At 40.7% G+C, this 288,358-nt stretch overlaps 1 protein-coding gene across 2 annotated transcripts; it reads left to right on the plus strand.

The window, feature by feature from the left end:
- The first annotated feature begins 15,486 nt into the window (after window positions 1-15,486).
- Window positions 15,487-233,318, plus strand: RBMS1 (RNA binding motif single stranded interacting protein 1). Of its 2 annotated transcripts, none has more exons than XM_052657381.1 (14): window positions 15,487-15,741; window positions 138,422-138,597; window positions 193,807-193,865; window positions 198,770-198,861; window positions 207,927-208,084; window positions 210,000-210,079; window positions 221,096-221,211; window positions 222,271-222,320; window positions 222,443-222,536; window positions 225,909-225,959; window positions 229,127-229,237; window positions 230,170-230,250; window positions 231,560-231,644; window positions 232,452-233,318. In XM_052657381.1, the coding sequence occupies exons 1-13, from the start codon at window positions 15,667-15,669 to the stop codon at window positions 231,635-231,637; spliced, it is 1,221 nt and encodes a 406-aa protein (XP_052513341.1). In that variant the 5' UTR covers window positions 15,487-15,666; the 3' UTR covers window positions 231,638-231,644; window positions 232,452-233,318. The 2 variants fall into 2 exon arrangements, with proteins under 2 accessions (XP_052513341.1, XP_052513350.1); XM_052657390.1 differs by having other exon boundaries at window positions 221,096-221,202.
- The last annotated feature ends 55,040 nt before the right edge of the window (window positions 233,319-288,358 follow it).

Here is a 288,358-nt window from a genome sequence, read left to right on the forward strand (position 1 = left end):
GGATTTAGAAAAGGCAGAGGAACCAGAGATCAAATTGCCAGCATCTATTGGATCATCAAAAAAGCAAGGAAGTTCCAGAAAAACATCTATTTCTGCTTTATTGACTATGCCAAAGCCTTTGACTGTGTGGATCATGACAAATTGTGGAAAATTCTGAAAGAGATGGGAATACCAGACCACCTGACCTGCCTCTTGGGAAATCTGTATGCAGGTCAGGAAGCAACAGTTAGAACTGGACATGGAAAATCAGACTGGTTCCAAATAAGGAAGGGAGTATATCAAGGTTGTATATTGTCACCCTGCTTATTTAACTTATATGCAGAGTACATCATGAGAAATGCTGGGGGCTGGATGAAGCACAAGCTGGAATCAAGATTGCTGGGCGAAATATCGATAACCTCAGATACTCTAATAACACCACCCTTATGGCAGAAAGCAAAGAGCTAAAGAACTTCTTGATGAAAGTGAAAGAGGAGAGTGAAAAGATTTGCTTACAGCTCAGCATTCGGAAAACTAAGATCATAGCATCTGGTCCCATCGGTTCGGTTCAGTTCAGTTCAGTCACTCAGTCGTGTCTAACTCTTTGCGACCCCATGAATCGCAGCACGCCAGGCCTCCCTGTCCATCACCAACTCCCGGAGTTCACTCAGACTCACGTCCACTGGGTCAGTGATGCCATCCAGCCATCTCATCCTCGGTCGTCCCCTTCTCCTCCTGCCCCCAATCCCTCCCAGCATCAGAGTCTTTTCCAATGAGTCAACTCTTCACATGAGGTGGCCAAAGTATTGGAGTTTCAGCTTTAGCATCATTCCCTCCAAAGAAATCCCAGGGCTGATCTCCTTCAGAATGGACTGGTTGGATCTCCTTGCAGTCCAAGGGACTCTCAAGAGTCTTCTCCAACACCACAGTTCAAAAGCATCAATTCTTCGGTGCTCAGCTTTCTTCACAATCCAACTCTCACACCCATACATGACCACTGGAAAAATCATAGCCTTGACTAGACGGACCTTTGTTGGCAAAGTAATGTCTCTGCTTTTGAATATACTATCTAGGTTGGTCATAACTTTTCTTCCAAGGAGTAAGCGTCCTTTAATTTCTTGACTCAGTCACCATTTGCAGTGATTTTGGAGCCCCCAAAAATAAAGTCTGACACTGTTTCCACTGTTTCCCCATCTATTTCCCATGAAGTGATGGGACCAGATGCCATAATCTTAGATTTCTGAATGCTGAGCTTTAAGCAAACCTTTTCACTCTCCTCTTTCACTTTCATCAAGAGGCTTTTTAGTTCCTCTTCACTTTCTGCCATAAGGGTGGTATCTGCATATCTGAGGTTATTGATATTTCTCCCGGCAATCTTGATTCCAGCTTGTGCTTCTTCCAGTCCAGCATTTCTCATGATGTACTCTGCATAGAAGTTAAATAAGCAGGGTGACAATATACAGCCCTGACGTAGTCCTTCTCCTATTTGGAACCAGTCTGTTGTTCCACGTCCAGTTCTAACTGTTGCTTCCTGACTTGCATACAGATTTCTCAAGAGGCAGGTCAGGTGGTATGGTATTCCCATCTCTTGAAGAATTTTCCATAGTTTGTTGTGATTCACACAGTCAAAGGCTTTGGCATAGTCAATAAAGCAGAAATAGATGTTTTTTTCTGGAACTCTCTTGCTTTTTTGATGATCCAATGGATGTTGGCAATTTGATCTCTGGTTCCTCTGCCTTTTCATGGCAAATAGATGGGGAAACAATGGAAATATGAGAGACTTTATTTTTGGCGGCTCCAAAATCACTGCAGATGGTGACTGCAAGCATGAAATTAAAAGGCACTTACTCCTTGGAAGGAAAGTTATGACCAACCCAGACAGCATATTAAAAAGCAGAGACATTAATTTGCCAACAAAGGTCCATCTAGTCAAGGCTATGGTTTTTCTAGTAGGTATGTATGGATGTGAGAGTTGGACTAGAAAGAAAGCTGAGCACCGAAGGATTAATGCTTTTGAACTGTGGTGTTGGAGAAGACTCTTGAGAGTCCCTTGGACTGCAAGGAGATCCAACCAGTCAATCCTAAAGGAAATCAGTCTGGAATATTCACTGGAAGGACTGATGTTGAAGCTGAAACTCCAAAACTTTGGCTACCTGACACAAAGCACTGACTCATTGGAAAAGATCCTGATGCTGGGAAAGATTGAAGGTGGGAGGAGAAGAAGATGACAGAGGATGAGATGGTTGGATGGCATCACTGATTCATTGGACATGAATTTGAGTAAACTCTGGAAGTTGGTGATGGACAGGGAGGCCTGACATGCTGCAGTCCATGGGTTTGCAAAGAGTCAGATACAACTGAGAGACTGAACTGAACTGAAAACTCAGCAATAACCATGGCAATTATTTAGAACTTAGACCAATGAAAGATTATTTTCAGGGAGGAGTGTTTCATCATTATCATCACACTCTCTTACTGCCTACACCCAGAATGGACAGCTCCCATTGCTTATATATATCCTGACTCTAGATTAAGCCATTGTCATCTCTTCCCTGAAATAACTGAAGTTTCTGATTCTAATCTCCCCATTGCCAATGAATCTATCTACCATATTGATGACAGTGTAATCTTTCTAATCTTAAATCTGACCTTGTAACTCAGACTGCAATACAGACTTCATAAAACCCCTAATAACTCCCTTAAACCTAGAGAATAAAGCCCAAGTGATTCACAAATTCATGTTGTCTATGCAGGAAATATTGGAAATTTCCACTTATTGGACAGTAGTATTCTAATAAGATTGTCATGATCTATCCCCTACTTCAGAGAAGGCAATGGCAACCCACTCCAGCACTTTTTCCTGGAAAATCCCATGGTTGGCGGAGCCTGGTGGGCTGTAGTCCATGGGGCCGCGAAGAGTCAGACACGACTGAGCAACTTCACTTTTCACTTTCATGCATTGGAGAAGGAAATGGCAACCGACTCCACTGTTCTTGCCTGGAGAATCCCAGGGATGGGGGAGCCTGGTGTGCTGCTGTCTGTGGGTTAGCACAGAGTCGGACACAACTGCAGTGACTCAGTGACAGCAGCAGCAGCTTCAGCAGCCCCTACTTAGCCTTTTCAGCGTCAAATCTCTACTCACCTCTGCATGCACTTGGAACTTAAATCGTGATGAAAGATTTGTAGTTCTCCAACACTTTTGCATAAAGTTATCTTTTGTGCAGAATTTTCCAATTCTCCTTTAAATTTACTCCCACTACATTCTAGTTGTATCCTTACTTCGTGAATTCTTTTTTTTTTTTCTCCCTATAAACTATAGTTAAAGATATCTCTTCTTAAAGAAGCTTCATTGGACATCCTCATCCAATAAAGTGATTCCTCCTTAACCAGCTCACCACACTCTATAGCAAATATGTTTACATGTTTGTTTTTACTACTAGACTGAGAATCTCTCAAGGACAGGAACTATATTTATTTTAATTTTCCTTTAGTTCCCTGTTGTTTAACACAGTGTCAAGCCACCCTCTAGGCATGTGATAAATAATGGAATGAATAAACATTGAAAATTAAAGCAACAGCAGCAGCAAAAACTACCCACTATTGCAATACCCCAGTTCACATACTAGTATAATTTTTACACAAGCATTTCCGTATTTTTCTAGATAACAATTTTATATAAATTGTCCATTTATATTCTTAGCATTAGCACAGTTTAGTGTTCTGCATTTATGAATATTTTTCATTTTGGATAGTTTCTACTATTAACTGTTCAAGTTGACTAATCTTTTCTTCTTCAGTGTCTAAACTGCTGTTAATCTTTTCAAGAATGTTTTTCACCTCAGGCATTGTTTTTTATAAATAAGTAGAGACCATAACTACAAGTTAAATATATAGCATAGTACGATTATCAACTAAAATTTTCTTCCTTCCTTTCTTCTCTCTTTCCTTCTTTCATTCTCCATTAGCCCATTAAAAAGACATTTACCAGCATGAGTTTCTTTCAAATTCACTGCCAGTCTAGTTCATCCCGCTAGTGTTTCCGGTGATAACGTTGGTGGCAGCGGTGCTGGAAGAGGTGTTTAGGGTAATGGTAGGACTACGAGAAGGACGAGAAAACAGAGAGAAAGGAGAAGATGAAGGGGAAGGAAAAGATGAGAGAAAGAATGGGATGAAAAAGAGAGAGAGGGGAAGGAGGAAAGAAATCTTAAAGGAAAAGTGATCTAAGTAACAAGCTAGTACTGAACAATACTTAAAAGTAGGGCTTTTAACAATACTTTAAAAATCTGGGATTTTACCCTAGATTTTTAACTTACCATAAATAACTACCTTAGGACAATTATTTACTATCTCTGAGATTTTTTTTTAATATATAAAAGAACTAATAGTAATGAATACTTTTATAGTGCTTACTTTTCACCAGGTACTAGTCCAAATGCTTTTTGAATATCAACTCACCTAGGAGAGCGAAAAAGTTGGCTTAAAGCTCAACATTCAGAAAACGAAGATCATGGCATCCAGTCCCATCACTTCATGGGAAATAGATGGGGAAATGGTGGAAACAGTGTCAGACTTTAGTTTTTTGGGCCCCAAAATCACTGCAGATGGTGATTGCAGCCATGAAATTAAAAGACGCTTACTCCTTGGAAAAAAAGTTATGACCAACCTAGATAGCATATTCAAAAGCAGAGACATTACTTTGCCGACTAAGGTCCAGCTAGTCAAGGCTATGGTTTTTCCAGTGGTCATGTATGGATGTGAGAGTTTGACTGTGAAGAAGGCTGAGCGCCGAAGAATTGATGCTTTTGAACTGTGGTGTTGGAGAAGACTCTTGAGAGTCCCTTGGACTGCAAGGAGATCCAACCAGTCCATTCTGCAGGAGATCAGCCCTGGGATTTCTTTGGAAGGAATGATGCTAAGGCTGAAACTCCAGTACTTTGGCCACCTCATGTGAAGAGTTGACTCATTGGAAAAGACTGATGCTGGGAGGGATTGGGGGCAGGAGGAGAAGGGGACGACCGAGGATGAGATGGCTGGATGGCATCACTGACCCAATGGACGTGAGTCTGAGTGAACTCCGGGAGTTGGTGATGGACAGGGAGGCCTGGCGTGCTGCGATTCATGGGGTCGCAAAGAGTCGGACATGACTGAGCGACTGAACTGAACTGAACTGAATCCTCTCAACAACCTCCTTTCAGAAGCCAGGGAGGGGAATAGTCAGCTCTAAACCTGGGCAGTCTGACTCTGAAGACTGTGCTCTTTAATAACAAGGTCTACCTGGAAGGATTTCAGTGAGGATCAAATGAGGTAACTAATGTGTGGGGGTTTTGTAAATTAAAAAGTAATTATGGGGAAGTCCATGCAGGTCCAGTGGTTAGGACTCTGCACTTTTACTGCCAAAGGCCCAAGTTAAATCTCTGGTTGGGGTACTAAGATCTCACAAGCCACATGGTGCAGCCAAAAGTAAATCTAAAAGTAAATATAATGTTAAAATAATTCCAAAATAAGTGTGACAGCAATGATGGTGACAAAATCGAGATAACAAGTCTTTAGAAAGAAAGCAAAGTATTGCTGAGAATTCAACTGTAACTTAGATTTGGAAAATTTACAAGTGTTAAAGAAGTTAAGGGCTTTCTTAGTGGCTCAGATGGTGAAGAACCTGCCTACAAGGTGGGAGACCCAGGTTTGATCCCTGGATCAGGGAGATCTCCTGGAAAAAGAAATGGTTACCCACTCTAGCATTTCTGCCTGGAGAATTCCAAGGACAGAATTCCATGGCCAGCTACAGTCCATGGGGTCACAAAGAGTTGGACATGACTGAGCAGGCCAGGAAGCAACAGTTAGAACTGGACATGGAACAACAGACTGGTTCCAAATAGGAAAAGGAGTACATCAAGGCTGTATATTGTCACCCTGCTTATTTAACTTATATGCAGAGTACATCATGAGAAATGCTGGGCTAGAAGAAACACAAGCTGGAATCAAGATTGCCGGGAGAAATATCAATAACCTCAGGTATGCAGATGACACCACCCTTATGGCAGAAAGTGAAGAGGAACTAAAAACCCTCTTGATGAAAGTAAAAGAGGAGAGTGAAAAAGTTGGCTTAAAGCTCAACATTCAGAAAACAAAGATCATGGCATCCGGTCCCATCACTTCATGGGAAATAGATGGGGAAACAGTAGAAACAGTGTCAGACTTTATTTTTTTGGGCCCCAAAATCACTGCAGATGGTGATTGCAGCCATGAAATTAAAAGACGCTTACTCCTTGGAAAAAAAGTTATGACCAACCTAGACAGCATATTCAAAAGCAGAGACATTACTTTGCCAACAGAGGTCCATCTAGTCAAGGCTATGGTTTTTCCAGCAGTCATGTATGGATGTGAGAGTTGGACTGAGAATAAGGCTGAGCAACGAAGAATTGATGCTTTTGAACTGTGGTGTTGGAGAAGACTCTTGAGAGTCCCTTGGACTGCAAGGAGATCCAACCAGTCCATTCTGAAGGAGATCAGTCCTGGGTGTTCTTTGGAAGGAGTGATGCTAAAGCTGAAGCTCCAGTACTTTGGCCACCTCATGAGAAGAGTTGACTCATTGGAAAAGACTCTGATGCTGGGAGGGATTGGGGGCAGGAGGAGAAGGGGATGACAGAGGATGAGATGGCTGGATGGCATCACTGACTCGATGAACGCTAGTCTGAGTGAACTCCGGGAGTTGGTGATGGACAGGGAGGCCTGGCGTGCTGCGATTCATGGGGTCGCAAAGAGTCAGACACGACTGAACTGAACTGAACTGAACTGAGCTACTAACACACAAAGAAGCTAAAGATGCTTCCACTATGTGTTCTTTCTTCCCCAGTTTTCTAATTCCACAGCGCCTTCAAGTAAACAGCAGTAGCAGTGCCTTCCACCTTGCCTCACTGATCAGCTATACTCAGAGAGCCTATACTCTGGAGATAAATATTGATAGAATTTAAAGCCTTAGGCGTCTATTTTTATCAAATACTTCCATGTAATATTGAAATACATGCTATATATTTTCAGAACTGAATTGAACAGTGTACATGTGTGTATACATATATGCATATACATATATAATACATATATACACTGGTTACATCTCAACTTTTAGGACATCATACCATCTCATTTTAAAATGCTTTAAAAAAGACAGAAGATCTGAAACTACTAAATAGTGGAGAAAGAGAAAGAGGAGAGAGGGAGGGAGGGAGGGAGAAAGGAAGAAAGAATTAGGGAAAGGCAAAAATTTTCTTCTCACTCTTTTCTGATACCTCCTCAGAAGTTCTCCTATTAAAACACTTGAAATATCCTCTGGTTAAAAGAGAGCCTTAAAATATTAGCAGCACAGCCACTCTTTCTTGACCTCTTCTGATGATGAAATCATGAAACCACAGCCTACCTCACACAGGCATCTAAACATATGGCTGCAAGGGTCAGGCTATTTTAAAAAGTGAAATTACAGTTGAAAAAAATAACCCTCAGTTGACACATGCTTAATAACATGATTTTGTTGGTCCTTGTAAAACATTTTTAAAAAATCATGTCACTAAATGACTTTTATCTAAATCATTTTAAAAATTTAGAAAGCAAGGCATAAATATAAAAATCTATCTTTAGAAAATATTGGTCTCCACAAAAATCCAAATTTCTAACCAATAGCAGCTTGAGGACGGCTAGCTTATTCAGAAAGAAAACAGACCATAAGGTGAATTTAAAAATTTCCCCTTCCCATTCAGCTGGCTTACTCCCTGAACTTTTGAAAATGTCTATTTATTTGGGACTTTAATATCACCAAAGGCTATATTAATACTTATCAGCAACCTGTTTACAAACACATTCACAGAATCAGCTAGGGAATGCAAATTATGAAATCTTGATCTTTGAGAACGGGGTCTAAGTCTTGACTTGCCTCTAGAGGCCAACCATTGCATACTAATGGTGCTCACTAACTGCTTACTTAATGAATTAATTCACTATAAATTATTTCATTCACCTTTTTGTGGAGATGATTATCTGGGTTATGGTAATAAAGAGGAGAACACTTGTTTATAGAGCACTCAGCAGGGCTGATTGGGGGAATGCATGTCCCTGATGATCCACTAAGTCCTTAGTTCTACCACGTTCTTGTATAGCAGCATCCAATTACATGTATTATTGCTAAATTTAAAATTAGTAGTTTGCCATCATCAACATTATTCAATATTTACTATAACTGAGTCCCTCAGTTGTGCCCAGTTTTAGCCCTTATTAATAAATTTATCAAATTATTTTAAATTCATATATAATTTTTGTCTATTTCAATTCTTGAAGGAAGGTCTTCCTGAAGTTTTGCTCCTACTGTTGGAAATATTTGTGTTCCTTTTATTGGTCTAAAATACACTGGGGCAAGGAAGGGATGTGTGGGTTGTAACATATCAGGAAGTGACTGTGTACACAGCCACTCTTGCAAATCACAAAATCACTGAATTTCTAAATTGGAAGGGACCTTTGAGTATTTAAAGAACTTTTCTTTATCACAATTTCTGGAAATTGCCTCCAATGAATGTGCATGTTAATTGGATAATTGCTGTTCAGAGAGAGGTTCAGACTAGGTACCATGGGAAAGGCATTCAGTCCAACCCGGTGGTTGAAGGAAGTCATGATGGAGCTGTCTTAAACAAAGGGTAAGAGGAGACCACATGAAGAAAGGTGAAAGACCCTCCAGGCAGGTGGATCAGAAAAAGTTGGTTGGAGATGTACAACAATTTGGTGAGTTTAGAAGGTGCAGACATGGAGGCGAGGAAAGAACTACAAGCCACAAGGCAATGTGGTAGAGGAAAATGAATCTGGGAAAATGGGAAGGTCTAGTCAGGGAGGGAATTTTGAGCTGAGATTTAAAAAAGAAAACTGTGAACTAAGCAATGCTTCTCAAACTCTGGTGGAGTATAAAGGATGCATTCTGTGAATTTCTAAATTTGTGTTTCACTTTGATGGAAGAAATGTTAAAGTATATTCCCACTTTAAAAAGTAGCGAAACTTTAGTTTCTTAAGACAGGACTCCACAAAACAAGGTCTTTGGATAAATACCTGAGAAACATCAAGCTAGACAATGATTTAAACATACCTTCCCTGAAGACTGTAAAACAATTCCCTATTCAAGACAAAACTCCATTGTACATTATTAGCACTGGTTCCCTTTTATCTACTCTCCTGTTTGTTTTACCCTCTAAGAACTCTAACATGTATGTCAGTTACACTTTCACCTTGCAAAAGCTATATGACCTTTCTGTCTTAAGTGTTCAGTAAATGTGTTACAGATATCACCTAGTCACCTAGTGTGGAAGCAAATTCTCCAAGCTCTACATGAAGTCCTTCTAACGAATCTAAAACCCATTTCCAATTTACTGATGATCTAGCACAGGGACTTTTTGTAACAAAATTTCCAATTTTATCCAACTATTATTTCAATATTCTCTGACAGACAGCATTAGAACAAAGGCATTCATCAGTGCTCATTTGTTTGGTTCACTTCTGATTAACTGTTTAAAAAAGAAAAAGTTTACCTTTGGTTATAAGTGAAACCAGATTGGAGAGCTTGGATGGGACAATGCATGCCTCAAAATCTTTAAACTGGGGTTGTTTCTACAAGGACATCACCTTTCACCTCCTACAAGTTTCTTATGGCTGGCCCAGTCTCATTCATCATGTCTCCTCTAAGTGGTTCTCCCTGACTACTTGAAATTCCTAACCCAACTCCCACAAAGTTACTCTGCTCCCATTAGCTTGTTGGTTTCTTCATAGACTTTATCACGATTTATTATTGTTTTATCTCTGTCTGTCTCACTGGGCTGTACACTCCATGCAGGTGAATACCATATCCCGTGTCCTGCTCATAAAGGACGCTTCTTAAATGTTGGTGAAGGTATAAATATATAACTTCTCTTGAGGAAAATCATTCAATAGCTCATGCTCTCCTAAGGATCATCTTGGCACAAATTTCATAAAGAATAGCTCATGAGCTCCTGCCCCCCAAATGTAATAAGGATAAAACACATTCAAAAAAATTTTCATAATAAAAAATTATTAAGAGCAAGCTGATGTGGGCTCTTTTTTTTTTTTTAAGAGAACTGGCTGATCCAGGTTTAGGCATGAGCTGTACAGGAACCTAGGACAATCATATGCTAGAAAGCAAAAAAATCTATCAAAGACTATTTGTTGTCATTCACTCATTCAGTTGTGTCTGATTCTTTGTGACTCCATGGATTGTAGCATGCCAGGCTTTCCTGTTGTTCACTGTCTCCCAGAGTTTGCTCAGACTCATGTGCATTGAGTCGATGATGCCATGCAACCATCTCGTTCTCTGAACCCATGTCAAAGGCTATTGCGATCTGGTAAAAAAAAAAAAAAAAGCAAGCCAGGGTTTTCCATTGGCTGCAAAATGGAACACTTTGAGCATAACAAGAATAATGATTGTGATGGATTGAAACAAATCAAACATAAAAATCCGTAAGTTCAGAATGTTGTTACTTAACACTGGTAAGCTTTGGAGTTTCTTACAGCATCAACTTATGATTCTGAAACCTGGTGAATAAAGGGAAATTTACCTTGCTCTTCCTGTGCTAACTGTATTTCAAGTTAACCAAAGAATTGAAGAGAGAAAATTCTTCTCCATAGGCAATTTCCAACTAATAAGTACAGAAGGAATGGAAAAACTATAAAACCCACAGTTCTATAACTCCTACTGAAATAATGGATTGAGGTAACACTCATGAATGACTACTAAAACCATGGAACTTTTTAATCGAAAAATAAAACTGATAATACCTGAACTTCTGATTGATCTTAATATCACTAAAAGTGAGACAGCCAGATATTATATGTCTCTGTTGATTTGATAGACATCACATAACCTATGTGTGTTTAGCACCACCTATGAACTGCTCTTTGCCGCCCAAAAAAGTGAACCTGCATGTAATTAAACCTCTGTAAACTTAAATGACACCTGCTACTGCTAAGTCGCTTCAGTCGTGTCTGACTCTGTGCGACCCCATAGACGGCAGCCCACCAGGCTCCCCTGTCCCTGGGATTCTCCAGGTAAGAACCCTGGAGTGGGTTGCCATTTCCTTCTCCAATGCATGAAAGTGAAAAGCGAAAGTTTAAGTCACTCAGTCATATCCGACTCTTGTGACCCCATGGACTGCAGCCTACCAGGCTCCTCCGTTCATGGGATTTTCCAGGCTAGAGTACTGGAATGGGGTGCCATTGCCTTCTCCATAAATGACACCATGAGGTTGCAATAAGCCATGTAGGAAATTCTATAGGACAAATGACTCAATTTCTTTAACAAATAAACATTAATTTAGAAAGTGAGTAGGGGTGAACTTTTATATAGTAAAAGAAGCTTAAGAGACATATCAACCAAATGTAATGTACAAGCATTGTTTCATTCTGATTTAAGCCAATGAACTTTTAAAAACTGTTTATGAGGTTCCCAAGGACACAACTTAGAGACTGAACAAGGACAAGCAAATGAACTACAAGAAGTGATTTTTTTAGATAACTGGAGAAAAATGAGCAGGAACTGAGTAGTAGACAATCTTAACAAAGTGTCTGTTGTCAACTTTGTTAGAGGGGATCTGATACTGTGTTCTTAAAAGTTCTTATTTGTTAGAGGTAGATACCAAAAGTGTTGCAGGTGAAGTGATACAATGTTTGGGATTTGCAGAAACAATGCAGAAAAATTAAAATGGCTGTGGGTATGTGTGTGAGAGAGAGGGTTTGAGGGAGGCAGAGAGAGAGAAACAAGAATGACAAAATGTTGATAAATGTTGGAGCAGGCTGTTAGGAACAAAGGAATCATTGGTCTATTCTTTCTGTATATGTTTGGAAAAGATCATAAACAACATTAAATGTTGAATTTTGTTTTTAAAATGATTTAGTATGAAATACAGTAAACATACAAAAGTGTCTAGGAATCACTTAAAGAAAAGTATTGAAATATATTGTTGTATGTCCACAACACAGTGCAAACAGGAATGATTGCCATCTCTGCAAGTCCCCTTCTGTCCATCCCTGAACATCACACAGAGAAAACCATCGTTATGAATTTTATATTATAATCCCCTTGTTTGTCTTTATAGTTTTAAAAACACTACTTTTGTAGTTACTCTTACACAACATAGTATTCATTTATTTTTTCTGTTTTTCAACTTTATACAAATGGAATCATGCTTTATGTTGATTAACCTCTTGCAACACCTTTTTTGAAATGATCTGTGTTGCTGTTTTTAACTGTTTATTCATTTTCAGTACTGCAAAGTGTTCCATTGTAGGCATGTACCACAGCCTTTTTTATCCATTCTACAGGTGGTAGACATTTGACTTATTTTTAGTATATGATGAACATTCCTGTACATTTCTCTTGGTACACAGATAGACAAAGAGATGGACACTCACAAACCAAATTACTGTGTCATCAGATACATGCAAATAAATTGGGAAATGTCAAAATGTTTTCTAAAGCAGCAGATGTACCAGTTTACATTTCTTCCAGTAAGCAGTGTTCTTGAGATATTCCCCTTTTATACATCTTTACCTACTCTTAATATTTTCAGAGTTCTTAATTTTTGCCAATCTGGTGATTGTGAAATGGTATCTTGTTATCTAAATTTGCATTTCCTTTATTACTTGGCTTACCCCGTGGCTCAGGGGTAAAGAATCCACCTACAATGCAGGAGCCGCAGGAGACATGGTTTCTATCCCTGGGTTGGGACGATACCCTGGAGGAGGACATAAGCAACTCATTCCACTATTCTTGCCTGGAGAATCCCATGGACAGAGAAGCCTCGCAGGCTATAGTCCATAGGGTCTTAAAGAGTCAGACATGGTTGAAGTGACTTAGCATGCATACCTGCATGACTATCTCTTGAAGTGTTATAGTGACATTTGTGCTTCCTCTTCTATGAAATAGACACATTCATTCTTTTGCTCACATTTTAACATTTCTCTTTTTTAAACTGATTTCAGAAAGTTCTTTATATATCCTGTTAGCCTTTTATAGTTCATATGGATTGCAAATAACTATTATGTGGCTTGCATTTTTACTTTCTTTATAGAATCCTTTGATGAATCAAATTTAATCAATTTTTGAATTTTAATCAATATAGTCAAACTGATCAATTTTGCAGTCTTGGTTACTTTATTAAAGAAATATTCCCTACTTCATTGTGATAAAGATATTTTCTATATTGTCTTCTAACAGCTTTACAGTTTTATTTTTTTACATCTAGGCCTTTAATTCACTTAAACTTCTTTCTTCTCCTTTTGTGAAACAGGACTCCAATTTCATTTTTCCATATGGACAGCCAATTGACCCAAAACCATTTATTGAAAAGCTCATTCTTTCTCCACTGCTCTGCAATACTAACACAGTCATAAATCAAGTGTCTACATAATTGTGGGTGTACTGCTGGGCTCTGTAAAACAGACTGAATTTTCATCATCCAGAAGAAACTAGAGCAGTCTAAGTTTGGTCATTTCTTTTATCAACTGATGCCTAGAACCCCTGAAATTGTTCTTAATCTGTCCTCTTCCTTCAGTCACTCTGCTAAACCATTCCTAGTCCTGCTAGGCTCTTAATGCTGGTTAGTTCATGTCCATTCCCTTATCAAATACATTAAAAGGTCCCACATTGAAACAGTATAAAGAACTATTTTTAACCCCTAACTAGACAATGAACTACCCCACTCTTCAGACTGTTATTAACCGCAACAGGATCCACCATATAGCAGAAGCTCAGTAAATGCTAGTTTCCCTATAGGGTTTCACATGGGTTAACCGTTATTATTTTTTATGAGAGTGTGATTGCCTCCTGGCATATCCAAAATATTCTCATATGAACTTATATTGTTTTTTTCAAAATGTTTGACCTAGAAATTTGTCTAAATCATATAAAGATAATAAAGGCTTTACTTCACTATTGCATTGTTTTAAAGTATCTTACTAAACCGTTTGAAATGTAATCAGACAAAAATGTAACTGTTTGACAAAATCAAGCATTTCATTTCAGCTTGATTTACCTTTGGGCTATTATGAAAACAGACTCTTGGAAATCCAAAATGACAAAACAGTAATCAAGGTCTATTTACTAACATATTAATTTTTCACTACCCTTTATTAGATGTGCAACAACTTCAACTTGAAGGTGCTTTATTACTTATCCTATTTGTACATTTTGGTATTATCTCTTGTTGAGCTAGAATGTAAAAAGTCTTCTACAGGCAGCTTCAGGGACCAATTAACTCCATTAAATTATATCCAGTTACGTAGTGAACTGAACCACGGCTGTCTGGGGCTGTCTGGAGCTGTGACAATCAGGAGATGGAGAGAGGCAGAAAAGGAGAGATTGATTTTAATATGTCACCGAAGCGCACTGCAACAATATGCCAGCGTGACTTTCAAAATGGCCTTAAAATATTCCAAACTCAGGGAGTTTCCTTGCTCCTGAGTGGGAGTTGACAGACTGTCTGGCAGCATTAGAAACAGGCAGAGAAAAGCTGATGTCTATATTGTGTCCTCTAATGATAACATTCTGCCTCTTTGCGACATCTCCCCCTTAGAAGGATCCGTATATTTGGTGTGAGTGTGTGTGTGTGTGTGTGTGTGTGTGTGTGTGTGTGTACGCGCGCACGCGAACCACCACCCCCCCCCCCCCCCCCCGCCCCCGCGCGTTTTGCCTCCTCCTGCGCAGAGGGCAGGGTTTCACCTCTCACATCTGGGAAAACCAAATCGAAGGACACTAACCCTCCCAAGGTCAACTAGAAAATTAGGCCTGGGGAGGGGGGATGGGGGGAACCGAACCCAGGTGTCCCCACTGCAGCTTTGTGGTTGGGCACTAAATCATTTTTCTTCTCTTGTGGGGAAAAAAAAATCACTGGGTGGGGGTAAGTGAGAGATTAATCAGATTTCTTCCTCTTTCTCCCCTTTCCTCCCCTCCTCCTAAAAGAGATAAAACTCATGAAACCAAACAAGGTGTCCACTCCGCAGTTCTTAAGCTGGGTCCCTCCAGTCTACCCCCACACTCCACCCCCAACACAAAGCGATCCGGGCTCCCAAGGTTTCAGTCCGTCCTACGCGGAGCCGGGGAGGTGAGGAGTGGTTAAAACTCAGCCCTCACCTCCAGCGGGTCCCGGATCCGCGGCGCCCAAGCCCCGCCCCCGCCGCCCTTCCCCCACGGCCTCGGCACGCCAGCCCCTCTCCCCTCTCCCAATCGGGCGCACCCACCCCAGATGCCGCCTGGCACCGAGCGCTGCCGCCGCCGCCGCCGCCGCCGCAGCACTTTCCACTTGTATTGATCCCCTCCCGGCCCCGCTCAGCCTGCTCGCCGGAGCGGAGCGCGGCCAGCGCGCCAGCCCTTGGCAGCGCCGGAGCAGTCGGGCTCCGGGAGGCAGCTCCTTGGGAGCGCCCTGTCCGGGGTGCCCTCTGCGCTCTGCAGTGTCTTTCTCTCTGTCTGGGAGGAGAAGAAGGAAGAGGAGGAGAAGGAGGAGGAGGAGGACGTCTGGTCCGGGCTGGGAGGTGGAGCAGCGGCAGCCGCCGCCGCCGCCGCCGCCGCCGGAAAGGGAGAGGCGGGAGAGACCGAGACTTGGAAACCCCAAAGTGCCCGCGACCCTGCACGGCAGGCTCCCTTCCAGCTTCATGGGCAAAGTGTGGAAACAGCAGATGTACCCTCAGTACGCCACCTACTACTACCCCCAGTATCTTCAAGCGAAGGTAAAGGGGCGCCGGGGATGGGGGGCGCCCGGGGCGCACGCTGCTCGGGCCCGGGAGGGGCGAGCGGCGAGCTCCCGCCGCCCCCGGTGGAGTTGATGGAAGGTTGCTAACTATAGCGCTGGCCTGGGCGCAGCCGGGCGGCGCGCTGGGCGGCTGCTGCCCGCGGAACTGAGTGCGGGGATCGGGTTACAGAAAGCCTCGGGGGGAAAGACTAGACAGGAAAGAGCCGCCGGCCCCTTCCTGGCCCGGGAGGCGGGGAGGGTCGCGGGCCGAGCGGCGCCCCTCGCCGAGCGTTGGCTGCACGGCCGCGGGTCGCGCCGGCGGCGCAGATCTTCGACCCCTTCTCCTGGGCCTCGCCCGGCGAGCGGCCACTCTCGGCTTCCCTCGGAGTGGCGCCGAACCTCCCGCCCCCCGGGGACGCCCCTCAGTCTCCCGCGCGCGCGATGACTGGGGCTCCAGGGGGGGACGGGACTTTTCCCTCCCCGCCTCCGGCCCTGCGCGCCCGCCCCTCGCCTTGATCTTTGTGCGCTGTGGCACTTCACCTGGTTACTGATTTCTACTTTTACGCTGGTGTTTTGGGTAGGAAAGTGGCCAAAGTTCACTCAGCGTTCACTGATGTCCCTTTTAATCTTCCCTGTAGCTTCTGCAAAAGAGGGACAATGGGCAGATTTCGATGCAGAGAAAGAAGTGACTTCGTATTTAGTTTTGAAAAATGCTACCTTATATGTTTACCTACAGATCGATTTTCAGTGGTGCTTTCTCAGAAGTGGCCTTGGTACACGCTTAAGTAAAACAGCAGATGACATGTAGTCATACAAATTGCGCCTGGCTTTCTAGGGACCCTGGGTACGTTGTTAGTGGGCCTATCTTAGTTTTACTATAATAATTTGATGCCTTCTGAACTCATTTTAAAAAATTATTGGGTCCATGAAAAGTGAGCGTTTCGCTGCTTTGGAAGCTTTTTGTCCAGTTTGGGAGGGCGAAAGTTGGATGCAAAAGATTTGTCAGCTGTTAGCATCTCCTATCTGGACTTCTGGTGCCCTTCCAGATTACAAAAGAATCAAGTGTGGATACAGCCTCTGAACTTTTTCTGGAAGGTTGTTATCATGCCCTGCTTGCTGGCAGAGGGCATTTCAGGCCTGGTGCAGAGAATCTCTGATTCAACTTCGATAAGCCTTTCTTTCTTACAGTGTGTTTGGTCCATGTTATGTACCTACATCATCGTACTGCATGTGTCCCTGTAGGTGAAATGACACTCTTCCGCATAGAGACCTGAAATTTCTTAGCCCTGAAGGACCTCATTTTCACCCCCTACCCAATAATCGCCAGAAAGCAGCAAGATGGTAGCAGTAAGGATACCCATTACTCATTTTTGTGTGGTGGCCTCTGTATTTGTTTTCAGGGATTGGAGGGTGGTACCCGTATTTTGGTGAACTACATTGTAAATATAAGTTGTTTGGAGAAATTTTGAGGTGTAATCAATGCACTACCTTTTAGATATCATATATGTTTAATGCATTTGTTTAAATTATGCAGCATTGGGTACCTAAAGGACAGCCTGTTCAACACTTAACTTTATGAATAATAAATAACATACACTCAGGTGAAGAGAAAAAGACCATGTTTCTACAGGCACATTCACCTTAGTAATTTTTATGTACCATTAGTAAGTTAGAAACCAAGTACATAGCATTTAATATAGCTAATGCAATGCCATTTGGCTCTTTTTGCCCCGTAAATAATTGAAGAGAGAGACAAACGGCAAGAGCCTGCTCTAGTAATTAGGGTCAGATCCCAGAAAGCTTTAGGGCCCATTTTCTGAAAGTGTGCTTCCTGCATAAAGCATTTAATATTGATTTGTGTTACAGTAAATGACAGTCTCAAAACATATCTTGCTGTTTCTACTCTGCAATCTGAAATCCTATTACTCTGAATCTCTTTGTTTCCGGAGAAAGACAGACATACTCACTTGACCTATATAACATGGTATTAAAGTTTGATAATTAAATCTAAATTCCCTGTTGTAAAGAATCTTGATTATCTCAAGAAGAGGCATCTCCTAAAATGTAAAGCGACTAGATGCAGATTTTAGGTAAGCATAATTCAGTACACATAGCCATTTTTTTCTCCCTTATCTAATCTATCTCTTGTAACATGGTATTGTAAATCATTTTTAAAAAATAGAGACCTGATTTGATCTGTAGTTAGTTGAAAAACAAGTGTTACCTATTCTCCCTAAAGAGTTAATAAACTGCTGTAGTATCTGTGGTCTACGGTGATGATCCTTGCCTCTGTGTGTTTGTGTTCTGATCCTCCTGAAATATTCGATAGTTAGCATCACTGTTTAAAGTACAATGATGTGTTTGCTAGACAGAGTTGTTTTGAAACTTCTGTTTGGAAGCTGTATCGAAAACTGAAGAATGGTGTGGTCGTTTACCAAGTGATACTTGACTTAGACTTGTCATCAAGAGATGGATGTGATTGTTTTGAATCGAGAAAGAATAAATGGGTGGGATTTCTTTTCCTCAAAAGGAATAGATACACCAATGAAAATGGCACTTGAAAATCAGTTTTGTTACCATGCTTTATTTAAAAAGTTATCATATGTCAAATAATTTTTCTTATGTTAATCATCCAATCAGTCTGTTTTGAAAAATTTATTTATTGATGTTTCTCTATAGAAATGTATTAGTTACTCCTACATTTCTATTAACAATTAGTAACCAAAAAATGATGGAGCTGTATTACAGCCTGTGACCATATTTGTGTGTGTTATGCTTTGACAGAAAAAGAAAAGTAACGCAGATGCGATAAACATAAAGTAAAATAGAGGATATTATGGAAGGGCTAGACATGGGGTGGAAATGAAGGACTCCAAAATTTTTATAATACCTTAGTGCAGAGTAACAGAGATTGCAAGTAACCTGATTTTACACGCTTGTTGAGTTTTTTGTATTTCTCTGTAAGGATGGTCTTATCACAGCAGGAGTCTCTCTATCACTTGACACATCCATTCTAAGATATAGGCTGATGTAGCTTCATAAGTATAAGCATGTATTGTTTTGAAGGATTTTCTAAATTATTAAGAGACATTGTGTATTATTGAAAATTAAATTTGGTATCTACTTTTCAGATACACAGGAAACATTCTGACAATTTGATATATTTTAATTAAAATTTTGTATGTAGACATTTTCACTTATCGTAAAGAAAACCCTTGAATTCTGTTTGTTTCAAAAATACCATGATGTGTATTACTACCAATATGTATATACAAATGTTTATGGGAATTGAAACACTTATTCTAGTTGTTTGGGAGAAAGGGAAGCACAAAACGTTCTTTAATGGTTAGTTGATATTTTGTACCGTCTACAAGCAACTTGACTCATTTGTGATCTTTATTCATAGATTGTTTTGTGTAAGAGATGACGCTACACTAGAAAAATGTTTGCTTCTAAAACAAATGTTTGTTTTAAAACTATTTTTGTGTAAGTGTATGCCAGAGAAGATACCTGAACCTAGCCTAAAAATCTGAAAAATATTGAGCGATATAATTTGGTATTCTATTAATGAAACTACTAGGAAAAAAGCTTTTTCTGAATTGAATTTTTGGGTACATTAATGCTTTGTTGAATTCCTTAATTTTTCCTTAGTTATAACCACATGAATATTGTATCAATCTGTTTCTTTAGGAATTAGGGGTCATGATTTGATACATGGAACTACTGAGTATATTAAGGTGGATTGGAGGTACAGTGGCATGATATTAAGACTTGGGGTGCTTTGTGTCCTGAGAAGTAACTGTGTTTGGGAAATGAATAAAGTTTCTTTAAATGCATCAATACATTAATACAATATTTTATATGAAGAATACACTTTCTTTTCATAAGTGGCCGAGATATTGTGGCTATCTGGAAGTAGTGTTGGAAGACTCGGGGTCATGGAAATGCTAAAATGAAGATGCATTATAATGAAATATTATAGGATCCTTCCCATTGGATAGCCATTTCTTTTAAATTTCCGTAATATCTATTATTTTTTATATGTTGGGAGCCAAATCTTACACTATTAGAATGGAACAGGGAAAAGATAAGTGAAGAAAAGGAGGAAAGTAATCAATTATTTAGTATCAGTATAACCAGATATACTTTACATATATGGTGATCTTGGCTTCAGATTTAAATTAAAATGTGGCAGTTCCCATGTAATACACTTTCATGACGAAAAGGTTTAAGCTTTTTGATAAGTTGAGGAGTCTTTGTGCTTTGCTTAATAGTTTCTTGGAACTGTTAATTACCCCAGCTTACTTAATGAAGACTGAAATTTTAGTTCTAGGTCTTTATGCTAGACAGCAGGACCTTTTCCCCTTTCTTTTTACTAAAGAAGGATTTGCTAGAAATGAAAATTCCTTTTTTCCCCTATATCTTCTTAACCAATAAAAATTATGTGGGGAAGATCTAGAATGGAAGTTAAAATGATATGGACATCTAAATATCATTCATTTTTTTTAAAGATGAGGGATTTCTTACCTAGTTTGCTTTTTATTGGATTCTCAGTTCCCTAAAGTTTATTTTCCCCTAGTATGGTCTCCTTATCCTACATTGAATCTCTTTTCAAAGGCTATCAGCTGTCCATATTTCTTATTTGATTTGCAGAACACTAGGTGCTAAGTAAATGCTTGTTACTATTATATTCTGAATAAGTACATGCAAAATTTTCTTAGACCAAAAAAAAATTATAGACCAAAATCTACAAATATGATAACCCAGCCTAATTTTCTAATGAAATCTCAATATAGTTTGATTTGAATTTTAATTTATCTTGTTCCTATAATGAAAACTTTCATTTTATGAAGATCACTAAGGTGAACTACATATCAATTGGTCCATGCTTAATTTATGAAATCAAAGTGCCTTTTTTTTTACAGTCTTTATTAAAGACTATGGCACCAGAAAAAAAGATCTCATAGTGTTATAGCAAAGAGGGAAATGTTATATGTGATGAATTGGTTACTCAGCATGTATTTGCCTCTTACTACTGGCCTCCACCAACACAATTCAAATTTTTTCTGCTTAATTTTCAAGAAAATCCTTTTTTTTTTTTTTTTTTTTGGTATATTTCAGATGTGGTAAAAACATTTATTCATTTAATGAATAATAACTAAAATATAAACTAGCCTCAAGTGGTTCAGAATTATAATTATCTGTGTTAGTGAGGGGTGTATTACCCTAAATATGACATTTAGCTACCTAGTTTTTTATCCCATTCATTGGGATATTACAGGAATAAACAGGAACATACTCAATTGTTCTTAACTGGAGGTGTTTTATTCAACGTAACATTGCTTAAAGAAATGTTGTAATGATATGTCAGTGATTTAAATGCAGTGCCATAATATTTGGTACACAATTAAGCTGTATATTCAAAATTGAGCATTGGGCTTGGGGATTTTATGTGGAATGAATGTAAATATCCTGATTTCTCTGCCGTATCATTTTAACAAGTAAGTGGTAAAACCTGGTGCCTTGGGAGAAGCAGCAGTTGGATGACACAAACATTTACCACCCAGAGTTTGGTCCGATGATACACAGCAAAATGCCTTCATATACAGTGTATGTGTCAAACACACATGCAGATTTGAGCACACACACACAGATTTGAGAACAGAAACTAAGTCATTTCTTAATCAGGTAGATCTGTGGGGGAAGGTGTAAAGAGAGAGAATGGTAACAGCCAAGCTAACAAGCTAAACATGTATCTTACATAATTGAATTCCTTATTTTTGCTTAATGCACCTAGTATCCTTAAAATAATTATATGAATATTTAACATTTTCAAATAAGCATTGGAAAAAGAGTGTATCAAAGATGGTGAGAAAGAAAAGGGGAGCAAAAACCAATATCTAGACCTCCAAGAGGAGAAACTGTTCAGTCTAAAACTGAACATTCTTGTTCTCCGTATATTGTCTTCTAGCTAATTCTTAAATGCATGCATTTGCCATTGAGGGAGAACAGTCTTCTGGATGATATATGTGAAACCTAGATTCTAAAAAAGAGATAAGATACTAATATGAACAATTAACTTGCTTGTAAATCTGATATTGTGGCTTTCCTAGTGGCTCAGAATCTGCCTACAATGTGGGAGACTCGGTTTCAATCCCTGGGTTGCGAAGATTATCTGGAGAAGGGAATGACTACCCACTTCTGTATGCTTGCCTGGAGAATCCCATGGGCAGAGGAACCTGGTGGACTACAGTCCATGAGGTTGCAGAAAGTCGGACATGACTGATCGACTAACACTTTCACTGTAAACACACAAAATCAACGTCTGGTGGATGATTGCCTGCAATGACTCTATTCTGGAATTAGGCTAAATTTTAAGCTGGTGCTTGTGGGAAATTGCTGAGGCTCTTGAAGGGCTATAATACTAACGAAGTGATTGTATTTCCTTAGTCACCCTACAGCACCATTGTCTGCTTTGGGTATTGGGAAACGTAAGGGGGTGTCATATCTGGTCCCTGCTGTCCAGCTGCCAGCAAAGACAGAATAGACACATTTTAAGACATAAGCAAAGAATGTTTTCAAAATAGTTCACCCGGGAAGACAGCATACCAACCAAGGGTCTGAATGAGAGGAAGGCTCTCTGATCTACATGTGGGATTAAAAACTGTCATGTGTATTGTGAGAAAGGTAAAGTGGTAATAAAAGTTACAACGAACCTGGGAGTTTTATAGAGAAATGGGCTTTAGATTAATGAATGAAAATTTCTTAAATTGATAATCACCCTTGTTTTATATATTTTCTGCTCTGTAATCCTCTTATGACTACTTAGAATTTTTAAGAATATCACTTTTTCATACTTTATCTTAACTCCTTCTCCTCAAAGTTTCATGTTCAATTACCTTATTTTACATTGTTATATTTCCAGTTTTATGCTTACAAATGTGCTATTAAGCCCACCTGTTAGGGTTGTGACAGGCTGGAAGTATAATCCTTGAATGATGACATAATTGTGATATGGAACTTTTACTTTTATTCTTTTGCTTTTATCATTTGAAGTGATGTTTATTTCTTCTAATTTGTTAGTGTTGTTTGGAGTTGTTAGGCGTCACTGTGTGCCTGCAATCTACATGGTGATAATGTGTTTAATATAAGTTGACATTTCTTCAGAAAATAACAGATTTTTTAAAAATTATTCCTCATCTTTTAGGATTATAGCTTTTTATTCTCTTTATTTGGTCATTTTCTAGCTTTAATTTTTTAAAAATGAGCTCTGCAGTGGGTCTGAGTCCTTCAGGAGGCGTATTATCCTCTAGCCTCAGTGTGGGACACTGAGCCCACCCTTCCGACTACCCTTTGAACAACACGTGCTATTGGGCTGTTGGGTCAAGGAAAAAAAACAGATGGTTTCAGGAAGAGTTTTTGTGCAACAAAACAAGATGATTTCATAGATATCATGAATAATTTTTACCAATCTTGAAGAAAAAAATACATCATCTTCCCAGCTCTGCCAAGTGGGTAGATCCATTTTATATGATATTGATTTTGTTTTTTATAAGTTGAAAACTACGAATTGGAATGGACAGAGTTCGATGGATACATCATGGAATTCTGTGCTTTTTCTGAACTTGAGTTTTTTGGGCGGGAAATCAAAATTGCCAATAAAGAATTTTAGATCATAAACCTACATTTCTGTTGTACTTAAGCTCCTCAAATGCCAATATACTATTCCCCCTATTTAACACTTTTTTAATAGGTGGTTTTGAGAGTTGTAATTGAGAGAATATTTGGGCTGAAAAACCTGTAAACCCTTCTTCGTATGTAGGATAACAGTGAAATATTTTCACAGTTTGAAATAAAGTCTCATAAAATATTTGGCTACAAGAAGTACATCATGTCAGAAATTTGTAATACCACCAACTTTACCTTTGTCTTTTCAACAGTAATTTAGATTCATTACCAAACAGGCTTTTGACAAATGCAGACATTTATAGAAAGGAAAATTTGCCACTTTTTATTTTCAGGTGTTTAACTGAAATACTCCCAAAGTCCCCTCTGCCACCTACAGAGCACAACTTTGATTAATTTCATTGTTTAAAAAATGAAAGCCTTGAGAAAGAAAGTTCCTAGTCTCAATCAGTTCTTGGGTTTTATTCTACATGATTATTTGCATACTTTTATTAACAACAACAGCAACACACAAAAAGAACTGGCTAGAAGAGAAACTTCTCTAACAGAAATTCTATTGCTAGGCAAATGATATTTTTTAGAACGCTATGTGATTTTTCTGTGATTGGGTATAGCTTATCTTAAAAATGAATTTTGTTTACAACAAGTTTTGTTCCCCAAAGTTCACATATCACTTACTTAGTACTTGAAATTCATCTAGTATATTTCATGTATAAATTGTTATCTTTCATTAAAGGGTTCCCAGCCAACCCATATGGGCCTGTGAAAGTAACCCACTTTAGAATTCACATATAGTTGTTATGTATTGGTCCTACCACATGTGCTTCCCAGGTGGTGCTAGTGGTAAAGAACCCACCTGCCAAGGTTCCCTGGGAAGGACATGGCAACTCACTCCAGTATTCTTTCCTGGAGAATCCCATGGACCGAGAGCCTGGCAGAATACAATCCATAGGGTTGCACAGAGTCTGACACAACTGAAGCAACTTGAGCATGTACTCATGCATAGAACCAAATCATCGTAAGGAATAATGTTTCTTGGAGGAGGAGGGTAAGTATTCAGAGTTGGAACTCCAGTACCCCTCTTTGCCCCTTTTAGTGGGGAGTGAGAAGTTTTTCTTAATTCACCTGAGGGGCAGTGGGAAGACTGAAGCTCCCCATAGTCCCTCAACAGGGCTTTTGAGCTTACTGGACTGAGAACTGGGTTTTAAGAAGAGGAGGGAGGTGTGGCTTGTGAAGTCACAAGGGGCAGGGATTTGTGGAAGTGGGACTTGTGGGCACTGGAGCTTCTCAGTGGGTTAAGCCTTGGGGGCCCTGCTCACTCCTCACTCCTGAGACTAGCTCCCCACATACTTGTTTTCTTTTCCTGTGCTGGCCTCACAGATAATCTCTTGTTCTCCTTCCTGCTGCTGCTGCTGCTGCTGCTGCTAAGTCGCTTCAGTCGTGTCTGACTCTTTGTGACCCCATCCCCCATCCCTGGGATTCTCCAGGCAAGAACACTGGAGTGGGTTGCCATTTCCCTCTCCAATGCGTGAAAATGAAAAGTGAAAGTGAAGTCGCTCAGTTGTGTCTGACTCTTCGCAACCCCATGGACTGCAGCCTACCAGGCTCCTCCATCCATGGGATTTTCCAGGCAAGAGTACTGGAGTGGGGTGCCATTGCCTTCTCCGCTCCTTCCTCCTAGCCCAACCTCAATTTTATAAAGCAGTCCAAGGCTAGATTCTAAGAAGTAGGGTTTTGTATCCCTAGCTCATCACTGGCTAGATTACTACAGCCTTGCCAACTTCTCTCCTCTTCTGTAGCACTCACTGAATCAGGCAAACAGCTCTTGAGGCTGGTAACAAGAAGGAAACCAAAACACAAAGAAATCATCGTCCAGTGCCATCACTTCTATTTCCACCAAGTTCTGGTCCAACAATGCTTCATAACTCTTCAGTTCAGGTCAGTTGCTCAGTTGTGTTCGACTCTTTGCAACCCCATATACTGTAGCACACCAGGCTTTCCTGTCCATCACCAACTCCCAGAGCTTACTCACACTCACGTCCATTGAGTTGATGATGCCATCCAACCATCTCATCTTCTGTCATCCCCTTCTCCTCCCACCTTCAATCTTTCCCAGGATCAGGGTCTTTTCAAATGAGTCAGTTTTTCACATCAGGTGGCCAAAGTATTGGAGTTTCAGCTTTAGCATCAGTCCTTCCAAGGAATATTCAGGACTGATTTCCTTTAGGATGGACTGGTTGGATCTCCTTGCAGTCCAAGGGACTCTCAGGAGTCTTCTCCAACACCACAGGTCAAAAGCCTCAATTATTTGGTGCTCAGCTTTCTTTATAGTCCAACTCTCACATCCATACGTGACTACTGGAAAAACTAGCTTTGATTAGATGGACCAAACTTTGAGCATCTGACGATGGCACAGTCCCATTAACCTCAGATTTTTACTGAGACTCAACCTACGGTGCACTGGTTAAGAATCCTACCTTGAAAAGAGGACAAAAATGGAACCAGTCTGTGCTTAAGAAGACAACTCGGACCATGGATCCTTTGGTACTTGTTTGTGGTTTGTGGCTTGACTCTGGGATGAAGAGCTCGACATGGTCCAAGAGCCTGCAAAGGAGGGATGAAGTCCATGGGTTTGGGCGATCTCCCAAGTGTGCTTCTTCTCTCTCATCTCCTTTTCCCACACTCCCTCCTGCCTTTTCTCCTCCATTTCTACTTTTACCTTTTCTTCCTGCACAGTGACAGTAGTCTCACTGTGCACTGACTTCTGAGCAGCCAGAGGTTTGTGTGCTCCTGGTGGATGTGCCAGGGTAATGGGTGCTTCCAAGCTACTCCCACTGCATCTGCCCAAATAAGGGACCAAGTGGGTCTGACTTAATTTGGGTAAAAAAAAAAAATCTTTGCTTTAGAGATTATGATTAAGAATTTGCTAACTTCAGTTCCCTCTTTGAATCAGATTTTCTTTCTGATTCCTTATCCAGTTTTATAGGGAAAATTTTAATAAAATTGTATTTGGTGGTGACTTGATGGTAAAGAATTCTGCCAAGCAGGGTTCAATCCCTGGGTTGGGAAAATCCCCTGGAGAAGGGAAAGGCAACTCAGTCAAGTATTCTTGCCTGGGAAAGCTCATGGGCAGAGGAACCTGGTGAACTACAGTTCAGTTCAGTTCAGTCACTCAGTCGTGTCTGACTCTTTGCGATCCCATGAATCGCAGCATGCCAGGCCTTCCTGTCCATCACCAACTCCCGGAGTTCACTCAGACTCAGGTCCATCGAGTCAGTGATGCCATCCAGCCATCTCATCCTCTGTCGTCCCCTTCTCCTCCTGCCCCAATCCCTCCCAGCATCAGAGTCTTTTCCAATGAGTCAACTGTTCGCATGAGGTGGCCGAAGTACTGGAGTTTCAGCTTTAGCATCATTCCTTCCAAAGAAATCCCAGGGCTGATCTCCCTCAGAATGGACTGGTTGGATCTCCTTGCAGTCCGAGGGACTCTCAAGAGTCTTCTCCAGCACCACAGTTCAAAAGCATCAATTCTTCGGCACTCAGCCTTCTTCACAGTCCGACTGTCACATCCATACATGACCACTGGAAAAACCATAGCCTTGACTAGATGGACCTTTGTTGGCAAAGTAATGTCTCTGCTTTTCAATATGCTATCTAGGTTGGTCATAACTTTTCTTCCAAGGAGTAAGTGTCTTTTAATTTCATGGCTGCAGTCACCATCTGCAGTTTGGAGCCCCCAAAAATAAAGTCTGACACTGTTTCCACTGTTTCCCCATCTATTTCCCGTGAAGTGATGAGACCAGATACCATGATCTTTGTTTTCTGAATGTTGAGCTTTAAGCCAACTTTTTCACTCTCCACTTTCACTTTCATCAAGAGGGTTTTTAGTTCCTCTTCACTTTCTGCCATAAGGGTGGTGTCATCTGTATATCTGAGGTTATTGATATTTCTCCCGGCAATCTTGATTCCAGCTTGTGTTTCTTCCAGTCCAGCGTTTCTCATGATGTACTCTGCATATAAGTTAAATAAGCTACAGTTCATGCGGTCACAAGGAGTCAAACTCGACTTACTGGCTAAATAACAACAAGTGTTATAGAAGCACAGACATGATGTAAGACTTTGAGCAAAAGATAACATAATTAGCATAATAAAATGTGTTTTGATGCCAAATGTGTACTCCAAAGAAGACTGGAACTTAAATATGACATAGTGAAATGGTAAGCTGCATACATTTTTTTGTTCACCCATAGTAAAGTTTAAAATCATATATAACCATTTTTTTCAGTTTCTTGAATATTTCACTAAATTGTTATTTATCTAAAAAGAATCACGAAAGTATTTTTTTAGTTGGCATAAATGTGTGTTTCTTACTTGGTAATAGTTCCTCAGATTTTAATTTTAATAGCAGAAATATTAAATGTTGACTTCGACTGCTTATTTTTTAAAAGAATAGATTATATCTTAGCATACAAATAGGATTTCAAATGACAGAGAGTGATATCTGGTGTTCTTTTCTACCCCTCTGTCTCTGTCACCAAATTCAAATTCATGTCTCAGCAATTCGGGATATTCTTCAGTGAATATCCTTTGAGCCTTCAAAATTTGATTTGACTGTGTGTTCTGAAGATAGCTCTTTCAGATAAGCACATGGTGATCGTCATCCATGTGTCTGGGCCCTAATGAACATCTGCTTTCTAGGGCGCCACAGGAGCACCTTTCTTCGTTTCCTTTTCCTTTGCCTTTTTGATTTGAATCTAGTTAAACCCTGCAAATGGGGTTGTTTTTCAATATGCAAATACTCCTATTTCCCTTTTAGGAAAAGAGAAAAAAAAAAGCGCCAGATATTTTAAACATGAACACTTTGGGAGTTTAAAGAGAGTCTGCAGGAAGCACGCGCACAACTCTAGTTCTTCTCTTGACCACTCAGACATGGACAAAAATCATCTAGCGAAGATCATAGAGTTGGAGCTGCCTGGTGGGCAATTTAATTAAATTCAGCAAACACTGAGCAGGCATTGTATTAGACCCTGGAAGGTGCAAATATGTAAATAAGGCATGATTCCTGCCATCATGGAACACAATGAGATCATTTTATTTACTTTCCTGTTTATTTAAAATTTTTATTTGAGGTAGAACACACGCACACACACACAAATATAGCACACATATTTTAAATATAATATGCTCATATAACAGCTACCCAGGTCATTGTCTGACATTTCCAGCACCCGCAAAGCACCTTCATGCCCTTCTCAGTGTGTCCTCCCCAAAGGTGTCTGCTAGCCTTACTTCTGGCCTTGTAGATCGGTTTTGCCTATTCTTGTATGTCATAAAAATGAATTCCTGGTGGCTCAGATGGTGAAGAATCCACCTGCAATGTGGGAGACCTGGGTTTGATACCTGGTTTGGGATGATCCCCTGGAGGGAGACATGGCATCCCACTCCAGTATTCCTGCCTGGAGAATCCCCATGGACAGAGGAGGCTGGTGGGCTACAGTACGTGGGGCCACAAAGAGTCGGACACGACTGAGCGACTAAGCGCATTCTTGTATGTCATACAAATGAAATCCTATAGGATACAAAGGGATGTATCCTTTTGTGTCTGGTCTCTTTAGCTCATCATTACTTTGATTTCATTCATTCATGCTGTTAAGTGTAACCATCGATTCTTTTTTTTAATGCTGTGTAGTATTCTATCACAGAATATATCACAGCTTCTATCTGTTCTACTATTAATGGGCATTTGGATTATTTCACTGTGGAGCTATTATGAATAAAATTGCTGTAATTATTCTTGTTTATACCATTTGGTCAGCATACCCATTTACTCGTAAGAGAGGAACTGGTAGGTCATAGAATGTATGTGTGTTCACCTAAAATGGTCGATGCTACCATTTTCTGTTCCTATTGGCAAAGTGTGAGAAAGCTAATTATTCTACATGTCACTAACACTTGGTATTGTCAGTCTTTTCAATTTTAGCCCTTCTGGTTGGCGGTATCTCAGTATGGTTTTAATTTGCATTTCTGTGATGATTAATGATGTTGAGCACGTTTTCATGTCTTTATTGGTCAGTTGGATATCCTCTTTTGTGAAGTGTCTTTCAAGTATTTTGCTCACTTCTTAAACATAACAGCTTTATAAGTCACATAACATAAAACTCAACCTTTTTCCTCACTTTTTTATATTGGATTGTCCTTTTTATTAGTTGTAGGTTTTTTAATAAAGTCTGGATACAAATCATTCGTCAGATATATATCTGACGAATGATTTGTGTGTATATATATATATATATATATATACACACACACGTGTGTGTGTGTGAAAGTATCTGCTCCCAATTTTCAGTTTTCTCTTTCACTGATTACTATCTTTTAATAAACAGAAGTTTTTAATTTTAAGTTCCATTTATGATTTATGATCATTGCTTTTTGTGTCTGTTTAAGAAATCTTTGCTTACTTTAAGGTCATGAAGATATATTCCTATATTTTCTTCCAGGAGCTGTATTTTATCTTTCACATTAGGTCTGCAGTCTATTTCTAATTAATGTTTGTGTATGTGGATGAGGTCGAGATTCATTTTCCCCCGATACGTGTGTGTTAGTCGCTCAGTGGTGTCTGATTCTTTGTGATCCCATGACTGTAGCTGACCAGGTTTCTTTGTCCATGGAATTCTCCAGACAAGAATACTGGAGTGGGTAGTCATTTCCTTCACCAGGGGATCTTCCCAACCCAGGGATCGAACTCAGGTCTCCTGCATTGCTGGCAGATTCTTTACCAGCTGAGCCACAAGGGAAGCCCCCGCATATGAATATCTTATTGATCCAGCAGCATTTGTTGAAAAGACATTTGCATTTTCTCCTTTGAATATTAGCGCCATTTTGGTTATATATCAGAGGACCACATTTATGTGTTTCTTTTTCTGGATTCTTTGTTTGGCTTCATATGTATTCCTGTGTCAGCACTACATGGTCTTAATTGCCAAAGCAATAAATTATTGGTATGTTCCTCAAGGTGGACCTAAGTATTCTAGATCTTCTACCTTTTAAAATAAATTTTAGAAATTATTTTTATTAAAAAAGAAATCTGATAGAATATTGGACTGACATTAAGACTATACATCTGTATTGGAAGAACTGATAGTTTCCTAACTGTAAGGATATCTCTTCTCATTTATTTATGAACTTACCACTTTTAAGTAATTGATAATAAAACAATGGAAAATTACTGTTTTAGATGCTTATTTCTTAAATATAGTCAATGATTCCTTCAAATCTGTAGTAGGAGAGTTGGCGTAGATCCTAAGAAAATAATTCTTTTCAAGGGGGAGAGAGAATATTCATTATCAGATAAAAATTAATTTTGAAAAGTAGTTTATAACTGAAGTTTTTCCCTTAAAAACATATGGGACGTTCTTTTTGGTTTCTCTTGAATGCATCCCAAAGTGCTACTGTTTCTCCTTTATATTCTTTAGTTTCCTTTCTAGGCTTCATTTATTTAATGACATGTCATCCAGTCACCTTGTCTTATATAAGCATGATTATCATTTGAAAATTAGTTGTGTTTGGAGAATTTTTTGACATCCCCTGTGATTTTATTTTTTTCATATTACCTGGATATTGTGAAAACAAAGGCTGGGAATAGCTGTACTTAGATACTAACTTCTGAGCAATAGAATATGCTACTCTATGGCCCTTTGCCTCTTCGAACTCTTTCTTAGATGTTCTGAAAATCTCCTATGTATTTTTTTCATGCTTTATATTTAAGGTTTTTAAGCTTTGATTACTGCCAGCTTCAGCAAGCCAAAAACAACTACATAGAACTTTCAGAGCTTATTAGTTCTGGCTAGGTTAGCTTGGGTTGAGTAGGAGGTTGAATAGAAGACTTCTGAAGTCCCTTTCAACTCTAAATTTTATGATTCTGGGAATTTATAACATCCAAGAATCACACAGTCTTAGAACTGGAAGGAACTTTAAGATAATCTGGTCCAAGCCACTCACTTTACCAATGAGGAAATCTACCCAAAGTGAAGAAACAGGAGTAGAGTTCCAGAGCTGGGGGAAGTGGGGGAGAGGGATGGGGGGGGGTGGGAGTGGCAGGAGGGCCAGACCTCACATGACTGGTCCGTGCTGTGACCTGAAGGAGGGAAGGAAGGAAGAAGGCAGGCCACACACAGCCTTAGCAATTAATTATTCCAGGAAACCTATCAGAGGTTGGACCGGGCTGTGGATGGGGCCGGTGTCACCAGCTGGTTTCGGGTTGGAAACTAGTAGTGGTCACCCTGTCAGAGGTCACCCTAGCAGGTGGGGCTGGCCAGACTTATGCACTGCCTTCCCCGAGCACGGCCGCTTCTGCTGGTTTGCCAGAACATTGTCCAAATCTGATTCTGCTTTGTCGTCCTGTTTCTAACCATAAAGATGCTCTGGGTACCGCTCCCATAGCTGGGCCCTGCTTATCCTCCATGGCTCCTGGCCTCTTCACAGCCTTGTCCCCCTTCTGGATTCTTCCTTTACCACATTCCTAAGAGTCTTTGTTTTTACAGTCATGGGTTTGGGGCCAAAACCCTCTCGCTTTTTTAGCACTCCTGAAGCTTTCCCACAGTAGCAGGATACACTCCAGACGACTTGATTCTTACTAAACTTTCTCTGTCCTGCCATCACTAGCTGCTGTAACCTGTTTGGTCATCAAAACAACAACAGCACAGCCCAGGGAGGCTCCGCTTAAGCACCCCCTGTGTTTGTTGAAGCCAAACGCCCTCATTCACCACTCTGATGGGAACCACTTTCTTCTTAATGCCAAGCACTCCACTTTAGGCTTTAGTATTTCTTTTCTTTTTTTTTTTCATGAGCTGTTTGAGCATAGTTGACAGCCTTCTGCATTTATACAGGGTCAGGTTTCAGGAGCTCCGTTTTAGTCAATTATGTGGAAAACCTCGCAGAAAGAAAACACGCAGTAGGAGGCATCCACCAGCCTGTGCGCTCCTTGGACACAGCATTCCCCTCATGCTGTTTGGATCATATATTCACTTAAATACATTAGCTGAAAAGATCATGCCTGGCTATACACCTCACTTTAGGGAGATCAAATACCAGAGCAATTGGGATATATTAACAAAAAAAAGAGACTGATTTTCCCCCAATTTATAAAATGTTCGCCAGTGAAAATGCCTCCTAAGTTCATTTACATATTTCTAAGTCTTGGACAGAAAGTATAATTTAAAGTTGAGCCATCAGGAGAAAGGGTGTGTATTAAAAAGAGTAATTCGATATTACGAAAAACAGTTTGTGAAATAATTGCTGAGGTCAGTTGGAAAGGACGAGTTTCTTCTGTCATATTAGATTTCCAGCTGACTTCTGAGGAACGCATGACTGAGCAAAGGTACGGCTGTAGTAGCTCTTTGTGTTTGTTTTGTTTTGTTCTCACTGTGTCAGTGCTGATTGGTTTAAAGCTTTTGGTTTTCTTCCTCCAAGAGTGTGTAATCATGACGGGTGAACTCTGGAAGCCATGGCGTGCACAGAAGGAAATGACCGAAAGGCCGGTGGGTGATTTAAAATCATCATGTTAGGGCCTCTACATTGTCTGTAAGGAAAACAAGCTGTGTGTGGACCATTATTTGTTGATAAGCGTCACAGTCAAGGAAGTTTCCAGGAGGTGGGGGTGTTTAAAGATTGAGGAGAGATGTGCCTTTTAAAAACATCTCAGGGTGCTATTACAGAGCAGTTGACTTCTTGGGCCAGAAAGTTCTCTCAGGTGGGTTGAGTGAATCAAGTTAAAAAATATGTAGCCAAAAAAAAAATGTTGTTCTAATGTATTTGGCTAATAATAATAGTGCGTGTGTGGGCCTCCCTGGTGGCTCAGTGGTAAAGAACCCGCCTGCCAATGTAGGAGATGCAGGTTCAATCCCTGATTCAGAAGTATCCCCTGGAAAGAATGGCAACCCACTCCAAGTATTCTTGCCTGGGAAATCCCATGGACAGAGGAACCGGGTGGGCTACAAGTCTATGGGGTTGCCAAAGAGTGGAACAAGCCTTAAGGACTAAACAACAACCAATGGGTATGTGTAAATTGCTGAGTCTCTCCCAAAACAAAGCAGTAACTTCGTATTTTACTTTCCTTTACTTATTTAATCATTGCAAGAAAGATAGGCCTGCTTGACATTTTAGAAATCTTGTGCATTATTTAAGTTAAAAACATATGTATTCCATCAGAGTAACTTAGAGGAGAGTTAGGGTTCCAATAAGCACAGGAATAATTATTATCCTTAGAAAGATGGAATTTCTTTTCTGATCCAAGTTTACTTCCTAAACTAAATGTTTCTGATTTTAGTACCTTTCATCTAACTTTTCCAAACTGTAACGAAGCTTTAGAGCAAAGATTACTCACATTTTAAAGAATGTACAGGCATATTAAGGCAGATATATCCAGTCTTGCATTGGTTATATGCTCATTGTTGGGTAGCTGATAAAATCTCATGTTTGGGATGTTTAAAATATAGGGACATAACAGTCTACTAATCTTATCTTTCCTCATTCCTTATTACATGTTAACTTTCACTGAGTGGAATTTAGTGGAAATTATATAAGGTGAAAATAATATATAGTAAATTAACATTATAATATAATACAGTTTACATGTTAGGAGAAAATATGGAAAAAGTCAGAGTTTATCAGGAAAGAAAAAGCATAGTCTGAAATTATTTAAACTGCATTTAACAGTTTAATGTAGCATTTTGCTAACAGTAATTTGTATGTGATCACCTTTATAAGAATGTGTTAATACATTAAGAATCAGGAAATATGTCTTGTTCTTTTTTGTGCCTATTGCAATGTTTTGCACATAGTGAGTAGTTAAATAAATGCATATTAAATTGAATCCGTGTCTTTTGTTTTCTAATATGATAAAGAGAAGTATGAAACACAGCCAGAATTCTTTAGGGATGAAATGCTCTTGTTTAAAATACACGATTAGGATAAAAGGGGGCTTTTAGTCTAAATTACCCACATAATTTTCCCAGTCTGTTGCTTTACGATTAGACTCCTTGTTCATGCCTAGAAGGCCATCACTACTATTAAGCTAGTTTGTCACTGTCATATAAGCAGTTCATGAAGTACAGAAACAAAATATTCAAGTTGAATATAACAAATACAATGTATGTAGAAATGAGAGGCCCATTAAAATGAAAATTTTACTTGTAACTTTTGAATAACATATGAATGGGGCATTATTATTGAAAAGCAATTAAACGTTTTAAAAGGGCTACCTTTCTAAGAACTGTATTTCCTAGGATTAGCTGGAGGTCTCTAGGGCCTAGGACTGTGTCTGGACAGATTTGTGATTATAGTTGTCAGGGTTTTGACAGGAAACATATGGCATACTTAAAGTTGGTATTTAAGGGATGTTTAATAAACAAGGCTATTTACCAATGTGTTGGCAGGCCTTAGGGAAACAAAAAAGGGATAATGACATGTTCCAAGGCTAGCAAAAGATGGGTATTTTTACTCCACAGGGTCTGAAGGACTAGAGGAGGGAGCAGTTCCCACAAGGGTACCCTGCAAAGAAGACTGCCTGAGAGGAGCAGTGACCTTTGGCTGAGGACCAAGGCCCACCCACGTTAGGCGGACATGTCTCACTTTCCTCCCACTTTCACATCTCCCGTGAGCCTCTCCAGTTGGAATCCATAAGAAGCCAGAGGCAGGAGAATCCCTCCAATGCAAGGCATTATGGGTCCACATCTAGGATGCAGAGTAGGATGGAGAAGGTGGCAAGGCAGCCTGAAGAATGGGGAGTAGTAAATATTTGTCAAATAAATAAATGGCTGCTTACTACTTTTCTTAATGAATAGTTTTTTTTTCTTTCTTTCAGTTAGCAGCGCTACTTATTGCCTTCTTAAAAAATCTTTGTTTTTCCTTGAATGAGATAAGCCGTATTTAGTAGAATGCCTACTATGCACAAAACATTTTGCCAGGCCTGTTGCTATCAATAGCAGATAACTTTCTAAGAAAATTCACTGCTAGTGGAGTTGTGCCTTGCTTCACACAATAATTAAATCCTTTGAAATGACATTACAAAGTAATCAAAAGCACCTCATTTCAAGACAGATTTGGGAAGCTCACTCCTTAAAGCAGTCCTTCGGTGCCACTCTGTCCAGTAGGACTTTCCACAACTACAGGAATCGTCTATACTGGCACTGTCTGAAGCAGTGGCCACTGGCCCCGTGGAGGCTATTGAGCACCTGAAATTTGGCATATGTGACTTGAGACACTGAGTTGAAAATTTTAGTCACAGGTGGCCAGTGACTGTCATAATTGGGCAAGACAGCTCTAGTAAACTGTTAAAGAAATATAGGTTACCTGATTTAATTTTTGTGTGAAATCCATTTTAAAGTAAGAAGTTGAATCTTGCATTTGTAGATTTTTTTTTTTTTAAAGATTGCTAACCTCCACATATAGGAACCCTGCAAATACTGGTGACCAGAATATAAAGGGAAAAGAAGTTAAATGCACCCAAAGAGGAGTGGGTCCTATAGTTTTTGGCTAGTAAAAGCAAAGCAAAACATACAAGAACGCGCTTATGTTATATAGTATATGTTTTTCAAAGGTAGGTTATATTTATTTAGACCAAGTTATATTTAAATATAGATCATTGTGCTTGGATTTCTCATCATTAAAAACTCTACTTCAATTAAAAAACAATACATTTATTTTTATGATGTAGATATTCTGTTCAGTTCAGTTCAACTGCTCAGTCGTATCCAACTCTTTGCAACCCCATGGACTGCAGCACACCAGGCCTCCCTGTCCATTACAAACTCCTAGAGTTTACTCAAACTCATGTCCATCGAGTTGGTGTTGCCATCCAATCATCTCATCCTGTGTCGTCCCCTTCTCCTCCCATCTTCAGTCTTTCCCAGCATTAGGGTCTTTTCAAATGAGTCAGTTCTTTGCATCACACGGCCAAAGTATTGGAGTTTCAGCTTCAAAATCAGTCCTTCCAATGAATATTCAGGACTAATTTCCTTTAGAATGAAAGGAAATGGTTGGATCTCCTTGCAGTCCAAGGGACTCTCAAGAGTCTTCTCCAACACCACAGTTCAAAAGCATCAGTTCTTCGTATCTCAGCTTTCTTTATAGTCCAACTCTCACATCCATACATGCCTACTGGAAAAACAATAGCCTTGATTAGACTTCGTTGGCAAAGTAATGTCTCTGCTTTTTAATATGCTGTCTAGGTTGGTCATTGCTTTTCTTTCAAGGAGTAAGTGTCTTTTAATATCATGGCTACAGTCACCACCTGCAGTGATTTTTGAGCCCCCAAAATAAAGTCTGACACTGTTTCCACTGTTTCCCCATCTTATTTGCCATGAAGTGATGGGACCAGATCCCATGATCTTAGTTTTCTGAATGTTGAGCTTTAAGCCAACTTTTTCACTCTCCTCTTTCACTTTCATCAAGAGGCTCTTTAGCTCTTCTTCACTTTCTGCCATAAGGGTGGTGTCATCTGCATATCTGAGGTTAATGATATTTCTCCCAGCAATCAGATTCCAGCTTGGGCTTCATTTAGCCAAGCATTTCTCATGATGTACTCTGAATATAAGTTAAATAAGCAGGATGACAGTGTACAGCCTTGACGTACTCCTTTCCTGATTTGGAACCAGTCTGGTGTTCCATGTCCAGTTCTAACTGTTGCTTCCTGACCTGCATACAGATTTCTCAAGAGGCAGGTCAGGTGGTCTGATATTCCCATCTCTTTCAGAATTTTCCACAGTTTATTGTGATCCACACAGTGAAAGGCTTTGGCATAGTCAATAAAGCAGAAATAGATGTTTTTCTGGAACTCTCTTGCTTTTTTGATGATCCAGCGGATGTTGGCAATTTGATCTCTGGTTCCTCTGCCTTTTCTAAATCCAGCTTGAACATTTGGAAGTTCACAGTTCATGTACTGTTGAAGCCTGGCTTGGAGAATTTTGAGCATTACTTTACTAGTATGTGAGATGAGTGCAACTGTACAGAAGTTTGAGCATTCTTTGGCATTGCCTTTCTTTGGGATTGGAATGAAAACTGACCTTTTCCAGTCCTGTGGCCACTGTTGAGTTTTCCAAATTTGCTGGCATATTGAGTGCAACACTTTCACAGCATCATCTTCCAGGATTTGAAATAGCTCAACTGAAATTCCATCACCTCCACCAGCTTTGTTTCTAGTGATGCTTCCTAAGGCCCACTTGACTTCACATCCCAGGATGTCTGGCTCTTGGTATGAGTGATCATACCATCATGATTATCTGGGTCATGAAGATCTTTTTTGTACAGTTCTTCTGTGTATTCTTGCCACCTCTTCTTAATATCTTCTGCTTCTGTTAAGTCCATACCATTTCTGTCCTTGTCAAGCCCATCTTTGCATGAAATGTTCCCTTGGTATCTTTAATTTTCTTGAAGAGATCTCTAGTCTTTCCCATTCTATTGTTTTCCTCTATTTCTTTGCATTGATCACTGAAGAAGGCTTTCTTATCTCTCCTTGCTATTCTTTGGAACTCTGCATTCAAATGGGTATATTTTTCCTTTTCTCCTTTGCTTTTCACTTCTCTTCTTTTCAGGTATGACCTAAATCAAATCCCTTATGATTATACAGTGGAAGTGAGAAATAGATTCACGGGATTAGATCTGATAGAATGCCTGAAGAACTATGGACAGAGGTTTGTGACATTGTACAGGAGACAGGGATCAAGAACCTCCCCAAGAGAAAGATAAGCAGAAAAGCAAAATGGCTATCTGAGGAGGCCTTACAAATACCTGTGAAAAGAAGAGAAACGAAAAGCAAAGGAGATATTTTGTACTAACTTATTAATAGTTGCTTCCATGCATAGGCAATTGATTACAAAGATATTCAAAGAAGGAAGTTAAGAATTCTAGTATGTACTCAGAAGAAAATATGACTAATTATGATATATTAAAGGTATATCATATATCTTCTCTTAAGGTCTTGATATTTAATGTCTTCATTCATTTTTTGGTTATTTCCTTGTTTTTATTGTGTGTATTGTATATACTGTATATGTAACATATATATTCAGCTTTATGGTGAAATCTGAGAGTTCTCTTGGCATTTTAAATAAAGTATACTTCTTTTTAGCCTGTCTTTAGACCTTAAACTAAGTCCACAGTCTGAAAAAAACATTCACTTGAAATTCATAATTATTGCATAAGGGAAAACAGATGATTACATCACGGATATGACATGTTACCTGTAATGCAACTGAAAATACTTTCCAGAGCATAAGTTCACGGATGTTTGTTTTCTGATTATTATTCTTCTACTCAGGCTGACCTTTTCCGTGTTATGCTTTATTTCACTGGCCTTTAATAGGCCATAATAATTATATATGAGACTGTGCTTTTTGAAATGAACAAGATAAGGTCTAAGATGATTATGACAAATTTTTAAAATGATCTTGCTCTACAAACTCAAGAATGTTGAAGTAACTTTTAGAATGAAATGGCTCTTTAAATAGAAAGATGCAGTTATTTTGCCTCTTTCCATTTCATTTCTGAAGTAATTTTGTCAGAAACCCAATAAACAGTATAAACTAATGATACGGTATGTGCTGAAGAAAGGTGTGGTTTCATGTATGGAATATATCACACTTTGTGACTCACCTTCCTTTAATGTGTTTTTCAAGTTTGTATAGTAATGTCCATACTTAAGCTTTCTTTCTTTTATTCATTTAATTGAGTTCTTGAGGTGATACTAACACAACAGTGAAATTTTAACTCACTTTTATGTGTGATAAAATGCATAATTGACTCATAATATTTTTGGAAATTATAAAAGATAAAATCAGCTTTCTTCCACAACATTGGTTCTGCCTGCTTATCTATTGCCATAGTAACCAGGTAAACACTAACTAATATAACTAAATGGGCATCAAAAAAGTTTCTCACCATCATTTGCATTGAAAATGCTTCATAGTACCTCTTAACAAATATGTTATCTAGATAGGGAAAGGAAAGATTTACGTAATGGAGGAGAAGTCAAACTTTATTTGAATATAGAAAGAGAGTTGAAGGGGTAGGAGTCTGTACTGCTGAGAAAAGAGTTTTCAGAGCAGACTGTTTCTGGTATTTTATACCAATTATGTGCAGCTATTGCTTTGAATAAATTTTGCTGCCCTGCTGAGATTTCCTTTTTTACAAATCCTGGCGCAATTATAAGATGGAAGTCTGGAATGTATAAACAATGTCCTTTGAACAGTAAATGAGCCTCATTCTTATAAAACTCAAGGGTAAGAATGTACTACCTTTTATTCTATGATTCTTTGCCTTTCCTTCTTTCTTAATCATTGCACAGAAACTCGTGTCTACTTGTGAGTATACAAAAATGGGAATTTTCACTAGAAATTCTTTCAAAGTATAATTTCTATCAAACTAATAAAAATCTCTCTGTTGCTATAATACAATAAACAGTAATAACTGTTTAGTATAGCTGTTGATTATATATTTCTGTATCTCCAACCTTAACCCAACAAACTATAATAGATTACCTTTTTTTCTAGACCTGGAAAACAAAACATTGCCCCAAGTCAGTTTCATGGGGAGAAAAATGACACCCTTAGAGCATAACTTGAGGCTGAGTTTCCAAATGTCAGCTTGTTTTATGTGACAAAGCAATCTACACTAATCATGGCAAACAATATATCAAATCCTAAAGAGAAGTCAACTGTCACTTGGATTAACTGAAAAAGCCTGAACTCCATTATTCTGGTGAACTTACAGACCTTATACAATGTTTACAATAAGGTTTGGAGAGTTGCCTAGCATTGGAATATATACAATTAAACAACACAGTGGAACGGCCCTTTTATGTCAGCACTGCTGAAAGACCGCCATTATATTCACATGATAGTCATTCTTGGAACTCTTAACATAAACAGGAATAGAGAACATTCATTTGTAATTCTATCCCAGTGCACGCAGGATTTTATTTTATTCACATAAGCCCCCATGGTAACTAAAGATAGCAATAATAAAGGGATCATCGAATGAGAATTATTCCTTTGACTGTCAAAGAATGTCATACTTTTGTTTGTAACTGAGCCCAAGTACTCAGGTCTTTGGACTTTTATGTAAGCTTTATAAACAAGGGATATTGTGTTTAAATTTATTACAGAGTGAATTTTATTTGTTTGAAGATATCTTTACACTAGAAATTAATACAAAATGCACTTCCTGGTTCCCTTTCTCATACATTTATCAAAAATAACAAATGTAAAGATGCCACAGAGTTTCATAGATTAAAACGAAACCACACGTAGTCTAAGTGTTTAATCCACATCTTGTTTCCTTGAAGTTAGATTAGGTCAATTTAATAGTCACAGCTGGACCAGAAGCGTTGCTCCTTCAGTGCTGTAGGAACCATAAGAGCAAAAGATATACAATCAAAGCAATTTCTTGTTTTTGGGAAGTGGAATATGTAAGACATTGATTTATAGTTGTTTCCTTTAGTAATATTTTTTTTAGTATGTGCATTGGATTTTCCCAGTAATATTTTTTCCCTGTAGTTTTCCCTAGAATGTTTGGCATTATGATTCCAAAAATTAGTTTATGTTGAGACCAAAATAAAGCATGGCTATAATCACACGACTCGCTACTGACAGGAAGATTTGATCTCACTTTTAGGTCACTGGAGCCACCCCAGCAGTTTTTGTCCCTGTTTTCCAGTCTGTTGTCTAAAATTTGGGAATTTGTTAAGCATGTTTACAGAGAGATTTGAATTGCTTGATAGAAAGTTGATCTGTTATGTGGCCAAAAAAAAGGACTGTCAACTTGATGTATGAAAAGTTCACAGGATATTTTAATGACTGAGTATTAGAGTACCTCAGCATTAAGAGGGTATCTGAGATACGGTTTTTTCAACAAAAAATGAAATGTTTGCCTCTCCCTAATCTTGGCCTGAAATCTGTAGTTTAGAGCCCTCATTATAGACAACTTTTCGTCCTTTATTTTTTCTTGTAGTATAAATCCTTGTCCCGACTTCCCAAAATACCCGGCAGGCCTCCACTTATAATCAGAATAAATGAAAGGTTATATTGAGTTAGACTAAGGATTTCCCAAACGTGATTTTGACCCTATTTGGACAAGGTGAACTGAATGCCCTAAGAATCCTTTAAATAACCAATGAATCAATCATAGGACTAGACAGTTCTTGGACCCATTTATGTGTTTAAAGACATTGAGAACAATGGTATCCACATACACTTATGAAGTACTACTGGATTCCTTTTTTCAAGAAAATACGTATTTCGAATGTTTCCTCTGTTCTTTACTTTTCATAATTTGAGAACTAAGTTTGGTTGTGATTATAAACTTTGAAAGTATTTCTTTCAAATTAATATTTTTCCAGAATGGGCAATCCTAATTTTATATCTCTTTTCTTTGAATGATTTTAGTTGATAAGTCAGTTTAGTTGTTTGGAAGGACAATAATTACAACTTCCCAGAATGACCTTGATGCACTTGAGTTTTTTGCATAGTGTTGCAACATAATAGTAGATTTTCAATTTTATTTCCATTAAATAACTTGCCATGCTGAGTGTTAATTGCTCTCCTGGGTTATGGCTCATGTTGAGCTGCTGCCTTTCAAGCGATCCAAAGTGACCCCCAAACACTGCTCCAGTTGTAGCTGCTAGTTTAGTGGTTGTGTTAGTCCTACTCATGGATAGTGAAGACCGTCTGTCACCTTTTGACCTACTTTCCCATTTGTCAGCCTCATCAGAACAGTATGTGTTGTGATGAAAGGCTAGAGTGATATATGCAGACATGGCATTTCAGTGTGTTCCGCTTCTTTAAATTTTGTATACAAATGTTAAGTTAGGCCAGGCACCAGTCTGAGAAAGTTCATTCTTGGAATTTAAAAGAATGATGTCTTGATTCTCTTGTTGGTTTCTTGTGACATTTCCTTCCATTCTAGTGTTCATTGCACCTACCTAGGCATATGGAGGATTCAGAGGTCACAAGACATAGCCGCACTCTTGGAGAGAGTGTAACACAGCTAGGTATGCGTTATACTCTGAAATTTGTAGTTTAGAAACCTCATATGTAGTATGTAACATATGCCCCTAACAGCCTGAGATGCGGGCTGTGGCTGGTGTGAAGGGAATGGAGAAATGGACTTGACTTCTCTTCAGGATAAATCAGGAGAGCTCTGTGGATGGGGCAACACCTGTGCTCAGCTGTGAAAGATGATGATGTGTGGTGTTGGTGACACAATAACCTTAGTATGTTTAAGGGGACAAGAAGAGCCATGCAGATAGTTTGGGGTCCATGCAAGAAGACAAGGCAAATGAAAAGTTCTTGCTTTTTCTTTTGGGCAGTGGGGAGCCATTAAAGGTTTTAAGCTGAGGAACGACAGCGTTTCAGGGAGATTAATCCAACAGATGCAAGGTAAATGGGATGGAGGCAAGGGGAAGTCTAAGCATAATATGTCTTTTTCTGTATGTATTTTAAAGTGGATTCTCTGTGGGAACTGTGTCAGAAATTTCTTGAAAACTCCTAACTGAGGTACTGTCTGAAAGTCAAAGTGTTAATCATTCAGTCATGTTTGACTCTTTGTGATCCCATGGACTGTAGCCCACCAGGCTCCTCTGTCCATGGGATTTTCCAGGCAAGAATACTGGAGTGGGTTGCTGTTTCCTCCCCCAGAGGATCTTCCTGACGCAGGGATGGATCTGGGGTCTTGTGCATTGCAGGCAGATTCTTTACTGTCCGAGCTACCAGGGAAGCCCCAGGGCACTGTCTGTATTCCTTCAAATATTCTTTCAGTTAGTGTTAAACAGCTCTTTCCACTACTGACCACAAAAGTATTTGAGTACAAAATCAAACGTGCTTGTAATATGTACAAAAGACATCTAGGCACAGTGATTCTATGTTTTTTTCTTCATTATTTGAATTTGGAATCCCACTTTATAAGACTAAAGTACTATGTAAATCTATCCTGCACAACTGCAGGTATAGGCTATGAAAGAATTCATCGTAGTAAGGTAAATGGTTTTGAACAATAACAAAAATAATAACAATAATGATTACAGCTAACATTTATTGAATGTTTACTATATGCCAGGCACTCTTCCAAGAAGTTCATGTGTATGCAAATCACTGTTGTTAAAATACATAGCTAAGTATGAATGGATCTCATGTTAGAGTAGGCAGTGGAAAAACGGGAGAACACCAGATCGACGTGCTTGATAGAACAAATTTAATCTATAAACGTTGTCTTCTTTCATGAAATTGAGAAAGCACCTATGTTGTAGGCCCTGTGGGAAATAAATGATGTCACTGTTTTATACTGACATTTGAAATAGTCTATTATATAGTTAATTAACATATGCTAGAAAGTAAAAATAAATTGGGTATACAGAATAATATTTGGGGAGTGTGATGTGGAGCTATTCCAAGCAGAACACCAGCTTGGATTTGTTTTTCTTTTACATCTACACCCGCACAACAGCCGCATGGATTTAAAAATATATCTGTGCAGTTTTATCGTCTTGGCTCTGGAGCACTACACTCAGGGAGAATCATAGTTATCTGCGTTAGGCTTCCGATGCCGATGCTGCCTGAGCATCTTTCATTAAAAATCTTCTTTCTGATTCCACTTTTCAGAAATGTATAGCCCCGCACCCCTCATTGTTTCATCTATTCACTATGAGGTCAACTTTTTGTCTCCTTAACTTTATTCTGTTTTTTGAAATCTCTCTTTTACTCGCTTGTGGAGTTACATTATAGAATGTGTATCTCCGATAATTATATATCTTGTGACAACTTTCATGATGCTTCCCAAGAATAATTTCCGGCTTGTTTGCATAATCCTGTGACATGATGAGAGTTAGTCCTAGGGATATCAGTAAGGTCCTGAGAGAAAACAGAAGGATCAGGTGTAAATGCTGAGATAGTGACTCCCTGGAGGAAAATGCCCTGTAGTGAGGTGGGTACCAATGAGGACAGTTAGAAAACTGTGGATGGTGATTCTGGTGGATGGTTGTCCAACCTCAAAGAAGCTGGAACCTACTAGAGAAATGACAAGTTTAGAAAGTGCTGAAAGTTCTTGGGGCCCCACAGCCCTGAGCAGCCATCTGGAGCCACGTAACTTGAATCCACAGAGTCCAAGGAAGCCTGGAGTCAGGGCTGTGGTGGCAGCAGGGACCCAGGAGATGAGAACCAGACCAGGCAAGAGCCTCTGGTTCTTTCATGTCCAAGGAGATAGAGAAGACTCTGCTTTGGGTTAAGGTTGAGAATGAAGGTAAATTTGGAAAAGAGAGAATGCAATGGAAGAATGATTAATATCTCTGTAGATATCATTTATGTGTGGAATGTTTAAAAAATGATACAAAGGAGCTTATTTACAAAACTGAAATACACTTGACAGACATAGAAAACAAAATTATGGTTATCAGTGAAAAGTAGGGTATTTGGAGGGAGATATATTAGGGATTCAGGATCAATAGATTCACACTACTATAGATAAATAGATAGAAAACAAGGACCTTACTATATAGCACAGAGAACTATATTCAGTGTCTTGTAATAACCTATAATAAAAAAAGAATTTGAAAAGAATATGTTTGTATATATGTATAACTGATTCACTTTACTATATACCTAAAGCATTGTAAATCGACTATATTTCAATTAAAATAAAAGAATGATTTAATGTGTAAACACGAGCCAGACCATGTGGCACTTGAGAGGATGTACCTATGTCTAATTTATATGTAGTTTATTCCCTGAAATTCCTTTACTGTTTGCTTGTGAACAGTTACCAAGCCAATCATTTTGTCTATTTTAAATGACTTTCTGAACATGCAATACTTCAGAGTGGGGACTGAGGGCATTTTAAGAAGAGTACAGAGGCATGAAAGCAAGTGGCTCTGTCTTCAGAGAAACTGGTGTTCCTTGGGATGATGGTGACAGAACATTTCCCGAGAAGTGGCATCAAACAGAGGCCATTTGTTTAAGAGTCTCCTGGGTTTGCATTTCAGCAGGTATACATGTGATAAACCCACTGCTGGTAAATAGTGACTCTATCCTGGGTAAGGGCAGAACCAATGCTAACAAATAATTTTTTCAGTGAGTTGTTACTAAGCTAGCCCTGCTACCTCTTTTCTTGAAAGAGTTTGAATTTCTTGTGACAGATACTTTAGGTGTTCACTTTTCAAAGCTGAATTCATGAATAAAAGTTGCTTGAATGATTTCTTACAGTTTTTTTTTTTTTTTAGGAGCCATAAGGATAAAGTTCTCTCCAACTTTACTGCCTAAGATAGAAGTTAATCGTATTTACTTACTTAAAATTTATGCTATAAATTTTGACCAAATGATCAAAATTGCATGTCCCACATGCTGTATGTAATACTGTTACTTTGAATGAAAACTAATCAGAGTGATCAGAAAGTAGCTTATATGTTTGTGGTTGAAATTGCAGAAATGAAAATAAGTTTACTTCTTTTAAAGCTATTTGTTTTTTATTGAAGTATAACTGATTTACAGTGTTCTAGGTATATGGCAGAGAAGGCAATGGCACCCCACTCCAGCACTCTTGCCTGGAGAATCCCATGGACAGAGGAACTTGGTGGGCTGCAGTCCATGGGGTCGCTGGGAGTCGGACATGACTGAGCGACTTCACTTTCATTTTTCACTTTCATGCATTGGAGAAGGAAATGGCAACCCACTCCAGTGTTCTTGCCTGGAGAATCCCAGGGACCAGGGAGCCTGGTGGGCTGCTGTCTGTGGGGTCGCACAGAGTCGGACATGACTGAAGTGACTTAGCAGCAGCAGCAGCAGCAGGTATATGGCAAAAATACGGACTGAAGACAACCAACCTTTCAGTGTTAGACCATAAAAAAGCCAACCCAAGTTGTGGGCTGTGGGTGTGGGGGGAGGCTGTGTATTTACTCCTCTAATCATTTTGTGACAGCAGTATAACCATGCTCTCAAAACAGTCCCAAAGTAAATCAGATAGGAACATGAATCTGTGTTCCCAGAGAGACTGTTAGTAACATGTTTGCAAGCAAGCGTCGTGCCTTCAAATTGCTTTGAAACGTCTATTATGCACATAGTGGGTACATACGAATAAATACTTGTCGAGTGACCCAGATCCATACATAATGTCATCCCATTCTTTTAAAGAAAACAACCACTGCATTTCCTATTCCAAGTGCACAAATTCCTATCCCCCGCCCCCATACTTTACCTTCTCTGAAATCAGAGTGCATCGCCTGGTTGGTGGCATATTTAAGGGACTGTCAGCCTGCTTCAAAGTCCAGTTCTCCTGGAGGGGATTTGTGGATTTTTGTTTAATTGTGATAGCCACCTGGGGACACTACCAATCTGAGCCCACTTGAAATGAAATCTGCTTGAAGTTTTGTTGTGCCACACTGGTTATACGGATCTAGTGCCAGCTGGTAGTTCACATTCTTGGCGGAGAATTTTTTCTTTTCTTCACCCAGTCACAAGCACACACACTTCTTGCTGTGTGTTTTATTGCAGTCAGTTTGTTTCTTGTTTGCTCTTTTCTGAATAATGGAACCCCTTGCTCTCCCTATTTTCTCTAGAGTTCTTCTATCAGATCCCTGATTTTTTATTTCCAAGTGGTACATAGAATAGTGGTGTATCCTGTTGTGGATGGTATCTTAGATGTGATGAAATACAGTATTTGTTCAGGTTGCAGTTATCCAGCTGATCCAGGGCACTTGAAAGCCCAGACAGAGGTTCTCCTGATTGGCTGCCAGTGGGACCAGAAACCTGATTTTGTGTAGAGGATGGTTATGAAACCTTCATGGATCTCATGTTATGAGCTAATGGTGGATGACAAGTAATGGTGTTAATTCTGCTAAGCCTGTTTGGGGTTTGGGAAACCAAGTCTCACTGTAGTGACTTCCTCATGGTTCCTTGCTGTGCTTAAGGTTCACTTTGAGACAGCACTTATGTGTTCCAGTCTAAAATTCAAGAAGTATTTTAATCAAAAGTCTTCATGTTTCTCATTAGTTCTCACTACCTACTCTTTCTTTAGATTTATGGCTAAGTTTCTACTTTACGAACTTACTGGTCTGTTGCATCTGTTTTGTATTCCTCTGGCAATTGATTCTTGCCTGTCTCTTTGCTATCATGTATGCGTACTGGAACATCCTCCTAAATTGTAATCTCCACTTGTTAGCATATTATTCATTTTCTCCTTCATGAGTGTTACCAGCCCTTTCTTAATGCTTCTTTCTTGGGTGATTCTCTTCCTCTTTGGGAAAAGAGACAGGAGGAGAGTTAATATTTATTGATTGCCTATTGTTGTCAGGTATGCTATGAAATTATTTCATTTAATCCTGACAACAGCTTATAGCAGATAATTATTATTATCCCATTTTACATAAGAGAAGACTGAGGTTCACAGAGGTGAAGCACCTGCCCAAGGCCATACCGTAGGTAAGGAGGTGAGCCAGAATTTGAAACCTGTGTCAGACTTCAAAGCCAGGCTATGTTCATCATTTCACTTGAGGGCAGAGCTTCACATAGGTTTTTTAAAGTTTTCTTAAGCTCATGTAAGTGATTCATTTACATTAGAGATTCAGCACATACATAGAATTCGACTAAAGCAGATGATGCATCTGGTTTTATCACAGGTGTAGGCCCTGACATTTGAAATTTGCACTTTTGGCTACTGTGTTAACATTTGAGAAATCAGATAAAAACAAAAGCCGAGGCCTCACTAATCCAATTAGCAAATTTAAAAATCTTAAAATTAGTCTGATATCTGCTTCAGTATCTCATTTTTCACATAGATAACTTGTTTAGAACTTTTCCTCCTTAATTCAGATTTGGCAAAGCATTGATTGCAAATAAGTAATATTTTTTGTTTACATTTAGTTATATTCTCAGACTCCCTAGAACGTACTACTATATAATTTGAGTGAATTTAATTTATAAAAGAAAACAATTAGAAACTTTCATTTTTATGCTTTTTTTTTCTAGGAACTTTTGTTTTTAAAGGTATGATTGACAGACATAATGTAACTCCCTGGGAATGACAATAAATTACAATAAGATTATAATCAAAACACTTTGGGTGTGTATGTACCATATGATAATAATATATGAATATGCTTTGAGCTAACACAAACTTTCCTGATAATTGTCAAAATTACTCTGAGAGGGAGGATTTATGTTAGCTAGATGACATTCATAGTTGCTAGGTAAAGACTGAAATTCAAGTGTGTGTGTGTGTGTGTGTGTATACACATACCTATAGCTCCACCAAGGCCTAATTTACTTATCTGTCCTCTTGTTTTCTGCTGCTTGATCAGATCTAACATAACTTGGGTAATCTGAACTAGGCATCTAATCTGATGAGTTCTACCATGAACCTTCATGATAGAAGAGCAGTCTCAGAAGACATGGGAGAGAAGAGAATTCTGTCCCACAGTCCTCACACTTGGTTCCTGAGTCATGCCTGCTTTCATGATTTCATGCTGATCCTGACTGTGATGGGTCAGTATCTGACTTTTTCTCACCCTCAGACCTGGTTCCTCTCTGAAAGGAAATAATAGGGTTGCCTGACTACAGGCGTGAGGGCTGACAGGTGATGAGTGAAAAAGTGGCACCTTTCTCATCTTTATCAAGTAAAAGAGTTGAATGAGAAATGTAGTATTGAGTTTGACAAGAGTAATAATATTGGAGTAGTCAACAATATTGGGGCCTGATTTTTTTCAGTGTGGGTGGTGATATATGTTTGTTATACAGAGATTACATAGTTACTTTGGGGAAAATAGAAGAGACAAGGCTTTGAGTTTTGAATTTCTACAGAATTGAGTCATGAGATGTTGGAAGTGCTATTGTAGTGTTGCCGTGACTATGTCAAACTTAAGTTTTGCTGTATCACATACTGTTGTCCTTGTTAGTGACAGGTTGACCAATTAATCAGTCTCTTTGGAAAACTTTCAAAGAAAGATTAGCTAATTTGTCTTTTTGTCATTATGATTGTCTGTCTAATAATAACTTTGGAACATCTTCAAAACTCATTTGTTTCAATGCCCTTTAAAAAACTCTTGGCAAGAAGATAATTAAAGATAAATATTGACAATTATATTTGTAGTGCTATGACAATTTCGACTCTAGTACTATGCTATTCTGTAAATAAGTATACTGCAGATACTCTTGGGAAAGTTCAAACCTGATGGAAATCCTTCCTTATTGTATATAGAAACACACACAGTAGAATGTGATACTATTCCTATCAAATAAGATTAGTCCATTCGTGTGAGCCTTACAGAAGCAAGGATCTTTTCTTGTTCTTCATATCCCAGGATTAATGACACATTCAACAAATATTTGTTGAATAAACGAGTAAATGGGCAATTGAATGATTTTAGAGAACATACATGACTTAAATAAAAGGTCTTCAAAGATACACTATTTAAAAATATCAACACCCAAAAAGCTGCAGAGAATAACATAAGTCTATATATCTACCTTAAAATATTAATAGTTAGTAAAATTGTCACATATCGTTCATCTCCTTTTTTCTTTATAATCAAAATAAAATAGTATCTTTGTGCCTTCCTTAGAGGCACCTCTCATCGTATATTTTGAGACTATTTCTTATGTTCATATTCTATACTTCTAGTACATTTATGTGTATCAATAAAGCAATATATAGTAGAGGATTATTTTGTGTTTCTACATTTACATTTATATCATCCTATGCGTATGATAAGGTCTCATTCTGCAATTTTGCTCACGAATTACAAGGTACATTTATGAGAACTATCCATGTTGATTACATATGTTCTGTGCTTAGTCGCTCAGTCGTTTCTGAACCTTTGCGACCCCATGGACTGTGGCCCGCCAGGCTCCTCTGTCCATGGGGATTCTCCAGGCAAGAATACTGAAGTAGGTTGCCATGCTCTCCTCCAGGGGATCTTCCCAACCCAGGTCTCCCACATTGCAAGCGGATTCTTTACCATCTGAGCCACCAGGGAAGCCCTGGTTACATATAGACGAATTTTATTTGTTTTATTGTTTAGTAGTCTTCTGTCTTATACCGTAAGTTTGTCTACCCATTTTTTGACACACAGATTGTTGCAGGTTTGTTCGCTATTCTGGAAATGTCTCCATGAGTATCTGCCTAGGGTCCCTTTGTGTGCATGTGTGGGAGCTTCTCTGAGGCCTGTTCCTGGCAGGGAGTGGAAGGCTGTCTTGTGCTCTCTGCAAGGGCAATCTTAATTTATTCTGAGACCAGTGCAGGAGAGTACCTTTCCTCCATATTCTTTCAAACAGGCTTTCGTATTTAATTAGTAAAATATGCAAAATAGATTTTAAAGTTCATAGTAGATGGCTTAACTGTTACTGAATTCTGCAAAATTCAAATTCTTTTTCATAACTTTAAAGTTTGGAAGGGAAAATAGCATAGTGAACAAAACACTTGTGAATGAAAAGATGGAATAGCCATGGAATAAAATAGGAACCATTAAGTTAAAAATCCTTTGGTTGCCCTCCATTGAGAGTTTCTTCGGAACCACACTGAAGTGTGTCACATTATCAAACGGATGGTGACTAATCCCCTCCCAGCCTCCCACTACAGTCCTGGCTGAATAGACTCCGTAACAATCATTTCTCAGTTCTAAGTACTTGGTCTTGTAGCAGCCTGAACTGATGCTTCTGAGAGGCCTGTTATAAAATGCAAGTGGGTATCTAATGAGAAGTTCTGGATTAAATAGCTTAAGTGAGTAAGAATCAGCTTTTACACTTATTAGATTAACCATCCTGACCAATCTGAACATCTTTTAGAACCTCTTTTTTTCTAAAAAAGATATCATCTCTTTTATGTGGAAACTACTATTAGCAGAAATGAAACCCTGGTTTTGTCAGAAAGAAAAAAAAAAAAAAGCTTTATAACTAACTTTATGGATCGGGTTTCTTTCTCTTAGCTCCTGACAATGGGTCCTGTTTTCTTCTCATTTCTGCAGGAGGAGCGCGTTTCCTTGCCATGGTCTTTGCCTTTCATGTATAAATAGCAAGTGTTAGACAGGCTTTACCTCAAATCTCTTCCATTCGTCTCAGGTTCTCATTCTTCAACTGAAACGACCTGCTCAATCTGGCAAGTGACCGTGGCTAATATGTTCTTTATCTTTTGCCCAAATTCTCCATTTCTCTTGCCAAATATTTTTATTGTTGAGAGTATGTTCCTCCTTACCCAGCTCCAGAGTCTCCACAATCTCCTGATTATGAAGTCCTCCTGGGTACCACTCACTGCCCTTGCCATCAGAAAATCAGCATTTGGTCGTTTGTTCCTTTCCTGTCTCATGGCTTCCCTGGTTGCTTAGACAGTAAAGAATCTGCCTGCAGTGCAGGAGACCTGAGTTTGATTCCTGGGTCCGGAAGATCCCCTGGAGAAGGGAATGGCAACGCACTCTAGTTTTCTTGCCTGGAAAATTCCATGGACAGGGGAACCTAGTGGTCTACAGTCCATGGGGTTGCAAAGAGTTGGCCACGGTTGAGCGACTAACACTTCCTATCCCAATCTGATTGGCGTGAAATGTTAAATTATAGGCTAAAAAAGGTGTCTTTAAGGCTGCTACCTTGAGATGCCTGGACAAAAGACATGAGAAGGAGTAGAGAACAGGAGTCATGTGCTGGCTATCCCTCTGTAGGACTTGGCTTATTGTGAAGTTAGAAAGTCTGAAGCACAAATGCTTTAGTGTCTACTTACCAGTTGTCTGTAATAAATGGCACAGAACAGATTGGTTTTTCTCACCGCACAGTATGCTTTCAGACCACTTGAATACTGCCCCCAAATGGATTTGGTATACGTCCAAGTTTGCATCCCTTTGGGCTAAGCAGAAGAGAGATGGGGAAGGAATTGGTGGGGGTGGGGTACAAAGAACAATAAAAAGAGATGAAACAATAATACTAACTGGTACTGTCTGTTGTTCAGGGTCATATGCCCTGCCCCTTGCCTTTCACTGTCACAGAAAACTGAAAATTGATTCAATTTATTAAATCAAGAAGACGACAATGGTGGTTCCGTTCAGCTGCCTATAAACCTGAGGGATACTTTCACAGCTAAGCAAATAGTTATGCGGCTAATGCCTCTAAGAAAATGAGCAGTAGGTCCAAGGGAAATTAAACTCTCTCCTTTCGCCAGCTCCCTTTCTATTATATTCTATGGGAAATGTGTATCTGTGAAGGATTTCTGAGTCATTTGCTGTAGGCAAATACTTGCGTGGACTTAATGGACTATATAGAGCAGTGAAAACGGAGTTATCATTCAGGGAGGAAGGCGGACAGTGGTGTGATGGATGTGAACTAGGGCAGGGTGTCTTCGAGGCACTTGTCACAGCCCCAAAGCTCTCATGAAGCAACACCAGCCACAGGGGCTCTCCTTCCAGGGGCAGTGGAGGTGCACTCTCTGGCCCTTCGATGACCAGTGTGCTGACTTTACAGAAGTGAAAGGAAAGGGACAGGAAGTCACACCCTACCCCACACTCGCTTGAACTGGAATGCAGTTCTGGAACTGCAGACGAGGTCACAGGCCACTCTGCTTCCCTCTGATGTTTGTAATGCTACTATACGGAACCCTAGGTGACCCAGTGGTAAAAAAAAAAATCCACCTGCCAGTGCAGGAGATGCAAGAGACAAGGGTTTGGTCCCTGGGTCTGGAAGATCCCCTGGAGTAGGAAATGGCAATCCAGTTTAGTATTCTTGCCTGGACAATTCCAGGAGCAGAGAGCTACAGTTCGAAGGGTGGCAAAGAGGTGGGTGTGATTAAGTAACTGAGCACACACACAATGCCATCATTTACACTTTATTCCTTCCATCAGAACATTGACTTTGGTTCAGAAAAAGCACATCTTCTAAAAGAGATAATGTGAACCTTCATTGTTCATCTCACTCTGACTGTAGCAGACTGGATGAAGTGCAAAAAATAAGAGGATGCTACCTGTCTATAGACAAGTTCCACAAGGTCATGAGAAGGGGATGGGGATGGTCATTCTTCAGGGAGCTTAGAAATCAGAGAGAAAACATACCTCCTTCCTCTCCCATCAATGTGGTTGTCATATTAGTAAAATGAGAATAAGCTTGACCTACAAGGGCGGCCTTCAAGCAGCAAAATAGTTGTTGCTTTTCAGTCGCTAAGTTATGGCTGACTCTTTGTGACCCCATGGACTGCAGCACGCCAGCTTCCCTGTCTTTCACTATCTCCCAGAGTTTGCTCAAATTCATCTCCACTGAGTCAGTGATGCTATCTAACCATTTCATCCTCTGCCACCTTCTTCTTTTGCTTTCAGTCTTTCCCAGCATCAAGATCTTTTCCAGTGAGTCAACTCTTTACATCAGTATTGGAGCAAAAGTAGCAAAATGGTATTGGAGCTTCAGGGAGTTTCAAGGAGCAAAATAGCCAAAGGAAAAAAAATATATAAAGTATCAGGTTGTCTGATGCCCTGTGTTAGGAAGGGGAGTGAGCCCTCTTGCAGCAGCAGCCCTCAGACCCCCTTCTCCTGGTATCTCTTCAGCCTGTGACCTGTGGCCAAACCCCAGTGACCTTAACCCAGACTCAGCCTCTGTGAACTGCAGTATCTTTATCAATGAGTTGTCCTTTATGGAGCCCTGGCTGTTGATCACCTTATATCCTGGTGATATGCTGAGTGATGAAGGGCCCCATCTCTGGTCACCAATTTCTCCTCCTAGCCCTCTCATTTTCTGTCTCTCGGAGTCATTAAGTGGCTTCAACTTCTTTCTGCACAGAAAAGCTAATGCGTCCCCAAAGTGATGATTGGAAGCAGGACATTGGCCTTGGTTGCTTTGCCTTAGTTCAAGGATGGAACAGTTGGGGCAGGTCAGGGTCATCAACTGCCTCAGGGAGATTCTGCCTTCTTTGAGTCCAGATATTTGTTTTAACTTATCTACAAGGTTAATGGATTTAATTGTGTGTTAGATTGTAATTAAGGATTCGTCCCAATTAATGATGCTGGTGTAGGAGAAGCCATAAATTCTCCCATGACTCAGCCAACTTAGGCTTGAAATAAAATAGTGTTTTGGGGGAAGTTCCCTTCTAATATATGCTTTTGTGCACGTTGAGTTCAATCACTATTGACGAACTGGTCTCTTAGAAAGAAGATAAGTGCTTTAGACTTTATCATGTCTATCCGGTGAGTCAGTTGCTGTGCTTCAAGTGTTAGTATCAGGCACTCTTCTGAAACTTTACTTTCAAAGTAATGGAAAAGTGGAATACATTATTTATTGAGAACTTTGGTCATGAAATGCCCTGATTTCTTGGGCTTCCCAGGTGGCGCTAGTAGTAAAGAACCTGCCTGCCAGCGCAGGAGATGTAAGAGATGTGGGTTCGATTCCTAGGTTGGGACAATCCCCTGGAGGAAGAAATGGCAACCCACTGAAGAATTCTTCCCTGGAGACTCCCAAGGGCAGAGGAGCCTGGTGGGCTGCAGTCCATAGGGTTGCAAAGAGTCAGACACAACTGAAGCGACCTAGCACACACACTCTTGAAGCAGTAAGGTTAGCTATATAACAGTATAACGTGTGAAATAATATACAAGTTGGTCCACAGTTAATAATGATTAATGAGTAGAAGAAAGAGGAGAATGTTGTAAAATAGGTCAGAAATGTAGTGCTTATGTTGGGTCGTATTTTTGTTTGAAAATTTTAAAATCAGTAAATGTGTCATTTTCAATTATTTGAAATATGCCATTAAGAATTATGGATTTAAGGTTTCCCATAAATGCATTTAATCTTTTAAGCGTTTGTGCTATTACAAAAACCATGGAGGATCAAGTGAAAGCATGTTAAATGGAAATCTTATAAGAAGGAAGAATGCAGCACTTTGAGTATTGTACTGTATATTTTTCTAAGAGGAAATTAAATGTCATGTATTTGGGGAGCCCACTACCTTTTTTTTCTTAGGGAGACAATGACTTCGTAACCGTATAGGAGGCTGGATACTTATGGTAAATTGAAATAAATATACCAATTAGAAAGGAGACCAAGAAAGTGCGAATCTACATGAGTGGAAACTGTCTAAAATGCCATAGACACTCTGTTAACAGGATTGTTTGGATCATGAATGCAGACCAACTGTAAGCCAAAATGATCTCAAAATGTAATTGCATCCTAAAGCAACTGGACATGGTAGGCATTAGGTCTTACCCCTGATACAGCCTCTTAAAGGTGCTGCCTGAATTGCTAAGGAACTGTGTGGTGCCTCTGACTGGTGGTTAGAAAAGGGTCACAGCAGCACATACAGGCTGAGTGAGTCTAAAGTGAATGAAGCTCAAGGATCTGCCCCAGCCAGGAAGCTGTTTCTCCGTAACTCTGTGCATGTAGTATCTATTATTGGCCTTGTGCTTAAAACATTTCTCTGCAGATTTCTTTCTCTGTGTGTGTTCTGAGATCCAGGACCACAAGATGTGGCCAACAGTTCTTTCATCCTCGCTTGTAAGGAAGCTCTTGAGATGTCGTGGCCATGTGAAGACCTCTCCACTCTGTGTAAAGGTTCTGGTAACTTTAAATGTTAGTGAATCGGTGTATTCTTCAGTGTAATTTCATGTGTGAAACAAGTTCAATGAAAAGTTTCTTGATCTACTTTTAAAATACCGACAGTTTTAATGGTAAATAAATGAAGGTACATGTTAATCCAATGACAATCACTGTACCTAAGTAAATGTCCAGGGTTATGTGCTATAAAAAGAGGCACCTTTACCCTGCCATCTAGTATAATATGTAGCACAGAGTCTCTTAAGCAGAGTATCTATTTAATAAATATTGGTTAAAGAAATAAATGAATTCAGACAACCAGAATTAGTTCTAAATAGGAGAGATAAGTGCCATGTGTAGCATCCAAATAAGGGGTCTGAATAAGGTCATCAATAATGCTTTAGTGGGATGATATTCAAAAATTGATGCTGACTGGGTTTTTATTCTAAAAGATGTTTGATGTTTAATAGAGAAACCTATATTTCTTTGCATAGTTGTTTCGTATGTGTGTGTATTTGTGTGTGTTCAGTGGCTCAGTTGTGTCTGACTCTTTGTGACCCCAAGAACTGTAGCTTGCCAGGCTCCTCTTTCCATGGGATTTTCCAGGCAAGAATACTGGAGTGGGTTGCTGTTTTCCTCCTCCAGGGACCTTCTGACTCAGATATCAAACTCGCATCTTTTGCATCTCCTGTATTGGAAGGCAGATTCTTTGCCTCAGAACCACGTGGGAAGCCCTCATAGTTGTTTTACTCTTATGCAGTGAGTTGCTCAAAAGTGGTGGGTTGTGCCCAGAAGTGCCAGGAAATCACTGAGGAAGTCACACGATGTGTGAGAGCGTGACATTCAGGCCAGCACCGATTAATGCATAGGCAGCACTGCCCAGCTAGCTGATCAACGGTTGTGTGTTGCCTGTTTAGTAACCTCTGGTTTGTGCTCTGAACCATGTCTTACGATTTCAATGTGTATTTTTGATATTACTCAATATTTAGCTTACCTTAAAGGCAGAAAACCAATTGTGGCTATTTCTTGTGGCCATTAGTACTGCAGGAAAGGTTGTGTTTTTTCCTTGCTGTTTGTGACAGTGAAGCTTAAAAATAAGACCATGTTCATATCAAAGCTCTGTTACTTATTTGCTGTGAAAGGCTAATAATTCTATTATAAACATATAATATTTCTTAGCCTCAGTTGACCTCTCTGTAAAATGGGTCTGCTGTTAGTCTCTGTTGAGTTACACAAAGTTCCCTTGGAACTGGACAGCTGAGGGGAGCTGGAAAGGAAGTGAAGTTGTCTTGGTTTGGCCCAGGATCTCCATTATTGTTGAGGAAATAACCCATGGAGGCCAAGTGGAGACTCAAAAGGAGGTTGGAGAAGTAAGAAGCAGCCAAGTTGGTAGAGAGGGAGTACAGGAGACAGATTCCTGCTAGAGCTTGGTGTCTTGACACCATCTAAAAGTTAGAGTTGACAACTTGGCAGAGAGGGGCCAGACAATCAGAATAGAAAAAGCAGAAACAACTCAAAGCAACTTCAGCTCCCATTTGGTATAGAAACAAACAGTCCTACGTTTTTTAGTATCTCCTGAGTTTTGCTATTAAGACAGAACATGATAGCTAATGTTCAAATCATGCTCAATATATTGTGAATTATTAAGAGAATTTTAAATTATGTGCAGGATATTGTGTTTAAGAAAATTCACAAAATCTAAAATATGACCTAGAAAAATTTTCATTAAAAGAGTCAATATTAAACTCTATAGTGTATCTTATTTAAAGTCTGAATTGTGTAGATTGAAAAGAACAACAAAATTTACAGGGAATGCATTTACAAAAAGCTCCAGTCAGATGGAGATGACCTTTCATTCACATTTTAGCTTTGTGATACTGAATTTAGCAACAATTTCCTCATCTTTCAAATGAAAGTAAAATTACTGCCCGCTTAGAGCTGGTAAGAGGTTTAAAATCAGATAACCCTTGGAAAGCGCTGAGCATAGTACCTAACACAAAGTCTGTGCTAAATAGAGGTTAGCTTTTATGACTGGTGTTCTTACTACAAATGTTACAATCACTGTTTTACTATTTCAAGATTCTATTTCTGGAAACTGCTAAGACTCACTTCTTTTGCATTAGCTGGAATTCTGTCCTTTGTACTCCCTTGCTTGGTCTGGATTTCCTTTTCTTTCATTGATTTTTTCCGAGCATTGTATTGATACTAGATAAATCAATGCCGTTAAAAGCTTGGGAAAAGAGCTTACATTACACTGTGTGTGCTGGTTATAATTTTCCTTCTGCTTTCTTTCTTCTCTGGTCTTGGCTGGATGTTGGATATTTCTTTGGTGTCCTCTCCAAGCATGTTCATAGTTTTCCTTTCCAAGCTTAAGTAGTACCTATGTGACACTGCAGTTTGTCAGCCAAAATCCATATACTAAAGTGTGTTCCGGTTAGCCTCTGTTCATCCTGCAACTGTATTCCTCTTCTTCCTTTGTCTCCCTCTTTCTGGTCATAATAGTTCTTTTGGTTTAACAGAATGTCACAAGAACATTCTAGAAATGATACTGTGCTTTATCTACTTTTTGCGCCATAACTGTAACTTGAGTGAATTTGTTTACAACAGAGAGAAGGCTTATGATATTTCTAAACAAACGAAAGTAACAGCCTTTACTGCTTGTTATATGCCATTCTTGGGCTTTCCCAGTGGCTCTGAAGTTAAAGAATTAGCCTGCAGTGCAGGAGATCCCTGAAGATCCAGGAAGATTCCCCTGGAGGAGGAAATGGCAACCCACTCCAGTATTTTGCTTCGCAAAATTCCATGCACAGAGGAGCTGGTGGGCTACAGTCCAAAGGGTTGCAAAAAGTCTAACACAACTGAGCATGCATACATATATGCCATACGTAAAGCAGAAGCTGAAGTGGAAAAGGCCAAGTCTTTAATTGAAGTTCAAATGAAAAGTTTGAGTTTCAGTCAACATCAGATACTAGTCTTTATCTTGACAGGAGGCTTTGAATACTTTGGAAAGATAACTCTGATTAAACATTTGTTGGCACGTACAGAGTGACATTCCAGGATCCACAATCTGTGCTGTGACTTTGTATACCTGAAGTGTATTTTCAGAGAAACAAGAGCTACAGGGGGTGGCTGGGGTTTAACTGCTGAGGATGATAAGAGACAAATATTTGACTGATGAATATAATATTTGACTGACGGGTATTCAAATAACTATTATCCTAAATGTACTAGAAAATTAAATAAACGAGAACTTTTCCTCTCACGAGTAATTCTCCCTAAAGGAATTTTAATTCCTCACTTCTGAGTGATATTTTTAAAATGTAAATCTGATCCATTACCACCACTCTCCTCCCAACACTGCCTAAAATCCTCAGTGGCTTTTGGATCCCCTTAGAAGATGGTCCACTCTGTTTAGTGGAACACCAGCACAGCCTAGAGGAGCTGGCCCATGGAGTTCCTGTTTCACCAGCTTCCTAACAATCCTTCACTTTTGCAAATGCTCCACACTCCCTCCTGCCTCAGAACCTTCCAGGACACTTCCCCTTTTGGAATTCTCTCTCTTCCATTCTTTACACGGTTGATTCTTTCTCTGCCTTCAGTTCTCATTGTAACAGTTGCTTTCTGAGAGCAGGCTTCCCTGGTTCCCTGATTTAAATTAGAGCCTCAAAGTTGCCATCCTCCGTGGCTTCCTGCTCTTTCCCCTTATGGCACATACCACAGTGTAATTGTTATTTATTTGTGTGATTCTTTACCATCTATCTCACAATTAGATTGTAAATCTCATGAGGACAAGAATTCTGTCTCCTTCACAGTACATGGTACCTACCCCAGTGTCTGGTAGATAGTGAGCCCTGGATAACTGTGAGCTGAATTGATAAATATGTAGGACTGCAAGAGAAGGATAAATCATTGAAATGGTTTGCATGGGTCATCTTTGCTTTTTTATCTCTAGTTTGCCGTAAACATTCTACCTCTCATGAGATTCTCTTAAAGAAACCATTATAAAATTATTTTAATTTGAGTAGCAATGATGCAAATGTTTATTGAGTTACAGGCTGGGTGCTTCTACACACAAAGGTAAATTAGATGTAGCTTCTATGTTAACGAAATTCATAATATAAGCAGAGAGGTAAACATTTATCTAGCTCTTTGGTGGGCGATATGGGGAGGGTTCCCAAGGGTTTGTGTTTTGGGTAATTATGGAGAGGATGGAAAAGACTTTCATAAAGGAGGTGACGTTGAAGCTCACTGAGTTTGGAAGAAGTAGTAGAATGTTTATAGGTGGAGAATGTTGAAAGGCTCTTCTTGATGGGAAAACTAAAATGGGCTAAGGCAGAGAGCATCAAAGTCCATGCTGTGAGAGGTTCTGTGTGGAGAAGGGTAAGTATCGGAGGAGAGTGGCAGGAAATGAGGCTGGAAGGATAGATTGGGCACTGGTCCTGGATCATTGGGGTCATTTTGCTGAGAGGTTTGGATAGTATTCTATAGGCCATAAGGGGCTATAAAATGTTTGAAGCAGGTGAGTGAGAGAGCAGATCTATATTTTAGAAACAGAATGCTTCTTTCTGAAGACCTTTTCCAGAGAGTTGTTGCGGCAGAGTGATGACAATGCAAAGCTGAGTGGGTGGAGAGGAACAGAAGAGGACGATGAGTAATAGCCAGGTTTGCAGAAGCTAGGTTATAAGGGGAGGGGAAATAATGATGGGATCTCTTTTTTAAATCTTTCTTTTAAAAAAATTATGAAAGTATCTCATGCTTAATAGAATTTGGAAAATGCAGAAAGTTATAAAAAAAGAAAGCAAAGATTATAATATGCTTATGGAAGGGAAAGCAGAGTCAAAGGAAAATGTTCTTTCTCATCCCACCCCCACCTTCCCCCACGGTGTCTACAAGTCTGTTCTCTCATCTGCATCTCCATTTGTTCCCTGCAAATAGGTTCATCAGTACCATTTTTCCAGATTCCATTTATATGCATTAATATTCAAATTTGCTTTTATTCAGGTTTATGCATGTGAACCTCACTGCACTTTTCATACTTGATAATTAAAAAATAATAAATTAGGTGGAAATTATGGAAAGATGATTTTTCAAGATAATGCTGCAGTAAAAGTTTCATTTTCCTATTTTGTTCGATGCATTGAATTTAAATAGATGTGAAACTCACCACTAAAGAAACTGAGGTTTATTTAGTACAAAGAAGATAAATTATTGATTTTTTACATTTTAATTCAAATGTTGGTCGCACTGTACATTTTAAAGAAAATAGTTTTGGGATGAATTTTGAACCTCCTGCTCTTTATTCTGTTTATCAAGTGATAAGAACTATGAAGACACTAGAAGTTGAATACTCTCAGGAAGTTAATCTCTCAGGTATTTTGATCACAGAAGCCAACATCCACAGGGAAAACGATTAAATTAGTTTTGACATAAATAAATTTAAAGATCCCAACTACTTCTTTAGCAGTTCATTCAGTGTCAAGAAAAGCAGCATACATTATGAATTTTTCCCCTAGTTTTACATATTTAGTTGAGTTCTTTTTGTTTTGTTTTTTTACCCCCCCGCCCCCCGCCTTAACAAAAATTGGTCACAGTAAGGCATTTAAGGCAGGTCAACTTGAATTTCAAAATATTGTCTTGGGAACTACTTCAGTCTTTATCTTTGTCTTCCTGTTTATTTATAGACTGGAAAAGGAAGACAGCCTTTCCTGCTTTTTCAGTTTCCTAATGATGATATCTCAGTTTGTACTGAATTAATCCAGAGGAAGAAGGCATTCTTTCTGTATCTACAGAAGAAACCAGCTCTGTGAAAAGCTGGAGTCGGGGCTGTCAAATTCAAGTGGTTTAGCAATTTCCACCTTTTTACTTTATTTAAAAGTTAACACAACTTTCTAAAAAAAATTCTTAGCCCTATGATATATTAAAGCTGGAATTAAAATATGTAAGAATCGGCAATATTGTAAAAGATAAAGATAGTAAGCTATAGTAAAACTAACTTTGTTGACATTTCACGACTGATTGTGATATAAAATTTTGTTACTTTTGGCATGAAACTAAACTTAATAGAGCCTGTGTTCTGATTACCCTTTTTAAAAAATATTTTACATTCATTCATTTAGCAGACAATTTCTAAGAGTGCTGAATGTTAAGAATTCAGAGATAAGTAAGACCTAGCTCTTGCTTTTGCAGAACTCATAGTCTGGGTGGAAGGAGATGGTTTAATCTTCTCCATGGTTATCAAGGGCATCATCCCAACCATTGTCAAAGCCACTGTAGCATCTCTTGACCCCAGAGCGCTCAAAAGAGCCAGGCTCCAGTATCTATGGATTTTTGGAGTCTTCAAGTACCATTTAGCAAGCTAAGCAGTAATGGAAAGAGTGGGCCAAAGCTCCTTCATTAATCCGTTCACTCACAAGCATAAGTGGTTGTGGCAGGAATGTCCTGTGCTATGTGTTAGCACTATAAAAATGGAAAGCACATTGCTGTCCTCAAGGAGCCTGTGACACAGCTGGGGAGATGAACAAGTCAATATGCAAAGTCAACACAAACCCAGTGTGATGGGATCAGTAACCATAGACTTCCATGGATATAACAGTAGAGTCATCTAGAGTCAGAGATGTGGATTCAACAACACTGTTGCATTTTCCTCCAGCAGCTATACCTCTCAGCTTCTTTTGCAGTAGGGATGGAGCTCTATGACTGAATCGTGGTAAGCAGAAGTGATATATACCACGTCTTGGCCTGGGTATAAAATCCTTACACTCTTCCTTCTCTTTCTGAGATGACCTTGGAGACCAAGTGTAGATGATGGCAGACAGAAGGAATCTGGAGGTAAACAGTGCCCCTCCCAAAAAATACTGAACTGTAATATAAATGAAAAATAGATTTTCATTGTGTTAAATCCCTAAAGTTTGAAGGTTATTTTTTATAGTAGTTAATCTATACTGATTAATGTACTCTCTGTCCACAGTCAGGATACCTCCCCCTAGTAAGTGTTAGTGAGGAAGGGGAGGAAGAGGGTCTCAGGAGGAGCATGGCAGGGGAAGGAAGAAAGCTTGGAACTTTCAGGAAACAGTAAGTAGGTTGGTGTGGTCAGGGGTGTAGTGGAAGTGGAGGGCAGTGTTTATGGATGGGACTGGAGAGGAAAGTCAAGGACCGATCTTGGAAAACTTTGTGGGCCAAGCTAAGGGAGGAGAACTCCTGAGACCTGAGGGAAGGCAGCCTCAGGGATAGAGTATGGGGTGGGGTGTTCGGGCAGTAAAAAAGAGCTAACCTAGCTTTGGAAGATAGTTTAATAATAGAAACAGCTTCTCACAATAGAGATAATTTTTAGTCATGGTCATGCTTAGTGGGTTTTCCCACATGTTGTTCAATTGCTGAGTCGTTTCTTGACTCTTTGTGATCCTTTGGACTGCAGCACACCAGGCTTCCCTGTCCTCTGCTATCTCCCAGAGTTTGCTCAAACTCATGTGCATTGAGTCGGTGATGCTATCTAACCATCTCGTCCTCTGCTGCCCTCTTTGCCTTTGGCCTTCAGTGTTTCCCAACATCAGGGCCTTTTCAAATGAGTCAACTCTGCATCAGGTGGCCAGAGTATTGGAGCTTCAGCTTCAGCATCAGTCCTTCCGATGAATATTCAGGGTTGATTTCCTTTAGGATTGACTGGTTTGATCTCTTTGCAGTCCAAGGGACTCTCCAAGAACTGATTGAAAAGCATCAATTCTTTGGCCTTCAGCCTTCTTTATGGTCCAGCTCTCACATCCATATATCATTACTGGAAAAAACCATAGCTTTGACTAAATGAACTTTTGTTAGCAAAGTGATGTCTTTGCTTTTTAATACTGTCTAGGTTTGTCATACCTTTCCTTCCAAGGAGCACGGTCTCTAAAAGTCTGTGATTATAGACCCCTCCACTGATGCTAATGGGGGCCTGGACATCGATAGATGTCCAAGTGACAGAACTGGGGATGTTTAGCCTGAAGGAGAGAGAACTTGGAGAGGCCATAATCATTGCCTTCAGCAGGTGGAAGAGGGTTGACTGAGTAGCCCCAAAGTCTACTTAAGACAGATAGTGGATGGGTGTGGAGACAGATTTGGGATAAGGAAGAACTTTTTGCTATAACTGCCTGAAAATCAGTCATTCAGTCCTGGAAAAGATGGCAGTAAGTCTTATGAACAGAAAGGATTGGAATAAACTGGTTTCACAGCTTGGAGGTTTGCCATCCAGGTTATTCAACTGTTGGATAAGACTGGGATGAGATACATTTTGAAGTCTTTGCATAGTCTCATATTCTGTGATATTGATCTGAAATTTAAAATTTTATGAAAGCTAACTACTTACATTTGCCCTCATTTTAAGGTTGAGGAAATGTACGATATAAGGTTTTAAAAAAACTTCCAAAGAGAGAGAGAGAACTCTATGTGCACAAATGTCTTTACCCAGAGCTAACCATTTGGCAGTTAATACATACTTTTTGTTGGGGCTGATGAATAGGCATTTTGTCTGCTTCACATGGCTAAATGACCTTGCCTAGATATCACTGAATGGTATCTCCGTTAGAATGTCAGCCCCCAACAACAAGGCAGTGGGATGAAGGAAAAGGCAGATACTATCTTCCTCTGAGATATTGGGGGAGAAAGTTTCCCTTAACTCCTTTATTTATCAAACCCAGATAGCTCGGCTGTTCCTCTGAACCTGTCAGGCTTTCTCTCATTGCTGCCTCTGAACTGATGGATGGGGATTGATGGATCTTGCTTACCACATGTGCATTGCAGCAAGACACAACTTTATTTAAAATACCATTAAGATGCAAACACTTTATAGCTACTCTGAAGGCCTTCTCTTACAACATGAATTATTCAAACAGCTCTTTAATAACTGCATTGATTTCCACAGTTAAGAGCAGATCAGATTCTGGAATCTGCTCAATACCACTTAAATGTTTATAGATGTTAGGGTTGACAAAGATCTTTTAGACACTGATAATTCCTTTCACTAGATCGGAATGCTGGAGATTTGGCATTACTAATAATGGTCTGTGTTTATTTTTAATAAATCAAGGAATATTGTAACAGAAGCCATTTAAGGTCTTCATTCTTATTCCATTTGGTTCCCAGAGTCATTGCCTAAAAATCTAGTTATGCTAAAAATCTGACCCAAAACTTTTACATTTATATTGATCAGAAGCCTTTATGTTTCTTTTGTAAAGATCAATATATTAAACATGTCTTAACCTGCCTGTGTTGATGCATGTATTTTAAAATCTATGAATATTTATTGTGATAAAATCCAGTAAGATTGTAGCTTCTCAGATGCTTTTAGTACCCTATGAAAGAGGGGCAAATTAACTGGTGTGAGAAGAAATTATGGGTGAAGCCAAACTTAGATCTTTTGTTCAATTGTCCCCTTACTTGGAAGTTTCTGGGAAGATGATTTCCATAGTGTTTTAGTCTGTGTGGACTGCCATAACAAAATACTGTAGACTGGGTAGCTTAAAAGCCAGAAGTTTATTTTCTCACAGCGCTTGGAGGCTGCAAGTCAGAGGTCAGGGTGCTAACATGGCTGTGTTCTGGCAAGACCTCTTTTCTTTTTGAAATTTATTTTATTGAAGGATAGATGATTTACAATGTTGTGTTAGTCTCTAGTGTGCAGCAAAGTGATTGAGTTTTGTATGTATATTTTTTCATATTCTTTTCCACTGCTGAATATAGTTCCCTGTATTATACAGTAGGACTTTGCTGTTTATCAACTTTCTATATGATAGTTTGCAGCTGTTAATCACAAACTCCCAGTTCCTTCCTCCCCAGCCTCCTTCCCCCATGGCAACCACAGATCTGTTCTCTATGTCTGTAAGTTTATTTCTGTTTTGTAGATAAGTTCATTTGTGTCACATTTTTAGAATACACATATAAGTGATATCGTATGATCTTTGTCTTTCTGGCTTGTTTAGTATGTTAATCTCTAGGTCCATTCATGTTACTGCAAATGGTGTTATTTTGTTCTTTTTTGTGGTAGAATAATATTCCATCTTATATATGTACCACGTCTTCTTTATCTGTTTATCTGCCAGTGGACATTTAGGTGGTTTCCATGTCTTGGTTATTGTGAATAGTTAGAGTTCTTTTCTTGTTTTGCAGACGTCTGCCTCCTTGCTGTGTGCTCTCATGGGCGATCCTTGGTGCTCACAAGGCATGGAGGATAAAGCCACCAGTTCTATCGGATTAAGATTCTACCTTTATAACCTCATTTAATCTTAATTTCTTCCTAAAAGCTCTATCTCCAAATACAGCTACACTGGAAGTTAGGACTTCAGTATAAGAATTTAGAAGGACAAAATTCACTCCATACCACATTGGCAGTGAACTCTGGAGTCAGACTGCTTGTGTTTAAATGTGACCTGGAACAACTTACTTACTCTTGTCTGTTTCTCAGTTTTGTATAAACTGATAATAAACAGTAATGTTTTCAAGGCTTTATCATGTTGAATAAATGAGTTAAAACATGCAAAGTACTTAGTGTATGGCATATATGAAATATTCAATAAATGTTAGTTATTACTGTTGAATAACTATGTATTTATATCTTAGCTAAGAAGACTTTTGTGATTTTATATATGTATTCTCCAAGTATTTGTGTTTATATATCAAATGATTACTAGCACTGGAAATTCAGAGCATGCCTAAAAAATTTTCCTTCTGAAATTTGGTGGGTACTTAATTGTAAGAAGATAAAGTATATCTTATTTTATAAAGTATTTATAAAGAAATTCTCATCAGTGTTGATCTAGTCACCCTCCTTCTCCCTATCTTATCCTGTCTCCCAGGGCCAGAGAATGCTCTCCAGACAGACTCTGGACTTTCTCTGTCTATAACCTAAAGTTTTCAGGATGACATTGTACACAAATAGCAAGGGCAGAGTAACTTTCCTGGTGACTGAAAGAGGAATTCTCTCCTTTTCCTATTTTTCCGCTTAACCCTTTCACACATACTTGCATGCGCGTGAGCGCGCGCGCACACACACACATTCACTCTCCTACTTGTGCAGTTAAACAGCAGAGCATACGGTTGCATACTTTACTGCTGTGGAAATCAAGATATTTATCCATAACAAGAAATTCAATAATCTTTGGACTACCCATAAGGGAGTTTGGAGTAAAAGCATCCTCATTTAGTTATTGTCTTGGAAAGCTAAGTAGAAGACAAATGACAACTTACCAGTAGCTCTATAGGTAAGATACGGTTGCCTGATTCGGTGGCTGACATTCCATTTCCTGTGTTAGACTGACACTGGCTGGAATTTGAATTGAATTAAAAGAGTAGAGAAAGTGCACTTAACTGATGCTCAAATAATAAATTATTTTTCAAGATTAGCAACACATGCCATCAGACAGTCTACAATCCTTCCTGGCTCTTTCTGGAGCTGTGTTTTCTGTCAGCATCAGTCATTCCTATTTGGCAGGCAGGCTTAAACAAAAGAAGGAGAAGAAGCAAGACAGACCGTGCCCATGAATTCTCTTTGGGCCCTTCCTCCCTAGCCATTCACTTCTCCTGCCTTCTGAGTCTGCGTTGTAGGCATTGGACCTATGGCTCCTCTCCCTCTCCTGTTATAAGGACATGAACAAGTCACTTTATCCTTATAAATGTTTCATTCTAAACAGTTGTGCTTATGAGTCAAATTATAAGACTTTCACTAAAATTAGGAAACCTCAGAGTCTTTTTATATCTGAGCTCTTGCTTCAAAAACTAAAAGTGAAATATTTATGTAGTGCAATTTGTAGCTGCTGTAGGATGCGCAGTTTGAGTAATCTGTCCTTGTAATACTTTTCAGTGTTAAGATGGCCAGTCCTACTAGAATACTGAATGCAATAGAAAATAAAATCAGCATGGTGTGGGCATGTACCATTCACATGCAAATTAAGGCATTTATAAATTATTTCTCATTTGTATTGGGATGCAATTATTTTGCAAACTGTGGGCAAATATATTATCAAGAAACAGACCCTTTGGGAAAAAAAGTGAACTTTCACACCCATCTCTGTTCTATAGAATTAATTTGAACGGATTGCAGACCCATATGTAAACTCAGAACCATAAATCTTCTGGAAGACATGGAGGATATCTCTATGACCTCAAAGTAGACAAAGATTTCTTGGATACCACACAAAAAGCACATAGTCAGCTTTAAAAACTGACTAATTGGACATTATCAAAATTAAGCATTTTTGTTTGCCAAAATATACCTTGAAGAAAATGAATAGACAGGTAAAACAATCACAACACATGTATCTGACAAAGGACTTAAATCCAAAATACATAGAGAATTTTTACAAATCCATAAGAAAATGCCAACTCAAAGACTGAACTTAATTTACTGCACAAATTAAGGTATATGGATGGCTAACATGCTCAGAAAAGATTATTAGACATTATTATTAACGTTAACATTAACATCAACATTATTAGACATCAGGGAAACGCAAATTATAGCCACAGTGAGATGCCATTTCACATCCACTAGAATAGCTGAAATATGAGAGGCTACCAATGACAAATGCTGGGGGGGACGTGGAGCACCTGCAATTCTCAGTCAATAGTGGGAGTATAAAATGGTCTAACCACATTGGAGAACTGCTGAACAGCTTCTTAAAATGCTAAACAGACATCATATGTTGTAGCAGTTCCACTCCTAGGTGTTTACCAATGAGAAATAAAAATATATTCCTACAGAAAGAATTGCATAAGAATCTTTATAGCAGTCATATTCATAAAGCCAGACACTAGAAACAGTCCAAATGTCCGTGGAAAATGGATAAACAAATTCTTTTATAATGGGGTCTACTCGTCAATAAAATACTACTCATCAGTAAAAAAGAACGAACTACCAATTTAAGCAACCACACTGATGAATCTCAGGCAGTTTGAATGAAAGAAGCCTGATGCAAAAAAAAAAAAAAAAAAAGCCTTGTTTCTATGATTTCATTCACATGAAATCCAAGGTAAATCTAACTTATGTTGATAGACTTCACAAAGTGGATGGAGAGGGAGGTTAAAAGAGAGGGGCATGGTGGAACTCCTGAGAGATGGAAATGACCTAAGTCGTGTTTTGAATGGTGGTTACACAACTGTATACAGTTGTCAGAATTCATGGACTAAACATTTAAGATCTGTGTATTATATCTCAATCTTGTTTTAAAAAAAAACAACAATAAGAATCTGTCTTCCTCTGTCGAAACGTTTGCATACTGATGAATAATCCAAGATGGGATCCTAGAGAATGTGAGAAAATGTTATATGTGAGATTTCTTGGAAGAAGAAGAAATTGGCTGCCTCCCATGTGTACAAATATGTCTGTGCTATCTGAACCCCTCAGAAGAATGTTAGAGAGGAGGTCTTGGAGTTAGCAACCTACTGAGGTAATGGAAAGCACAGCTTCAGTACCAGCGGATGCTAGGGACATCACTAAAAAGGCCATTTTAGAGTGAACACATTTGGTGAGGTGGGTAGGGATGGGGTGTAGGGGGTTTTGCCAGCAGTAAAGGTGGCGACTCTCATGCTTCCCCTAGAGGATAAGGTGGTAAGTGGAGATACTTCCAAGGATACTTCTGATGGTCTTTGGCTTGGGAATCAACTGACCGAAAGATCAGTCAATCAGTCTATGTTGAAGATGGAGCTAAGGTGGAAGCACCCTGAAGTCAGGGATGCCGGATTAGTTTAGGTGTCAGAATTGTACCTAGACATGGTTTTTGAGGCCAGGCCTATTGAGTCCCATCTCAGGGAGGAAGCTGGATCCATTTGGTCAATTTTCATGATGGAGAAGGAGAATTGCTTTAAGTTCTCAGTTACTGGAAAGCATTGATCCTCCAAAGATTGCCTTTTGTCTGCATAAACAATAGGTTTTATATAACTTGATTCCCCTATGGAGTCCCTTCAAAGAGTATTCCTGACTTCTGAATGCTTTGAATGCTGCTGAAAAGCAAAAAGGACTCGCTGGGGAGTCAGAAAGGACATCAGCATCAAAGTCACTTCTTCTGTTCCTGCAGTGGTAGGAACAGCAGGGCCCTAAGGCATTTCTTATTTCTTGTCCAGGTCCTGTCAAAAATCTCAGCTGATCACAGGAGGAAAAGTGGTATGAACAGGGTGATTCTCCTCCATTTTTGGAGTCAGGCTCTTGAAAACTGGTTTAGAGAAATTTATCATTAACCCCGTATATGGAGAAGTATAGAATATGGCTATAATTGGAAATTTGTTTTAGAAAAACTGGTAAGTATGACTTCAGTCCCTTAATAATCAGTGCCTCCGATTTTTCCTGAATGACAGAAATACATATTGCATGTGATGCAGACTGTTCCTTCATACCTGTACTTCTCACAGTTTGAATACTTCTTAGGTTGCATGCTTTAAAGATTAAAAAGTGTCACAAGCCAACATCCATCAAGCACTTGGGATCTGACTCAGAAGGAAGCATCATATTCATAGACTGCCTGTGTTCTTATGGTTATAGACATTTCAAGATTCATTTGTTGGCCATAGAATTGGTCATGTTTCAACATCTGTGGCTCCTGTGCATACAGGAGATGAAGATTCTGTGTAGTGAGTACTGAATTGGAGTGTTGGCATTTCTGACAGAACTGGCAACTTTTCAGATTGGCTGAGGCATTGGGTACACTTTGAATTATGGATTGTATACTATGCTTGCTAATTGTGCCATACTGGGAGCAATTGCAAGAGAAAGGAGAACAGTTCATGTTTTGCACCTCTCCCTCCCTCAGAGGATCTTTAGGAGGGCTCAGATGGGAGCCACAAACTAGACAGAAAACTAAGGTGGCAGTGGTGGAGCTAAATCAATGTCACTAAGGGTAACCATGAAGGTCCAATTGATGGCCTTTAGGATAGTAGTTGCCAGTATGCTCTTGTAGTTTTATGTAATTTCTTTTCACCTTTAATATCACTCAGGGTTCAGTCTAAAGTAGATTGAGAAAGCTAAAGCAGGTTTTACCTTAGGAAGTGCCCCTTTAACATTTTAGACTTATCTAGCTACCCAGGTTTGTTTTCATGTCATTCATATTTATTTTACCTATTAAAAATATTTTCCCAGCATCATTTCATTCCCGGGAAACGAAGCAGTCTTCTACAATCGATTAATGTGCAAACTTAGCACTTATCTACTTATGTTTTGTAATGATTTAAAGTTCTTATCTCATTGTCGAATTAAATATTCATGGTAAAAAAAGAAAGACAAGAAATAGAGTGGGAGGAGGGGTGAGATTCTAGGATGTACTTCAAAGACAGACAACCCGGCTGCTTAATTTCAGTTAATCTGGCTAGTTTTCTTCATTATCCTTTTCAGTTGAAAGGCTTCAGCTGAGGATTCTTTTGCTAAACTCATTCTCTCAGATCAGGGTAAAAATGTATGCTGTAGTTTTCCAGGATCCCGTTACTCTGTTAGCCCCTTTCTTTACTTTCTTTTTGTTCAGTGGTGGTAATAATCACGAGACCGGTGTATCAGGACACCTCGGGGATGAGCTTTCTGTTTGGGTGAGCCTTTTCCATGGTAGTAATACCTTCAGAGATACTCTCATTCAGTCATATTTGAGCTTGGGTGAAAATGGTCAACTATACTTCCAAGTTATTTCCTTTGTTCAGAATAAGAAGTAAGGAAGCAAATTTGGTAGTAAAATATGGAAGAGATAACATCATAAATCAACCCAAAACTGCATTGCTTAAGACAACAGTGATGTATTTTTCCTCCTGATTCTGTGATATGGGAATGTAGACAGGGTTGGTAAGTCCAGGTGCTATCAGCTGAGGTGGGGCATTGGGCTGTATTTCAGCTGGTGGCTTCAGTGGACTGGAAAGTTGTGAAGGCTTCACTTTCTCAGGGCTGGTGCTTCTTGCTTTGTTCTTTTTCTTTCTTCTCCGCCTGAGTAGCTTGCCCTTTCTCATGGGACAGTATTCTCAAGATAGTTGTGCTTATCTTACATGGCGGCTGTCTTCCAGAAGGAAAGGTGGAAACTGCCAAAAACAGCATCACTTCCCCACATTTTGTTGGTCAAAGCAAGTTACATGTCAGCCCACATTCCAGATGAATTGAGAGAGATTGCACCTCTTGATGGGAGGAGGGACACTTGAGTACAGGAAGGCGAGGAATTGATGGTGGCTGTTTGGAGCTTATTGGCCAACGTTATTTACTGATGTAAATTAAATAGAAGGGACAGTTTTAGAAAAATTGACAATTTTATTTGTTCCACTAAGGTGGACTGCTGCAATGAAGGTTATGAAACCTTTCTTGATAGATTGTTTCATAGAGATGACTTTATAAATCCAATAATGTTGATCAGAACTCCTTCCCCACTTCATTTCCTTCTCAATTTATCAATTCTTAATTAAGTCATAACTTGACTATGTGATGGAACATTTATTTTCATACTCTAACTAAACCTCAGAATGCTGTAATGAATGCATTCTTGGTTCTTAGGAAATTTGGACAAAGAAGTTCAGTTTAGTCTGGATCTGAAAATAATTCTAGATTTAGATTTCCCATTATTGTACTTCAATGGACAAAACTTCTTGTTTTTCCTCTTACTTCTTGGAGGGAGAAGTATATGTCCATTTTCTCACGGCCAGAGGTGATCTTAAAAATAAATGTTTTTTGTAAAAAAGAAAAACTAAGGCTGCAATTCTAATGTAAAAATCCTCCCAAATATGAAAACTAGTCTATGGCTTGGTGAATATAAAAACCTATTCCTGTTGCATTCTGATTATTAGATAATAAAATATATTGCGTGATTAGTGTATACTAAGTATTCTGAAGAAAGAGCCTTGGAATAGGAATAAGAAGATTGATGTTCTCGTTGCCTTTGGCAAGTCACTTAACTTTAAGGCTTGCTCTTTTTGTCTTTTTATCCCAGTTCTTTTTCTTTAAAAAAAAAAATCATTTAAAAAATTGAGGTATAGTTAGTATAGAATATTGTGTTAGTTTCAGGTGTATATTCTTTTTCAGATTCTTTTCCATCTATTATAGTATATTGAACACAGTTCCCTGTGCTATATACTTTATCTGTTTTATATACAGCAGTATGTAGTTGTTAATCCCAAACTCCTAATTTATCTCTGCCTAGCCCCATCCCCACTATACTCTTTGGTAACCATCAGTTTGTTTTCTATGTCTGGGAGTCTTTCTGTTTTGTAAATAAGTTCATTTATATCTTTTTTTAAGATCTACATATAAGTGATATCACATGTATTTGGCTTTCTCTGTCCAATTTACTTCACTTAGTATGCTAATCTCTAGGTCTATGCGTGTTGCTGCCAATGGCATTATTTCACTTTTTATGGGCTAAATAATGTTCCATTGTATGTACATACCACATCTACTTTATCCATTTCTCTGTCAGTGAACATTTATATTGCTTCATGTCTTAGCTGTTGTAAATAGTGCTGCAGTGAACATTGGACTGAATGTATCTTTTTGAATTAGGTTTTCTTCAGATATATAAGGCTTTTTCATAACGTATAAATTGAGGAGAATAATTCCTACTCTTCCTTCCTCAGAGAGTGTGAGATTTAAGTAAATAAATGTTTTCAGGACCACACAGAAGATATGGTAACTGGTGATAAGAAAAATGTTGGGATACAAAAACTGAGAAAGAACTGAATTTAGAAAATACATATGTATGTCTGTGTGTGTATTCCCCCAAAGGGGCTCAAGTCTCATTAGAGAGTATTTTCAGTAGAGTATCTAGTTAAAGCATAGAAATAGTTTAAGATAATCTCAGTGATTTCCAGAGAGAGTTAGTAAGACTTTTTGTTGTTGTCATTCTGCTTGTCTCTCCTAGCTGTGTAGACAGTTTGGGTCAGGCTGAACTGCCTTAGCCAAAATACCAGTGCCTTTAAATGTTTAATTTCTTGTAAAAACTGGATAACATGGCAGAATGCTTAACTACAGGAATCAGGATTGGGCTTGTCCTTTCTGCCCTGACATTCTATCATTTCTGTCCTTCCTTGACAGCCCTTATCTATAGTTGAAGATCCTTTTCATGGTCAATTTAACAAGGATTTTAAAACATCATCAGATAATTATCAGATAAAAATAATTCTAGATACCTGCTGACCACAGAATAGTTGAGCCACTTAACTAACTGTATACAGACATACTTTGTTTTGTTGCATTTGGCTTTATTGCACTAGGCAGATACTGTGCTTTTTACCAGTTGAAGGTAACTGGCACTGAGCAAGCCATTTTCCCAGCATTTTGCTTATTTCATGTCTCTTTGTCACATTTTGGTAATTCTTGCAGTATTTCAAACTTTTTATTATTATTATGTTTGTTATGGTGATCTGTGATGTGCGATCTTTGATGTTACTGTTGTCATTGTTTTGCCCATATAAGATGACGAACTTAATCGTGTATGATCTGACTGTTCCACCAACATGCTCTTCCCTGGTTCCCTCCTGCTCCTCAGGCCTCCCTGTTAGATAAAATAATTTTGAAATTAAGCCAATTAATAAACCTACAGTGACCTAAGAGTGTTCAAGTGAAGGAAAGTGTCGCACATCTTTTATATTAAGTCAGAAACTGGAAATGATTAAGCTTAGTGAAGAAGGCATGTCATAAGTCAAGAGAGGGTGAAAGTTGCCTCCTTTGGCCAGTTAGCCAGGTTGTGAGTGTAAATGAAAAGTTCTTGAAGGAAATTAAAAGCACACTCCAGTGAACACATAGATGATAAGAAAGCAAGCATCCTTACTGCTGATAATAGTGAAAATTTTAGTGGTCTGGATAGAAGATCAGACCAGCAACAATATTCCCTTAAGCCAAAGACTAATGCAGAGCAAGGCTAACTGTGTTCAACTCTGTGAAGGCTGAGAGAGGTGAGAAAGCTGCTGGAGAACAGTTCAAAGCTAGCAGAGGTTGGTTCATGAGGTTGAAGGAAAGAAGTTGAAGCCATCTTGATAACATCAGATTGCAAGGTGAAGCAGAAAGTGCTAATGTGGTAGCAAGCTACCCGGAAGATCTGGCTAAGATAATTAATGAAGATGGCTACACTAAACAGATTTTTTAGTGTACACAAAACAGCTTTTTATTGGAAGAAGATGCCATCGAGGACTTCATAGCTAGAGAGGAGAAATCAATGCCTGGTTTCAAAGCTTCAAAAGATGGACTGACTCTCTTGTTAGAAGCTAATGCAGCTAGTGATTTTAAATTGACGCCAGTGCTCATTTACCATTTTGAAAATCCTAGCATAAAAATTATGTTAAATTTGCTGTTCATATGCTCCATAAATGGAATAACAAAGCCTGAATGACAGCACATCTCTTTACAACATGATCTACTGAATATTTTAAGCCCACTGTTGAGATCTGCTGCTGCTGCTGCTACTGCTACTAAGTCGCTTCAGTCGTGTACGACTCTGTGCGATGCCACAGACGGGAGCCCACCAGGCTCCTCCATCCATGGGATTCTCCAGGCAAGGACACTGCAGTGGGTTGCCATTTCCTTCTCCAACTGTTGAGATCTACGGCTCAGAAAAAAAGACTCCTTCAAAAGAGTACTACCTGTTGGCAGTGTCTCTGTCACCCAAGAGCTCTGATGGAGATGTAAAATGAAGTTAATGTCATTTTCATGCGTGCCAGCACAATATTCATTTTGCAGCCCATGCATCAAGGAGTAATTTTGACTTTCGAGTCTTACTACTTAAGAAATACATTTTGTAAAACTGTAGTTGCTGTACTGATTGCTCTGGTGGATCTGAGCAAAGTCAAATGAAAATCTTCTGGAAAGGATTCCTCATGTGATTCATTGGGAAAGGTCAAAATATCAACATTTAACAGGATGTTGGAAGAAGTTGATTCCAACTCTCATGGATGACTTGGAGAAGTTCAAGACCTCAGTGGAGGAAGTAACTGCAGATGTGGTAGAAATAGCCAGAAAACCAGAAGAAGAAGTGGAGCCTGAAGATGTGTCTGCTCTGCCGCAATTTCACAATAACATTTTAATTGCCGAGGAGTTGTTTCTTACGGATGAGCAAAGAAAGTGGTTTCTGGAGATGAAATCTACTCTAGATGAAGATGCTATAAAGATTGTTGAAATGACAGCAAAAATTTAGAATATTAATAGCTGATAAAGCAACAGCAAAGTTTGGAAGGGTTCACTCCATTTTGGAAGAAATTCTACTGTGGGCAGAGTGCTATCAAACAGCATTGCATACTAGAGAAAAATCATTTGTGGAAGGAAAAGTCCGTCGCTGTGGCAGACTTCATCGTTGTCTTCATCTAGAAAATTGCCATAGCCACCCCAACCTTCAGCATCCATTACCCTGATCATTCTGCAGCTAATAACACTGAGGAAGACCCTCCACCAGCAAAAAGATTATGACTCACTGAAGGCTTAGATAACGGTTAGCGTTTTTTTAGCAATGAAGTGTTTTTAAAATAAGGTATGTACATTGGTTTTTTTAGACATAATGATATCACATTTCACAGATTACTGTATAGTATAAATATAGACTTTATATATATTCATTATATAAATAAATAAATAAATGAATAAAATGAATATTCATTTTATTGTGGTGGTCTGGAGCCAAATCTGCAGTGTCTCCAAGTTTGTTTCTTCCCCAAGTGTCTCCAAGCATGTATAATAGTTTATTTCTTCAGTTTTCAGGGATCCACTAAATTATAGGCCTATGCTATCAAATATGGTAGCCACTAACTGCCTGTGATTGTTTGAATTTAAATTTAAGTTAATTAAAATAAAATTCACTTCCTCATTCAACCCGCAGCTATATTTCAAGTGCTCACCAGATGCCATTTTGGACAGTAAACATGTGGAACATTTTCATCATTACAGAAAACTCTCATGGATGGCACTGTTATAGTCTATTTTCTAACCCATTTACTGCTGGGTTTTTGTTTTTTTTTTCCCCTACTATCTATCTCTCCCTCAAAGGCTTCCTTTTTCATGCTTGTTTGTTTTGGGTACACAATGGGAAAAAAGAGATTGAACTCATGTCCAGTGTTTCTGTGTTTTAGTAGTGCTGATGAAATAGTTGGTAACTGGATGGGCTGTAACTATTGACTAGAATAAGATTTTGGAAATATCTGAATTTAGTTTATATGTATCACCCAAAATAGTGGTGTAGAGGTGGCTGTGTTTAGTTTTAAAATGGACTAAACTCATGTCTTCTTTGTTAAACACATCTCTTGAGCTAGTGATTACACTTTTCCTATTGAGTATTGTTTCATTATCTCTAAAAATTTCGTTTATTACAAACTCCTTTAGAAAGTGAAAATTAGGCCACCATGCTCTAGGCTTTTTCTCAGTTTAAACAAATTTCTGATCCAAGATGTGTTTGGATCTTGATATATGCCAATTAAAATATTGACTTTAAACAAAGAGGTCATAAAAAATATGTGATTAAAATGATTAGGAGTTGAGTCCTTATCACATAACCCAAAGTAAACGCAGATTGCACAATTCCGTACTTAAGTGGTGCAGCTCTGCTGTACAGGCATGTTCCTGGATATTCTAGATTGCTTTTAAATTATAGTGCTTTGTGTTGAGAGATTGATATTAAAATATACTTGGGAATTAAAATTCACTTTTGATGAATAGTTGTTTAAAAAGCTGTAAGATAGCACTGTGGAGACATGGTGTAAAAAAAGAAGTCTTCAAAACCAACTCACATTTCTTTGGATCAGAACCAGAAAAATTTGTGTAAGCAGTATATTTACCAAATGAATTTCCAGTAATGGAAGCCCATTTTTCAACCTTAACTTTGATGTTATTTATGCAAAGCCAGGCAACAAAATTATATCTTCATGTCACTTAATGTTTGCTACATGGACCAAATTTCAGTCATTTTTTAATTGTGAAGCTAAAAATAATGTTTGCTGCCGAAAACTTGAATTCCATAACCAGACTTGTTTTACTTTCTTAACTTTATATCCAAGCCAGTGAGAATAGGTTCCTTCCCAGGAGATTCAGCCAGTTAACTAGGAGCATGAACTCAGAAGAGAAGATAGTTCATAGCTCCTCTCGTTGGACTTACATGATATGCACTGCTTGAGGATTGGGTAAGGAGGGTGATATACCATGTGTGAATTGGCTTTGTTTTAGGCAGTCAGGGAGGATACTTAGCATATCTGTCCAGAATTCCAAATCATTAAAGAGATGCTTGTTTCCCAATCGCTCTGTCATGACACAGCAACGTGTCACAAACATTTTCCCACACTGTTGCAGCAGCCCCGCTTTCCTCAAAGCTCTGGTTCCTTCTTAGGCTTATTGCCACCAGGCTACCAGCATGGTCTGCACATTCTCTCCCTACTCCCAAGCATTTTACAGTCTTTATGTCTGGATTTAGCTGAAGTCTTTTCTTGGGCAGGCTTGGTTTTCAGGTCCTAGTCTGAATTCCTTCACAGATGCCAAGTTGTTGCTACAAGGGGTTAAGTCAGTCTCTACACATAAGTCTAATAGTTTATCATTCAAATGACATTTCTTTGAGTGACAATCATTGCCAATGTCCTATGAAACCACCATTTCTTTTATTTCCTAGAATTGGGAAAGAATTTGAGACACCAGGTGAAAAGGAAGGGTGAAGAAAGAAGAGTGTTGGTTTGATGAACACTTGTGAACTTGACTGTTTCTTGTGGGCCAGAGAAATGTATTTGTTTCAGCCTTGCCCTTTCTTGCACGCCCTTTCAGAATATTTTCCACAAAGCTACCGGTAGTTACCATTTGGGTCAGTCTCCTTCTCCCCATTCCCCTACTGGGTGTTATTTAGATCTCCATCATATTACTACTGGTCAGGTTCTGCTTTGTCCCTTGGTCATTTGCGCCTGTCTCTTATTGAAATGGTTAGATTGTTCTTCAGAAGCACCTATAATACAATATGATATGATATGATAATATACAACATAAAATAACATGTTTATATATAGATATATATTAAGTTCCTTAAAGGTAACAGATTCATATTCAATATAAAGTATTGAGTAGTTACTCTATATTGTATGAGACACTAGTGCCAAAACAAAGAACAAAACAGGTATGACCCTTTCTTTCAAGGAGCTTTCATCAGAGGATAGACATTAAACAGAAATTTAAACTGCAGCCTGAAAAGGAGATATGCTGAGTGCTCCATGTGAGATGATACAGGAGGAGGACCTTGCCTCTTCTGGGGCATGGGAGGAATGATTTTCTGGTACAAGTGCTGTCTGTGGTGCCAGCTGAAGCTTGGAGGATAAGTAGGAGTTAACCAGGTGGAGGTAGAGGAAGAGCATTCCATGCAGAGGGAACAGTGTGTAAAGCATGTTGCTGGATAGGTTACCTTGAAGATATGAAGAGCTGAAAGACCAGTGTACTTGAAACACAGTGAGTGGGAAGAGAGTGGTGCTGGAGGGGCAGACGGGCATCAGCTCTTGCAAGGATTTGTGGGTCATGTGTGGAAGATTTGGTTCTTTACCCTAAAATCAAGAAATCACCATCACAAGGTATACAGCAGAAGATGCTTAATCCACATATTCATTTAATTAAACCCTAACAGCCTCCAGCTTCTGGAATTTACAGTTGCACTCATTGTGCTCATTTGTACTTTTTAGTCTCTGGGGAAAAGAAGTAGTATAACTTAGACAGGTAATTGGAATATACTTTACCAAAGTATATTGACAATAAGGTGCCTCCTCAGAAGAGAAAAAACTACCAGTCTGGATCTAAGGCTTTTGAATTTTTAGTAATTGATGTGGACCACTTGGTTTATTCTGATAACCTAGTCATCTTCCTCCCAATTTTTTCTGGTTCTATTGTCTCAGTGAATTAGACCATTCTTGAGTTCTGAGACCATTCACCCTGCCACCCCTCAGGAAAACTTAGCCTTAAAGGGAAGAACCCCAGTGATTTTTCTCTAGCTGGAGTCGTGTGTCCATTTCAATTATAAGCAGTCTCATGGAAAGCTTGGAGGAAGGAAAGGAGGGGGAGGGGCATCAAAATGTAAAGGGCCTGGGACTAGGCATCCAATCATTATTTTGGTGAACTGGGGCTCAGATAGATAGGAGGCTGCAAAATTTGTGAATGCATTGAACATAAGGAAGGCAAGAACTTTTTTTTTTTTTTTTGAAAGTATAATTGACCTACAGTACTATGTTAGTTCCGGGTGCACAACATGCTTATTCAATAACTCTATATGTGACAAAGTGATTCCCAGAAGGTAAGAATTTTTAATGGATATTCTCAAATTTTAAATTGCTTGAAGATGCCAGTGCTTTGTGCATAGAAACTTTAGATGACCGACAGTTCTTAAATATCAAAACAAAACTAGAAGTGTGCATAAATCATCATAGGTTGAAAAAGTTGTTTATTACATTTGGAATCCTTAAGACTAGTAGAAATGAAAAAAAATTGTTTAACCAGTTCTAATTTTTTTTTAAAAAAGCACAAGAAAGAGTAATTTTTAGTCAATTGCTTGATTATTTGATGATCCTTACTATAGTTGTTGAATTGGACACAACTGAGCAACTGAACAAAAGCAACAACTATACTAGGTACAAAATAGAAACAAATAGAGATGCAGTATTTTCTTAGGAGAAACATATCTCTTTTAAATGTTAACTTTGCATTTGCTTTTAAGCATTCTCAACTCTTGGATAAGGTATTTTACCTCTGACCCAGTTTCCTACTGGGTTGTAGGGCTATAGGAGCTTGTGGATGTGAAAGGGCTTTATCTATGGACTTCCCTGGTGGCTCAGACGGTAAAAGCATCTGTCTACAATGCGGGAGACCTGGGTTTGATCCCTGGGTTGGGAAGATCTGCTGGAGAAGGAAATGGCAATCCACTCCAGTACTATTGCCTGGAAAATCCCATGAACAGAAGAGTCTGGTAGGCTACGGTCCATGGGGTCGCAAAGAGTCGGACACGACTGAACGACTTCACTTCACTTATTACTGAGGAATAAACCATCTCAAACTTAAACCAATGATTTATTATTTTGCACAATACCCTGAGTTAGCTGGGATCTGCTGGATGGCGCCAATATGACTTTGGGTCACTCATGTAGCTGCATGCAGCTGGGAGCAGAGCTATGGATAGAATGTATTAAAATGAGTGCACTTGCGCGCCTCACAGGTGTGTGGCTCTTGGCTGGAGGGCCTCTCTTCCCCTCCACCTGCTTCCCATTCGGTAGGACCTCTCTGTCCATGTGGGCTCTCTACCTGGACATAGAGGAGCCCAGGCTTCTTTATGTGACATTTGACTGAAGGCTTTTTAAGACCTGGGCTTCCCTGGTGGCTCGGAGGGTAAAGCGTCTGCCTGCAATACAGGAGACCTGGGTTCGATCCACTGGATTGGGAAGATCCCCTGGAGAAGGAAATGGCAACCCACTCCAGTATTCTTGCCTGGAGAATCCCATGGACGGAGGAGGCTGGAGGGCTACAGTCCACGGGGTCGCAAAGAGTTGGACACGACTGAGCGACTTCACTTTCACTTTTTTAAGACCTAGACCAGCAAGTTACTCAGCAATATGTTTATATTCTTCTGATCCATCACAAGACCATCCCACATACAGCAGGTGGAAAAATAGGTTGCAAGTCTTGACTGAGGAGAGCAAACACACATTGGGCAAGTGTATGCAGACTGGGAGGGATTGTGGCAGCCATCTTTGAAACATTGTACGGACAGTTATTAGGTAAAGCTTGATAGATAAAAGGTTCCACTCTCAATGAATATCAGAAAGAAACTCTTAACCTATACTACTTCTAGAAATTAAAAAGGTTTGTCATTTTTAATTTGTATCTATGCATAATAACCATCAAATATATTCTTAGTAGTTATGCTAGTTGAAGGGGAAAATGTTGTCCCCTGAAAGCCTAATTCCTGATTTGGTTTTATTAGCAACGACAAAATGTACAGTGATCACACTTTTTGTTGTTTCAGAAGTTAAATGCGCTCCACACGGTTATTGATACAAAGGGAATGTGGAGCTCCCTCTAGTGGCAGTAGGTTTTCCTTTGTGGTTTTTTCAAAGAGCTTGCTTGAAATACTAAGATGGCTGACATATGTAACAGAACGTAGTTTCAAAAATCACTGGTTCTCACTGAGAGGGGTGCTTTCTCCTGTGTGAGTTATGGTAGGTTCTTTCATCTCTTACGAGAAATGGTCACCTTCCTAAGAAACAATGATCATATTCTATGAAAAAAAATTAAAAAGAGATATCATTTTTTAACTTTTAAGTATAAAAACTTAAGACCCATCAATCAAGGTCCTAAGTGAAAATGATTATACTTGGACAATTAAAATAGATTGATCCTTCACTGGAAAATAAACTGAATTTTTGGTTTTTGTCTGAAGAATTATTTTTGGAGCAGATAAATGTATTTGACTGCAAAAATATTTAGAAAGAGAGCGATAGGTAGTTACTGAAATGTGAACCTTGGGAAACACTAATTGCCAAATCAAAAATAAAAAATAAAAATAGAGATACCCAAACCTTCTGCTTTCCTCGCAAAAAAGTTCGAGTTCAGATTTTCTTAGCCAGTGGAGAACAATATTCATCATAGCCATCACCATCATTGTGCAAAAGGAAGCACCACGTCAAAGGGTGGGAATAGAAAAACAGGGACAATAGAATTTGCAAAGGAAGCTTTCCTATCTCCACCCCACCACCAAATAGAGTTAACTTAGTCCTGTTGTCTGTTCATTTACAGGCAGATCTATTCTAATTCTTTAAGAAAGGACATTTTCTGTAATGCTATCAGAAAAAAACATTCTTACAAATGCTGTTTTTTCAACCATTTGCTGAAGCTGATCCAAGTTACTTATCCTGCATTGTCTTTTCTGGTAGGCTGAGGTCCTCATCCCTCTCTTCTCCTTCCCACAGAGATAGCAGGATGACCAGGGTTGGTAGATGAAAATTCAGAGATTTTTTTTTTTCCTTTTTTCTTTTTAAAATTTCCAGAAAGTAGAACCTGGGATTATCCAAATAATGTCAGGATATTTTTTGTTTGGGAGTAAACTATGAACTAGTTAAGATTTCACGAAATTAATTAAACCATCCAATGAAAATTGAGTTTTTCTTTCCAGTACCTCTTTTCAGTTCGACGTGTATAACCAAGTATGCGTCTCTTGTGGTCTCGATTACATCCGGTGTTTTTAGCTGGCAGCATTTCCTCTGTTGAGGCCCCACTTGATTTGCCAGACTTCATTTCTGTGAATATAAAGAGAAAACCAAGTTGTATGAGACAGTGGAATTTAAGAAAAAAATCAAGTGTTAGGATAACATTGATTTATGAAACAAAAAACCAGCACTAAATCTGTTACAAACTGATCCTTCGTTTATGAAAAATATATAGGCTACAAAAGTACTTGGAAAGTCTTATAGCCATCTTTTAACCATCCAGTATGTTTTCTTTTGAATATATATAAAAATGTAATTCAACTATCAGGGACCAAAGAAGCCCCTCCTGTGTAATTGCACGGATCTGGAATAATGAAAGTGAATTTGCAATTCTTAAAATGGTGTTTTCTTCCAGTTCTCATAGAAGTGTTTTTGGAATAGTGGTCTGTACTAACAGCTGTATTCAATCTTGAGTAAAAGTCACTTCCTGAAGAGAATGAAATTCAACTTAACATTCAAACTTGCCCGGAACGTAATCCTGTGGGGCGGGTGTACTATGTGATTATGAAACTGGACATGGGCACCCTGCTGAGGTGATTTCTTGTAAATAGTACCCAACAGAAACCGTTAATCAGTGCCAGTGCTTTGAACTGAGGATTTAATCATCTAAAAGCATTGCTTATATACAAAACCATTTTCATTTGCAAGAATTTTACTCTTTGGTATTTTGAAAATATAATTCCCTTCTGAAATTATATTTGTATGGAATCTGTATCTTTAGATAGATCGATATAGACATATATGTTTGTATATGTTTATATATATTTAAGCTTTTCAGATTTTTTAAATTGTCATTCTTAGTTTCAGGCAAGTTTGTTTTTGATTTTTTTAATTCATTCACTCATTTACTATAATGAACCTAATTTAAATAGAGTTTTTGTTCCTGGCCTCATAAGGTTAGTTGATTACACATAGAGATATGAGAGGTACAGTTTTAGCCATTTAATATCTATTTTAAAAATATCTTTTGGATAGATATTACTAACTTTTACTGTCCTAAATATTGTACTTATTTATTTTAAAGAAACAAATGTGTATCAGTATAATTTGGACATTGTTAATGGAATCATGCTTTAGATGGAAAAGTTTTTACTGAATCAGTTATTTTGTTTATATATCACTCTTCTGATGTCTGAATAGTGATTGCATGGTTTTCAATCAAACCATCAAACTGAAACAAAGAGAAAGTCTGACACGTTAAGCCAGAATTAACAAACATATATAAAAATTCCAGCCTTCTCAATTTGTAGGAATCAAAACCATTTCCTGCTTACTTTGGTAACAAACGAGGGAGCTAGGCTTTCTTCACTCCTTGACGAAATCTCCCAAGTTGTCTTGAAGACGTTTGTTTATAATGTCTTCATGCATTCTTTTCTTTTTGACATGCTCCACTCCCTCCAGTGAGATACTAATTAAAGAGAGGCCACTGTGACCCCACATGGCTTAAAAGTCACTAGGAATGAGGCAGCAGGGCAAATCTAGACCGGAAGTGCTCATTCCTAAAATATAACACAACCCTTAAGACCATCTTATCAAAAATCTATTGGCTTCTAATAGCAAAAAAAAAAGTGCTTCCTTTGATTTAGAAGATATACACTTCAACCCAAAATAGAATCTCTAAAACTTATTTAGACAATCTAGCATATGAAAACTTTTTAGAAGAATTTGAAACAAATAACATCATCTCATATATTAAATGGTCATTTTAGAGACATTGAAATACATAAGCATTAATTACATATTTGGAATTTCATGGAGGATAGTCTAAATTGTATGTGTGTTTTTGGTTTTGTTGTTTTTGTGGGAAGATAAACCTATATCTTGCCATTCCTTTTAAAGAATTTGAGACAGCTCAGATTGTGTGTAAGAACCTTGGTTTTCTCATATACAGAAAGTAGCAACACTTTAATTGGGATGATAAGATACCAGCTGATCATGTAGGTGCAATTAGGGCAATTTTGTTAATAATAAAGGTTTGAAAGAAATGGAGATAATTTAGTAACTTAATAAGCAGGTGGTACTGCCTGACATCAAATTATTTCCCCCTTGAAATGACTTGCTGTTGCTAAGTTCTAACTTTCAAGAAGCAGTTTCTTATGTAACTGTGTTAGTATTGTTTAGCAAGATGCTTTTGATCACAAGTAATAGAGACCCCTCTACTGATTGTGCTAATTAATGGGGCTGGGGTTGTTCTAAGAACGTATGAATGGGAATCATGAGTCTCTCTTATGAGACCAGACCTCAAGGGAACCCAGGAAGACTGCCTTACCAGGCCTTGGGATTGGCAGGAACCATAGTGGCTGTTGGGCTTCCCTGGTGGCTCAGATGGTAAAGCGTCTGCCTACAATGCGGAAGACCAGGGTTCGATCCCTGGGTTGGGAAGATCCCCTGGAGAAGGAAATGGCAACCCACTCCAGTATTCTTTCCTAGAAAATTCCATGGACTGAGGAGCTTGGTGGGCTACAGTTCATGGGGTTGCAAAGAGTCGGACACGCCTGAGCAACTGCACTGCACTTCATAGTGGCTGTGGGCCTTGTTAAACCAGCTGGAAGACTGGTCTCAGTTCAAGGCACCAACAGAAGAGCAGGAGTTTTAAGTTTTCCTTCTTGAGTGCCCTTCATTTCTGTCCCCCAGTTGCTCATTGTTTAGCTGCTTTCTGTGTCTGGCCTCTTTGCTTCTTGCTGTCTCCTGGAAGCTCATTCCTCCATCCCTCTGAGTCTCGATGTTGTTGGAAATCCTTGCCCTGTGAGTCACTATTAGAAGCGATGACTCCTCTGTCTCATTGTTTCTGTTTCCTCCCAGCTTCAGCTTAGTCATGGCCCCTCAACTGCCCCACGGCTTCCCTCTCTGTGCACAGCTCCCAAAGGTTTGACTACAGTAAACTCCCTCTAAATATTGGTCAAATGAATAGATGAGGAATATTGTTAGGGTATTACTTTATCTTCTCTTTCAATCAAATTTTTAAGGAGCTAGTAAGATATAATCTGCCTGCAATGCAGGAGGCACAGGAGACGTGGGTTTGATAGTTGTGTCAGGAAGATCCCCTGGAGTAGGAAATGGCAACCCACTCCAGGATTTTTGCCTGGAGAATCTCAAGGGCTAGTCTGTGGGGTTGACCTGCAAAGAGTCAGACATGACTTAGTGACTAAACAACAACAGCAGCAATGAGAGATAATCAATTCCTCATTGTCTTAAGGCAACCATCCCCTTTTATGCTTGTTTTGTAAGTCCTCTACCTTCCAGTAGCTGCTAATCTTTTAGCTTTTGGTTGCTTGGGATATAAAAATTAACACCAGGTCAGAGTTCTCAATTCTTTATTCCTTGTCCTGTATTTTTATTTTTTTTTAATAAAGGTGAAAGGGAGTTTCTAAAGTTTATTTTGTAAAAATTTTTCCCAGATTCTGCAACTTTTATAATAGTTTATGAGGAGATGGTAGGCATGATTAGATCCAAATGGGCAATTATGTTTTTCATTTAAAAGTTTTCATCCAAAACTTGAGTTGAAGAACCTGAAGAGCAGTTCAATATTCAATAAAATACATTAAAAAAAAAAGATTCAGTTGCTCAAATTTCCCTGTTAGAGCATGACTATCCAAAGTTGCCAGTTAATGGGGCTTTCATTTTTCCTATACTTTGGAAATGATCAGCGTTCCCAAAGGCATTTGAGAGTGTTTTCCCTCATTAGAGAAAAAGTGCTTTTCCAATTCTGACGACTTTCTGTGTGAAAACAAAAAGAAAATAGATAATAAAAATACTACATGAGCATGAGGAAAATTTCCTCTTTAATTTTATGAAAATGGTAGATTTTTTCCCCTTGGACTCATATACCAATAAATTTAAAATAACTTTTGTTTGTAGAGTTGCAACTGTGTGCAAGGCATTGAGCTAAACCCCTAGATCTTAACAAGCCTACAGATTCCAGTGAAATACACAGTTGGATATAAGCAAAGTACACTACAAATGGCCATGATAGGGAGCAAATAGATTTCAGTGGTAATGAGAGAGAGAGACAGATAACACAGGGAATGTTGAGCAGGGAAACAGAGGCTCAAGGCAGTTAGGACCATGGGACGGGACCCCTAGAGAAAAGCCAGGATTGGCTCTCTAAATGTGGACTCTTTTATTTAGGGTGATTACTGAAATGCTAGTCATGGGTGAACTCATATATAGAGTAGAATCTAGAGCAGAGAAGAAAATGAATGCAAAGGAGGACAACTGAAAGAATAGACATTTATGAAGAATTCCATGAAGGTGAGTTACAGAACTAAATCATGTTGAATGCGGGCCAAGAGGCAGCTGTGGGTAAGTGGTAGGGGCAGAATCTAGATCACAGTGGTCTGTAGCTAGAAGGGAAAGAGAAGGTATAAACATCCACTGATGAGTGATCTTTAAGAACTTTGCCAATGCATAAGAGAAAGAATAAAATAGCTTAAGAAGCAGAGAAGCAATTTTCCTTCTTTTGGGCTAGAGAAGATTTAAATAAGTTAGTTTACAGGAAGAAAAAGCCATTGCATCTTCTGTTGTTTCTAAAAGGAAAATATATTCATGTTTTACTTTCATAGAAAAAGAAAGAAAGAGAAAGGAAGGTATAGAAGTTGCATTGGGGAGATAGGTGTGGGGGATGGGAGAGGAAGTAATAGGGACATTCATTTGAAATCAAGGATTTAGATGGAAATTTACGTCTCGAGAAGAACAGGGACCATCTCTACTACTTGGTAGTGAAGAATGCCAAGAAAAAATATATATTTGATCATCACATAAATAATGTCCGTTGATCTCTATGTTATCATTTGGCAATGAAGAGTGACATTTCCAGTTTTAGGGAGAAAAGTGAAAGGTTTGGAATTCTGTGGGGGATGGGATAGGAAGTCACTTGGAAATGAGTAAAGTGAGCATTATGCGTAAGTGAATTTTTCATGAAGCCAATGAGCATGGTTATGACTTGCAACTGTCAGCAGTGCAGGAGGAGGAACAGAAAAATCTGATGGTCAGAACTGCTTGTGTGTAAGACAGGATGAAACAGCTGTGGATGCTGAACACTGGACAGAACAAACGTGGTGTCCCTGATTTGGGGCTTTAGATTAGTTAGTAAGTGAAATGTGTGTGTGTGGTGGGGGTGCTGTTGGTAATGGTGGTGGCAGTATGACCTGATGGAGCAGAAGAATGAAAGGATAAAGAGAATGAAGGGGAAGCTTACATTTCTACATCTGGAATGGGAAGAATAATCATGGTGTCAGATTAATGAAGCAATGCCTGTAAAGTACTTAACAACAATTTCTGGCATATATTATGCACTGAAAAATGTTATCTCAAACTACTATTTTTATTAATAAGAGCACAGAAAAGATAGAAAAATGGGCATTTCAGGACTTGATGGCATGCAACAGTGTTAGTCATTGAAGTCAAGCAAATATGCAAGTTTTCTTGAAGTGGAGTTCAAGCACCAACCTGTAAAGTTGGGATTTTAGATGACATGATATTACCTAGGAAAATCTTAGCTATGTGCAAAATTATGTTGAAGGTGAATATACGAAAATGACTTGTAATTTAACAAACTGAACTGTCTTATTTGCTTCTTTCTTCCCCAAACCCCATAACAGAGGTGTTGTTGTTTTTTCCCTTTTTACAGTTAAACAGATTTAGGTGAAGATTCCTAAGTTATCAAGTGTTAGAATTTTCTTTTGAACCTGGCAGTCTTTATTGAAAGCCCATGCCTTGCTCATTACTCCACACTATAAACAGCAGTGATGATCTGGAGGTGTATGAGACAGTGCGTTTCAAGGGCTGTGCTGTTTTGCATTGAAGAGGAACATGGAAAAAGCAGATGCCTCTTGGTGTGGGGAAGACAGAATTAACCACTGGAATTTCAAGGAAAATTGTGTCATGAGGAGAAAGTAATTCTCAGCTGCTTTAGTCATTCTGAAATACATTTTGGTACCATCTTGGGTTATAATAAAATAAATCCTTACCTGAGAAAACATTTCATCAGTACCAAAGCCTCTTATGTCAAGAGGCTATAATTTTTATGCACTTTTTTTTTTTTTACAAAAAAGAACAAAACATTATGTTCTGTAACATACAAGTTATAGACATATGTCTTATGTCTGCATGGATGCTAAGTTGCTTCAGTTGTGTCTGACTCTTTGCAACCCTATGGACTAGACTTCCAGGCTCCTCGGTCCATGGGATTTTTCAAGCAAGGATACTGGAGTGAGTTGCCATGCCCTTCTCTAGAGAATCTTCCCAAACCAAGGATCAAACTCATGTCTCCTGGAACTCCTGCACTGCAGAATTCTTTACTGTTGAGTCACCAGGGAAGCCCCTCTCTTTTATCTATATCTATATAAGTAGAGCTGAAGTTAAATGCTTGTTTTTTCTGGGTTCCTATAACTTACTCTCTGGTTCATTATCTGTAACAGTGTTTTTCAGATAAGGATGGGAGTGTATATCCTCATCCTTTTTGACACAGAATCATATAGAAGTAAGCCATAGTGACTGATGGGAATATACAGTATTCCTCAGGTGTGCTGGACTGGAAAAGAAACTAAGAACAACTGATTTATGGTGAAGCCAGGCCAATAAGTACTTGCTGAGTGCTCACAGGATGCCTTTTAACATAGTAAATAGTGGAGAGTACATGGTAAATCTTGGTCATGGTTTCATCAGTAGAGGAGTTTACAATGTAAAGACATCAGGTTGACCTAACTTAGGCATTTATTTAATACAGTCCTTAGAAAATATAGCGAGAGGTCTTGGAAAATAGATGAAAGTAGGAAAAACTCAGAGGGGGTGGACCATGAGCTGTGATTTCAACAGAGCAAACAGAGGGAGGGATGAATGTGGTTTGGCTGATGGAAAAACAGAGGCTGTTTCCTGGCAAAACTCAGAGCCAGAAAAGAGTGAGTTCATCTGCAGCCAAAACACAAATAGCAGCCGGAAGAGAGGTAAAGGAGGAAAGGAGTTAGAAAGAGTGCTTTACCGGGGATGGTCAGAAATTGCACTTGATGTGGGCGTGTTAGGAAGTACAGGGATATGGCCAAAGAGGTCATAACAAAAGTATTTTAGAAGCAATGTAGACATCAATTTGGAACAAATAAGGACTGGTTAGAGGGAGAAACAGAAGAGATTCCAGCCGTTCTAGATTGAGGAAACTAATGGATATAAGGTATCGAAAATGAAAAGAGAATCAGCAAGGATGAAAATGAAAAGAGAATCGGTAAGGACCATAGAGGGACTGCTGATTTAGAAGATGGGCATTTTCACTGTCGACCGTAGAAACTGACGGAATCCTGATATGTTTCATCACTTGGAATTAGATAGCATTTTCCAGCGGGTTTGCTGTCACTCTTGTACTGTTCAGACTGTAGTCTCATATATCAACTTTTTAAATGTTTTTCTCTTTTTAGGAGAAAAGAGCAAAGTGGAGAGACAGAATAGTTATTTAAAAGAAAACTTCCTAGATGTTGGAGCACCAAGAATCAATTTGCCTTGGTTTCTGCAGTCCTCTGAAAACCAACCTCACGAGGCATTTAGTACACTGTATCATCTCAAAATACTTTAATTATGAAAAATTTCAAATATACACTCAAGTAGAGGGAATATCTTGGAGAAGGCAATGGCAACCCACTCCAGTACTCTTGCCTGGAAAATCCCATGGACGGAGGAGCCTGGTAGGCTGCAGTCCATGGGGTTGCTAAGAGTCAGACACGACTGAGTGACTTGACTTTCACTTTTCACTTTCATACGTTGAAGAAGGAAATGGCAACCCACTCCAGTGTTCTTGCCTGGAGAATCCCAGGGATGGAGGAGCCTGGTGGGCTGCCTTCTATGGGGTCGCACAGAGTCGGACACAGCTGAAGCGACTTAGCAGCAGCAGTAGAGGCAATATCTTCAACAATTATGAAGTTTGCCTATTCTTATTTAGTGATATAATTTAAGTGTCATGTGATAGAATGAAACATTCTACATGATTTTCAATTATAAGAGTTTGTATATCTGCTTTTTAAAAATTTGGTAATTATCAAAACTTAAATTATATATTTTTTTAAAAAGAAAGGAGACAGGGTATAGAAATGGGAAAAAGTCTCTACCATGATTTGCAATATTTTGTACCCTGATTTACTTAAATGCTGTCCCTGGTAAATAGCTTAAATGAAGTCTAAAACTTCTTAAAAGAGCCCCTAAATAGAATATATTTTCAAATCACTCAAGAAATCATGCATTACAGAAGCTGGAATGATATTCTTTAATACTGAAGATGTTTAGCTAGTAAATTCAAATTTATAATCTGTCATTGAATTAGCATATCTTAAAATCATAAGCTGGTTGTACTTTAGGACATAATAATATCTGTTTCAAAAGGACTCTCATGCACTTTAAACATATTGCTTATTTATTCATTAAACCAATATTTGAATGCCTAGTGTGTGCCAGGTCCTGAGTTAGGGGCTTAGAGTATATTGGTGGGTGGATGTGTTAATAATTTCTATAACGTAATATTCAGTGTGAAATCAATTATAATTTTCTCTTATAACAAGGGAGACGTTACAGATAAATGAAATTCATTTATCTGTAACCAACATTTTGGCCAACCTCAAGTGAATTAATAAGTTGACCAGTTGTTTCACTTTTTCCTATCGGTTTTATCTTCACATCAGCAATGAAATGACTAAAAGGAAAGATGCATGAGGAAGGAGGAGGAAATGGGACTTGGTTGATTCCTGAACAAATTGAGCCCTCGGATACCAACAGCTACTAAGTCATTGCTCTAAGTGTGAACCATTTATATATTTTTCTATAACTGAGTCATCTCACCTGCTAAGTTATTGTTTTTGATTCACTTTGTAATTTCATATCAATTTTAAGAGTTGTGATAACCATTTTAGATATGTCTTTCTATCCGATTTACTTGATTCACATAAAAATTACTTTTCCAAATGGAAGTGCTGGACGACTGAGAATTACTACTCCAGGCTTTGATAAAAGGTAGACTCTTAGATTGGAATTGATGCTAAGTGCCAGAACAGCCCTGAACAACCTTTTGAGTGCGTGTGTCCACTTGCATGCATTTGTGTGCCTTAAACTTGGTAAAGAAGTAACATCTGGGATGAATGTTCTTAAGTTTTGTTTGTAATTGACAGCTTTAGAGCACTGATAACAAGACGTGGAGTGGAGAAGTCTGATAAATGTCTACAGATTAAGCTCATCTCCTTTCACTTTTCTTATATAAATGTGCTGTGTCTCTAAAGCACTAGGGGTAGAAGTTGAGGTGATAGGAGGTGGGGTGGCTGAGAGGGAAGCTGACAGCTGTTTGTTCCTTTGTGAGATTAGGGTAAAGTTTCTCATTCTGACTCGCGGAGGCTGTGCTCACTAGTAAGACACAGTCAGGTCTTGGAAAAACTGACTGTGTGAGTCATTTGCTTGCAGTCACCTAGTAGCTCTGGGTTCTTGTGAAGGTTAAAAATGAGTGTTTGAAAAAATGTATTTCTGGAGCTAAGCTGTAAGATGAACATGTGTGTGCACGGTATCCATGCACTGTCTTCACACACCTGTGTGCCATTCTGAACAGATTCTAGTGCTCACTTTTTTCACATTTCAGCATTGCTGAAATCAGGATGCATCTTCTAATTCATGATGTTCTGTAATTGCTGTTGTCCATTTTTTTCAAATGTTAATATCTCAGTAGTCGTTAAGCATATTATAATCAGTGGCATCTTAGATTGCATGACATACAGTTTATATCCAAATATTTACAGGAAACTGATTTCAGAGATTTGTCGGACATTTCACTTTCCCTTCAAAAGTAAAGCAAGATTTACTCTGACAGTAGTAGTTGAGGTCAAGAGAGAAACCATTTGATCGTGGTATCCCATTTCCTTAATAAGTAACATACAAATGCAAAATGCAACATTCTCTTAGAATCCCAAGTGATCGAAAGATTAGGATGCAAATATATCATGCTTAATATAACCTGTGAAATGTACTCTTTAAACTTTGATCCCTCCATTTCTCACATTCAGCTCTTTCTAGTTTCACCTCATGATCATTTTCAAAAGAGGATGAAATTCATCATTTGTCATTTGTGTGTGTGTTTCTGTGTGTCTCTCCCTGTGTGTGACTATGTAAGAAAGCTATCGTTCCTCATTCATTCACACCTCCAGCAGAACGGACTATGTGTAGGACAGTGGGTTAAGGAACTCATTAGAGATTTACAGACTATTTAAGCAATCTTACAAGATTGTTAAGATTCAAAGTAAGATGACTCCACCCTCACTTTTATGGGTCAGACACTGTAGAATACAGAAAAAAGCTGTATACAATCTATAGAAGACACAGATTCAAGTCCTGGGGTAGGAATATAATGAACAGATTCAGATTTGGAGGCTGTTTAACAAAGAACCTTCTAAAAGAAATGGCTAAATATGGATAGATTTAATTTATTATCAGTCATGGTGTCCAAGGGCTTCCCTGATAGCTCAGTTGGTAAAGAATCCTTCTGCAATGCAGGAGACCCCAGTTTGATTCCTGGATCAGGAAGATCTGCTCGAGAAGGGATAGGCTACCCACTCCAGTATTTTTGGGCTTCCCTGGTGGCTCAGCAGGTAAAGAATCTGTCTGCAATGTGGGAAACCTGGGTTCGATCTCTGGGTTGGGAAGGTCTCCTGGAGAAGGGAAAGGCTACCCACTCTAATATTCTGGCCTGGAGACTTCCATAAACTGTATAGTCCATGGAGTCCCAAAGAATTGGACATGACTGAGCAACTTTCACTTTCATTTTCATGGTGTCCAAGGAAAGAAGCACAAGCTGGAATGAAGATTGCCGGGAGAAATATCAATAACCTCAGATATACAGATGACACCACCCTTATGGCAGAAAGTGAAGAGGAACTAAAAAGCCTCTTGATGAAAGTGAAAGTGGAGAGTGAAAAAGTTGGCTTAAAGCTCAACATTCAGAAAACTAAGACCATGGAATCCGGTCCCATCACTGCATGGGAAACAGATGGGGAAACAGTGGAAACAGTGTCAGACTTTATTTTTCTGGGCTCCAAAATCACTGCAGATGGTGATTGCAGCCATGAAATTAAAAGATGCTTACTCCTTGGAAGGAAAGTTATGACCAACCTAGATAGCATATTGAAAAGCAGAGACATTACTTTGCCAACAAAGGTCCGTCTAGTCAAGACTACGGTTTTTCCTGTGGTCATGTATGGATGTGAGAGTTGGACTGTGAAGAAAGCTGAGTGTGGAAGAATTGATGCTTTTGAACTGTGGTGTTGGAGAAGACTCTTGAGAGTCCCTTGGACTGCAAGGAGATCCAACCAGTCCATTCTGAAGGAGGTTAGCCCTGGGATTTCTTTGGAAGGAATGATGCTAAAGCTGAAACTCCAGTACTTTGGCCACCTCATGTGAAGAGTTGACTCATTGGAAAAGACTCTGATGCTGGGAGGGATTGGGGGCAGGAGGAGAAGGGGACAACAGAGGATAAGATGGCTGGATGGCATCAGCGACTTGATGGACGTGAGTCTGAGTGAACTCTGGGAGTTGGTGATGGGCAGGGAGGCCTGGTGTGCTGCAATTCATGGGGTCGCAAAGAGTCAGACACGACTGAGCGACTGAACTGAACTGAACTGAACTGAAGGAGAGACAGTTGCATTATTCTATATTGATTTATTTCTTGAGTGATTATTATACGTCAGGCATGGGAACTAGCATTTAATTATTCTTTCCAACCTTGAGGTCCTGCTTCATGACCTAAGTCAAATTGTTTAACCCTACCTGAGGCTCACTCTGCTGTTCAAAAAAAGTGGATCCTGCCTGCCCTGCCGCCTTCCCTGAGACTTTAATGAGATGTACAATAAAGCATTTGTAAATTATAACATTTTAATAATATAATAAAATATAACAAAATAATATAATATATGCCTGCCTGCCTGCCTGCCAAGTCACTTCAGTCATGTCTGACTTCTTGCAACCCTATGGACTGTAGCCCACCAGGCTCCTCTGTCCATGAGATTCTCCAGGAAAGAATGTTGGAGTGAGTTGCCGTGCCCTCCTCCAGGGATCTTAACTCATCTTCTCAGGCTCCTGCATTGCAAGTAGGTCATTTACTGCTAAACCACTGGGGAAGCCCAGTATAACATACAGGTCTGAAAAATGTCTTCAGAAATTATCTACATCTTCCTCCTAGTGCTTCCTCCAATTTAGAAGAATTTTTCACAGGATTTTAACGTTTAATAATCCTTTAGTTGAAACTTCAGCAAATCTGCCAGTAGATTACATATTAGATTGGGAGGTGAAGGAAGGGTGGTTCTGGGAGGATCTTTTTAGGGTGCTGTCAGCATTCTGGGAGTGTTCTTTATAGTTTGGAATTAGGAACTGCTGACGTCATGATCAGTCATATTGTCATGACGATATCAGAGTTTCCTCCCTTGCCTTTTCTTCGCTTGGGGAGTATCAGTTTGCCACAGGTCTGTCATCTGTTTGTCCCATATGTTAAGTGTGTTAGAGAACCAGAACTAGTCATTTCTTAAAGACACTCAGGGTAGGGAATTTTTATAAGCTCCTTATGTAGCCCATTGCAGTACTCTTAACTAAATATGCTATTACTTGAAAGTTTGTCTTCATCTACCCCCTCTGAATAGAAATTTACTTCTAATTTCATATTTTCGTATGTGAACCTTAACATTTATTATTTAGTGGAGAATAGAAAGCTTTTTAGCATTCTCACTTATTATTCTGTTGTCCTCCTCTTCAGGTAAAATTAACTTAATGGTCTTCTTAGCAACTAAAGAGAAAGGAAACTGTTTTATTGTTTTTTTTCTTCTGTATTTTGAATGCTTTAAACCCTAATCTGTGCTGTGGATCCCAGGTTTTGCATAGACATTGTTTGTCTCCCAGCATTTAGGAATGTCTTATGCCTTTTGTCATTCTTGGCTTATATGAGGGTTTTGTTTGTCCAAGGTAGTTGTTCAGTCTGTACGCTCCAAATTTTCATTCAAACAGTTGATTTTTACCTATGGAAAGGTGATGAGTTTTGTTTTTCATGATTTAGAGATTTTTTTTTTTTTTTGGCTCTAGTTTTTCACAAATTCTGTTGACTTCTAAGTACTTTCTGTCTCTTCCCAAGTCATGTAGGAAGAGGTGAATGTAATTAGCTGTTTCCATAGCACATCACCCCCTCCCTGCCTCACTTCAGCTCTTATCCTTTACACATAGTCTGATTACTACAGACTATTTTTTCCTATTTTTATAGAAAAACATAGGAAAGAAATTTAACTTACAGAGAACCTATGCCAGGAATTTGAGTGAGCTTTGATTTTATTAACTAATCTGCAAGAGCAAGGAAGTAACTAATTTATGATAGGCTATACATAAAATTAAGTATAAATTATTTGTTTGAAATTTAGAGGATGTTGTGCCACAGAAATAAATATCCCAAATGATGATTAGGATGTTAGTTGTCTGATAAGCATTTATGAGTCCCATAATGAAGCTAATCTCAAATATGGTCTCCCACTAGATTGTGGGGGAAATTCGATTCTCAGTTTCAGTTCAGGATTTTGGAAATACCTTTTATGTAATCACCATCCCAGGTTCTTTTCTGCTTCTCTCCCAACTCCATTCTACCAACTATCCCTGAGAATAAGACTAGTGGTTGCAAGAGGAGTTACATCTTAGCAAACATTAATTGAATAAGATACAGGAGCTAGGTTGGGTCAGAATGTGTATTTCTACTATTAAGTATGTAATCTAATATTGGAAACTTTGTCTTTGTAATAAACTGAATGGAAATTCAGTGTAATTTCTTATCTTTTAAAGAGTGATTTGCCCAAGTCATGTAGTTGGTAATCGGTGAAGCTTAGATGCACACCCAGGCTTGGGCTCTTAGGTTTTTCCCCACAGGGTTTGGATTTGAACTGTAGATCATAGTAATAATAGTTATCAGGACTATCACTGGGGGTAGGCAATTTGGATTCAGAAAGACCTAAGTTCAAACCTCAGCTCTATCATGTTGGATCTGTGGCCTTGGAAAGGTTATTTAAGCCTGAACCATAAGGGAAGGCCAACAGTGAGCCTCAGTTTCCCCTTTAGTAAAATGGGCTAATTATTATTCTCTCATGGTGTGTGAGAGAGAGAGAGAGAGAGAAAGAGAGAGAATGAGGGCAGGAGAGAGGAACTTGCCTAGAATATAGTAGTTACTCAATAAATGACATTTATTAGTCCATACAGAGAAGCTGCAGTAGGGCAAAGCCCATTTCTTCTGTTTTGTTCACCAGGATAAATTTAAGAATCATTAGAATATTGCTTCTGATAAGACTCATCAGAATTTGGCCATGTTTATGTTGTTCTATATGTCTTCCAGGATTATAGCTATAGAGCTATAGTTTTATTTTATTATAGTAGTTTCATTTTTATACACATGTGATTTTATATGTGTCTAGGGAGACTTTAGGTCTAGAATAAGATTGTAGAATTTTTAAAAAGCAAAATAGTAAATAATAGAAAATATTGCTGCTCCTTTAGAAATAGGATATTTTATCAACTCTATTTTGTATCAAGAAAGAACAGAAATTTGAAGAATCTGCTGACCTCATTTTTTTTTTTAATTTTTTTCCTGCTTTGCTGGGAGCTAGAGGCTTTTGTTATATTTTAGACGTAGAGACTCTCAAATGTAAACACATTTTTTTAAGTTTGAACTGCTTACACTAACACCTACTATGTGGTTATATTTTATTCCTTAAATATTGTAATGTAAGGTAATGTTGGATAACTTTTCCCCCCTCTTATTTTCTGTTTTTAATGTGACTCAGATAAAAAAGGGTGCTTGAAATGCCTTAGCACCAATCGAGGATTAGAACCTACCACAGGTCTGCTCTCTTGTTGGCAGAGGTATTCTATTCTTATCTCATTGGACATCTTCTCTACACCCCTCAATGCGCCCCCACCCCCCACCCCGCTCCCCACTGCTGTTTTCCCGGCTTTTTTCAAAGTTTAGCTCTCCCACCACACTTTCTTTGAGTAATTTTATTCAAGGGCTTCTTTCTTTCTTTCCTATATGAGGCTCAGCAACACGTGTTGGAATGGGGGCCTCCCCTATCTTTTTTTGATTCTCCTTCTGCCTTAAGGAGTTTATTGGTAAGTGACGATTTCAATTGCAGTCACCCCACATCTACATTCTCTCTCATACCACCCCTCTCTCTCTCTTATACAGACACACACACACACACATTTTTGTTTTTCTCATCTGCAGAATGCTTCTTTCTGAATGTCCCTCAAACAAAAACATTTATACAGCTGAGCTCCCCACGCCCTTGTTACATCCTGTATTGATCTCACCCTGCAGTGGACTTGCACAGTGCGTAATCGTACCACTTGGCTGGCACTTATCACTTAATACCTTGCGTTATTCGTGTCCAGCAACTCAGTGCTGTAGGGGTTACAAGTACTCACCTGGGAATTGGAGCATTATTTATAAGGCTTTTTTGAGTCCCAGCTTTATAGTGTTGAAGGAGCACAGGACAGGATCTTTTAACCCTCACTCAGTCTGGGTTTGAACATTTGCTTGCTACTTCCTAACTCTATGGATAAGTCAGTGAGTCTTCACTTGTTTTCCTCGCATTAGTAAATGAAGCCTAATAACCCTTCCAACTTCATAGGGTTGTTGTGAAAGTGAAATGAGATGTGAAATTTATAAATGAAAGTCTCATTTTCAAAATATTTCTATGGGACAGATATCTTCTCAATTCAGATTCTCAAACTGTGGCTTTACAAACACTTGGGAGTCGCGAAATCTCATCTCCTCTACGAGGCTGCAGGCTCCTGCATGTACTGATGGCGCTGTCCTTATTAGCCTCATTCATAGCCTCCTCTTGCCTTGCAGTGTGATCTCTGATAGCACGCACAGTCTTCCCATTCATACAGAAATGGCCCTGGTCCAACATACAACCTCTTTAAAGGAAACAGGACAAAAACAAACGTGGGAGAAAACCTTGAGTTCACCTAGGCTCTTGAAACAGACCTTCTGTCAGACATTTTTTTTAACCTCTTAGGATTAAGCCTTGGAAAGCATCTTCATTCAGCCATTCAGCAAACAGTTCTCAAAGACACAGGCTCTGCTTACCTAAATTTGGTCTTTTTTACTTGTCCATTCAACCTGCTCCCTTGCTCCTTCTCGTTGACGATTAGCCAGCCTTACGAATAGCAGTTATTTACACAGTATACCTGCTGAAGTCTACAAACCACCACTATAAAACCTGGGAAAACAATAATAATAGCTGCCATTTATTGAGTGGGGCACTTTGGTTGGAGTACCGTAGATATACTTAGGACAGTCAGCGAGGAGTCTGAGACTCAGAGAGGTTAACTGGCTTGCCCAAAGCCATGCGGCTAGTCAGTGGAAAACTGAAATGTGGAGCCAGATCGGTTTGGCTGTTTAATTTTGTCCCTTGGATTGCAAAGTCCAGATTCACTTAAGCTATCTGAAGAACGAGGGGTGGGGCTGGTTACCCATACACACAGAGGGGCTGTTGTCAGTCTGAAGAGCCAGAGCAGCTTCAGGGACTCCATCATGTCCCCGCCAAGTGCTCACCCGCTCCAGGCATCTGCTTGCCTCTCCGTTTGCTGCCAGTCAGCTTCCTGTTACTCATAGTTTCTGCTTCCTCATAACCTTGGCTTGCGTATGGTTTTGGCTTTTTGTGGCCTCAGTTCTACCCCTGGCACTGTTGCAGTTTCTGCCCCTTCCCTAACTGGTTCAGTTTTCTGAATCAGATTCCCCGGGGGTGAGGATCTGATTGGCTCTGCTCATTTTTTCAATCCCAGCCATGTCATAGGTCACTGGCCTATCTGTGGATTGACTGCTCTTGGGTCAGATTCCCACAGCTTTACCCACCAGCTGAGCTGGGCTGTGGAGGATATTGTCTGCCCACTCAACAAAGTCTCAGTTTCCCTTTCAGGAAGATGAGCATCTACTGGGCAGATTCCAAAGCTCTAATTTTGACCACGATAACTTAGAGTTTCTCTGGAGTGCTTCCTTGCTTTGTCCTAAAATATAGTTTTTTCAAAGGTCAAATATACTTTCCTAGATGAATCTCACTAATGTCTCTTCTTATAGCCATTTATAAATAATCACTTGTGAATATTTATAATTGATTATATATGTATATATTATATATATGGTTTAATATTTGTTATTTCTTTTAGGTTGAAATTATTTGGGTTTTAGTGACTTTGTTTATTTTACATTTATAGTCATTGAGGGTGGAAAATCTATCTTCTCCTTTCTTTGCAGTGCTTAGTTAAGTGTGTAGTACCTTCCTGAGTCTGGAACTTTAGAACCGTGGCTTGTAGACATTGTATAAATATACACCTTTCCTTGTTTCCTTTTATGCCATCCACCATATAGAACATTTTGTTTTGTTGCTATTTAGGTATCATTTTTATTCTTAAAAATAGTCCTTGAAATATTTTTAATGTTCTTAGTATATTTTAGTTACCTAGTTATTAGAATGGCTCTTGTAGTCCAATTTAAATTGTATTATCATTTAAAATCTTGTCTTAACCCTGTAAAACAACTGCAGGGTATCAAATCAAGTCTTCCCGTTCTAGAAGAGCACAGTATCCAAAGCATCATGACCTTAGAGCAGAACCATAGAAAAATTAATCTATGCTGTTCTTTTGTGGTTTAGACTGTGGTTTCCTAAGAGACCAGTCATGACAACTGAGGTTGTACATGGAATTTTTTCCATAGATGACAGGTTTGAACTGCTGGGGTCTTGGGCATTAAGTTCTCAGCAAAAGGCATCTATGACTTGAACAGTTCTACCTAAAGCCTTCTATTTTATACCGGTGTTTGATGACTTGTGGTAAAAGGACCTAGTGCCTGGAGACAGCAAAGGAGCAGCCAAAATGGCATGGAGTAGTCCTAAATAGTATATATATTAACACAGAACTGAATGTTAGTTGCATTGTTTTTATTCAATCAATTAAAATAACAGATACGTTTCTCTGAATGTTATCTAGCAAGTTCTTACTTGCCAAACTGTTCACCTAGTGCTGTGCTTAGAGTAAGTTTACTACTGCTGCTTTTTCTTTTTTTAACAAGAAGAATTAGAAATTATATGTATAGTTTGTGTATATAGTTTTTAAGTAGGTGACACTTGCTAGTTCTCATCACTTTTGTCAGAGAATGTTCGGAGCCCCTCTGTATACCGAGGTGGTTCCCGAGGTCAGCAGTGGGAAGGGTATCTAGGTTGGATATTTTTCAGCTCCTTGCTGCTGGTAACACCCTTGAATGGTCACAGCTTTGCTAGAAGATTCGATTTCCATAGGGGCCACTTTGTTTTTCTTAGGGCAGCCAGAAGTTGAGTGCCTTCACTTCATAGCCGAGTTAGGAGTTTTCATTATCATGGCAGATGGCCCTTTCCAGGGAGGCGTTGGAGGCCAGAGGCCAAGGAAGAACGCTGTAATATTGACCGCTTAGTGTGGTAATATTATCCCTGATAGTCTCTGCTGAACAGGCCAACTGTCCCAGTGGCCCATCCACACACTGCCTGTGGAACTTGCTCTAGAGGCCATCTGCATTGCTCAGGTTCTATCTGGGCTTGATATGCTAACGAATGCAAAGTTGATCAGGAAAAAAAAAAAAAGTGGGGGCATCTTGAATCGCCTTAAATAATTTCAGTTGAAAAACAAAGGAAACTACCTCCTCCCTTTGTCCCTGTTTTGCAGTTTCTGTGTCCCTTCAGTGGAACACATTTGTGTCGTATCTAATAATTAAATATAGAAGGATCGTACTCCAGTTTTCGAGAAGGCTTGCTAAACCGATGGCTTGAAATGATTTTCGCTGTTTGATTTTGGCATCTCGAAGGTAAGCTTGCCAAACTTTGGCATAGGAATGAAGCACGAACTTTACTGTGCGTGTTTGCGGTGAGGGGGTGGGGAGTGGAGACTTATTTTCTCTTCTAAAATTTTCGCGTGAGAATTGGGGGAACGGGGATTTGCAGAGGTTTGATGGAAGGCTGGTGTGTTCACTGAAGTAGGTGTGATCGCCCGCACCTTTTCTGGGAGGGTGGACGGTAAGGGGGGGTGGGGGGGTAATTTGGAAGGATGAAAGAAAAGATAGAACTGGGACCAGCTGGCTTCCTACTCAGGTGTTAGCGTGATCCCCGACGCGGTGCCCTGAAAAGGGGCTTCGAGCCGGGGTGCAAAGCTGCAGCGGGTGCTGAGGCCAAGAATCTAGGAGTAAAAAAAAAAAGAGGAGGGGGGGTTGGCTACTCCAAGGAATGTGCGGCATGCGGGGAGCCAGACCCAACCATTGCACCGGAGCGGGGGCGCCGGCGGCTTCCCCGGCCGCGTGGCCCCCGCCCCGGCCCCGAGCCCGGGAGGGAGCGCCTGGGGGCCGGCCGGCGGGCCGGCGGGGCGGCGGGCGCGGCGCCGGGCGGGAGGGCGGGGAGGCGCGGGTGGGCCTGGGCGCGGCGCGAGGCGGTGCGCGGCCGCCTCCCCGCCCCCGGCGGGCGCGCTCTCGGGGCGGTGGTTGAGGCCGCGGTAGGTGGGGACGCGGCGGCGCTGCTCCTCCGCTGCCGCCGGGAGAGTCCGCGGCGCCGCCAGCTCTGCGCGCGAACTCCCGTCCATGGCACGCAGGGCGGCGGCCGCCCGAGCTGCCCGAGTCCTGCCCGCCGCCGCCGCGCCGCACTTTTAGGCTACTCGGGAGGTCGAGGGTGGAGGAGAAGTCAGCCCGGAGCTGCAGCCCCCGCCGGCCGCCGCCGCGCGGCGAGAGGGAGTTCCCGGAGCGGCCGCGGCCCCGGCCGGCCCCCTCCCTGCGCCCTCCCCCCTCGCGGCGAGGCTGCCCCGCGCCCGCCGCCCGCGCCCGCCGCGATGATCTTCCCCAGCAGCAGCGGCAACCCCGGGGGCAGCAGCAGCTGCAGGACGCCCTATCGCAAGCAGGTGAGGCGGCGGCGGGGATGCCGCGCGGAGGCCGGCCACCCCGATCTACAAAAGGCGGCAGCGCCCGGCCAGACTCCGCTGTCCTCCTCGGAGGGACCGGGCTGGGCGGTGACCTTGTTTCGCAGGAGGCGGCCCGCGGGGACGGCTCGGGCCGTTGACCTTAGCTGGGGAGATGCCCTCGCTCCCGCCGGCCGGGCCGGGCAGGACGCCGAGGAAGGGGAAGGGGCGGCGGCGCGGCGAGAGCAGGAGCGCTCCGGGCTGGGGGCTTCGCCTAGCTCTGCAACAAGTTTGGTTTTTTTTCTGGAAACCTTTGTGTGTGTAAGAGTAAGATAATAAGTCGTAACACTGGGCTACAACAATCTTCACTTGGAACCTCAAAGAACCTACCCGATTCGTACTAAACCCGGAAGACCAATATGTGTGTGTGTGTGTGTGTGTGTGTGTGTGTGTGTGTGTGTGTGTGTGTTCGCGCGCGCTCCCCCCTCCCATTTATATATTAAAAAAAAAGAAAGAAAGAAAGAAAAAGAAACAGGAACTTCTGCTGTCACTTTCTCAAGGTTTTCAGTTTCCAGCAGCAAAGGGGAATCCTGTGACATCTAGTTGCAGAGACACTTGGATAAGCCTGAGTCATACACATGCCTTTTCCTATTTTAATACCGTTTCATACATTTTTTAACAGATTGAACTCCAAAGGCACTTTAGTGGTTAGATCAAAATCCCCTGCCGGGAAAATGAGTGGAGCTGGAAGCTTATATTCATAGCCTTTTGTTTTGTTTTTCATCTTTGTTTTTAAAAGAAGGTTACTGAAGCCATGTTGTGATAAATCTCACAGAGCCTTTCAGCAGCAGCAAAAACAAAACGTAGCCTTAAATTATGTAAAAAATGTGCAGGTCTGTTTAGAAAAGGTTAAACTGATTTAGAGGTCAGTGGCAAGATGCTTGTTGAGAAAACAAAAACACGATTGCAGATATTTTTCTTCCATAATATATCTCTTGTCTACATCCTTAGCCACTGAGACAAATCAATTAAGTTATTACCCCCATAATGATTCAATCAAACTGTATCCTTCCATGCAGACCATGGCTCTGTTAAGATCATGACAGATGACAGCGATGCCTGGTGGCTTTCCTAAAGGCGTTCACAGGGTTATTGATTATGTTTAGTCCCTTTTGTTCTCAGACTCATTTTGGGGGAGGGAAGGCATGTCTTAGCATAAGTGTGTCTGAAAGTGGTCCTAATTTTCTGAACACAGTGACAGTGTCCAAAAGTATTGTTTTCTGGCCCTTGTGTCTTTCACTTGTTAGCTTCCCCTTAAAAAGACAGTAAACACACCTAGTCTGTGTTCCCTTCCTGCCCAAGTAAATGAAACTTTTACCTGGCTTAAGAAAAGTCCCTCCTTTTAATTAAAAAAAAAAAAAATCTACATTTGTGACTTGGTTGAAGTATATACTAAAATTGTCAAGATTCAGAAGCCGGCATCTCTGAGCTCTCTTCCTGTGGCCTCATTTAAAAGAAATACCTGGGATCCAGTACACTTACATCAGCTTCATAAACCAAGCCAGTTTACAATGAATATTCTCCTGAACCCTCCTCCCCCACTCACCTCCCTCTACCTGAAAAGATGGCTAATTATGTAAGGGCCTTGTGTATTCATTTATTTGTTGTCAAAACCCGGCGGGGTGTTAGCTCTGAAATGGGGAAAAAGCTCTGAGGGCGAGGCCTTTTGCTGTGAGGGGCTGGAGGTTTTGTGTGTGGAGGGGGACAGCCTGCTGGTCTGGAGCACGCTGATAAGATGCTCTTCTTTTCACTGGGCTCTCCTTAGATTCAGAGACTAAAAGGGCTGACTGAATCAGAAAAACAAACAGACTCTTTTTTTCTATAGGCAAAGAAAGAAATGAATGTGTAGGCATTATACAGACACAAGACCCTGGGTACCAGTGGTATTTTGAGTCAAAGGTTTCTTTTGTTAGTATTTAGCCATTCACTGGGAAAACACACTTCCAGCGCGGGGACCTGGTTACCGCGAGTGACTTTGTGATCTCATCCTGGCATAGTCTAAATGGGAAGTCTGATTAATGCTTCTTAGAAGATTTTGTGATATCAAGCTTGCACCTTTCAGTTCACAATACTCTGTTCATTTAGATGAAAGAATAGGTACGTTTTAGGTGTATAGTGCAGTTTGATTTTAATATATGAACTGTTAGAGCTGATTTAAGATAATTTGCCTGAGGAAAACACTGAATGTGAGGAATACTTGAAAATCACCTTTGGAAAAAATAAGCCAGAGTCATATTTGTATTATACATATATATTAGTGGCAAACCATCATTGAGCATCTTGCAGCCTGTGGATTGCTGTTCTCAGTGCTTTAGGTGGATTAACTCATTTAGTCATCTTGACAGTCTTACAGGGCAGGTAATAATATCTTTATGTTTTACAGTTGAGGAAACCGAGACATAGTTTAAGTTCCGTGCTCAGTCTGTATGACCCAAAGTGCGGAGCCAGGATTTGGACCCTGGCAGCCAAGCTCTTTAAACTACCACACCTCGGCAGCCTGCTTATTACGTGCACGTTTCAATGAAAACTGGCAGAGAGCTTCTCCACATCACTGCCCATCACCCTTCTAGTCTCAGAAAGTCTGGTTTAGGGATTCCTCCCACCTTTCTGGACTGGGGGCTGGGGTACAGGGTGGAGGGATGGTAAGGGAGTTGAAGGTGAAGAATGATGACGTGGATGACTTGGATAGTGAGTTCAGGATATTGAGGATTGGCAGCAGTGTCAAAGGATTGCTTATGGAATGATTGTACGATTTCTTCTTACAACTTTACAAATATCGGAGTCAGCCAGTTTCAGTTAAAGCAGAAGTGGGTGATGCTCATCCTCCTCCTATTCCATGTTGTGTGTGGAGGGCATCAAGGAGCACCGATCTCTGGCATCATCCAGAATAAACAGGATTTTCCTGTATCACAGGCCTACGAGCTTGTTAGAAATACACCTGCTCGGCTCGGGTCAGAGTAAGATGCTTTGAGTGGAGTGATAACCCAGGAGGCAGTATCTAGGCAAAGACTGCTGGCTCTAGTCTCAGTGGAAAAGCCTGTGTGTCCAATTATTGTTAACTGTGACTTTCAGATATAGGATATTAAGCAAACCTAGTCTGATTATATGAGAATACCCCACAACCAAAATGAAAACCGCTTCTGTAATTGTGAAAATATTTTAGTATGTTTCCGTAGAAAAAGTGCTTTGTGCTGAAAAGGCCTTAATTAGAGAAAATAAATATTTCCATTTTATTTTCAACTGTTTTATTAGGTACTTCCCCCTTCGTGTTTCCTTACTTCCATTATGGAACTGCTTTCTTGAGGTTGACTCAGTTATGTCATATGCTTGGTTTTTTACAAATTGAGGCGTGTCCTTGTTTAGGGTTTTGAGCAAGTCCTCTTTTTTTGCCTGGTGGTTTGCAGTTGGGTCTTTTGGGGTAGAGGAGTGAATATAAGAATTTGTGTGTGTGTGTTTCTTTTCTTTCCAAATGATCTTGCCAACCAATAGCTGTACTTGATAAGAGTTGCTAACTTTTGATGAGTGAAGTACTTATCTCCTCAGTTTAAATAGATTTACATAGTTTGCTGCTTTCTTGAAGATTAACTGGGTGTAGCTGCACGTGAAGAATTCAACAGTGATTCAGTGGTTGGCCTTGTTAGAGGATGACATACAAAGCTGGTGATTAATCCTCTTCAAGTAGTTTCTGTTCACAGCAATTTATGTGTAGTAGATTGGATTTTTGTTAAAGTTTGAAGATTAAAGTTGTTCAGAGAAATGTTTAAATGAACACTGACTGAGCCAGTTCCAATTTATTGTGTTTTTTGTTTGTCTGTTTTAAAGAAAGTAAACCTCCTCAAACCACTGATACTGGAGGTTTTTTTTAAAAGTTAGCAGATAGTTAAATTGGTATCCAGAAGATACCAATTCCTGGTTCTCTACTAGGCTATTCCGATGTGTTTGTGATTCAGTAGTCCTTATGTGTCAAGGTAATGTTTGAAATAAGAATCCATAGCCATTTGGAAAGTATGGAATTCATCATTAGTGATATCCAGTTTTTCCTTTAGGTATCCCTTTTGGCATCTCACTACATTTTCCATAGTTCACGTCAGGTTTTAAACATGTTTCTTGTTTTTGCTCTTTCCTTCCTTTTAGAGTCTTCTGTTAACTGGGCTCACCATATATTGGTAATACTTTTCAAGCCCTTTCTTGGAGGAGTGGCGGGGAGACTGTCTCGTCCAAGTTTCTGAGAATGTATTTCCAAAGCACTCTGCCAATAAATATTTAAAGATATATATGATATCCCCTTCCCAACCTCAGCTATATTTAATCTTCACAACGGCCATGTAAAGTAGGAAAAGGTCAGGAATTTTGAGGTAGTGAATTTAAACGGCCTGGCTGGTGAAAGCTTGGTCTCTGGAGTCAAAAGCTCTGTCTGCTACCAGGAAAAAGAAGGAAGCTCAGTCAAGAACAGCTGTAGCCCTCACACTTCCCTTTCCTTGGCCTCCCAAAGACATGTGGCACACAGAGCACCCCAGATTTCGGCTTTGGGAATTCTAGCTCTGTAATTTATTAGTGTTTTTTCTTTGTTGTCATAAAGGCCTTTGCTCTAGGGTTGTCAGATAACATACAGGACATCAAGTTAAACTGGAATTTCAGATAAACAGTGAATAATATTTCAGTGTAAGTACGTCTTGAATATTGCACAGTACTGTGGTTTTTATTTGCCAAATCCAATAATCCTATCTATTTCTGGGGAACCCAACTCACTTTTTAAAACAAGTTATAAAAGAAATGATAATCGTAAACAAAATTATTTCCATGTTTTCCTCCTAAAATCTTGCCTCTTAGGATATTCCTTGAGCCCTGGTAATGCAGATTTCACATCTTAACTTCATTAACCATCACTCAACCTCACTGAAAGACCCCCAGCTAAAGTTCTGGCTCTGTCACTTGCATGCTTTTTCAGTCAACCTCACAAAGCCTCAGTTTCTGTTAAATAAAAGTAATAGTGCACACTCCACAGGGTTGTTGTTGTTAATCCTTCTCAGGTGTTATGATTATTAATGTCCCTACCAAGCAAGCAACAGTGGGTGGTCCTGGGAGGCACTGTGTGATCCTGGGGGACCTTGACACAGCCTGTAAGAATGGATTTTGTTTAGAAAGTGGGGGCAACCTCCCAAAGGGTAAGGATCTGGAGCTTGAAAACAAGACTCAACCACATTAAAAAAAAAAAAATCCAAAAAAGATGTAGAAAAGAACATCCCACTATATTTTAAGACAGTGGTCCTGTGTTATGCTCTTGTTAGCAGAATTTGCTGTGTCTTTGGGGAAAGAAAGTCTTGCAATTCTCTGTTCTTTATGCAAATGTATGATTGGAGATGGGGGAAAAAAGCATTAGTGACTGTTGTTAATGAAAAATACTGCCTTTTAATTTGCTCAAAAGCAGACAGATTTGCTTATTAGTATATGCATGATGATTTCCTGAATCCTTTCCTTTGTCTTGTTTGTATATTTGGTTTTCAAAGGTGCCATCTTTGCCTTTCTCAGAAAAATAAACATTTTTTTCTCCTTGGACATCTGTAGGTGTTCAGTGGGTGTTTGTTTTTAAACTCGAGTCTGTAGAGAATGCTTTGCTTAATACATTCTAAAAGCTTGGTAAATTTTAAAATAAGATCGACATAACATGAGGAAGGAAGTAATAAGCTTTTCCTGAAGTTAGGACAGGGTGGAAACATTAAATGGAGCAAACTAAATTCTATATTAAAATAATGAATCAATGTAACTATTGTTTTTTAACACTTATTAAATAGCAGCTACAACAAAACTTGTAAATATAGTAGTGCTCTAATAAATAGAAATATATCTTGGCTCCACTTTATTTAAGTATATGAATATACAAAGCAATATAATGTAAACTGGGGAAATCGTATTTATACTTGTTAGTTGTGCATATAATACAGCTTCAAAAATGCATTTTAGAAAAAGAGGCTGAAAGGAAATATGCCAAAAATATTAACAAGTGTTTTCCTCTGTTGGTAGATGGAATCATGAATGATTTACTTTTCATGATTCTCTCTACATTTGTTTTTCAACCTTCCAGTCCCCCTTGGTCTCCACATGAACATACAGTCCTCTGGTTATCAAGAAAAAGATAAAGTGAAAAGAAAAATTTAGAAAATTATACTATTTTTAAGGTTTAAAAATTGCAGTGAAAGTTCAGTTTTCAAGTCAATGAGAATTTCAGCCTAGCGTGTAGGTACTACTTGTTCTATGTCTGACCTTTGAGATGTGGTCCTTTCCTATTCTTTACAAGTTTCTGTGTATTCTTATTTTTACTGCGAATTCCTGTATCACATTTTTGGAAATCACCTATTTCTGACACATAGTTTTTATATCTATGAACTCAGTATTTTCCTGTTTTATACCTGCTCAACAGTACTTCTGTACTTTTTAAAAAACATTTTTAGGACACCACTTTATATGAGTCAGCAAGGAGAAAATATAGTTATATGTATGGAATTTCATTTGCTAGATCACTTTTCAGGAAAGGAGCTATTCAAAATATTGAGGAATTACCTCTGTTTTCTCTTGTCATTTGACTTATAACTGCATTTCAGTACAGCTGTTTTGTGGACAAATTCCCTCACATTTAATTTCTGTACTAAACATGAACCAAGACTGCTCTACTGCTCATGTCATAATCCTTTGGATTTATTTTATCATGAATACTTATGGTTATCTTCATCACACACTTTCTTTTCAGTATAGCTTTTTGAAAGGGCAGTAGGGTGGGAGAAGTATATATTACAGCTTCCTCACAGATAGCTCTAATATATAATGGGGCAGTGAGGGTTTCTGTAAGAATCATTAAAGCTGTTACTTTGTAATCCAGGGGGACTTTCAGTTTATCAGGATATTTGAGGTGAACTCCATAGAGGCTACAGGACTTCAGAGAGAAAGGAGAGAGCACTGGCGGATGGAAGGAAGAGGTGTTGGGTCTCAGGGAGAAATAGAAGGAAAGCAGTATTGCCTCGTTTTGTTGTTTGGTTGAATACCTGGGCTCTTTTAGGGGAAGAGTGAGTAATCTAGGTGAGCTGGACTGCAGAGTAGAGGTTGGGGGGTGGAGCAGGGATAGAGTCAAGCTTGCTAAGGTGTGAGAGGAGCTGCTGGGCTGTGCTCAGTTGTGTCCACTGTAGCCCGCCAGGCTCCTCTGTCCGTGGGATTTTCCAGGCAAGAATGCTGGAGTGAGTTGCCTTTCCTCCTCCAGGGGATCTTCCCGACCCAGGCATCGAAGCTATCTCTTGTCTCCTGCATTTGGCAGGCACATTCTTTACCACTTTGCCACCTGAGAAGCCCAGATGAGAGGAGAGCCCTTAGCTCAAAAGTATTGGCGACAGTTGAGACAAAGCTGTAAAATGGAGTAACGGCTGTGTGAAGATAATAGATGGAGTGGATTCAATTTATTGCACAGAGAGAACTGACAGGATTTAGCTGGTGACTGGTTGGAGATGGTATTAGTGAAAAAAGAATCTTAGGTCTCTTGTCTTAAATGAATGGGGAAATGAAGTTTCTGCTCCATTACTTGCTCTGGGCTCAGTGATAAGATAGAATCCAGCCATTCTCTTTCAAGGATTGTCTACATTTTTTTAAGGCACAAAAATAAATTGGGGAGGGGCGTTAGGTGCTAAATTCTAGTGACATGATTCAAAGTCCCGATACCAGAGATGCAAGCGGGTCCTTCTGTGTCCGTGTCAGTCTCTTAAGGAAGAATCATCCAGGCTAAAAGGCTAGTGGCCCCTTGTGCAAACCGCTTCAAGAACTCATTTTGGATCCAAGAGATGGTTGTAAATATTTCTACTGCTTCCCTGAGATTGTCTTAAAGTTAGTATAGAGGCTTTGTCACATGGGTGTGCTCATTTCATGTTTGGCCTGGATCCTCACATTCTTTGGAGTAGAGTACTTATCCAGCAGATTGTTTCTTGATAGTACATGTCATCTATAACATCTGTAGTATAACAAGTGCATTTGGTTATACTAAATATTCCCACCTCTACAGAAGTATGGAAGATGGCAGGTTGGGTGGCAAAGGGGTTAGAGAATTCACCCTGCCACAATAAATTAGTTTCTGAGGAAAGACCGTAAGCTTGGTTTGCCCATTTTAATTTGGCCACACGAATCACACATTACCACCCTTCCCACCTGCCAACTGTAGGCAGAAATTTCCAACAAGAAATACAGAACTAGAGTTCTGGGCAGGAAGCTCAGGACCTCCTGAAACTTAATAGAAGGCACATTGGCACAGGTTAAAGCAGTTCAGGAAGAGAAGGTGTCCAGAAGAATCTGGGCAGACCTAGATTCTGTGGGAAGAATGATGAGCGTTAGGCAAAGCAGGGGAAAGAAACGGCAAAATGTTGGGAGAATCGAGAGATTATCACAGAAGCCCAGGAAGAGCGGAGTCTCTAGAATAGCTGGTCAGCTCTCTTAAGTGTTGCCTAGAAGACAAAGATGTAGTAGAGGGCATTGGGAATGTCCACTGGAAGGTCTTTGAAAGCACTCAAGATGGAAGCCTCAATAGAGTAGTTTGTGTGTGGTAGACAGGCAAGGGGAGCAGGGGTGAGCATGGAAGACGCGCATGCCAGAGTTTAAGGAACGCATAAGTGAAAAGGGTGTGCCTTTAGAAAAATCGGATGTCCAAAGGAAAGAGTCCCTTCAGACAATATGGAGGCAAGATTATCTTAGTATCTGACTAAGTAGTTGTAAGTAGAGCAAGGTAATAGAAAACATGGAATAGTTGGAACTAGGTCTTATTTTCTTTGTTATTTTTTAAGGTTAGTCTTATAGGAAAGGGATCCGAGAGAATTGCCTGACAGTGATACAGGAAAGAGGAGATTGGTTATGCTAGAGATGTTAGGAGGAGTAAGGAGGCCAATGAAGCACAACCTTTCAAAAGCTTGCACCTCAGTAAAGAGGCTTGGTCATCTGTTATGACTGAAAAAAAAAAAAGAGAGAGAGAGAGATTGTAGGCCTAAGGAGTGCAACGGAAGATTTAGAATAATTGCTCTTGAGAATTTGGTGAGTGTTCAAATAGAGATGGGTAAAAGGATGACTGAGCTATAGTGAGGGCCCCTGGGAATGCAGGGGTCTGAGTTGGCAGGGTATTTTGACCCTTCTCCAGCAAGAAATGAGGGAAAGCATCTGGGTAATGGGACTGCAAGGAGATCGACCAGTCAATCCTAAAGGAAATCAACCCTGGATATTCACTGGAAGGACTGATGCTGGAGCTCCAGTTCTTTGTCCACCTGATGCCACCTAAGAGCCTACTTGTTAGAAAAGACCCTGGTGCTGGGAAAGATCGAAGGCCGAAGGAGAGGGGGTGACAGAGAACGAGATGGTTGGACGGCATCGCCGACTCAGTGGACATAAGTTGAGCAAGCTCTGGGAGATGGTAGGGGACAGGGAAGCCTGGCGTGCTAGAGTCCGTGGAGTCACAAAGGGTCAGCCACGACTGAGCAGCTGAAAAACAACGACAAAAGGGATTAGGTGTGGAAATTGAGAGTATTTTTGTGAAGATTAAAGGAGACAGGTGAGATCGAGAGAGACACTGCACTTTGAGAACAGGGTATGTCCTGGGGATCCTGGTAAGATAAAAAGGAAAGGCCCTGGGAGTCAGGGAACGGGAGTGATCAGAAGCTCCTTGATCACGATCTTGAAGAGGTCGTAGTCCCAAGCTCTTAATCTTGTAGAGTTATTGGGGGAAATAAATAAGGTGATACCGGTGTGTCTGCCTGGCATGCCAGAAATGCTCAGATGGTTATAATCATTAAGATGTGGCTCTTGTATAGTTTTTACTTCCCTAAAACCACTGTTCAGATATTTGTGTAAATCAAAGCATATATCAAACAGACTTCAATCATGAACCACAAACCAAAATAATACATGTTTTCAACTGAACCACAAGCTGAAATTAAGTTTTAAAACATACCATCAAACTATTTCAAAACATCTTAAGTTGCTTTTAAAGAAAAAAAAGGTGGACATGGGTGTGGATCCCAACTTCACCATTTATTCTGTTACTGTGAACTCATTACTTAAACTTCCTGCGTCTTGATTTCCTCAATGGCAAAACGAGGTAAAATAGTTACTTAATGTTATTGAGATGATTCAGTGAAGTCATAGGCATGACAGCACTTGACCCCATTATCTGACCAGGTGCTCTGTCTTCCCTTCTTCCATGGGATATCCCCTAACAAGTTACTTTACACAAGAGGATCTCAGTGGATGGATCACAAAGTGATAATAGTAGTGAGAGATTGTGATCATTCTGTTCATTAGTAGAAAATACTTTTTGAGGAGAAAGATCTAGAAGGATAACTCAGTTGTCATTGATAAATGGAAATGATTCTTACATTGTCATTTACTTCCTAGATTAAAGGTCAAGGGATTAATAACGGACTTTATGACGGGGAAACAGTACAGAGATATTGTTATGGCTTCTGAAACAGGTGTCCTTCAGCTATTACATGAGTATTTTGTTTCCTTCAGCATGTGATTCTAAGTTTATGAAGTCTTATCATTCAAAGCCGCTTTTCCAAAATTGTGTCCTCTAAGATTCTGGAGTTCTTTTAAATGTTAAGAGCATTCTGGAATTAAAATATTTAGTGTTCAAAGAAACTTGGGAAACACTTCATGCTATATAGTGTTACTGTTTTAGAGAGTGATAGTGGAAATCAGCATTAAAAAGTCTGAGAAGTCCTACAGTATAGACTTTTGTCCAAATTTTGTTTCTCATTGTTTCCAAAACTATTTGATCATAGTACCTAGAATATTTACTAGACATTCTGTGGAACAATTTGGGAAACACTTTTTGAAAGGAACCTTTGGCATATTAGAGTTGGAAGGGACTTTAAAGATGGTCTAGTCCAACCCATGTAATTTACTAAGGAAATTAGAATCCAGAGACACTGAATGGTTTGTTCAAAATCTCACAGCTGTAAAGCCTAGATCTTTTGACCTGAGTGTTCCATTATCCTACCTTCAGAATCTTGGCTTTTCCAAGTGTGGCACACCCTTGCACTAGTGTTTTCAGAATTGTTTTCATATGACGTTTTTTTATTCTGTGAACAAGTAAGTCCTTAGGGATGGTATGCTATGTGTTACTTTCAGACAAAGTAAATTAGTATCTGCCAGCTGTTATCTGTTTTGTTTTTAATTGCTCCTCTTTTAAGTTTAGTTTTCCCACCTATTTTATTATTTCTTGCAGCATTTACGAAATCTAGATTACTGACTTGGGAAATCAATCTAGTTTTAAATATCAGTGATCTAGAAAACCCACAGGTTCTAGTTATTAATGAACATTCTTTTGCCCTCTAATTTTGTTTTGTCTTTTTCACCTAATTGGCTGTGGGTAGACAAATTTACATATTTTTAGCCCCTTCCTGCCTGACTTATTACAGCATGCAAAATTTGCTCTGTGGTTTCTAGGTTAAGTTCCTGTATAGAAGAAACCACAGTTCTGTGTGCTAAAGGCCCATCTAGGACACAGTAAAATATGCTCTTTAAAAATCTAAATGACCAGTTATTGCCCTTTGTTACCATTATGATATTTTAGGTGCTAATAGTTCACTTGAAGTGTTTCTTTTTATGTATCTTACGGTTTGTAATTGCTTAGTTTAAAGAAAAATGGGTGGGTCCCTGTCAGAGACCCACACTAATTTTTCCTGGTGTCTGCAACATGAAAATTTATTCTAAATGAATCCTGTAATGTGATACTAGTGTTCTGGATGAAGTGATATGAAATAATGTCTGTAATATCATATGTATCACAAAAGGAGCATAGAATATTAGTAAAGGACCTTAGAGGTGAGGATATTTCAACATCACTCAGCTTATCTGTAACAAAGCCAGGAGTAGAACTCGTATATCCTGACTACCAGTGCAGTTTGAACCTTTGCAAACAAATTCATCTTGGATTATCATTGATTCGATCAGTATTTTATGGGCCAACCGCAGTGTGAGTTCTGAAGGGAATAAGAAATTAATGGCTTTACTTCTCAACATTATAGTGAAATGGGAGTTAGGGGGCAGGTATAAATAACTAGATAAGGTAGAAATGAATCAGTAACGTAAGAGGTGTAGCTATTTAAGTGCATGGTGTAAGAACATGTGTAACCTGTAGCTATCTTGCTCTCAGTTCAGTTCAGTTCAATTCAGTGGCTCAGTTGTGTCTGACTTTTTGCGACCCCATGAAACGCAGCATGCCAGGCCTCCTTGTCCGTCACCATCTCCCGGAGTTCACCCAAACTCGTGTGCATCGAGTTGGTGATGCCATCCAGCCATCTCATCCTCTGTCGTCCCCTTCTCCTCCTGCCCCCAATCCCTCCCAGCATCAGGGTCTTTTCCAATGAGTCAACTCTTTGCATGAGGTGGCCAAAGTATTGGAGTTTCAGCCTCAGCATCAGTCCTTCCAATGAACACCCAGGACTGGTCTCCTTTAGGATGGACTGGTTGGATCTCCTTGCAGTCCAAGGGACTCTCAAGAGTCTTCTCCAGCACCACAGTTCAAAAGCATCAATTCTTTGGCACTCAGCTTTCTTCACAGTCCAACTCTCACGTCCACACGTGACCACTGGAAAAGCCATAGCCTTGACTAGATGGACCTTTGTTGGTAAAGTAATGTCTGCTTTTCAATATGCTGTCGAGGTTGGTCATAACTTTCCTTCCAAGGAGTAAGTGTCTTTTCATTTCATGGCTGCAATCAGCATCTGCAGTGATTTTGGAGCCCCCAAAATAAAGTCTGACACTGTTTCCACTGTTTCCCCATCTTACTTGCCATGAAGTGATGGGACCAGATGCCATGATCTTAGTTTTCTGCATGTTGAGTTTTAAACCAACTTTTTCACTCTCCTCCTTCGCTTTTATCAAGAGGCTGTTTAGTTCCACTTCACTTTCTGCCATAAGGGTGGTATCATCTGCATATCTGAGGTTATTGATATTTCTCCCGGCAATACTGATTCCAGCTTGTGTTTCTTCCATCCCAGCGTTTCTCATGATGTACTCCGCATATAAGTTAAATAAGCAGGGTGACAATATACAGCCTTGACATACTGCTTTTCCTATTTGGAACCAGTCTGTTGTTCCATGTCCAGTTCTAACTGTTGCTTCCTAACCTGCATACAGGTTTCTCAAGAGGCAGGTCAGGTGGTCTGGTATTCCCATCTCTTTCAGAATTTTCCACAGTGTATTGTGATCCACACAGTCAAAGGCTTTGGCATAGTCAATAAAGCAGAAATAAATGTTTTTCTGGAACTCTCTTGCTTTTTTGATGATCCAGCGGATGTTGGCAATTTGATCTCTGGTTCCTCTGCCTTTTCTAAATCCAGCTTGAACATCTGGAAGTTCACAGTTCACGTATTGCTAAAGCCTGGCTTGGAGAATTTTGAGCATTACTTTACTAGCGTGTGAGATGAGTGCAATTGTGCGGTAGTTTTAGCATTCTTTGGCGTTGCCTTTCTTTGGGATTGGAATGAAAACTGACCTTTTCCAGTTCTGTGGCCACTGCTGAGTTTTACAAATTTGCTGGCATATCTTACTCTAATTGACCTGAATTTAGACTATTTGACATTTAGATGCATTTGACTTGATTCTGGGATAGAAACAAGATTCTCAGTTGGCCCATTTTGTCATTGTGTTGGTTGTCATGTTAGAGTTACTGTACCCTTTAACTGACTGTAATAAGCTGCTTACTGGGCTTCCCTGGTGGCTCAGATGGTAAAGAATCTACCTGCAATGCAGGATACCCAGGTTCAATCCCTGAGTTTGGGAAGATCCCCTGGAGAAAGGAATGACTACTTACTCCAGTGTTCCTGCCTGGAGAATTCCATGGACAGAGGAGCCTCGAGGGCTACAGTCCATGGGGTCACAAAAAGTCACACGTGACTGAGCAACTAAGACACACACACACAGTTTATTAGGGTGTAAAGTAGAGTAGTAAAGATACAGAAGTATATCTTTCATATTCTTGACATTAATTCATTGCCAAATTTGTTTTAGTTCTCTAAAAGAGGAGTGGGAAAGGTAGAGAGCACAAAGAGAAATTCAGGCAAAAATAGTACTAATTCAGTTTCTAAAAGGCTCTTCTTTTCATTATTCACTAACTGAATGTGTGAAGTTTGGAAAATATAGTATTTGTAGAGCTAGGATTGTTGACAGTCAAGGAAATAATAAATAAAAGTTTACATTAAAGTGGCTTATACATTTTATAGAGTATCTATGGCCAGGGTCAACATATAGTTTTCTGTGAAGGGCCTAACAGTAAATATTTTAGGCTTTGCAGGCTGTAAGGGCTCTGTTACAATTACTTAGCACTGCCTGTGGCTGCCAGGCAGCCATAGAGAATGTGTTCAAATGGGCTGTGTTCCAATAAAACTTTATTTACAAAAGCAAGTAGCAAGTGATATTAGGCCTCTGGACAGTAGTTTGCAGATCCCTGATGTTTAGAATCCTTTATTCATTGACTCTTTTACCAAAAGGTACACAGAAAGAATTGAAAGAAAATGACACTTAAACCAGAAGTAATGATACTTATCAGCACCATCAAAATAGAGTAGACAGAGAATAAAACCAAGGGAGTATAGGTTTGATTCTTAGCTTTGATCAGAAGGTGTTAGATTAAAGACTCAATCTTGACTAGATATTTCGTTTGGTTCCATTGGGGAGGCTTCTTTCATGTATCTATATAATCAATACTATCTTGGTCTTTTTTTTTTTTTTTTTTGAATCCCTAAATCTTAGTCATAATTCTGAAATGGTGAGACAGAAAGCTGTGATAAAATAGAAATAACATCCTAGGAGTAAAATATTAATTTCTTTCCCTTAAAAATATTTTTTGCCTTAATTTCCTATAGCTGCCATAACAGAGTTCCACAGGCTGAGTTATTAAATGGTAGAAGTTTCTTTTCTCACAGTCTGGAAGATAGAAAGCCAAGATCAAGGTGTTGGCAGGGCCACATTTCCTCTTACATGTTAGAGAAGAATCTGTTCAGGCCTCCCTCCTACCTCCCTTCTTCACATAACAGTCTCCCTGTGTGGATGTCTATCTCTTTGTCTAGATTTTGCCTTTTAATAAGGATACTAGCCATATTAGAGTCCACCCTAATGACCTCATCTTAACTCAGTTACCTTTGTAAAGGCTCTGTCTCAAGTAAGGTCACATTCTAAGATACTGGGGGTTAGAACTGCAATGTATAAGGGTTTTTTGGTTTTTTTTGGGTGGGAGGACAAAATTCAACCCACAACAACCTGATACCAGACTTGCATTCACCTGGAATTGCATTCACCTGTTGGGTTCCCTGGTGGACCCAAAATAAAGGTGAATTGCTTTGTGACTCACTTGTGGTCACCTTGGCTTCCGTAACACAAATGTTAGTTATCCTGGTGGCCCTCTTGTGCGTCGTATATAGATGATTTTTTGTTCTGTTGTGTTTAACCTGTAAGATAGAAGATACTTCTTTACAGAAATAGTGTAAACATGGCGAGGGGTGCGTCCATTTCCAACCCCAGTCTTCCAGGACCTTGAGGAACTAACTGCTGTGTCCCCAGTCTGCTTTGTTCAAGTTCAGACCTGCTATTCCAGTCAAAGTTATTGACACTTCCCGTGCTTTCTGAATTGTGTTTTTCCTTCCTCTCCTCCGCACTTTTGTTAGGCTGTCACAAATGGCCATGGAACTCTGTCCTCTCCTCTTCAAGCTCACTCTCCTATCTTTTGGAAGTTCAAGTTCAAGTTCTCCCTCCTCCAGGATGATGATCTCTGTGATCTCTTTTTTTCCTGCAGTTCCTGCTGTTACATGAGAGCAGAATTCTGATATGATGGTTTTCCATCAACCACATCTCAGCTGGGATGTGTGTGTGTGGCGTGGAGAAGCAGTAATGCCATTTGTATTCAGAAAGGGATGAATTGCACCATTACCCATTAAGGTATTAGGTTACCCCTAGGGACTTGGAAAGGGCGTGAGCTCCTATAGTTATTAGGCAAGTCCTTCAGAACGAGGAGATTCTTGCCATTTGTAAGTTTGTTTTCAAAGCTGTTACAGAGCTGTAGTTCTGTAAGAATGTGGCGTCGTATCAGAACTTCTTGAGTCTTATACAAAGATTTAAAGGTGTTCATCCATTCTATTAAAGATTCCTTGCTTTTGTTATTCTTTCATTTACCTTTTTCTTTCTTTCTTCCAGGACTACTTCACTCCTTTTTTTTTTTTTTTTGACAGATACTAAGGATGTATCTTAATGGCACCCATTTTTAAAAAGGCTAAATTAATCATTTCTCTTTATCAAAGGATTCCTCATTATATATATAATTGCTTAATTTCTGAGTTTTCTAACTTTTTGTTTGGGCGTGTTTCTCATTACCTACTAGATTGTTTAAGATCTCTGTGTACGTGAAAACTGTATTTCTTTGCAGCATAGTGTTTATGGAGCATAGCATTTTACATGCATTATTTGGGCCACAATATTTGCTGATTTCATTGTCAGGTTTTCTTTAAACATTTTATTTCCTTAATGCATTCAAGACATGAATTCTCATGAAGAATTTTTCAGAACTACCTCAGTGTGTGAAGTAGAGATACTTATCAGTCATTATTTAGGCAAGAATTTATCAGTGACTGGCACTTCTCTATGTCAGGGAAGGTACATTTCTGCCCAATATGAAGTCGCTGATATAAAAGCCGTCACTTTCTGAAGTTTGTTTGTTTTACCACATGTAGTCACACAAACTTAGGTAAGGATTGAGACAGTTTGTAAGATGAACAGATGTGGACTTGACTCCCTGACTCTGAATGGGAAGAGAAAGATGTCTTGAAACTGCGTAGGAGGTGCCCTGTCGATCGCCTTGTTCCAGAGCGTGGCTCCCAGCAGGCGAGTTGATGTTTCTTTGTACCCAGTGAAATATATGTAGAACTGAACATTGAACTCCCTCCCCGTTCGTCCAGGAGGAGCCACAAAAACCTCTCACATCTGCGGGAGGGTTAGTAACAAGTGTCAGATCAGGGAACCAGAAATTGCTTGAATCAGCTGATGCAAAAGAGGATCTAGAGGGTGAGACCAGAGAGTGTGCAGTCTTAGAATGGGGGGACGCCTTTCCTGCCGGCAAGTCAGAGGGTCAGGTGTCGTTCGGAAGAGTTTAAAGAGACCTGGTGGGGAGCAAGGGAACAAGATGGCAGCTGCTTTGTGAGTAGGGTAATCACAGCCAGGGTGCTGGGGCTTAAGTGGGCGGAGGCCTCAGTGCCCTGAAGGCTCAGATCAGCTGTAGAGACCAGAGGGTTGACCTTCCAGAGTAGGAGGGACACCAGGGTCTTCGAATTTCAAAAGTGTGCTCTCTTGGTTTTATGTGTTACCTAGGCATTTCCTCAAGTGTGGTCCCTGGACCACATGCATCAGTTTCCTGGGGTGCTTGTTAAAAAGATAAATCACTGGGTCCCACTACCTTGCTTTCTCAAATGCTGCAGGGACATTTTAAGGTCTGTTGGTCCCATCATTTCATGAGAAACAGTGGAAACAGTGTCGGACTTTATTTTTTTGGGCTCCAAAGTCACTGCAGATGGTGATTGCAGCCATGAAATTAAAAGACGCTTACTCCTTGGAAGAAAAGTTATGACCAACCTAGATAGCATATTGAAAAGCAGAGACATTACTTTGCCAACAAAGGTCCGTCTAGTCAAGGCTATGGTTTTTCCAGTGGTCATGTATGGATGTGAGAGTTGGACTGTGAAGAAAGTTGAGCGCCAAAGAATTGATGCTTTTGAACTGTGGTGTTGGAGAAGACTCTTGAGAGTCCCTTGGCCTGCAAGGAGATCCAACCAGTCCATTCTGAAGGAGATCAGCCCTGGGATTTCTTTGGAAGGACTGATGCTAAAGCTGAAACTCCAGTACTTTGGCCACCTCATGTGAAGAGTTGACTCATTGGAAAAGACTGATGCTGGGAGGGATTGGGGACAGGAAGAGAAGGGGACGACAGAGGATGAGATGGCTGGATGGCATCACCGACTTGATGGACGTGAGTTTGAGTGAACTCCGGGAGTTGGTGATGAACAGGGAGGCCTGGTGTGCTGCAGTTCATGGGGTCGCAAAGAGTCAGACACGACTGAATGACCGAACTGAACTGCACTGAACTGAGGTGACTTAGAAGAACGAGCTTGCTTATAAAGCAGTGATCTTTTAAGTCCAGGGGTGATGCAGGCAGTAGATGGGTGCCAAGTAGAGAATGACATATATATGAGCAACTAAGTCAAAATCGAGTCCAAAGAAAAATTGAGGTGTAGCTTTCAAGGCCGACATCAGAAAAGCAAACTGCATTTGTCCCTTGGAACCTTGGTTGTCCAGAGCACTGGACCAACTGGACTGGTGCATATGAGCCATTCTGTGTTTCTGTAGGAAACTGGAAATAGTTTCAGAGGTCAGTCTGTAGAAGTGCTGAGCCAGCCAAGATGCAGGGCCAGGCATAAACCTCAGGGACCGGATGAAAATCTTCAAAATCTAGAATACAGAAAGCTTTTTCTTTTTTTATCCCCAGTCGAATTTTTGCCACACATGTTTTTTTAAGTAGCTGCCTAGGGTGTGTATGTGTATTGAGGAGGTGGAGGAGGTATGTGTACTGCTAGCTGTGTGTACTTGTTCGGGGAGAGGCGATTGCTGAGCATCTCAGAGCCCACATAGCTGTACATGTGTGTGAGAGGAGTGAGCTTCCATTTCTCTTGTTTTGTTGACTCTTTTCCTCAACATCTCTGCTCTGCATACAGAGTGGACAAGACTGCCATTGGCAGCAGGGACAGGAAAGGTCCCAGGACTCATACCATTGCTAAGCCTCCCCCCACCAGCTGGACAGCTGTCCAATCAGAAGCAAGTACAGGACCGGTCAGCCCATCAGACAGTGTCACCCAGGTGCATCTTTTCTTCTTGCTAAGCCACAGTCCACAAAACTTGGCAGTTCCTGTTAATTTTAGTAAACAACAGTTGGTTATTAAAACCTCTTCCTAATAAAATTTAGAGATTTACCCAATTCTTATTCAGTCTACTCCTTAGGGAACAGGGCGAAAAGAACCATTAAGATAAAAGGAATGGTTACTGTCATCTCGCTTGCCTCAGTGGTTCCCCTATCATGACCACCTCCTCAGCCTCATTTACTGCAGCTGCTGGCAGTATTTTGATATTTTTCACTTCTATATTGACAGTCACCCATAGCTCTATCTCTTGCTAAGAGAGAAAAAGCAGCCAGGGAAGACAAGAGGTGGGGTTAGTCTTAGGATTTGATAAACCAGACAGAAAATATCCTGAGATGAATTTGTTGAAAACAGCAGCTTGTACACCGTGTAGAAAATATGCTTCTCAATTCTTCTGATGACATCCAGCTGGGAAGAGTGGTGCACTACAGAGAATATCAATTAGCAAAAAGTACCAGCCCACTGGAAGATAGGTACCTGTTAACAGAAAGAGCGTAGATGGGAATAAGTAATCATAAAATCGTGCAGTTCAGTGGAAAAAAAAAAAATAATGAGGGAAATTGAATACAACTCGGTATGTGAAAAGACCTGTATGGTGGTTTGACCATACATGAGTATTAGCCAACTAATTTAACTGCTTAGAGCACTAGGGTTGTTTTACCTACAATTAGTAAAATTTGAGTATTTAAATTGAGAAGTGAAATCATCCTGATGCATGGATATTGAAAGTTCTCATCCAGAAGTTCATCTGTAACTTGAAATTTTAAAAATTAGAACGCTTTTTTTTTCCCCCCACAGAAACATTGTAGTCGATACGTTGGTTCCTAGGTTTGCCAGTCAAAATGTTATTAGCAATAGCTAGATTCCCAGGTTAGCCCCAAAGCCCAAAATCTTCTAATGGAGTTTGAGAACTGGTGGTGGTGCCAGCTTCAGTTCTGAATCTCTGGTGAGCAGAGGCTTGTCATATGATAACCTTCAGTAGAGGAAGAAAATACCTTTCTTACTTCTAATAATCATAGTGAAAAATGTAAATTGGATGGCCTTTTGCACTCTCCCGCCTGTCTCTCTGAAGGTTGAACATAACAAAAATTAGGCACCTCTAATGGAACAAATGTATGTCTTTAAGTTCCCTTGCCAATGCTCATCTCAACTGTTTTAGGTGATGACTATTTTACCACATCAGATTCAGGAAGTTTGGGGATTTTAAAAGAGAGGCCCCAACCCAAACGCATCTCTAGTTGGAATTTCAAGTGATAAAACTAACCCAAATGGAGAAGCTCAGGGAGTAGGAAAGGTTTGGTTAGGCCAGCCTTCCCAGGGAGCCTTTCCTGGGTAATCAGCTCCAGCAGTTCCCCTTTCCTTTTGCAGCTTCTTCCACTTTTGAACGCACAGGGTAGTTTACATTTTCAGTTTTCTCCATTCTCTTTAGCTTTGCAAAGGAGCCTCAGAGTAGGAGGGGAGGGGATTGAGGAGCTGCTTACCTATATAAGTCAGTTTCAAGCTTAGGACTGGTGGTGTCTATACTGGGCAGAACCCTCTGGGTACCAAGTTGAGAGAGAGACACTGAGAAAGATGAAGTCAAATGTAGCTGGAAGTCATTAAGCGCGTCTTCCAAGCTTGGTGTTTTACTGGAGGCCCAGCAGTGATTAGTGTGAGTCTTCATAACTACTCTGTGAGCCAGAATAGACAGTATCACAGTAGAATCCTTAATTTTTTCTTGGCTGCATGGTACGGTTTACAGGATCTTAGTTCCCCAACCAGGGATTGAACCCAGGCCCTCAGCAGTGAAAGTGCCAAGTCCTAACCACTGCCAGCGAATTCCCAGTATCATCCTTATTTATAGATGAAGAGATGAGATTCAGTTGCCGTTTCCTTCTCCAGGGGATCTTCACCACCCAGGGATCAAACCCATGTCTGCTAGATTGACAGGCGGATTCTTTACCATTGAACCACCGAGGAAGCCTCAATATAGTGGTACTGACGTAACTTTCTATACATGTTTTGATTATATAAGTACATTTAAGAGAAGTCTGATTAGGAGAGTCAAGATCAGCCTTTAGAGAAAGTCACTTCAGTGGGTTGAATAGTGGCTCCCAAAATGCGTGTCTAACCAGAAATCCAAAATGTGACTTAATTTGGAAATACAGTCTTTGCAGATATAATTAGTCAAGGATCTTGAGATTAAAAAGTATTAATAGAATTAGAGTGGGCCTGAAATCCAATGACCAGTGTCCTTATAAGAAGAGGAGAGGATCCAGAGAGACCCAGAGAGGTGGCTGTGTAAAGGTGAAGTCAGGTTGGAATTATGCTAACTTGAGAAAAGGAATGGTAGGAGCCTCCAAAAACTAGAAGAGACAGGGAGGGAGTCTGCCTTCGAGCCTCCAGAGGGAGCACTGCCCTGCTAACCCTTGGTTTCTGACTTCTGGCCTCCTGAACAGTGAGAGGATAAATGTCTATTGTTATAAGCCATTTGTTGTTGCTGTTGTTGCTCTGTCGTGTCCGACTCTTTTGTGACCCCATGGACTGTAGCCCACCAGGCCCCTCTGTCCATGGCATTTTCCAGGCAAGATACTGGAGTGGGTTGCCATTCCCTTTCTCCAAGGGCTCTTCCCTACCCAGACATCGAACCCACATCTCCTGTGTCTCCTCCTGGGTCTCCTTGGCAGACAGGTTCTTTCACCACTGAGCCACCAGGAACACCATGTAAGCTACTAGGTTTGTTGTGATTTGTTATAGCCCTGGGAAACTAATACAGCCATTTCCCACTTTCTCTTCATTTATAGTTTACCTTTAGCTTTGGTATGGCTTAATGTCCGTATGTAATGTTTCAGTTACTACACAAATGTAAGTTTTAAATTTCCTGATAGAAACTAATGACATTTAAATTGTTTTAGGATGGTGATACTTATTATTTAATTAACTTTTTTTAAAAGAATTGAGGTTCATTTCAAGGAGTAGCTTTTTCTTTGTCTAATTTTTTGAAAGCCACACTGCAGTTGAAGGTATGGCGGGAACGGTTTGGAATTCATCTGAGAGAATTTTATCAAACTACTCAGATGATTCCATTAAGAAGTTAGTCCTCTAAGTAACTCTCTGTCTTACACTTTTCTCATGTTAAAAATCAATTAAAAGGATTGGAGTGAAGGTGTCATTTTTCAATTGAGCGTCTAATAAAGCAAATCCTGGCAAGAATGAATAACAACTGCCTGACCAGATGTGGCCATTACCAAAGGCAGGAGGATCCCAGAGTGATTACATCTTCTTGAAGGTTTATAGTAATTCTGATTAATCTGTTTTGAAAAGACAGATACCCACATATCTCCTGTATCCAAAGGAAATAAGATTAGGATTATTAGGACTCATCTTTTTCACTAAATTATAATTCTTACTATCAATCATAATTTGTCTAGCGTCCCTGGTGTTTTTGAAGTCGAAACTAGGAATTTTAAAAGTCCACCTGTCAGAGTTGGGAAATTGTCCCAGAGATGCTTCAAGTCTGGATTTCAGTGAAAAGAGAGATCTTGTTTCAGCTACGAAAAGGCTATGATGGATGCATTTTGTCCCAGATGTCAAACTCCTTTCTCAGACAGTTAAGCTCTACCCATCATCTAGCCCTGGCCAGCTCCTCTCACCTCTTTACACCCCAGAAGTGTTCAGCACACCACACTTAAAGTCCTGCTACAGTTCCATGGCTTCTAACGTGTGTCAGTCTGTATTTCTTCCTTTTCCACCCACAAAAAGCGCTTGGTCCAGGCGCTGTGCTGTGCAGGGTGGGATAATCAGGCAGGATGTGGTTACATGTCCTTAAGGGGCGTACAGGCCAAGGGAGGAGATTTACTCTTTAATTCAAAGGTAGAAATATCTTTAAATATTTTTAATATTTAAAAATAGAAAGTGTTAAACGTTTGTTAAAATTAAAATACTGTGTATTGAGAAGACCTAAAGGAAAGCATGTGGCCTGAGTGTTTTGTAGTGATATTCTTTCAGAGTCACGCTGTACTGTTGGGATTGTGGTAAGGGAGGACATATCACTAAGTTTCACCATTCTTGTAACCACTTTCTTGAGCCAGAAACCTTCAGTTAATCTTTTATTGATGGGCGTTAGGAAGATTTTTAATATGACATAGGCAAACTATTCCAGCAGAGGTCATTTTCTTCAGGCTCCCAACTCAGTGAAACTCAAGGATACACCCTCCCTTACCCGCATTTTCTCTCTGCTTAGCTCCTAAGGAGGCTGTCAGGCAGACCATATTTCACATCCAGACTGCTACCTCCTCCATGATGCTGGGAAAAATCTCTTAACTTCTGTTTTCTCAGCTGTAACATGGTGAAAATCATACCTCCTTAATTGTGATTTAATGAAAAAATACATACAAAGCATCTAGCTTGGTACCAAAAAACACAATAAACGTTCAACAGTGTTAGGAATCAGTACAGTAAATAACACTCAGTTTTCTAGAAAAAAATGTTTGCAATTAAGTTGTCATGGTTTAAAATGGTGTTTTCCCTTTAGTTTCTGCTTGTTTTGCTGTTTTAAAAGATTGTCTAGATAAATTTGACAGTAAAATGATAAAATATTATAGCCCCAACTAAAACAGGTAAACAAATGTGTAAGCCTCCTCCCCTCAATTAAGAGAAAAATATTCTTCTTGGCATTCTGTCTAATGAGCCTTTGCACATCAGCTATTATTGCAAGACATACTTGAATTTTGTAAGAAGAATGAAGATGAAGTTAGAGGCTCCAATGCAGGCAGAGTTTCCATGTGTATTTCTGGGGACAGCAGAGTGAGATAACCTGTCTAAGATTTTAATGGATAGGTTCTGGCTTCAGTATTTATAATTTATATATTCCCTTTTGAAAAATGTATCCAGGCAGGATTAAATGATTTTTTAGATCTGTATCTCCTCCTAATTTGCCTGGTAATGGAAGTTCTCCTAAAACTAGGGTGATATTTTAACTTGAACAATTCTTACATAACTGGGAGCAGCTACTGGGTTGCAGAGATGAGCAGAGCAGTGGCTGACTGGCACCCTCCGTGCCATGAGGTTAGAACAGCCCCCTCTGGTTTCCCTGGCAGGAGTGTAGAGAAGGCAGCTTGCCCACTCATTCCTATCTTTTTTTCCCTCATACTAGAAGTTATAATGCCTGGTTCTGACCTTTAAAAAAAAGAAAAAAAAAATCTACCATTCTTCCTTTGTTCTATGCCCTGATTTTTAAATTGGGCAGAGAGTACTGTTTGGGGATTAAATCTATTCCAGAATGTAAAGGAAGTATCCAAAGACTTGAATTTAAGGATTTGTGATGTTGTCTATAGGGAGAAATAGAAGTTTTAAAGCTGTTGGTGTTCCCCTCCTGCATTTTTTTTTTTTTCTGTTTCAACAAAATGATCTGGTAACGCACAGGTTCTCTGAGGTTCCTCTGCAGCTAGCTGCTTTGTGTTCACACAGTTCGGAGAGCCTAGGAGATCCTAGGTGGCTGCAGGTCGCACCTGAACCATTCCTGTCTGCTCTGTCAGAGCAGGGGTTCACCTTCCCTGTCCTGTGCTGGCAGTGCTCATTGGCTGCTTTGAATTGGATGGGGTGGATGCAGAGAGCTGGTCCCTCCTTCCTGGTCTTTGATTGTGGAGTCTCCTGAAGCCAATTTCCATTTAGGTACAATTGTCTTCATAAATTTTTTTAAAATAATAGTTCTTTGTTGATGAGTAGGAAGAAATGGTGTCATTTTCTTTGCATTTAAAGGGCAGAGATTTATATAGCCCACTTTGGGTTCTTGTCACTAATAAGTTAGATTAATCTGGGATTATGATTGAGAATGAAAGATTGCATGTTTGGTTTTATGCTGCAAAGGTAAAGGGTATATGCTAGTATAGTGAAACTAGATGAGAAGAAAGGGGGATGGGAAGACGCAATGGAATGAGTAAGACCTGTGCTGCTGGGGGAGAGGTGACCCCCACACCCGGCCCCTCAAACTCACAGAGGTTCCAGGTCTCGTTTCTACCAAGAGTTAGAACATGATTCCTACCGTCCAAGGTTTCTTGGAAAAGAACCTCCTTCTGGAGTTTTCAGTTTTCAGTCAGTTTCAGATGAATGGATGCTTTGTGATTAACTTGAGCAACAAAAAATAAAAAGGTCTTCAGGAAGATTAATAGGTTAACTTTTTTCTTCTTGAGCAACAACTCCCTACTTTAAACAAAGAGTATTATGAAATAATTTTTCTTTTGAAAAAGGAGTCATGTCTGGTTTACATAAATACTGAAACCATTTCCCACATTCCACTTAACTGCAGAATAAAGATGTGGATTAGATTATCCACTTCAGAAATGATGAAGAGAGGTGTGAACCTTGCCAGAATTTGGGTCAGTTTCCTACAAAGGCCCCCAAGTACCCCAGGGCTGATACCATCAGTCCTGAAGTGATGAGACAGCAGTGGTGCACGGGCTGGCTCCGCAAGACAGAGGAGAGTCTCCAGGCTGCTGGAAGCAGTGGTGGTTTAGTGGCTAAGTCGTCTAACTCTTTGTGACCCTGTCGACTGTAGCCTGCCAAGCTTCTCTGTCCATGGGTTTTTCCAGGCAAGAATATTGGAGTGGCTTGCCACTTCATTCTCCAGGAGATCTCTTCCACCCAGCCATTGAACCTGGGTCTCCTGCATTGCAGGCAGATTCTTTAACTACGTGAGCCACCAGGGAAACCCAATAGATATTCAAATATACAAGAGAAATACAATGTGGAAGAAAATTGTCCCTGCAAAAACGCAGAGAAATGCCTACCAGGTTGAAAGAGATACAGTTCTTTTAAGTATACTGGTGAGCTGCTGGGAGCAGGTTTATCCTAACTTTTTGGGCTTCTAAAGGAAAACCTACTCATCTTAGAGAATTATATGAGTATAACCATTGTGAAGCTGTGGGATAAAACCAAACACTGGAACACATGAAAGGAGAATCTCACAAATCTCTGTTTTCTTTGTAAGAAAACTGAAGGTTGAAGTTGTTTGCTTTAAGTGAGTGACATACACAGGGGGACTAGACAGTGGGCAGACAATTCTAGTGATTTTTTTAGAGGGTTTTAATCTAAGCTTATTAAATTGCCAGTTGACCCTGAATGTACTTCTCTGACAGCAAGGCAGCAAACTGCTATAATTCATCTATTTGATTTATCTCCTTGTAGATGGTACAGATACTGATTATGTTAGTCACAAATTTTTAATATAGACATGAAAATAAAAATGGTAGCATTCATAGAATTTTTTAGGGATTTTTGAATGATAAGTTTGATAGTGTGAGATTTTTTGGGGGGGGATGGTAAGAAACACGGACAGCTAGGTAAGCCATTTAAAATATGAGATGTATCAGGCAGTACAAAATATACACTTTTTCTATGATGCCTTAATAGGGCTAGCATATCAATTTTCCTTTACAAGACTCATTGAGAAAACTTGGCATGTGCTGTCATAATTGCTGCAGTACTTAACGGCAAATAAGGCTGGTGCCTTTTGACAGCAGTGGTGGGAAGAGAGACTTAGTTCTGCCTTGAATTAGCTGTATGACCTTGGATGTACATATGCTTTGACATCTCTGGACCTCAGAGGGGTTTCCTGAAAAGTAACATTGAATTAGATCAACGTTTATCAACACATTAACAGTCAGGTCTTCCTGCATAAAAATAAAAATACTGCCCCTGTCTCCACTCCTGACCCATCTTTTAAGTTTCCGCTATACTTCCGGTTGAGAATTACTGGACTGCATGATCTCTGATGCCTCTCTCAGCTCTGGAAAGCAGAAGAACAGGGGTTTTCATCTTATTTTGTGGATAGGTAAGCCTTGCTCCTTCTTAAAGCTGGCAAGGGGCCTTTCCAAAATGCCTCCTTTCTCACCAGGAGGGCACATTGCCTTGAGTCCTGCCTTGTGCATGGGCGACACCCAGAGAGAAGCTTGCTAGAACTGCAGAATCTTGGCTCTACCCAAACGGCTGAGTCAAAATCTGCATTTTAACAATGCAGATGATTCCTGTGCACAACAGAGTTTGAGAAATGCTGCAGAGCACTGTTTTGTAACCCACAAGTGGCAATATTAGTGGGATCTGAAATCAATTTAGTAGGTTGCTGTGGCATTTCTTATTCAAGGAAATAGACAAGAAAAGATAGTATAATGGCACATTGTCTGTGGTAAAGGACAATAACTATTTCACAAAATTTTTGTTTCAGTTTTAAATATCTGTGCCTGTACGTGTGTACAGGGTTTCAATCTCAGGCCAAAAGTTTATTAATTTTTAGGTGGATCTCAGGCAAAAGGCGGGTAGGGGGAAGCCCCTGTGCTTTGTCTCAAGACAGTGTATCTCAGAGACAGTCATGTTTCCTCCCTCTGTTTGCTCACAGATAGGTCAAGATACGTACACAGAGATACATAATAAAGAGCTGTCCTTAACACTAATTATCTGTATTGCGTCAGATGTAAACTGCTGAATTGTGCCATGAGAAAGAAATAAGTGTGACTGTTAATTTTTTTGAGTTGTATTAACTCAATTTTTTTTCCTGTTGATGTTTTACTTTGACTGTATACAAATCACAACACTGTCAGATAAGATTTCATTTTTTTTTAAATGATTATTATGGGAAGATTTCAGATACTTGTTCGGTTTCCTGAAAGTAGAGAGAATGCTTTTTTCTCCAGGGCCTAATTTGTGAAACCCATAATGCTCCCAGCTTATTCACATGTCCCTTTGTATCTTGAAAAAAAAAAAAAAAAGAATACCTTGAATAAATTCATTCGGGGGTTTTTTTGGGTAAGCTGGCTCATAATCACTTTTTAAACTTTATGTTTAGTTAATCACTTTACAGTACTTTCAGTAAGTATTGTATAGTGTGAAGAAAGTATATTTTTAAATAGGTAGTTTCCACCCTGAGGACTTTGCAATCTCAGCGATAATTCTTTACTTACAAGAAATGCTAGAAGATACAAACTGTACTGTACATAGACTTTTAAAAACAGATGGAAGGAAGTTGTCCATGCCGGCATGCTCACTTCATTGGGGTGAAGCAGGAAATTCAGGCTTTGCAGAGGTGTTCTGAGCTGTCATGATAAAGGTAACCCCACACTTCCCTTAGGAAGTTTCCTTTTTTTCCCAGTTTATTTTGAGTAAAAAGGAAGAGTCTGTTCTTGTCCCTTCACAGGGCTCTGTGTCGAGGAACATAATGCGTGTGGATTTGAAAATTCTTCACTTGAGACCCAGAATGAGAATAAAAATACTCCATGCACCTGCTTTCAGAATCCAGAAGATGTAATCTGTTTGGTACCTGCAGTTTGGCAGGATTTTTTGTTTACCGTGTGGAACATAGCTGGTTGTTAGGAATGTTCTTTTAGGGTGATTTTGAAGCTATTACATGGTCCTTGTTATATGTGAGATTAAATAGAATATGAAATGCAGCTTTTTACTGATAACCTATTGAAACAAAGAGATATGAGGCTGTTAACCAACATAAAGTCTCAGTAGGTCAACATTATTAAGGCAACTTCAGCTATAATATTCTCACCATAAGACCACCCTGGCTCTGAATATGATATTTTAAAAACTTTTAAAGTTTGTTTCTTTAAACTTCAGTTTTGATTTTAGTATAGCTTCCATGTTTATAGTATTTCCTCGTAAACGTCTGTGACTAATAGGACTCTGTGCTTGGCCTGAGTGATGTAGGGAGTTGGGACCACACTGCAACTCCTGTCTGTCTTTAAGCTGTGCCTATAGCTTCTCAGGTCTACTGATTCAACCTCTGACTCCATTTCTCAGCTAGTGGCACAGGTCAGTAAGAGTACCAGGAACCTGGCCGAGTCTGGTCATGATATACCTTAGCTGGAGATGGCAAGAAGCATTAGCCAGCCTTAGAATCTGGAAGTAGAGGGGAGCTTAGAAATCACCCAGTCCAATCTGCTCATTTCCCAGGTGAGGAACTGTGAGGTCCAGAGATGACATTCCCGTTACTGGCCAAGACAAGATTGGAATCCAGATATTTTTCCATTCAGTCATTTTTCATGCCTGTATACCTTTTTATAGAGAGGAGGGGGAAGAATTTCCTTTGTTTTATGTTTTCCACAAGCTATGCTCTTCATTTATCATTTGAATTTTCTTTTCTCCCTGTGAGCCTGAACAGTCACGTGTGGCTTTCCATCCATATTCTGTATTGATTTCTAGGTAATCTTGCTGCCTTTCTAATGTCATCCCGCTGTCCCTTCTCGTCTGTAGGAGTGTCATCACCCTGTTCTGGCGTATACCCTTGAGCCAACCAAGGTTGGGCTTTTCCCCGGCTTTCATGAAAAATGCTCCATCCTTTCTGTATCTTTGTTGGCACTTCTCTCCACGCATACCCATCCCTTTCAGCACTGCCCTTCCTCTGGTTTTAATGACTTGCCATTAATATGCAGCTCACTTAGCCATCTGCCCCCTTGGTGAAGCCTTCTTCAGCCTTTCTGCCCCAGGCCCTTTCATCCCTGATCTTGCCTTGGTTGAACTATAACTATTTTTAGAAACCATACCATGCCACACCATTAAACGTGATGCAGCTAAGGGCCGATAAGGCCAGGAGCCCACTGTTAAAAGCTTTTCCTTCCTAATGAATGTGCTTTCTGGTAAGGAAGTTTTGAGCCCATTGCTGTAGGCCCCTCACAGTTTTCTGGTGAATAACTTATATTTAATGCCTTCAGTTTGATATCTTAATGTTGATGTTTGTGCTTTTTAAAGACCGTTTTTTAAAGCAGGTTTAGGTTTACAACGAAACTGAGAGGGAGATTGAGGGATTTCCCACCTGCCCTGGCTGCCACACATACATTTACTCCCTCCATTGTCCACAGCAGTCATCTGAATAGTACATTTTAAAATTTCAGTGCACGTCTTAAATTTATTTATTTTTTTTACCCAAAGCTTAAGAAAACGATGCTTAGGTAAAGATATTTAGGACTTAAGGGATTTATAGGTAGAGATTGCAACTTTACACTTAAGGATCAGATTTGATAGGTATCTTAGAGAATATTAATTATGAAGTCTTGGAAATTTTTACTTTTAGCTCACGTAACAACGTGAACCTCTTTGCTTCAACAAACACAATCCAGCAAAAAATACTGAATGATCTATTGCTCAGTTTCATAGTTTGAGGCTGCAAAGCTTATTTCCAAACAAGGGACAGTGACAGTATGAGAGCCAGTTCATTAGCTAATTAGCTTTGTGATCTTAAGCTTTGATATCCTGGCATCCAGTGGGATCAACTGATATCTGCCCATTTGTCCTCCTTCCCACGTGGTGGATGGTGAGTAAGACCTTGCATGTGTGAAGGGGCACCATTGTTCTTAGTTACTGCTGGTGCCGTCCTTTCGCCTCCAGGCCCACCCGGAAGAACATCTGCTTCCTGACCAGCTTCTCATCTCTCACTAACTCACCTCCCACTTCTCAGCTGTGTACTTTCCCAGCTGCCTGTGCCAGAAACTTTCTTTCTCAGCCATTATTCCTAGCCCTTTTGGAGCCACTCAGATGTCTAAAAGAAAACAAACCAACAAAAATGCCCTGACGGTGGTGAAAATTGGCCCATTCAATTCTTAAATTCCCTTTACATATTGAAAGTTTAGAGAGAAGAACCAGTGTGTGGAACTAGTCTGGTAGACAGTGCCTTTGTATAGTACTCCATTCATGCCAGGCTTGATATTATACTGTTTCCTGGAGAAATGATAATGTCTGTGACTCCAGTCTGCTCTCAGGAGTGACTGTGGTGATTATTGGATAAAGAAATAGTTGAAGTGGTAGACCTCCCTGCTGTTTGATAGTGGGTGTCTATCTGTCCGTGTGTGTGTGTGTGTGTGTGTGTGTAGGGGTGGCAGGGTGGAGACAGGGATTATGGACTATAATCTTAAACTATAAGGATGACAACCTTAAAGAAGACTTGAGGGTAATTAAAAGGGAGGTACTAGATTTCCTTTCCCTTCAAAATACATTCTTAGGGAAGTTACTAAATGGGGAGGTAGGGGCGGGGGAAGAACCACTTCAACTGTAAAATTGGTCAGAGCACTATTCTTTAGCCTATTAGAAATAGGAAGGAAATAAGACAATAGAATTTATAGTGACCAGTCTTTAATTGTCTTTGCTGAATAGAAATCTGCAACAATGTACATGATTACCGATATATTTTTAGTTCACACACAGCTAATCCCTTGAAAAAAATACTTTTAGACGCATTTATACAGAAGAGGCTTCTTAGTGTGCGTTGGAATAGGGCTGATGTGATGGGAGTGAAATAGATTTACCGTATGTATAGTTGTTGTGTGCCAGGCGTCTTTTAGTTTAGGAGGTGAGTGGGCCTTCCTGCTTTGATGGAGGCATCAGAGCTGTCCACACAGGAAGTCCTCCCTGATTGTGGTCCACAGAGGAAGTCCTCCCTAAGTGCTGAGAAGCACTCTTCCTGCTGATGCCACACCCACTCCTACAGGGAATGCAGAGAAGCTCTGCTAACAGCCACCCAATTATTCACCATCACCTCTGCATGAGAATTTAGCCCAGTTATTAATGAATGTTATTGTGAAAACTGAATTAGCTTGTTTTTCCCTTTGGATGACAGTTTGCTAGGTATATTGTTTGCCTGAACTGAAGCAGTGAGATTAGGCCAGAGAAGACTGGGATAGACTTCTCAGCTCTTGTAGGATGAGCTGTCACTTAGTGGTGGTCATTCAACCATCCAGTTCCTTAAATAAATAGGTTGAATTTGTGAAAATTGTCTACACACTTCATCCAGTGGGTGAAAGGTTGGCGGCGGGGCAGGGGGGTGTCTTTTCAAATTTGGGGGCAGCTTAGGGATCTTGAGAGGCAAAATGTAAAAGGACAGCCAGTAATGAAAATGGAGTTTGGTAAAGTATCATCCACTTACAAGCTTTTTTCCTCCCCGTAAGTTTGCTGTTCATGCTGTTGAGGCATGTGACTGTAAAATGTTAATTGCTTTGAATTGATCAGCAGGGTCCTAACTAAGGTAAAGACTTGTCAGGGTTTGTATTTCAGTCTGGGAGTGAGGGTTTCATTCTTTTGTTGAGTGGAGGCTTCCTAAAATGATGACTCTGTTGTTCATCTGTAACATGCTGTAATTTTCCAAAGTTGTTCGCAGAATTCTTTTAGTGAAAAGATCTATAAGGTAGAATCTTTAAAACTGACCTTTTAAAAGATTTCCTTAAAAAAAAACAAAAAAACACAAGCTGACTTCTGTGATCATTAAATTAACTTAAAGGCACTTTTGACATTTTTTTTAAAGTGCAGCCACCGATGGTATTAAGTATCATATTTCAGAGAAACTGGAATTTAGTCATTTAACTTGTAGGAAGGATGAGCACAGAAAAACGAAGTGATACAAATAGCACATTTAGGATATGGACAGTGTTTCAGATGCCACTTAGGACACAGATTAAGGGCTTTGACTTTTTTGTCCAGCAGACCTGAGTTCAAATTCCAGTCCTGCCACCTACTAAAAGTGTGACCTATGACACATTACTTAATGTCTCCTGAGACTCAATTTCCTGATCTTCAGAATGCGAAAACAAGAATGCATCTGTCTCGTTTTGGTTAAGTAAGATAATACATGCACAGCACACGGCACAGTGTCTGTTACATATGAAACATGCAATATTTGATAGTAATTATTACCCTGCTCTTTCAGTTATCATTAACCAATTCTGAATATTTTGGAATAAACTCCTTTATTGTGTTTGAATTTTCTTCTTTGAACATGTGTCCAGTCTTTAACTTTTTAATTTCGATGAGTTCTAAAAACTCAGTCTTTGGTCTAAAGTTTTAGAAAATTGACAACCTGGACTAATTTAATGCTTCTTCTCTTTAGTCATCAGCCATTTGTGACAGTTGCTATTAGGATACATTTGAATTTAAACTTGGTCACCAGGATTCACCGGAGACCAGTCATCCTCCTTGAGATGCATTCAGGAACCCCCTTCTCCCACCTGGGATAGGAATACTAGGAGATTTCTTTCCCCCAGAGAGTAAGTTGAAGAGTAAGTGGGGAGGGACAGAGGGTATTTGCTCCCCACCTACTTCCCAGAGTAGGAAAATATTACTGTCATAAATAGGGAGGCCTGTCAAAGATATATTAGATCAGCTATGTAAATCACAGTTCTACTTCTGCCAAATACGTGAATAAAATCCTACTTCCTGTCCAAAAATATCTCCTGATAAATCATGCCCCCAGGTGTTTCTTTTAACGATAGAAAGTCCATGCCTGGCACTCCACTTTCCACCCCAGAGAAAAGCAGAGGCAAGAGCCAAGGCCAGCTTGGAATGCAGTCTTTCAAACACCTAACAGTTCACTGGCTTTGCATGGCATCCCCCTGAGAGGTGGGCATTGACCCGAAATCCACAGCTTCTGTCAGACCCCTGCAAGGCTTAGCCAGGTGAGCACATTGCCTTCCCCGACTGCCACACTGAACACACCAAGTCTTACTGGGAAAAACAGTGTGTTTGTGGCAAGGACCAGGTTCTTGGACGTTAATCAGAAGTGATTTAAGAAAAATTTGAGTCTTGCCTAATCATCTACAGCTGTCAGTGTAAATCGAAAGCTAGGGACCGGGAGGCAGATGTGTGGGTTACGTCCCAGTCCCTCTGCTCTTCACTGAAGAAAGAAAGAAGGGGCCCCTGGCTGATTGCAGGCATCAGCCAGCAGTTATATTGAATGACCTTGGAGAAGGAACACAGACCTCTCTGTGGGCCGGATGGGGGTCTGCAGTGCCAGCAGCAACAGTGCAAGAGACGAGGCTTAGTTTATACCTGGAAAACAATTTTTACCTCTTAGAGAAACACAAGGGATGACAGGAAAGGGTTTGAGTTCACCTGCTTATTAAGGGCATAAATCAAATAGATTTGATAGGATATGAGCTCAGGCAGGTTTCATTGGGGTTAAGCATTGCTGATGTTCCTGGTTCAAGTTCAGCCTTCCTTAATACATTGACTATTGTTAACTCTTCTGGCAACACTCCTTTTTGAAAAACAGTCCTTTGAGATAAAGTGGTGTCTGGGCTGTGATTTTAGCAAGGACCCTGGGGAGTGAGAAGAAAAATCTGCATAGTATACGTTTCGTGTCTAGATCCACGAGGAGCCCCATGCCCCCAGGATATTGTGGCGTTAGGATGGCCAAGGCAGTGCAAAGTGGGACGGTCTATCCTGGGGCGTTGAGATGGCCAACAAGGTGAGCAGGGTTGTATGTATTGCCAGAGGTCTGCCTTTTGATATAAAGAGGAATTGAATTGTGTCTTAGATATGCTTTATTTTCTTGTTTGTGGTAGTAAAAGTCCTAAGGTTTGACATTTTGGATCCATGTCTAGTGACTAATTTTACATCTTCAAACTGTTGTTCAGTGTCAGTGATGTCCTTTATTAGGACCATGTTGGTTAGTCTTATTTATTATTTAGAAGATGTGAAGTGAAAAAATTCCTGTCCTGGTGTGAAATTGCAGAACATTTGCTGTGAGAACACTTCAGGGTGTGCTCACTCGCGTCTCACACTGAACCAGTTCACTTCTTCAGAGGTCATGTGTGTGGCACAGGGACAGAGAACTGTGGTTTCTTTCAATTGGTTAACAATTATCTGGTGTGAGTACATTTTCAGACAGTCTTCCTAGGTGGCTAAAACCACACTGAGCCCTGGCTTGCAGGCTTTACAGAAGTTACGTTGGTTGCTGCCAGGCCTGGGAATGTGTCCAGCTTCTGCACCATTCTCACAGGGGTTAAATTTCACAAGGTTAGCCAGAGCGAAGGGCAGCTGACCTGTGAATCTTATCCAGATGTCTCAGAGAAGCTGTGGGCCTGTCTTAGCACGAGGTGAAGTCTTCGTTATTTGAGCACCTTGACTGAACTCTTTAACTTTCTGACACTTGAAGAGTAATCTTTTTTCTTTTTTGATCGCTAAAAATCATCTCAATAAAATTGTCAGCAACTTTCAATCAAGTGTTTTTCAGCGTTTGAAAACCTTTTCAAAAGTCCAGTGATTTCTGAATGACTGTGTATTAAAATATTGCATAACTTTATGCAAGTTCACTTTGAGTCTTGAATGTATTCCTTAAAGTATGTGAAGAAAATCTTACAAAATTTTAGTCTTATTTCAAGGGCATGTAGAGAATGAGTTGTCCTATTATTAATTTCATGTTGAAGGAGAGAAATCTTTTGCAAAATGAACAGATCTCTTTTAAGATGTAAATTAAAATGTATGTAGTAAAGTAGCTGAAGATAATCTGTATATATATATCTTGATTTGCAGATTTTGCAACCTCTGAATGGTGCTGAACACAAGTTCCATGGAGCATTCTAACGCTGTGGTCTTTGTTTTCCAGCAGTCTCTGGTCCCAGCCCATCCTATGGCCCCTCCCAGCCCCAGCACCACCAGCAGTAATAACAACAGTAGTAGCAGTAGCAACTCAGGATGGGATCAGCTGAGCAAAACGAACCTCTATATCCGGGGACTGCCTCCCAACACCACAGACCAGGACCTGGTGAAGCTGTGTCAGCCGTAAGTAGAGGTTCTTGTTTTTAGCTCCTAAATACCTCCTTGATCATATTACAGAGTGGTATAAATTGTGTTTTAAGAGAGGTTTAGTACAAATCTGTGAATCCTCATTATGGTCATAGTTGAGAGAGTTTCTAAGTTTTGAGTCCTTGGACACTTTCTCAGTCAGCATTAACATCAACAGGGTACCTATATAACAAAATAAATTGGAACATTTTCTCGGTAGAATTTGCCTTTGTTGGCACATGAGAAGGAGAATGCATTATTTAGAAACACGGCTGGTTCCTTTTGAGGAGTGCTTTTGTTTTTGTGGAAGCACGTCTGGGGGCCAATAGGTCTCATCCTTAAGAGAAACTTCAGTTGTTACTGTTTGTCAGAAAGGTAGTTACCATCTAACCTAACTCTAAATGTGTATAAACTTAATTCCAGTGGGGCAGCGGTGATCTGTCTTCACTCACACCTGTAGTTTTGTGGTTCACGTTGCTCACCCTCGGCTCTGGACACTCTTATTCCTCAAGTTCCTCTTCCTCTTCTTGCTGCCGCCTTTGGTGTGTCCTGGGAAGAGATGTACACATGTGTATTACTTTGTTCCAAAGGAAATGTACATTCTATGCTAATGTTGTCGAGGAATAGAATAGAAATATGCTACTTGGCTGCAATTGCATTAACTCACTAAGAAAGCACTAATTTAAACCAAAGAGCCAGAAGCAAAGACTAAAAACCGCTAACCACTTTAAGCTATAAAATCCTGCATATGTAGCAGCATCTTTTATTTACCCAAAGACAATCATGGTCCTTCACAAATGGAATTTTATGTAACTGTGGAAAAGGATATCCACTAAAGAATGTTTCCTGTTCCCTGAAAAGTATTTCCATTTCTAAATATCTGAATAATAGCATCTTATTTCCATTATCCTGGGTAAAATATAAATTTATTACTTCTTGCTTTAAGAAAAAAAAGAATCTTAAAGCTTACTCGGGCAGCGTTTCTAAACCGGAACTAAAAGTAACATCTGGCTTTCCATCAGGAGTGGTGGTGGTTTTGCTCTGTTTTGTTTCTAGAGAGGAGTGTGGGAACGGTGAGAGATGACTTGTCAGGATCCAGAGAGCCTTTTGACGACCGTCGCCCTCAGCACCCTCCCTGGGCCTTTCCCATGTTGCCCTTCTCATCAGCCCCTTTGGACTTGGACTGCAGCCTTTGCTTCCAGGGCAGTGAAATAATGTCCCTGTGCTCAGGATGACTTTGAAAGCAAGTCCGGCTCCTGGGGTTTGTCCTGCTGACCAGAGTCAGAGGAACTCTGCCAGGCGCGCCCTGCCCTTTTGCAGCTGTTCAAGACCACAAATAGGCCTTTTGCTATCTTGTCTGCTGCGGGCCTTTACCAGCATCTTCCTATGTTTTTGCAGCATAATTACAGGTAGATAGAGCACCATAAAGTCTAAGGAGCTAAAAATACAACTTCACAGGGAATAGTAGAATGAAGATAAGCCTCACATGTGTGAGGTCTAAGAGAAGGGAGAAAGATTTCTGAAGACAAATTTTTCCTTCAGCTAGTTTGGAAGCACGTAAGGTGAGTTTTAACACAAACAAGATAGCATTGAACAACCATAATAGAATAATACCATTTTTTTATGTACAGTAAATCTGTATTCAAAAAATTAAACTGGAAGTTTTTTTGTTTTTTTTTTTTTAGCTGAGTTAAATCATGTCCCAATGCAGCAGAAGAGCATTTGATCATCTGTCCTAGATAATTCATCCTCTTTGACGAATGTGGATTTTCTCAGCATGTGTAAACATCAGTCTCTTTGCTGTTATCGATAGCAACAATAACAGTTTGCCACTTACTTTCTCCTATCATTTGCAAAACCCCAAGTTTGATAGTTAGCTCCAGTGATAGTTTTCTTTATGTATTATACAGAGGCAAAACACATAGTAATAGAGAACTCTTATGTCAATATCTGTTGAGAGCTTCATTCCATTTAACACAGAGCATCTAATAAGTACCAGATTTGTCTTGTTGACAATTTTGTGTCTCAAAATGTAGAGAGAGAGCAAAAAAGGGCATTCCTGTTCTGGAGTTGATTGTTTCCAATAAAGAATAGCTAGTTGGCGACATGGAAGTGACAAGAACTCTTATGGGAAAGTGACTCATCCTAGAGCTTAAAAAACCCAGTGGATGTAATTAGAGAGTTTTTAGAAAAGTTTCAGGAGCTTCTCAGAAAAGATAGGTGTAAACTCATAGCTTGAAAAAAGAAAAAATAAATTAGAAATAAAAATTTAGCACTGTAATTTACAAATTGACCTGATGAGCTGAATTATAGGAGGGGCAACAGTAGAAACAAATAATTTGACTCTCTAGAGGACTTGTATGTTTTAGAGGGTTATCTAACAGATAAATGGAAAAAGATGCCTAAGAGCATTTGTAATAGGGACTCAATAATGTACAAACAATGCATGAAACCTAAAGGCAAGAATGACATGAGGGTTGTGAAAACTGGCAAGAGAAACCAAAAGTATTTTTAAAATGCTGTGTTTGGAGTAGAATATACAGATGCTATAATGTTAGAAAAAATGATGGTGAAAAAGCAGATGTCAACACAAAGATGACGGTGGAAAAGCAGCCTCTTTCCAAGTTACAGAGGGACTCAGGACAACGTAAAGAGAAGGTCTGCATGGCTAAGAGGAAGGGGGCTCGTGCTGGGGGGCCACCAGTTTAGTTTACTTGAAGGAGACTGGCCTCAAGGACCAGCAGGGATTGACACTGGCGATGGTGGTCAGGTGACTCGGAGTAAGAGTAGGTCCACTTTCTAAGAGCATTTGATGCAGGCAGCTCGGCAGCCCTAGCTGACAGCATCTCGTCTTCATGACTTTCTTACCTACAGTATAAAATCATGGTAGTCAAGGTGGCAAATTTTTGGTACCCCAGAGTTACCTACCACAGTGCTAAGCAAGTACCTCATTCTGTCAGTAGCCTGTATAATGGGTCAAATGATGCTTATATCAGGAGGTGGTGATTAGAACTAAATCAAGTAATATAAGCAAAGGAACTGGTCCACATTCTAGGACCATCGAAACTCATTTGTAATTGAACAAATATTTGTCTCCCCATGACTGAGCCCTTGCTCCTCATAGTCCCAACTGCTGGATTACATTTTAATTACATACAGTTCTACATCTTAAAGTAAGAAGGAAATACCAGATTCTGATCCTGAAGGCTGAGAAAGCCAGGGCATTTGACAAAATGCCCATAGGCTGCATTGACAAAAACCACCAGCCTTCTGTCCCTGGAGCTTTTTGGGGGAGCTGGAGGAGGGGGAAAGTAAACACTAGGTTCATTCTCGTTGCCACTCATCCATGATTTAGTCCTTGTCATAATGATGTAAAGTCCTTTATTGTGTCCAAACTATTTTTTTCTGAAAATTTAAAAACAATATTTGGTGCAAGGTTTGGTACATAGTTCTTCCTGGTTTGCAGTAGGGGCGGATATGTGGGTCTCTGCTGGCTGAGGCTAGACATTATTGTGGTATTGACATCACATGGAAGGGTCTACATAACTTGGTGTATCAACAGCTTCATGGTGGTAGTGGTTTAGTTGCTGAGTGGTGTCTGACTCTTGTGACCCCATGGGCTATAGCCCACCAGGCTTCTTTGTCTATGGGATTTCCCAGGCCACTGGAGCGGGTTGCCATTTCCTTCTCCAGGGAATTTTCCCTACCCAGGGATCAAACCCGGGTCTCCTGCACTGCAGGCAGATTCTTTACCAGTTGAGCCAAAGGAAAAACAGTGCATTGATATTAAAACAAAATGAGATGTTTCTACTCTTCCTACCTTCTATAACCTTGCTCTCATTCCCAAACCAGTCCTTGGTCAACCAGTTGTTTTTTTTTTCCCCCCTTTCATTCAATAGATATCTAATTCATTTCACAATGAAATAAAGCATGATTTTTATATAAATGTGAAATTAAATTTAGCTTATTATAGCCTAGTACTAATTAAAAGGAAATATTTCTTAAATATGATTCCCTGGTTGTAATACCCAGTATATTTTCATTTCCTAGCCCTTTGTTTTCTGTTCTCTGCAAGTTTTCCTTATTCTTTTGAATACAATGCAACTCTTAAAAAGGCAAAGCAGAAAAAACAGGACAGATCAACAGAGGCAGACATAAACAGCCAGCCCTAATTTGAGACAGAATAAAGTAAATGTTATAATCTGTGCAGTGTTGTGGGAGGAGTCAGAAGACGGTTTCATTAACCTCAATGCCAGGGAATTGGGGTTGTTTCCAGGGAGGAGATGATGCTAAACCAGAAAGAAGGAAGATTTCATGCAGGATGGAAATAATAGTGTCCTCCAGGCCTCTGAGAGGACCCAGGAGATGTGAGCATGCTTGGATGTTTCAGAAAGCACAAAGAGCACTTCCTGGTGCATAACTGTCATTTAGCAGTTGTTTGTTAGCCAGGGCTTCTGGTGTCCAGAGTTGGGAGAGTGGGTGTAGAGCAAAGAGAAGCAGGCTGGTAGCATATTGTTAGCACTGAATAATAAGCTAAAACTTTTGGAGTTTATTCTTTAGTCACAGAGGAGAAGCTGGCTCTTGGAGTGAAAGAGAAACACAATTCTGTGTTTCCTTTTTCTCTCTTTCTCAAAATGGTAATTATGCCAAAAGTCAACAGGTTGGCTTGGAGAAGGGGGCTCTCATAAGTCAAGTTAACATGACCCTCATTTGGGGCTGTAATGAAAGATGGAGGGGAGGGGCACCCTAGAGATAGAAACCCAGGGTCTGAAGCAGGATTTAAAATGACTGTAAGGTTTTAGCTCTGAATAAAATGAAAATGTGAGTTGCACTTAACTGAGAGAGAAGACATGAAGGGCATACACACTCACTGATTCTCTCTCACACCCTAAACTCCAGCCTTCCCTGTGTTCCCCAGATGTGGCCATACTTTTATTCATTCATGCAACCTACAAACAGCCCCCACGAAACTAAATACTCTCCTGAAACCACTAGTTTTTTGTTGTTGTTGTTGAACACTGATGTTAAAAGAATATTTTAAGTTCTGACTGAAAAACTATTAGGTAAATGGAGAACTTGAAATTATAAGGAATAACTCTTTATACATTTCCATCTATCTCTGTAACCAAAATTTCTTAAACAGTCTATCAGCTAAACTTTCTTTTTTCTCTATCCAAGAATAAAATGAGCATCCCTTTTATTTCAAAATCATTAGGCTATTTTTAGGGTAAGTTTGGAAGTGAAGGTTTTCTAGTGAGATAAGTTTAGTTTTTTTATGCTTAAATGATCCAGTTTTAACCCTAATATGAAGTTAAACTCTGAAAGTAACAATAGGTCTACCAGACCCACTATTAGGAAATCCCAGGTATATATGAAGTCCATTGGAATTTACTCTGTGAAATGGGAAGACCTTAAATTGAAACAAAACAAACAAAAGTGATCTGATTCTCACTCACTTTCAAATCGATGAGAAAATTTAAAGCCCGATGATCCAAGGCCATGCAGGCATCCCAAAATGACTCAGTCCAAGAAGCCTGAACATACCCTGAGCTATTAGTGCAGTTACTTTAGAGAAGAAACACATACACCTCACATGCATTTATGCTGGAGTATTCAGGTAACTGTACAGACATCAAAGATGTGGGCCAAAAGATTGCATTGCCTACATTCAGTATCATTCTCAAGTCAGGCTTGTGAATCTTACAAACCCAGAGCTTTGGAAGCAGGGTTAAGTGAGACACTGCTCTCTCTCTTTGAAGCATAATTTACCCTTCAGGTGATGTTTCCAGGCAAGTTGAAGTGGTGTCAGCTACTTAGTGGCAGTGGCGGTGGTATTGGTGGTGGTGACAGTGTATTTAATTCACATGCCTCAACAGTAAAGACCCATAGATCATTTTTTTTTCTTGGGCATTGACTGCATCTTGGATAATTGAAATTTATTTCAATACTGACGTTGTATTGTATTCCAAAGCCATTTGAATTTTTAGGTTTTTTTTAAATTGTATTTTACAAAGATACTGAAACTATGTCTAGCAATTTTTTATGTCTTTTCCTTTGAAAGACAGCCAGAAAAAGAAAAGTTAACAGGGACATAGAGTAATTGAAAAAAAAAAAGTAGTTCTTGTCTCATTAAGTGTGTGCCTTAAAAAAACGTGTTATTGACTGGCATACTTAAAAAAAATTCTCCCCAAAAGTCAAGATAAGTTTGCCACAGTTAATCATAGAAAATACATGCCATTTTTCTTTCTGTTGCTATTGTGTAGCTCCTTGCCCATATACAGGTTTTATTTATATAATAAATAACAGGGTTTCTTTTAAGTTCCAATTGTTTTTGTTCTTTACGCAGGTGATTTTTATCCTCTCGATTCTTTCTTCATCGATCTAGAAGATTCTCAAAATACTAACAGCAATACTTTCTGGGACTTGGTTTCTTTTATTAATCCTAGCATAAGAGGATGACACATAATAACTCAGTGAGGACTTAAACCAAGAAAATTGAACATTTTCTGAAAAATGTGATCTAAGATGTGTTTTTCAGACTTTATGTCACCCTTTTAAAAAAGCATGCCAATCTATTGCATAAAAATATTGAGTCACTAATTGTAATTTAACTCTTTCTTCATGGACCATATTCTAGTAAGGGTTTAGTTCAGTTCAGTCGCTCAGTTGTGTCCGACTCTTTGCAACCCCATGAACTGCAGCACGCCAGGCCTCCCTGTCCATCACCAACTCCCGGAGTTCACTCAGACTCACGTCCATCGAGTTGGTGATGCCATCCAGCCATCTCATCGTCTGTCGTCCCCTTCTCCTCCTGCCCCCAATTCCTCCCAGCATCAGAGTCTTTTTTCAATGAGTCAGCTCTTCTCATGAGGTGGCCAAAGTACTGGAGTTTCAGCTTTAGCATCAGTCCTTCCAAAGAACACCCAGGACTGATCTCCTTCAGAATGGACTGGTTGGATCTCCTTGCAGTCCAAGGGACTCTCAAGAGTCTTCTCCAACACCACAGTTCAAAAGCATCGATTCTTTGGCTCTCAGCCTTCTTCACAGTCCAACTCTCACATGCATACATGACCACAGGAAAAGCCATAGCCGTGACTAGAAGGGTATGTGTAGTCAAAGAGAAAAACACGATGCTTTAGACACTGAGCAGGATACATATCATCTTGTGATCTTTTCTTCTAAAAATGGAAGTCACAGCCGATTTCAGAGTTTAGGAGGAACAGTGTGTGTTTAACTAAATCTCCTATTCATCTCTTGGATAAGCATATAGAATTTTTTTCTTGTTCATGTTAATTGCTTCATGGTATGAAAGAATTCTGGCACTTTAGGAAATACTTTATGTACAATAGATCTTTGATACGCTAAGATATAATCTGAAGACTTTTGGAAATCCCAGAATTTCACAGACATAATTTCAGCATCCAAAAAAAAAAAAAAAAAAAATCCCCCACAAATACCTGCTTTCCATTAGAGAACCATCTCTTTCCTACAGCTCTCCTTTTTCTTCCCTTTTATCATTAGAAATGTCAGTTGGCTTTTTTAAAGGGAATGGGCAATTTTCAGAAATGAACACAATATTGAATCCCTTCTTGAGAATTGCTGCTCCACAATTAGAGCAAAGCCCTCTTGAAATATGGACTCTGGGTCACGGGCTGTACTTCTTCACTGGCAACATGATTCACTTCCCTCTGTCTAGGAGTGCCCATGATTCAAATACATAACCACAGCAAAACTGAAAATTACTACAGGTCAGCGACATTCAGTGTCATCACAAGCAGTTGAAACCTCAAGCATTAGGTATTGCCCCATACCTGATGTATACATGCATTTGATACCTTGGCAGAAAAATCTCAATTATGTCTGTTTTCTAATTTATCCTCTGTGTGATATCTGCTGGTTGACATGGATATGTAGAGCTCTAGCCAACCCTCCTTATTGTCTTTGGCCTTTTTCTTAAGGATTTCTTTTTATTGTTCCTGGGCATAATTAAGAGCCTTCTCTCCTGTATTACCCAGATACTGCACATGCTGATAGCAGGTCAGTTTCAGTGTTAGCCTGAGCAGAAGTTAATTGGCAAACCAGCCCTGAAGATAAAGGCTGTGCCACATGAATTTTTACCGAAGCACCCTCTCCTTCTCTGTAAGAGCAGATGGAGTTTACTGTATGTTTGTCCATTTCCTGTTCCTCTGTATGAACCTTGCATTTCTGTGGCATCTTCTCTGGCAGCAGCTTGGGAGTGTTTAATTATTAAATAAAGGTGACCGTAGTGTCATCAAGAATAAAAGCATTAAGTCTTTATTTGGCAGTTATGCTTAGTTTGACTTAGAATTTCCTTATTGGGTTACCATGAATATAAGAAATTTACAGCCTCTCCCTCATCTTTCCCCATCGGCATTTTATAATAAATATATGTGAACAATTTCGGTATAATATGTAAACACCTCAATAATGGCAACAGCTAACCTTTTCAGATATGTCCTTTGTTCCAGTAAGTACGCCAGGTGTTTTATTATTTAATCCTAAGAACAACATTATGGGCAGTACTGTTATCCCTATTTTTTCAACTAATTTTTAACAAAGTAATTTTAATGGATTAAAATTAATTTTTAATTGATAAAACTTGAATATTTAAATTATTTTAAATTTAAATATGTATAGTATTTTTTCAGATTCTTTTCCATTATAGGTTATTACAAGATACTGAATATAGTTCCCTGTTCAATGCAGTAAGACCTTACTTATCCATTTTATGTATGTTAGGATGTACTTATTAATTCTAAATTCCCAATTTATCCCTCCCCCTCACTTTCCCCTTTGGTAACCATAAGCTTGTTTTCTATGTCTGTGAGTCTGTTTCTGTTTAGTAAATACATTCTTTTATATCATTTTTTTTTCTTTAGATTCCACTTATAAGTGATCATCTGATGTTTGTCTTTCTCTGTCTGAGTGTCATCCCTATTTTAAAAATGGAGGTGAGAGAGATTTCCTTCTCTTACTGCACAGGATAATTCAGCTGATGATGGCGGAGCCGGGATGTTAGCCTGGACAGTCTGACTCCAGAGCCCATACTCAGAACCACTGGGCTTTCTACTTCCCCAGATATCCTCTGAATGCCAGTTCATCGTCTTTACCCTCCCCTCATCAGTGCCCACAGCCCTCTGTTTACCACAGACTATAGAAAGACTCATTTCCTAAGGATCCAGAAAGAGAGAAATTCAGTCAGGATAGATTTAACAAGATTTTGTTAGAAAAATCAGCTTCCCTTAAGTCCAGTTGACTGGTTAGTAGAATCAAAAGCTCAAGGCAGAGGCGAGAGGACAGAGGAGGAGCTCATCTTTCCTGACATCTAACACAGTAATCCCTTTTAATGCAGCCAGTTATACAGAACTCTGCTCCCAGTTAGCTGTCTAGTGTGCAGCTGCCCAAGATTACACAGCACAGATAAGGTATGCAGCTCGTCATTCGCTTGATGCCTGAGGGGCATAGTGCATAGGAAAAGAGCATTCTTTTACAGACCCCCATCTAGAAAATCTAAACAACAGTGCTTTAGAAAATGGCGTGACATAGCATTATAACTTTGCTACAAGTATCAACTGGATTAAAATACAGACCAAACCTCTTCTGGGGAGAAATGAAACAAGTAGAATTGGGTGGTGAATTCCACATTTACTAAGCATCATGCTTTTTGATTTTGCTGGATCCTGCACTGCATAAGACCCATTTCCCACCCTCAGGGAGGTTCTAGTCTTACATAGAAAATAAACTTCACGCATAGACATAGGCCAGAATGTGGTGTATCAGGTGAGAGATAGAAAGTACTCAGCGCTTACAAGGTAGGGCGTGATTACATGTCCTTGGATGGTGCTAGTGGTAAAGAACCTGCCTGTCAATGCAGGAGACAGAAGAGATGTGGGTTTGTTTGATACCTGGATGGGAAAGATCCCATGGAGGAGGGCATGGCAGCCCACTCCAGTATTCTTGCCTGGAAAATCCCATGGACAGAGGAGCCTGGCAAGCTACAGTCCATGGGGTTGCAAAGAGTCAGACATGATTGAAGTGACTTAGCACGGAGGCATCAAAAAAAGCTTGGCATTTGATTAAGTCTTCAGTCTGGGTGAGCAGCTTAAGCCCAGGTTTGAAGCCTGGCTTCTGCCTTGTCTGGGCTTCATTAGGACCGTGTCATGGGGGCCTTCAATCCCAAAAGAAGGCCTGTACCTCACTGAGAAGGCAGGTGATACCTTCAGGATTGTCCCTTGACAGTATGTAAAAGAGGGTAAGTCCAAGGAGGAAGATGATTCCAGATGAAGGTGAGATTTTGAGTCTAGGAAACTGGGAGTTTGGTGCCATTAACAGATACAAGGATCAGGGGGAAGAACTTACTTTTATTCTTCCCTGCAAATTCTCATCTACATTCAGGAAATTTCAAATTGAGTACCTGTTTGCTTTATGAGTTTGTGTGCTTTTGGTGTGGCTATTAAGTGGAAAGAAATAATACGTCAATTCCAGACCGAAGAAACTTCAGTGCAGAAGAGTGACTAGTAATTATACCTGTTTGTCAGCTGGAATACTGTGTGTTAGAAACTTTCCATCTGTATAGCCACCGTTGATATGTATATTCCTCTAACGTCATTATTTTTGTAAATTTTTATAGCTCAGTCCTAGGAACTTAAATTTTTTTTTAAGTTGCTTTTTGTTTAATAACGAGCTATGCCACTCCCTTGATAGGATCATTTGGCTTCAGACTGGAGACTTTTGAGAAGAGATTTTGTAAGGGAGCCATGGGATTGAGTGGGAGGAGAGGAGGACAAGTTTCCCTAAATGGGGTATCTAGAATTAGAGAGGAAGTACATTCATAACACAAACAAACCTGACCAAGTTCAGGGCTGTGCCAGGGGATGCCATCTGTACCCTCAGTGACCTGGCTTAAACCTACCTCCTAGGCTCAACTGGCTTTTTGGACCAGGATCACTTGACTTTCTCATTTTCTCTTTATGCCATACCATCTTTCTGATTCTATTACTCAGCTGTCAGTGAGGGAACCTGTATGAAAAAAATCCAACATTATTTAAAGGATCAGCATTTACATGCAGAGTTCCATCTTTTCCAAAGATGCCTCTTTTTTGGTAGCATAAGGATTGTTTATTTAAACATGGAACAAAGAGGTGATTATTTGTGATCCTAGAAACAAAGAGACCCCTGGCCCATTTGGATAGAAGCACTGATCCTTTCCAAGGGTTTTTCCAAAATGTTTCATCTTCACCCCCAAATCTAAGCCAAAAGTTATGAAAATATTATTGTTACTGCCCATGTATATAGGCTTGAGTTTTGCTCCATTACTCAATCAACTTAAGTAACCTGGTGCAATCCGTCTAGTTAACTGACTAGATAACATTTTGTTCCCTAAAATTTCCCTACTATTTCTTTATTCATTGTCTTTGTTGTTATTGTTTGATACTATACAGTGTAGCTGTTGAAAGCCAAACCCATTTAATTTTGACTGAGATTTCTGAGGCCTTGAGTATTTATTTAATTAAAAAGTTTATGTCACCTTTTTCATCTCCAAGCTGAATCACAGAACATTACATCTCTTCTAGTTCAAGTGACTGTGAACAAAGAAACTCATCAGAATTAAAATTTGCATGTACAGGCCCTTCAGTAGAGTCTGAGTCAGAAGATTCAGAGATACACATGGAGAGAGGCAGTGTAACATGGAATTGTACTAAAGAGCACTGGCTTGGGGTCCTTCCACCCATCTCTGCCACTTAACTGGGCAGATTTCTCAACCTCTTGGTGCCAGTTTCCTCCCCTGTAAAATCAGGGTAATAATACCTGTAACAGTTCTTGTGGGGAACTAAATGGGTTAATACACATAGAATGCTCACATTTCCTGGCACATATGAATATCATTGCTAACATGATATATTTTGTAAAGCTCTCAGGAGGTTCTGATGTTCAGTCCCTGTTGAAAGCTACTGATTTAGTCCCTTCCTGTTACAATCGACAGTGCTGAGGTTCAGAGAAGGTTAGGTAACCATTCTGGAATCAAAACAAGGAAGTGGCGGGCCTGGGAATACATCCCATTGTCTTCCCCAGTCACCGACCTATCTTGATTTCTCTCTTTACTTTTCATGAGTGAATGAAACTCTATCCTCATCTCTGCCCTTATCATGAGTATGCAATATCTGCTCTTCAATTTGTTGCCAAAGAACTTAACTTTGTTCTTTCCACTGCAGCTCTTGTCAAAAGCTGTTGGGAGAAATCAGATTTATGAAAAATTGCCAGCGCGATTTGTAATTCCTTTGTTCTTCAGAGAGCTTCCCAACCTTGTCATACCACTCATAGAAGAGGATGGTGTTTGTGTTAGATTATATTGGTATCAGATTAGATTAGACTGGTAGGTCATTAGATTTAAAGACTGCTCAGTGCTTAGTGAGGCGCCCCACCCAGTCTTGGGTTGGGTTGGGGGGGGGCAGGGAGGGGTGATGGGATCAGTATCTCCCTGTCTGTCATAGGACTACCCTAGCCAGAGGTCATTTTGAAATTTTTTGGTAGAAAAGTTCTTCAGTCAAATGAAATTTGAAACAGAACTACCTATACAAATATTTCACACTAGTTTTTTTAGTGCATATTTTATAAATGCATTCGTAGCATTTATGAAATGTAGCATTGGGGAGCACCATGAGGCAGTTTTGATGAACTCAAAAATTTGAGATGGAGACTTCTGATGGTTGCAGAACAATATTAACGACTTAACGTCTAGATTATTTCTGTTTTCCAATTCAGTAGTAGAGTATTAGGGAAAATACTTACATCCATAAGTAGTTGCAGAGATACCTATCTTCTAAGCCCTCATTTTATCTTCTTAGTATCATCTTGAATTGAATTAATCTGAACCAAAAGCTAGAAAGAACCAAAAAGTTTTTTGTTTTGTCATTGAATCCTAATACAGCTGTCCGTATCAAAGTCAGAACAGGGGCACTTCACACAACAGTTAGGGCCAGTCTTAGTGATATTACCTTGTGATTCAGTGAGCGTGGTAGGCAGCTTATTAATGTGCAGCTGGCTATTAGGTCATGATGAGGGCGTACACCAACTAGTTGTACCTGCTCCTGGCCTGTCATTTGTTTGAAGGTGATATATGTGTAGGTTGTTTGTATAATTTTATATGAATGGACATGCACAGGCTTGAATTTCCAGAATACCAACACAGAATTATAACTTTCCTAATCAGTGACTCATTTTTTAAGAAGTTCAAATGTACGAGAAGAGATGGCAGGACGCATGTTGACCCAGCATCTGCCCTTAAAGAGGCTTAATATGAGGATGGTTATCACTGTTAAAATGTGTTGTGCTGTGCATTTGCTTGCGTTTCCTGTTTGGGTTTTTTGGCGTGTTTTCTCTTGGGGGGTGGGGTGGGGAAAGTTGTTGTTTTGTTTGTATTTGAAGACTAGGAAATTGAACTCCAAAAGAAAATTGGTAGAACTCTGAAAGTACCTCATTAGAACCCAACTTGCAAACCACCATTCCAGGGAGTGTGGACTTTATCCCTGGATGCTACAAAGTCAGCAGAGAGTATGCTATAGTAACTTACCACAGAACCCTTTGCCCTTGTAGAATTCCACAAGGCACCAGGGCACTTGTGGCACCACAAGGCACAATTCCACCAAGCATGAGGTCACCCGATCTGGCTTTGCACCTAACTTGTGGCCTCAGGAAGACCCACAGGAATAAGCTCCTTCTGGCTTCAGAGCTGGAACAAAAAGAACTTCTCCTGAACCCTAGACTTGCTTTTACTCTAATGAACACTAGTTTCATAATTGTTATATTTCCTTCTTATTTTGACTGCTAGGAAGTTCTAGGCCAAATTTGCGTCCGCTTTTGGCAGCTCTGTGGGACTTCATTTTCTGGTTTGCATGTCTGTGTAATAACTCTACTCCTGGGTTTATTTTCCCTGCACCTTGAACTACGTATCTATTTCTATCTTGTGGTGTTAGTTACATTTCTGCCAGCAGTCTCAAGCTTTTATGGAAAGAAATATAAATAAATGTTTCTCATGCTCTCTATTTGACTACCCCTTTTAACCTCACAGTAGACAGAACCTTACTGGGTCATCTTCTTTCGTCAGTTTGTACCACATCGTTCTTATCAATCTGAGTGGCTCTCTGGGGAATGCTGGTATTTTTGAGTACGTGCATGCGTGCTCAGTCACTCAGTTGTGTCCAGCTCTTTGCAACCCCATGGACTGCAGCCTGCCAGGCTCCTCTGTCCATGGGATTTTTCAGGCAAATATTGGAGTGGGTTGCCATTTCCTCCTCCAGGGATTAAACTTATGCTTCCTGCAATGGCAGGAGGATCTTTACCACTGAGCCACCTGGGAAGCTCGGTATGTTTGAATATTCAATGGCATTTCCATTGGAAAGGAAAACTTCTTTCTGGCCCTATAAAGGCATAAGTGAGTGCACAACTGTTCCCTGGATCTCAGTAAACATTACAATCATCAAAGACTCAAAATCCTGATTCCCAGCAACTCTTCACCTGATTGACATCTTTAAGGAAAAGGAAGGCTTTTTTAAACTACATTTCTTATACCCATTCTCACTTGGAATTCCCTTTGACCTTGAATTAATTGTCCCTCTTTTTAGTGTTTGAAGACAGAAAACATCCAGCAACTTGCTTAGATATGTGTTTTGGCTGTGGAAGTTTATTTCACCTGTGTTTTGGTGGCTTCAGAAGTCACAGTTTAAAATACTGATTTCTGACTTCTAAACCTCCGGTGGGCTACACCGCTGCTTCATTCTCTGCCTACTACAAGTTCCTGATAAATTCCGTGATAAATTCCTACTCTTGAGCTTGAAGGAACATTCTTCTTTCAGAAGTAGGTCATCATAAAACAGTCAGTTTTCTGTCTCCCTCTCTTCTGCTTTCTCCTCTCTTTGGATGTCTGTTCTGATAGCACCAGCCCTAACTGGGCGTGTGTAGACAATAATGATATATCGGTTCTGAGTTTTTCAGGATTGGTTTTCTTTTTGGTTCATTTATATCTCAGTCTTAAAATAGATCTTCCTCAACTTGCAGTGTGGGGTTATATCCTGATAATGGGTTTCAAAACCACTGCAGATGGCCACTGCAGCCATGAAATTAAAAGACACGTGCTCTTTGGAAGAAAAACTATGACAGACCTAAACAGCGTATTAAAAAGCAGAGACATCACTTTGCTAACAAAGGTCCGTATAGTCAAAGGTATGGTTTTTGCAGTATTCATGTACAGGTGTGAGTTGGACCATAAAGAAGGCTGAATGCCGAAGAATTCATGCATTTCAACTGTGGTGTTGAAGAAGACTCTTGAGAGTCCCTTGGACTACAAGCAGATTGAATCAGTCAATCCTAAAGGAAGTCAGTCCTGAGCGTTCATTGAAAGGACCGATGCTGAAATTCCAGTAATTTGGCCACAAGATTCAAAGAGCTGACTCATTGGAAAAGACCCTGATGCTGGGAAAGATTGGAGGCAGGAAGAGAAGGGGACGCCAGAGGACAAGATGGTTGGATGGCATCACCAACTCAATGGACATCAGATTGAGCAAGCTCCAGGAAATGGTGAAATACGGGGAAGCCTGGCATGCTGCAGTCCATGGGGTCGCAGAGTCGGACATGACTGAGCAACTGAACAGCAACAACAGAGCTGAAAATAACCCAAGTCAAAAATGCATTTGACACACCTAACCTCCCTAGCATCATAGCTGAGCCCAGTTTACCTTAAATGTGCTCAGAACGCTTAATGTTAGCCTACAGGTGGGCAAAATCATTTAACACAAAGCCTGTTTTATAATAAAGTATTGAATATCTCATGTAATGGAGTAGGAAATGACATCCCATTCCAGTATTCTTGCCTGGGAAATCCCAGGACAAGAAAAGCCTGGTGGGCTACAGTCAGTGGGGTCGCAATATTGCACTGAAAGTGGGAATCAATGGTTGTAAGCGTATTGGATGTTTATCCTTGTGATTGTATGGCTGACCTGGGACTTCAGCTGCTGTACCCTATCACGAGACAGGATCCACCCACTCATCACTAGCCCAGAAAGAGATGAAGAATCATCTTTCACAGTACGGTTTCTGCTGAATGCACACAGCACCAGCCAGCTGTAAGAGGAACCATTGTCAAGTGCGAGGACTGTCTATATTCATAAATAGTGGTTTTCTGACCTCCAGTACTTGGCCAGACCACGGTTTCCTCTGTGGGTCCACCATTCAGAAATATCCAGGAAGAAGAATCTTAATACCCTGTTGAAGAGAAGTGATGAGGTGATGCTTCATAAGTGATATCAGAATACAGCAGATGGGACAGTCCTCCGCTCTCCACTTGTCTTGCTCTTGCTCTCTGAACCTTCTCAGAATATGGCCTTAGGAGCGCTGCTGCCACACGGACACAGCTGCCAGGATGTGTCTCACATCATGGACCGATGTGAGCCATGATGGTAACATCTCTGGGCATGTTCCTCAAATCTGTGCCCTGCCACTCCCCACAACTGCACAGAATGTGTAGGTCAGCCCTGCCTCCAGAGTCAGGGAACTCAGCCGTCCTGGCTGGCTGACCCCTGGCGACTTTCTCACTTGGCTCATCATTTACAAGTCTTAGGATGGCTGCAAGACCCTATGTTACCTGCCCCTCCACACACACATTGTTTTCCTGACCTTGTCTTCCCTTATTCTCCTCTAGCGCTTTACTCCAGCCGTGGTGGACTCCTCGGTGTTTCTCTAAAACCTGCCAAGGCTGCTTCTGCCTTCCAGCCCTGCGACGGTTTTTCCTCCTCATGTAACTGCCTTGCTCCTCCCCAGGTCATCCTGACTCACTTCCTCACCTCGTTCAAGACTGCTCAGATTTCACCTCAACAAGCCTGCCACAGCCACCTTTCTAAAAATTATAATCTGCCTCTGTGTCACCTTGGCGTTGTATATCTCAGTCCCCCTTTCCTTGGTCTTTCCAATTGTTTCAATACCACCTTCTACCATACTGTGTAATTTGCTTATTTTTGTTTAATTATTACAAGCAAGTACCAGTTAACATTTTTGAATGAATGACTAAAATGCTTCTTTATATGGCACAGAGGAAGGCTGAGGTATGAGTCCAGCTCTCTTAACTGCAGAAGCTTCATTTTCTTCTCTTCTCTTTTAATTTGACCACTGTTTTTTATTATTAAAGAAAAATGTTTATTTCTTCCAGATAGCCCTGACAGAACTAACTTTTCCTGTACCTGTATTCATTGAAAATCTCCTTTTGAAATGTATTATTGCCAGTAATTCAAAGTACAGTAGCAAAGTAAATGGGCAGTGCTCCTTGAGGCCTTGTTTTCTTGACAGCCAAGCTTAGGACCTGCTCCTGAGGTGCATATTTGTCACACACACACACACTCACACTCACACTCACATACACATTCATACTCAGCAACTAGATGATGAGTGAATCTGTATTCTCCAGCGCTGGGAAAGGCCATGGTGAAATGAAGGCTTCAGAATTGGCCACAAGGAAAAACTTTATCGTCCTCATAATGTATATATTTTATCTTTCATCCTGTTTTGTCACGTCTCTTTATTGTTTCTTTGTGTGTTTCTGAGACATGTCAAATAGTAAGGCAAGCTAAAATAAATCTAAAGAGAAATGGTAAATAAGTAGCCCAGCACTTTAAGACTCCAGCTCCTCCCTGGAAACACGAGCAGATTGAACTGAGATGAGGAGTAGAGCAGGTAAGCAGCAGCACCCCGCCTCATTTCCTCTTCCCCAGCAGCATTTCTGATGCAAAGATGGGAACACTCTTTCCTGCTGAGCCTGGCTGGGCCTCAGAATCCTTCCCTGCACAACACAAGCCTACTGACGCTTCAGGGATGGCATGTGAGAGGAAAGCTATTTGAAACCCTTGATAGATGCCTTCTGGCTCTGTGGTCTAAGAAAGGGAGAGATAAAGGGTTACTCTTTGCCTTTCTAGGGACCTTGAACCTTGCTTGTTTCTGTTTTTGAGGGCCTTTAATATCCCTGCACAAAACATATTAATAAGGCAGGGGCTTGTATCTCCAAGTCGTCAATAACTGGGCTGTCTTCCAGTTTAGTCAGGAAATAGGTTATATTAATTTTACGATTATAAATATATTCTATATGAACTGTCAATTTTCAAAGCAGCAGGATGCAAGGAAAGAAAGACATTTTCTTATCATGATGCAGGTTACACTTAACACTTGCATTGCAGAGTTATCGTTAGGACCAATTATTCCTGAAGTATGCTTGTGCTGAAGAGATGCTTATGATAGATTTCTTGTCAACCAGGTGCTTGATATCCAGGTCATTCACTGTGTTTGATCAGCACTGGTTGATAGTCATTAGACAAGCTCTTCAGACTTACCCACCGATGAGAAGTTGGGCACTTGAAACAATTGACCTCTCTCAGTAAGCCATTTCGCTCCTGCCTCATTTTCCCTTCGTCTCATGTTCCTTACCATTGATTTTTGCCTTTATTTTATCTGGTAGGATATGTCTTTTCATCAGCTTCCTGAAGTCCTTTCAGGAACTGGACAGACAATATACATGTATAGATGTATATGTTTATATATGTATTTATACACACATGCACACAAGCGTCTTACATGTTTGAATGCATAAACAGATGAATAAATGGCACTTCTACTCTTGTGAGGAAAATAATGAAAAGCACCAACTAGAAATCTTTTCATTCCTCTGGTGAAGAGGATATTTTGAGGTGAGTCACCTTTTGAAATGTCTTATGGGAAATATTTGGAGTGTCAAATGCATATATACCGTATTTTAAAGAAAAAAAATGCCTCAAATTGATTTTGAGTAGATGTATATAATGGTTTCCTTTCATATCCTGTTTTCAGTGCAGTAGATGGTATTCTTTAATTGGATCACAATTAGAAAAACTTGTTAAAGGTAATAAAATTAGCGATAATGACTGTGTGGGCCATTGTTCTCTTCTACAATGATCAGGAATACTGCCCCGACCATTCTCCATGCGACTGGCAGTATCTAATTTGTTATCATTTATTTTAGCTTCCTTTCCCAGTGATGAACTCTAAATTAGGATAATGAATGTGAAAGCACTTTATAAAGTATAAAACAATCTGTTCACACAGAAGATCAGGGTTATCAGGACCTCTGCTGGTGTGCTATTGGGCTAATTTGAGACATTGCCATGAAACACAGCAAAATTCTTCAGAAGTGCTATGATTTATGTGATAATGTAGGTGACAGTACTTGAAGATCAATAAAAATGCTACTGTCAAAACTGTGCGTTCTGTGCACAAAATCAGTGGACAAGCTCTGAGGTGGTTTCACCCATTAGTGTCGAGCTTGGTTATTCATTCTGTTACTTGATGACCTCCAGTGAGGAAATGGATTAGTCTTCCTGCTGTCTTGAGTTCACCACTGTTCTATTCCAAATAATTTTCCAGTTCCTCAGTCTAACTTCGTCTCTTGCATCAGTGAATTCCATTACTGTGACTGTCCTCTTCTGTCACTGGATATCACATGGATGCTAACAGTGGGGATTAAAATAAGGTTTAAAAATGGTGTTTATATATATGCAATGGAATAATACTCAGCCTTTAAAAAGAACAAAATAATGCCATTTTCAGCAACATCGATGGACCTAGAAACTGTCAGACTGAGTAAAGTAAGACAGACCGAAAAGGGAAAGTAACATATGACATCCCTTATATGTGGAATCTAAAAAGAAATGATACAAATGAACTTATTTACAAAACAGAAACAGATTCACAGATTTAGAGAATGAATTTATGGTTACCAGAGGAGAAGGTTAGGGAGGAGGGATTAAGAGTTTGGGATTGACATGTACACACTGCTGGATGTAAAACTGGACCTACTGTGTCGTATATGGAACTCTGATCAATGTTACCTGGCAGCCTGGCTGGGAGGTTAGTTTGGAGAGAATGGGGTGGGGGGGGGGGGGGCGGTGTGTGTGTGTGTGTGTGTGTGTGTGTGTCTGAATCCCTTCACTGTTCACCTGAAACTATCACAACATTGTTAACTGGCTATACCCCAGTACATTTTTTTTTTACTCTGTACCCCAGTACAGAGTAAAAAGTTTTTAAAAAATGGTGTATAGGATTTCCCTGACAGTCTAATGGTTGAGACTCCACATTTCCAATGTAAAGGGCATGGATTTGATCCCTGGTTGGGGAACTAAGATCCCACACGCTGCATGGTGCGGCCAAGGGAAAAAAATTTTTTTAATGATGTTTAAATAAATAAGCACTGCATGGTGTTATAACTATTATGTGAAAATTGTTCAAGAACGTTATATTTTTGCAGGGTTATGTTCACTTTGGTGGTTTGATGGTTTGAAATACTCTGAGCATTATGCTGGGTTTTTCATTGAATTTTCAAACCATGTGAATTATTACAGCCACTGAGGTAGTAGAATATTGCTTGAGTTTTCTGAACAATTAACTGCTGGGACTTAGGAAAAGACAACTACAGTTCTACCTCTGCATTAATATTAACAGCAGTTTTAGTCCTCAATGAATTCAAAGTCATTCATTTTTTTCTCTGATACGTCTTATGTTTAAGTTAAAGCTCAAGCATTTTCTAACAGTAGTTTTGCTTGTTTTTCCCCTGATGATAAGAAAAGATCTCTTTTTCATAGTACTTCTAGAAAAAGAGACCCCAACAGAGTGGCTCTGGAGAAGGCAATGGCACCCCACTCCAGTACTCCCACCTGGAAAATCCCATGAACAGAGGAGCCTGGTGGGCCACAGTCCATGGGATCGTGAAGAGTCGGACACGACTGAGCGACTTCACTTTCACTTTTCACTTTCACACATTGGAGAAGGAAATGGCAACCCACTCCAGTGTTCTCTCCTGGAGAATCCCAGGGATGGCGGAGCCTGGTGGGCTGCTGTCTGTGGGGTCGCACAGAGTCCAACACGACTGAAGCAACTTAGCAGCCCCAGCAGCATCAGAGTGGCTCAGACGGTAAAGCATCTGCCTACAGTGCAGGAGATCCGGGTTCAGTCCCTGGGTCAGGAAGATCTCCTGGAGAAGGAAATGGCAACCCACTCCAGTATTCTTGCCTGGAAAATCCCATGGACGGCGGAACCTGGTAAGAGTCGAACACGACTGAGCAACTTCACTTTCTTTCTTTCTAGAAAAAGAAGCAATGAATTTCCTTTTTAACCAATTCTTTTGCAAAGGTTTTTTTTTTTTTTTTTCAAAAAAGAACTTCTCCGTAATAATTACATTTGGTTTGAACTGAGGGACCTAAATGAAAAATTAGAATTCTCTGGTGTTTTTTGAAGGTAACTTTAAGAAATTTTGTTCAGAACTCTGTAGTGTTTATAGAGGAGTTTGTTATAGGACACAAAACCGTTAACTTCTGTTCCTTGGTCCTTCCTTCTCATTGTATTGCCTTTAAAATCTTCACTTTTAAGAATGGCTTAAAACAAAGGAATGTTCAGTCACAGCACTTATCGTGAAGACAGTTAATGTGTACTGTCTGTTACCTGCTAGCTGCTTTCACCCTAACCCCATTCCTGTATTGGTTAATATATCTTTAGGAGGAAGGGGCAGAGAATGGAAGCTCAAGCCAGTTTTACAACATGGCAGCTTTTTACAACAGGGCAACTTAGGTGAAATTTGGAAATAGATATAAATAAAATTTGGACGTTTTCTGTGATTTGTCTATATTTTAAAGACGTGATCTGATTTTCATTTTATAAAATTTTGACCAAATTTACATCTTAGGAAAACCTAAGTGGGTCACTATGCTGCAGGAATGGTCAGGGCTGCACTCAGCACCAGGAGGGCCCACTGGCAGCTGCCCTTTCTGATTGGTCAGTGCCTGTGTCATGTTAAGAGTGAAATACTTTTGGCATCACATCTGTGCTGGCATATCTGAGTTCAAGGCTACATTCTGATGGTGAACAATGCTGTAGCCCACCTCTGATAAGAAGCGTATAGACCCTCACTGAAAGAGGCAAGCCTAGGAGATATTTCACTATTGAAAAGACTTCTTCCCAGGAAGACTTTCTCCTGGGAAGAAGGCGGCTTCCCAGATTTGGGGAACTGTATTTATCAAGTAATTCAGCCAGTATCTGCTGAGAGTGCTTACCATGCTAGGTTCTGGGAGGTCCAAGGTAAAGTTAATAACACTCCTTCACTCTGAACAGTCACTGTCTGCTTAGGATGCTAATTAGGGCACCATGTTTGACATAGCCTAGACTGTGACAGTGGTGTCCATCCTTAAAGTTTTAATGGTACTATGAAGGAAGATTGTTCCTGCTACCCACCACCTTCATCTGTGAAGGTGTGAGTGAGAGTCGATTAGAGCAGACTCTTAACTAATCAGAATAAGCACTGGCAAGCTGGTTTATGTATGTTCTGCCCACTCAGGGGGGAGCTTCTCTAATTTTCTAAGGGGATTTTAAGCATATAATATGTGTGGGCTGTATTCTCAGAGTATGTATTAATAAAAGACCAAAGACCTGATTTCAGGCCCTGGTCTTACCCTTTTCTAACAAGGGTTGGTTATAAGTCAACCCTTAGGAATGCATTAAATATTTGAGTTTCAGTTTCTTCATCCTTAAAGTGGAAATGATGTCATATGGAATGTGAATTTCTAACCCTTACCCCAAGTTTCCTAACTTCCCACAGGAATGAGCAATTTCAGGTCTCCCTTAAGAAATCTTCACTGTGTCTTCTGAAACAGGACCAGCTTTTCCATATGGACCACTCTTCCTGCCTTTTTCACATGCTGACTACTAACTCTCCTGTCTTTCATATTTTTATCTGCTCTCTCTATAAACTGATTATTTCCAGTGTAGCCCTCTTTTCTGAGCAACTTGCTGTGTTACGTTTCTGTTTACTAGCCTGTAAGACCTGAATGTCCTACAGGTTACTCAACTCAGCATTGCAGGTTTTACAGTGGGAAGGGAAAGTTCAGTTCTGAAATTACTGTGTAATCTTGGATGAATTTGAAACTTAGTGTCCTTTCTTTTTTTTAAATAGTAGAAATACTAACATTCTAAGCTTATTTTTTAGGAGATTTAGAGATATACCTGAGCTGTTATATAGAATATCTAACCCATGTACAGTCTCAAGAGGAAGTTTCTATTCATATTAACGTTGTCATCATACTGTAAGGTAAGAATTAATGATGCATCAATAACCCAGTCCAAGGTATCTTTGCACACTAGGTTCAGTTTAATAAACTTTTATTTGAGCATCTGCTTTGTGCTGAATTATAGGAAGCAAAGATGATACTAAGCTGAACAAGCAGAGACACGTGTAGCCCACTGCACCTAACACGTACCCACATGTATTATGATTACACTGGGTTTTCTTTTCTGTCCTTTGTAGTTTAACATCTGATAGTAGAAGCTCAGTAAATAGTTGTGAAATGTCATAGTTGTGAAATATTTTGCCATTCCCATATACTACTTGCAGGTGGAAAAATTAAAACCTGACCTCTTCCTTTTAAATAGCTTATGTTGCATCTTCCTTGTTAGACCCATCAATGTTTCCATTTATTGTTACGAGTCATGATGTTCTCATCAAGTCAGGCAAAACATCATAGATATGGAAAGGAATATGAAAACCTATCTCCCTCTGTTCTGTCTTTGACTGAGGCTGCCTTGAATGTATCTCAGAAAGGTGTTGATCTGAAGTTAAAATTTCTAAAGAAACAAACTAGTTGCCGTTTTAGTAATACTTGCTGCCCCACCCACTATTGCTGCTTATAAGTTCCCTATTTTACCTACTTTACTGGCTGTTGTGAGAACTATATGAGATCATTAGTAATTAAAATATCAAAAATAGACCGATTTCACTGATTTCATTGACTTTTTAAAAGTATAAGGTTATCAAAAAAAGAAAATGTGCTCGCAAAAGGTAACAACTGTTTCCTTAATTCTAAAGTTGTTCAGGTTCAGAGCTTTTGGCCAGTGAAGGATAGGATAGGAAATAGATACATAGTTTTAGAACATGCAAGTCCTCTAACATTGTTTTAAATGTCAGCCTAATTTCAGTCAGTTCTTGTAGCTCGTGTTCTTGTACACTGAAAAATATAAAAAGAATTTGCTGCATTAATAACACACAGGAAAATCAGTATAGTTATACTGTGGTCTCACACTCTGGATGAATTATTTTCAGATTTTATAAAGAGGTTTAGTTGTAATCATTTTCCTAATATCAAATCAAAAATTGTAAGATTGTATTTAACCACCGCAGATGCCTCACAAGGAGCCATTTTATATCATTCTTACTCGTATATTCTCTGGTTGATAATTAAATTTTAGTCCAGGTGACGCACAGCAGAGGTCAGAACTTCCTATAATGACAATAATGCACATTAATAGCTGTGTGGTAGCCAGTAACACAACCCTTAATTAGAACCAGTAATCCGATAGGCTTCCTAACGAAGCCGGAGGCCCCACTGAACTTGTTCTATTTCCATATGCAGACCTAGGATGGAACCACTGCTAGGACTTGGCTATAATAAGCCAGTAAAATGTGGCCTAATGCTAATTAAAGTCAGTTTGTTATTTTAATGTGGATTTTACTTTTTTTATTTTAAATATATGACATTCAAGGAGAATTTTTTAAATGCTGAACAGTCATTTTTTTGAAGGTACAAGCCATTTTTTCAAAGGTGCAAGCTGTTTTTTCAAAGATACAATTTCTGAAGTGCTAAACAGCCATTTTTTGAAGTTAACAAGTTTTGTAATGAAAACCCTTGATTGTACTTTTAAGACTATACACTGGAAATAAGGATCTGTCTTGCCTAAAATTCTGCAAAAAGAGAAATTCCTAACCCTAGTAGTAAAAGGGTTAGAGGTAGAGAATCCGCCTGCCAATGCAGGAGACGTGGGTTTAATCCTTGGGTCAGGGAGATCCCCGGGAGAAAGAAATTCTTGCCTCTAAATATCCCACTCCAGTATTCTTGCTGGGAAATCCCATATACAGAGGAGCCTGGGGGGCTATAGTCCATGAGGTTGCAAAAGAGTGGGACATGCCTCAAGAACACTAGCAGCAGGCAGCATAAATAAGAGCTGGGTTTTGTCGCTCCTTGAATATAGCGTTTGATTGAAGTGAGCATTTTTAATCTAGACAATAACAGACTTCTTGATGTGGTGTGTAATGACAAAGTCGCCAGGGATCTTAGTTTGGTTCGGTCAGTAAGTTTCCATGAGATATGTTTGGTGCCAGGATGGTGCCAAGATCCCTTACTTGAGTTCTTAGGAGATAATCATATTTTCATATATCAACTGAAGATCTCCAGTTTGGATTGTAATAGGGTCACAAGAACATAAAATTTTTCCTTAAAGTTTCCCTCTGCAGTGATAACTTGGTATGTGCCCACTAAGGACTCCAGTGTGAACAAATGGTGCAGATGCTTCCAGGTGGAAGAAGTGTCTGACACCTAAGAATATGCTCTATTTCTGCTCTAATACTGATTTCACAATCTTAAGAGGAAGCATTGTGTGAGCGTTGAAGTAAATAGGTAGCTGGCACTATTGACTATGAATGTGATGAGTTTAAAAAATAATCTCTTTGGTTGGATTTTTTTACCTTACACATTTTGTATCTTTCAGTAACTATAAGGGATGTCTATTTATATGTTGAAAACATGTATAGGAACATAGTTCTCAGATGACTTTTGAAAATTGAAATACAGATGTCTTATTTATTACATTGAAGTATACAACATAAGAATTTGATATATATATGTATATATATTGCAAAATGATTGTCACAATAAAAACATTCATCACCACACATAGTTTTTTTTTCCTGTGACTGAGAACTTTGATGATCTATTCTCTTAGTAACTTTCAATGTTGTTAGCTATAATCATCATGCTATCTGCATATTACATCCCCAGGACTTATTTATCTCATAACTGGAAGTTTGTACCTTTTAACCACTTTCAGAAGAAGATTTTGACTCCCAACATTTCATGATACTATGCCAAACATTAATAGAAGTCATTTTCTTCCAGGAGAAATGGTCAGATATTTAAGACAAATTTCTATAAATGACAGTAGTAAAATACCTGCGCAGAACTCAGGGTGTCTTTTTTTTGGCATGTGGAATCTTGGTTCCCCAGCCCGACCAGGGATCAAACCCATGCCCCCTGCAGGGGAAACATGGCATCCTAACCACTGGATTGCCAGGGAAGTCCCAAGAACTCAGGGTATCTTAATTAGGCCTTTGAACAGTTTGTTTCTGGCACTTGATTTCAGAGACAGTTTTACCAGGTTCAAGATCAAACATTAAGACTGTAGAGTGGAACTTATTGATTATTGCTAGATAAAACAAATGATTTAAGAGCAATCTCACCAGGTTTACTGAGCTTTTCTTTTGGAGAGGAAGGTGGGGTTTTTTTTTTAATATTTTCTCAATATTATTCATAGATTTTGTTAAATATTTTAATTTAGTTGTTTGAAAACATGTAACTATATTGAAGGTAAAAGTTCAACTTTAGATCTTGCGCAGATTCATCTGTCCTCTGAAATACCATGAGATTTGTAATGGAAGGGAAATTGAAATGGGAGGTAAAATTATTTGGACATTTTCGTATACCTTACTGGTTTAATTTAAAACAGAAAACAGATGATAGTGTAACTCAATCCTATCCCCTCTCCACTTAGAGATACCTTCTTCTAGGTATCCCTGAGAACAGGAAAAATGTTCTGGATACTATCTTTGGCTCAGGTGGTAAAGAATCTGCCTGCAATGTGGGAAACCCAAGTTGGATCCCTGGGTTGGGAAGATCCCCTGGAGAATAGAATGGCTACCCTCTCCAGTATTCTTGCCTGGAGAATTCCATGAACAGAGGAGCCTGGCAGAATGCAGTCCATAGAGTTGGAAAGAGTCAGACACGACTGAGCAGCTAACACTTTCACACTTTTCACTATCTAATATATCTCTTCTCGTGGTAATGTAAATAGATTTATGGTTTGTAGGTGGTTGTTTTTATTCTGGTTTCTTTTTCCACCCTTAACCCTCCCTACTTCATAGTAAATATGGGATTCTCCTCTCCCTCTGTGGTGTCAAGAGAGAGGCTTTCTAGTCCTGACAGTGGTACGAGGTTACCAGCTTTGGCATCAGAGTGCTGGGACTCAGAATTCATTGCTGAGCAGAGGGAAGGTAATTTATGGCACTGAAGACAGTATTAGTGAAAGGATATTTATCATGGTGCCATTTGTAGTAATAAAGGTTTAGAAACAACCTGAATATTCTGAAATAATTTATCAGTTCAGTTCAGTCGCTCAGTCGTGCCGACTCTTTGTGACCCCATGAATCGCAGCACGCCAGGCCTCCCTGTCCATCACCAACTCCTGGAGTTCACTCAAACTCATGTCCATCGAGTCAATGATGCCATCCAGCCATCTCATCCTCGGTCGTCCCCTTCTCCTCCTGCCCCCAATCCCTCCCAGCATCAGAGTCTTTTCCAGTGAGTCAACTGTTCACATGAGGTGGCCAAAGTACTGGAGTTTCAGCTTTAGCATCATTCCTTCCAAAGAACACCCAGGACTCATCTCCTTCAGAATGGACTGGTTGGATCTCCTTGCAGTCCAAGGGACTCTCAAGAGTCTTCTCCAACACCACAGTTCAAAAGCATCAATTCTTCGGCACTCAGCTTTCTTCACAGTCCAACTCTCGCATCCATACATGACCACAGGAAAAACCATAGCCTTGACTAGACAGACCTTTGTTGGCAAAATAATGTCTCTGCTTTTAAATATGCTATCTAGGTTGGTTATAACTTTTTTTCCAAGGAGTAAGCATCTTTTAATTTCATGGCTGCAGTCACCATCTGCAGTGATTTTGGAGCCCCCCAAAATAAAGTCTGACACTGTTTCCACTGTTGCCCCATCTATTTCCCATGAAGGGATGGGACCAGATGCCATGATCTTCATTTTCTGAATGTTGAAATAATTTATAGTGTATCCATTAAAACATGTTATAATCATATTCATAGGTCTTGTTTTTAAAGAATATTTTGTGAAATGCTCAAAATTCTCAATATAGTAAATGAAAAAAATTAATGCTTATATATTCAACACTATCTCAGTTTTGTTAAAAATTTTTAGTCATACATCCAGCCGCTCACATACATTTATTTTTTTAACTCTTTTAATACAGTTAATACTGTTCCTAATTTTATAAGAGCACCTGCCAATTTTATAAGCAAAAACAGAGGGGTGACCATTTCACAGGAGAGAAATGATAAAAATGAGAGTAGACTATGAAAATTTTCCTCATTATTGAATTAAAACTCACCATTCAGAGTATCTTCTCTGATGTTAATTGGGTAGTTGGATATCAAGTGGATATTTCATCTTCAAGGGATGAACATGTACAACTATTTTCATTAGCTCTGAGTTAGGTTTATTGTTTTGTTTTCTGCATGGTGGTAACAGTTTGCCTGTTTTTGTAACTTGTATCAGAAAATTCTGGTTCTCTCCACTTCTTCATTATTGAATGTGCACCTGCTTCAGATCTTTTCCAAGAGTTGTTGATTCCTCACACTCTCGGGCCTCCTGTAATTTCTGCTGTCGTTTCCTTAGAGATCTTTCTTTCTTCCTTTTCCCTTATGTACCCTGAGGTCAGCTGGTGTATTTCTGCTCTGACTAGATTACTCCTTGAGGAGCCAGAAGTCAGTGTTGGGCCTCAGGGGAGTATTATTATGAGAAATTCTTCCTTGCAGTGTCTGGCAGAATCTCATATCCACTATAGCCACATACCCTGAAGATATCCCATTTTAAAGCTGTCAGTGGGATTCAGCAGAATTAGACATCTTTTCTGATGGTTGCCTCATATGGCTATTTTACTATTTTGTCTAACATTCTTTAAATAGTGTTGATCCATTAGTAAATCACAGCAAAGGAAGTAGCGTATTTAGTATTTTCTTAAAAAGTTATACAGCTCGTGAAGAATAAGTATACAAAAGTCTAGAGAAGAAATTAAGAATCAGATGTAATTTCACTGCTAAAGAACCCCTCTCCACAGTGTTCCGGTTGATACTTAAAATATGTCCATGTAGTTAACCTAAATTGGTTCATTAAGGTCTGCACAATAGAGCACAAATTTGCATGAGAGAGAGAACAAGGGAGATGATTGACTGAGACATGACTCTTCGAAGGACAGCAGGTGAGGTAGGCACCCTGAATGGTGTTGTGAACAGTATATGAGCGCAAATGGTCCAAACATCACCAGTCCAAGGATAAGACAAATACCTTTAAATATGTTCCTGTGTTGTAAGAAAATACCTATGAACTAAGAACTAACCTGGGCTTCCCAGATGGCGCTCGTGGTAAAGAACCCAACCCACCTGCCAGTGCAGGTTGATATAAGAGACTCGGGTTTGATGCCTGGGTTGGGAAGATCCCTGGAGGAGGGCATGGCAACCCAGTATTCTTGCCTGGAAAAACCCGTGGATAGAGAAGCCAGGTAGGTGAAGGTCCATAGGGTCGCAAAGAGTCAGACACGACTGAAGTGACTTAGCACACACACAGCAAGAACTAATCTAACTTTTTCAAAGTATTCCTTATTACAGTTTACTTTAGTCACAAAGGCTATTTCACACACACAGAAACACACAAACACATTTTTTAAATTGCATCACACACAGACACACATCTATGTATAACGATATGTGCACACACTGACCATGTGCATATATTTATTTTGCTATTTTGGACACTTTACTAAGAACTTTATTTTAGGACAGTCCACAGTATGTAATAAAACACCCTTGTGTTTCATTTCTTGGCACTGTGGGGGAAATTAATTTACAGATACTGTTCCCAGAACTTCTAAATCACCACAAATAATTTTAGAGCATCAGCATAGCTTTGACATCTGTTTGTTTCCAACTACATCAGAAACACATTAAAAACAATGGGTAACAAAATCATTGTTACTGTAAACTTCAGAGGCTCAAAATAATTTGCCTTCCTGGAATTTTATGTTGAGTATTACTAAGATAACTTGGTTATCAATTTAGAACTTATACTCAGATTATAATGTTATTCATAGTGAAAATAAACTTATTTCAGTAGACTGCAGTGAGATGGGTAACCGGTAAAGGAAAAAGAAGAAAGACAACTACCCACTTGGATAATGCAACACAGAGTTTTCCTCCCAAGTCTGTACAGCTGGCCTCTCTGCATTTTCTGTAGCAGGTCCTCCCCTTGTGCCGAGGGCACAGGCAGGCCTAGTTCATTCCTGGTTTCCTATATAATAGCTGGATGATCATCCGCAAATTGGTCTTCACTCTGGCCTTGGTGTCTCAGGCATAGAGTCAGAGAATTAAGTAAGATAACATCCGAAAGTTCCTCCTCCAGGGCTTGGCACAAGTAGGGTATGGAGCAAATATTGTTTCTTTGGTTCTTTCCCTTGCCTTCCCTTTTCTAAGCATGGAGTGGTTATTTTATATTCTTTTGTACTCACCCTATTATCTGTGCCATATGGCCATAACATTCTCTCAGGATTGTTTATTATGTATTATAAAGATTTATGGAAGATATTTTTATTAAACTTACCATGTATTTCTTCATATTAAGAACTGCTTTAACCTTGAAAATTTTAATTTCCAAGTTTTATATGTATAATAACAGTTTCAATTTTTGAATACCTGGATTTCTCTGTATTTTCTGCCTCACCTGTCTGTAAGGAGGCCTGTCACCATTCTTCAGCATTTAAGAAGGATGGCGTTTTGGGTACTGATGCTCCTGAAGGGAATATATAACCTATACATTGAGCTCATTGCTATGGCTCCAGGGCTTACTACCTATGTCTGCTATTGGGTACCAGCTGGGAAATTGTTCCCAGGACCCCCATAAAATTGGGGGCATTGTCACCTGCATAAGAAATGCCTGGTTAGCATGGGTATGGGACTGAAATCCCTCTCAAAGTCAGACACACGTCCTGTGCCTGAGGGATTTCTTCCTACCACAGAGGAATCTTTTTTCATTTTGCAAGAAAGTTGTCTTAAAGGCTGGCGGTTGCCCTGGTGGCTCCCCTAACCTTATAGTAGCAAATGGCTAAATGCGAACCTGAGACAAGCAGACTGACTTCAGATTAGGCAGTTCCTTGTTTTCAAACAGCCAGTAAGTATGTGGTTGCCCCCGCAGATTTTTTTTCTTAAAAAGAGGCTCATCAAACAAATGTAGCATTCTGACACGTGGTCTTGTCGTATGTTATCCATTCCACTCAGAGTGCATGATTAAAGCCCCCAAGAATTGGGGGTGATGAGGGAATAATTGTAGAACATTCTGCTGTACATGTGCCACAGGTCTTAATTCATACGGTGAGAGAAACCACAAAATCTTACCATGTAAGTCAAAAAGACAGTTCTGTCAGGACCTTTCAAGTATACCTTGCTGTTCAGATATTCTCAAAGGTTAACCCCAAAAGGTAAATACTTATTATCTCCTGTATAGCCAGGATTAGAAAAATAATGTCAGAAGTGCAAAAGTTGGGTGATTGCTCTCTTTTGTACTCACTCTAAAGCAGTTTCCACAAGCAGTCTAAACTAGTACCTGCCAACTGCTGTCGCCATGATTTAAATGATGCCAGGATACTATTTCTCATGGCAAGGAAAATCGTAAACTGTAGAACACACGGCAGCCCGTGAGCATCTAGGTCTGCACAAACAACACGAAGCCACCATATGTGGCTCTTGAGTGCTTGAAACATGCCCAATCCACACTGAAATGTGCTAGGGTATAAAATGCACGTGGGATTTCAGATATGGCTTAGGAGAAAAAATATATTGATTATGTGCTGGATAGATTATATTTTGGACATATGGAATCAAAATATTAAAATTAATTTCATGTTTCTTTTTGCCTGTTAATGTGGTGACTACAAGTTTAAAATGAAATATATGGGTCACATTTGCGGTCTGCATTCCACATATTTATATTGGACAGTGCTGGTCTAGGTATTTCAGGAGAAAAGGTGGGGGGAGGTGTCTGTGGTTTCTTCACTGTCTATATTCCACGAAATAACAGATTTTGTTGCCTCTGTCCCACAGGCAGGAGCTGTCTCTATAACAAGGACATAAAATATCATGTTTTTCATCCCATGGCTATTCTGCAGTTTTTTTAGTATTTAGATTATTTACAGTCATTCTGCAGACTCTTTGTCACAGAATTTTGTACATGATCTTAATAGTTTCCTCAGGAGAAATGGTTTGCAGCCGTTGCTTCACATTGCCCTCCCAACATGACCTGTTTGCTCTTAGCAGAGTAGATGCCTCTTTTGCCAATTTTCTCTCCATCCTGGGGATTTTTGTTGTTGTGATGGAGAGTGTGTGTTATCTCTATTAGAAGAGGGAAAACAACTGAATTTTACACTCTGACGTGAGCTGCTCAGTGTAAAGTAACATAAAGAATGAGAAAGGACAGCATATCCTAACCCGCTTTGGATAAAGGTTTGAATTAATTTGTAGTCCCTGCAGAAATATATCAGACTGGGTGACCATCACAAATTATATTTTTCAGGCTTTATGCCAGCATGAAGACCCTAAGAAATAAATAATTTAACCTGGCATGGACTACCTGGTAGAATGAGTCAGCCCACTGACGTGCCCTGGAAATGAAAGGATGCCAAGAGCAGTTAGCATCCCATGTAGCTGTCCAATAGTTTCATAATGAAGATCCTGGGGAAAGTGTCCTTCTTGCCTGGGAAGTTTCTAATTGGCCTGGCTGCCTGGGATATGGTTGCATCAGGATTGCAAGTCCAATTAGCCAGGAGTTTACGAAAATGCATCTTGTGCCTTATGTACTTGAGGAGAACAGATGAAAAGGAGCCCTGAACACACACAACTTTTGCTTTCCTTCTTTTCATTTGCCAACCGTGTAGAACTGGTTTACGTCTAGAAATTGATCGTCACTGTGTTCTCCGGCGCATTACCATTTTTCACACACAACAGTTGGAACGGCTCCCTAGGAGGTTGCTGTCCTATAATTGTCATGTCTCAGGTTTGCTACGTGGCTGTAACAGTAAGAGAGCCTCAGCCACTTGATGAATGGGATGCTTCTAGACATCTGGGCTGCCTTCTTTCTCCCCGTTACTTTGTATTCTGTGTAAAGCTTGACAGGACTGCACATCCTTATGTGCCTTTGTTTTGTTTTTTTCACTTGGTTGATTAGTTTGATAATAAAATATCAAATGAAAAAATATTTCATGCCCCCCTCCCCCCAAATAACATCCTACACATTCTCACCTCCCCTTTGTGGGTGATGGATAGGTCACATGCCATTTCTCCAGAAAGCATCTATTTTTCTTTGCTGAGCTTAGGTGTGTAAGTCATATTCTTTAAGTTTGAGACATTTCTTCCTCTTTCCCCTGCATGGGGAATTAAGATAGCATTTAGTCTTCATTACTTTGCTTTTTGTTACCTGATTAGCTGAAGGGATTTGGCCTTTTTTTCTGAGATAATATCTTTTTGTTTTCGATATACATTACAGCTATGTCATTTGGTTGAAAGACTGTAATTTTTGAAGTTGTTTTTCTCCCAAACCATCTATCTCCAGTCTCTGCTTTTATTTGCCTAAATTTTCAACTTGTGCCTTAAACTTAGCCTGGAAAGGTGACTAAAAAAGATGAATTTTGGATTTACATGTTTTTGTTTTATTTCCCTAAAGGACGATTATGCTGTTATTTCCCTGACCCAACACACTGTTCATGGCTCAGGTCCAGTCTTGGCTTTCTTTAGCAATGATCTCTTCCCATTTTAGCCAACGAGTTTTCTTAACACACTTTTTTCACTGGAAGTGGCTACTCAGTGGGCTGCAGGAGCCTGACTCAGATTCATTTTAACCAAGTATCTACCAAAGAGCCTGGTTTCCTTTTCTGATTCTTGGGTATAGGTGTGCCCTGGAAAGATGAGTCACTGTCCCCCCAGTCTGTTTCCTTCCTCTGCAGTACAGGACTGATCTCCCTTGCTGGGTTGTCGTGAGGCTTGGGAGAAAGCCCTTAGAGAATGTCAAATGTGACAATTCTTTAAAAAGTTTAAAATCAAGGAAATCCTGGAAATCAGGCACTTGTCATAGCTTCTCTCCTGGTTCTTTTCTATCTGCCTCCCCACTCGTCAGAAATACAAATTCCCATGGCTGATTCATGTTGTTGTATGGCAGAAACTAACACAATATTATAAAGCAGTTACCTTCCAATTAAAAAATTTTAAACAAAATAGAAATTCCCCATTCATTATCTCATTGTCTACTCAAAACTATGTTTTGGAGGACCTGAAGTGCCTTTGTACATCTTTTCTGCAAAATCTCTTTGTGGAATGTGTCAGAAAAATGGAAATCTTTAGGTACTGTAGATAAATGCTTGTGAGTAGTAATGAAGGATTCCTCATTGGACAGGATAAAAATACTTTTAGAAGTAAGCCTACAAAATGATCATCATTGCCAAAATGAATTTGCAAATGTGGGCATCTCATTACACATGGTGCCAGGAAAGGTACTATGCCCCTCAAGTTTTCATCCGCTTAAAATGACCACACTTTTTTTATATGGTAACTTTTTAACTGTAGGATAATTGCCTTACAATGTTGTGTTGGTTTCTGCTGTATAACAGTGTGAATCAACTATAAGTATACATACATCCCGTCCCTCTTGAGCCTCCACCCCACCCTTCCAGGTCATCACAGAGCACTGAGCTGTCCCTGTGCTATACAGCTGACCACACTTTCTGTCTCTCTCTGTTCTTCGAGGTTCACCATTCAGGATTCACGCTTGAATTGCATGGTTTCATTTGTCAGTTTTAAAGACCCTGGCTTGTCATTGTCTCCTGAATTTCCATTGCATCATCTCTCTGATTCTTCTGGTTATCTTTTGTGCTTTATATCCAGGCACTAGAAGGAAACTTTTTTGTTTACTGGACCTAAAAGTGCGTGTTCCTGTCCACCAGCCATCCCTGACTTCACATGCTCTGCATCCGATCACCTTTGTAGATGAGATGTGTGGTTTGGGAAGTGTCTGGAGTCAATTCTAGAAAGAGAGCTGCCACTTCAATACATCCCCTGCTTTCTTTCTGATCCCCAAGTAGGAGCTTGGAGCAATTAGTGAGCCTAGGGTAGGCCTGGGTATTAGTTCATTTCAGTTCAGTTGTGTCCAACTCTTTGCAACCCCATGAATCGCAGCACGCCAGGCCTCCCTGTCCATCACCATCTCCCAGAGTTCACTCAAACTCACGTCCATCAAGTCGGTGATGCCATCCAGCCATCTCATCCTCTGTCGTCCCCTTCTCCTGCCCCCAATCCCTCCCAGCATCAGAGTCTTTTCCAATGAGTCAACTCTTCGCATGAGGTGGCCAAAGTACTGGAGTTTCAGCTTTAGCATAAGTCCTTCCAAAGAACACCCAGGGCTGATCTCCTTCAGAATGGACTGGTTGGATCTCCTTGCAGTCCAAGAGACTCTCAAGAGTCTTCTCCAACACCACAGTTCAAAAGCATCAATTCTTCGGCACTCAGCTTTCTTCACAGTCCAACTCTCGCATCCATACATGACCATTGGAAAAACCATAGCCTTGACTAGACGGACCTTTGTTGGCAAAGTAATGTCTCTGCTTTTGAATATGCTATCTAGGTTGGTAATAACTTTCATTCCAAGGAGTAAGCGTCTTTTAATTTCATGGCTGCAGTCACCATCTGCAGTGATTTTGGAGCCCCCCAAAATAAAGTCTGACACTGTTTCCACTGTTTCCCCATCTATCCGAAATGCAGTACTTGGATGCAATCTAAAAAATGACAGAATGATCTCTGTTCATTCCCAAGGCAAACCATTCAATATCACAGTAATCCAAGTCTATGCCCCAGCCAATAACGCTGAAGAAGCTGAAGTTGAACGGTTATAAATGAAGACCTACAAGACCTTTTAGAACTAACACCCAAAAAAGATGTCCTTTTCATTATAGGGGACTGGAATGCAAAAGTAGGAACTCAAGAAACACCTGGAGTAACAGGCAAATTTGGCCTTGGAATACAAAATGAAGCAGGGCAAAGGTTAATAGAATTTTGCCAAGAGAACGCACTGGTCATAGCAAACATCCTCTTCCAACAACACAGGAGAAGAGCTACACATGGACATCACCAGATGGTCAACACCGAAATCAGATTGATTATATTCTTTGCAGCCAAAGATGGAGAAGCTCTATACAGTCAACAAAAACAAGACCAGGAGCTGACTGTGGCTCAGAGCATGAACTCCTTATTGCCAAATTCAGACTCAAATTGAAGAAAGTAGGGAAAACCATTAGACCATTCAGGTATGACCTAAATCAAATCCCTTATGATTATACAGTGGAAGTGAGAAATAGATTTAAGGGCCTAGATCTCATAGATAGAGTGCCTGATGAACTATGGAATGAGGTTTGTGACGTTGTACAGAAGACAGGGATCGAGACCATCCCCATGGAAAAGAAATGCAAAAAAGCAAAATGGCTGTCTGGGGAGGCCTTACAAATAGCTGTGAAAAGAAGAGAAATGAAAAGGAAAGATATAAGCATCTGAATGCAGAGTTCCAAAGAATAGCAAGAAGAGATAAGAAAGCCTTCTTCAGCGATCAATGCAAAGAAATAGAGGAAAACAACAGAATGGGAAAGACTAAAGATCTCTTCAAGAAAATCAGATACCAAGGGAACATTTCATGCAAAGATGGGCTCATAAAGGCCTGGGTGTTAAGGGGGCAATTATCACCTTCCTCTGGATACAGTTTGGAACTGGTGCTGGCCTGGTGGGGGCCAACCCAGGTGAAAGAAAAACAAATATTTTGATAAGCTGAGCTTTGAACAGTTAAGTAGTGGGAAACCCTAAATATTTACTTAGGGTTTTGTCTTTATCTGTGTTTTAAAACAGCCACCATGTTCCTTATAAGTGAGTGGGAGTTTGTATCATTAGGATCATGATATAGATAATATGCAGTGTGTATTTGGCAAAAAAGCACAGGCAAGATGATCATGTCATATCCCTAACCTCCCCCGTAGTCTCACATATTCCCTAGTTTCACTCAGCTCAAGCTCAAAGAAAGCCCACCTGGCCTTCCCACCCCATCACCGCCCAGGGGTGCCTGGGGTGGGGTCCGGGAAGAGTGAGTTCACCTCTATCTGGGTGGCCTTATATTTGCATCTCACATTAATGCCAGAGATGTTACGCTTACTCTTTAAAATAGAAAAAGCTTCACACTCACCTAGAAAGAACTCTTGTGTACGTGCATGTGGATGTGTGTGTACACATAATGTATGTGCTTCTATATGTAAAACTGTGTTATGTGGTAAACTTTCTGGTGACTTCCTTTAACACCGTGTCTTCGGTGATTCTCTTTTATCACTGGGATTTCAGCTTCCTTTTGAGGCTCCCTTGCAGGTTGTATGAGACCTTTGTAATGATCTGTAGAATGCTGCGTTTTTCAGGACCCATTTTACCTTGACCATTTAAGCATACGAGACTGATTGAAGTAAGTGTTAGTCGCTCAGTCGTGCCTGACTCTGTGCGACCCCATGGACTGCATCCTACCAGGCTCCTCTGTCCATGAGATTTTCCAGGCAAGGATACTGGAGTGGGTTGCCATTTCCTTCTCCAGGGGATGTTCCCAACCCAGAGATCGAACCCGAGTCTCCTGCACTGCAGGCAGATTCTTTACCCGCTAAGCTACAAGGGAAGCCAAGGCTGATTGAAGTAAGCCCCAAATGAAGCAGGAAATCAGGGGAGCTGAAGGCTGTGTTCTCCTCAGCAGGAGAGTCTCCGAAAGTGTAAGGAGACTTACACTTTTGCTGTAAGCAATGGTCATCACCACGCCCACCTCAGCCAAATCCAAGAGATAAAACCAGAGAGAACAGAGCTAATCAGAGCCTTATGTGTATTTTTCGGGGGGAGAGCGTGGTCTATTCATGTGCAGTTTTACAGGATTTTATTGAGCTGTTTTTGTCCCAGTTTATAATTTGAAATTAAAATAAATTCAACTGTGTGTGGTATTGTTTTTTGAAAGATATTTTTTGCCTTTATTCTTGACCGGAATGATTCTGTGCATGTAACCATTATCCTTACCAACATTAATCTGATTGATCACCCAGGCCAGTCTCCTTTTCAAAGCAGGAATGCCAACTTCCCACTTACCACCCCACCATATTTTAGTGGCTCTCCAGATTTGGGGATTTAAGAATGAATACACTAACCAAGCTTCTACTGGTGGCTCAGATGATAAAAAAAATCTGCCTGCAATGCTGGAGACACTGGTTATAAATAGTTAGTAATATTTGTTAAATTTTTATTTTGTCAGGAAGACACAAGCTAAAACAACCACCATCTTTCGTCACTATTTCATAAAATTACCCAAAGTATTTTATTTAGTTATTTATTTTAATACCACTACTTGTTTAATAGGAGTTCCCTGGTGGCTCAGCTGGTAAAGAACCTGCCTGCCAATGCAAGAGATGAAAGAGACACAAGTTTGATCCCTGGGTCAGGAAGATCCCCTGGAAAAGGGAATGGCAACCCACTCCAGAATTCTTGCCTGGAAAATTCCATGGACAGAGGAGCCTGGCAAGCTGCAGTCCATGGGGTCCCAAAGAATCACACTTGTTTAATGCCAGAAGTGTGAGAAGCCCATAAATTTAGATTAAATTTAACTCTTTGAAAAATTCCCTGCACTTGTTTTTCTGTTTACCACTTGGCGACCATCTCTCCCTGGGCTGGTTTTTGTGAAATCTGCGTCTACAGCTGCATCTCTGACCCAGCCCTACTTGAACGCTGCTCGTGGTGGCAAGCTCCCTTAAGATAGTTTTTAGACAGGACTTCTTTATAGTTTTTTTATTTCTTTTCCAGGTGAGCATCTGCAAGGCTGTCATCCATTTCCTCCTTGTAGGATATGATTTCTAGACCTTTGCCTACCGTGCCTACTCTCCCCCAGAAGAGCTCAGACTAAGTAAAAGGAGATGTTTAGGACAAACATGTTTCCTGGAGAAAGCACTCTGAAAGCAGGCTGTCATTATTCCTTTGTTCCTTTACTCCTTTCTCCTGAGTTATGACTGTTGATCACTGTCAGGCACTATGCTGGGGGCTGGCATACAGAGAGGAAGTGATCCAAAGGCACACATCTAGTGGGATGCAGATATGGAGGTGATGCAGGGCTGCCCGGGGAGGTGGTGGGACACACTAGCTCAGGCAGTGGCAGAGGCAGCGCTTAGCCTGGTCAGGGGAGGCCAGAGAAGGCTTGCTGCTGCTGGAGACAAGCTTTACACCAAGACTGCAGAAAGGTGCTGAATCTCCCAGGTGAAGTGACATCTTAAATATCAGGAAGTTAAGATGGAGCAGGGCTTATATAGGATCCACGGGTAATCTGGAGCTGTTTGAGATTTCTAAGGCTGTTGTTACAGGGACCATAAACTGGCTAACTTAAAATCATTATTTCACAGCTCTGAGGGCTAGAAATCCAAAATTAGGTGTCAACAGAACCATGTTCTCTTTGAAAGTTTTGGGGGAATCCTTCCCCACCTCTTCAGCCCATGGTGACTTGCTGGCAGTCCTGAGTGTTCTGGCTTCCAGCTGTATCCGCCCCCTCACCCCCAAGCTCTGTCTCGTCATCACATGGCATTCTCCCTGTGTCTCCATCTGAGTCCAGATTGCCCTCTTACAAGGACACCTGTCACACTGGATGCAGGCCTACCCTAATGACCTTATCTTAATTTGATTATATCTACAAAGACTATTTCCAAATCACGTGCACAGGTACTGGAGCTTAGCACTTGGATGTACTTTTTTTGGGAGGGGGGTGTAGATGGGGTTGGACACAATTCAACCCATAGTGGTGGGTGTCGGGGAATGTTGAGCGAAGAGGCCCAAAAGCATAAATTTCTTTCTATGGTCACGATCATATATTTTCCTCAGTACAACCTAAATCTGTCTCATTCAGAGAACTTGAATTTGTTCCTAATCAAAAAATCCAGGTATTTTCATATGAGTAAGCCAAGGCTTTCCCTAAATTTATACAGTTGACCTCCACCACCCCACCACCCCCCACCTTGGAACTTATATTAAGACTTACTTTTCCCTGTTTAAATATTACAGTGTTGGCTTTGGCCAAAAATTCATTCTAGCCTGTTGAAATAATTCTGACATCTTACTTTCACCACCACCCCCAGGTCTGGGATGTTTATATATTTAATAAATGCACTATCAGTGACCTGGTTTATAGCAATTTTAAATGTATACATGCTGGCCAAGAACAGAGCCTTGTGGCTCATCACTAGATGGTTCCTCCGTGCTGACCGTCACCCTGACCATCAGACTAGCTCAGTCACTTGTTTAGCTAGTTGCCCACTCACCCAAACCACACTTCCTCTTCCCAGATATACTCCTCTAATCCCTGAGCAAATAATGATTTTTATTTAGCTCAAATCAAAATATACATTGTAGCATTTCCTAGCAACCCTGACCTTCCTCACCCACCCCCAGAGTAGAAAGAGCAAACTTGAATATTCCTGAGTTGCTCCGAAGGACTTTACTGATGTCTGTTCTTTTCAGTCTTGCTAACCTTCTAGTTCACCAGTCCATTCTGGAATTTCACTTCAGATCAGCATTAGCCTTACCTGCCTTTTGCTTCTAGAATCTAGTTTTCTGTTGTTTTAAAGAATCAGAATGATATTTTTCCTCTCCATTACCACCTCTCCTATTATGCAGGTTTTCTCAAAACAACCAAGATTGGAAAATCCTTGCTGATGGTGTCCTGTAAACAAGAAGCACTTTTAGCCCCAGCCTGGGAAATCCCATGGACAGAGGAGCCTGGAGCTGCAGTCCATGGGGTCCCAAGAGTTGGATACAATTTAGCAACTAAACCACCACCACTTCATTCACAGCCCCCTTATTTCTGGAAAATGCAGTAAATTTAAGCTCTCTTGAAAGTGAGGCATATTACCTTCATTTGAAACATAGTAATTTTGTGAAACTGATACTAAAGTAACTTACAGCATTTGGCTGGCTCTCTTTGGTTCCATTCTTTTCAGTTCAGTTCAGTTCAGTCACTCACTCAGTCGCTTCTGGCTCTTTGCTACCCCATGGACTGCAGCACGCCAGGCCTCCCTGTCCATCACCAACTCCCAGAGTTTACCCAAACTCATGTCCATTGAGTCGGTGATGCCATCCGACCATCTCATCCTCTGTCGTCCCCTTCTCCTCCTGCCCTCGATCCTTCCCAGCATCAGGGTCTTTCCAAATGAGTCAGCCCTTCACATCAGGTGGCCAAAGTATTGGAGTTTCAGCTTCAGCATGAGTCCTTCCAGTGAACACCCAGGACTGATCTCCCTTAGGATGGACTGGTTGGATCTCCTTGCAGTCCAAGGGACTCTCAAGAGTCTTCTCCAACACCACAGTTCAAAAGCATCAACTCTTTGGCACTCAGCTTTCTTTAAAGTCCAACTCTCACATCCATACATAACCACTGGAAAAATCATAGCCTTGACTAGACAGGAATGTCTCTGCTTTTTAATATGCTGTCTAGATTGGTCGTAACTTTCCTTCCAAGGAGTAAGTGTCTTTTAATTTCATGGCTGCAATCCCCAAATGCAGTGATTTTGGAGCCCCAAAAAATAAAGTCAGCCACTGTTTCCACTGTTTCCCCATCTATTTCCCATGAAGTGATGGGACCAGATGCCATGATCTTAGTTTTCTGACTATTGAGCTTTAAGCCAACCTTTTCACTCTCCTCTTTCACTTTCATCAAGAGGCTCTTTAGTTCTTCTTCACTTTCTGCCATAAGGGTGGTGTCATCCATTCTTTTGCATATCATCCTCTCTGATGTTCTTAAGTTTTAGAGCCATACTATTCTGTCTTTGGAATAATTGTTTATATTTATCTGCAGTGTCCAAGGAAAGTCTTTTTCAGAAACAAACCAATGGGAAACCCACGTGTGAGCCCTGTTTATCCATCAGATATGCTCTTAAGAGACGTGACCACTGTCATGAGTGACCCTTGAACGAAATATCTAAGTTTAGAAACATCAACTGTGCTGGCAGGCTATTCCCTTGCCTATCCAACTCAAGTGTATCTTTTTTTTTTTTTTTAACTAATCATAGCATTTACAGTATATCCCCAGATTTCTTAGAACTGAAGTGAGTAAAATAGATACCACTTTCCTTCTCAGTCTGTTCTTCAAACGGGCTTTTCAAGGTTGTGAGGCAGTCAGGATTTATTACTTTAAAAAAAGATGGCCTCACGGCATTTCGAAATCAATACGCTGGTGCTGGATCAAAGCCAACATTAGGGTTCAGTCTAGGAAATGTCCAATTTGACCCTGTCCTTTTTTAGTTTGTGTCAGAAGCAAGAGAAATTTCTAGGTAATTTGCACACTCTGTTTTCATAGTTTCAGATAACTCTCTGTTTTACTTTAGAGAGCATGTTTACTTTTGCTCTCTGTCACACTCTTCTTGTTTTGAATGAAACAGTCATGGTTTGAGTGTTGACGTTTAATGCATTCTGTTTTACAGACTTCTGGTACTCTGTGTGTGTTGTGTGTAAAAGCTTTCTAGTTTTGATTTTGCAAAACAATCTAGGAACCAAAACTCTTCTCAGTTTTTTGTGTTCCCCTGCCACCAACCCTTTGTAGATTTCCTTTTAGTAGCAATTTTTAATTCCATATTAAGCTCCTAAATTACCTTGCTTCCCTCATTTGTTTTTATAAGCTAAATTGGGATAAGATACAAGGCCATGTTCAAGGCAGAATGGAGTATTTCCCTGCTCTGGCTGCCAGTCTCCCTCAATTCCCCATACCAAACCCTTTAAGGGAAAAAATGTATATTGCATGTTTATGTTTTATTCATTCAAGCAATATATATTGAGAGGGTTTCATTATGCAAAGACCTGAACTGAAAAGTAACCATAAAAAATGGTTGAGTTTATATTTCTCAACATTCTCTGTCTTAAGGACCACATCACTGTGAAGGTGAGGAGGGAAGTTTAGTGATCTCCAGTGATAAGAATTAAAGTGCCCTTAATCCAAATAATTCCAGGAGGGGTGGGAGAAAAGGTTAACATTTATTTGTTACCAAGCATCTGTCATGGGCCAGCACTGTGCTGACCCCCTAGTAACAGTGCCGTGAAGGAAATGTTACCACATCCTCGTTGGTAGAAATGGGGATGCTGAGGCCAGACATGCATACCCAAACCACAGAGCTGGCTATTGGCCGGAGGTGCACTGGAAGACAGGTCTCTCTCGGTAGCTCCATCTGCTTCCCAGTGTAACAATTGTCTTCCTTCTCATCTGGTGAAGTACTGTATCAACGTGAAGGTGAGATTGTCAGAGCAAAGAAAATACATCACAGGTTTTGGTGGAAGAGGAAGAATATTTCTTAAATGCTCTATCATTGTCAGATTATAAATTCAACTCAGAAATAAAACACGATTTTATGTAATTAAATTGCCTTTGTTTTAAATGTTAGGCATTAATCAGTGTGTTGAGACTTTTTGAGACTCATTTTTATGATAGACTATCTACATTTTACTTGCAAAATTCTGGGTTCCATTTTCAGCAAGTACTATTTTCCTCTGACATATTAGTACTTGGGCGCACTAATGTGGGCCTGACCATCTGTGACTGCATGCATAAGTGCTGCAGTACCGTGACTTCTGGCTAAAATATTGTCATAAGATAGGGTCAGTGACCCTTTGTGTGCTGTGTGCTCTTAAAAAAACATAAAATAGTGTAAAGCTACTTTGCCTTGACTGCAGATCATAATAGACTGGATACTAAGCTCTAATAGCAAATCTGTGTAATAAATCAAATGCTTTATGGTGTGCTTGTTATTTAGAAGAGAGGTATAAGTTTTTCACAGAATATGGCAAAAAGTACATCTTAGCCATTTCTAATGAGGTGGTTTTAAATATTCATTCTATATGAATTATTTAGTTTGAGCCATACATGCAATAAACAGCATCAATTGTTGCTTTTGTGTAGCATTTATAATAGTTTAGCTGTGCCAGCATCAGTGTTGAGAAGGCAGAGTAACAGGAGTGGTTCTACATTTAGTCCTAAGTTATATTCATCCCAAATCTGGGTATAAATTACCAGTTTTCTTAGTATTCTGAAAGGATATGTTCATCTTAAAATTTCAGTGTTATGAAAAACTAGATATGTCGATATATTTTCTCTTGAAAAATGTGCTGCTTTGTTCCCAAACTTCTGTAGTTTATTCCCCATCAGCTCATATGTTGTAAAGCAGCCCGTCTAGCTGAGGGCTGGACCACTCGAGGATGGTGTTTGCTTCTGCTACATTAATCTGTAGGCTCCAGGTCTGGAACTGGAGCCGGAATTTACTGTCCTTTCCAGGATAGTTCAGAAAAGAAGCCCATGGTGATTCCTTTTCTCCCTCTCCTCTTTGTTCACAGAGGCAAACCGTTGGCTTTCTATAACACAGATACCACAGGCTATTTTTCTCAGATATTAAGTTAAAGCATTTAAGGCTAGTTAAAACAAGTCCTCTGTCTTAAAGCTTTCCTGTCCTTTAGAACCTTCCCATTCATCTCCTAGCTCTCCTGAGCCCTCCATGGTAACTTCTTGAACTTGAATGTTATTGCCTGAGTACAAAGAGCGCCCCCCCCCCCCAAAAAAAAAAGAGTAATACTGAAACAAAAATGTAACATTTCTCTCTGCTAAGTCTAGCTGTAAGGTTTTTATTAATCTTAACCCAAATCCTGCTTTCATCATATCATTCCACAGTTGCAAAACCTCCAGCCACATTCTGTTCCCTGACTCCTTTTCCTAGAACCCAAGGCCCTGTCGGGCCTTTTCAGACTTGGCTTGCCTTACTCCTCACACAGCTTGCATTAGACAGAGTCCTCTGTTTATTATCTTCCATGGCCTACCTGAATTTCTTTTCCCCAAAGTCTTTTTTGCTGAACTTGACCTTCATCCTGTTTATGCTCCTTTATTTAGCTTTCATCATACAAGATCACAACATTCTTAGCTACTTTTTTAATATTAAAAAATCCCTATATTCCCTCTCTCCAAAACTGTTCCCCTTGATGGCAGGAATGGCATCTTACATATTTTTCATAGGCCTTGGATGGTGAAGGGCCTACTGGAGACATGCTGTAAATATGTGTGGCTTGATTTCTTAGTCCGACCTCCTTCTGGACTGTACTTGTCTTTCACATGTTCCATTCAGCTTCAGGACCAGGTTTGCCTTTGACCTTTAGGACTGCAGCAACTTTGCCTGCCAAATATTGTCCACCTTCAAGCCCCGGCTGCCATTCCAGCCACATCAGATGCGCCTTCCTCTTCTGTCCCATACACAGAATCATGTACTCACGAAGCACACCCAGCTGTACAGCACAAGTGAAAGGCGCGGTGACCGAACATTAAGGAATCAAGCCAAAGTGACGGGAATTACAAATGGAATATCTTTCTATACCTTTCGTTGTTGTATCTTAGATGTCTTATACAGACAGCGAAAATCCTCAAGGCCAAAAAGCTGAAAGTTTTAAAATACCTGTCTGATACTGATTGCCTAATTTTTAAATTTCACATAGACCTTATCTTCAAATGCTTACCACTTCTTATACTAAGTAAATAAAGAAAAGAGAACAAGTTGAGCTATTCAAAATAGTGAGGATTCAGGATAACATGGATAAACAGCTCCTTCTGCTTTTTTCTATTTTAGGCCTCGTTGTCCAACAAACTTTGCTGTTAGCAGAATGCATATAATTTATACTTTCTTTTCCTTCTCCTATTCAACCATTTTTAGAAGAGCTAAAGCAAATTGTAGGAAATCCCCTTTCCTGGGAAGTCATTGAAAAGATAAAGAAGCAAAAAAAAAAAAAGGCAAATTAGGGAACTGTATATACAGTATCACCTGTGTGTGTGTGTATATGTGTGTGAATTTTTTTCCCTTTTTTCCCACAAGTCCGTAGTCATAAGGAAGTTTTGACTCTCATTCATAAATCCATTCCCACCAAACAGATACATGTAGTTTCTCTGTTGAAGCTTTAAAGCCAGCCATACCTCCTCCTGACTGATACATTTGTTGTCTTGGGCCTCTTATTTCAAATAGAACAATGTTGCCTACCCAGAAGGTCAGGTAACAACTTTGTGAATGTTATCAGTATCTGTCTCAGAGACTTAGCAGGTGCAGAGGCCACCTTCATCCCTCTGCCACCTGCCTGGAGCTGTGCAGACTCAACACTGGGAACTGCTTTGAACCTCTGGAATATTCGGCAGTTGGCAAGTAAAGTATCTGTAGTTATCCACATGGTTGACCAAAGCAATCTTCTGCCTCTCTTCTTTGTTACTTACCAGGTTCCCTGGTAGCTCAGCTGGTAAAGAATGCCCCCCGCAACGCAGGAGACCTGTGTTCAATCCCTGTGTTGGGAAGATCCCCTGGAGGAAGGCGTGGTAACCCCCTTCAGTATTCTTGCCTGGAGAATCCCCATGGACAGAGGAGCCTGGCTGGCTACAGTCCATGGGATCGCAAAGAGTTGGATATGACTGAGCGAGTAAGGACAGCACAGCTGTGTAACCTTCACTTCGGTTCAGTCGCTCAGTCGTGTCCGACTCTTTGCGACCCCGTGAATCACAGCACACTAGGCTTCCCTGTCCATCACCAACTCCCAGGGTTCACCCAAACTCACGTGCATCGAGTCGGTGATGCCATCCCGCCATGTCATCCCGTCGTCCCCTTCTCCTCCTGCCCTCAATCCCTCCCAGCATCAGGTCTTTTCCAGTGAGTCAACTCTTCCCACGAGGTGGCCAAAGTATTGGAGTTTCAGCTTCAACATCAGTCCTTCCAATGAACACCCAGGACTGATCTCCTTTAGGATGGACTGGTTGGATCTCCTTGCAGTCCAAGGGACTCTCAAGAGTCTTGTCCAACACCATAGTTCAAAAGCATCAATTCTTCGGCACTCAGCTTTCTTCACAGTCCAACTCTCACATCCATACATGACCACTGGAAAAACCATAGCCTTGACTAGACGGACCTTTGTTGGCAAAGTAATATCTCTGCTTTTGAATATGCTATCTAGGTTGGTCATAACTTTTGTTCCAAGGAGTAAGCGTCTTTTAATTTCATGGCTGCAATCACCATCTGCAGTGATTTTGGAGCCCAGAAAAATAAAGTCTGACACTGTTTCCACTGTTTCCCCTATCTATTTGCCATAAAGTGATGGGACCAGATGCCATGATCTTAGTTTTTTGAATGTTGAGCTTTAAGCCAACTTTTTCACTCTCCTTCTTCACTTTCATGAAGAGGCTTTTTAGTTCCTCTTCACTTTCTGCCATAAGGGTAGTGTCATCTGCATATCTGAGGTTATTGATATTTCTCCCGGCAATCTTCATTCCAGCCTTTGCTTCTTCCAGCCCAGCATTTATCATGATGTACTCTGCATATAAGTTAAATAAGCAGGGTGACAATATACAGCCTTGAGGTACTCCTTTTCCTATCTGTTCCATGTCCAGTTCTAAGTGTTGCTTTCTGACCTGCATACAGATTTCTCAAGAGGCAGATCAGGTGGTCTGGTATTCCCATCTCTTTCAGAATTTTCCACAGTTTATTGTGATCCACACAGTCAAAGGCTTTGGCATAGTCAGTAAAGCAGAAATAGATGTGTTTCTCGAACTCTTGCTTTTTCGATGATCCAGCGGATGTTGGCAATTTGATCTCTGGTTCCTCTGCCTTTTCTAAAACCAGCTTGAATCTCTGAAAGTTCACAGTTCACATATTGCTGAAGCCTGGCTTGGAGAATTTGAGCATCACTTTAATAGCGTGTGAGATGAGTACAATTGTGTGGTAGTTTGAGCATTCTTTGGCATTGCCTTTCTTTGGGATTGGAATGAAAACTGACCTTTTCTAGTGTAACCTTCAGTGGGTCCCATACTCTCTCTACTCATCAGTTTCACATCTACAAAGTATAATAAAACTTCACCTACTCAAAAAATTGCTGGGAAGATTACAAATATTTGACCTAAATCACTGAAAACAGTATCAGGCATAAGATAAGAGCTGTATCAATGTAAGCTGTTACTTCTGTTATTCCCCTGAATTGACTCACTAGGTCATAGGCTTTCCAGGGTGGATGCTAATTCGATAGCACATGGTCAGAAGTTTGGGTTTTTCCTCATTTCAGCCCCCTCTTGCTCCCTCTTGCTGGTTATTTTCATTTGCATGGGCACAGTCTCTCACAGGGTGGGAAGTTTCTTTGTCCTTCAGAGGCAGTTCACTTATTAAGTCAAACAAACATCATCCTATATGCATGAGGAATATCCCACCTTTTTTCACACTTAAAATAATCAGTTTTTGTTTACATTATGTGTACACTTTTTTGTAGCTTTTTTTTTTCACATACTGCTTTTTTTTTTTTTGGTTTGATAATGTTTATAAAATAAATTAACACAAGCACTGCTAATGACCCCATAGGGCCTTAAATGAATCTCTAACTGGGATGACCAATATTAAAATAACTCATCAACCCTTACCGCCATCTGTTGGTAGTAGGTGGAATAAACTCCATTCTCCAGAGGCTTGGCTTGTAACCAGCAATGTTCAAAAGCTCCAAATTCTCTAGAAGCGGAGAGAGACAGTGTATGTGTGTGTGTGTGCACGTGTGTACACTCACATGCAATGTGCACATGCATGTACACGCACACTGGACGAGTCTATAAAGATACTCAACAATCTGTTTAACATTTGTTCCCGGGACAATAGGTGACTTTAGTATTTTAATCTACTTTTCTATGTCTTCAAATTACAGCAAATATGCATTTCTTTTGTATACCATAATCATAATTATGGTAAATTATGAAAAAGGTAAAATTTACAAGCGACTAAGTGATCGGGGACAGAGGAGAAAAATCAAGCTGTATTTTAGTAAGTGCGATCTAAATATACTTAGATTTTATATTACAGCCAATGAAAGAAGAAATGGAAATGGGCAGATATGGCAAAAGCTGTGGTGCAAAGGGAAGAAATTTAGGTAGATTCTAAGCAAAAGGTTTTTTCAGCCAATAGGTTTAAATTTGAGTTTTTACTTGTTTATCCTCTCCCTTTGAAATTTTCAGTACTCCATAGTCATGTCCCTTAATTGCTCTCTATCCTTTTACTGTCAGAGTTTCCTCTGGGGTGGATCGTCTACTCTTAGCACAGAATATTATATTCTGGGTAGCTACAACTGTGAGTCTGAGTCTTCTTACTTTGAAGCTGATAAAACCCAAAGAATCTTTGTTTTCATATTTTCCCCCATAAAATTCTGCAGCTTACTCTCTTGGGCATGCGTCTCCTTCGTATTTTTTAAGTGTAAATTCTACCCAGTTAGGAGGCCTGTTTTCTCCAATAAATCATATGTCCCTGTTACTAGAATTTTTGTTCTGTTTTGTTTTACAAATTAAGTTGTAAATAGGAGCAGGGGAGGTGAAAATCTGGTTGCTTTATGAATTTCCCCCCCCAGATATCTGTTACTCTTACAGGCACTGCTGATCAACGATAGAATTAGGCTAAATGTTAATCATGTGTAATTACTTCTCCCCCAGCCACTCCATCATTTGCCTCACATTATTAAATCATAACTACAGATAAGACCAGCAGAGAGGGATAGTGACCACTCTGAACCCTGCTGCCCGCTTTCCTGCTCATTGAAGTACCATTTGCCACGTGGCTTTTCCCCATATTCTAGATCTTTCCCATGTCATCAGAGGAGTTTGTTCTGTACTCCATCCCCACAATATGACTGCATCAGCCCCTGAGAAACTAACTTCCCCTGGGCCTGAGCAGTTTAAAAGTATTGTTTCCAGGCCAGGGATCTGTATTTTTGTGAGAGCCCCTTGTGCTCTGAGCAGTATAATTGAGTGAACAGCTCACAGAAAAGATGTTGTAGGAAAGGAAAACCCTTCAGACCCCTGCCCCCACCACCACCTGTGGTAACTCCATAGAAGCAGCCTCCTGAACACTGGATTGGAGAGAGGCTGGTATGCAGTAGTACCACAGACTGAGTGAAAACTGTCTTGACTTTCTGGGAAGTCATGGGCTTTCAGCGTTAACCCACAAATCACGATGAAAACCACAATAGAAAGTAAAACTGATCAATGTTAGACATATCTCTTCTATACACACCCCCATCCTTCCTTTAACTATGAACCACCTGTTTATTTCTTGTGTCTAAAACAAACAAAAACTTGCTTTGGCTTGAGAAATAAATCTATTCTGATGCCTTAATAGAAGAGATCTTCTATTTTTTCCCCTTCACCTTTCATACTCTGAGTGTATAAAGGAAATTGTTTCTCAAAATCATTTCTTTTTTTTTTTTTTTTAATTCCTGCAGACTTTATTAGATCACATGGAGGACCGCTGCTCAAAAGCTTTTTCCCTTTGAGACCACCTTTAATCTTTAAATACTTTGACCAAGGCAGGGGAGGGGAAATGTGTAGAGCCCAACAAATTTCTCATTAGCCCAACTCTCTCACCGGTTTATTTCCATTTTACAGCCATAGAAAGCTTAAAGGAGTTCTACTACACATTTATCATCTCTTGAGGCCTAAAGCCGAGAACACTCTATAGCAGTTATCCCAAAGGAGCGCTTAAGTAATGTATTTGTCAGGTTAGGAGTAAGAGTTAATCCAGTAGTTTCTCTGCCATGCATTTCTCAACATGCACTTCTGAGAGGTATTCTTCCATGCACAACAGGAACAGGATGGGCAAGAATGAAACTCAAGAGTGTTGAAAAGGCTAGTCTGTTACATCCCATAGAGACTTCAAGGAATCGCCCCCACCAACCTACCCAAGATCAAGTAATAAGCCATCTTCAATAGATTATTTGAACAAATGGTAATTAGTGCACACTTCTTTAACAGAGTTATTTCTTTAAAGGAATGGATTTTGAAGAGAAAAAACATGGGGCAGAGAGATGTGGAATAGAAAATAAATACAAATGTAAGCTGTTTTGCTAATTGCTTTATAACCACAAACTAGTACAGAGAATGCCCTATACAAAACACAATAAAGGTTCAAAGGTGGAGGTGTTCCCTTAGGCAAGGCTGAAGGCTTCAGTCCCTGGTATTTGGAATTTAGGCTGCAGTCCTTCTTTTTGGATGGGTCACTGGGTGTGTGGCACAGTCCCATGCTTTTAACCAGATTAGAATAGGATGGCCACTTGGCCCAAGTAGAAGTAGATGAAGTGTTTGGTTTCCTGTGTCGCATAACTACCGAAGTTCCTCCCCACGATGCAGTGCCAGGTGGGGTTGTACTTGTCGCACTCCTTCTTGATATGGGCTGCAGTGTCCTTCTCTATATGATATTTCTCCAATGCCTGAGTAGCACACTCCACCAAGTCCTGTTGCGTCTTCTCTGACATATTGGCGTTCTTGATCTCAGCCTTTCAGTCACACATGGTTACCAAGGAGCAGGGGCTGGCCGACTGCAACAGTCTCCTGGGCGAGAGGCTGGTGAGGCTCACACCTGCGTAGAGAGGCGGTCGCAACCGAAGCCTTGGCGCATTTCTCGTTTCATAGAGAAACTGCAGTAAGAACTTTAACTATTTTTCAGTTTTGATGTGTTAGGCAAGATCTTAGGCCCAGAATTTCTGTGAGCTTTTGTTTTCCCATTTGCAAAAGAGAATAATAGCAGCTACCTCTTAACATTGTTGTGAAGTTAAATAAGATCATACACAGAAAATGCCTAGAACTTTAGTAGAAACTAAGTAAATGTAATTCCCTTTCTGGTTTCTTATAAAATCACCCACTGAATGGTTGAGGAGATTAGGGATGGTTTCATGGAAAATCTAGTGTTACAACAGGTTCTTTAAATTCAAAGATTGATAGGAGGGGGCAATGGAGAGACGAGAGAACCATGTTCAACTCCCCCCGCCCCCCGCCCCCCGCCCCACCCCCCCCCCCGTTTTTTTCATTTGCTATGCTCTGCAGCATGCGGGATCTTAATTCCCCACCAGGGATTGAACCCATGCCCCCTGCATTGGGAACACAAGAGTCTTAACCACTGGACCACCAGGGAAGTCTCAGAGAGAACCCTGTTCAAAGTAATGTTTAAGGCAAATTAATATTAGACACATGTTAAAAGAGTTAATGACTAGCTGGATTCAGGAATGGCCGAGTTGATGATGTCTCAGGGACGTCACCAGCTTCCCTGGTGGCTCAGATGGTAAAGTGTCTGCCTGCAATGCGAGAGACCTGGGTTCGATCCCTGGGTCGGGAAGATCCCCTGGAGGAGGAAATGGCAACCCAATCCAGTACTCTTGCCTGGAAAATTGCATGGACAGAGAAGCCTTGTAAGCTACAGTCCATGGGGTCGCAAAGAGTCGGACATGACTGAGCGACTTCACTTCACTTGAGGGACCACAAACTTCAGGAAGATTGGGAATCTGGTGGTGCTATAGAATGAAAAGATACATGAAGAGGAGAAAAGGAAAGATTTGTCTAGGGTTCTTGGGAAATACGACTTAGAAAATAGAGGACACGAGGTAACATTTAACTAGATATTTAAGTATTTTATATTTCAGTAAGATACTAAGATGTTTAAGTAAAGAGAGGAAGACAAAAGCTAAACCTTTGGTCAGATTGAAATAAAAACCCAAGAAGGAGAAATTGGCTTCATCAGAGAAGATTCATTTAACAAATCCATGGCATTGGATATATTTCCTAGGGAAGAGAAGGGTAGAGGACTAATTATTAAATGTGATGAAAGAACTTGGTTAAGGAGAGAGAGGAGGGAGCTGAATGAGGAAGAAAAAAACAAAAACACAAAACCTGAAAGAGAGCGCAGAAAGGTGAGATGGGATCCCCAGAATGAGGGTCCTAGAAGCCAAGGTGTGAAAGTAAGGAGAAATGTCAGATGTAGCAAAGATCAAAGAGAACCCAAACCAGATGGCACGGATGGAGTCTCTGGGTTCAGTGCTACCAGGAGCCTCTTCTCTTTCCCTGCTTCCCGCTCCTTCCTCTCTCCACATCTTCTTCCTCATTATTAACGTGGAGAGCAGAACCAGAAAGATAGAAGGCCAGCCCCTGACCTTCTGTAAATTTCCTTCTGTTTGGTTTACAAAAGACCCTGAACTCTGTGACCTCAAGCAGAGTCCCTTAATCTCTGTAACTCCCAATACCTTTATCCTACATTGAAGTCACACCAGTTTTCTTCCCTGCTTTTGGAAAGGGCTGAGGTAGGGATGTACTCTAAAAGCCTTTTCAGCTAAAACTTGTACAAAGGAGAAAGTTCTGATAAATATCAAGCGTGTCAATAACTTAGGTAGATAAATGGTTGCTAAAAGGTGGTCTTTAAATCACTTTTTTCTGGTTTGCAGATTTTTTTAAAAAAACGTTGTAAGCTTAGTGACCTTCTGTTAAGATTGTTGCAAATACTCAAAATCTTTACAGGGAATTGAAGGTGTTTATGCAGCCTTATGCCTGTTGGATGTAATTGTCATTTAAACCTTAAGTTATCTTTACTTTTATGCTCAGTTAGTAATCATCTGATTACATGATTACACAGAGTGAAATTAACTGAGGGAGAGTGGTGGCCCAGACTATTTGTTTCTTCTAAATAAGTATCTTTCAGCTTGTTCAAATGCATAAAATAGAAACCTGCAACATTGAAAATGTTTTAAAGTACTGCACAGATACTTCCATTTCCTAAAACTTTTAAGTCTTTTTAGTCCTCAGCAGCAATCACAAGAAAATAATATTAGAGAAAATGTGAAAATTTCTAAAGTGAATATATAGAAAATTAACATTTGGGAATTTGCCGTGTATAAATGTGGAAATAGTCTCAGATACCTGAAGTATGTTAGATGCATTTCCCATAGACCCAGTAATTTTTAAGAATTATTTTTCAAAGGTCTTCTCTATTTTTTGAAAATAAACATAGATAGCAGTGCTTTGCATTGTAGTCTGGTCACTGTGAAAGGATATAGGGTAGTACATATATTTAAACTCTCTTGCCCCTTTGTTTTCTTTCTTTTTAAAAAAAAAATTATTTATTTTTCTATACCAGGTCTTAGTTGAGACATGCAGGATCTAGTTCCCTGGCCAGGGTTTGAACCAGGGCCTCCTGCTTTGGGAGCTCAGAGTCTTAGCATCAGGGAAGTCCCCCCTTTGTTTTCCATAGCAGTGCACTCAGTTTTAACATTCTGAATTGTTTTCCTTCTTTCCCCAACTTCTGTTGTACATGAAGGAGTTTGAACACATTTTTCATACAAACTCTCATAAATTAGTGGTTGATTCCTGGTTCATTGATTTTTGTTTTTTATTGCCTATTTCTTGCACACACATGCCCACACATACATAAGTGAGTACACTGTGTAACTATTATTATGGCATTAAAAGAGGTCTTAAAAATATATTTATAAACAATCATCAAAATCTTAGATAAAAAGACCTGTTTTAAATATTACATTTAAAATTCTTAAATATCCCATCAAGCGTGTTAACGATACATATTCCAACACACCCTTCTGTGATGATCTAGAGCCACACAGAATCACCTGCAAAAGCAAAATGAATAGAGTGATTCAGGGAGCTTTCTTGCCTCAGTTAGTTCATAAAGGCTATATGCATCATAGTCCTTTCCCTTAACAATTCTGTAGCCTTGCCTTTGGCTTTGTATTTGACCACAGACATGGTGTTACTATGGGGCTTCCCTTGTAGCTCAGTCGGTAAAGAATCTGCCTGCAGTGTAGGAGACCCGAGTTTGATTCCTGGGTTGGGGAGACCCCCTGGAGAAGGAAATGGCAACCCACTCCAGTATCCTTGCCTGGAAAATCTCATGAATAGAGGAGCCTGGTGGGCTGCAGTCCATGGGGTCACAAAGAGTCAGGCATTACTGAGCACACACACACACACACACACACACACAGTGTTACTAGAAGAAACTGCTTTTTGTAGAGAAACTATTTTTCCTAAAGCTCACATTCCATTTCTTTGGTCCCAAGATCACCAGGTAAGTGCCTGATTTCTCAAAGCTAAGTATCAAACTATAATCCAAAGAGCCAAATGAGAGGTCCAGCCATTCCTTCTTTTTAGTTTAGCTTGAGTTTCAAATTCTTATTTTCTGTCCCCTAGTAAAGAACATCTTATACGTTAAAGTTTGCAGAGGTTTGATAAGTGTATGTATGTGTTCTCTGGACTTAGATATTAATAAAGATTCCTCAATTATAACTTCTTTTTTTTTCCTTCTATTTTTAGATATGGGAAGATTGTTTCCACAAAGGCAATTTTGGATAAGACCACAAACAAATGCAAAGGTATGTTTCCTTGTCTGATGATTTACTAAATCAGAGCTTTAGGGAAAAAAAGTGGAATTTTAAACCTGATCTTTGATTTCAAAACTACCTCCATTTATTAAAACCCAAATCTTACATGTCAACCAGTTTCTGTCTTGCACAGTGTCAGCATATTGCTTACGTTGGTCCCTGGTTGAGTTTTGGCTGGAAACCCAACAGCAGCTAGCCGCTTGCCAGAATCCCAGATTTGACGCCAGTAGAGTTAACATGCAAAATACTGGCTGGCATTTATCCCCTGCTTTTTAAGAGGGAGTAGAGTTAGAAAATAGCTTTTCTTTCCTGAGCCTGAGGAGATTAGAGCTGCTTACCGAAGACCACTGGACTGTACTAAAGAACTGAAAAGATTACATATTGTGCAAATTGGCTCTATTAATTAGAATAGAGTAGTTTTAAGCAGTACTTAATTACATGTTTCAATACTCCCAATTGTTCTCTGCTGAATGCCTGTTGACAATATTGGCAGCAGGGAGGGGAGAACCGTTTTCACTGACCAAATTGTAATAGGGAAGGGAGGTCATACGCCCCTTTGAAATATGCTGCTGCATTAATTTGATGCACTGACCTTCAGTTTTCCGTGTAATTAGGATGAGCTCATCCAGCTCCATGAGCTGGAAGAGGAGGCGTCTACAGTAGGCAGCACTGATGCTCTGTGGCTCTGACTTTTAATGATCCAGCATCTTAACAATAGGCATGTGATTTCTAGGAAAAGGGAAGAATGGAGTCAGCTGACTTTGAGTCTAACAACTGACCCCATGAATTGAAATAAGGTTGACAGGAATAGGCAGAGAAGGCAAATCTCCTCATTAATTAGACCCCAGTTTTCCAAGTAGGGGTGACGGTTGTGACTTAGCACAATCTGAACAAGGCAAAGAACGTCAGTGAAGCCTATGGTACGGTAGGGCCTCGCCTTAGAAGCCAGCCGTTTCCTTTAATCTAGACTTGAAGGGATTCATTGTACTCCTGTCTCGTCTTCAAAGCTCCTGAATTTAAAGGAGCTATTGTGGCAAATATCTGAGCCCATGTTTAATCAGCATGGCACATTCAGGCAGTTTTGCCGTAGGACACTGAATAAAGCATTGCTTTATGTAGAGTGATACTCAATTAATATTTTAAGTGAATTAAACTGGAGAGAGTCTAATTGTAGACTGAAATGTTTACCCAGTTACCAGGTTAGTCTTGTTTAACATATTTTAAGATGATTTGGATGAGCAGGGACACAGGAAAAAACTTTTTGGTTTTATCACTAAGAGATGGACTCATGCAGGTATAAACCAGGAAGCTGATCTCAGCATTTGTTTCAGACCAAGAGAGAGATCACAGTAGACAATAGTTTTACAACCTTACCTACATTTCTTCCTCCTGACCCCACCCAATTCCCTCTCCCTCAAAAAAGAAGTCTTCACATAGGTCAGTGTGTTAAAAAGCAGAGCTGCCCTAGTTAAGTGAGAGAGAGTACCCGGCAGCCTCCCTGAGTGAATTCTCTACTACAACTCTGCACTGGACACTGCTGTTTTACACTCTTATCCAACAAGACCCTATTGCCAGGAAACCGAAATTCCCCAATGCTTAGCGTGATCTAGAGATGCTGTTAGTTAAAAAAAAAAAAAAAATACTAAACCTAACATCTTACAATAATATAAACCCATGATATTTGACAAGAGTCCAAAGATTAGTGGGGAGATTTGTGGGGCTTCTAAATAAGTATAAATCAGAACTAGTTTTCAATACATGTCTCCTGGAGAATTTCTCCTAAATTGAGTCGTAGGAGAGATTGGCTTGTATGTGGGGGCAGTGATAGAAACCTTATAAGGTTTTTGTGTGTCACACAGGCCTCTCAGAAAGGAAAAATGATAGATATGTGGGGTGTGGATGAGTGAGTGAGGAGAGAGAGTAAGCAGGAATGGATTTGTAAAATTCTGGAAGGGGCAATGAAAGAGCTCCTGAAAAAAAGTAATTTGGTGACAAGTGGGAAAAAAAAACCAGCATAGCTCACGATAAAAACTGGTAACATGTTAGTAGCCATGTTATAGATAACTTGGGAAGGTGGGGGTGGGGGGGGAACGGATGGATGAATATAGGTGATGCTTCAGAAATTATTAGTATAAATGAAAACTGCTTGTATTGTATACTAATTTTTAGAGATTGAACCAGTCAAAGAATTTCATACCTGAAAATTAGAGACCTTAGAGATCATAGTACATTTTTTGGTCACAAAACATATTTGGGGGCCTTTCTCCAGAAGACACAATTAAGCGGAAGGAAACATTGCTCTGAATAACATGTTGCTGTAGTTATTAAATTTGAAAATCCATTATTCAGTTGCTCCCGTGCATTTCAGCTTTTGCGAGTTCTTAGCCGACAAAAGGTGTTTAAATGCTTTTCAGCTCTAGTGTACGTGGCAATTCAGGACCAAGAAAAACTTACAAAGGATTGATTGTGCTCAGTGGTTACAGAGTTGTATATAAGACCAGAAAACACAACGCACACAAAATGGGTGAGGACAAATCAGACCAAAGGAAAGATAGGGGTAAGAGCAGGAAGCTTCCTATGACTACAGAAATGGCCCTATATTTCCTGGTTGCCAAACCAAAAATAACGTACCTACTCCCGTGACTCAGTAATCTCAGTGTGGAAGAAAACCCAAGAAGCAGAAATGCCGTAACTATGCCTGGTCCCGAGACCTGGAAGGATCCTCCTGGGGTTCCAGTGAGAGGATGCTGTGTTATTTAGTGACTCCCACCTTCAAAAATATCTGTATATATGTTTAAATAATGAACCCCCAGAGAATCCGTGAGACCCGTTTATATACTCTTATATTTACTTGAAAGTATTATAACAGGGAACGTGGAAGAGCGCACAGTTGCATGCATAAGCATGTTATATTTGTTTTAAGCAAATATTTATGAAACAGCTATGTAGTGGCACTGGGCAAGGCCAGAAAAGAATGTAAACAGTTAGCTAAGATGCAGCCATTATGGATTTTTCCTAATAAGGAAATAACAGATAAAATAATACTAACAGTACTTGAGTAGAAACTTCAGCTACGTTAACATCAAACTTGGGATCTTCATCTTACTGTAATTTATTGACAACAGTAAAGTTAAAGAAGTACTGTTAAACATCCATCAGAAGTTACATCATTTCCGTGTGGTTGGGTGTTCGTTTATGACCTGCTTAAGCTCTGCTTGGTAATAAAATATGTATGAGCGTGAGAGATATGTGTGTGCCTGCATACATCTTCATAGTGGGTTGCATATTAGCGTTAATAACAGATTTCAAAAAAAAAAAAAAAATGAAGTAGATTTAACCTAATTTCTAACCTGGCTGCTGAGGAGCATTCTGTTTTTACCTGCGTCAGCCTCCTCTTTTGCTTTCCAACCTGGGTATTTCTCTACTCACTGTCAAAATCAAATTAAGCCTTATTCCATTGCAATTCCAAGTAATAGAAAGAAGCTGCTATTTGTTTTAGCTTTGACACTCCTCTCTCTAAAATAACCTATTTCTGTAATTCTTAGTCTAGTTCACTAATTTTTTACCAGGGCAATTTTTTTGTTGCTAATACTGCACACCCTTTGAACTACTTCTGAAGTTTCTGTTTTGTCGTCTTGATGTGTATGTTTTGACCCTAGTTCCTTCCTGTCTAAATTACTGTAGCTTTATAATATCTATAAATAAATGATAGGCCTGGCCCCTCTTCTGTGTAACTTCCAGACAAGACTTTCCTTTTTCAAAATATTCTTACTCATTTAACATTAATTTTATAATCTGTTTGAGTCCCAAGTAGATCGCTGTTGATATTTTTGCCTGGAACCCTGATCATTTCACTGATGTGCTTTTAAATACAGTTGCACCTTTTCTTAAGAATTTAAGCCTTATCACAGTGGCAAAGTGATGGCCTGATTTAATACAGTGATGCTTATGGGATTGGTAGGTTCGTTGAACGGTTGCTCAGGTGCTCTGTAAACGCCTGCTCTTTATATTGTTTTCCTCTTTTATTGGTTGCTGTTAGTTTTCACTAGGTACCATCCATATGATTTTGTAGCAGCCCTATCCTCAACCTGACCCCTCTTTCCTCTAATTTCCTGCTTTTGATTTGTTATAGCCAGGGAAAATAGCTGACCAGCTTGTTTAAAAATGTTTGAAAAGCTATGGATAAATAAGCTTTGAACCAGGGCCTCTCTTAGGATGTTGTTTATTTGTTTGCTTTATTATGTTTTGTTTTTAGACTTTAGGCCAGGAACACCAAAACAGCTACTTAGGGTTTCTGGAGCCATATCCCCACTGCCCTTTATTTATTTTGAAGAGATTGTGAGCTGTATTTTAGATAAATAAGTAATATTTTAAAATAAGTTCTAATATGTAGATTATTTTATATTTGGAGTATCCAATTGTTATACTAAATTTATTTCAAAAATGCAGTTTACAGAATAAACAAATATTTGTAAGCTCTGTAGGATAGCTCCATCTTTCTTACCAAATTATTAAAAATGCTACTCTTTTCCTGAAGTTGATCCCCCCCCCCGTGTTTTTTTTAATCTTGATTGATAACTTGGATGTCTTCCTCCCCAATCCCCTGCCTCACCCCAGCAAGTACAGATACTTGAGAAAAAGATCTGAAAAAGGAAATAAACTGGTTTCTCTTTTTTTCCTTTTTTTTTAACCTTTGAAGGGAAACTTACCTAGCCCAGATAGGTGGGACAGACAGCTTGGGGAGGACGTTGCAGTACGGCTATAAAGCTTGGGACTGTCAGACGTCAGGGCTTTGATTTCTGTTGCCTGCCTCAGAGACCAAAAGGAGTCATCCTTTCCCCCTTTACATAATCATAAAATAACAGCTTAAACACTAATTGTGTTTTGCGTTTCAGGTTATGGTTTTGTTGACTTTGACAGTCCTGCAGCCGCTCAGAAGGCTGTGTCTGCCCTAAAGGCAAGTGGGGTTCAAGCTCAAATGGCAAAGGTGAGTTGAGAGCTAGTACTTACTCCTCCAGTCTCTGGCTTGGGTTCTGAATCTGGGCACATGGCTTTTCCTGTCACCATCCAAGTTCTCCTTCCATCCCAGCGAGTCGCAGGTGCCTGGGGACATTTGCCCCTTGCCTTCACATCCTCAGTAGCAGCTGTTTTGCCAAAGACAATTCCTCATAATTTTATGTGTGAAAAAGAATTTTACAACTGTATAAAATTTTACATAGCAGATTATGTAACCCCATAAGTAAACGGAGAAGTAGCATCAGATTTTCTCAGGTAATTGGGTACTTGTGGACTAAAGCTCTGTACTTTATTTTTAAAAATAATTTTAAATTTTCAATGTTTAAGGAATTAATACATTTTAGAAGTACTTCAGAATGTCATGTTCTGAAAGAATAATACACTTTGTCACATATGTAGGCTTATACAAATATACTAGTAGTTGTAATGCAGTGTCAGCTACAGATAATATTTCCTCTGTATAAGAGAGACATTTTTAGACATTGATTATTAATGAAATTAATAATTCTACAGTTTCAATGAACTCTTATCATAGAAGTGTTGTTTGTGCTCCAGGTTTTATTGCCTGAATGTAAACTTGGATTTTTTCATACCTAGTACACTTACTCTTTTCAAAAGATCAATACTTTTCTATTATCCAGTTTCTTGAAGTACAAAGTAATTTTGTGCTGTCCTCTGCTTCTTCTGAAGAGTAGTTTGTGATCTCTCCCTGAGGAGCACTCACATTTCCATAAGGGAAGGAGATTTATGAAAGTTAAGAACCCTGGGTGAAAAAAGTTACCTGCTAAGTCCTTAAAGCTGTTGAAGGACAAATATGCAGCTACCAGAATAGCGATTTCCCTTAACTAAAAGAATCAACATGAATCAAGATTTCAGGAGTTGATGAAAGGGGCTTTCCTGGTGGCTCAGATGGTAAAGAATCTGCCGGCAGTGTGGGAGACCCAGGTTCAATCCCTGGGTCAGGAAGATCCCCTGGAGAAGGGAATGGCTACTCACTCCAGTATTCTTGGCTGGGAAATCCCATGGACAGAGGAGCCTGGTGGGCTGCAGTCCATGGGGTCACAAAGAGTCGGACACAGCCTAGTGACTAACACTTTCATCACCTTTCTAAAGTTATCCTTGACTTTTAATATTTTTAGACCTTTGGGATAAGATAAAGTCCAGAGTAAGAAGCTAAAATAAACTGTAAATACTAAGGACCAATCTTCTCTAGAGTAAGGGCACCCTGATTTTTAAATTATTTGTCCATAGTATAGAGCACCTTCTTGTGGTGTTGTTGAAAGACGGTGATCATGAGGCTTTAGTATGTTTAACTGTAATATGCAATACTTGTGTATGGTTTACAGAATGTTTAATATGTATCTGTAAACCGTGGGTAACCACGTTTTCTAAGCAGGACTTTGAAGGCATGATCAGAAAAGAACTGTATTTTTCCCTCTGTTCTGTCCATTTCCTCTACTCTGTGAAGCTCCTGTTTCTTCCTCTCATGGATAAGTTTCTTCCTCTCATGGATAAAATCTAGGGCAGATCCCATGACTTTTTTGGCAACTCTTTATTATTTTGAAAAGTCCCTTCAGTTGCTTCTTTCATTTCAGGCCTTTTTGGTTAATTTTTTTCTTTGGACATGATTTTTTTCATGTCCAAACTTTGGGGAATATAATTGTCTTTAAATACATTTTCAGCCATTCCCTTATGTATTTACACCAACCTCAATACAATATTTTAAATAAGATGTTTAAGGGGAAGATCTCAAGTTATATTCCAGATATGGTTAATAAAATCTCAGAATTGTGTAAAGGTTTTGAAAACTCAGTTCTGAGAGTCAGCAAAAGGGATGTGCGTCTTGGATGTTGCTGGTGCTAAGAGAAATCACAGCTTACAAAGCAGTTGTCTGCTAAACACCACACACTGATAATTTGGTGATCAAGAGGTGATATTTTTATAAGTTTACATCCCAATAAGACAGTCTTTTACATGTTTCCAAACACACACATATACACACACAGATTTATAAGACATGTATTTAGTGACATTTTAGGAAATTGGAGGTTGTAATTAATGATAATGCATTATGCTTTTTTTCTTGAAATAATGTGAAATATTATTAATACATCCCAATACAACCTTCTATTATGTGTCTACAAGCACACACACAGATGTATAACACATGGTTAACGTTTTGATGCTGAATGTCTGATTTTTCGACAACACATTTCCAATGCTAAGTGTATGAGGCCCGTAACTGAAATGTCCAGTCCTGTTTATTTGACAAAGTTTTGTGTGCCATATAATACTAAAACTTCTGCCGGCCCCCCAGTTCTGGTCTGCTCTAACTAGTAAGCTTGTCCTGGGATGGGAACATGGTTCGTTCTTTCCTATTTTCCAAATGTGTGTTTTTCTCACTCTTCCATAGCTAGCTGTGGTTTCTTACCCATCCCAGGTTGGAACAGTGGTAAGGGATGGGAAAGCTTCTTGACCTGACAATTATGTGATGTGGTGTTGATTTCTCTGGGCAGAAAACTGATGCTTTCCCTGGTAGAATGCTCTGCTCTCTCCCCTGTGGTTCCTTCACCCTAAAGAAGACGTGTCCTCAGCTCCTGAGGATCCAAGGGTCGGCCTTCAGTCCTTTTCTTCTTGGACCTTCTTGTCCTTCAGGACAGCCTTCCTGGGTGGATCTAACACAACCCTGCGCCAACTCCGTCTTGTGTGGCCCACATTGATCTGGCTGCCAGCTGTCTGTGGGAAACTAGTTACCTCCCAATCACACTTATAGGCCCCTTCAGTCAGCCTTTTGCCTTGTAGATTCCTCAGGCTTAAGCCAGACATTGATCCATTGTATCCACCAAGCTCCAGAGGACACAGACCAGGCCTCATGAGGGGTCTCTTGAAGCCCTTCTTGCTTGGCTGGTGGTGGGCAGGGGAGGGAGGGTGCAGGAAGAAGCCCAGTTAGTTGGAACGTGGAACACATCAGTGTTTCTCTCCACCTGCGTGTTCATTCCCAGCCTCCTCAGGCTCTCCCAGGCAGACAGAAGGTGGGTGGTCAGCTGAGCATCCAAAACCAGGCTTCAGCCAGTTCCTATGCAGACTCTGTTTAGGAGGTCTGGTTTCTCGCTCTAGCATGTGGATGTGCCTGACACCCGTTTTTTGTTTTTTGGGGGTTTTTTTTTTGGTGACTTCTGCTGAAACAAAGTTAGAAAGAGGCCTGCTTTAACAATCTACTGGGGCTAATGCAGAGGCCTTATTTAGAGAGGCCTCATGAGCACGAACCTAGGCATCTTTTCAGTACCAGTGATATTGAGTAGCGTAGTATATTAACTATATGCTGTTTGAAGAAGTCTTCACAATGCATTTAGTCAGAGCCAGAGTGGGTATAGATTGGCACTGTATGTCCCATGTCAACAGTGCGCTTTGAATGCCAGCTTTCCCGTGGACTGATAATGAGCACTGTTCAAAGACCTCCTTAGGCAGCTTGGGACTGTAAATTGGCTAGGAAAAATGATCCCTTCCTCCATCATCTGAGGGGAATGAACAATGCAGGGGTTCAGAGACACTGGCAGTGTGCCAACATCCTGCACATCGTGAATTTCTTCAGGTCTCTATAGAATGACTGAGTTTCCTGGACCTGATTTCTTTTTTATTATATCATTAAAGTTACAAAAGGTATTTTAAATGGAAGAGGGTCCATTGTTCTGTGCCATAGAACCATGGATGTGAGTATGGGGAGTTAACTTGGCCCCTTTATGCCGTCTGGATACAGGATTATCTGACTTGTACCTTTTGGTGGAGACAATTTGTAAAAGTTTAGGCCTGGCTCCTATGTTTGGGTGAGAAGACACCTGTCACTGTCCACTTCCTTTAATTAATCTGGATACTATAAAGTTTTTGAAAATTCACATTGCCACATATTAAAGCCTTGCCCTTTTGCATAATTAGAAAAATTCAGGGACATTAGTAGGTGAGGGGGGATATAATATTGTTTGACATTTTGGCTACCTGAGTTGAAAAAGGACTCCACAAATATTCAAAACTGAATTATAAAACTACAAATGGAGAGCCTTGGACAACAGTGATTTTCTTACTCGTGTTTTAATTTCAGTGCCTCGCTTAGTACTTGGCATATGGTAGATATTAAATGTTTGTTTTGTTGATGATCAAAGAAGCCAATTAAGCACGAGAAAAACTTCCCAGCTTGGGCAGATACGGAGCGATAAGAATGGACCATTTAAAAATTATATTTATTGAGCTCTGTCCATTGAGTACCCTGATGAAATTTACCAAAAGGTTTTCCAACAGGCTCAGGGTCATTCCCATTTATGTTACACTGGGCATTTGTTTCAAATATGTGCATTTTTCAAAATAAAAGACTCAGAATCTATGAAAAGAAAAAACAAACCCCAGACAACGAGCTGAAAAGATATGAAACTCAAATCAACATTGGTTAATAGAGATTTCTGTGGGCCTTTCAGCAGTACCTCTTCCAGCCTGCGGGGGGTCAGCACATCATTCCATGTTATTTGCCTACTGGTACGCTTGCAATTTTTTTCAGTAAATAGGCAGTCAAAGGAGCAGAAATTTAATCGCCCTTCCACACAGAGGTCTACCATGCTTCAAGCAGTTTGCATTCACATGCCCATAAGCAGCTATCTGCTGGTTGGTGAACCTATTCAGTACAAGAGAAAACAGATGTCTGGTCTTCCTGCCAAGTCCCTTTCTTGCATTTTAGGAACCATTCCACATGCACAGGGAGGTTTTTGTTAATTTCTTTCAGATGATGACTGAGTGCTTTACACCATGTGGGACCTCTGAGCCCTACTTTTCTACTCAAGTGAACATTAGTAGCCATTTATCCCTCTCATGGCCAATGTGGGATCTAGTTTTCTACTTGTTAGAGAAGCCATTGAACCTTTTCCACGCCTTGGGATATAAAGAGGCCTATTGGCCGCATTTTTATGTCTGACCACCCATAATTTACAGAGTAATTGTTTTTTCAGACATAGCATTGCATGTCATAAAACAGAGTTATGGTTGTCCCTGATTTAAAGGCGCAATATTGCCCTTATTCAAGAACCACTCCCCTTACTACAAGTACTGTATGTTCTGTTTACTGTAAATGTATCATGATTAGATATTTTTGTGGCCATTGCTGCCAGGTTGGAGTTGCTTCTCATTTTTTTTTTTTTTTTTTTTTTTTACACTGTATGCAGAAGAAGTTGACCGTTTGAAAGGAAAGATAAATAAGATTAGCCCTGGAGGTCATTCCAATGAAAAGAGCTAATTGACTGACCTTTTGCTATTGAAAACAAATGCATTAAAATCATAGGAAATCTTTAATTCTTACATGTGTAAGGTTTTAACTTTAAAAAAAAAAAAAGATTTTTAAGAAAGTAAAAAAAATAATAATAATAAAATCATAGGAAATACCTACCTATCTACCTAATCTACCTATCTGCCTTATCTACCTATCATAGAGTGGCTTGGGAGCTCAATTTCTGGATTCTGATTTAGCACTTTTAATTATTTTTTTTCCTCATTGGTAAACTTTCAAACTGAATCAGCATTTTAAAGAATAATATTTTAATAATTTAATAGTTATATTTAATAATGTTTATTGAATATTTATATTTAATAATAATTGATATTTTAATAATAGCAAGTAAAACACAGATTTAGAAAGCACTTAGTTACCTTACATTGTTAGTTCTTTTGAAAATACTTCACCGATGACAAATTCTATGAACATTCTTAAATACTCTTAAATTTCATCATTTAGATTTTAATAATTATAACCCAAAAGGAAAGCTCATGATATTTATGATACATGTTTCTTACATAACATTTCTGATGCCATATCTTTGTCCCGGGAGTGTTTTAATGCTCCTTAATTAGGGAGTTCCCAGCTTCTCTGAATCTGACTAAGCATGATTCAGAAACCTTTCTAATAAGATAGGTTTGATCACATCACTCCCTTGCGTCTGTGCCTCAGGAAGCTCCCCACTTTTTAGGCCGTGGCTTGCTAGCGGTGATTCCCCCTTCTTAGTCCTCCCCCCTCAGCCACCAGAATACCTGAAATTACAGGATAAATATGGCTTATCTCCCTGGAGTGTCATTATGACTCCAAAGTATTAGGTCAGAAATATTGCTCTATATTGAAACAAATTCAGATAATTAGGGAGTAGATTGCAGCATTCACATACTTTTTTTTTTTTTCCCAGATAAAGCACAAGGCTTCAAGGAAATTGTGCAGCCTTAGCAAGGCTCTTTCCTCCATTGCCCACACACTTGCAGGAGACATAATCATTCTCTTTGCTGCCGCACTCCTTCAGTGGAAAAGTTTAAGCAGGGATGACTGACAAAAAAGTCAAACTCCTTGGATAGCTTTTTACAGTCTGGTTTTTAGCCTCGTGCCTTATGTGTGTCTCTCAGGTCTCAACTCAATGTCATGCCCCCTGAAAAGTGTTCCCTACTAAGGACAAGCTCCCGTTTGTCCTCCCATTTTAATTTGTTCACGTCTCCATTACAGCATTCATTTCGTGTGTTTCTATCTCCCCAACTCTAACTGTAAACTGTTGGAAGACGGGACTGGGGTCATAATTATTGTGTAAGAGGGTCTGGCATGTACAGGATACACTGTAAATGTTATTGGACTGTGTTAGGTTACAGGGCCCCTCAGTACGCACCTTCAGAAAGAAAGGATCCCATCTGTGTTTGCCAGCTAAGGACCAGACTTCCACAGGAACAAATACAGTCTTGTACACTCCATGAAAGCTTCAGGGACGTAGGAGATTAGAGCTGACATGCGGTAGCTAATTGAGAAGCTGTACAATTAAATGGGCAAAATTGAGGAGGTAGTGAGTGAAGGAGAAATAAGGAATGGAGATTTTACCTCTTAGCCTACCTCAAAAGAATTGAAATTTTTGATACCTAAGAACATATTGTTTTCTCCCTTATTTTAAAGCCTGTTATCTATTGTTATGCATTTATTAAATCACTTTGCAATCTTTATATATTAAAGATACGCTTTATGTAATTGTCAGTGGGAGCTTTTGCTCTGCGTAAGGTAATCAGTAGTACCACAATGACTTTAATTTCAGCCAGAAGCAAAGGTAGTAGCCGTTTTTGTTTAGTCTGTCTAAGATTAAGTTTTTGGCTTACTATTGAACATTTGAAAATTTAAAATTTTTTTTACTGGACCCAGCTGCACCTGGCACACCTCTGAGAAGCTGGGAGCTTCTGCTCCATTCCTTTGGGACTGGGGGTTACAGGCTGCCTCTGTCAGAACCAGGAAGTCATAGAGAGTACTTTTTGCCCATAGTTTGTCAGTCTGTCATAACTTTAATTATTGGAACTACCAGGGTGTTTTACCCTTCCCCTGGGATACCAGATTACTGTTTTAAGTCTTACAACTTAGATATAGCATGAAAGATCAGTATTCACTTTTACTTGCAGATTATCTAAAAGGAGAAGTTTTATTTCATGTTTAATTAATGCCAGAATAACATTTGAAAGTAGCGACTGTACAAATCCAAACATTTGTATACTCCACATATATTTTTAAAGTACTGTAATTTTGAAAATCTAAAATATGATGAGTGCACTTTTCTGATGCCTAAGACTAAAACATCAATTAATGACTTTGCTAATAGTACTTGTTGGGCTTCCCAGGTGGCTCAGTGGGTAAAGAACCTGCCTGCAGTGCAGAAGCATGCCAGAGGTATGGGTTCAATTCCTGGGTTGCGAAGATCCCCTGGAGGAGGGCATAGCAACCCACTTTAATGTTGCCTGGAGAATCCCATGGACAGGAACCTGGTGGGCTACAGTCCATAGGTCACAAAGTCAGACACATCTGAAGCACAGCACAATAGTGCTTGTTAAAATCATAAACTTTCATAATTCAATATGTAAAGATACAGTTGGTTAATAATATCAAAGGAAAGCCTATCTTAAAGTTAAGACCATCCTAATCTCATAATTGCCATGGTGAATTTTTATTTGCTCAGAAAATATTCTAGTTGTCATGTAAACTTATTTCCTCATGATTTAACACCAAACTCTTCGTAAGTCAAGATACTTGCTGTGAGAACCCCATGAACTGTATAAAAAGGCAAAATTATACATAGCAGTTACTGATTCTCAGAAAACTCAGTTCTTATCTTTGATTTCAGCTGATTTTACTTCCGCAATGGAAGGGTGAGTGGGAAATGGTCTAATTGTTATTTCTTAGACTTTCATATGCATTTGTACTTCCTGAAGATCTTGTTAAAATGCAGTTTCTGATAACATTAGTCTAGGATGGGACCTGGGATCCTACATTTCTAGAAAGCTTGCAGGTAATTCCACCACAGCTGGCTCCTGGATCACTCTTTGAATAGCAAAGATTTCCCAGAATGCCCTACCCCCTTCTACACTTGAGTTTAGCTTTATCCAGATTCTAAAAAAATTTGCTCTGCCTCTAGTCTTTCATTTTGTATGGCTTTGTAGGTTTTTTTTGTTTTTGTTAGCTTAAGTCCCTTTATTTTCCTTTGGTGATCATAGATCAAGGTAATGACTCCACCATAGAGCAAACGAAGGGAATTTGGGCAAACCACCACTGAATTTGGATGACTTGGTCCAGAATCCATCATGTGTCTCTGGATCGAATTATTAGCAGTAACCACCATCTGTGCAATAGTGTGCCCGAAATGGGCTCCTAAAAATAGTAGTGGAGGCAAGGTTAGTTATTTTGCAGAACACTGCAAACAGCTAAGACTTGTACTTCCATGAGGGCATCCTCTCCAACTTAGCAGCGCCTGCCAGCACTTCCACTTCCAAACCTGCCAAGAATGGTTTGGTGGGATCGTGACTGACCTCACCAGATTGTCCAAGCTTCAGACACTGTTGTTGAGTGTTGAGGGTGACTCGGATGTTCTGTAGCAAGTGCTCTCACTTGCTAGTACTTTAAAGGGACCTGAACTCAGAGAGTGGCTAAGTAAAAGTGTGTTCCTGTAAATATCTCACCTTCTATTAGAAATTAACAGGTAATTCTCTGTTCCGTTTTAGCAACAGGAACAAGATCCTACCAACTTGTATATTTCTAATTTGCCACTGTCCATGGATGAGCAAGAACTTGAAAATATGCTGAAACCATTTGGACAAGTGATTTCTACAAGGATACTACGCGATTCCAGTGGGACAAGTCGTGGTGTTGGCTTTGCTAGGTGAGCTTACTGCCCTACCTTCATGTCAACAATAGTTCTGCTGCATTTCCTGGAGAATAAAAATTGAGCAAGAAGAGAGAATTTAAGCCAGGGTTATAGAAGCCAGTTGTACCATGAACTTAAATTATGCACAAAAAATAATGTGCATCTCCCCCAGCTCTTTGAAAACTCACTGGGATTCTTGAGCCTGAGGACCCTAAATATTTGGAGACTCGGGGTAAGGAAATATCACATGAGCAATAGTTTTGCAAGTGTGTTTCCTTAATATTTTGACCAATTCAATCAGGTTGCCTAAACTGCTTAAAAAAATAATCTCAGGCTCCTAAATTTCATAAATAAATTGGTATTTTTATCTCATTAGGTAGAACTTTGGTTCATCATCAATAAAATCAGTAAATTAGATTTTTTAATGAAATATTTTACACATTGAGAAGAGTGCAGCAAACACCTGACCACCAGTTGTTATACACATTATAACACTTTACAGTTTTTGCTTCAAATTATTTTTTAAGAAGTAAAATGTTGCACATATCTAAAGCATCCTCATTCTTTCATCTTACTTTTATTCTTTCCTCCCCAGAAAGGGTACTTCAGTGCAGTGATTAGTTTGCTTCCTTTGATTTTGACATAATTCAAATCTGAAAGCCCACATACAAAAACTGATTTTACAGCGCTTAGCAACCTATTAATTCTGTGCAGTAACCAATTATGTCTACATGTTTTAAAGTGTTGACTTTGATTTTGGGGGGGAAATCGCTGACTTTTTACCTTCCTGTGCATTATCCCGTTTGATGACAGTCGCATCTACCACAGGCCTGTGAGATCAACAAAGCAAGCATTGTTCACACTTTCACATATAAAAAGAATTGAGTTAAAGAAAGGACATTGTCACGGAGTTGCCAAGCAATGAAGCAAGGTCTAGTACTTAGTTCTTCTGGCTCTCAACCCATTGCTCTTTCTGTTAGACCAGATGATTTTATAATAAAACTAAAATATTCTACAAGTGGAAAGTCACCAAGGCCAGAACCCATTGTGCACTTCAGGGGTTAAAAGGATCAGGTGAACCAATGAAAGACCCAGCGCCATCTGAAAATCATCCCTCTGTGGGTGTTCTTCTGAAAGCAGATCAAGGACTTTCATTTCTGTATCCAAAGATGGAACCCAGTTAAATTCTAATGCTTTTTAATTACCACTATTACCACCCATTAAAATCAAAGTGCAACTATTCTGGGTAGTCCAGGAGTGCAGTGCATTTTGAGCAGATTTTTCAGTGTTTCCTCCATTAAAGAAAAATAAATCAAAATTATTTAATTCCCCTGAAATGTTTCTGCAGATGTAGAATAAGTTGTCAGGCTCCATCCTTTAATTCTTCCTCTAAAGCCAAGAAGGCCAAGAAGGAGCATGATTGACTTCACTAATTTTAAACTTGAAGCTAAGGTGAAAAACTTGTAAGACACATCCTCTGTTCAACCCCAATTCATTTCATGACTTTTAAGTCTGTCGTTTTAAAGGAAGGACCATCTCTAAAATGAGCAGTATCCTAGCAGCACTAAATACACTTGTAGTTTAAACTGGTATTTTTGTTATTGATTTCAGTATCATAACTAATAAAGCTATTATGTATTGTTTATAATTTCAACAAGTAGAAAAAAGTTAAATATTTTGCATGCTTGATTAAAGGTACATTTTATTTCTTTTATGATTCTGAAGGTATCTGGTTATCAAGTTTTCATTTTATCATGAAAGCACACAAACAACACTTAAAGACAGAATAAATCCACTTTTTCTTATCACTCACTTTTTGTTAGGTTTCATTTGTATCAAATAACCCTATAAGATTGTATTCATGTGCACTGAACAAAGTGAAAATTAAGATATCTTTGATTATTTATGTCTTATTTTTATGTATAAATAGGATGGAATCAACAGAAAAGTGTGAAGCTGTTATTGGTCATTTTAATGGAAAATTCATTAAGACACCACCCGGAGTTTCTGGTATGTTGTTTGTCTAAAATTATGTTAGTAGTCTTTTCTGTTATTTCTAATTTTAGGATGTGGTGACTCTTATATCAAGAACAAAACACTCCTCATTTAGCTCTTTAAAGTTTATTTCTTTGGATCTCCAAAAAGACTTCAAAATTCATTTCTCCCAGCTGTTTAAATGTGAATGGAAGCATAGAGTCACAGATGTAGAAAACAAACTCATGGTTACCAGGGAGGAAAGTGAGGAGAAGGGGGAGGGAGAAGGGGACAGATACACACTACTATACCATATATAAGATAGATGACGAATAGGAACTGGACTCCCCCGGTGGCTCCGCAGTGAAGAATCTACCTGCAATGCAGGAGACCTGCGGGAGACACGGTTCTGATCCCTGGGTCAGGAAGATCCCCTGGAGAAAGAAATGGCAGCCCCGTCCGTATTCATGCCTGGGAAACCTCAAGGACAGAGGAGCCTGGTGGGCTACAGTTCATGGGGTGGTGAAAGAGTAGGACACACCTGGAAAACAGCAACAAATAAGAAGCTGCAGTTTAGCCCAGGGAACTCTACTCAGTTCTCTGTAATGATCTGTATGGGAAAAGAATCTAAAAGAGGGGATATGTGTATGTGTATAACTGATACACTTTGCTGTACAGCAGAAACTAACACAACACAGTAAATCACTGTACCTTCATGAATTTCTTTTAATTCAAAAAATAAAATGAATATGTATGTGTAAAATGAAAATATATATATGAATGGAAGCAGACGTACTGGTAAGGAAGCTGTGTGCCTTGCAGAGGATTGGAAACCTCTCCTCCCTGGATGCTAAAGGCATCCTCTAGCACACCTTATCATTCAGTAAGTATCCTGTCATTCAGTCATATCCATCGAGGACGATGGTACTTTCTACCCCAGCTCCTGCCTTTGTTCTGGATGATTTCAGCATGTGTGAGCCCTCCCTGCTTATAGCGCCTGGACTCAGCTGCGATGGCCCTCCATCTGCTTCTCTGCAGCCTCCTCCTGCCGTTGCTCTGACCTGTGTTGTCTTGACTGAGAACAGTACACCTCAGGAGATTGCATTCCAACATCACACCTCCTCTGACTCCCACTAAACCTGCTCTGAGAGACAGTGAGCTCCAGCCTGACCAGACCCTCAGCATCCCTGGGCCTCACTCAGCCTCTCACCCTTACCTAAACTGTAGTTCTTCACAGTGTTCACCAGTTTGCACAGCCCTCTCCCTAAACTGCTCCCACACCGCAGTCCTAAGCAGATGGCTTCACTTCCATCCCCTTTAACTTGGCTGTTCCCTCCTCACCCCTCAAGACTCTGGTCAAGGCCTGCCTCCCCACTTCAGCAGCCTTCTCTGTTCCCATTGGGTCACCATCTGCATTGCTCCCTGAGGACACCCACCTGGAGGGCAGCATTTAATTTAACAGGTTTACACATGTCAGTGCACTAAACTGAGCTCCTTGAAGGCAGAGCCTGTTTTCTCATCTTGCGGTTTTCATGCCTAGCTCAGTACTTGAACCTTACTAAGCACCAACAACTGTTTGTTATTTTGCATAAACTTACCAAGACAACACTGTTTACAAGCTGGCGTGCAAGTGGCTGACCACAAACTGGAAGATGTTTCTATATGCGCATGTGTAACGAGTGTTTAGTATTTATTCTCCTGTAGCTCTAAGGCTCCATCTTTAATTGGATGGCTGATGATTAAGGTTAGGGATTCACTTTAGTTTCGGTATCCGGGTGAGTCCCACTTCATAGAGAACTTACAAGTATGTGTGATCCCATGAACTTAATTGCATCCTTTAACACCAAAACCTGATAGGATACAGTTTGCATGGCTGTATGGGAGCTTGAACTGCCTACTGACATGAGTTTGAAGCATAAAATACAAGACCTGGTAGTACATTCTTTCAAGGAACTCAACCTTGTGAAAAAGCTTCCTTTTTTGTTTTTCTTAGGCAGTTTTCTTTTGAGTTGAAATTAAAGAAAACAAGAAGGGATTGTTTTTACCTTCCAACTAAGTAAAGACAAGGGAAAGATTTCATACGTGGGAGCCTTCTGTCAACCTTGCCCTGCAGGCCTTGCAAGGCCCCTGCACACAGCTGCCCCCGTGCCCTACTCCCTCCCCTTGCCGTCCTCTGCATAGTCAGGACCCCAGAGAATTACATGAGTCTCTTCGAAGGGCTGCTCATCCACACACCTATGAGCTCCTTACTTTGTCAGCTTGTTCTTGAATGCAACAGGGGAATTTCAAGAAGGAAAAACACCACAGCACCCTTTTATTTGATGTTGTATCAGCCTAAGATAAGATCTGCCAGTTCCCCGCGTAAAATAGATCTCAGCATGTCATGAATTGAGGTTGGCCAGTTTCCTTTTTTCTCCAAAGGACTTCATGGTTGTGTCATTTAACTGTTTTCTTTGAAGTAGATTTGAAGATTGTTGGTCACACCCATTCTAGGAAAAAAAAACAAAAAAGACCTGATTTCCAAACCACACATAAATGATTGTAGGATTCTCTGCACCTTTGCAGCTAATGATGAATAGTTTCTTCCAAGGAGTGCTGAGGGTCAGAGGGGGTGTGTAAGAACCAGATCAGTTCCTTCTCCAAGAGGAGCATCCCCTAGGGAGGATAGCTGTGTGATCAAGCCGTTCTCTTTGAACCAGGACTTAACTTTATGCCATTTTCTGATGTGTGATGGTCTCTCCTGTGTTTCAGTATTGGTTCCCGACTAGACTACAAGTTCTTTAGTGGCGAGGGCTGTGTTTTGTATTTTAATTTTGCGGGAGGCACCAAAGCCTGTGCATCGCCCTGGACCAGCAGAGGTTTACCCAAGGGTTTTCAAGAGCGTTTTCCAGATGGAGTGCTTATCACAAGATTCGTGGCTGGCTCTTTTGATGGCCTTTTGGGATAGATTTTGCCTATAAGTGGTTGAGCTGCTGTTTTGGCAGGAGTTTGAAATGTACAGTGCAGGTTGGGAAGCCCACTGTTCAATAAACAACCTTTCCCCAAAACAAGTCTCCAGTGGACTGGAGAACCCACACCAGAACTGAAACCATTTTTAACATCTCTGGATTGTTTTCTGTCCATGTAAATACAAGAATTATCTTTGACTTACAGTCTGTTTATTAATGCCTCTCTCTCCCCTCCAATTACCTGACTGACTGCTCTGCACATGGGTTTCTTCATGGAGTGCATATACTTTCAGTAGAACCAGGTGAAAAAGAAAGAATATTGTCAGACAAGGGTAAATTGAATGGGCCTCCACTTTCATGTTTAAATAGTGTAGGCTTATTGCTAGGCAGACATAACATTTCATAAATGCAGTCAGAGGATGGTTTATTTAATGATGCAAGTTGTTGAGCTGGCATAAGCAGAATTATCCAGGTTGGTTTCTGTCAGAGTACTCTGATTCTTGCATGACTGGTGATTTGCATGTGACATTGGAACCAAGTATAGAAAAGAAACACACATTAGACACAGTCCCCCAAAGACACTTTTTGAAAATTAGCAAACTGAGCAGTTAACTCATTGCGTGACACTAGAGAGAAAGTCTCTAGATGGCAAAGCAAGAGGAGCTCAGCTATGTCATTTCTCCAATACCACCCATCCGTCTGCCAGCACTGTCTTCATGCCAGGGTGTTGTAGCTCGGTGCCCTATGTGGGGCCTGGTAATGCATGTTTAGAGTTCCATAAAAATCATTCAACCACATCACAACATTTTATACAGTCTTCTTTCTGAAGCTGCTTTTTAAAAAATCTTGTGCTTTTGTGTCTGATATTACCATATTTTCACAAAGGCTTTATCTTATGGCAGATTCTTCAAGCATACATTACAATTTATGTTGAAAAAGAAATTTCTCAGAATGCCTTTCCTTCTATCCTTCTCCGCACTCAGGCTCTCACTTTTCTCTGAAAATACTGAAGCATTTTCTTTTGTTTGGATTTACCTTGGTTTTGAGTGCTAGCTGGTTTGCACTTAGTCACATTTACTTGAAAGGACCATGAGGATAAAAGAACTTCTTTGTGAGACAGTGACTTCTTTGTGAAACAGTCTAGGTGAATTCCATAGAAATTTAAAAGCAGTATGTCCTATTGGGTTGATAAAAATTCCGTTATGGAGAAATAGTATAGTGGTGCTTTCCCACACAGTGAATGTTAGAAACGAGAGATGGGTAGAACTGAGGTCCAAATTAGGAGATGTACCCAAGGCAAAGACACTGTCACTCATGGTCATGATTCAGAGATTTGTCTGAAAAATGTTCTTCCAGTACCTTCCTGGAAGAGAGTGCAAATGCATATGGCATGTTAGCTGGAACTCTCCTAGGGCTGCTTGCCCTGCACCCACAACACACACCCCATGGACAAAGGCCACATGCATATCCAGTGCTGCAGAAGGCAGTATGATCACGTCCCTCCTTCTGGACCTCTCCGTGACATTAATGGAATGTGAAGACGTCCTAGTGTGGTCGGGGCAGAGAGTCTTTTGGTTTTTTGTTTTTTGTTTTTTTTAAGAAAAAAAGTGCCTAGTCACTGGATATGCAATTGCTTGTTAGATTCCCAGCCTCACGCTGGCTTCATTCTGCCGCATTGCCTGAAGCTTCTCCTGTGCAGGCGAAGGAGCTCTAGTGAAGTGCATATGTGACTGCTGGCTGGCTCCATCCAAAGACCCCAGCTTGTTTTACATCTGCTTTCTGTGTTACCTTGACTTTTCAGTTTGGGTATATGCCCGGCAGGGCTTGAAAACTGCTTTTACCCATGTTCTGGAATGTTCTGTATATAGGTAAAATTATTTGGGCCTTGTTCAGTGCCAGAAGGCAGAAAAGGTGATGTTTTAGAGGAAAAATTACAAATCTAGTAAAAAAGGCTGGACATCTTTCAAGGGCTTTTATTGTCCATTTCGTTTCCTGCACGTTTGGCTTAAGCTTCATTTACTCTGTTAAAAACAGAAAATTTGGGCAACTCTAGGACAAAAGAAATACTTGAAGACATGTGCGATGGTCCTGGTACCTTTAGGACAGTGTGATCAGACCTCTGGGATTGTGATGGTTCCCGTATCCCTCACCCAATGCGTACAATAGAGCAGAGTCCGAATGCACGTTCTGTTGAGATGTTCCCTCCAAAGGTAAATCATGAGTAAATCATCACCGAGAAAGCAGAAGCACAGGAACCATCCTGGGAGGCCACTGGGGTGAGGACTGGCTTGCAGATCCAAAACTAAAACTTACTCCCTACCAGAAGGGAAGTCTGGGTTTTACAAAGTGACGAGGGACCTCAGCCAGATGCGTGCCCTTGTTTCAGCTGAAGACGCTTCTAGTGTTGTGCCAGGTTTAGGAGGAGACTGCCTTTAGGCAGCTGTTACCACCGCGGATCACACCCAGCCCACAGGCCCACTCCAGTCAGTTTTACACCTTTCTACCATCAGGTCCTGCTAGAAAGGAATGGTACATGGTGGTGTGTGCGTGTTAAGTAACTTCAGCCCTATCCCGACTCTTTGCAACACTGTGGACTGTAGCCTGCCAGACTCCTCTGTCCATCTAATTCTCCAGGCAAGAATACTGGAGTGGGTTGCCATGCCCTCCTGCAGGGGATCTTCGCGACCCAGGGATCAAACGCATGTCTCTTACGTCTTCTCCATTGCCAGGCGGGTTCTTTACCACTAGGGCCACCTGGGAAGTTCATAAATAGTGAAGTAAGATGTTATTAAAGCATAAGGATCTTGAGTTAAAAATGTAGGTGTTACTATGAAACGGTTTTCTAAAAGGCGTTTGCCGGTAACTTCATCCCTAACTACAACTTAAACATTTCTTTAGTCTACATCAAGCCAACGCAGCAACCGTAGCCAGCTCTTTAAATCTCACAGAATCAAATCCCAAGGAAAACAGGCCAGTCCCTAAAAACATTTATAACTTCTGAACCAGAAGTTCCTCTCCCAAGAATTTAACAGTTCAAAGGAGAAGCCACAGCTCAAAATTTGAGCTCCTCCTGTTGTCATAGTGATGATAATAATAGTAACTAATACTTATTGAATTGTTCTGTGTGTTTTATATATATTTATATATATTAATTATAACAATGTTTTGAAGTAAGCACTCTTAATGGTCTCCATTTCACAGATTATAAAACCAGAGACCTGCCTGGAATCACTAGCTAGTAAATGGAAAAGCCAAAATTCAAACCCAGAAAGACTAATCTAGATCCATTGTTCCAACCAGCACAGAATCTGACCACTAGCATCACATTGGCCCTGGGACCAAAGAGATAAAATATATAACACTCACAGATGTTCACACAGTGTTAGTTATAAGAACAAAGAAACTATACATGATCCCTTTTCAAATAGAACATTATGTAACCATTAGAAAAAAAAGATTCTGTAGCAAGATAAAGAGCTACAATGTAAATGATAAAAGAAAAGCCCCTATCTTTGCAAAAATGAAAAATAAATATAGACTTAGAAAAGTAGTAAATATAGAGTATTAAAATATTTATGTTGGAGTGATGGGAAAATATTATGTTTTTGGTTTCTCTTTAACCTGTTGTTTAACCATTATTTTACTGACAAGGAAAGCTGAATGGGATATGGAACCACTCTGTAAGGGTCAGGAAAGCAGAGACAGACCCTAACAGAGCCCGTATGGGAGGGTATGCATCTGGAGAGAAGCCAGGGTTGTGCCCCATGGTAGAGAGGACCACAAGGTTTCGTTGTAAACAAAGAAGGGACTGAAACAGGAAACACAAAAAAAGGTTAGTATTTATTGGATCCTTAGATAGAAATTTTTAAGAGTCTTGGATAGTTTCTTGCATGTTGTTAGTTGAGGAACTTTGAAAGTAGCTGACAGTGATCATTAAGAAAGCTGATTACAGTTGCTGTGAAGTGAAAGTCGCTCAGTCTTGTCCAGTTTTGTACAACGCTATGGACTGTAGTCCACCGGGCTCCTCTGTCCATGGAATTCTCCAGGCAAGAATAATGGAATGGGTTGCCATTCCCTTCTCCAGAGGATCTTCCCAACCCTGGAGAAACCTGAATCAAACCCAGGTCTCCCACATTTCAAGCAGATTCTTTACCATCTGAGCCCCCAGGGAAGCCCCAATAGTTGCTGAGTGGGCTACTTTTCCAAAACTGATAGAAAAGCTTCTATCAAAGGCAGTTTATGTCTTAGAGACTGTTATTTGGGATAAAATGCTGCATAACTAGAAGAAAAATGGGAGCTGGGGGGTAGTCGTTTCTCCAGCTGTTAGAACATGGTAAGGAAAAACTCCACTTTGGTAGAAATAGAAGAGAGCTTGGAGTCCTCTGAGCAGCTGGATTAGTTAAGTGAGGAGGATGTCTGGGAGGTCTGATCACGTGCTTCAGTGCTTAGTCAAAGCAGGCGTTCCAGAAATGATGTTGAGTGTAGGTGTCCAGGAAAGACAGTTGAGCCTAAATAAATCACTGCAGAGTCTGAACTTCAGAAGCTGGGTAAGGACACAACTTGGTGGAGATGTGCAGGAAGCCATCGTGGGCATCCCCCCGTGGCTCACAGCCCCTTAGGAGGGACTGTCGATGCCAGAGATCAGGCACTTGGTGAAAATGTCAACTGCAAACAGACCAGAGAACATAATAATAGAGGAAAGAAGTGGTTAGAATTGTATGTTGCCTCACACAGAACACTAGGGCATTCCTCTTTCCCTGAAGCAACAACCCAACAACTGTCTGAAAACTGTCACTTCTACTGGGTTATGCTGCTGCTGATGCTAAGTCGCTTCAGTCGTGTCCGACTCTGTGCGACCCCATAGACGGCAGCCCACCAGGCTCCTCTGTCCCTGGGATTCTCCAGGCAAGAACACTGGAGTGGGTTGCCGTTTCCTTCTCCAATGCATGAAAGTGAAAAGTGAAAGTGAAGTCACTCAGTCGTGTCCAACCTTCAGCGACCCCATGGACTGTAGCCTACCAGGCTCCTCCCTCCATGGGAGTCTCCAGGCAAGAGTACTGGAGTGGTTTGCCATTGATTGCCTTCTCCAACTGGGGTCTAGTTCTTTGAAATAAGAAATTTGTTTTCCTAGGATAGGGGACACCTGCCAATAGACACACTGTTTTAACGACTTACCTTTTTGGTTTTAGAGGAAGGAAAATATCTTAATGACAGTGCAGAATCATGTAGCAAATGTAATTCACTTTGAAAGATTCAGCTACATTCTGTTCCATTTGTTTCATTTTAAATGATATATTTGCAAACATGTCATTGCTCACTTGATGTTTACCTCCTCATTACATGTCTTTAGCAGGCTTGATTGTTGCCTGAAATTGCTTTTTCGTTGACAGAGCTTAGTCGAGATGAATGAAAATGTGTTGGGAGCACCTTCCCACAGATAGGGAAGGCCTGTTTGGCCTCTCAGCGAAGGCACAGCCTTGCTGCTCCCCGACGACGGCTCCCCAGCTGCCTCCATTTGCACCTGCCTGCCTGGGCAGCCCTGGGGAACTTCCAGAATGATTCTGACCTGGTCACCTTCTTTCTCTGCTAATGGAGGAAAAATGGTGCATTTGCATTGCTCCCTTTGAAGGGAACTTGTTTTTCGTTTTTAATTTTACTTTCAGTCTCAGAGCTGATCTTTATAATGCCTCTAGATAAAAGCACTTCCCCAAAGTGAAGCCCCACAAAGTGCCGGCACCATAGAGTTTACTCTCTCTTGCTCCGCAAGGTTATGGGGAGACAGAATCCTAAAACCCTCAGATGTCATTGGAGGAAACATTTGTTACTATAAGGACCTTTCTACATCAGTGGAGAGCGAGCTCTTGTTTCTCTCTCAGTTCTCAGTTTGTCCTCAGGAGTCAAGGATGAGGCATCGCCGGCCTCGACAGGCACTCTCTTCACTTCTGCTTGAATGTCATCTTTTCTCGGTCACATTTCCATCTGCTTCTGAAGGGCCAGTTGCAGGATTAAAAGCATTGTCAGTGATTTAGAAAGCTCCCTGGTTTCACTGCATCCATTTACTTTACCTTCAGTGATTGTTGGTGGAGGTGGAAATTTCCAAAAGTCAGTAGCTTTTTTTTGTTTGTTTGAAGAGACAGAATGTGGTTTAGGAATGTAGGATTTGGCCCCTGTCCATCTTCCATCACACCCGGCTTGCCTTAAATGGAAGAATGGAAGTTCCTCACTCAGGAAATCAGCAGCTGGGGGAGGTAATGGAGTCAGAAGGGAAACTCAGGGCCCCTTTGTGAATGCCGGGCACGCGTGTCTCACCAGACACAGGACGGTTTTGCTCTCACCTCCAGGCACCCATAGCAGTACAGCTGCCATTCAGACCTGAGCTCACGTGCAAGCCCATCCCTCTGGAGCAACTCAGCCAGGGAGAGGGGAAAGGAGTGCCAGTGGACAGCCTGCAAGGAGGAGTGGCAGTGGGGTTTTGGTTATGTTTTGTTTTTATGGCAGAGCAGCATTGAGAGACACTGTTGCTTCCACACCCTGTCATTAGTGGGTGGGTAATAGTGATATAAAATAAGAGATGAATTAGGATAATAAGAGGCAAAGGAGAAAGGAGCAAATTTTCCACAAGTAATATTTTTCTCTTCATGGTTATTTAACTTTGAAACAGAACTTGAAAGTAGTAATCACCATTCCATGGTAGACAAAGGACTGGATGCAGAGTCAGACACGAAGGTGTGCGTATCTTTATTGTGCTAACCAGAAACATACTGAAACGTGCAACTTTTAGGAATACACTGCTGTTTCCATTATAGAAAAAAACATTTTTTAAAGCAGAAGTTATGGGTGGCCTACTGTGTTGTTGCCTTTTTTTTTTTTTTTTTCTTTTTTTGGCTAATGAAGACGTAACCCTGGTGAGAAAAGTCTGTGCATCTTAGGCACCTCTTGCTTTTCTTTGACAGTTTTTTGGGATCATTTTATGAGGCGGATGTATTGTAAAGCAACTCCAAGTGGAATGATTAAAGGCCAAAAAAAACCTTTAAAGACAGTGGGCAGGTATAGCTGTTTCCCTGCTACAGCCCCAAAATAAAATAAGACCTGTTTGTATTCATTCATTGGTTCACCCAAGAGGGAATAAGTGCCTGCAGTATGCCGACCCAAGAGGGAATAAGTGCCTGCAGTATGCTAGACATTTTGGCACTGGAGGTAACAGGGATGAACAGAAGTCACTGCCCCCACGGAGCTTACACTCTGGAGGGGAGATGGACACCAGACAGATAGCCACATTCACAAAGTATTGTAGATGCTCCAAATAAAAACACAATGTGGTGGGGGCGGGGCGGGGGGGGGGGGCGTGTGAATTGAAAGAGTAGCATTGACGTATCTGCAGTACCATCTGTGAAACAGACAGCTAGTGGGAAGCTGCTGTATGGCCCAGGGAGCTCAGCTCAGTGCTCTGTGATGACCTAAAAGGTAGGAAGGGGAGGGTGGGAGGAAGGCTTAAGAGGGAAGGGTTGTATGTATACCTATGGCTGATTCATGTTGTTGTAACACAGAAAGTAACACAGCATTGTAAAGCAGTTACCCTCCAATTTTTTAAAAATTAAAGAAATTTTTTTAAATTGTATGAATAAATAGTAAGCACCTATTAAAAAAAAAAGTACAGTGTGAGCAGTATACAGGGGAACTTGTTTTCTCCTGGAGGAAGTGAAGACCTCTCTGAGGAATTATAATGGAAAATTACAGGAGCATTTTTAAGTGGAGGAGGGGAGAGTGACAATGCTAGTTACATTTGAAGATTTACAGGGATGGAGCTGCAGAGGGCTCACACCTAAAGAAATACACGAGTGGATCAAAGACTGCCTTTGCCTCCTCGGAATAGCTCTTTAAATGTTTATTGCACTCCAGTTTGAAGTAAATAGCTAACATTTTGTGTACTGTGTTTCTCACCAGTGGGTCCTCTTCTAAGGGTCTGAATAAACTTTTGCCTTGAAGTATTCTCTCAGTTCCCTTCGAGCACCAACATTGCTCCTATTAAAAGAATTCAGTTACATTTCGTCACTTGTAGGCCCATACAATTCTGGTTTCCTGTTATTTTCCCCTGTTTATTCAGCTCCTACAGAACCGTTATTGTGTAAATTTGCGGATGGCGGACAGAAGAAGAGGCAGAACCCAAACAAATACATCCCAAATGGACGGCCCTGGCACAGAGAAGGAGAGGTGAGACTTGTAAGTCCTTTCCTGAAACTTCTGTGGGGCTGTGTCATCACACAAAATATGAGAGTAGTTACCCACGCAGCATCTTGACGCGGTTATCGCGTTTCTAAAATAGAGGCTAGGGTTAAAACTTCATTATCCAGATAGTGTCATGTGAGGACTTCTCACAGTGAATACAGAGCTAAGGAAGTGATGATTCTCCCGACAGACAATAGGTGGTGGAAATAGCCAGGTTTACCAGTTAGCAACATTTATTTAAAAAAAAAAAAGGGGCGTTTTAAATTGCTGTAAGAAATGCACAGCTACAGCTAAGTCGCTTCAGTTGTGTCCGACTCTGTGCAGCCCACCAGGCTCCTCCGTCCCTGGGATTCTCCAGGCAAGAACACTGGAGTGGGTTGCCATTTCCTTCTCCAGCGCATGCATGCATGCTAAGTCGCTTCAGTCATGTCCGACTCTATGCGACCCCATGGACAGCAGCCCACCACACAAGTGGTCTTTAATGTTATGGTTTCTTAGAATTACAGTTTTAATTATTCAGAAATTATTTTAAATATTATTAAAATAAGTAGTATATTTGTCATTCAGGTTTTTTTTACCTAATTCTTTTCAATAATGTTCTTTAGAAAAAGAAAAAGAGCTCAATTTCTTAATAAAAATGTTGGCCTTCCATTCCCCCATACTAACCATAAATAAACTGTTTTTTTTTTTTTTTTAAGTAACATATTGGTTCAAGAATGTCTAAGGAACTGCCATTCAGTAGAATGTTCTACAGTCTGTACTGTCCAGTGATTGCCACTAGTCACTCGTAACGCCTTTGAAATGTAGCTGGTATGGTAGAGGGACTCAGCTTTTCGTTTAAGTTTAAATAGCTCTTTGACTAAGGGCTGCTATGTTATACAGTTCCAATCTAGAGCTTAATTCTCATGTTGAGTTTATAATTACATGTGTCTAACATAAACTCTCAATTTTATCAAATACTAAACTATCCCCACTTTTTGTTGCCATGAGTCTGAGAAATGGAATTTTTAATTTGTACCTTTGCAGATGAATGTTTCTTTTTCTTTCCCATAGGCTGGAATGACACTTACTTATGACCCAACCACAGCTGCTATACAGAATGGGTATGTCATTAAGATAAATACATAATAGCTAGAGGGAAAATGTGAAGGTGGAAAATATCAGACGTTTATTCCATGAATGTGCTTAAAGGATCACTTAATAAAGGCTTTTGTGTTTGTTCTAGATTTTATCCTTCACCATACAGTATTGCTACAAACCGAATGATTACTCAAACTTCTATTACACCCTATATTGCGTCTCCTGTATCTGCCTACCAGGTTTGTACCTTTAGGATTCATCAAGAGTATGACAACTTGCCAACCATGAATTATTGCTATGATTTTATGTATCTTAAAATTTTGAACATTTATAATGAAATTTTAAGTCAAATGTTAGGCAGCTTAGATACCCAGTTTACAAATAGCTGCTTTTTATTTGACAGAGTGATTTATTTTTGTGTTTAGGAGAATGTACAACAAAGGGAAATGGTTGTCAGTTTTTGAAATTATAGCATTTTAGAATTGGGACAAACTCAGATGCTTCCTATACAACAGGCCCTGCCGCTGGACACCATGTGTCCCAGACATTGAAACTGGAAGAGAATTGCCGTTAGGTAAAATACAGAATAGATCTGCACTATTCCTTTGTTAATTTGTCAGCAGAAACTAACCAAAGAGCAAGTAAATAATGCTAATAAATGAAGATGTGTCTCTATCAGGTAACATGAAATGAGCAATGCGTTGAGACTTGAGGCCAAAAAAGGGGAGGCGGCTTCCCATTTAGGTTATTTTTTGAAGAGGCTTTACCTTACACTCCCAACTTAGAACCAAGATCTCCTTCAGCACCTTGTGGTTATACTGATGTGGTTTTATTGGAGAGGTAGCTCCTATTCCCCGTGAATCCTGGGTGTACATGTATTTCTCCTCCCATATCGGAGTGCCTCTCACAAGGTCACCGCCTTGATTGACCCAGACAGGAACACCAACGGAGTCAATTACAGACATAGGAATACACTTTTGTTAACTGTTGAGATCCTGTATGACTAAACTTTTGTGTATTCTTGTCTTTAAAACAATTGAATTAGATATTGTAACCCTGGATTCTGGTGGTAGGGGATAATATCTAATAACTGTGTGATTTCACATCTATAAGCCTCAGTTTCCTCATCTTTAAAATGGGGATAATAATAGTTTCTATCTCATAGACTTATGATAATAACTAAAGGAGATTTTCTGTGTAAAGAGCTCAACCCAATACCTGGCCTATGATTAGCACTCAGTAAATGTTAGCTATGATTATCATTATTGTCCTTTACACTTTACATCCAGGATTAACTGGCTGGTAAGAGTATATCCATTCTGCTTTTTTAAAATAATGGATTGGTCAACATAAGCAATGTAGCAAAGGTGGTTCTGTCTAAAAGCATTGAAGTAGCTCTGAATAACAAAGAGAAGTGTTTAAATACACTAGAACTGAAGTTGTAAAGTAGCATTTACGCCTCCCTCAGCTTCTAGGTTCTTTTCACTTCCTTTCTCTGAGCCATCACTCATTGTCTTTTATCTCCTTGGGCTGTTACGTTTCTTACTCTGCTACTTCGATCTACTCATCTGCTCAGTGTAGCACTCACTCATTTAATCCCTCTCTAATGATTTTGAACTCAAGATTTGTTTATTTTCCTTGCCTGTCTGAGATTCACTGAGATCTGCTGCAGTGCATTTTCCCTAATTAACAATTCCTGTGTCTGATTTTAAAGGATAGTTTTCTTTCTTAACTATTTGAACTTTTCAACCTCTAATAGGGACAAGTAAGCATATTCTCAGGCAAATGAAAGATTGTGCATATTAATTTCAGTGTATGCACTGTAGATATTTACAGCTATGAATGTATCCCCTCACAACCTCTTTTTCTGTCTTTGCTATAACGGCAGTGACCATTTTGGCCACAGAATTATTTCATGGAGTAGAAGAAAATTAGGAGACCAGTGTTGTTAATAGATTTGATAGACCTAACTGGAAACAGCATTTCATTGCAAAGGCCTGATTTCGTTTCCTGGGCAATCTGTTTCCCTAAGATACATGTGGAATTTTATTCCAATTGCCTGGCCCTCAGTGGCATTGCTTGTTAGATCCTCAACCCCGTAAGTTCAGGGGCTCAATGGGGTCAGAAAATGGGCTTTAAGTGATCTGTGATTCTCTTAAATGCAAAGTGTCACTGGTAATGTATGCAGTCAGGTGCAGAGGGAAAGGTCTATTTCGTTCATCAGGTTTTCAAAAGGATTCATGATTCAAAAGAGAATAAAGAACCAATAAAGAACATAGATTATTATTCCCATTTTATAGTTAGGGACAATTGAGGAAAAGAAATTGACAGCAGCAGATTTGTTGCTTCCGAAAGAAAATTGGATTAGATGTCGTAACCCCATGATGATATGAGCTATTAGATTATTAGGACCACAGAAATATACCACAGGTGAGTGCATCTGGCCCACATTGGGGTCTGCAAGGAGCTGCTCGCCTCCCCGTGATGTTTTCAGTGAAGGCCTGGCGCTCATGTTGGAGCGGGCCTTTCTCCACGAAACCACTATATGCTTATATTAATACAATTGGATTTGAGAAATTGGCATCTGCAAGAAACCACCAATATCCCGATGGGGAAAGGCTACAGTCCAGATAACTGAAATGCTAACGAGGCAGAAGCACTTAACTTTGGTCTGCCTTAGGTGGCAAAGGAAACCAGAGAAAGCAAGTATCGGGGCTCTGCTATCAAGGTAAATCACAATCCATTCTTCCCCATGACTCTTCCCTCTGTAGAACCTCTAAAGTTAACGGTAGGGGATGAGATGCAGGAGGGTTTTGTTCTCAAGAATTAAGAGACAAGCTTATTCTGAAATCTAACCTCAGGAAAGCTTTGGATATCAAGAAATGGACTGATAGTCTCTTCTCTAGAGTGGCAGAAACAACCCTGCTTTCTTCCATGCCACAGAATCTGACTCTCAGTCATTTCTCAGTCCAGAGGGTCTACTGTATAGATATCCTTTTACCTGTAGATGTCGGGATCTAGTTACTAAAGTTTAATTTTCTAAATATGAATTTCAGATTTTTATATTTCGCACTAACTAGGAATTATTGACCGCCAGACAAGATTTTTGAAATACAATGTCCTGGGTATCAAAAGGGAGTTGAATTTGATTACTCTTAAAGTAAGCACATACTTTAAGGGTTGGTTTCTAGTAAGATGTGCTGGAATGAATGCTCATTCCTCTGTATTCCTAAAGCACCTATGTTCCTACCTTGATTGTAACACTTTTCACTGTTTCTTTGAGTTTTTACTTGTTTATCTCCCTTGCTTAGATAGTAAATTTCTTGAGGGTGGGGCCCATGTCTTATTGCCTTTACCTCTTTGGTGCTTGATACTCAAATACTTTTTCAGTGGGCAGATGGAACTTGGTTTTGAATAATCATTTCATCCTATTCAGAGTGACCAGTTTGTCAAGAACTCTTAACTGCCTTAAGTTAAATCCTTTTAATCAATTGATAGTATTGTTTCTTTATTTTCCTCCTGTAGATTTTAACATGATTAAAAGATCTCTAGAGAAATAAGTAGCGCTCCTATGGAAATCAATGTTTCTTCCAAAATCCTTCCTTTTCCAGGTGCAAAGTCCTTCCTGGATGCAACCTCAACCATATATCCTACAGCACCCTGTAAGTTTTTCGTCTTAATGGCTTTGTAGTTTTCAAGTAAGCTATGTATAAGTTAAAAACCATTCTCTGGGTTTAAATCATTTGTGCAAAGGTGGTGTAGTATTTGGGAAATGTTAAATATGAAATATTGAGAATGTATAAGTTCATTATAAAACTTTGACTCACCTTGTCTTAAAACAGATTGGTAGTTGACATTAAGTTAGATTTGCAATCCATGAGAATTTAAATATAGGAGATCATTCCACTGAATTTTTAAATTTTAAAGTTTTTAAATTGCTAAATTTTTAACCATACTTGTGATGAAATAGCTCTTTGTCTACATTCTGTTTAATGCAAATATAAAGTGTTCAAAATTGACCTAGGGTTTTTTCATCAGTGTTAAGTTCTCCATGGAAATTTTAAATACTAAAAGTAACACCTACTGAGGGTAAATAACAAATGTGATTTCTTTAGTGACACAAGCATGTACTGTACATACATATATATTACATTTTTTAAATTGAATGAGTTCACTTCACCTTGTTAGGTAGTATATTGAATGTATTTTTCAAAAATACATAAAATCCAGTTTGTTGAATTAGAACATGAGTTTAGAATGTTGAAAAATAAAGAGGAAAAACAAAAATCACAAAAAAGACTAAGAATGCATAATATAATCTGGATGCTCACCACAAAGTGAGCCTAAGCTTTCTAATAACCAGTGCAAAATGGGAATCTTAATAAGCAGTATAGCTCATAGTGCTTATAAAACAGATCAGTTGCATAGCGAAAAGCACATTGTTCTTGGCCTTAAAATGAGACAGGAATTTCTTTAGGACAACTTCCGAAAGAGGACACTACGCAGTGTTAGACCAGGCATGTGAAACGGCAGAACAGGGACACGTTCTGAACAGGAAGTTGCTGAGATGACTTTGAAGGAGAGAAAGCATGTTTAGTTGATAACACAGGAGAGGAGCTCTCTGATGGTGTATCTATATGTGTTATATTGTCTGTATAAACATGCACACATAGGTTTCTACACACCCACACGTGTATCTACCCACATCCACCCACTAAGCCACACAAACACCCATGGCAGTCTACATCCCAGGTACTCTGTGCTGTCCTATTCGGGAATGCTAGAGATCAGCTCATTTTTCATCTGGGGGCTTTCTAGGACAATAGCTCCTGCAGATGAATGAGGAAGAGCAGCAGGCAACTCCTGAATTTTATAGTCTTCTGAGTCATTTCATGTTACCACTCACTTTTGAATGATGTACATTAAAAAATTTTTAAGGGAAAAAATTCTTATGAAATATATTAATATCAAGTGATCTCTGACATGGGCTTCCCTGGTAGCTCAGCTGGTAAAGAATTGGCCTACAATGCAGGAGATTCGGGTTTGATTCCTTGGTTGGGAGGATCCGCTGGAGAAGGGATAGGCTACCCACTCCAGTATTCTTGGGCTTCCCATGTGGCTCAGCTGGTAAAGAATCCACCTGCAATGTGGGAGACCTGGGTTCGATCCCTGGGTTGGGAAGATCTCCTGGAGAAGGGAAAGGCTACCCACTCCAGTTTTCTGGCCTGGAGAATTCCATGGACTGTGTAGTCCTTGGGGTCACAAAGAGTCGGACACGACTAAATGACTTTCACGCAACTACTATCTCTGACGTGAATCTGCATCCTTTGGCACTCTTCTCCTGGAGGGAGGAGAGCTTACCTATTAGAGACAGGCAGCACATCTCTTAGTTGAACACCACTGAGACAGCTGTAGTGTGTGCAGAAGGACCCACCTGAGAAGTCATTCCTTTTCCGCACCCAGATTTAGACTGCCTGAGACTAGCACTAAAGTTCCTGCATATCAGCTTTTACCCTCAATTGTGTATCTAACTATCAATAAATAACTGTTTTTAAGAGATGATGAGTCAGTCCCAGTGATACCAAACACCTAACATTAATAATTGTGTGATGTATCAGAGTAATTGCATCCTCAGGTAATTGGGTGATTGCAGAAGTGAGAGGAATGCGATAATCTGTAAGAATGTTACAATGGAATAAATTAGAGAAGACACAAAACTCCAGAAATAGAACTAATTGAATTTCATATACAATCAGGGTGCCATTAAGTAATCATTAAAAATGATAATGAGAGCAAGGCAGTAAGTTAGGTAAATACTGATAATTGAATGTTAAGTTAAAAAGCAAAACCCAGGATATGAAGTAGTTTCGTATTTCATATGAACCTGGTTGCAACTCTGTAAAAATATGTGGAAGCCAGAATCCATGCAGTGCTACCCAGACAATGCTAACAGCCATGTATTAGAGACTGGCTGGGTTATATGGGTGATTTTTTTCACCCCTCCTCTGTGTTTTTAACTATATTTAATTTTATTTATTTATTTATTTATTTTTAATTGGAAGGTAATTGCTTTACAGCTATGTTTAATTTTGTTTTTGAAGACCAGAATTTTTTCCAATGAAGTCAAAGATTCTGAAATTAGATTATTAATTATATCTGATCTGCTTCCCTCCCCTGGCACCAAATTACAGTTGCAAGTTCTGAGAAACACTGAGTGAATGAAGACTGTGATCTTGACCCTAACAGCCTGACCTTGAATCAAATGACTATTTTTTTTAACATTTTTAAATAAGATGCTGTATTTATAATATGCAGTATAGTATATTGTGTTGTGACTGCATAAAACATCAGCTGTCATTTACTTTAAAAATGAATTGAGTATTCTGTAACCCTGGCCAGCCCAAAGTAGTTTGCTTCCTGTCACAGCACATAGTCCTCCCATGGACTAGCTTGCTTTACAGTTAAGTGAAGAGAAAGGGAGCGGTATTTAATAGAAAGGGATTTCTATGAAGTGAGTGCTCTTTAGAAAAGTCTCAGGGAGACTTACCTGGTGGTCCAGTGGCTGAGGCTCCATGTTCCCAATGCAGGGGACCTGGGTTTGATCCCTGGCCAGAGAGCTAGACCTCACATGCAGCTAAGCAGAGATTTTACAAGCCACAGCACAATCTAGACGATTTTTAAGAAATCGCATATGACAGTTCACCAGTTTGAAGGGAGGTTATTTTTGCTTCATGTTCTGCAGCAGGCTAAGCCATTTCCTATGGAAAAGGTGGTTCCAGAATTCCCCTCCGCCCTCAGTGTGTCTCACTTGCTCTGTCTGACTCCCCAGGGTGCCGTGTTAACTCCCTCCATGGAGCATACCATGTCACTACAGCCTGCGTCTATGATCAGCCCTCTGGCCCAGCAAATGAGTCATCTGTCACTTGGCAGCACCGGAACAGTAGGTGGCAAATTAATATCATGTGTCTCAGCTTACAGAGGAGGCTAAATTCGTGTAGCCTGGTTTTCCTTATCAGTTATAGGCTCTATAATGTCAGAGGTTATATCTGATCCCCTCTCACCTCCCACATTGCCTTCCACATAGTAAATACTCAGAGATTTCTTGATTAATTGATGAACTAAAAGTCTGTCCTCTGGCTGTCTGTCTCTCCTGTATCAGAATATAGCATCCAAACAAAATCACTTGTAGCCCTAGTAACTGGTATCATTCATCACACTGGCAGACCTGGTCTCATGAAGCCAGAGATGAAGGTGATACATGGTAATAAAGGCAGGGGATTTTTCCCCACTTACTTCCACTTGTATGGGTTTTAGGGGCACTGAATCACAATCATAGTATTGACTTTTTCCCCAAGTCCAGGGCTGCCGTTGGGTATGGAGTTGAGCTGATATCAGATTAATTTCCAGGTTTGATATGTGTAGCATTTAGATGGTAAGATGACCAAAGGCTTTTAATTGAGACCATATCTGTGGTGACTTATTAGAACAAAGGGTAGTATTTTCTTTGCTTACGTTCACAGCAAACAGCAGCAGCTCATCAAGGCTAAACCAGGGCCACATACATCGAATGAGAAATCTCTCCTGCCTTTGGAGAAGGATAATTTTCAGCATCAGGAAAGCAAGGGTCCATTTTCCATTTTTCCCCATTTTTCAGTGACCTGCTGAAGATCTAAGGCATTTACTTCTTGGGTCTCCACTTACGGGAACAATTCTAATTCAGGCAGCTGCTGGAAATGAATGAGGTTTTTTGAGGGAGAGATCTTCTAGATTAAAATAGCACATTAGTGATATTGAATTATTGAGGATGAGAAACTGTAATGATCTTCACCCATGGCTTGTCATTGGCCACCCTGACCGTATTCTTCTTTCCAGTACATGCCTGCCACATCAGCTATGCAAGGGGCCTACTTGCCACAGTACACACATGTGCAGACGGCGGCAGTTCCTGTGGAGGTTGGTACACACCATCCAGTGGCCATTATGGCAATGAGTAGTTTCAAAAGTGGGTAAATCAGAACTCAAGGAAGAATCAAATCAAAAGTGAAACATGTACATAAAGAACTGAGTTTAGAGGAAGTGTATGCTTAGAGTTGTTTTCAGCTATGAAATATAATTCTCTGCATACAGATTAGCATAGCAATATCCAAGCCACACCCACAGGGCTCCCTGAAATATTTTAATATCTTATAAGCTTGTAGCACATTTCATTACCCCCTCAAGTCTCTATCCTGTCTCTCTAAAATGATACTTCCAGGCAAATTAAGATAAAGCTGGAGTTTGCAGTCCTGGTACCAGAGATTATATCAATAATAATCATTATAAAAATCTGTTATAATTAAATACTTGGAAAAAATATTTCAGAATTTAACAGGGATAAAAAAAATAAACCATACCTGTTTTTGCAGAAGACTTAATAGAGCTAAATAACTCTTAGTTCTTGTTATGGAAGATACTGGTATGATATTAATATGGAAGAAACCTGACATTTGAATTCAAGTTGGGCAGAAAGCATAGTGTTTTCCTGCAAAGTATCCTTGAAATTCTAAGGAAATTTATCTACCCAGTCGATCCCATCAGCTAGTCACATCCCATAGGTTCCAATTCCTAAAACAGCCCTGGGATTGTGGCTGAATTACAGAGGAGGTAGGGTTTTTTGTTTTGCTTTGTTTGCCTCTAAATGATTTAAATTTGTGCAGTTATTGGCAACCACAGTTACTGGAACCCACAATCCATATCTGCAGTGCTGAAACAAACAAATCTTAAGAATTTTCTTTGTAACTACTTCAGCAAAAACCTGACCTGTGGCAGAAACCCAGCTGAACTGACCCAAGACAAGATCTTTGCCCCATTTACACTGTATCTTCATACTTGTCAGCACAGACCTGTTAATGTGTTTGATCATAAGGTACAATCTGAGACCCCTCTATCATCGGTGATACACAGCATATGCATAGTATATTTCAGATTGTAAAATCTGAAATTACTGAGGTCCAAGTCACTTCTGGCCCCAGAGGATAAGAGATTTGTTTAATAAATTGTAGTTTGATATGAAGAGATAACTCATACAAGTTGGAAGAGGTTCTTTGGGTCTATCAGACACTTAAACTCCTTAGGGAAGTAACTAACCTTGAAGGCTCTATATGACACTAAGAAAATCACTTGTAAGCAGTGCTTGTCTCTACGATGTGGGACTCAGTCCAATCTGGTTAGTAGAGTTTGGATTTCATTGCTCACATGTCTCATCTGTTCTGCTTTGTTGTAGGAGGCGAGTGGTCAGCAGCAGGTGACTGTGGAGACGTCTAATGACCATTCTCCATATACCTTTCAACCCAATAAGTAACTGTGAGGTATGAGGGAACAATCTCCATCACTGTAGGGCTCAAGTCAAGGAAAGGCTGTGATGATTTTATCAGAATGGTACTTAGAACAACTCAGGTCTGGTCACGCTGCTTCAGTCATGGCAGGGGAATCCACTGTTACTGAAATCTTCAAATCAGTGATTTTGTGGTCTTGTAAATTAAGTATTCTGTCCAAAAAGAACACAGTGCCTTATATTGAAGTCAAATGTGTGTTTGCTGTCTCTCCTTCCCTATCTGCCTCCAAAATCAGTAGCATAATCAGAGAATACCAGGTGCCAAATTTGTCCTACATTTATATATATATAGAGATAGATAGATAGATATGTGTGTGTGAGAGAGTATATACCTATATATGTATATATCCTATTATTTAATGCTCACAGACTGAAGGAGAAACAGTGTAAGATTTTGCTTAGTCTAGCATTACAAGACTAGCAGTATCTTGACAGAATCAGATGTGAGCACCCTTAGATTGACAGATTGCTTCCCCACTCTCACTTGAACCACATATCTCAAAACTTGTCCCTCTGCCATGCAGATTACATTGAACAACTGTGTGGGACATAGAGCACTTGGGTTTCTAGATTGCCGTGGTCTCAGATTTGAAAGGTGGATTCGGGACATAGACAGTGACCCTCAGTTCCAGAATTTGCGTTTACTCACCTACCACCAGTGATGAGCAGATCCTTTCTCAAACATATATGTCTTTAAAGCACGAAAGTGATGACAAAGCTCAATGGTCTGTTAACACCAACTGTTACAAGAGCATTTGTTTTTTATATCTTTCTCTTCCAGATGTACAGAAGGGTGTTCTTATATGAAGAAGGTTGTGAAGGCTGAACAATCATGGATTTTTCTGATCAATTGTGCTTTAGGAAATTATTGACAGTTTTGCACAGGTTCTTGAAAACGTTATTTATAATGAAATCAACTAAAACTATTTTTGCTATAAGTTCTATAAGGTGCATAAAACCCTTAAATTCATCTAGTAGCTGTTCCCCTGAACAGGTTTATTTTAGTAAAAAACAAAAAAACAAAAAAATAAGCAAAAAAAAAAAAAAAACAAAAGATTTTTATATGATGCAAAAAAAAAGAAAAAAAAAGAAAAAAGGGAAAAAAAAGAAAAGAAAACTTCAATTCTCTGGGTATGCACAAAGACCATGAAGACTTACTCAAGTGCATGACCGGATTCTTGTGGTTTTGTTCATTTTGTATTTCGTTTGTGTTTTTTTCCGCTGTATGAAATGGGCTTTCTGACGTTTAAATAGTCCGACTTCACCCCTGGTGTTCTGTGCTTGCAGTGAGAGTGTTAACGCCAGTGTCTCTTTTCTTAGCTTTCCGTTTTCCTTCCCACGTCGTGTGAAGTGTCTTATCCTTTTCTATGAATTCCAATTTGCCTTAACTCTTTTGATGCTGTAGCTGTTTCAGTAAAAGTTAGTTCAAACTAATGATGTAGAATGCTTTGACCAAATGGGCTGGTCTATTATGCCTTGTAAAACAGCAGCATAGGGCTTTTAAAAGGTAGTCAATAAAAGTTGCTGAAATTTTGGCTTTTTTAAATATGTAGTAGGTGTTTTTAATGATTTTTCACATAATGTGTAAGGTAGTGAAATGCAAGAAGGGAAAACTGTTTTGTGTGAAACACATTTTCTGACTGGGGAACTTTTAATAGGGTGAATTGTTTGTAAGGCTGTGCGCCAACAGTTTCCTCTGATAGTTTGACTGATTTAGGATATCTGCTGTATGATGCAATGTAAAGTCTTTTTTGCCTTTTTTCAGGAAAAAAAAAAACTAACTTGATGTTCTAGATTTAGTGTAGGTAGCGTTGGGGCAGGGGGTGGGGGGTGGGGGAGGGGAGTCACCGAATGTTTTGTCCTTCCTTTATACTAATGATAGTGCTTTAGAATGAGAATGACGCCTGAGATCTGGCAAACCGAGGGGAAAAAATGTTGCTATTGCAACTAAATGGCAAAAGCTAAAAGTAAGGATTTATCTTCAAACATAAAGCTGAGATATGAATAGAAGCAAAATGATTGGCTACTAGCTCTCTCTATTACGTAAATTTGAGAAATAAAAATTACTTGGCACTTTTAAAGGTAACTTCACCAAAGACCGAAGAGCCAGTAACCAGTAGCTCCAACTAGTCTCAGCATCACATCTTCTGTGCTCTTTATTTTTGCCGGACCAGTTTGCGGTTAGGAGAATGTGCCTTTTTTGTACCTTTGCATTTAGGTTTTCTAATTTTAATTGATGTATGGACACACACAAACAAAAAAGCATGAAGGAAGATTTGGATCCAAGCAGTGCCACACTTTACATCATCACTACAAGTGTTCAGTGTAAAGAAAAACCAATTTTGAAACTATGAAATTCCTGATTCATAAATACACAGTTATTTCTACTTTAGTACCTAGAAGATAATTCACTGTTATTAAAGCTCTTTTATTAAGACAATTGCATATGTTTGAAAAGCAATGGTAAATTAAGTTGTCTTCCAAAACTGTGTACTTGTCTGGTCAACTGTGTGTGATCAGTTATCTACCTCAGAGTCTATTTTCTTTTGTGCTGGGACAGGTTGCTGGCCCTCCCTGTTTCCACAGACCAAATCCTTCCTAGCTCAGGAGCTAGGCCTAAGCAGTTATTTCTTTCGAGTATTTTTTAGTTCTTAAAATTTATGCTTGTATTTGATTATAGATGTCAGTGACATTTCATAGTTTCAAAAGTCCTTGCTGCTCTGAGAAGTGTAGATTCTAGTGAAAATTACATAGTCATAAGAGAAATGTGTTTTTGTTTTTGTTTTTGTTTCCTTTTTTTAAAGTTGTGGTATTATTGGTTCTATGCTCCCTGGAATATTACTGCTTTGTGAAAGTCCAGACCGAACGCAGCACCCTCTTTGTACCTAGTACGTTATAAACCTGGGTCTCTCACTACTTGATATTTTTGCATTAGTTAAGACAGAAATTTGATAGCTCAGTTAGAGAGGAGGGAAAATCTGCTGCTAGAAATGTCTGAACTAAGTGCCATACTCGTCTGGGTAAGATTTGGGAAACATAACCTCTGTACATAAAAAAAGAAAAAAAAAATCAGTTAAACATCACATAGTAGACAGCCATTAAATTATAAAAAAATTAATTTATGAAGAAAGACCTTTTGTACAGATTGAAAAAAAAGATTTTCATAGAGATATCTATATGATCAAGAGAGTTAATTTTTTATTTTTGTTTTACTAGTGCCACAAACTTGCCAGTGGTAACTTATTTGTCCGGTTCAAGATAACTCTGTAGTTTTCTTTCCTAGGACTTGTTGTTAAACGCCAAAAGACATTTTTGAACTGTACATTTGATCAGATTGTTAGCTTTTTTCTGTTTTATTTCTTTTGAAAACCTTTGAATAAAAAACATCTGAAATTTTATTTTTCCTGTCAGTTTCTTTTTAGGTTAGATTAAATGTATATCAGAATTTCATTTCATTTCTGATCTCTTCCTTCAGTTCAGTGAATTGGTTGGAAATTGAGTTGAAAATTATTTTAGATTCAATACATATTCAGAATACATTTCCTTTAAAAGAATTGGAAAAACCATCCCACCGTCTCATTTTTGGCTATTTCAGTTCATGGACACAAGGACAACCATTAGCTCATCATGTTTCCCCTCGGCAAATTCCACCTTTGGTCTGTCCTTAAAGGTCAAAGAACCATATCCCTTTCCTCCTTCCTTCCTGCTACCTTTTGACTGTGGTGCTGTCATTGCCCAGCAAGGGGGGCAGAATAAAAACTCTCACTATTTAATAAGCAGGTTCACAGGTAAGGATTTCAAGATGGTCTTACCCCTGCCTTGATGACTTGGGCCTCCTTTAGTGACCTCATTTGGCTGTGCCCAGTAGGAGGCTCTGGTGCAACATTCATGGAGGAAAGACACGACTCTCTTTCCCACGCTGACATGCTTTATGAGAAACTCTTAGTATAAGAACTTGACTTTTACCCAAGGTAAATGAAATATTTTAGTGTAGTTATAAAGGTTTCTTTTTCTGCTGCCCAGTGACTCTGTCCTGATGAAAGGAATGGGCAAGAAAAATATCTGTAGCCTCCCATTTCTGTCTGCCTCCAATGCAATGTGATATGTGAATTAAATACAAGAGGTTTAGAGCACTTCACTTGCCAGAGCCGAGAAAGCCCCAGTACTCTCTGGCTCTTTGAGTAAAGGAAGCCAGGTTCTCTGATGATAACCAGTGCATCGAGGGGAAGGTGTCGGGGCCGGAGCAAAGTGTGGCCTCGTTGAGATGAAGGCAAGCTACCAAGAATGTAAACAGTGTGATCTCATGTTCTTGGTGTCCCCATGCTTCTTCATAGGACCACCGGCCAGAGACAGGAAAAAAAATACTACTGGGCTCCTTAGGTTTTGTTAACCTCATTTTTATTCTTTTAAGATGGCTCATGTCATTGGAGTCCTGGGACACCCAGGGGCTGTCATTCATACAGAAACTGATAAATGCTTTTTCAGAGCACCTTTTCTATCTGAGCAACAGGGCCGAGCAAGCCAGATTGCTGATGAGTAAAAAAGGAGCTATCGCTTACACACAGAAAGAGGACCTGTGGCACCCCTGGGGATTAACCCCAGGTTCCTCGGGCCATCATCAGGGGCCAGGGTCCAAGCAGCGGGGTGGAATTCTCGCCTTGGAAGGCGGGGAGGAAACTGGCAGCAGCTCCCTGGTGTGCCTCCTTCCCTCTTTATGGGCCAAAATGAGAGAGCAGTGGTGGATGGGAGCCCCGTTTCCTCCCATGCCTTTCAAGGGCAGTGGAACAGGGTATATCCCCTGGAGCCTGCACTCCACCTCCTCTCAAATTTCATAAATGCTGCTTAAAAAGTCACACGGAAAGGCCATGCCTCCCAGCCTGAGCAGGGGCTGAAAAATGTTCAAATGAGACCGCAATAGCCTCATTCCACCGAAATAGCCCAAAAGCAGAAGATCCAGGGGCCTTGGATAAAGATCACAGACTAGTCACCACCACCCTCCTCCCACAATTCACGAAAAGCTTCAGAAGATGACAAGTAGGTGAAGCAGGAAATCTCAGAGCCAGAGTTAAAGAAAAGCCGAGCAGTTCCTTCCCCTTGAATAGCAATGTGATGAGATAAGCAAGGGAGTAGGGGGACACTGGCGCCCCCACTGGGCAGCCCGGGCAGGCTGCAGGCCAATGCCCAGGGGGTCCGGCGCACAGCTAGGGGTGGTGCTGTGCGCCCATCCTTCCTGTGGGTGATCTTGGCCAGGCAATGGAATTTCAGTCCCGTGGAATGGCTCCAGATTGTCTCCCATCCGGATGCTCTGGATCTTAACAGGGCCCGGGAGTGTTCCCACTTAAGCCACTAGAGGGAGGACTTTGTCACTCTTCACCTGCAAATGTGAGATCCGAAGGCAGGAGACCCCGGCCTCGGAGGGGGCGCCACTGGTGGAAATTGAGGTGTGCACACCGCTGGGGATTACAGGCTACTTGAACTGGGGGTTAATGGTAAGAAGTGTTGCCCAATGCTGGCAGCTCCCTTCTGAGAGCATTGTTGCTGAGACTGGCAAGTAACTTACATGACTTAAGATTCAAGGAAGCTGGAGTCAGGGAGGGAGCCAAAAACCTTGCCAGACCTTATGACTCCAAGTGCAAGAAAGTGCTGGCAGGTCTCCGGGCTGCTCAGAATTGAAAACAGGTGGCTTTGGATTAAATACAAGCTCTAATGCTATTGCTCCATTTTATTATTATTGTGTTTTGAGATTTGATCTAGGTTATTCCACTGCTCATTTGCACAAGATACATATAAAGGAGACTACAGGTATCTCCTACCCTCTAGGATTCCTGAAGTCACTTCTGCTTGAATACGTACAGGTATGGGGCACTTCCCACCTTTCTTGCCTTCCTGTATCTTTTTGGGCCAGCTCTCAAACTTGCTTAAAAAGTCAAGTTTGCATCTTTGTTAATTTCTGCCTATCAATCAGCCTTAGTTCTGCCAGCTGAGATGCCACAGAGTTAAGTCCGTCATTCCCATTTCTGAAAAAAGCATAGTGACAGAGGACATGTCAGTGATTGCCAGAGTTAATGGGGACAGGAGGCCGTGGCCATGAAGGGATAGCATGGGAGAGTTTGGGGGAGGAAGAACCTGTTTTTATCCTGATGGTGGTGGTTACCCAAATCTATATATGTGCTAAAATTCATAGTGCTGTACACCCAAAAAAGTCTATTTTAATGTATGGCATTTGCTTTAAAAATCTTCTTAAAAAATGAGACAAGTCAGTCATCCCTCAAATGTGGACAGCTCTGGCTTCACAGATCTCTGGGTTAAACACTCCTTGCAGCTTTAACTGTCCCTCATTAGCTCTGGCTCCACACTCCACAATGGCAGCTCACCCTCCAGATGGACCACAGTGACTCGGGATAAAATCCAGAACCCCAGGAAAACTCTGTCCCTCTGTTGCAGATGAAGTCATTTCCTTCTTGACATCTCAGTTCTTAAAGCTTGCAGCCAATTAAAGCTTGGGTTTTGTTTTGTGTATGTCATGACAATTGATTCGAATAAAGACATGCTATAGTCATTTTTAAATGAAAACATTTTCAAGGCATGAAATACAGAATCTAAAGAACATCCCTGGTGGTGCAGTGAATAAAAACCCACCTGCCAATGCAGGGGACACAGGTTCAATCCCTGGTCCAGGAAGATTCCACATGCCTGTGGAGCAACTGAGCCCATGAATTACAACTACTGAGCCTGTGTGCTACTTACTGAAGCCCACACACCCTAGAGCCGATGCTCTGCAACAAGACAGGCCACCGTAATGGGAAGCCCACACCCTCCAACCGAGAGCAGTCCCTGCTCACTGTGCAAAAAGGACGCCAGCAAAAAAGCAATGGAGAGCCAACACAGTCAAAAATGATACTTTTTTTAAAGGTTTTTTTAAAAAAGAATATAAGGTAAATAGAATTCAGGCACAGAACTGTAGATACAGTATGATCTTAATTATGAAGCAGTATTTACAAAAGATGAGAAGGAGCTATTTCCAAGTGCTGACATATGGATGAAAAAACTAGGGAAAGTTTGTATTTTCTCATACTTTTCCAAATTCTTCTAGTTGTCTACAATAAAAACAGTCTATAATCGGGGGAAACGTTTCAAAAGAATCTTGTCAGGTTATCCTGAAATTATGCAAATAGCTATGTTCATTATATTGCAATTTAGTGCATTCGATTAATTTCTTGCATTGAAAAGGACTGCCCCAGACATCAGAAGACACAAAGATGACATGATGTTGTCCCAGTCCCCAAGGGACATTCTTGTAGAGAGATGGTATGTAAGTGACACTGTTTCAAGGAGGAGTAACCAAAGTGTGATCTAAATAAAGAGCTTTGGGAGTTCTATGAGCACATAAACTTGCTCTCCTGAGATTCTTGTCATTTTCACATCACCAACCAGTTAGTTCCTTTTTCACTGATGAGAATTTACTCCAAAGCAGCCGTTTCCAGCCTAGTTCCTCTGCCTTCTGACATGAAATTGTTAGGCAGACAAGTGAAGTCTGTTGTAGCTCTGGCCTTGCAGAGTGAGACTGGGAGCAGATGTCCTAAGTGTGGACTTTCCGTCACTCCTGCTCTGAAAGTCTTGGGATGTGTAACAAGAAAGTATCATCAAGTTTTGTTTTGTGGTCAACAATGAAGTGTAATATGTTTCCTAATAGTGTCATCTTCTCTTACCCGCCTTGCTCAAGTATTCTGCACACACAAGACTGCGGATTTGTAATCACCTGTGTAGTTTTCTAGCCATCCCTCCCATGTCCATTGTTGTCTTGAGAACTCATACTTTTTACTTTTCACAATCTAGCCAGCAGTCTCATCATATCCACTTTGTTACACGTTGCTTTGACATATGCAGAATAGTTACATGTATTATTCCTGGCCTCCTTGCCTAATAAATAACCAAAGGAACTTCTGTTCTTGCTGTATGCATGATTTTCTTCCTAATGTTTAACTCAGTTTTATAGAGAAGATTTTGTTTCCCTCAACTTTCACTCTCCCAGTGATTCTTCTGTCTGTCTCTGTTTGTTTTACAAACTTCTGTTTTTACAAAGGTTTGAAACAACTTACCAGAAACACAACAAAACAAATGTAAAAATCAGAGCTTGGGACATTAACTGTGAAAAGAGATAAGGAGAGCGTAGGATGTAGCTCTGCAAGCCAAAAGGCCTCCGTCATCCCTATAGTTGAAAGTCAATGGTTTTGAGTTTCCTGGCAGCCAGAGTGAAAAGGAAGAAAGGTACACACATCTAGTTGAAGAGTACAAGACTACCAGATCCTCTGGGAAAAGGTATTTACTAGATTTAGAAGGAACGCCTGAAGGAAGCACTGGGCAGAGTTTTCCACCGCCTTTCTGTGCCAATACAATCACACTTTCCCAAGGTGGTTTCAGGTAGGGCCCCTCAATGAATGCCAAGGCCAGCATCCCAAAGCACCAGTCCATGAAAGTGACTCTGGAAGGCTATAGACACATAATGAATGTTCTCAACTAGGTCTCTTCTCAAATGTTCTTATGCAGTATATTTCACCACTCTCACCAAGCCAATTGCTCTGCTCCTGAAAGACAAATCTCTGCTTTGCAACAGCACAAGCGTTCCAAGTGCTCCTTTCTCTTCCACATTCAGCCCCTCGGTGGAAAAAAAGGTGCTGGCCCCAAGTCATCCTGCCTCTTACTGAGCACTCCCCGTGATGCCTGAGGCCCTATGCCCATTTCTTCCTTGTTTCTTCCTTCTGCCAGAAGCAGTACCCCCCACCCCACCCACCCAGGGGGGAGTGCCTGGATGGGCTGGTTTGGGCAGGCACTCGCTGCTCCTCGGTGGCAAAGCCTGAAAGCTGGGAAGCAGGATCATGGCATGTTCCATTACCTAATACTGAAACTTTCCAAAGACTCAATACTGCTTCTCTAGTTTTTCATCAAAGAACCCTTGAGAGCTGAGGAGGGAGCATAGGGAACTCGGAGGACGTCGAAGTACAGCCTTGTGCGGCCCCCCACGAACACAAAATTTCTCATGTTTTCTCAGTGGGAATCTTGTGTTTACCTTATTACATCTGTCTCTTTTTACCCGAAGTGGTGGTGCCATTGAATTTGTTTCTTAATTTCAAAAAAAAACTTTTTTGAAACATAAAAATTGCAAGTACAGTACCAAAAAGCTTTTATCCTGACTTATTCAAAAGCAGATTATCGGAGCTTGTCTGGTGGCTCAGTGGTAGAGAATCCCCCTGCCAATGCAGGAGACACAGGTTTGATCCCTGACCCGGGAAGATCCCACATGCTGCAGAGCAACTATGCCTATGCACCATAGCTACGGAGCCCATGTGCCCTAGAGGCCATGCTCTGCACCAAGAGAGGCCAGCACACCACGACTAGAGTGTAACCCCTGTTTGTTGCAACTAGAGAAAGCTCACACAGAGCAGCAAAGACCCAGTACAGCCAAAAATAAACATTATTTTTTATTCTTTCTTTTTTAAATTAACAAAAAAAAAACACATAAACAGGGTTATCATTACCATCTTTCTAAATTCCATATATACGTGTTAGTATACTGTATTGGTGTTTTTCTTTCTGGCTTACTTCACTCTGTATAATCAGCTCCAGTTTCATCCACCTCTTTAGAACTGATTCAAATGTATTCTTTTTAATGGCTGAGTAATACTCCATTGTGTATATGTACCACAGCTTTCTTATCCATTCATCTGCTGATGGACATCTAGGTTGCTTCCATGTCCTGGCTATTATAAACAGTGCTGTGATGAACATTGGGGTACACGTGGCTCTTTCAATTCTCGTTTCCTCAGTGTGTCTGCCCAACAGTGGGATTGCTGGGTCATAAGGCAGTTCTATTTCCAATTTTTTAAGGAATCTCCACACTGTTCTCCATAGTGGCTGTACTAGTTTGCATTCCCACCAACAGTATAAGAGGGTTCCCTTTTCTCCACACCCTCTCCAGCATTTATTGTTTGTAAACTTTTAAATCGCAGCCATTCTGACTGGTGTGAAATGGTACCTCATTGTGGTCTTGATTTGCATTTCTCTGATAATGAGAGATGTTGAGCATCTTTTCATGTGTTTGTTAGCCATCCGTATGTCTTCTTTGGAGAAATGTCTATTTATAAATAAATAAACATTTTTTTAAAAAAGCAAATTATCAACCCAATGCTCCATGACCCTCTACACACAAGGATATTCTCCTGCATGATCACAGTACAACCAGCAAAATAAGGAAAGTCTTGCTGATACATCACTAAGTATTCCAGTAATGCCTTTGTAGTAAAAAGATCCAATTTGAAATCATGCATTGACTTCAGTCATCTGTATTCCTTTAGTTTCCTTCAGTCTGAAATATCTCCTCGGTCTTCAGTTGACCAATTGAAGATCCCAGGCGGGTTATTTTGCAGAGTGTCCTCAGATTGGTTTGCTGGACGGTTCTGTGTGGTTCTTCCCCTTCGGCAGAAATATCACCAAAATGGAGCTGTGCTCTCCTCACTGCGTCCCTCTGGGAGGTGCATGATTTCAATTTGTCTCATTATTGATGATGTTCCCTTTGATCACTTAGTTAAAGTGGTGTCTCCCAGGTGTCTCCCCTGTAAAGTTACTACTTCCCACTTTGCAATTAATAATTAGTTTGTGGGGAGATATTTTGAAACATGTCAATATGCTAAACTTCCTCAAACTTGAATTTATTCATTGATTTATTTCTCTAAGTATGGACTCAGGGTTTTCTTTTTGTTCAGTGAGTTCTAATCCATTACAATCATCCCTCATTTTGATGCTCAAATTGTCCCTAACTTGGCAAGTGGGAACTCTAACTCCTGCAAGCCAGCTAATTTTTTTTAAGGATGGGTCCCCATGATTCTTTAAGCATTTTCTTGCCTGCTGGCTCCACCAGATGTTCCAGGTTCACCTTGAACTCTCCCTGTTCCTGTCCTGGATTCAGCCATTTTTCCAAAGACTCCCAGTTCCTTTTAGCAGAGAATGGTGTTTGAAAGGTAAGATCTGGGTACTAGATATTCTGTTTGCTACTGATATGTCAGTGTTCTCCAGCTGCATCAGTGAATAGGGTTAAAGAGTGTGTGTGTGTGTGTGTGTGTGTGTGTGTGTGTGTGTGCAGGTGTGCAACACACATTTACATCTGCATTCACTCCATAATCTACATACGGAAAAACATACGTCTGCACATCCAGACCTCCCAGTCTAATCCAACATGACAGCATTCATTTCCCCTTATTTGTAAGGCTCTTTTCTGACATCAAGGAACCTGGCTTCCAACTCCTTGATACACGTACTCATCCGATCAGATCCCCAGTGTGTGACCAACCTCCCATCTCTGACACCCTCTCGGCCAGACAGGTGCCTCAGCCTTGCCCTCCTGCTCAGGCTGTCACACCTCCCTCTGCTGGGAATCGGTGGTGGGAAGGAAGTTGGTTCTTCTACTCTGCCCAGAGGGAGAAAGAACCAACGTTGGGGGGACAGGCATTGTCATTCCGCCATAGAGGGTGAGTGCTCTCCAGGGGAAGGGGGCCTCTGTGATGCCCTAAATTTGCCCCAGGGACATCTGCTTTCCTCCCGCTGTCAGATGGAACATGGTAAAAGGCTTGAAACAGAAAGTTGAAGAACAGGAAAATTATTTTTGTTGTAGTTGTTTAGTCCCCAAGTTGTGTCTGACTCTTTGCCACCCCATGGACTGCAGCACACCAGTGGAAAAGCCACAAAGAGACATACAGAGAGACATGAGAGGATGGCAGAAAGAAGAGAAAGAGAGGAAGAAGAAAATCGTGACTTAGGGTTAACGTGTGACAGAAACCAACACAATATTATAGAGCAATTATCCTCCAATTAAAATAAATAATTTTAAAAAATCATAATAATCTACCTACCAACCAGAAAATCAGTTTAAAAAAATAAATAAAAGAAAGGGTCTTAGGTAGGAAAACTAATATTAGACAGTTTGACCAGAGGAGAAAAAAGGAAGATAAGATGAATTCCAGTGATTGACATTAATGACCTCCAAGCTGTCCCTGAGGACCTGGTGAACAGCTGGTTTCTCACAAGCTCTCAGCCACCAAATTCAGTGTGCAGTACGTGGGGGAGAGAGAGACTTCTAAGATGCTCACACTGAGTTGGCATCTCTGAGGCCCCAAATCCACCATCCTGTAGAAACTCCAGTGCACCAACCCCCTGATTTCCCCAGGCATTTTTCCAGCGCTTCAGTAGTGAATCCAGTCCAACGTCACAAACCACCAGAATAATTTCTTAAAGGTGAATCATCTCATTACCCATGAGTTAATTCTGAAGTCTCTGAAACAAATACTTTTTTGAGTTTTTGAGAACGAAAAGAAGAACTACCACCTTTTATGGTCATGGAGAACGAGTGAATTCACCAATCTAAATCATCTCATTTCTTTTTCTCCAATTGGCCCTTCCAGCAGCATTGGCCAGGGTGATGGTCTCTACTTCCAGTCTCGGCCCCCACCTCATCCTACTGTGGCCTGGGGTCTGCCCCAGCTCTCTGCTGCACTGTTCTCATCCCAGCGGGATAGGAGTCAGAGGACTTTCAATCCTGATCTGAATGATCCTGCCTGCACTTACCACTGTTGACAGGCCTCCTCTTCTTGAAATCTCATTCTTCTGCTTGAGATTCTTCCACATCCCACCAAGTCGAAATGCCTGGCTCCCTCACGACCTCATTTCCACCATCCCTGGCATCTCACCTCCAGCCACACTCCCAACTTGAGCTTTAAAATCTCAGAAGCTTTCTGTACTCTGCACCTCTACCCCTTCTCCTCTCACTCCTAGGATGGCCTCCCCAACCTGAATAATTTCTCAGTTCAGTTCAGTTCAGTCGCTCAATCGTGTCCGACTCTTTGCGACCCCATGAATCGCAGCACACCAGGCCTCCCTGTCCATCACCAACTCCCAGAGTTCACTCAGACTCACGACCATCGAGTCAGTGATGCCATCCAGCCATCTCATCCTCGGTCATCCCCTTCTCCTCCTGCCCCCAATCCCTCCCAGCATCAAAGTCTTTTCCAATGAGTCAACTCTTCGCATGAGGTGACCAAAGTACTGGAGTTTCAGCCTCAGCATCATTCCTTCCAAAGAAATCCCAGGATTGATCTCCTTCAGAATGGACTGGTTGGATCTCCTTGCAGTCCAAGGGACTCGCAAGCGTCTTCTTCAGCACCACAGTTCAAAAGCATCAATTCTTCGGCACTCAGCCTTCTTCACAGTCCAACTCTCACATCCATACATGACTACTGGAAAAACCATAGCCTTGACTAGACGGACCTTAGTTGGCAAAGTAATGTCTCTGCTTTTGAATATGCTATCTAGGTGGTCATAACTTTTCTTCCAAGGAGTAAGGATAACTTCTATTTTGCCTTTATTCAACTCAGTACCTAAACTCCCTGAGAATAATTAGGCAATAAATAACTGCCTTCTTTTGGACTATTTTACAACTGTGACATAAGCAAAGAGAAGTGCAAAGCCATAGATGTACAGCTCAAACTCTCATAGCAAAATGAGTGCCCTCAACCACCACTCGGCCTGAGAAACAGAACTCAGCCCCTTCTCTTGGCCACCCCCACCATGGTGCCTCCTGACAGTCATCAAACCCTCCTTCAGCTCATCGGGTAACACTTGTTGGTTAGTTGCTAAGTTGTGTCCAACTCTGGGACCCCATGGACTGTAGCCCATCAGGCTCCTCTGTCCATGGGATTTCCTAGGCAAGAATCCTGGGGTGGTTTGCCATTTCCTTCTCCAGGGGATCTTCCCAACCTAGGGATCGAACCCACATCTCCTGCATTGGCAAGGGGGTTCTTTACCACTGAACCACCCGGGAAGCCCAGGTAACACTACACAGACTATATTGTTCATGTCCTCAGTTTTCTTTATGATTATATCACCTAAATATGCTTCCCTAAAATGTTTAGTTTTGTCTTTATTTGAATTGTGTATAAATGGAATTGTACATTCAATATTTTGTTGTATCTGACATGTTTGCTCAATGTTATATCTTGAAGACTTAATCATGCATTTTTGCTTAGCTGTAATTTGCTTATTTTTATCATTACATAGTAGTTCATTGTATAAAAATATACCAGAGTATTTTATTTTTGATAGACATGGGAGCTCTTGGCTATTCTGAACATGCTATGATGAAAATGCTCAGTGCATCTGTGCCTGTTCTCTGCAAGATATACACCCAGCTTCCCTGATGGCTCAGTGGGTAAAGAATCTGCCTGCAATGCAGAAGACACAGGAGATGCAGGTTTGATCCCTGGGTCAGGATGATCCCCTGAAGGAGGAAATGGCAACCCAATCTAGTATTGTTGCCTGAAAACTCCCATGGACAGAAGAGCCTAGCGGGCTACTGTCCAAACAGTCACAAAGAGGTGGACACCACTGAGCTACTAAACACATATATGCCCGGGAGTAGAGTTGCTGGATCATGGGTTATGCCTAGCTTCAGCCTTACAGGATAATGCCAAAATGTTTTCAAAGTGGTCATCACTGACCCTGAGATTAGATGAAATAGCTGTCTTTCATGCAAAGAATACTTCTACTTGAGATTTAAAATAAAACAAGACAAAAAGCAAGAACTACGAGTAAGAGTCCAGGGGGTGAGAGGTGAGTACTGGCAAAGGTCAGGGAGGATGAGGACCCACTGCCGAAGGGTCTAGCCCTCACAGGACTTGGAAGGTGAGGGTCAAGACAGAACTACTATAGCCCCCCATGTAGAGCTGTGTTTGCGTCTCAGCTGTGAACACTAAAAAATAGCTCCCCTTCTTTCTCTCGAAAAGAAGGAACAAGGCTTAACTAAGCAAGGATGTCATTCCTCCTTAGGGTATCCCAGTGCCTCAGATGTTTCTGTGGCATCCGCAGACGTCCATGGGAACCGTGAAACACACCAGGCTGCTGCTGGGCCAGCCCTCGTCACCCTCCACCCCAGTTCCCACTGGCTCCCTCTCCTCAGCCTCAGCAATTCTCCTCCTGTCCTGGCTGGCCAGTGGCTCTCACAGTTCTCTCCAAGTCTCAGCCCTTCCAGCACAAAGAAAAGCTGCAGAAGTCTCATGTGCCACCACCTGTGTGGGGTGTGGCATGCTCTTTTTCCAGACCTTTCACTCCTCAATCACAGACAGCATTTGAGAGGGAGGCGAGTGGGCAGTGGGGGTGAAGGGGAGCAGTGCAGGTGGAGGTGGTACGTCTGGGCATTATTCTACAGCTGAGGCTGAGGGGGGCACCCAGGTTTCCTCCTCTTCACTCTATGGAGAAGTGTGGACCACATCTTGGTCTTCACTGGGTCCTTCCCTTTCCCCACCCCTCTCCAGTGCCCAGTGGAGTCCCTACACCCAGCTACCTAATCTGCCTCTTACCCAACCAGCAACTCTGTAACAACTGAAGATGCAGGAGGTACCCAGTTCTTAGAACTCTGTACCACCATCTGCCAGAAAATTGTCAAAATAACCATATAAATCTACAATGACTATGTGAATGGCACCCCCTGGAGTTGTGCAGAGCACAGCTTTTTCATTGTATACTATATTCTGCCTTATGGGTAATAAAATCTAATGATTATATGCAAATTTCATGTTTATTAGTAATCCCAAACTCTTAAAATGGGGTGACCAGTATGCTAACAAGGAACAATTATCTAAATGACACTAAAGGCTCCCATTAGATGGAACCAGAAACTGCCAGCAAAGGGGACTTGATTTAATAAAACAGCCAGTGGATAGATTTGAATTTTTTCTATAGCATAATGATTCTTCCCATGTGAACTAGAAGGATGCTACTTTGCAGGGTGTAGCAAGAGGTGACATCAAAATTCATCCGTCCAGTTCTTCATGATGAAGAGCTGGAATGAGGGGCCCAGGGCACATAGGCTCTGAATCGGAGTGTGTGGTAAGGATGGCTGCACAGAGCCATGCAAGGAGTGTTTGACTGAAGAGGGTAAATGACAAGCTCACCAAAACAACCACTCAATCCAGTTGAAGTCTTTTTTTCCTCCAGTGTGTCTGCCCACAGGGATGTCTTTTTCAAATTCTCATGAGGACTAGTGCTATGCAAGATTTTCAAACTATTTCCACAAAGCCAAACCTCTTAATAGCCGTTCTCTGAAACCAACATCTCTTTTGCAATCCACAAAGTCAAATACACTGATTTGTCTAGCTTCTTTGCTTCTTTGTTAAATTATTTATAACTCTATAGATCAATGAAATCTGTGTTCTAAGTTCAGCACTGTTTGCTCCTCCAGATTACTCTTTGTAACTCTCTGTATTTTATGAGACTGACCTTCAGGGTGACATCACACAGTCTCCCTTGCTTCCAGCTTCTATCTGGGGTTGGCCAGTGTGAGCCACCTGCATCCAGTGGGCTGGAGGGAAGACTGGTCAAGTTTTGTTGCACATGCTTCTTCCTGGCGGCCCACAGATTGAGTGTCAGCATCATGGGTAGAATTGTGCATGTGTGCATGCTAAGTTGCTTCAGTCATGTCCTATTCCATGCGACCCTATGAACTGTAGCCCGCCAGGCTCCTCTGTCCATGGGATTCTCCAGGCAAGAATACTGAAGTGTGTTGCCATAACCTGATGCAGGGGTTGAATTATGTACCCACCTAAATCCAAACTTGAAGGCTTGAGCCCCAGGACCTCAGCAAGTATTTACAAATATGGCCTTTAGAGAAGTAACTGGGGCTTTCCTGGTGGCCCAGTTGGTAAAGAATCCATCTACAATGTAGGAGACCCAGGTTCGTTCCCTGAATGGGGAAGATCCCCTGGAGAAAGAAATGGCAACCCACTCTAGTATTCTTGCCTAGAAAATCCTAGGGGCAGAGGAGCCTGACGGGCTATATAGTTCATGGGGTCACAAAGAGCTGACCACATCTCAAGTGACTAAATCACTCCTCAAGAGACAATTAAATTAAAAAGAGGGTGGTAAATAACCCGCCTGCCAATACAAGAGAAATGGGTTTGATTCCTGGGTCAGGAAGATCCCCTGCAGGAGGAAATGACAAGCCGCTCCAGCATTCTTACCTGGAGAATCCCATGGACAGAGGAGCCTGGTGGGCTACAGTGCATGGGGTCGCAAAGAGTCAGACATGACTGAAGCGACTTGGGATGTCATAGGGTGGGCCCTAGTCAAATATGACTGATGTCCTTATAAGAAGACGAGATTTGGACACACAGATATGTGCACAAAGGGAAGACCATGTGAAGACATGGGGAGAAGAGAGCCATCTATAAACCAAGGAGAGATGCCTCAGAAAAGCCAGGCCTGCCGGCATCTTGATCTCAGACTTCTAGGCTCTAGAATTGTCAGAAAACTAACTTCCATTGTTTAAACTGCTCCACTGTATTCCTTTGTTAGGGCATTCTGGGCAAACTAATACAGTCCGTCCACCTAAATCACGGTGCAGACCACCACTCCCTGTGCGAGAGCCGAAGTTCTCTCCCTGGCTTGCGTCATGCTCCCTGAAAGACATTTTCTGAAACTTCCTTTGGTGACAAGAAGCTGTTGGAATATGCAGCCTAGTGGTGAGGTCTGCGTAAATGAAGACCCCAAATCTGTGGAGCCCAGGAAACACTGATACCCTCCTACCAAGGAAAAAGAAAGTGACTGCTCAGAAAGAGAAATTCATGCTTTGGAGAGAACATGCTGGAAATGAATATTTATATTTATATATATACAATATTCCATCATTGTATAAATCATTTCTGAAAACCATGTTTTCTCTGTTAAAAATTCTGATAAATACCCATTTTAAAAACTTGGAAGTGGGAGTTAAAAAATCATTTAAAAACATTTTAAATTATAATTTTAGAGACCTTTGAACATATCTCTATCTATTGATAGATCTATCTACAAAAATAGTGCTTCGACAAGGCTTCCTTGCCTTTTCACTTTCTCTGGGTTTGGGCAATGGAGAGTACTTTTTCACTAGATTATGAGAGCAATTGGTTGAAGCAAAAAAAAAAAAAAAAAAAGATGGAAAATTTTTAATAAACTTCCAACAGAATCTTTGCCTAGTTTGTAGATGTGCCCCCAAACCTGTCAGGATGGGGTAATTACAGACAACAATTCACTTTGCACAGTGATGCACTGCTTTTAGATACAATAGTCACTAACCAAGTATCAGAATAAACTGTGCTTAGATGATGTGAATCAAATCACCAAGTGGTAACATAAGCTTTTCAAGTGAGGAATAGAAATATAGAATCAGCATACAATGTTAACAGCATGCATATGTACTAAGTTGCTTCAGTCATGTCTGACTCTCGTGAGCCCGGGGACTGTAGCCTGCCAGGTTCCTCTGTCCATGGGATTCTCCAGGCAAGAATATTGGAGTGGGTTGCCATGCCCTCCTCCAGGAGATCTTCCCGACCCAGGGATTGAACCCACCTCTGTTACCTCTCCAGTGTTGGCAGATGTGTTCTTTCCCACTAGTGCCACCTGAGAAGCCCGTTAATAGCAAAGGAAGGGGAAAAAGGATTTTTGTGCCATCAAGAAAACAAAGAACTTAAGAAGCATTCTCTGTACGTTTTTAAGAAACAGGGTATTAGTTCAATGATACATGCCTAGCCATAAATAAATAACACTATTGGGAGAATCTGCTTAATGTCTTGTACTGATCCAGGTGAGTCATCCAAAAAGTTGGAGACCACTGAGCATTCCAGCATAAAGGGCTGCAGAAGAAAAACCCACTGTACCCGAAATCGTAGAACTTCAGGCTCACAATTCTCTCTTGTTCCAGCTGACTTCAAAGCCAGACAAGGGGGAGAGCACAAAAAAGGAATGCTGTGCCCGAGGGCCCGCCAATGCCACCCAGCCTCCCGCCCGAGCCAGGGGGTCGGCTCCTGAGGAAGAGCTGCCACCTCTCAGAGAGGCTGGAAATATTTGGAATGTGGTGGGAGGCCCAAGGACCACCCAGTAGTAAAAACGCAGAGGAAAGCCTTCCAAATAAAACAGAAGACAGGAGGAGAGTGGCTCCTCTCCGGCTCCGCCTTCTGGCCTGGCCCGGGGCGGAAGCAGTCAATCCTCCCCTCCAACCCCCGCCTGCATCTTCCTGCACGTTTGACTGTCACAGAGGCCACAAACCTCAGAAACAATGCTATCATACTGTTTAATATTTGGAGGTGACAGAAAACATCCTAGTCACGTCAGAGAAAATAGCCGTTTAGAGTAGACTACAGGAAAATGCCCCTGGCACTCAGCTCAGCACGCCTTCTCTTAAATGCCACCAACAAAACAAGAACCCAGCTCCAGGCAGAGCTCTGGACGATATGCATATTTATTACCTGGTCTTTCAGGCAGGGGCTATGAAAATACGTTGATGGAGTGAATGTCACTGTCATGACTTTGAAATCAATGCTGCTTCCCAGCTGTCTTCTGTTATTGTTTTTTTTCAGGCTTCCTCACTGATTAAAATTAAAATCTGGTCACGGAACCTGGGACCCAGAGAGATGTTCATTTCCCTGCATTCCTACAAAGGCATCCTGCTGTTCCCAGCTTTTCTCCTGAAAGACACTGAGTGCAAGTCGCTCAGTCGTATCGGACTCTTTGAGCCCTTAAGGACTGTAGTCTGCAGGTTCCTCTGTCCATGGAATTCTCCAGGCCAGAATACTGGAGTGGGTAGCCGTTGCCTTCTCCAGGGGATCTTCCTGACCCAGGAATTGAAGTCTCCTGCATTGCAGGCAGATTCTTTACCAGCTGTGATTCTAAATCGCCTTCTCAGCACTAAAGGATGCACCAACCAGCTTCATCTCCCTAGAGAAGCCCCTAGAGGAGAGATTATCTGAATGCTTGAAGAAGCCATCCTTCTTCGCAATTATCAAAAGGAGTCTGTGATGGTGACAAGATATTCTCTCTGCTACCCACATTCAGAGTTGTTAGCTTTGTGACTTAGATACTGGGAATTTGCTGTCATTTTTTAAATGTATATTTTTATTTTTAGTTTATTTTTTAAAAAATGGTTTTTTTATACTGCGCTGGGTCTTCACTGTGGCCCGGGGCTTCTCTTGTTGCCCTCTAGTATGTGGGATCTTAGTTCCCTGACCAAGGGTCAAACCCACGTCCCCTGCATTGGCAAGTGAATTCCAACCACTAGACCACTGGGGAAGTTCCTGAGCTTTGTTTTTAAAGTCCATTCAGTTGTGGTCTGAGTAGAAATTAATGGGATTTTGTAATCTAAGTAAGGTGAGCTCATTCCTGAGTTTTGCTATACTTCACTGTTCAGCCTCCTGCTCCACTCACAGGGGACCTTCTAAACCCAGGAACCTCTGGCTGAATCAAAAGGCAAGTACTCTGCCCAGAGCCACACTCGGTGGAGCCAAGCAAGGCTGGCAGACGCCGCCACGTTCCATGACCATGGCCTCCCAACTAGGTTTTCCTTCTTTTCACTCCTGCAAAGAATAAAAAGGCCGCATGATCCCAAATTATTTTTCCCAGGTGACTTTCCCAGTGGGTACCTGGGGCATCCAATCTCCCTCCTACCAGGAAGCATTTGTCATTTTCTCCACACATCATGCTCCAGCAAAACCAGATTTCTCACCTTAAAGGATGAAGCACACACTTTCATCCAGCGGGCTTTTTGAAGAATGAAGGTGAGACCTTGATTTACTGAGAATTGCCTGCCCTGCTCTATGATGCAAACAGATTCCTGGGCCTTGTGGCAGCCTTGCCCTTCATGTTTTGTGGCCAGGGCCATACATATCTTGCCTGGAGAGCTAAGAGTGGAATTTTAACTATGAATGTCCTTGTGTTTAATAGACTGAAGTCAAAAGGCCACATTCTGTCTCATATACACATGAACAACTTCGACTGGGTTACTCGTGTGTATCTGAGTTTAGGTAAAATATTCCAACACTTGGGCACTATTGAAAACATTCTTCTTCTTGTTTAATCTCTTTAATGTGCATGTGGGAGGTTGAAACAGCACGCGGAAATTAATCAAAACCTCACTCTGTTTCAGATAATGTTTTGTTTTTAAGGGAACAAAGCCATTTGGAATCAATTCCATCATTATACACACCAAACACGGAGCCTCTCCAACCTTCTCTTGGAGGTCGCATTAGCCCAGACCTACCTGGTTATTTAAGGGACAGTTGTAGTAGAATGAAGCACACAGTAGGTCTATACTCAAAAGAGGCAAGATCAAGTTCCAGCTCTGATAATATTGTACCCACTTGGCAAGCCATTTAATCTTTCCTGGTATCTGTTCATCTACAGGCTGTTGACTTTGCAAGGTTGTTATGTGAATTCAGTACATAATGGGTGTTACATTTATTTTTTATTCAAAAGTATTTTTCCTGTTATAAAGGCAAAAAATGTGAACAAATAGAAACCCAATAATTATGGAGATAGTAAGGAGAGACTTAAAGTCAAACAATGCAAGCATTGATTGGTATATGCAAGCATAGATTGGTATAGCTCCTTTGGAAAGTAGGTGCAATGCATACTGATAACACTGAGTAGATAACACTATTTTCTTTGATCCAATTATTCCACATATGAGTTTGTCATTGAAAATATAAAAAAAAAAGGGCGGGGGGAGAATCTTCATGTGTAAAGGTATTTTTTCATAGTATATTTTTGTCATGGAAAGCAAGTGGAAACAACCTAAATTTTAAGTAAATAATGAAATTTAGATGCTTAGAAGATGCTTAAATTCTTATAGTGTTAAATGAATAGAAATGGATTCAAAATAAACATTTTGTGTGATTATATGCAGAATTGTTTGTACCAAGAAAAATAAGCATTAAAAAGGACTGGAAAGAAATAGGACAAGATTTCCAACAAAAATGGGTAAAATAAAACCAGAAGATGCTTTGAATAAAACCACTATATGAACTTTTGCCCCTTTTTGCATTCCTAATACCTTATACATATATGACACTGTATATAGTAAGTGAATTTCTTAAGACTTATGCCTTAGTTCCTAATTACCTAGAATACTTGTTTCAACCAACTCTCCAATTAATCAAAGTTCACCTTAATTAGCACTGCAAAATAGTTTGAAATACTTTTTTATGATGGTCTATTCTTATTTTTTCACCCAGCCATCTGTAAGATCATAGATATTCAGGATTTACCACATTTGGCATTTGGTCAAATAGCAAAAGCTTAGATTTAGTCATTGAGTGTCACAAGGCACAACATCAAAGGAATTTTCCAGCACTGCTCCCCACATAGAGCCGGGCTTATGTCACTTGATCCTGAAGAATGCCAAGCAGTGAGCAGCGAGTGGTGACTGCTCATGGCAGGGGAGCTAGTATGTATGTTTCCATCAACAGGAAAATGGGTGGCAAGCCCAACAAGGAGTGTGCAGGGACGTTTTCACTGTAGAAAAAAGATTTCAGTGAAAGTTCATCAGCATTACCATTGTGAGTTAAGCATAAGGAGGGGATACAATAAATAAAACCTCGTTAATTTATAGAAATAGAAGAAAAGCATCCAAAAGAGGCAATTCCATGAATATTTGGTTCTCTGACCCACAGGAAGAAATATTTATTGCCTTCAGATGAGAGACATCTTTAGTGGTTTTCCTTTGTAATAACATTACAAAATATCATTTTGGGTTTCTAGCATGTCTTGCCTGGAGAATCCCAGGGACGGGGGAGCCTGGTGGGCTGCCGTCTATGGGGTCGCAGAGAGTCAGACACGACTGAAGCGACTTAGCAGCAGCAGCAGCATGTCCTACAGGCCTTTCTGTGCCTCACTTGGAAACAGAGCACCACGCTCAGCATACAGTGGAGTTGTCCACTCGGGAAATGGATGCTAGCCTGTGTTGGGGCAACCCACAGAGGAAATGACTTTTGCAGAGAAGGAATAACATCTCTAGGGCAGAAATTAACTCACTCCTTGAATTTCAAATAGAAATGTTTCCTCACACCTGAGCTCACCTAAAGAGCAAAAGAATGAACATTGACCTCAATTATAGGGAAGGAAAAGCCCCTTGAAGGCTCATGGGATCACAGAGAGATAGAAGTGAACAGTACTGATATTCCACCACCCACAAGATATACACAGGAGACAGTTCAGAGAGGTTAGGATCTTTTTTGAGGTCACACAGCCAGGAAATAATGCAGTCAGAATTCGGCCCCAAGTCCCCTGGCTCTCTGCAGCAGCTCTGTTGTTCTTCGGTTGCCAAGTCATGTCCAACTCTTCGCAATCACACGGACTACAGCACACCAGCCTTCCCTTTCCCTCACCACTTCCGGGAGTTTTCCCAAGTTCGTGTCCATTTCATCTGGCTTCTACACAAATATGACAGGGCTTGTGATCTGCCGGACCGCCACCAGAACTGTTCTTTCAGACGTTCAGGAAGTGGTGTAGCATGATGGTAAGTGCTTTGGAGTCAGACCAGAGTCTAAATCTGAACTGTCACTGGCTAGTGTGTGACCCTGGGCAAGTCACCTCTCTGAACGTCAGGGTCATCCATAAACCCAGCCCCACAGTGGGGTGGGAAGAATTAAATGATATAATGACCTCAAAAGTGTTGGACAGGCCACAGGGACTCAATGAACAGGATCTGCCCCTACAATCCTACTGCTGTTCTTGAAGGCATACCCAAAGCCCTGAATAGTCAGCTCAGCTACGGAGGAAGAATATGGTCCAGATGCTTCATCCTTCTTCACAAGAGCTGTATGGCTGTGTTTGAACTCTTTTGTGCCCAACCAGAATAAATCAAATCCAATCTAAACCATTTGGTGCTTGGCACCATTTGTGATACTAATTCATCAGTTTTTATTTTCTAGTTTACCCAAACCAGCCATTTCTAGAGGCTAGTGACTTTAAACTAAGCCTGCCAATAAAATACGACTCATCTCGAAAAATACCACAATCTTTCTGAAGGAGTGTAAATATAAATATACACAATATAGAAAAGAATTTTTTGGTTTATTTTGTATTGAAGCGTAGTGGATTTACAATGCTGTGTTATCTTCTGGTGTACAGAAAAGTGATTTATATATTCTTTTTCATTTTCCATTATGGTTTATTACAGGATATTGAATACAGCTCCCAGTGGTATATAGTAGGACCTTATTGTTTCTCTGTTCCATATATAATAGATTGCATCTGCTAACCCCAAACTTCCAATCCTCTCCTCCTCCATCTACCTACCCCCTTAGCAACCACACGTCTGGTCTCTATGTCTGTGAGTCAATACAGGGAAATTTGATAAGAGTTTGGTCTTCAGCTTGGGTGCCAGTTGAACTCCAAATTTGCCCAGTTCTATTTTGGGGCATTAAAATCTATATGTGCTTAGTATCCAAGCCACCCTGCCATCTATGAGGCTTGAATATCCTTTATGGAATGAACTTGATCCTCCTGCCTTACTTTTGGTCTCTCTCCAGAGTGGCTAATGTGCTGGCATAGCTCTACCATTTGTCAGCCAGAAGTCTGGTTACACATTTGCTCGTCAATCTAAACCTAACCTATTCATACGCGCACTTGGGGTTTCCTGTAAATCAACCAGACGTTCTGTCATTCACCAGCAATATCTCTCCATAGTATTCTACACCCATGTGCCTTCGTGAACTATTCACTATGTTTGTGGAAGAAGCATTCAAATCAATGTGCTTTTTCAGGAATGGTGACACCAGAATGTTATAAATCTGTTCATTACCACAAGGATAAATGATATTTCTGCCAAAGACTTTTGATAACGGGTACAGTAATGCATCTCAACACTTTCTGAAATTTAAAGGTCTGTCCTCAGAGGTAAGTAGGATAATGCATGACTAACAAAAGCCAGTCCCAAATCCCGGAGCTAAACTGTCCTTGTCAGTGTACTTAATCGTTTTGAGCAGACGCTGCCTTAGAAAGCTCATAATGCTATTTCTATTCTCTTGATATTAATGTCCAGGTAAGGCTGACCCCATGGTTTGTTAAAGGGAAGGTCCTTCTTAACTTAGCATGCTTTATTGTGATGTTTCTTATATTGGAATTCACACACGCTTTTTAACAGTTGTGCTTCAGGAGTCTGCGATGGTTTAAGGATGATATTTCATAGAATTATCAGTTCATCATTCATTAAAATATTATAACATTCAGTTGATTTGTCTCTTCAGAAGCTTAAGATATTTGTTTCTGATTAGAGTAATTAGTTGTTAACATTGTTTTTAAAATAGGTGATTTGACTCTAGCCCTCACTAGCTCTTTTGGCATCTGCAAGAGGTACAAAGGAACTGTGGAACTGGAAATTTAAGCAAGAAAATAGCGGTTCTTATTGACACGTGCACCACATCTTGGCAGCCAGTTAACTTCAATGTTTCAGCATTATAAAATGGTGTTTACATGTAGAGCTAATTCATGAAAACTATGGATGAAATGAAGGGGGGAAAGCCTCCAATCTAGCATATCTTCAAAGAGCACATTGTATTCCCACAAGTGCCTGAAAATGCCTGGTGTCATTACTATTCACTTTTGTATCGTTACTATTCACTTCAAGCACTTGGGAATATGAGTATCAGTGCTGTAAAAAAATCCAGTATCTGTGAAAATCCAAATAGCGTGTCCTCTAAAATTAAAGACTCACAGATAGAGCTGTATCATATTGGCTTTCAAGATGTCCAAAATGAACAGAATATACATTCTGGTCAGAGAGTAATGGTGGTTCCTTACAGTTTTGGATTCTGAACAGGCTCAGCAGATCATCATTAAAGTTTTCGAGTCTGGGTTTCAAATATCAAGTCGCTTTTGGATAGTATAAAGATTAGTGTCTACCGAAGTAAAATTCTGTGCCTCAGTGAAATGTAGAAATATCTTGCTTCCCAAGCCATCTCTCCTCTTCAGTCCTGTTCATTCCCAAGGCAGCTGTTTTCCTCTATCTGATGTACACCCTCTAGTGTTTCCTGGATGAAATACAGAAACTAAAGCTCAATTTACAAACAAAAAACATTATTGCAGTCTTGAAATATTATCCCCAGTTACCATACACTAAAGCAAACTTACCACCAGGTGTTTGGACATGAACTTTAAGTGATTGCCAAAGTTTTTCAGCTGAGAATCTCAAAGCTAGATTCTTGTAATCCAACTTCAGATCCCAAAAGAGGACGTTGACTTCTACTCTGTTAAGCTTAGATTCCTTCCCTTAGACTTCTTGTATTCTAATTTATATTTATTTTGCTATGCAGAGCAGGGAGGTGTTCAGTAAGAACTAAAGCATGCCAGCAAGCATTTCTTTGACCTATTTTCCAGGGGTAGAATTTACACTGAATTCTCCTAAGTTACTCAAGAGGTTCAAGGTATTTTTGACTCAAGAGAAAAGTGATTAATATTTTAAATGGCTTTACAGAAACCATGGGCGTATTTTCTGCCATAGAACCCCTTAGGTCAAACGAGAAAGAGCAGCCATTTGGGAAACGTATTCCTTATGAGCACTTTTTCTTGACAGAGAAGAAAATATATTTCCAAACCTGTCAGCTGCTGTCGCTGCTACTTTGGAAGCCAGCCACAGCTGATTGTGTGAGCTAACTATAGGCCAAGGTCATCTGGGGCTGCACCCTCTTCACAGGGATGGCACCCGCAGCTCGCCAGAGCATGTGGCCTGCCAGTACAGCCAGAACAGCCCAGAGAGCTATTTTCAGTTGGCCTTCCCACGAGAAGACCCTGGACTCTCCTTCATGCCACCAGCGTCCAGCTTCATACTTAACTATTCTCAACCATTATCTGCTCTCTTCTTCACACCCTCTTTTGAGACCTGTATAGCAGCTTGATAGATACATCTAAACTTAATATTAACACTGATCTTTTGCTTAAACAGCACAAAGCTCATCATGCATACAGCTCTGCTGCTGTGCTGTGCCCAGTCACTCAGTTGTGCCTCTTTGTGACCCCATGGACTGTAGCCTACCAGACTGCCCTGTCCCCGGAATTTATTTACCAGGCAAGGATACTGGAGCAGGTTGCCATTTCCTCCTCCAGGGGAATCTTCCTGACCCAGGGATCAAATGTCTCCCATGTCTCTTGCACTGCAGGCAGATTCTTTACCACTGAACCATTGGGGAAACTTATATATAAATAGCTCTATTACACATAAAATTATTTCAACCAAGTGCCTGAGCGAGAAACTTCAGACTAACTTAGCCTCTTTCATTTCTATAGCCATCCACCGCCTCCCATCCCTTGCAGGCCTGTTCAGATTCCCAAAGATCTGTTGTTGATCCTCTCCCCTTCCATGCTTCCTGTCGTTACAGTTTACCCACGTTTGCTTCGACTTCTGTAGTAGCCTCCCAGTCAATCTTCCTGCCTCCAGTCACCAATATTCTACCGTGAGCTATATGGTAGCTCATGGTAGAATTATAAATCAGAATGTGTAACTCTTCTGTTTTAAATCCTTCCATGTTTCTCCATCACCTATGAGATAAATTTTGACCTCACTACACCAGCATCCTTCAAGATCCAGAGAGCCTTGCCTACTTTTCCAGTTCATCCCTTATCATTTCCTTTATGCTGTCTTTCCGTCTCTGCTTTCATCACATAAATATAATCTATGCTTTGACCAAATTAATTACTTACTCTCCCCTAAGCCCACCATAGTCTTTCATGTCTCCAGAGCTGCCTAGTGATCTTATCTACCTAGTGAATTTCTAGTTTTCTCCCATTAGGATTCAGTTCGACCATCACTTTTTGGAAGGAGCTTCCCCTGATACTCTTCCAAAACTCCTTACACAGCTCACACACACAAACATATGTAGTTAGTCCCTTGATTCTCTGCAGGCCATTGTTTACTCTTTCTTCTTGTATCACTATACACACACACACACACACACACACACACACACACTTCACACTTGGGACTCTCCAGTTAGACTATGAGGCTTTTAATATAGGAAAGTTACATTATTGATTTTTCTGTTCCCAGATATTATTTGCCAGACCAGGGGTGGAGACAGTGAACAAGACAAACATAATCACTCCCTCCACAAAGCCTGCAGTTCAACCATCTCTCCATTGTCCCTTGAATCAACCTTTATACAGGATTCTGTCTGTCTGCATTGAATACGCTCCCACCTGCCATCCCTCTGGGCTTGTGTGAGTCCTTGTAATTCATCAGGGCATCATTCAAGTCTTCTTGCCAAGACTTTCTCTTACAGTGAAATAGGTTATGAATTGGTTAAAGGACCATATCTAAGGATGCTGTGTACAAAACCAATGCTGATCATAAGGAGGCTTCTAGAAGTACCACCAAAGCCTCTGTCATACCTATATTTTGTATCAATTGGAGGTTTTGCTATACATAGAAAGCACATGCTTACTCCTTGTGTAAACAAAGTGAAGCTGGTTAAGAGTGATATCCAATCACAGAATCAAGATGTATTGATTATCTCTTGCCACACAGCAAATCATACCAAAGTGAGGGGCTTAAAACAATAAATATTTATGAATATTATCTCACCGTTTCTCTAGTGCAGAGAACTCAGACTATCCTTGTGAGCAGACAGGGAAAATGCTTGGTCTTCACTGGGGAGACTCCCCTCTGCTCGAGGGAAATGGAAGGACAAGACAGGTCTGAAGAAATCCACGGGAGAGAAATGGCAACATACTCCATGACAGGTATAGGGAAGAACAACACTTTAGAAGAATTTAAAGATATATCCTGGGCTCCCATTTTCACTCAGCAGTAAGGCAACAAAGCCCTTAGTAAGCAGCTGCCCCCTTGTGATAACCCACAAGCTCCAGCTGAACACGGCCCTGACACTGCCTTGTAGCATGCAAATTGGCATTTACCCTATCGTCATCCTAGGGCTTTCCTGGTGACTCCATGGGAGGGAATATGCCTGCAATGCAGGTGACAGGGTTCAATCCCTCGGTCGGGAAGATGGCCTGGGGAAGGAAATGGCAGCCCACTCCAGTACTCTTGCCTGGGAAATCCCATGGTCAGAGGAGCCTGAAGGGTTACGGTGCATGGGGTCACAAGAGTCAAACATGACTTAGACACTAAACCACCACCACTGTCTTATAGAAGGGCTGAGAAAGATACCCCTGTCTCAATCAAAAATGTGAAAATTGAAGACAGACCAATAAGGCTCTGACTTTGTGGAGGAGAGAATATTTTTGTGTATTAAATACACAAGGAAAATATTTATATATTTTTAAGTATCTTAAGATGCTATTACTATGAAGCTTTGTTCATTCATTCTTTCATGTTGCCTGCCTGGATCTGTTCTCATTTGAATTTTCCACTCTTCCAAGCTAAGTCTTTAGCTTGTAGGGTTTTACTTCTTGTTGCCTCCAGCCTTTTGTAAAAGATGGGGACTGGTGAGTGCTGCCAGCAAATATTTGATTGACTAATTGACAGGATGGGTCAAGTTTCTGCACAAAAAATAAATGTGAAGGAATGGTCCCCCCTTCCTCATTTAGAGAATTTTTTGTCAAACCCCAATGGCCAATTCCTATCTCATCATTGTATTTTAAGCAGGGGACAGCTGGAGCTTACTGCCTGCAGCCTGCCCAGCCTTTATTCCTTCACTAAAGGCAGGAAACAGCAGGACTCTGCACATAGCAGGCTCGTCAAAGACAAGCCACTGATGTGGGCACTTAATAAGAATAGGCTTGCTGGCCCAGTGTTGGCGTTGGGGAGCCACATGCAGGCACACACTGAGCAGTCTTGTCCCGTCATCCTTTGGGAGTGAGGGGAATGAGGAACAAGGCTCCTTCCCTTTTATAACAAATGACCTATTTCAGTGAAATAAGAAAGGGAGGGCAGCCATGCAGTCAGCCAGTCAGTTCTATGCCACGTTGTAGCGATGTTAGTATTTCATACCAGTAATTCTGTCTAACAGAAACTCATCTTGGCTTTTTCCCATTCCTTTTAGCAAGATTGCAGTTGTAAATCAGCCAGAGTGTCCTGGAGGCTGCTTCAGGTTGGTTGTTGTGAGCAGTGTAGGGAGAGGAATCTTCAGAATAATTTAGAACACGAGTCTAAGAGGGAAGGTCAGTTTTGCTATTTAGAATCAGAGCACTATGCCAAACTTGGCTTTGAAGGGATGCTCTAAATGTCGGTCTTGGGATCTGAATTTAGAATATCTAATAAAATACAGCAATTCATGCTTTTACCCCCATGTGACTTAGTTCAGGTTCTCAGTTCTGACCTCTGAGCCATCCTCTAAATTCGGGAGGCCACGTTAATAATAATCCATTTTGCATTGCTACGGTCCCTTTTTAGTCATAAGAACAAGTTTTATTCATAGCTCCAAGAGGACAACAGGGTGGGTGTTTCTGTGATCCGATGGGCATTATGAACAGAAACTGAATTTGTAGGGAGAATTCAGGTCCTGGCCCTCTCTCTCCAGACTCTAGCTGTTTTCCTCCTCCTCCACACAAAGTCCCCTGGCAGACACATTTCTACTCTCTGTTTCTATGAGTTGTTTTTGTTTTGTTTTGTTTTTTACGATTCCGTAGATAAGAGATACCTTGCAGAACTTGTCTCTCTGTCTAGCTTATTTCACTTAGCATAATACCCTCAAGGTCCATCCATGGTGTGGCCAGTGGCAGGGGTTCTCCCTTTCTCATGGCTGAATAATATTATAGTGTTTACATGGAACACATCTTCTTTGTCTGTTTATCTATTGATAGGCACTTGGGATGTTTCCACAATACTAGCTATTGTGGATAATGCTCATGTGAACACGAGCATGCAAATATCTTTTTTACGTGCAGTTTTCTTTTCCTTTGGATAAATGTCCAGAAGTGGGATTGCTGAATTGTATGGTAATTTGATTTTTAAGGTTTTTGGTCTTACTTATGAGTAACAGTGTGATTTTAGGCAAGTACCTGGGCCTCTCTGGGCCTTTCCTTCTTTACATCTAAAATTAAGAGACAGAGTTATTCAAGGAATAAATGAGAGAGCGTCTTTTAAAATAATTTTACTTATTGTTTGAGGCTGTGCTGGGTCTTCACTGCTGCGTGGGCTTTCCTGCGGCTGCGGCGAGTTGGGGCTGCTCTCTGGTTGCCGAGCACGGGCTTCGCTTGGCAATGGCTTCCCTTGCCGCGGCGCATGGGCTCTAGGACGCTGGGGCTTCAGCGGTCGCAGCGCCAGGTTCCAGAGCACAGGTGCAGTGGTTGTGGTGCACGGGCTTAGTTGCTCCACATGTGGGATCTTCCCGGACTGAGAATTGAACCCACGTCTCCTGCGTTGGCAGGTAAATTCTTTGCCACTGAGCCACCAGCAAGCCTAGATTTTTGTTTTTGTTTTTTTTTTAAGTATTAAGAAAGTGGAGTTAGCCACCGTAGTGCAGGGAGATGAATGGCTCAAATCACTCCACTAGCAGCTGCAGAATCAAGACTGGAGTCTATGTTTCATGACCCGGAACTCAGCCTGGCAGCAGCTGGTTTTTTAACTGAATACAGACATGTTTCCTTCTGAAGTCAGTCCCTCTGAGCTAAGGAAGGATTGATATGAGACACAAATTAAGTAGAGCATAAGAAATCAGATTTACCCAATTCCGGGGACCCTCATCCATGCAGACTACAACTCCTGCCAGGTTTACCTACCCCCTGGCAAGTCACAGACACACGCAGGACTCAGCAGGCATTCCTTACTGGAAAGAATTTAATACAGGAATATCTATGACGGCCCCGTGGTTGGGGAGCAGGAGTGAGGAGGGGACTCGGAAACAATCCGTACAAAGAGCTACAATCCATAGATTTGGGCTCCATTGCAGCTCTCCGCCTAAACCTCCTGTCCTGGCCAGGGCCCTGTATCCTCAGGAGAGTTGCCTCTTCCTTGTGTGCCTACGAGTGCTCCCCCTCAGTCAGGTCACTACTGAATCACACAAAACACATCTCTCCCCTGCTGCACTCAGTCTCTAAAAAGCCCCCAGTCTCTGTGGAGATAAAAGGAAAACTGAGATCCTTGGAGACAAAACACAGACCCCTCCCAGAAAACATCATTCTTGGCCAGACCCTCTCTAGCTTCTTATAGAAACCACTGAGAAAGTAAGAACACCTCAAGTAATACTTAACTCTGAGCCCACTGTTCTAATTATTCACATTTGGCAGCCAAAGGAAGCAAACAATAGCACTTCATCCAGACACTGAAGAAGGAAAAAGGAGCTTCTCACACCCTGGTCTTTACAAGCTGCTTGAGCAATCACTTTGAATGAGCACATGCAGCCTCCACACATACCAGCAAATGCTCCAAAGTGGGATGATGGGTTCATTCACTCTGCAAATATTTACTGAACTCCACACACTTCCAGGTGCTAGGAATACACCAGAGAACAAATAGATAAGAATCCCTGTTCTTGTGGAGCTTATATTCTAGTGAGAGGTAGACGAGGCTTTTTTTTTTTTTTTTAAATTATAGTTGTTTACAATACTGTACTAGTTTCAGGTATTATAGCAAAGTGATACGTACATATATATATATATATATTTATGTATACACACACACACATATATTCATATGTATATTGTTGTTGTTTAGTAGCTAAGTCATGTCTGAGTCTTTGCACCCCATGGACTGTGGCCTGCCAGGCTCCTCTGTCCATGGAATTTCCCAGGCAAGAATACTGGAGTGGGTTGCCATTTCCTTCTCCAGGGGATCGTCTCAACCCAGGGATCAAACTTGTGTCTTCTGCTTTGGCATGAGGATTCTCCACCACTGAGCCACTGGGAAGCCCATGTATGTGTATGTATATATACATATATTCCTTTTCAGATTCTTTTGTTATTACAAAATATACAAGATATTATAAGATACTGAATATATTGGATATAGCTCCTTGTGCTATAGATTCTTATTCTTTATCTACTTTATACACAATAATGTCCATCTATCAATCCCATTGTTGTTGTGTAGTCGCTCGGTTGTGTCCAACTCTTTGCAACCCCACGGACTGCAGCACGCCAGGCTGCCCTGTCCTTCTTCATCTTCTAGAACTTGCTCAAATGCGTGTCCGTTGAGTCAGTGATGCCATCTAACCATTTCATCCTCTGTCATCCCCTTCTCCTCCTTTCCCAGCAGCAGGGTCTTTTACAATGAGTCAGCTCTTTGTATCATGTGGCCAAAGTATTGGAGCTTACCCCAAATTAATCCTTCACCCCCTACCTTTCCCTTTTGATAATCATGTTTGTTTTCTAAGTCTGTGAGTCTATTTCTGTTTTGTAAATTAGTTCATTTGTATTAATTTTTTAGATTCCACATATAACTGATATCATAGGATAGATGTCTTTCTCTGTCTAACTTCATTTAGTGTGATAATCTCTAGGTCCATCCACATTGCTGGAAATGGCATCATTTTATTCTTTTTTATGGATGAGCAATATTTCATTGTGGGGGCTTCCCAGGTGGCTCAGTAGTAAAGAATCTGCCTGCTAGTGCAGGAGACGTGGGTTCGATCCCTGTATCGGGAAGATCCTCTGGAGAAGGAAACGGCAACCCACTCCACTATTTTTGCCTGGGAAATCTCATGGACAGTGGAGCCTGGCAGTCATGGGGTCCCAAAGAGTTGGACATGACTTAATGACTAAATAACAACAAATATTCCACTGTATCCATTCATCTTCTGATGGACATTTAGGTTTTTTCCATGTGTTGGCTACTGTAAATAGTGCTGGTATGAATATTGGAGCGCATGTGTCTTTTCAAATTAGAATTTTTATTTTTTCTGTATATATGCCCGGGAGTGGGATTGCTGGATGAAATGGTAGCTCTATTTTCACTTTCTTAAGGAACTGCAATATTGTTTCCCATATTGGCCACACCAACTTACATTCCCACCAACAGTGTTAGAAGGTTCTTTTTTCTCTTCACCCTCTTTAGCGTTTATTATTTGTAGACATACAGGTGGCCAATAGGCAGGTGAAAAGATTCTCAACATTGCTAATGATTAGAGAAATGCAAATCAAAACTACAGTGAGGTATTACCTCACATTGATCAGAATGACCGTCAGCAAAAAGTCTACAAATAATAAATGCTGGAAAGGAGGCAAACATGTAACAACACAATAAATAAGGAAATGATATAGTATGTTAGGAGGTGAGGAAAAAATATAGTAGGATAAGAGGAATGGGGATTGTTGGGGTCCTATTCTACATGGGGCAGTCAATGTTGACATTAATAAGAGGATAAACTTTAAACAGAGACCTAAAGGAAAAGAAGAATGTAGCCAAGTGGATTATCTGGAAAGCAAGGCTATACACAGAGCAGCCAATGCAAAGATCCTGAGGTAGGAGCTAGAATGTTGGTGGAGCATTAAAGAAGCTGCCATGTCTGGAATGGAGCGGGTGTGAAATAAAAGAGAGGAAATGAGGTCACAGAGGAAACAATGGACAGATAAGTGGAACTCTGTGTGTTAGTCACTCGTGTCCAGCTCTTTGTGATCTCATGGACTAGCCTGCTGAGCTCCTCTGTTCATGGGATTTCCCAGGCAAGAATACGGGAGTGGGTTGCCTTGGAGAAGTATTTCCTTCTCCAAGGGAGCTTCCCAACCCAGAGATTGAACCTGGGTCTCTTGCATTGGCGGATGGACTCTACCGTTGGAGCCACAGGGAAGCCCAGGTGGAACTCTGTAGGCTCATACACAAGCTTTGCTTTCCTTTAGAGAGATGGAAGCGCTGCTGCCTTTGGAGCAGGAGTATAACACCACCTACCTTGGGTTTTGATAGGAGCCCACTCTGGCTGCTGTGTGGTGTCTGTTAAATGCTCAGTTAAGGCCACAGGGATAGGGCCTCGTACACTTTCACTTGTTTTCCTTAAAGATGTTCCAAGTTGGTGGATTTCCATACTGACACACAACAGCATCCCCCACTGAACAGAACTTTCCCACATCCTCCATCATGAGTCCACACCCCCAGGAAGCATAGTCTCGGCCTCTTCCATCCCAGCATCACGTGGAGATGGACAAAGAAAGGGAGGAAGCTTCTCTTCCCCCTCTGTTTGCCAACTTCTCAATAATTCCAACTCCACCTAGCGAGATCCATTAGAGCTAATTAACGACCCTCTTTTCAGGAGGTGTCTCTTCACGATGATTAATTCTGGGTCAGAGACAGAAAGCTTGTTTCATTATAGCTCTTTTTAAAAAATTATTATTATTCAGGCTTCTAATACCGGCATGAACTGCGGGTGAATTTCTGAAGTCATGTTACTTAGCTGTCACAACTAGTAATAGAAAAATTCAATTTATAAAGAATTAGGAGAGGCAGGAGAGGCATGCTCTTCGGTTTAGAACAAAGGAGATCAATCCTGACACAATGGCAGCATGACATTCGTGGACTTTGAAGATTCTAGGCTTCCTCTTCATTAATTAGAGAGAATCAAGAGTTCTGGTGGTTAATTATTTGCAGAAATTGTGCTCTGCAAAAGCAGATGCCAACTCACTCCAGCCGCCTCCAGCTGCAGCTCTGCATGATAATTAAACTGCGTGTCAGTCCTAACCTCAGTCTGGATGGGTAAATAAACCCTGCGTTGGCCACTACCATCCTCCACCCCTCAGGTTTAGATGGGGTCATGTGACTTCCTGACACAGGGACCACAGGAGGCTGACACTGTTCTAAATGGATTACCCTGGAGAGGTAGTACTTTTAAATCCACATCCAGAAACATAAGATCGAAGTTACCTACAACCTGTCCCTACAAAGTACATGTTGGAGGGGTGGGTTGACAGCAATTTGCATCAAGGTCAGTTGGTGTACTTGGGTTGTTGCTGTTGTTACCATTGTTGTTACAGAGTTGAGTAATCGATTCTCTTTTTAAAAAACAACTTGAATTGTTCTTAATTTTTTATTTACAAAAGTAATATACATCCGTCATATGAAATTCAAACTATGTAGAAGTGTGTGCATGAATGCTAAGTCGCTTCAGTCGTGTCTGACTCTTTGCAACCCTATGGACTCTAGCCCTACTCCTCTGTCCATGGGATTCTCCAGGTAAGAATACTGGAGTGGGTTGCCATGCCCTGGGGGAGGGGAAATAGGACGCAGTACTGCTGTTCCAGAAATAGAAATGCAGCTAAAGTTAGCCCAGGGCCTCCTGTTCCCTCAGTAAGGCAGAAAGCAGAGCCGCATCTCTAATCTGCCCTTTCAGGCATCAATTTCTTGGGGGAGGTTTATCCAGAGGACTTCAGATCTCAAACTGAGCAGAGCCTTGAGTGTCTGATTGGCATTCAGGAAGTGCCATGAGTGGCGAGATGAGAGTGCCTGCCTGGAAGGCCTTGCCCCAAATACCCAGTTTGCCTTGGGTGGTTTGACATTTACTGGCATAAAGATCCTTTGGCTGTTTCACAGTCCATTTACTTAAGGTATTTGAAACTCTCTCTGCAGAACAGTTAAGGTTATAATATTAGCCTGGCTGACAGCAGACCCTCTCTCGGGTTACCAAGGTTATTCTGAACACTTAGAGGTTAGCCAACTTTAAAGAGCAGTAGCAAGTTTTGTCCACATCTTGATTACAGCATTTATTACACTCCATTGTAATTATTTGGCTACTCGACTGGCTCCCCAACTAGAGAGTTACCTCCTTAGGGCAATGAATGTGTTTTAAGCGTCTTGGTGCTGCAACCTCCTAGCTGGACATGGGATACAGGTTTCAGGCCAACCCTGTTTTACTGGGCTTTTATTATACAGTATTTGTTTGTTTGTTGGCAGGTTTTTTGGTGGTGGCCGTGGTTGTTTGTTTCAATGTACATAACTTGACACAGGATGGTCAGTTTTGTAGATCAACTTGCTACACTACAGTACCCAGTGGTTTAATTAGACACTAATCAAAGTATTTCTATGAAGATATTTGGTAGGTGGGATTATCCTTTACAACCAGTTGACGTTTTTATTCTCTTTCTTTTTTATTTTTTAAATTATGAAAGTATGCCTGGTGGGCTCCAGTCTATGGGATTGCAAAGAGTTGGACATGACTGAGCTACTAACACACACATGATAACACATTTACAGGAGACTTGGGAAATACAGAAAAAGTTACATACAGTTCTGCTATATATTATAATTATTTTTAAGTAGATAAGTTAAGATTTTTAGTTGGTGTTTCAATATCAAGCTCTCAAAAATTAATGGAATGAATATACAGAGAAGTAGAAGGATATAGTAGACCTGAAAAGCACTGTGAACCAATTCAACATAATTAAGATACACACAATATTCACACAACAGCAGGATACAAGTTCTATTCAAGTTCCCATAGACTATAAACTAGGAGACACTGGAACATCAGTTCAGTTCAGTTCAGTCGCTCAGTCGTGTCTGACTCTTTGTGACCCCGTGAATCACAGCACACCAGGCCTCCCTGTCCATCACCAACTCCCAGAGTTCACTCAAACCCATGTCCATCAAGCCAGTGATGCCATCCAGCCATCTCATCCTCTGTCGTCCCCTTTTCCTCCTGTCCCCAATCCCTCCCAGCATCAGGGTCTTTTCCAATGAGTCAACTCTTTGCATGAGGCGGCCAAAGTACTGGAGTTTCAGCTTTAGCATCAGTCCTTCCAATGAACACCCAGGACTGGTCTCCTTTAGGATAGACTGACTGGATCTCCTTGCAGTCCAAGGGACTGTCAAGAGTCTTCTCCAATACCACAGTTCAAAAGCATCAATTCTTCGGCGCTCAGCTTTCTTCACAGTCCAACTCTCACATCCATACATGACCACTGGAAAAACGATAGCCTTGACTACTGGAAAATACCCAGGGACATAAAACAAGGTACAAAATTATCATGACCTAAAGAAATTGAAATCATACAGAGTCTGTTCTCTTACCACTGTGTAATTATGTTAGAAATCAATATCAAAAGATATTTTAAAATAACCCACATATTTTCAAGTGCAGTGTGACATTTACTAAGAGAAATCTTTGACTTAGCCATTGAAAGCCTCAATAAAGTTAGAAGACTGAGGAAAGACACAGAGTTATTGCAGAGAAGAAAGCATTTAAATGAGAAATTCATTTCAAAATGAGAAATTAATATCAAAGATACTTAAAAAACCCCATGTATTTGGAAAACAACCAGTTGATTTTAAATAAAAGAAATTACTTTCAATAGTGTGGATAGGCCTGACCAGCCAGTCTTAAGAGTAAAACAGATTTTCTGGAGAAGAAAGACTGACTCAAGCATCCAGCTCTGCCTGAGTTTCCAGGCTGCCAGCCTGCCCTATGCATTTGGATTTGCCAGCCTCCACAACGGTGTGGTGCTGAAGACTCTTGAGAGTCCCTTGGACTGTAAGGAGATCAAACCAATCTTAAAGGAAATCAACCCTGACTATTCATTGGAAGGATGATGCTGAAGCTGAAGCTCCAATACATTGACCACTTGATGGGAAGAGCCGACTCATTGGAAAAGACCCTGATGCCGGAAAGGATTGAGGGCAGGCGGAGAAGAGGGCAAGAAAGGATGAGATAGTTGAACGACATCACCAACTCAATGAACATGAGTTTGAGCAAATTCCAGTAGCTAGTAAATGACAGGGAAGCCTGCTATGCTGCAGTCTATGGGGTCACAAAGAGTTGGACACAACTGAGCAACTGAACTGGAGAAGGCAATGGCAACCCACTCCAGTATTCTTGCCTGGAAAATCCCATGGATGGATGATCCTGGAAGGCTGCAGGCCATGGGGTCGCTGAGGGTAGGACACAACTGAGCGACTTCACTTTGACTTTTCACTTTCATGCATTGGAGAAGGAAATGGCAACCCACTCCAGTGTTCTTGCCAGGAGAATCCCAGGGACAGGGGAGCCTGGTGGGCTGCTGTCTGTGGGTTCGCACAGAGTCGGACACGACTGAAGCGACTTAGCAGCAGCAGCAGCAGCAGCAGAGCAACTGAACAACAACTGTGTGAGTCACTTCCTTAAAATGAGTACCTTTATATAAATAAATAAAATCTTCTGTTGTTTCTCCAGAGAACCCTGACTGATATACATAATATGCAAAATTTTATGTAAAATACACCATTTATCTATCTACTGATTCTTCTATCTACTTATTTATTTGTCTGCTTTTTAATTTGGGTCACTCAACAGGTAGTTTTTGAGTGCCTGCCACACACCAGGTGTTGTGTTCAGTCCTAGCCCTAAATCTCAAAGAATGGCCTCCTTTAAGGCAAGTCCAGGGTCATATTGGAGGTTTCCTAAAGAAACACAGCCAGTCTAGAATTTGCAGGAACTATACTCAGACAGTGAATCACCTGCCGCCGCCATGGCCTGGGGCAGGGCCAGCCTGGGCTGGCACAGAGCCAAGAAGGAACAAAACGCATTTTCCCAGATATCTAGGGCCAAAAAGGAAAAAAAGAAAAGACACCAAGCTTGGGAGATGGAGAGATGTTCAGGGTGGATTTTCTTGCCACATGCAATCTTGAGGCTGGAAAAACTTTCCTTCTTGCAGACACCAATTGCCAACAATTTCCTTTCCTGGTGTGGTAGGATGACCTCACCATGACCTCACTTCCTCTCCCCTGAGGATTTCTCATCAGCCCAGAAGCTTCCAGAAGGGATAGCTTCAGGCTCTGTCATCACACCTTTGGCCCAGAGAAGCAGCTAGGTGGTGGGGGCACAGCAAAAAGCAGGAAGAGCCTTGGCTCTTTGCAGTTTCTCCAAGAGTGGCACCATTTCAATGAACTTGACGAGACAATGCTGATGTTTGTAAGTCTCAGTGGGAAGATGTAGGAGAAGGCAGTGTGAGCACCACCCAGAAGGTCCAAAGAGAAGGTCATCAGAGGTATGATAACATTTTGTGAAGCCAGGTCCTGCCCTGGCCAGGTATACACACTGCCAGCCCCAGGGTTTTCTCTGCAGAGAGAATATGGCACATTTTCCTTCCTCTTCCTAGAGGGTGGTAGCAAGAAGTGAAGGGGAACCTCGGATTAGGTGTCCCTGCCCCTGTGAGCAGTTCAGGGTTCAGGCAGTACTGGTAAGCCCGCATGGCATTGTTTACAGATGAGAAAAAAAAATGTCACCTTTCTCAAGACACTTGACTGCTATCTGCCATAAAATGGTCTTCATCAATATACATCTCTACGATGAAGCTATGGGCGTCCCTGGTGGCTCAGGTGGTAAAGAATTTGCCTGCAATGCCGTAGACCTGCGTTCGATCCCTGGGTTGGAAAGATCCCCTAGAGGAAAGCATGGCAACCCACTCCACTATTCTTGCCTGGAGAGTCCCCATGGACAGAGGAAGGTGGTGAGCTACAGTCCATGGGGTCACAAAGGGTCAGACACAACTGAGCAAATAAGCACAGCATGATGAAGGGGACTGAAAGGTCGTCCTTGGAGTTCTGCAAGACACAACCTTTCTCGTGGCCCTGGGACTATCTGGGCTTCCTCTTGGGAGTGCCAGCCTCAAGCTGTTTCGGTTTCCTTTATCTCAGGGAGCTGCTGCCTTGCGGTCTTGCCCAATTTAACAGAGAGGCCTCTGTGAGCCCAGATCTCCCCCTAAAGAAAACTTAATCCTCCTGGCTTTCCCTGAAGCCGGCAGAGCTACCTGCCTGGCAACTTGTGGGAGAATTTTCTAGGTTCCCACAATCATCTGACTTTTGTTTGCAAGTGCTTCTTCTATCTTCCCAGCATAGTTATTCATCTAAGACTCTCAAGAAATTTAACACTTCCTTAGCTGAAAAAGATGCCACTAATTTTGATGGCACCACATCAGTCCAGGGTGAAGCCTAGAAGGTCGAGGGGGAGACTGGGTGTCCCCACTCCACTCTGTCTCCTGGGTTCATCCCAGGGATGCAAGTGGTGGGTGAGTCACGCTCCTGACCTGGCTCTGGCTGTAGACAGGCCACTCAGACTCCTCTTGCCTCCAGCGGCCTCAGTGCTGAGGACACACAGGCCCAGAGATACCCTCCTCTCAGCCTTGGCTTGATCAGCCTGGGCTCTGCCACCATTAATTATCATGTTGAGAGAGAAACAGGGTGCTCACCTGCTTCTGATCCCACACTCTGGTACAATGCCCACTTTGGTGGTTTGGGCTGGAGGAGGAGGCCTAGCACAGCTTGAGGAAGACTTGACTCCGGGTTAAGGGGTCCCTTTCTGGGGTCCTGAAGGCTGGTCAGACACCAAACACTTTCCTCTTTCCTGCTGAGGCTCTGGCTACCACAGTTCTTTCTCATATTGTCCGACGGACACTTTCTGTCTTCTATTCCTGGCCTGACAGGCTTGTGAGGAAAAGGAAAGCTACCTGGATGCATGTGCGTGCCCTTGGCAAAATGCGGCCGCCTTCTCTCTCCAAATACACATGGCTGTTTTCTGTGCTTACAACTCATTCCCAGGAGGGGCCTTGTCCCCCAGGCTTCTGAAGGAATCGCTGCAGAGGAGTAAGCCACATGGAAGCCTTCACAAGTGGCTGGGACAGCGCTCACGGGACCTGGGATCATTTTTGAACATCCTCACAAACGGGAAGGCAATAGGGAAGTGAATGGCTCCCTAACTGGGCGATTGGAGATGATTTGACATGTCGATCAATTCCTGCTTCTTAACGTTTCTTGAGAACTTTTAATGAGATGAAGCACATGAAGTGCTTGGTGCACAGTGAGTACAAAATGAGCGCTGATTTCACGCTTAGAAACGTTTCGTGTAAAGGTGAGTGACAGAGAGGCCCGTGTGACATGCATCACTAGAGTGAGGGCTAAAAGCAGGGACCCTGGGAACAGGACCCTGGGCTTGAAGCCCTCGTCTGCCGCTTCATGGCTGTATGGGTTCAATAGATCTCTCCACCTCTGTGTTCCCCTACCTGTGAGATGGGGCTGTTGATGAGAAAGCTTTTCTCACAGGACTTTTTCTGAGGATTAAGTGAATCCTAGAGCAGTGCCAGGTGTGGAAGGAGTATACACACATATGTTGATGGTTATTATGCTATGCTATTATACTATGCCTATGCTAACTCACTTCAGTTGTGTCTGACTCTTTTCAACCCCATGGACTGTAGCCCACCAGGCTCCTCCGTCCATGGGATTTCCCAGGCAACCCACCCAGGAGTGGGTTGCCATTTCCTCCTCCAGGAGATCTTCTCGACACATGGGTCGAACCTGTGTCTCTTACACCTCCTGCACTGGCCGGTGTGTTCTTCCCTAGCGCCCCCTGGGAAGCCCTGTTACTGTGCTACTGTTGATTATTCCATTTCTGCATGTGGGCGAGTCGCCACGCCATCGCAGTTCACTCCTTAATTTATTTCACAAATATTCTTGCTCGCATCCAGGGTAACATTGTAAAATTCTGCACTGCAGGATTTAATTTTTCAGGGTATTAATAGGTGCTTTGTGGGGAAAGAAAGGTTCAGCAAAGAAGTATGTGATTCTTTGGCTTAATGATGCTAAACAGGTATTTTTACTGCAGGATTTCACAGGACATTTAACATGCTGAACACACTGCAGGCAGAAGCCTTTTCCCCCTATAGTCCCTCCCAGGTCTGGGAAGTGCTGGCCTAGAATCAGGTAAAAAATAAGTCACTAAGCCTCTCTGGCTATCAGAATTGCAGAGAGGAGCATATGAACAGTGCTGGCAGGAATAGCAGAGTTGAAGAGTCAGGAACAGCCAGGCTGGCAGGAACTCAGCAGGACTAGCCTGGGAAGGATGAAAGTTACATTGCTGGGAGTTAGCGACACCCCTGAGAGAAAGCAGGCTGTAGCTCAGAACAAGTAGAATATAAAAGTAACAAGAAGGCTATGTTAGCTACCATTTCATTCTTTCTCCTAACGCTGAAGTATATACTATACCCCACACACACAGTCTTTGACAGGAATGCCCCACATGCCCGGGAGGGCTGCACACTCACTAATGGCGCCAGCAGCAGGAAGACAGGGCTCTACGGGAAAAGCAGAGGATGAAGACCTTCAGGGGCTTGGGAGGGGACGTGCTCCCCGCAGGGACTGGAGAAAGGCCTCCAAGAGGATGTTCTTTGAGCTGAGTCTTTAAAAATGCTTATTACGTTAGATGGAAATGATTAGAGTGGTGTTTTGGTATAAGAGGTCCCTTGAGCAAAAAGGAAACAGTATTGGTTAGAGCTGGGGACAGATGAACCGCAAACTTGGTTAGGGTGTATGGGGACAGGGCAGGGACAGCCACAAGTCCAGACAAGACTGGGGAGAGCCAAGAAGGCCATGCCTACGTGTGCCATTCTTTCATTCAACAAACAGTTACTGAGCACTGACTATGCGCCAGGCATCATACTAAGTGCTTAGGGATAGGGCAGGGACAGAACAGAGCTCCTGTTCTCATAAAGCTTATAATCCTGGCGCAGAGAAAAGCAGTAAATAAATGTATATCACACTGTCAGGTAGCAATAGGTGCTATAAAGCAAAGTAAAGCAGGGCTGGGAGATAGAGACTGACTGGGGTGCTATTTTAGATGGGGTGGCCAGGGGTGACTAAAAAGAGATGACACTTGAACAGAAAGCTGACTCAGTTCCTGAATAAAATGAGGGGGTCAGCCAAGCAAACGAGCAGAGAAATTATGTTCCCAGCAGAGGGGACAGTCAGCCTGGAGGTCTGGGGTGGTATGTACGTGGAGGGTTCTGGAGTGGGCTGTGGGAGGGGACAGGAGGGAAGGACATCTCTGAGGCCAGATGGGTTGCTGCAAGAACCCTGCATTTTATTCGAGGTGTAATGGGATCTGGGGGCTTATTTTGCTGGCGATCAGGGTATTGAAGGTCTCGAAGCAAAACGGTAACTGAGCATTACGATGTGAGCTGATGTGTCAGGTCGGTGGTTTTCCAATTTGAGGGGCAAGAAGCAATCTGACCCAGAGATGTCATACTACAGTCTGAAGGCAAGGGACACTCTGGCTGAAGTGGACATGGGAGTCCACAGCCCCAGCCCTTCCCTGCCTCCACGTACATACCACCCCAGACCTCCAGGCTGACTGTCCCCTCTGCTGGGAACATAATTTCTCTGCTCGTTTGCTTGGCTGACCCCCTCATTTTATTCAGGAACTGAGTCAGCTTTCTGTTCAAGTGTCATCTCTTTTTAGTCACCCCTGGCCACCCCATCTAAAATAGCACCCCAGTCAGTCTCTATCTCCCAGCCCTGCTTTACTTTGCTTTATAGCACCTATTGCTACCTGACAGTGTGATATACATTTATTTGTTTACTGCTTTTCTCTGCACCAGGATTATAAGCTTTATGAGAACAGGAGCTCTGTTCTGTCCCTGCCCTATCCCTAAGCACTTAGTATGATGCCTGGCGCATAGTCAGTGCTCAGTAACTGTTTGTTGAATGAAAGAATGGCACACGTAGGCATGGCCTTCTTGGCTCTCCCCAGTCTTGTCTGGACTTGTGGCTGTCCCTGCCCTGTCCCCATACACCCTAACCAAGTTTGCGGTTCATCTGTCCCCAGCTCTAACCAATACTGTTTCCTTTTTGCTCAAGGGACCTCTTATACCCAAAACACCGCTCTAATCATTTCCATCTAACGTAATAAGCATTTTTAAAGACTCAGCTCAAAGAATATCCTCTTGGAGGCCTTTCTCCAGTCCCTGCCAGGAGCACGTCCCCTGCCAAGCCCCTGAAGGTCTTCATCCTCTGCTTTTCCCGTAGAGCCCTGTCTTCCTGCTGCTGGCGCCATTAGTGAGTGTGCAGCCCTCCCGGGCACGTGGGGCATTCCTGTCAAAGACAGTGTGTGAGGGGTATAGTATATACTTCAGCATTAGGAGAAAGAATGAAATGGTAGCTAACATAGCCTTCTTGTTACTTTTATATTCTACTTGTTCTGAGCTACAGCCTGCTTTGTCTCGGGGTGTTGCTCCACTTGCCATCCTCAGGGACGCTGAGGGACCCTCAGGACTCAACATCAGTGAGGCGGCTGGGCCAGGGATATAAGCCAGAGGAGAGAGGCTGGGAGCTTAGGCTGGGGAAAGGGGAGTAGAAATGGAGCAGAACTGAAGAAGCAAATCTGGTCTGTTCCACCTACCCTCTAGGCTAAAGAGCTGTGTATGCTGTGCGTCAGAAAGAGAGAAGCATGTTTCAGAGATATGCCAAGGGAGAGCTCTCTTTCGCACATGCGGAAGGGGTGGCCACCTTCCTCTAATGCTGTTTACTTAGTTGGCTGCGACAGGCCGTGGTGGCGGCCCTCAGGCTCATCGCTGTGGTATAGGGCTCTAGCTCGACAGGCTTACTCGCTCCACGGCATGTGGGGTCTCATTAACAGTTCCCCAACCAGGGATCAAACTTGCATCTCCTGCATTGGAGGGCAGATTCTTAACCACTGCACCACCAGGGAAGTCCCCAGATGACCATCTTTAGGATTAAGCAGCGATGTGTTTTTTCTGGATAAGTGGTCTGCATAGAGTAGAGAAAAACTTCTGAGTAATTTCTACCTGATGGCAGGATACTGTCAGATGTTTGGAATGAACTCTTCTTCCCTCTCCCCACATAAGACAAATGCATCTACTCTTCCTTCTGCCTTGGATGCTCCACATCAGATATCTGCATGGTGAGCCTTCACTGCCTCCGGGTTTCACTCAAACATCTTCTCTCAATGAGGGTTTTCATGTCCACGCTGCCTCCTTGACAGTTCCTAGCTCCCTTCCTTCTTTGTTTTCTTTATTTCTTTGCACTTGTTACTATCTAATGAACTCTATATTTCAATTTCTCAATATCAGTTATTGTCTGTTTCCTCTCATTTAGGATAGAAGCTTTATGAGAGCAGGGACCTCTGCCTATTTCATGTCCCCAAGGCCAGCAGTGGTGTTAGGCATAATAGAGGCTTCATAGAGACTTATGGAGTGGACAAAGGATATTTTCCTTGTATGAGTAACTATCACAGGGTCTAGGGCCAGTTAAGTAATTTAGTACAAAGGATTTGTTACATATAAATATGTGTACATGTTCAGTTCAGTTCAGTTCAGTCACTCAGTCATGTCTGACTTTGCAACCCCATGAATTGCAGCACACCAGGCCTCCCTGTCCATCACCAACTCTTGGAGTTCACTCAAACTCACATCCATCGAGCCATGTATATGTGTGTAAACATATATTTATTTAAAGCAGCAAAGCACATTTATTGTAAGTCATGTGGTGATCTGAAAATGATTATTCCCTGATTTGCTAAAAACATGAAACCCATGCTAAACAAGGGGTACATTAGTCCACATAAGGATGTGAGACTTCTTTTGATAAATACTTCCCCAGAAATTCCCAGTGGCCAGTACCATGCTAGGCACTGGGGTGCAGTGATGAGTGAATTTGGTAAAAAATGCAGTTTCTTAAAGCAATTCTAAAATGCGTAACCTAAGTCCACAATTCACTCCCACAGAATCACTGTACTTACAACTTCCAACTGACAAACAGGTTGTGTTCTTAAGACTCATTTTAAATTCAGCTGATGGAACTTGGAATACACTGTCTTCTGTTCCCTGGGGAATATAGGAAGAGTTTCTCAGGCTCAGCTGGGCTACAAAGCACATTAAAGAATAATGCTGGACTTCCCTGGTGGTCTAATGGTTAAAAATCTGCCTGCCAATGCAGGAGACTAGTGTTCAATCCCTGGTTGGGAAACTAGGATCCCACAGGCTGCGGGGTAACTGGGCCTGTGCAGCCAAAAATAAATAATTTTTTTTAAAAAGAATAATGCATTTGATAAACCATAAATTCAAGATGAAAAACTATAGAAAAGAATATTGTTGGATAACAGAAAAAACTATAAATGGAGTTAGAAAGTGTGTTGTTATGTACATCAGGTGGCCACAGTTAAGAAAAGCATTCGAAGATGTTGAAAAAAAAAAAAAACCTTTGGCTTCCTCAAGGGAAGCTGAACTCAGGATTTTAATTTGGTGACCTCACATTTAATGTCTCATCCTGAGCCAGTGCCCCTTTTCACCCTATTTGTCCCTTCTCTTGACTTTTCCTCGGTCTTTTCTTTCCCCTTCCCTTGTGGTGATTATATACATCTTTATCTACTCTGTCTTCTCTAACAGCTGATGCCTCTCCCCCCACTTTATTGAACATATGACCTTGCAAAATCACCTCCTTTCCCCCCCCACCCTGAAATAGAAAAAGGGCCACAGGAAGAAAGCCTATCAAGACCACCTGTTTGGAAAGATGTGGACTTTCATCTGGATTCCTAGATAGAAAGAGAGAAAACAAAATCGTCCCATGTTCTGCAAGAACTGTAGCAAATTCAATACACTGGCTGTCTTTTGTTGTTGTTTTTTGTTTCTTTGATTTGCTTTTTAAATTAATATTATAGGGGACTTTCCTGGTGGTCCAGTGGCTAAAACTTTGCCTTCCAGTGCAGGGAATGCAGGTTTGATCCCTGGTTGGTGAGATAAGACCCTAGGTGCATCGCGACCAAAAAAAACCCAAAACATAAAAAAACCAGAAGCAGTATTGTAACAAATTTAATAAAAGCCTTTAAAAATGATCCACTTCAGAAAATTAAAAATTGATACCAATTTTTGCATTAATTAATCAATATTACAAATAATCTCTATGCCTTAGATCAGGGGATAGAATCAATATGAGTGTGAAGGTCTACATTTCACCTGCAGAATGTCCAAAGCAATATAATAACGTACTGAACTGTGATGGCTCTTCTCAAGTAGGAAAGCTAAAGATGCCTTAGGTCCTCACTGCTTCTGCTCTCAGAAAGAAATTTACACAGGAACCAGGAGACAGCTAGTCCTGTCATTATCTTGGTGAGTCACTGAGTCAGTTTCCTAGGACTCCATTTCCTCATCTTTAAAATGTAGGCTGTAAATCTGTGCTTCTGATCTCATTAGACTGTTAACAGGAACACATAGCCCAGTAGAAACGAAATTTCTCTTAAGACTTAAAAGCCCTAGAAGTCATGGCCCTATAAATTATCAAAAAGTTAACCCTGGCCATGTCTGCAATGATAAGATAAGCTGGGAAATTTGGAAAGTCTCGGTCTTTTCACCTCACCCAGGAAAGTCCCTGGAGAAGGCAATGGCACCCCACTCCAGTACTCTTGCCTGGAAAATCCCATGGACGGAGGACACTGGTAGGCTGCAGTCCATGGGGTCACTACGAGTTAGACACGACTAAGCAACTTCACTTTCATGCACTGGAGAAGGAAATGGTAACCTACCCCAGTGTTCTTGCCTGGAGAATCCCAGGGACGGGGAAGCCTGGTAGGCTACCATCTATGGGGTTGCACAACATTGGACACGACTGATGCCACTTAGCAGCAGCAGCAGCAGGAAAGTCCCAGGTTTTAAGAAAGAAGGGTTGAAATTACTCAGGATCTGATCTTTGTTTTGGAACCATTATCTTAACACAAACAAGCAGTTTAAGTCTTAATGCCATAAAATGTATTTGCAAAAGGAGAGACCAGGAAGAACAAACGCTGTGTTGAATGAATGCTAAATTTCACACCTGATTTTTTTCTACTAATTGGGTTGGGCCATTCCCACTTCAGAACTGGGAAGAGGGCATAAGCATTTAAAATATGGCCTAGGTGGAAATCTTCCTGTGTCAACTGCAGATTAAGGAGTCTTTCTCCCCGCTGGGGCCTGACTCAGGTGTTTAGAATGTATACTTGCTCATACATAACAGGATTATTCAGCATGGTGATTATTTTTCTCCACTGGGTTGTTTGGGGATTTCAGTTCACTCTGGGTAAATAGTCAGTGCGTGTCCTTGCAGAATAACTGCTACGACTTATGAGAGCACATCATTGGGACATGAGCCATTTGGACCATTCCTTAGCCAGCCAGATACCAGTATAGGTATGGCATCTTTGAGCAAAAGATCGAAGACTCACTTACACATCTGGGAGAGTGTTTCAGCTCATCAAGGTCTTTCGTCGGAGGCAGATCTTGGAAGGGGCAGAGCATTAGGTAGAGCAGCTCTGTACAACAGAAGCATCATGTAAGCCACAAACGCGAGCCAGATAGTCAACTAAACTGAAGAGTTCCTAGTAGCCACATTAGAAGGAAGCAAGAGGAGATAGGTGAAACATTTTGCTGAATATACCCAAAGTATTTCCATTGCATCATGTAATCAATTTTTTAATTATTAATGAGAAGAACTTACTGTATAGTACAGGAAACTATACTCAATATCTTATAATAACCTATATTGGGAAAGCATCCTGAAAAGAATATATATGTGTGTATATATATATATGTGTGTGTGTATATATATATATATGTATATATATACGTATAGCTGAATCACTTTTCTGTATACTTGAAACTAATGCAACAAGTAAATTAGCTATACTTCAATTAAAAATTATTAATGAGATATTTTACATATTTTGCACACTACGTCCGTGCAGCCCAGTGCATATTTTATTCTTGCACTACTTCTCCGTTCAGTCTAGCCACAGTCCAAGTGCTCTACAGCCACATGCGGGAGTGGCCACCAGAGGGAACAGCAGCGCAGCAGGGAACCCCCTTTCCAGTGCTGCCCAGCGCTCTTGCTAGCTACCAAATGCGATTCAAAAAGGAACCTCATTTATTCAGGGCTCACTCTGCAGTATACAAAATACTAACACAGTTTGCTTTCCTTTGGTCTGTTTGTTTCATGAAAAAATGGAAGCTAGACCCAGGACAAATATCAATTGGGGGCTTCCCTTGTAGCTCAGCTGGTAAAGAATCTGCCTGCAATGCAGGAGGCCTGGGTTTAATTCCTGGGTTGGGAAGATCCCCTGAAGAAGGAAATGACAACCCACACCCGTATTCTTGCCTGGAGAATCCCATGGACAGAGAAGCCTGGCAGGCTACAGTCTGGACCCCAGGGCAAATATCACTGAAGTGGTATTATAGCTGGTACTCCTACCTAACATCTACCCTAACATCTACCTAACATCTCCTACCATTGCATGTCCCCAGACTTAGTATTTTTTAGCTTCAGTTTTCTCATCCCTAAAGTTGGTAATAATTGTATTTACCTTAAAAGATGATATAAAAATTCACAAAATGCTTCACTAAAGTGTATAGGTTTAATAAGAAAAATACCTATATTTTATTGAATGCTAGCCTCTGTGCTAATACTTTGCACAACATCTTAATCTTTATAATACCTTTATCAAATGAAATTGTTAGGCATAGTTTAAAAGGAAGAAGCTAAAGCTTGTAGAAATTAAGTGCCTGTGCAAAGTCACACATGTAGTGAGTGGCAGAACCAACCATGGCTTTGAAAATATGCTGGCTTATACTCGTGGCTTTAGTCTAGTTAAAGAGCGTGTGGTGAGAGAGAGAATGAATCTTCCTATCACTTTCTGAGAACTTTGGTAAGTGTTTTAAAGGTGAAGAAACTGGGACTTTATATTCAGATGACATACATAGCAAATTAATATCCCTGGTAATTTAGAACTGGACAATCTCTGGAGTTGTCATTCTGGTTTTTAAGTCCATTGAATTCTCTGAGCCAAAGGACTCTCCTGATTATTGAGATTATGTTTAAGTGAAGAGCTAACCCTTTGAGGTGGAACCTCTTCACTGGAGGAAATGAATGCACAGGCCCAGCAGGTAAATTCATTTCCTTCTGATGATTCTGCCCCTTCTTGGCTCAAGTAACTTCAACAATATCCATTTTACTACTTCTGTAATGAAATGATTCATCATCAACATTTCCAGCTCCAGCCTGACTCATGCAAACATTGATAAGAAAGATCACTTGGGATGCACTTCCTCCACAATTGCACAGACTCAGTGTGAACTGAGGCATTATTACCTCCAAAACGATACTGGTTTCATCACAGCAAAGGACACGACTGGAGTTGGTTTCCTTTTTTTTCCCATTGTGTCCCCACCACACTTCACCAGGTGGGTCCTCCCGCTCCTGCTCCCACACACTAATCTCTCCCAGTGCAGTCCCCCGGGATACATGCGCCCACTGCCTGGTGTGCCTCGTCCTTCGGTCTCTCCCATCCAAATCAGGTTTGTCCTTCAAGGTGCACTCAGCTGAGGTCAGCAATCTGATGGTCTCTGGCTGCGTCGTTCCTGCGTCTTTCGCTTCCAAGCACAGATTGTCTGCACCTCTCATTTTAGCCCATCTCATGCTCCACTGTGCTTTGTCATTGAACTAGTTCGTGTGTATGTTTTTACCCAATGAAATAAAGATCCTTTGAAGACAGGCCACTCGTATTTATGGTGTTTTACACTTCAGCAGCACCTGAAATATTTTATTTACTGACCCTCTGAATATACTTATTCTGTATAATGGTGCTGGGCTTATAAAAAGATATGTAAGATCTGTTGAATTACATAAATTTTAGATTTGAAAACCACGTAGAATAATGAGTTCTTCCAGTGGTTACAAAGCTCTGCTATGATTTCAAGGTTCTTAATTGTCTCATTCTCCTTCCCTCTCTGCCCATCTCTCGAATGTGAGTTACTAAACCTTGCCGTATTTCCATTTTTTACATCTATTTAAGTGTACTTTGATAATGCTACTCCCCACTTACAGTATGTGTTAGTAATATCCTCCAGGAAATCTGAATTATCTAGTGAAGTGTATGATCAGAGTAACATGGAAAGCAATAAAACTGGTATGGACACAGAAAAACTTTGCTCCAGGTGAAGTGGAAAAACTAATTGAAAACTATGACTCAACCGTCCGCATTTTCCCTGGTTTTACAAAGCAGCACAGAATGTACAGTGGCCGTGGATAAACTCTTAATGCCTTTCCAGGTAATGAGTAACTGTGTGTGACTAAGACAGAATCAGGAGAAAGTTTCAGAACTTGGGAAAGAAACAAAGTTCCCCTGACTAGCTAGATAACTGGATTCTTCCAGTTCTGGGAAAAAGGATTTTATCAGAGGCTTCAGTGACATCAGTGTTCCTATTTGTCAATAAGAGCCTGTAAGGAAGACTTCTTGCCTCTAATTGAAAAATAAGGACAGTGATAAAATTCAGGGATCTGTCAGTTCCTTGAGGTGCAGGGGGCCCTTATTTCACTTACCCTTTCATGGGGCTTTTCACATTTTCATTAGGCTGTGTTGTGAAGTCAGCAAATACACACAGAGTAAAGCTGAAAGTTCCTTTCGGGTCTGGGTTTTCAGGTCCTTGGAGAATAGACCGAGTTGGCAGCCTTCATGAGAACAGGCACTCGGGTTTACCTTTTGAGTAACACAAATTAAATTCCAGTGCTAAGACTGTTATCAGCAGTCCCTAAGCCCAGCCCAGCTCCTGAACTCTCCCTCTTGCCACCATGGATATTTCAACAGGTAAACAAAACCACTGGCTACTTGAATGCACTCTACCAGCCTTGGGCTGTGTTAAAGTTGTTTGACTTTCCAGCCGGTGGAATTGGGTCTTTGGTTTGCTTTCAAAAGAACAAAACGAAACACCAAGTGATTTCTTCTAGCAGGTTCTCTTCATGTTTCTTCAGAACCTGTGCATGTCAGAGAAAGTGGGAGAGAGAGGGTGGGGTTTGCTGGTTCCCCTCTGTCCTCTAATAGCACCAGCCACCCGCCAGACCCTTTGACAACAACCTTAGTCCTATCTCTCTACACTCCATACTGGTGAGGGGCTTTCTTTGTCAGTCTAGGGATCCTTCTTGTATTCCTGTTTTCCTCCCTCTCTCCATCCAGACCATCAGCCAGTCCTGTCAGCTCTGCCTCCAAATATCCCAAGGTGACTGCTCTCTGACTCTGGGTCAGTCACTGGATCCCTGTCTGATCCTGTCTGTCCTCCACATCAGACCCTTCTTGCTCCCCTAAAATACAGCAGACCCCTGCTGCTCCCTCAGCAGCCTATGTGATCCCTTTAGAATAATCAGATTATGTGGCTCCCCTGTTTCGAACTGTAATTGTTCCCATTTTGCTTAAAGCAAAATACGAATGTCTCTCCTGCCTTGCAGACCCGTCTGCCATCTGGATCCCCTAGTGCACACAGGACCAGCCTCTTCTGGCAGCACTGCCCACTCCCTAGGTTCTTTCCCTCACCAGAGCCCACTGAGCTCGCCTCCACCACTTGCCTTTGCTGTTGCTCTGCCTGGAGTCCTCCTTCCAGTGATCTCCACACTGATGGTTCATCCTTCACTTTCATCTCAACTTGCTGTCGCCTCCCCATGGAGGTCTGGTGTCCACTGTAACAGAAGCGCCTAGTCACCCTCTACCATATCATCCCAAAACAATGCTCTGCAGAGCACCTATCACAATCTGATATTTTCTTATTTATTCTCTTAAATTTACTTACTGTTAATTATTTATTTACTGTTTTTTTTACTGTTTATTTATCTTTCTCCATTAGGATATTTTCTCTTACTTACCTTTAGATCTCTAGTGTCTAGAAAAGAGCCTGTCACAGAGCAGGTGCTTAAAATACATTTTTTTTTTTTAATGAATGACTAGATGAATAGCTAGTGTCATGGCCCCAGTAGCCACTCCGTACTGGTATCTATTGAGCATCTCCAGCAGGCAAGGTTGTAACCTTAAATTACACTGACATGGCCAGTTGCAATTTAGGGATAACCTTTTCCACTGCCTGGCTTCCCTGATAGCTCAGTTGGTAAAGAATCTGCCTGCAGTGCAGGAGACCCTGGTTCGATCCCTGGGTCGGGAAGATCCTCTGGAGAAGGGATAGGCTACCCACTCCAGTATTCTGGCCTGGAGAATTCCGTGGACTGTATAGTCCATGGGGTCGCAAAGAGTCGGACACGACTGAGTGACTTTCACTTCACTTCTCCACATTATCTCATTTGATCCTTGTGGGAAACTGTGAGGAAATTAATGAAAAGGAATCACAGGACCTTGGTGCCAAGGAGCTATAAGCTGCTTTCTAATGCCAGAAAAAGGAATAGGCATGTTAGATGCCGGTGCTTGGCTTGTGCCCCTCAGGGCTGGCTGAGCCTACGTGGAGATCAGGCAGGTAGACCAGGACCCACACAGTGTCCAAGCTTTTATTTGCATGGTTGAGCTATATTATCTTGTTTCTTAGCTTAGGGAGCAGGTAAGATTTTAATGAATGAGGGATGGGTGCTGAGGGAGAAGTGGGAGGAAGAGGGAGGGTACACGAGGTGAGAGGAGGGAAGGAAAGAGGTTTAGCAGGGTTTGATCCCCGGGGAAGGGTGAGGCCAGAGCCAGAAGCTTGGGAGCTGTTTGCAGGAGAGGTTTGGATGCCTGCTAGGCTCCCCTGGCCATGGGATTTCCCAGGCAAGGATACTGGAGTGGTTTGCCATGCCCTGTTCCAGGGGATCTTCCAGAGCCAGGAATGGAACCCAGGTCTCCTGCATTGCAGGTGGATTCTTTTCCATCTGAATCACCAGGAAAGCCAGGCAGTTTGGATGCTCAAAGCAGCTCTGGGACTCAAAATATGAAAAACCACACGGGACGAGGTGAGGCTGTTTTCCCTACTTCTGCAAGGAGTGTAGCATTGCTTGAGGAGGGCTCACAGGAGACACAGACCCGGGGATGCTTTGCAGGTAGGGCAGAGGCCAAGCTGCATCTTTGAGGTGCTGGAAGACCAGCTGGGGAGGGCAGCACCCCAGGAGCATCTCTATGGGCAACATCACTGGTGCTCTGCTCTGGACAGCACCAGAGTCCCAAGTCCACTAAACACCTCCCCAAGACACCAATAAGGTCTGCACAGCCTCAGCCCCAAAGCTCAGGGAGCCCTCCCTGCCCCAGCAACTCAGCCCCTGGGATAGGTGAGGCTGAAGGGAGACTTGGACCCCTGGCAGAGGGGTTGGCACACAGGACAGTAGCAGAGTGGCAGTTTCCAATGACCAACGAGCCGGGACCATCCACAAGCTGTAACCTGCTTTTAAGCATACTTGATACATCCTGTGGATTCTCTCCAAACAAGCAGAGATTTTGAGAAAGGGGAGGCATGGAAGGCTGGCATTCTGAAGGCGGAGCACTCAGCTAGCAAAATTGGAGTGAAAATGTGACTTAATTGGCCCCCACAGGTTGATGAGGCCTGAGGACATTTGGTTACATCCCTGCCAGGGAGGCTCAGAAAACAGGTTCAGATCTACTCAGTTGGGAGGCAATTAAGCACCAGGGCCAAGGGGCAGCCAGGGCAAGGAGGAGCCAGAAGCAAGGATGGGCTGAACAACAGTCCTGCTGTGGCACCCGGCCCTCCGTGGGTGGCTCTGCTTCAGCACCTAAATAGCATAATTAATTAACAGGAGCTAACCGTAATCACTTCTGCCCTAGGGCCACATTCTGCCTAAGTTTACAAACTATGGGAAGAGTTTCCTGCCCTGCAGGAAACTGTGACTCCCACAGGAAGTGCCCCAGATTGTCCAAGAGTTCCGTTCGGGTTGGGTCTGTGAAGTTATCTATTAAGGGGTTAACTATAAATTACGTGACTGTCTTCTACCTCACTAACAAAGAAACTCAGTTTTCTTCTTTGGGGGCAGAGGTGGGAACTTGTGCCTTTTTATTTATTTATTGAAATTTTAACTTCATATTGAAGTATAGATGAACACCGTGTCAGTTTCAGGTGCACAGCAAAGTGATTCAGAATATATATATATATACATATTCTTTTTCCTTTTGGTTTATTATGGAATGTGGAGCAGAATTCCCTGTGCTATACAGTAGGTCCTTGTTAGTTATCTGAGCACCTGTCACATGAAAGAAGCAAATGCCAGTAAGAATGGAATCGGAAGCTCACCTCCAGAGGTAAAGCCCTGGAGTGTCCAATGCAGGAGGCATGTTGCTAATGACACAGTCAGAACTAGCTCCTTTCCCATCAACACCCCGGGAAAAAGGGAACAGTGCTACTTAAACAGCTGAACTGTAAGTAAAACAAGAAGTTAGGGCAAGAACTCTACCTTTTGTGGTGATCTAGACGCCCCCACTCTAGAAAAGATTCCCACATTTTGGTTTCACACCACGGATGGGGAGCCTCTGAGCGTGCGTCGTGGATATGGCCTGTGGGGAGTGTGCGCCTCTGCGTGTTTGTGTGTTAACAGAGGCCAGAAGTCAACACAGTCTGCAGCCGCAGTGGTGAGCCTTGCCAATGCCACTAAGACCATCAGTGGGCAGCATGGAGACTTAAAATCTAGGCTAAGGCTTCCCTGGTGGCTCAGTGGTAAAGAATCCGCCTGCCAATGCCGGAGACGTGGATTTGATTCCTGGTCAGGGAAGACCCCCCATGCCCTGGAGCAACTAAACCCGTGCAGCACCCATGCACCCTGTGCTCTAGAGCCTGCGCGCGGCAATACCTGAGCCCGCGCGCCGCAGCTACCAACGCCCTGGCGCCCTAGGCCCACTCTCTGCAACGAGAGGAGCCACCACAACGAGAAGCCCATTCCATAGCTAGAGAGAAGCCCCTGATGGCCACAGCTAGCGAAAAGCCCGTGGAGCAGTGAAGACCCGGCACAGCCAAAAATAAATAAATAAATAAGTAAAAGGATCCTTTTTTTGAAAAGCTAACCTGAAAGCAATGGGCTGTTACTGTGATTAAGTAGCCCAGGGACCTTTGAATGGTCAGGAAAGAAAGCCCTGGGTCAGGATGGGGTAGAGGGGAGGGCTGATCATTGTGACCAACGAGGCGACCACGTCATAGAGTCGGAGATGTCTGCTGCGGCAGAGTAAGGAGCGCACAGCTACATCTCATTTACCCTCCTTAGCTGGGCCCCCTGGGGGTGCTCAGTAGACCAGCTGGTCACACGGCCCCACGGGGAACCCAGGCAGCGTGGCCACCAGCTCTGGGAGCTATCAGTTCTCTGCCTGTGTCAGAGTTGACTTCACAAATGGATCTCCCTGGGACTGTCGGGTGAAGGCCTTGGGACTGCAGCATCTCGGGGCTACGTGGTGCACTGCAACCGTTACTGTTGGCTTTCCAGGTGGCACAGTGGTCGAG

Source organism: Budorcas taxicolor, chromosome 2 (genome assembly GCF_023091745.1).
Source record: "Budorcas taxicolor isolate Tak-1 chromosome 2, Takin1.1, whole genome shotgun sequence".
In the NCBI taxonomy this organism is placed as follows: Eukaryota; Metazoa; Chordata; class Mammalia; order Artiodactyla; family Bovidae; genus Budorcas; species Budorcas taxicolor.

Excerpts from the sequence above, each read along its gene's own strand:
- RBMS1 (XM_052657381.1), top strand. The coding sequence starts at position 15,667 with ATGGGCAAAGTGTGGAAACAGCAGATGTACCCTCAGTACGCCACCTAC. Across the intron at positions 138,598-193,806 it reads CTGGTGAAGCTGTGTCAGCC|ATATGGGAAGATTGTTTCCA; the intron begins GTAAGTAGAGGT and ends TTCTATTTTTAG. Across the intron at positions 225,960-229,126 it reads CATATATCCTACAGCACCCT|GGTGCCGTGTTAACTCCCTC; the intron begins GTAAGTTTTTCG and ends CTGACTCCCCAG.